This window comes from Actinia tenebrosa, unplaced genomic scaffold (assembly GCF_029948245.1).
Source record: "Actinia tenebrosa isolate PJP-AT-01 unplaced genomic scaffold, QUT_ActTen_1.0 PGA_scaffold12__29_contigs__length_12842862, whole genome shotgun sequence".
NCBI classification, from domain to species: domain Eukaryota; kingdom Metazoa; phylum Cnidaria; class Anthozoa; order Actiniaria; family Actiniidae; genus Actinia; species Actinia tenebrosa.
The window spans coordinates 7996422-8240214 of NW_028292572.1; the positions used below are offsets into that span (position 1 = coordinate 7996422).

Genomic DNA, 243793 nt, shown 5'->3' on the forward strand with positions numbered 1-243793 from the left:
TTACAAATGGAATGAAGACCTTGCAGAGGAGTAAAGCGCCCATTAGGAAAGGTGAAAACACTGTAAGAAAGCAGTATACTGATGATGGGTCAAAGCTGTTGATGCTTGCTATGTTACCAGTGCCAAAGAAGGCTGTAATGATGAAAAAAATGAAGAAATAAGAGCAGCGCAAGTCTTCCAGGGTCAGAGGTCTGGTGCCATCGATGATAGTCCATGTTGGGTTTTGTTCGACATTATGATCTGACCCAATGTTGATCTCCAACAAGCTCTTCAAAGTTCCTCCAGAAAGCTTATGCTCGCATACCAACCATGCTGACATGAGTAGAGATAACGCTAACAAGAATAAGCCTTCATATGCTGTGCTCATGAGAAGGTAAGATGATGTTAAACCCAGAACTATACTTGTAATGCGAATGGCCAAATTCTTTGAGCTGAACAAGGGGACCACAAATGAAGATAACAAAATTGTCCAGCTTGAAATTTGATTCAATAGGGGTAAACCTTTCTTCTGTTTGAAGCTAGAAGATGCTGTATTAACATTATAAATAGCAAAAACAATGGCGATAAACTGATATAACAAGACACTGCTACTCTTTTGCAATTCTTGACAGAAGTCTTCTGAAATTCTTGAACAGAGCACCAAGATGCCAAGGAAAACAATCACTGTAAAGAGACCAGCTAAAGTCACAAGAGAGTAGTTTGCATCTCGGCCTACCACAGGCAACATTGGAAACACAGCTAGCAATCCAGATGTAACCATCCAGGCAAGTGCCGTGGCAGGGCACAGTGATAATAATTTTGTTGAGAAAATCCAAAGAGAAAAACAAAGTAGTCCCAAACACAATACTTCTCTTTGGAAAAAGCTTAGAACTAAAATTTCGACTGATAATAGACCAAATATCAGAGTAAAAGACAGCTTTTTCCCCAGCTTATTTCTAGAGATGTAGTTAAGAATGGATTTTATGATATGAAGTCTTTTGATAATATAGTTCCAAAATATGATCGGGAGAAAACAATAGATATAATACATGAATGGAGCTGATTGGCAAACTAAAATAACCACTGCAATGACTCCCAGACCAATGAAAAATGTGTTAACATTTTTGTCCTGTAGTAATGGTTTGATTGGAGAGATATTGGACTTGACAGTTTCTTGCAAGACATATGTGTGTGTCAGAAAGATCCAAAGTATGATGGACATGATCCATCCAAGAAAACCAAGTGTGACAACAGTGTTGAGGAATATGCGGTCATAATTCTGGTAATAATTCAATCCTTTTAGAGATAAGTCAATCAACTGCTTGCTGAGCTTTGAGGCCTTTTCATACTCCTCTGAGTGAAGGAGTGCTTTTATGTCTCGTACAATACCAACTTGCTTTGAACCTAGGAGATATTAACATTACTCATCACTAGACATCAAGATGAGAGAATACTTGCTTTTTTTAATTCCATAAATGAATGGGATGAAAAGTGGATGAAATAGGAGGAGCGAAGAGATAAGATGAAAGCAAGGCAAATGAAATAGTAGAATCACAAGTGATGAAAAGGGAATCAGAAAAAAGTGAAAAATAGAAATGACAAGTAAAAATTGAAGTGCAAAAGAGGAAAGTAGGATGAAAAATAAGGGCAAAAATAGGTTGAATGGGAATATACATGCAAGAAAAAGAGATGGAAGGGAAGAAAAAGTGGAATACATACCTGGAAGAGGTTTATAAGGTCTAAAAATTAAAGAGGTTTTCCTTCTATACTCCTCTTTGACCTGGTACTGAGCAAGGATCTGTCTTGCATTGGTTAAAAGGTTCTCTGCAGTAAACAGAGCTGTGTTGTTGAAATACTCCACTGGTACAATACCTACAGAATTCAATGGAAAAGGAACCCCTGAGGAAGAAAATAGAAATACAAATTAATAACTCAATATCACAAATATAAAAATGCGTTAAATCCAGATTTTTTTGTGAATGGCAAATAAAGAGTAAGATTAATCTTTATAACTCATATAAGAAAACTTAAAGTTTATTGAGCCTTGTAACAACCTCTAGGCTTATCAAAGTCAAGGCACTGCTAATTCAATGATCAAACTTGAATTCAGTGTGTTCGGCTTCCTGGAGGGAGGGAAGTTAGAGAACCAGGAGAAAAACTCTCATATTCAAGGGAGAAATCTACTCATGTGATGACAACTCCCAAAATCAAACCAGATTCCCCAGAGGCCAGAGGCAAGTCCACTACTACTATATATACCACCTTGATTAAATCAAAGTTTTCAAATTTGGAAGCATTATAAACAATTGACCTACCAATAAGTGAGGTCATTAGTGGTGCAATATCAGCCTGATTAACATCTGATCTTGTTAAATGTGATAATTTCCATTGAAATGATTCCTTATCTTTGCCACCACCATCATTATCTTTACTTGAGATTGGTCCCCTAATCCCTGCACCCCAAGCAACAAGGGGTGTCAATGTCTCATGGGTGTGGCCTGCTCCGTGTGACCCCCAGTTTGTCATTCCATGGTCTGATGTCATTATATATGCAGTCTTTCCATCATTGCCATAGTAGTCTTCAAAAAGGTTTACTATTTTCTTGATTCCCTGGTCCACAAAGGCTATGTTATTCAGGTATTCATCAGATGTTGGTCTGTGTGCATGACCATTAGTATCTATTCCTGAAAAAGATTAGAAAAACAATAATCTGTAGCCTCATAAATATACAGGGATTTATAGAGAGAGGATTGAAATTCCCAAGGGAGTGAGATAGGATGGACGGACGGATGGATGGACGGGTGGATGCATGCATGCATGGATGCATGGGTGGATAAATAGATGGATGGAGTAGTGAATGGAGGAATGAATGCATGAATGTGAAAATGAATAAATGGATGGATGGATGTAGATATGGATGAATGTAATGGTATGCCAATAATTTACCTAAAAGATGGAGGAAGAAAATAATCTTTCCTTCAGATAGTTTCTGTGCAAGAACTTCATCGTCCTTAGCTTTATCAAAGAAACTCTTTACTTCATCAAAGACCCAAGCATCTAGTTTAGATGCATCTTTGTCAGCAAAATCCTCCATTCCTGCAGGATACGTGGATGTGAACACATGATCTCCTGTTGCCCCCTTAGCAAACATTGGCAGAATATCTGGACTCCCCCAGGACCAGGTATAGCGACTCTCATTGAAGGCAGAGTCAAATTCTACAGGATTTTCTTTCCAACCTATAGTGAACAATATACTGAACTTAGTCAGGGGTGTAGCCATAATTTTTCGAAGGGAGAGGCCAAAATTCAAAAATCTGCCATTTTGTTTGGGTCCACAAAATGCCAAACCAAAAAAGGAGAAAAAAAGAGCTTGAACTATGTTTCATTCTAAAAAGCTGTCATTGTTCCCACAAAGGTGGGGGAGAGGGGGGCATGGCCCTTTTGCCCCCCCCCCCACCCCACCCACGCCCTTGTTGGTATAAATAAAGGCCTCTCTTTGATTTTGTATCTATTTTTTGGGGCAGTGTACTAAAGATGTGTATGTTTACTTTAATATAAATGTATATATATTATTCCCTAATCAGGAAAGGTACAGTAGGGCAGTCGTATCAATAGTGAAAGAAATGTTAAGTGGGAGGATAGTTTTCTTCTTCTCTCCTGTGTGCAGATTGAGGGGAGGGAGAGCACAGTCCCTCAAATTAAACTTAAAACCTGCTCATCCATGTGTACACAACAGAAATCTACTTTTTAAATTAAATCTTTAAAATATTCCTCGTTTTGTTAAATACGTTGCAGCACATCTTCAATTTATGGAATTGTACTGTACTTTAGTTTTGACCATTTTTGAGAGAATTTGCAAGTCAAAGTGTTATGTTACCACAAATTTTTAATAAGTGAACCAATATACGCTCAAAGTACAGTACATATATTATAACACACGCCACAGCTAGGGCATCACTTCACCTTTAGCAACTGCGCTAACATCTTCGTAAAATCCAGCAATAAGAGCAACATGACCCGGCCGTGACTCAGTAGGAACTCTCGTATGTGAAACCCCCCAGCTTCCTTTAGTTTCGATGACATGACGAAGATAAGGAGATCGGGTCGCGCCCTTCTCGTTCATCTCGTAAAACTTGTCAGCTCGTAAGCCGTCAGCTACAAACAGCACCAGCCTTCTTGCTGGTGGTTCTAGAGTACTCTTGAATGGCTCCATGCCGTGTACGAGGGGTGATGTGAAATATATGTCAAATATGGAGGCTAGGTAGACGATATGAACTAGGATTCCAACAGGAACCAAAAGATAAGTAAAACTTGTCGTGTCGGCCGCCATCTTGGATTAAGTGCTCATGGGGCTTAGCGCTGACCATGATGATTGGTGACTCTGTTCATTGCCAAGCCTCTCGGTAATTTGGCACACAGGAAGCCCAAACAATGTACACGTACCGTATTAAACGTATGTGGAATATTATATATCGTAAAAATATAGTAACTTTTGTAGTAAGCATACCAATTTTGCTGCTGTTCTTTGTCCCTGTACGCGATTTGGGGCTAATCCAACGAGTTTTAGTTTTGGTTCTTGCAGGATGGGCCAATCCGTTAAAATTTTACTCTGAATTCATACTGGAAATCCGACCTAAATTATTTGCGAAATCCTTCCATCTGTAGACCTATTCACTCCCTTCCACCTCAAGATCTAAAATATCTCAACATACGCAATACGAATTTAAAGTTGCGCACTTGCTTCGTTATATACGCAATGACAGGGCAGAAAAACGGTTTTGGCCTTTCGTCATAAGGACAGCTTTACGTATTTAAGTTCAATATTTTGTAAACACGTTCTTTTGGAGCCAAATAGCAAAATATAAAATACGACCAAAATTTATTGAAGGCGTATTTGAATATAAAGCCGATACTTTGGGAGAGGTGATATTTTGATCAGCAGAAAAACTGACATTTTCGTGAATACTAATAAGTAGCCTTTACTCTACAAAATTACGTCACAAGTTTCGAGCAGCTGTGACACAAATGAAACGCTAAAAAAATTGGAGCATTACTGACTCAGTTAAATTTAAAAAATCGTGAAAGTAGCGGGCTTCTCGTTTTTCTGCCCTGTCATACGCAATACTTCTTCGTAAATAGTGACGTAGAAACAGCTCTCCGAGCTCATTAAGAACTTTCTGAAGACAATGTGAAAGCTATTTCAAATATTTATTTTTTCGCTTTGAAAAGCAGTGAAGACTATGAATATCCAAAAATAAGCTTGAAATTAAATTTAAAAAGTACGTAAAGAACTGAAAATAGTACCAAAGTTGAAATCTGGAATGTGTTGTACAGAACTGGCGGTACTTCAAACGACTCGCTAATGATCATGTTGCTAAGGAAACAGAAAACGACCTTAGCAACGTAGCGCTGCCTTCCTAAGCTAAGTCGGCTTAATTTGCGCCCAAGAATTATATTTTTGTTGAAAATAGAAAGTACGCAAATACATTTTCAGTTATAAATTCGACTATTTTAATTAATTCATCAGTTTTCGATGAATTTTTAGTGTATTTTGTATTTTTCCTGAAGTTTGTATTTGAACTATCTTGTGGTTCGAATACGAGTGAAATTAAAGTACGAGAATAATGTTCAGTCTTCTGCTGGGACATAGGAAATATTCTTTTACTCACCAGCAAATTTCGAAAGTCGGCAACAGAGCTTTCCACCTTCATCTTGTAACTCTGTTGGTACTTTTGAAATTTGCTGGTGAGTAAAAGAACATTTCTCGTATACTTGAAGTCAAAATAGTTTCAGATACTACGGCTACGCATTTCTGTACTATTTTTGTATAAAAGTATGATGTATTTTGGCTGAGATATTTCTAAGAAGGTAAGATATTTTCATAGCAACCTAAAGACCGACCTAAAGAAAACTATTTTCTTTTGTTATTTACGTTATCACTTGACGATATATAAATAGAGAACATCTTCAGTACCTAAGAATACTTTGCATTTGTTAGTGGCAGTAACTAGTTGAACAGCAGAAATGGCTGATGTGAAGATTATCTCCTCTGATTTAGACTCAGTGCTCCAGAAAAAACCGTTCACCGATGTTAATGGCAGTGCAGTTTTGGAAGCTCTGTGCAGTGAACAAATGTTTGAAGGAAGCATAGACGAAGTAAAACATGCCAGGGATGCCAGGCCAGAAGTAAATGATGAAAGCAAGTCCATTTGGGATGAAAATGAATCGGAAGAAGAAAGCGTAGACAAATCAAAACATCCCTGGCTAGAGGGGGATGATCAAAGCGAGTCGTGTAGCCAATTTTTGGATCCATTTTCGGATGAAAATGAATCGAAAGAAGAAAGTGTTGACGAATTAAAACATCCGTGGCTAGAGGAGGAAAATCAAAGCGAGTCATGTAGTGAAATTTTAAATCCATTAATCTGGAGGGAAAATATCTCGAAAGAAAAGTGCGAGTCAAGCAAAGAATGGAGACAAAGAATAGACTCGAATCTCAACCAGAAAGAAACCAAGAACTCGATGGCTACTAAAATCCAAGAGCCGCAACTGATCTCTAGTTATCCTGAAGAGAAAATAGACACAAAGGAACACATGGACGAAATGTTCGATGAAAGAGAAAAAAGAGAAAGATATAAACTTACAAAAGTAACTGGACAAATGGCGGAGAAGCTCCCTTCGTTGCCATCAGGTCGAGTAAACTTAATCACCCAGAAGAAAATGCAAACGTTTTCAGTTCTATCGTTACGAGGCGAGGAAAGAAGCTTTCAATCAGAAAGGGGGTTCCTTATTTCAGTTGATAATATCGAGCCACTTCTAAGAACAGATGGACCAAAACTGTTCATCCCTACTAGAGCCGGTGTGTACAGGAGTGTTATTACACGTAATTAACTAACTCTTAAGTATTTCCAGTCGTTCATATGATTATTGAATTACACTCAATTAAAGAATCTTAGTCAACTACGATGCATTGCGCTATCCAGGCTTCGTGCAAACGGGCCCAGATCTCTAGTAGGACAGAATTACAGGGGTGGATGCAGGGGTGGTAAAAGGGGTGACTAGTCACCCCATCCCCCCCCCCCCACCCCATTTGCTCAGATTTCTCAGTATATCGTTAGTAACAGTCACCCCCCCCCCCCCCACCCCATTTGCTCAGATTTCTCAGTATATCGTTAGTAACAGTCACCCCCCTTTTCCCTTGAATTCCTGTTAAAACCTTTCATAGTCACCCCCTTCTAATTTCTGGATCCGCTCCTGAATTGCCATATGTACCTGAAATATGAAAACATATAGGACAAACAATATTGTTTTATTTCTTTTTTAATCTTAGAACGACAATTATTAATATAAATTTAAAAACTACTTTAATTTTGCCATATAGTTTTTTTTTTTCGTTGAGCCATTCGTAGGCCTGAAGCGGATGGGGAATGCAATGAATAAATAATAAATTAATGATATTTTGTAAATATTCGGCAAACTAAGGTGGAGATTAAGAGTCAATGATATGACGGATTGTAACTAGTAATGAAATCAGTATATGCACTCACTATAAGAATAAAAGTACTAGAAGTAGCGGGTATACGTATTCAGTGTATTTCATTGAGAAATTTGTGGGTTTGCAGAACAATTCTGAGCCCATTTATTGATCACTTCACTCGAGTTCCTGCTCGCACTGTATTGACGATATTTCAAAATAACTATTTAAAGTATTAGTTATTTTAAATATAGAGTGCATACCATATATCCGTGAAAAACATTGCAAGAAATTGCAGTACTCAAGCACAGCTTTGAACAATGATTCTAATTTAAGTCTGATTTCATTGCATGTTTTGCTGTTGCCCGCTTCAGTGTTTGATCAAGTATGTTCAAATCAAAGCCTGCTACAAAGACGAAAACGGCTTTGAATGTCTACCTATATAAAACACCTACTTGTATATCTAAGTTCTGATTAAATCTAAACACTGTTTTGATATTGATGTCTGGTCAAGTCTCACTTGCGTTTAGACGTCACAGCAGAAATGTTGGAATAAATTACCGGAATTTCTTGGTCATATCTTCCAACATGGCCGCCATGTTAGTTTTCTTGAAAATTCTTCCATCATCTGGGTAAAAGCTTTGTTAAAATGGTAGCCAATAGGAATACTAGTGCCAGTACACTGTTATTCACGGGCGTTAGACTTGATCCCTGTGAACGTGCTTTGAAAGCCACGAAGTTTTTATCTGTAGAAAGAAAAGGAGTTAAAATAGTGATAATTTTCCTCGAAGTTAAGGTTACTGAAATCAGTATTGAAAACAAAATAAAAATATAAAAATAAAATAAAATCCGTATAAAAAGTCTAAAAAGTAGTTGATGCCAGTGACTCTCGTCAGGGAAGAAGCAGCAGAAGGCACTGGCTGTCAAGTGAAAACTACTGTTCGCGTTTGCATGCGAGGCACAGATAAATTTTCCATCACCCTCTTTTTCGCTAAACAAAGGAAACGGAAATATTTTAAGGCTAATTCTTCATTCGTTAGCATGCCACTCGAGCACCCTTACGTTTTACTTACTTATTTACCTTTGTATTTAACGACAACAGGCTTTGACCATGGCCCGAACCCCATGTTGTTCTTTGCTGACACTCGTACTATGTACTCTTGGTTTTCATCAGCGTCTTTAATGATGTATTTCTCGTCCACAACGAGGTCAGATTTTGCTAGATTCCAGTTCTTTAGATTCACACTTTTGTACTCGATTTTATAGTGAGTTATCTTTAACCCGCCATTGTCCAGCGGTCTTTTCCATGCGATGTGAATGTGTGGGGGCGTCTTCTTAGCATGTAGGACCGTTTTCTCGACGACGTCCAACGGCATTGAAGGAGCTTCTTTTAATAAAGAAAAAAGAGTGAATTAGACTTTAGAATTAATCTTCCTAACTACGAAAACTGTGCATGAACCTCTTCAATGTCACGTGGCCTTTTGTCACGTGGTTACTAGTGTGATTGATAGCTTATTCATTCCTTTTTCATTGCTCTAAATATAAACACATACGTTATTATCCTATCTTTGTCACTCCTTGTTCACGCAATAGTCCCCTTCACAGTTCCCGGCGCCATTTTGAAAGGTAGCTGTTCCTTTGCATCGAAGCAAGACGAACGGTGAGCTTGCAATGATAGAGACATGTGAATAATTGTCCAAGGTGTTTAAAAAGGTCTCTATCATTGCAAGCTCACCTTTCTTCTCGCTTCGAGACAAAGGCACGGCTACCTTTCAAGATGGCGCAGGGAACTGTGAAAGGGACTACAACGAAAATAGCTGTATAGAGGTTGTAATATATTGGTTCTTCGAGTGTAAAAAATTATAAATGAAATATATTGTATTGTATATTGTATTGTCACCTTTACCTGCAAACGCCACTTTAAGAATGTTCGAGGTTTCACCAAACCCGACGCCATTGACTGCTGACACGCGCACGTGATAGACGTCCTCATCCTGGGACGTTTTCCAGATGTTGATTTGTTTCTCTACAGTCTGTAAGCTTGCTGCGTTTCTCCATGCTGCGCCTATGTGCTTGTATTCCACCTGGTATGTGGATACGGGTATTCCACCATCGTGGAGTGGGCAATCCCAGGCGAGCTCGATGAAGGGCTCCCCTAGGTCACGCCGTAACCGAGACTTCAAATTTAATGGAGCTGTTGGCACATCTGGTTTAAGAAAACAAATGAAGAACACGGCTGTTAGAATTGCTTCAGTGAGTTTGTCCTCCAACATGCATGATCACTATAGTAAGCTTACATTCTACTTACATCGATTCGGACAATGTAGAAATCAGTGCCTCCAACATGGTTATCAAATCTCACAAAACCAACAATTATGTGCAATCATCCGACAAAAATGTTATCCTCCAACATGGCTAACAATCATCATGGCCAACACTTGCATGGCCGCCCTTTAATTTCACCGCTTTCTCACATAGTCGTTAATATGGTCACTGCCACTTTTGTGAGCATTCATTGTGACCTACTCACAACATGGCTACCATTCATTATGGTCACCTCCATCATGGCTACCATTCATTATGGTCACCTCCATCATGGCTACCATCCATTATGGTCACCTCCATCATGGCTACCATTCATTATGGTCACCTCCATCATGGCTACCATCCATTGTGGTAACCTCCAACATGGCTACCATCCATTATGGTCACCTCCATCATGGCTACCATTCATTATGGTCACCTCCATCATGGCTACCATCCATTATGGTCACCTCCATCATGGCTACCATTCATTATGGTCACCTCCATCATGGCTACCATTCATTATGGTCACCTCCATCATGGCTACCATCCATTATGGTCACCTCCATCATGGCTACCATCCATTATGGTCACCTCCATCATGGCTACCATCCATTATGGTCACCTCCATCATGGCTACCATCCATTATGGTCACCTCCATCATGGCTACCATTCATTATGGTCACCTCCATCATGGCTACCATCCATTGTGGTAACCTCCAACATGGCTACCATCCATTGTGGTCACCTCCAACATGGCTACCATCCATTGTGGTCACCTCCAACATGGCTACCATCCATTGTGGTCACCTCCAACATGGCTACCATCCATTGTGGTCACCTTCAAAACGGCTACCATCCATTGTGGTCACCTCCAACATGGCTACCATCTTTTGTGGTTACCTCCAACATGGCTACCATCCACCACGACCACTACTAACATGGCACCAACATGCATTCAGCATAATACAATTCTTGTTTTCCGCCAAGTATTACGAATTCCTGGCAATCTTAAAGTGCACATGAACCCTTCGACAATACTTTCAGTACTGGTTCTGCATAAAGTAAATAGTTGAATGGTAAAATATTTCTTGATTTGAGTGATGTGTCTCTAAGTTATAAAGGTTTATACTTCCAATATGCTAATAAATGTGACGTCTATTAAGGCTTAATTAAATATACAAAATTGAACTGGTTCATAGAAACAGTATTTAAAAAGCATCATTATTTTACTCATGTTTTACATGAAAGCAATTTTGAATTTGTATTTTCAAAATGGCCAGCATTTAGTATTACTAGTTACAACAAAAACACTCAAATACCTTACCTGACGTCACACTTATTAGCATATTGGAAGTATAAACCTTCATAACTTGGAGACGCATCACTCAAATCAAGAAATATTTTACCAATCAACTATTTACTTTATGCAGAACCAGTACTGAAAGTATTGTCGAAGGGTTCATTTGCACTTTAACAGTGTATTGAGCTTACCCCAGAAGGTGACAATTGTTGCTCGTGATGAATTCCCGACACCCACTTTATTTTTAGCTTTAACACGAACACGAAGGCCGTCACCCCCTTCATCACGTGGGGGTCTGCAGATTTTGATATAATTTGTGTCAACCAATTGTTTCGATGCTTTGCTCCATTTCCGCCCAAAAGGTTTATACTCTACGATATAGTGAGTGACTGGAGCTCCTCCGTGTTTGAGGGGCGGCATCCAAGACACCTTTGCTACAACAGTGCAGTTTAGACGTTTGACAAGCCGGCGACTGTGGCTAAAGTTTCCAGGCTCCGACGGCTCATCTGTGGATTTCAAAAACGGTACCAATATATTAACTCGGTAACCCTGTGTCTTGTTGGAGTCTTATAGAAAGGACTAGGACGAGGTGCATGAAGATTGCCCTCATAATGAATTGCCCTCATATACTACTCATTACTGGAATCATTCCCACTCCAAATTATGCCAACACAGAGATACCATCGAAGATTATTTTGACTCACATAGTCGCTTGATACGAATCACGTGTCTTTGTTCTGTGGTTGGTGTCCTAGCAACGCATTCATAAGGTCCAAAGTCCGTATCCTTGAAGGTAACTATGGTCAGCGTACTTCCATTCACGGTGTCGCGTTGTTTTGAAGGGTTGACTATTGTTCCACTGGTTCCCTTATTTCGCCAGGTAAATTTTTTAATAGTATTCGGGATGATTCTAACGTTGCAGTGAAGGCGAATCTTGTGTCCTTTCCAAGATATGACGTCTTGGCTTGATGTCTCCTTCAGTATTTGAATATCTACAAGAAAACAAAAACAAAAACTCGTCGTAACATATTCACAACGAATAACAATCATTATCTTAGAGATATGAAAATCAGTACACCCTGTTATAAGTAACGATTAAAACCAGATGCTTCTGGATTGAACCAATGAATTTAGCGCGGTACCGACCGCGGTAACCTTGTTATTTTTTAGTATCTGAAGTTCTTAAGTATACGTTTTATTATTCAGCACTAGATTTGATGTAAACCAATTTACCGATTTATATTTGATCGAAATCATCTCCATTAGTCTTTTGTCAGTTGCTCATCTGCTATTTGGAGACTGAGCAAAGGATATCGATTCAAGTAGGTTTAAAAAGCGGAAAACCAAAAGCAAAAAAAAAAAAAAAAGAAAGAAAAGAAAAGAAAAGAAAAGAAAAGAAAAGGAAAATAATGTAACTAAAAAAAAGTTGTAAAGTTTAAACAGGTATAAGTTTTAGGTCACCCATCCGGGTACTAACTTCCCTTAACCGGGCTTGACTCGGTGTCTTGGAAACCCAATTTTTTCCACTGGACCACGCTTCTAAGAAATTTCCATAACAATAGCCGTGAAAACAATGCACCAGATAGACTAGACTTTTTGATGTTATTTTCTCAACCGATTCCGTGCGTGGCAGAGATGCAAGGGATTAGCCGACATGGTCTGGGGGCCGGCTGGTCTCTCCCCTGATGCTTCGGCTAGAACATTTTCTTGCGTAATTCGTGCACCCAAGGGCAGAAGGATTTAATCGCCGTCAGGTCCGAAGTCCATACGCCGCCTCAGCTCTGCGGATGTCTCGGGGGTATGGCACAGTGAAATCGATTTTTTTTAAAAATTTCTGTCGGTGGACGTGGCTTTGTGATCGAATTCTTTCGTATCTAAATAATATTTTCTAATTCAATTTTTTTACATCATTTTGTCCGCTTAAATTAAATATTCCTCATTGGATTAAGTCACTAAAGTCATTTTTAGGAAATAATAAAAATAATAACTATTATTATTATAAAATATAAAAATTGCTAAATTATAAAAGGCAACACAAAAGACCAAATGAAATGAGCCTACAATCGACGAACAATCGCAGCGGTATTCTGTGAAATTTCAACGGAGCCCGCAGTCTAGAAACACAGCGGTGTTTGTAGAATCGTTGAAATGTTTTATTCCAAAAGACATTATTACCGTAATTCTTGTCATATTTCATGCTATTCTATGCGCTTATTGCTAACATTGAACGTAGTGGGTGTATTGCCATTATTATGGATAAGAAGGCAAAAAGGTAAAGATGACGGAAATTAAAACCAAGGCTATAATGAAGCCATATGGCATTATACATTTATTTATTTCTAAAGGTTTGTCAAGAGCCCATAATTTTTTTTATTTGTCCTACATTTTTATTGCTCCTAACTTTATCGACACAAGATAAATACAGCAGAAACACTGAGTAAAAACGAAAAATAGACTTTTTTCCCTAAGGTGCGCAAGACCGGTTATCAATTCTATAAAACAAATTGACTAATTATACGACTCAAAAATATTCAGTCGTGGTAATTTTCTTTCTATGGTACCTGGACTCGACAAGATTTTATATCGTGTTTATGAAAATTTTACAGGTGATTTCAGCTGCTACGAATGAAAAACAAGGGTTTCTTTTTGAAGAAACCAAACGATATAAGATACCGCCAAAGATATTGGAGTTTAAGACGACATTAAGAAACCTTTTGAGGTTGGAGTCAAAATCTATGACTGAAAAACAATACGAAAAGTGCTCTTTTATAATTGATAAGCTGACTTAGACCGACTGCTTGAGATTGGGTTTCGAGAAAAGTAAAAAGAAAAAAAAATCATTCTCCCTTCACACCTGCAAAATGCCTCAAGCGATAAAAGAATGGTTCGTAAATTATTCAAGAAGCACTCAATAGACTGAAAAACAGTTAGACAGTACATTCATCTTGTCTGTAATTTTACATTGTTGCATTTGAAGCTATTGACAAAAGAGTTAAAATTAATTTTTAGGTTTTTTTTCTTTTTACAAAATATTATGTTGTACCCCAAGACACGCTGGATCAAATCTCTATGGCAACAGCAATATCAAGACAGATGGATTCATCATTAAACTGGAAACGAATCTCCAACAATTTTCGATTTTTATTATCCTTCAACCTAAATAATTCAAATAATGTATGGATAATTCGTTTTCTTTTCTATGTAATTAACTTCAGTTCAGAATAAATGTGCAAAAAGCTAAAATTAAGCCAGAAGACGCGGTGTGGCTCTTCCGCCTTCAATAATGTTTTCATTGGTTTTTTTGTATAATCAGAATTAGAATTTTTCTCTGCTATCTTATTAAATGGTAAGAAAGATATCCAGCTTTTGAATGTCATACTAAACCAGGTATTCATATCTGCTCATGTTCAGTATCAACTTATTTGGAAAAAATGAACGTATGAATAAAAGGACGAGGAGAGGAAACTGTAGAGATTGAAATACAAATTTATTGTCTCTTCGTATTAAGATAATTCTGAGTACAATAGATAAACAAATGATAAAAATGGTAATTGTAATAGTTTTCCTATCAATTAATTAAAATAAAATAAAAATAAAAAAAAGGGATAAAAACTGAAATATTCATGTTGAAATAAGAATCTTCAATTTCTTTTCTTCAAAGAATCATAACTTGGTTCTCAAGTTCACAAAAGATTTTAGGTTTAAAAAAATTTTCAAGTAGAAGTTGAGAGTTTTGAGCGATTTTAAAAGTCCAAACAAAGATAAACAAAGCAACGGAGTTCAGTATTCAGCAAAAAGAAACTAATTTCGGCCAAGATCAACACCTTTCAGACTCCCATTTTCCATTTCCGGCTTTAAGGCTCTTATCTATTGGACATACTGTTTTAAGACAGAATCTTTGTTCTAAATTTGTTTAAAATTCATGCTTCGTTGCGAAGTAGATTTAACACCTGGAAAACTGCAAATTGATTACTTTTTGCTTTGCTAAAAAATTAATTAATTAATTTTTTTTTTTTTTTTTTGAAATTTCACTCATAAAACGCTTTCGTTTTCAAAAGAGTAAGGGCTAAAAGGTTTTTTTGAAAAAAAAAAATAAAAATAAAAAATGATTTATTTTTCATGGTAGTTTTGGCAGTTATTTAACAGGAAGCCAAAACAAGTTAATCAGACTTATCTGCTAAGGAGCTGCTAATATCGTCAATATTTCGAAAATATTCAAAAGATACCTTCTGATGAAGTGAAGAATGAACACCTATCTGCAAATCTAAATGCATAAACCATAGATCATAAACAACGAAGTTTGAAAGCGATTATGAATTCCAAATTAAAATGTTTCTTGAAAGATGATTTGACCAAAACTAGAATGTATCTTAGAGACAGCATTTAGTCTTAAGACTGAAATATTTCAATTTAATAAAAACGATTTTTCATAAAGTTTTCCAGCGAATTAAGCGCAAGGTCTATTTTTTCTATTTCATTTTTTCTCTGAGCATATTTTGTTTTGTTTTGACAATGACATTTCAAAAGTAGCTCGTCTGTACATCCGCTGCCATTGGAAACAACATCATTTATTGTCCAAGAACTTAAATCTCAAAAATCTTGTAAAGAATGTCTTATTCATAAGTTTTGAAGTAGGGATTGTCATTTATAATTACTAAGTAATTCAGACGAAAAAAAGTTCATTTTTCAAAAAGCGAATTACAAGAACTTACCGATTACTTTGAGTTGGACATAGTCAGTTATCATTGTCTGAGTTTCATCGGTTTTTCGCACTGTACAATAGTACTCTGATGTATCATTTAGTTGAACATTCGATATTTTGAATTCTGCAAGCGCATTTTGAATCACTTCAGTACGATTGACATACGCTGTAACATAACTTGAATGTCGATTCCACTTGGTTTTCCCCGAAGGGAGAGTCCTGAGTAAAATCGCGTCAAGTCGTTCACCGTGTTTTGCTGGTCTTGTCACGACTCCAAATTTGACATCGCCAATGTTATTAGCCAAGTTTTCATTAAGTGACCACTTAAAAATTGCATCTTCACCGACGAAAACTTCTTGGTTGGACGAGAATTGAATGGCGTCATTCTGAAGGGCAGCAAAGACTACCTTCATTACAACTACAATGTTAAAAAAGAAAGAAAAAAAGAAATGAGAAGTCATTTGAGTAATGTTTGGTTATGCATAATGGGAGTAAACATGAATTTTTCAGTGCAAAAAACAACAATTTTACTTACAAAACCGCAGAAAAATAACCAGCGTTTGTTTGTACGGACTCGACATCTGGCTAAAGCGATCTGCGACTCAAAAACTTAAAAATTTCCCAAGCGTCTGACTTTTACCCGGCTTCATTTTCCTTCGAATGTTTGACATCCTTCATATCTGTGGCAGACTCTGTTCATTTTCATAAAAACTTTAAACTCATTACAAGTGATAATGCCTAGGTAAATACTGGAGCGTGATTGGCCAAAATCCGTCATGTGATGCACTGATTATCTTCAAAGACCTGTGGCGAGCGTTCAAAAGATGAGTTTTTTTGATGAGTCGATGTCAGCTGAGCTTAACAAGCTGCACACACGCGGTGAAAACGTATTAGAAAAAGAAGATGTTGAGTGACGATCTTTAGGCATGATTTCCATTATCATCTGTCTCACTCAAATCTGACTCTGTCAATTTTCTAAAAATCTGACAAATTCTCTTTAAAGTGCCCCTTGGACGAAAAATGCTATCTTTTCGTACAAACTTGAAACTTCGTCCAAATAATCCATACTACCCTATTAATCACCTGTAGAAATTTTTTCTTCATATTCCGACGGGAAGTTTGAAAATTTTGCGTTTTTACTACCGGCCGCCATTAATTTTCTTGATCAATGATTTGGCTCAGAAGACTGGGGATGAGTGAGGGCTATGACGTCATTTACTCTACTCATTCCAAAACACTCGTGGCTAATCAGTATACAAACTCTGTCAAACTTTCGTGTTATAGTTACAAATAATTTCTAGAGAGCTCACGGCGAGTAAAATGCCAGCAAATCGCTGTGTGGTTTTTGGTTGTAATAATTTCGCCAACAAATCGAATGGTATATCGTTGCATTATTCGCCGAAAAACAAGCAAGACGGCGACAAATGGAAAAGGTTTGTGCGTCTTCACAGGGCGAACTTCAACCCGCCAGGAAGATTCGTTGTGTGCTCCCTACACTTTGAAGAAAAGGTTTTCGCAAGGGCACTACATATCGAGGGAATGCAAAGACGTTTGCTTCCGAGAGCAACTCCAACGATCTGGCTTTCAGAGCAGCAACAAGAAACTTCTGTCAGTGACAGAAGCCGCCGCCACGTGAGTATAACTAAAACTTTGTTTTTCTTCTTTGCGTTATCAATTATCCGTAAATGAAACATTTTTTTGACATGTCACAAAAGTAAAAAAAAGCATCTGCTTATTCGTCAAACCAATCAAAGCGTTACATGTGAACGACGGCCTTTACAAGAAAACTTGTTTCTAGACAAACATGTCGCGCGGCTGCTTCAAAAATTCACTAGTGCGGCATATCAAAGTAGCAATTATTCGTCGGCGTTTTTATTTTGATTGTGGAACAATTGCTTCAATGAATTGGCCTCGTTGAAAATGGAAGTATTTTTTGAATGTCTTTTTCAGGCCCTCAAAAACATCCTTCAGCCTGCTAAAAATGTTGAAGAAGAAGCTGAACAAATGGCTGCTAATAGTCACCTAGAAGTGGACGAAGTTGAAGACCGAAATGACCAGGAGTCGCCCCAAAATGAACAGCAACAAAACCTCGGGTTGGACTGCGAAAACAATACCAGAATTGAGAGTACACATGAAGAGGTAATGATCATATACATAACTTTTTTGATTTTGCAACAACAAAAAATGAAAACTACAGCGTAGGTATATTAAGGCTCAGCTACATTGTTACTCTGTTATAGTGATACTTATTATGAACGACCTGAATCAATTCTTGCTTATCATTTTTAGGAACTTCTGGTCCCAAGCACAACAAGCAAGTCCACATCGTGTGAGGAATGTGTGTACTTACAAACAGAAGTCTTGCAACTTAAAGCAGACTTAAAATCCATGAAGACACAGGTGAAAAAGTTGGAGAGAACAGAAAGTCAGCTGCTTGCTGCTCTTGAACAAGCAACTAAAAAGTCTACAGTGTTTTCACAAGGTAAGCTAGAGGTTATTGTCATAAAAAATATTAATAAATATTACATAATAATGATGATATAATGACAACGATGAAAGTATATCAAAGAAATATAAATTTATTTATCTTTTTTGCACAACATTTTAAAAATAGGATGTCAGACTGATAATTACAATCATGAACCTGAATCTGATGATGAAGAAATGGACATTGAGGAGGAGGATATCTGTGACCCTGAGTGGCAGGAAAAAGTACAGAGGGAAGTTGACAAAGTCTTCAACCAAGACAATGAAGTGGCCATGGAGGAGGAACCTCTCATTGCCAATGATGGCAAGTACAATGAGCTGGGTGAAGACAATCCAGAATATAGTAACCCCGAGAGTGACAATCTTGACCCCAGGTAACTACAAGCACAAACTGCGCTAAGCAAGGTTGATACACCACATCATTCATAATAATATAATATATAAAATGTATTAACTTTCATCAATCATACTCGAGTGCTTGCACTGATCCTGTGAATTTCACTTGTTGCTGAATGTTTTATGCAAGCACTCAAAGCAACACTCTATGGTAGCCCCAGAATGATTTCAGGGGGGGGGGGGGGGGCAGGGCTTTTACCTTGAAAAGGCATCACAGTGTTTATATATATATATATATATATTTTTTTTTTTTTCCACTTCAGATTGACCACAGAAGGAAAAGATTGTAGAGAGCAACCAAAGTGTATTGTGTTTCTATCTAACCTGCTCTTGTTATTTCAATTTTGCCACCTGTGTTGTCACCCCAAGCCATCAATTTCCACGAAACAGACTGGGACAATGATAACTGTCACTACACTTTGCAGTAAATGCAAAAAGACCAGCACTTGGCTTAGTCAGCCCTTAATATTGGGAAAATTCCCAGCCGTAAACATTCTTTTAAGTTTTGGCATTTTGACAGCTGGGGCCTCCATCAGGAAAGTGCTACTGGTGCTGAGGCACATCAACGTAATGGTCTATAATGAAACGACCTACTATTATCATCAGAGACATTTGTTAATACCAGCAATTGTCTCATTCTGGCGGCAGTACCAACAAGGTCTAATAGACAAATTAAATGGGGTAGAAGTGGATTTGGCAGGAGATGCTCGCCATGATAGCATGGGACACTCGGCCAAATATGGCACTTATACTATCTTCTGTTGTACGTTGGGCCTCATCATCAACATAGTTCTCATTCAGGTGAATTTTGATCACATCTATAATTTGTAACTACAGGGACAGATTGGGGGGAGGGGATATAGCTTATATTTTTTTTACTAAGTTCCACTTATTCTAATTCTTATTGTTGTTAATATTTTTACTATAACATTGCTATTATTATTAGTACAGCTAAATGTAATAACAACAATAGTAAAAATATAATAACAATATTAAAGGGAATATTTGTTTTCTGTTAGTGGCCATTTATTATTAGACTCATGATTTTATTCTTACAGGCAAATGAAGCTGGAAGCAGTTCCCAAATGGAATTCCTTGGCCACCAAAGGTCCATTATGTACCTCCTCACCACAGGAATGCTGATAAAACAGTTCATATCAGACCGTCACACATCTATCACCAAATGGATGAAAGAAGAATGTCCAAAATTATGCAAAGACAATGGAAAGCCTACAATCTGCCATTACTTTGATTTATGGCACATAGCAAAAAGTATGTGGTAGTGTATAGTACACATACCTATATTGTGTTGGCATTAACTGTTGTTTCCATTTCAAGCCAAATTTATTTCTTGTTCTTGTATTTATGAAAACTTGTTTTTTTAGAAATACAGAAAATCATCACCAAACTTGCCAAAGAAAAATCATGTGAAGTAATAGGTCGTTGGCGTAAAGCATGTGTTCGTCATTTTTATTGGGCAGTAATGTCAACACCAGCGCATTTAGGTGCAGTCAAGTTGGCAAAATTCCAAGCCTTCCTCTATCACATCATCAACAAACACACTGGCCTGCCAAACCAACTGTTCAATAAATGCACACATGGAATCCTAGCTACTCCTAGAGTGTGGCTCACTAAAAGTAAATATGACAATGCTATTTTTAATGTAACTTATGATGAAATTATCCATGCTATAATTTAAATAGACCTTATGATGAAATTATCCATGCTATAATTTGAATATCACTTCCATAGGTTCAGAGGCATATGAAAAGATATTTGAAAAACTCACCAAAGTCAGTCTAAGCAAAGCAATCAAAAATGCTTCTCCCATTGCACAAACAAGCTCCCTAGAAGGCTTTCACTCTGTGGTCAACCAGTTTGCGCCAAAGATGCTGTCATTCTCTTATTTGGACATGTTTAGTAGGTAAGTTACTTGTTTGTTGACAGTATTTGTACATTGATGCTCCCTTACCAATGACTTGCACCTTGTTGCAAGAAGTTTGTCATATGAAAAATGAGCAGTAGCATGTATATTTAATTTAGTGAAAAGAAATAATGAAGAGATAAAAGACTTTTCATGTCTTTCTTTTATCATTTCATTCATGCTTCTGCAGGTAAGAATACATTTTCACATATGATGTTTTTCCAATATAGGTTTAAACGCACTCCACCAATACAAAACACTGAAGTTTGTCCTTCCTTTACAGCAATAGCTAAAAATAACAAAAGGAGAAACTAAAATGGTTAAATGTACTTCCTTTCAGGACAATACTAGCTGCCCTTCACTTTAACTATAATTGTGACAGAGAATCAAAAATTGATGATCATGGAGATAAGAAGTTGAAAGTAGTCTATGCCAAATACAAGAATGGGGAAGGGACAGTTCGTGAAGTGAGAGTACCCCAGAATTATGGTAAGTACAAAGTATTTTAAATCTGATTTTTCCCATGAACTAGAACAAGTGCAAAAAAAAAAAACTTTTTTCTAGGAGGTCGCAGTGAGAAAAACAGAAATAGTTCAGTGGAAAAGTTCTATACCAACTCCACAAAAAGTAAATAACTCGTAATGCTCTATCAATGAAATAGTTCTTAGGAAAAAAAATGAAATAAGTAAACAAAGTTGTAAACTTTTTCAAAATCTGTACTATAAGAGAAAAAATGTCTCAAACTTTATTCATATTATTTCAGACTATGTGGACGATATATTCAAATGCCTGGTTGAAACACCTAGAGCTGATCTTAAACAGTTGAGAATAGAGCTGGAGGAGAGTGTGCCAGAACCTATGCATAGTATGTTGGAAAAAGAAACAAAGGAAGAGGCAATTAACAAGCATCAAAACAGAAAAGGAAAAGAAACACAACTTGTCCCACCCACATGTACAGGTAATATATTCGTATTTCTAGAATAACATGACTGTTCAATATTAAAAAAGGTGAAAATTTGCAAAGTTAGAATCACACTTGCATAAAAATGGTAATAGAATAGTACCTCACATGGAAGGTTTTGTAATTGTTGAATGAATAATGTCTCTGTATTCCCTAAGGTTCTTATATAATTTTATTTCAGAGGAACAATTGCAAAACTTGACACAAGAAAGAAATGCTGCACGAAATGACAGAAGAGCACCTCACTGCAGAAAATGCGGGCAACCAATGAAGGGCCATGACAAAGAGGAATGCAACCGTTTATATAACCAGTAGCATATGAAGTAATCGTAAAAAATCATCAAAAAAATGTTGAATACCATTATGAATTTGCTTATGGATGTCAGATGGTATAACATATTCTTGAAAGATTTATTACTCACTATCTTACTATTGTTCATAGGATTCGTTTTAGTTTCAGTTCATTCATCTGATTGTTCTTCACTTTCCGACTCTTCGTCTGACACTACTTGTCCTTCGTCTTCTTCCAGGAAGCCTTTATAACTTCCATCTTCAGATGGAAATGCTCTTCGTATGCTATTATAAACACAACAGGGCAGAGGTAGTCTTTTTGAATTGCCAGTGAAATCCCATATGAATCGAAAAAATTGTCTGTATGCAACAGATCGAAGAAATCTGAAAGATAAAGGAGTATTTATTAAACATTTTGATTTTTTCATAATCAATTCAATTACGATACAAATTTCAAAATAATTATATACTATGCTAGGTGTATTAGCATATTGAATGCAAGTATAGGTAGACCGAGTACAAAATCTAAGAAGTACTGGGCCAAAAAGTCTACTAGCTATTATTCATTTTCATATAATGCATATGCTGGATTAATTCAGTCCCAATGAAATAATTGGTTCTGGGTATGATTCGTATTATATTATTTGGGCTTTTGCCAGCTATTCTTATTACTGTATACATAGTATAACAAAATATCGGAAATATTCTGTTAATCCTGGAGCCTGAAGAGACCTCAATAAAGCTCAATCAATACTTACTCTGATTCTTTAGCAAAGCCCTTTTCTCTAAGAATAGTATAACTCCTGTTCCTTCTTGTCTTCAGTCCCACTGCAGCGGTTTCCAGAACATACTTGTCTAGACACACAGATTCAAAGCCAGGGTGACATGTAATACATTGAACTTGTTGATCCAGTTCATTCAGTTTGTCCATGCATCTCGTGATGTCATTGCAACAAAAGCACTCTTCTTGCTTTGTTACTAGAGTTAGGCAACAATTATAACAAGTGCACCTAGGTAAATAAAACAAAGATCGTATCAAAACAAATGTACCTATATATCCTTATAGAAATATCACGAAACTCGGATTTTCTTCATCATAATTTGCACTTGTCCTTTGAATAAAAAATGTTCAAATGAGAGCAACATCACCTAACACAAACAAAGAACCCCACTAGTTTGTTTTTTAAACAACTCAAGAAAGCTTAGAACATACAGATTGGCTCTTGTTTTTATACGCGTTCCTTAATCTTCCGATGAAAATTTGTTTGCTGCTTCTGCGTATTCTCGAAGACGTCTTAACTTCACTTGTGATTTGTCCTTGCTTAATTAAAGTTTTAAGTGTCTTACCATTGCCTGGACTCCCCACAAAATCTTCTTCTTAGCATCTCTTCTTCTTCGAGCTCGATTCTGGATTGCTCGTTGAACTCAGCGATCTCTTCTTCGTTGGCAATAGGTTCGAGCTCTTCACAGTCGTATATCTCGAAGCTGTTGACATTTTCCATGTTTTTGAAGCAACAGAAAGGTCGACAAGGAAAATATCGTACTCGGTCGCTGATATGAGCGTGAAAACTTTAAAAAAATCTACATTAAACTAGCTTCTAACTTCTCTAACTTTACGAAGAAACAAGAGGAAAGACGCCAGCGTTTTGGAATGAGTAGAGTAAATGACGTCACGAGAACACCGCTGACCGAAAATAATCCTTTTGGCCGTGTACTGAAAAATTAATGGCGGCCGGTAGTAAAAACGCAAAATTTTCAAACTTCCCGTCGGAATATGAAGAAAAAATTTCTACAGGTGATTAATAGGGTAGTATGGATTATTTGGACGAAGTTTCAAGTTTGTACGAAAAGATAGCATTTTTCGTCCAAGGGGCACTTTAACTTTTAATTCAGGGATTTGTTTGGTCTCTTTATCTTGTTATGTATATCAAAACTATAACGTCCAACTTACTAGAATGTAAAAATACAAATTTGAAGGTGATAAATAATGAATATTATTCGCAAGTGAGTTTGAAATTAGGGTTCAACTTGAACGCACTTTTATTCATGTAATCTCGATAACTGAATTGAGACAACAGCAACAACACCGGAAGAACCTTATCTCTGCTATGACTAGGTGGGCACATTCCTTATATGGAATACTTCCGGCCTGACAGAAATAAGTGAGAGACTCAATCGGCAAGGCTGCTGACCAAAAAGCCGAACAACTCTGGGCTCGAGATTGTAGGTGAACCAATCTCGTACCCAGTCCTCCAGCAACTTTTCGCGAGCGTGTCTTTGTCTTCTGATATAAATACGGTAGGCCAACCAATCAGAGCCCGCGTTATATCTCGAATATCTTATAATTTATTTTATGGAGGTATCCGCCTGTGTTAAAGCACACTGAGAACCCTTTACCCAGTCAGCTCAATATATTAGTGCTATTGCAAACAAATGCAAGACTTTGTGTTTACTTCGCTCGTCTGATATCTAAGTTATGTCACTACAAAGTAACTGTATGTATGATAGGTGTCTGCTCTTTTTGAGGCGTATTTGAAACTAAGGAAAGATAACTGATCGACAGTGTTTGACTCTGGTGAAAAAATCTATAATCCACCCAAATCTTTTAAAATTTCTCATGCGTTTCACCTCTTATATTAAAGCATTTTGTCAAGAAGCTATCAAGTTTTTCAACCCAGAAATAGTCTTTTAGATCAAATACCGTTCAAATGCTAAACTCTATTAATGGATCCTTATTCAAATTTTTTTAGCCTTGTTATGTAAAATTGGTGTAATAAGAAATTATTGATAACATCAGAAAATTAGGTTAATAATCTTGTATTAATAAGATTGTGACCCTATTTATCTAATGAAATAGACTACTATTGTTCCCATTTTTCACTTCGAGATAAATACTTCTTAATTTTACTCTTAACTGTTCAAAACGAAAGAAATCTACTTTCCTTCAAAGTCGGTTTTCTTTTTAAGTTTCTTTCGATGAAAATTGTTTTAAGAAATTCGAAACAATCTGTTGATATGAATACACACCGACGCTGTCGAAATACCCAGCCGAGTGGAACCGTTACCATAAGAACGAATCCTGGATCAACAAAGTTAGTTAGTGTTTTCCACGCTTGCATCATAATTAAATGTACAAGAAGGTCTCCCTTTTCATGTATGTGTTGAAAAGATTGTCTATTGTAAAAAGCACTTGGGTCGAACCTTATCGTTACATTATGGTTAGAAAAGTACGGAAGATTCTAATTACTTTGAGTCTTTTATTACTGCTTGGTATGTCATTACAATGTATTATCTCAATAAGATGTGTTAAGGTGTTGAGTAATAAGACAGGTGCCGAGACTGCAAGAGTAACTAATGCTGCATCAAGAACACCATCAAACATCACGAAAAAGGAATTCATTTATTTGACGCAAACTGAATCCTGTTTGCCACCGTACCTTGCAGGGCCGGAACTACTCGGAAACGCATCAGCTTGTCGTTGTGATGTTATCGTTCTTAGTTTCAAAAAGAAATGCAAGGAAACGACCAACATTCATGTCCAGTACATATACGCACCAAATACCACATGGGCATCGGGAAGAAATCTTCTCTATCGACATTCAAGAGCAAGAAAGTTTGATTATCGTTATTATATATTTGCTGATGATGATATCAGACTCGAGTATAACTCTTTTGCAAACAAGCCTATGACAAAACAACCAGAGCTGCGTACGTTTGAGAACTTTCTTCTTGAAATAGAGCCAGCGGTAGGGTTTGTTGACTACGTAATACATAATCCTGCTAGCTTGATAAGAGCAATGCGCCAACATTGCCATAACAAACCAGACCTGTCATTACTCCCATTGGTCCATTTTGATCCCATTCTGAATGGCTTCCACCGAGATGCCATCTCTCACCTCCTGCCTTATTCAGAGGAATTCGACAGTACTTGTTGGTGGCATTCACATCGATTAGTTTCCATTGGTATTGAGGCTAAGTTCAGAGGACAAGCTGTTATGTATCCTGGGATAACGGTACAGAACCTATCACACCGAAAATACCCAACGAACACCACTGGCGAGTTAAAAGTCATGACAGATGCCATCGAGAGGGAGAAAACACGCGTACCCCAGCAATATCGATATCATTTTACATTATTTGTTTACAGCTTGCAAACATATTATTATTCTTTGGGTTTTTCACCAACTACTTGCATGGACATTGTTCCTCATCGTCCCATTGTACCTTATGCTCACTTTCAAGAATTCCCAATGCGCAATTATAACACTCTGGAAAAGTTTTTCAACGCAACGGCTGTCATTCCAGTTATATTCAAGTTCATTAGAGGCGGTTAAAAAATGATTAACTTTTTACGTTTCTAATCCTCAATGGTACTCAGTGCATGGCTTTCAGTTTTTTGTACTACTTGTATGAATATAGTTATTCTTGGACCTCTTGTGGCGTCCCCCAAGGCTCCGTCCTTGGTCCTATCTTCTTTTGCCTTCATGCATGCCCACTTGTACGAATATAGTTCTTCATGGACCTATCAAACCTCATGCTCGCTTCGAAGAATTTCCATTACGTAATTCCAAATCTTTAGAAAATATATTCGAGAGTGCTCTACGAACTGATGGGATAGGAATGCTATTGCATTTAAAATATAAACAATAGAGATTTTCTCTGTATATGAGATTTTAAATTAAAAAAATTATGTTAACTTTAGCATTTTCAAATCATTCAAAAATAATGCTTTCAGGATTCTTTATTTGGAATAAATACAAAATTATTAACTACCAGTATGTACAGCTTACACTACATTACTTGTTTATAGATACTTGGAACGCAATATCTAATAAATAGCAATTGAATTTTACTATGGATAAATCAATTTGCTTATATTATAAATATTAGTTTGTTTAAATAAGATATTTTTCATGTTTAAATATTAAACCGCAAAGATATTATGTAAAAAAAATTCAACCAGGAAAAAAAATTCAACCTTATTTTCCTTCGAAAATTTTAAAATTGCAATTGAAATGATTCCCCTTTTTTCCTAAATTTGTTTTTTTTGTACTTCCCATTGCCTCATTTTTTTCTTGTCCCACACAAATAAATTCATAAACATTATGTAAAAACTATTGCTCATTTAAATATCAATAATTTGGTCGCAAATTCGTATATGGAAAAGCCTTATAAATATGGCGTGCATGTGACGTCATAGCCGCCATGTTGGAGGAATGTAACAAAACATAGCGGCCTGTTACTCTGAATGCTTATACCTGTGCTAAGTATATGTTACTAAAGCTATGCACATAAATACAATTACGTCATGGCCGCCATGTTGGTGGAATGTAACAAAACATGACGACCTGGTACTGTGAATGATTATACCTGTGCTAAGTATATAAATTACTTATGCTATAAACGTTAACACACTAAAATGTTTACCTATCACTTCGTCGACTTCCATTTCCTCTACTTGGTTTTCTAAATTCTACCTCAGATGCGTCCCCAAACATTTCGTCCAGCAGTCTCTGGTCTTCTTCGTTGCCAGGAGACGTAGCTTGTTGAGAGATAGAGCTTATCATCGGTAAAGATTTGAGCCTCTTAGGACTATCTAATGTGCTGCTTTGATCGCCCTCTAGTGAAATGGGCCTTCTTTCTCTGCTTCGTACGACGGGTGGTAAAATACTTTCATATTCCTCTTCTTCTTTGAGTTTAGAGTTCTTTTTCTTCTTTTTACTGCTTTTAAGCGGGATATGACGTCGGTTAGTACACAAGACTACTATTATATGCCCTGAAGACTAGTCAGTTTACATATTTTCTTAACATTCTTGGATATTTCGAGTACTTTTATTACAAGCATATAACTATGGGTATAAATATGAGTGTATTCTAAATGTTAATATATTAAGAATAAGATTTCGGTTTTTTACCTTTGAAATATTTGACTTGGCTTTACACTAGAACGACGAACGCGTACCTCTAGTTGACTCATCTCGCTAGAAAATAATTCAATTTGAAATATTTACTATAAATGCATGGTGGAACCTCCTTAAGATCGTGGAACTATGGTGGAACTATGGTGTCTGGAAGATAAGGGTATATCTGTAAGAAATAGATGTCTGCCTTATATATAGAGTGTTTTTATGTAGATGAATTTGGTCGACACCAAACTATAGGCCAGTAAACAGGATGCATCCGGGTCTAGCTTCGGAACAAACAACAACAGAGGCATGATCAACAAAAGATGCTTGTCTCAGAAAAGCTTTATAAATGAGGGGTGTCCTACAGAGGTAGTCGCAATACAAGAGTATAATAGTGTTTCTAGATGTAGGTGAATTTGGTTGGGACCAAATTTATATTATCTGCATGTATTATAGAGGTGTCCTCCGAAAAAAGATGCTCACAATACACAGAGTTTTTCTAGATAAAGATGAATTTGGTCGGGACCAAACTTACAGTGTCTGTATGAGAAGACTATATGGGTAGCATGGGTGGCGTTCGCGGCTAACGCGTCGTCTTTCACCGCTGTGAGTCCAACGGGTCGGGTCGCTGGTTCGAGCCCTGCGGTCGCCACATGTGAATTGAGTTTGTTTGATGTGTTGTTCTCTCCTATGCTACGAGGGTTTTCTCCGGGTTCTCCGGTTTCCTCCCTCCATAAAAATCAACATGTGAGTTGAGCGTTGTGTGCATAGAATATTAAATGTAGTGCTAGTGCGTGTGAGTGAAAAGTGTCCCCAATTAGTGCGAAAGCGCTAGAACGACAAGACACTTAAATAAATAAAAAAAAGTGATTTATGAGAGTGGTGTCCACCTTACTATCTCTTACCCTGAGTTGAACGATGAGCTAGTTCCTGGATGGTTGGTACCGTAAATTCTTTCTAATAATGTATCAATGTACTCGGGCGGCCTAAATCAGGTAATAGTAGATGAATCAATAACAACAATAGTAGTACAGAAACCGAAAGAAGGGTAATAGCGCTGAATGAGGCAATAGCTGTATGATGACCTTTATTGAGGGCGCAATTCCTCGTAAAGCCACGCGAAACAAGTTTCAGTTGCACGAGCAGAAAGTAGTTCCGCTTTTTATGAAAATTTAAGAGAGTTAAGAAAGCATACAAGGTTAGTATGATTTCTCGTACCCAGACCATTCTCAGGGGAAAATCGAGAGGGGTCTGGGTACAAGAACGGGATAGTATGTTACAAATGTTACATGGAGTCGAGTTGCAGTCTCCGTTGCACACAAATGTCAGCTGAAAAACTGAGTTTTCCGCTTATGAGAGAAATAGGGGCGGGTTAGGTAGAGGTCAGGGGCGGATAATTAGATGAGTAAAGAAGGAGCTGAGGAGGATATATAACGAGGTTCTCTAAGTTACTATAGAGAAAATTGTCATTGACTTACTTGTTAGGAAAGAGAAATTTCAACACTGATTCCAGTTCTTCTTCTTTCAGTTGTCCCTTATCCACAAGGGCCGCGATGAACTTGACATTCTGTGGATGAAGCCGAAATGAGATTTACACACCACAGGGAGCCCAGTTTACGACACATGCAGTTCATACCTTCTCCTCTGTCTTCTTCATAAGTTGAAGCTCTTGGTTCAATTTGAGTTCACTTAATGATTGCTCGATTTGTTTTTCCATCATCTTTCGCAAGTTCTCCATCTCTTTTTCCTGTTTTGCTTTCATTGCCGCCTTTCGGAAGCGCAGTGCAGTTTTGTTGGATCCATCCTCCAAATACCTCGAGTACTTATTCTACAAGGAAAATAATCCGTTAGAGGAATGTCAATGCTCTATCGACAGGGTTCCCGACACAAGTGTTGTTTAAAAGTCACTTGAGTTGTCCTACACACAGGGATCCCACGACAAGTGACAACTGTTGTGACGTCACTGGGGTGCAGGTGGTACTTTACCTGATTCTCTAGTAGCATTGTTTGCTCCCTTTGTTTCATCTTCTCGTGCAGACGCGCCCTAAGATCCTGAGTAATGAAAAGAATGAGAAAACGATGAGAGAAAAAATTAAATTTAAAAATTCCAATTTCTTAACCAACCGCCCGCATTGATACCAACCAGCTAATCCACCGACCTACCAAACTATCACCCACCTCCCAACCGACCTACCAATCGACTGATCTATCGAACTACCACCAACCCATTCGCCGACTAACCAACCTACCAAACTGACGTGCCTTACTAACAATAATCTAGAACTGAACCCACTTTTATCGGCGCGCGCGTGGCGGAAAGGAGCCAAAGAGCGAAATAGACTGGTATGAATTGTAACGATAAAAATGGGTCCAGTTCTGTTTTCTTTGCGCGTGAGCGCGGTATTTCCTTTATTTTTGAGATGTAATTTAATCAGCTTGTGAAAAAAGTGGGGTCCAGTTCTGGACTAAACTATCGACTGAACTATCAACTAAACAACCAACCACCCGATCTATCTATCTATCTATCGACATACCAACCAACCATTCTGTTCTAATCACCTCTTCTTGTTTCTTCCTTTGGTTTCTTAGGTTGTCTTCCACTTTCTTGGCATCTTTTTTGTATTTCTCTACAATTTCATGAGTTTCAGGGTCTTTTAAAGCTCCTTGGGACTCAAGTTCGTCTACGAGGTTGGTCTGGAGTTGATTCAACATTTGTTGTTGGATGGCCATTCGAGAGACCTAAACTCGCAAAAAAATGTAACATTAGAGAAAAACAATGATGATTGTGATAATGATGATAATAAATCGATGCTGATCATGTTGGTAATACTGATGATAATGAAGATGATGGTATTGATGCTGATGATGATGACAACGATGATAATGCTGCTGATTTTCAGTACTGATAATGATGATAATGATGACGCTGACGATGATGCTGTTGCTAATGATCAGTAATGGAATGATGATGTTTGTGACGATGATGCTGGTGGTGATGATGATGATGGTTATGAAGGTGGTGATGTTAGTGGTGGTGGTGGTGATGGTGATGTTCTTGATGATGCTAATGATAATGGTGACGACAATGATGAATGATGATGATGACGATGCTTATAAATAATGCTGATAATGATGATGCGGATAATGATGGTGATGATGATGATAGTGATGATGATGCTGATGATCATAGTAGGTGCTGGTAGTAGTTAGAAATGATAGCTATCACGATAGTCTCAAGATTCCTTACTCACCCGTTTTGCCTTTTCTATTTGTAACTTTGCGATCGTCGCGCTTAAGTTTTCTTGGTGTTCTTCTAGTCTCTTTGCTCTTTCATTCATCATTTCTTCTCGTACTTGATCCATTTCTTCCTCGAGTGCCTGGTCATCTTCCTTCAAGAGCTCAACCCTTTGCTGTTCGTGCTTCTTTAGTAATTCGATATCTTCACCTTCGTTTATTATCTTGTCCCCGTAATCCTTGAACTGCAATACAATGTTTTTAATGTTCAGTTATTTTATAAGAAAAGCATGGAAAGTTAGGGGGTGGGCTACAAGCAGACCACACCCCACCCTCTTCCTATACCCCTGACAATGATCTGCATTGAATGTGGTAGTAGAATAAGAATGGACATGAATTGGATCGGATGAAGTTTATGAATCAGTATGGCCTTAAATTAGATTGAAGGGACGTATAGCAATTATAATATACCTTGATGAATATACAATCATTCATTGTTTTCATAATTCCCAGTTTTTGATTGATGCATCCCCTTCCTTACCTCCCATTCACTCATTCATTCATTTTTTCACATCTCTCTTATACCTGTTCCTCTTCCTGTTGCTTTCTTTCCAATTCCTCCATTTTTCGTTTTCTTTTTTCAGCCAGTTTTTCCTCCAGTTTCTGTCTTTGTCTCAGCTTATTTAAAGTCAAGCTGCTCTCCTGCTCAGCCATGTTCTTCTCGTGTTCCGCGATGATCTTATCTCGTTCCTCTTCAGACATGACAACTTGACTGACGATCAGGTCACTGTTTGTATTTAAATTGATAATAGTTTATGGTGGATCCATCATCCTATTAATAATTCAGCATACAGTCAAGTCAAAAAACGTTGTCGTCGACCGGCTCAAGCCTACGCGACTGGACTGAAAGGAATATGGGTAAAAATCACTGAAGCGGTTTTAAATATTCGTTCTGAATTGATTGTTCCCGCTAGTAACAAGATAGTAATGGCGAGAAACAATCCATCAAATGCATGTCTTTGGGTTTAGGGAAACAAAAACAAAGTACTTATGATTCAGTTCACGATTTCGAAAATATGAAGGCATTAAAAAAACGTCTCCTTTAACACTTCCCGCTCGCCTACGAAGGTTCGTGCTTCTTTCTCAAGTGCTTTGCTTATACTAACTTTACGATCTGTTGCTCCTTTTCACGGACATCTTCTTGTTCTTCCATGTCTTCCTGCGCTTTTTTCTCAAGTGCTTTACGCAGCTTGGAGAGTCGTTTCTAAATAACAAGAGCCAATATAGTTACTCAAATTAAACCAACCAAATCTCCTTTTCCCAGTTGACTGGGGTATCCAGTGCTTTGGAGAATCGTTTCCAAATAACAAGAGCCAATATAGTTACTCAAATTAAACCAACCAAATCTCCTTTTCCCAGTTGACTGGGGTATCCAGTGCTTTGGAGAATCGTTTCCAAATAACAAGAACCCATAAAGTTACTGAAGATGAGACCAAAGTCATCTTCTTTGTCCAGTTGACCCGGGTATCCAGGAAGTGGTCTATGAGAGGGAGGAAACCTTCCTTTTTTAAGCAATTTTTACTATTTTCTTTTTTAATTTCCTTATTTCCACCTCTTTTGTTTTTTCTTTCTATTCCTTGTTTTCTTCTTTTTTCTCTTCTTTTCTTTTTCGTTTCACCCTATTTCTTTACGTTTGGTTTCATTACATTAATTTTCGATTTGTTCTTATCTCTTTTAATTTCTTTCGGGTTTTTTTTAGCTTTTTTCCTTATGGAACTACTTTTAAAATATGCATCCAATATTCACAAGAAGAAGAAAACATAAATAACATAGATCATAAGAGATGTATGTATGTATCGTACGATAAATTGCCTCATCTTTGTTTCCTTACTTCAAGAAGTTGAGCATGTTGCCGTCTTTGTTCTTCTTTGATCTCCTGTTGCTGTGCTAACTCAGAGATGTGTTTATTGACAATAGATTCAGATTCTTCAAGACCTTAAACCAGCAATCAAATGACGATTAATGAGTCTTAATTTAAACTTTATTTATTTATTTAACCAACAGACTAAAAGAAGCACAATTTAAATAGAAGTGTTGATACGAAGAGAAAAAACCCTCTGTTGGTTTAGAGGCTAATCTAGCAAAAACATGTTTTTTTTTCACGCGCGCCTTTTTCATTTATTTTATTTTATTTAAGATAATTTGCCATAAGGCAGGTGCTACGCAAAAGAACAATTATCCCCTACGAGGCGCAACACCATGTTTGTTTTCCTATGCAATTCCCTATAAGCGTCCTATATCCGTCCTATCAGTGAATACTCTGCGCGGTGGTGTTTTCTGGGTGGGCATCAATGTCTGGAAGAAGGTGAAAAGAAGACTCTCTATTTCCCTTTACCCAGCCCCAAACCTCCAAAGAGGGGTTAGTCTAGTTAGGTTTTTTAGTCTGCCTATAGTAAGACCCCCGAAGAGTCTGAAATAATTTGCAGACAAGATTACTGCTGAGTAGTTAGAGTAGAACTAACCTTTAGATGCCATGTCTTTACAGATCTTTCGAACGGTCATCTCGGCGTGGTCTTGAGCTTCTTTAGATTGTCTGTCATAGAGCTTTTGTAACTCCAAGGCCGCCTGAGGAAGAAGTATATAAATAATCAAGAACAGCAGCAGCAGCAACAATGATAATAGCAGCGACAACAAAAACAACAGCAGCAACAGTGTCAACGACAACAACAACGCGCAGTGGCAGCGACAACAACAGCAGCAACAGTGGCAACGACAACAACAACGCGCAATGGCAGCGACAACAACGGCAACAACAGCAGCAACAGTGGCAACGACAACAACAACGCGCAGTGGCAGCGACAACAACAGCAGCAACAGTGGCAACGACAACAACAACGCGCAGTGGCAGCGACAACAACGGCAACAACAGCAGCAACAGTGGCAACGACAACGCCAACAACGGTAGCAGCAGCAACAGCAACAACATCTAAAAAAGCAAGACAAATTCAAAGGAAGTTTTATGAAAACCCCACCAGCAGTAACTACAACAGTAGGAGCAACAGGAAAAACAGAACTAAACTAAAAGTCCAATGAACAATGTTGGTGCTTCCTTGCCTCTTTATCAGCTGTCTTTTCAAGCTCCTCAAGCTCTTTTCTCTGCCGCAGAGTCAGTTGTCGTCTCTCTTCAAGTGTGGAGATACAATCTATGAAAGTAGTTTAAACAATAAGTGAACAGATTGAGTACAGTACTACCTTCATTTCAAGTATTGCCGAGCTTTACCGATTTCAACTTGTTCAAACTTGTCGTCCTCTTCTTCTTTCAGTTTGCGCAGTTGTTCTTGATGTTTTTGAACCTGGAAGGATAAATTAATCAAGAGGTTTCATTAACCTTTCCTGAGATCATTGTTTGATTGTTCCCCGCTCCCTCCACGTGGCTGCCAACGACCTTTTTTTGAATTTAATAAACATGGTACATTGCGGTATAGTTTGGATACAAATATCTTTTGTTCACATTGCCTTACAAGGATGCTGTTTGTAACCAAGCTAGAACACAATGCATCATGAAGTTTATTGATCTCAGAAAAGGAAATATAGGAGGACAGGAACAATGAATCTAACTTTTTGCATGACAATGATATTTTATTTCCCAAAGGAAAAACATTCTATGGTTTTGCACCAAAACATGGCTGTCACCGAAACCTTTCTTTGTATTATAACGTTGCTCTTCACATCCTCCTGGGTCCAGTTGTACGAAGCCTGGATAGCGCTATCCGGCGGATAAATCCTTATCCAGTGGATAAGTCGATGCTGTTTGCCAATAAATTTATCCACTGGATAAGATCAAGAGAATATTAAGTACTTCATATTCTCTTGATAAGATTTATCTGTTGGAAAGCGCTATCCAGGCTTCGTACAACCGGGCCCTGCTTCGTACTCAACTGGCCCTTCGGTTTCGATTCACTCCTTCATTCCCTATATTTCTCAGTTCTCTCCACGATTTATGAACCCCTTGCAGCACGTTGGAATGCAGCTCATTTTTGAGGACAAACCAATAGGTTTCCAATTCTCAGGAGATTGAGAATTCCAAATTGAGCTCCTTTTACGTCACATGCAAGAGATTACACTCATATCTCTCTCCCTCCCCTCCCCTCAAAAATAATGAATATCCAAGTATCCACCTTATCCTGCATTCTCTTCTGTTTCAATGCAGTCAGCTTGGTATGGAGGTGTTTTGCCTGTTTTTGTCTTTCTTTCTGCAGTTTCTTGTCTAGGGCTTCCATCTCTTTTCTGTACTGTTCACGATAAGCTGCTGCATCTGCATCGCTCAGCTTGGAAGATCTTAAAACACAAGTATGATATGAAGCGAGTATTACTCTTTTCCCCTTGCCCATCGCTGTCTAACCGCACATTAGATTGCTAGTATGAAATGTCTAATTTGGTCTACAAATTTCCATGTGCGAGGGGGGAGAGGGGTAAAGAGTGACTTGCCCTTCACTCTCATCCACCAGGGGTTACTATGCGTTGGCCATGTTTGCGACGTTTATCTTTATGCTGTTGTGAAAATCAGGCTAATCCGTCTGCACAACATGCTCAGAGTGATGGGGGTCAATTAAATGAAACGTCAGTTAATCGGTTGGTCAGTTGGCGCAATGATGGAGAGTGATCAAGAAAAATAGAGGATTGGCATGCATACATTAAAACAGGTAAACATAATAAAGCTTTACCTGACTAAATTCTCCAGGCTTTCATCTTGGTGATCGCCAACAGCCTTTAATATGACCTGGTTGTGACGTTCATCTTCATGCTGTAGAGAAATTTAGAGTGATGGGGTTAGTCATTCATTCAGCCAGCCAGCCAGCCAGCCAGTCAGTCAGTCAGTCGATGGGTGGGTTGTTCAATCTGTCAGTCGGTCAGTTAGTCGGTCGGTCGGCTGGTAGTCAGTAGATTCGCCAGTTACCTTCTGAAGTGCTAATGCTTGTCTTTCTGCAAGTCTCATCTCTAAAGCAACCAGCCTCCTCGACCTCTCTTCTGCCATGACCCTCTCCACAGCAGCCATATTGGACATATGTTCTCTAACAATATCATTAGCGTGTTCCTCATTGAAGCGTGCTTCTTTAATCAGATCCTGTAAAAACTTGCTTTGACATTCCTTCGTAGCAAACCTTTTACCTACAGATATTTCCTAATGGAAAAAAAAATGTTCATTTACTTCCGGGAGAGGGAGCGTTTGACGTAGGTTACCCTCCCCCTTCTTTAGCTCCCTCCCCCTTCCAAGGGGCCCAAGAGTAAAACACTTTAACCTACGGTGGCAATTTATTCAATTAAAACCCTGCCCCACTACCACCAGCTCCAGGAAGGGGAGGGGGAATAGAATGGGGTATAATTCACCAATCATGGAGTAATACTTAAAGGATTCAAGCAAAAGGCTGAAAAGGGAGGGAAGGAAAACCTAGGAAGTGTTCAATCAATGGTCTTGCCTTTCTAAGTTTCTCCAACTCCACATCCAGATCAAGCTTAGCCTTTTTTCTCAGTTCTTCTTCTTCCTTGGCATGTCTTTTTCGTAGCAGTTCCATGATTTCGTTGCGTTCGCGCTGGACAAGAAAGGAAACCACGATTGTCAACATGATGTAAATACAATGAGGGCCCGATTGTACGAAGAGTGGATAGCACTGTCCGACGAATAATTCTTATCCAGTGGATAAATTTATTAGATAACAACTTCGATTTATCTACTGGGTAAGGATTTATCCATTGGATATCACTATCAACCCTTCGTATAACCGGGCCCAGATGGTGTTTGATGTTACTTTGAGCCGAGTAGTTATCGATCTTACCGCGCTGACAAGACCCTTGATCTTGTTTTCTGTTTCGTGTCTTTCATTTGCTTGGCGTTTGGCTTGTACTTTGATTTTTATCTATAGTAGGAAAGTTGGAAAGAAAAATAGAATAAACGACAGGGATAAACGAAAAGGAGAGGAAAGAGAGGAGGGAAGGGAAGGGAAAGAGATAAGTGGAGTAAAACAAACCTTTGTTTCGTTTCTTATTCTTTTTGTTATCTCTGCGGATTTTCGTTTAAATTCTGCAGATATCTTGTAAGCCAAGCTTCCTAATTCTGCCTTCAGACTTGACAAAAACTATAAAAATAAGATAAATAACATCAAGAGAGTATGAAGTAAGTTACTCCATACTCTCTTGATAACAGAGAATAAACAACAACAGAAACAGCAACAATAGCAACATCATCAGTAGCAACAATTATAACAGCAGCTGCAGCAACAACTGTCGAACCGCAACAACAGCAGCAACAACAGCAGCAACAACAGCAGCAACAACAGCAGCAACAACAGCAGCAACAACAGCAGCAACAACAACAACTGTCGAACCGCAACAGCAGCAGCAACAACAGCAGCAACAACAGCAGCAACAACAGCAGCAACAACAACAGCAGCAGCAACAACAACAGCAGCAACAACAACAACAGCAGCAACAACAGCAGCAACAACAGCAGCAACAACAACTGTCGAACCGCAACAGCAGCAACAACAGCAGCAACAGCAACAACTGTCAAACCGCAACAACAGCAGCAACAACAGCAGCAACAGCAACAACTGTCAAACCGCAACAGCAGCAGCAACAACAACAGCAACAGCAACAACTGTCGAACTGCAACAACAATTGAACGAGAGCAGTAACGAAACACCAGTAGCAACCACAACAGCATTAACAGCAACAACAACTGAAGCAAGGTTTGTTTTTCAAAGGTGGCAAAGGTTTTTCCATCGTCTTTTGGCGGGAAAAATAAACAATAAGGACAACAGTACCAACGCCAACTACAACAACAATAATAACCTCAACAACATCTGAACTAACATCGGCAGCAGCGACAACTGAAAAAAATTAACAGCAACAAAATAGCAGCAGTAGCTGCAACAACAACAAAAAAAACGCCTGCAATAATAAAAACAACAACGCCTGCAACAACGATTACAGAACAATAAAGACTAAAGCGAAGCGCTGCTTTCACAAGAAGAGATCCCTAAAATTCTTGGCAAAGATTGACTGCAGGGCGGTGAAAAGAGGTGCTAATTCAATATATATTCGCATATTTTATTCAATTTGTCCTACGCACCTTCTTCTCTTGGCTGGATGATATGTGTCTCTTGACGCGCAGTTTTTTTACTAGCAGTGACAGCGCATCAACAAACATGTTGTGTCGCTGGATTTCTATTTCTACCTCTAGGTCAGCAGTGGCTTGCAAATCAAGGCTGTATAAATAATGGTTAATGGGTAATGTATAGATAAGCATCTATTTGGAGACGTAGGCATGGGGGAAGGGGGGGTGCTATTCGTGGCAACAAAATGGTGGCTTTCAGGGACCGTGGAGGAGATTGCAAAATGGAAATGATAGAAAAATTAAAGCCTTTCTTTAACAAAAAAAATTGAGTCTTACTTGACCAATTTAATTTGTTTTTTCCTTTTCAATTCCAAGCAAGCTTACCTGTCAAGCTCTTTGTCTGTTTGTGAGGACTTGTCTAGACTCAGAATGGGAACGATACTCTCGTCTGTCTTGACGATGCTGGTCGACAAATGACAAGTACAGACATCAGGCAACACCTTTTTAATTGAGGGGTAAAAATAGCAGCTGGGATTCGCCTTTTTGGCTGGGAAAATGGAATGTTATGCACTGGCAGGAAAGGGATACACAAACAAAACAAAAAACAAAAAAAAAACAAAAAAACAAGAACAAAAAACAAAAAACAAAAAAACAAACAAATAAAAAAAAAAACAATCAAAAGATGGGAATGGATTTTTGCAAAACACAGGCTGGGAGTATGGTATTTGGTCAAAATGGGGGCTGGGAAATGGGATAAGGACTCCCCCCTTCAGGACCCCCCCTTCAGGACCCTCTTAATTGTATTATATTAGCAGCCCAGAGTGTTTATATCACAGTACAGAGACATATACACCCGCTTTGTATTACTTTCATAAAAAATATTTTGACGATTTTAAGGCGTGTGCCTCCGTTAACTCCCTACATGAAGGTGGCAGCAAGCTAATCCACAAGTGTTGTATCTCAAGAATATATCATTGTAGGATCTGGTTTATTCATACCTAGGTTCGTTGTGCCTGGCCACAAGTTTCTTATCAGGGGGGTCGTCCTCTCCACTTAAGACATACTTTGCACCACCCGTGAGTACGGTCATGCTGTCCTTATTAGTAAAACGCTGACAGGATATAACAACAAATAAATGAGAATTATAAGGTGGAAGAATTAGAAGAAATGAAGAGGGATTGGTGGGGCAAAGAGAATGAAAAACCATGCAACATGGAATATGGTAATGCTGTCTTTATAAGTAAAACCCTGTCATAAAGAAGTAAATAAAGTTTTCAGCGAACAGAGAAGAAGTAGAGGAGATCAAGAAAGGGAAAAGTGGGAAAAAAGGAAGAAAATCACGAGTGTTTCTACTAACAAAAAACAAAAACTTTAAGAGAGAGAGTGAGAGTGAGAGAGAGGGAGAGGGAGGGGGGGTTAGCTACAGAGTACCCCACAAATCATATGCACACTGATATTTAATGATAATAACTTCTATTGATGTATGGCTCGTTCTACAAAGAGTTCCAACAACTGCATATCATTTGAGAATATGATGAAGTTGCATATATTCAATAACCATGACTTCTATTGTCGTATGGCTCGTTCTACAAAGAGTTCCAACAACTGCATATCATTTTAGAATATGATGAAGTTGCATATATTCAATAACCATGACTTCTATTGATGTATGGCTCGTTCTACAAAGAGGTCAAACTACTGCCTATCATCATTTGAGAGTATGATGCAGTTGCTTATATTCAATAACCATGACTTCTATTGTCGTATGGCTCGTTCTACAAAGAGTTCCAACAACTGCATATCATTTTAGAATATGATGAAGTTGCATATATTCAATAACCATGACTTCTATTGTCGTATGGCTCGTTCTACAAAGAGTTCAAACTACTGCCATCATGATTTGCAGGGCATTATGCACCTATCAATGTTAAGCCCCAGTGCATGATGCAGTTGCTCCAAAGGAGTAAGGATAGCTGTCCAGAGAATACAGTACTTACCGAGTAACAAGAAGCAATTTTTCCTTTGTCACAACACTTGATGATCAGGACGATGATAATAATAGCCAAAATGATACCAAGCAGTAAGCCAAGCAAGACACCAAGAGCAAAGAAACCGGTTACTTCTTTAGTCTAAAGGATGAAAACAATTAAAACACTTACATTATCCAATGTTCATGTTGATGTTCTGTCACAAGAACAGCTAAAAAAATCCGTTACACTGTTTAAAACTCATGTAAAAACCGTAAAACCTCACAAAAGTACTAGTTTTACGATCTGTATGATTATGAATGCTTGTACCGTTGCACGTGGCAACATAACATAAGTCTTGTGACTAGTTCAGCATAAGCGAATTAGCCAATCAGAAAACGATTTCTTGTTGCTCAACATTTTCCAGTGTAAAGGTCTTCGGTTCGATATACAACTTCTTAAACTTTTTTATGGACTTTAAACGCATCTAAGAATTATAAAGTTCCTGTAAGCATCTTATTCAAAAGTCGCAAGAGTTGACAATCATTGTTGCGCTTACTAAAGAATTTTTTAAAAATGGCTTGGAAGTTTCAAAAAATGGGTAGCGTGCACTGTCTTGGACTAATAAAGAAAAAAATGCTCACAGGCTCTGGGTATGAGATTGCCAAGTCCTGAGCTCTGTCATTTTTATTGCGCATGCTCGATCAATTGGCAGGCATTTTGTCAGAATGAAAACTGAAAGTGCGCTCTGAGATCAAGTGTGAAGTCCTCCCAGTTGGCCTGCATTGGTGAATGATAATCTTATCTAGGTGTCTATTGATGATTGCATTTCTCAAGACAGTAAAGCAAGCATATCTTATTGTGCGCCTACCTTCCATCGATTTGTATCAAATCTGCTAACACAAGCCGTCAGGTTACTGCTCACAGAATAGATAGGACTGTTGATCTGTTGGGAGACAATGTTATAATACGACGATCAGAAAGAGGGATGACTTGATGGATTAAGAATATGCGCACAACCATGCGCTCTTGAGATACGATACCTGTATACTCTTCCATGTCACAGTGGCAGGCAAATTTGTCTGTTTTTCGTCCTAAAAAAAACAAAGATATTTGACGCTGTTGTTTTAAAGAGGGATATAATAAAGATAGGTAAATGAAAGAGATTTTGTTTGAGTCGGCTACATTGTGCTGTCTAATGATGTACACTCTAAACCAATCAAAAGAATGGAAGTGCTCGCTGGCCAATCACAACACATGAATACGGAAGCCATTTAAGAGTCACATTATTGTGCATGCGCAACATATTTAAATCAAAAGGCGAGGAAACACAAGCCATTCAATAACAGCTGTGTTGAAGAATGAAACGCCATTTCTTTTTTAAAGGATTTTAATGAAATATCTTGTCATTTCCTTGTGTATTCGTACTCTTTAAGTTAGTCGAATTAATAGTAGCTGTTTTTCGTACCTTTTCCTTGATCAAGAAACTTGCTTTGTACGAAAGACTCACACTTTCCCCCACTACAAATAAAGAAGAAGAGAAAAGTCATGTTGAGCCACTTCACTGTTGTGCGCTAAATCGGATTGAAGGCGTGCCCCCCCCCTCCCTCTCCCTCTCCCTCCATGGAAGGGGTATGTTGAGTACCTAAACTTTAAGCTACAAAGATGTGAGTGACTGTGAACCTTTATTTAAACAGATTTTTTCTATAATTTTTTTTTTTGCTGGAGCGAACCAACTAAGCCACCCTTGCTTCTGTGGGGGAAAGGAAAGCTCTAGACGTACCACATACAGTACTAAGAGGAATTCGTGTTCTCATTATACCTGCAAGTTTAGAAATGACAAGCCTGATGTTGTAAGTGTGGACATCAGGGTAGGACACAAATACGTTGTTTATAGGAAGCACAGAGGACCGTTGTATGTTCATGTTTTTGGTGTTATCTTGAATAACGAGGTCGTGAGCGTCAAACTGGGAATACTGGCTATGCGTGACTGTCACGTTGTAGAATAGCAATGGTGAGTCACGCTCACTGTCGTTCACCTGAAAAAATCAATATATACACTTATTTCAATAAAGTTAGTCAACTGAAAAGCTATAAAGCTGAGGCCGACAAGGATTATGGGTAGATTCATTTTTCACGTTCAACCGCTTGATAACTGTTCATGGACTTGCGAATTTTTTACCGGTTACAGTCTCACTTCTTTTGAGCATCATCGAGCTGCAGTTTGTATTAAAAAAGCTTTGTATATATATGCTTTTTTGATATGAAAAGTTTCCCATGATGCTCAGTAATCTCAGCTTTCTAGGTTTTTGGTGACTATTTATTGAAATAAGTGTATACACCTAATTGATCGGGTAATCGGTGTATACACCTAATCGAGTTCAAAATAGGTTATATCATCAAAGCTAAGGCCGAAGGGGAGCATGGAAGACAAACAATTATGCTAATTTCATGCGTATTGCAGTTTTCCCTTCCCGTGCACATTTTATGCATCATGGCTTTGGCATGTTGTTAATCTAGGTCGACCGACTTTGCTCTACTGTGCATTTTTACATGTCTATATGCAAATAAAATGCACATTTCGGAGTACCCAAACTCCTTTTCAGTCTCAGCTTCGATATGACAGGCCCTCGAACCCGGCTACGTTTTTTCAATTACAATACAATACAATACAATAACTTTATTTATACTTGAATTACAAGATAGCAAGTACATGCTAATATCTCCAAGTTATAAATAACCTAAACTAAAAATTAAAATTACATGATGCTAATATAAAAATATGGATGTAAACAATGAAATAAATATATGTATATATGTAAAATAAATTAAAATAGAATTATCCTCTACAAAAGGTACAACAGTCAATATCAAATTTGACTTTGGAAATTTCCGATTTAAATTTACTTAATTCGTGCAACAATCTCATGTTGTTTGGAAGAGAATTCCATAACTTACTACCCTGATAAGCCAAGGAATGAAGACCATAACTAGTGGTGTTTACTAATTACCCTTCAATTAGTTGTATATGTATATAACTGAGTGATGAAGATAATGTATGATACTAACTTGCGTGACAATGAACTATTAATAACTGTGAAACTTAATCGAACTTGTGTGACTCTTGTCCAATGTAAATGAAGAATATCACTGGGTTCGTCGCAGTCACCTTCCTGAGATAGTGCTGACCGTATTGCATTCTGGTCTAGCTTCGGTATTCCAGCACCTTATTTGTCCATTTCGACAAAGTGTTGGGTTCTCCGGGGGTCAATACAAGAATCGGGGTCAAGAGGGGGAACCATACAAACGGAAATCGAGTTTAACAGCAATTTTAAAATAACAAGTATTGAAAACAAGGAAGGGGCCATGTTTATGCAACAACAGAAAGCGGGGGTGTCAGGTTTTTAATATGGGTTACCAAGAGAATCCCGTCGCCCTTCCCTCCTCCCCGATACAAAATGGCCCCTTAAGCTCTTACCACAGGGAACCCAATTTCAATTAAAGTGTTAGATAAAAATATCACAGGGCTCCCAACGTTCTTACCTGTACTGATTTAGTAATAACAAGCAAAGGCTTCACCAACGGACCAATGATCGTGAAGGGAACGGGCAAATTCAACTCTCCTCCAGTGTAGTTAAGTAGAGCAGTCAACACAAAGTCACGCCCACTAAGCACCAAAGGTAGGTAAGCACTCCTGAACTTCAGGTATATGGTTATTCCCTCAAACGACTGGAGTGGGGTTGGGGCTTTTTGCACAGAGCCAAAATCAATCTTTAGGGTAGTGGTGTTGGGTCGGGTGATGTTAGGGGAAGGGCTGGTCATGGTTAGATTGCTGTTGACGTCAGTAGATGTTGAGCTTTCGTTTAGTAATGGTCGAACAACGTCAACTGCGTTTACACTTCGACGAACGCGGCCACTGTAAGAGAAAGACAAGATACTCAATAAATGATACAGTTTTTGGTGTATCGTATTCAAAAGTAGTACTCCAGTTTTGATTTTTCTGTTGCTTAGGGTTAGCCTCGTTTTTGAGTAGAATATTCATGTGTTCCAGTGATGGTCCGTTGAATTTTAAAGTTGTTTGTATCAAGGGCGGATCCAGGGGGAGGGTCGGGGGGGTCGCGACCCCCCTGTCATTCCTGAGGTCAAATGGGCTTCTTGTGGTAAAAATGCGACTGGGATTCCTTTGCCTACAAAATTTACCCCTGAGACCCCCCTTCAAAAAAACCCTGGATCCGCCCTTGTGTATTGTTGAAGTTGTTTGTATTGTAGAATGCTTTCCCATTTAAGACCACTTGCCATTCCTTTGTGTATCATTTCTTTGTTTAACGATTGTGTGTGAGAAGATACATGAATATGGATACAACTCAAACAATCTTATTCTCAAGAGAATGACATGTGATCTGAAAAAAGAAAACTTTACGCCCATGCTAAAGATGGTCTATTCCATTGAGGTAAGGCTGTTGATTAGCTATAGAACCCTTGCATGTGACGTCAAAGCTGCTCAACTTGGAGGACAAAACAAACAAAATCTCCTGAGAATTGCAAACCCATCGTTATGTCTTCCAAACGCTGCATTCCGGCATGCTGCAAGGGGTCTATAAAATTACCAGTCTGTGAAACCGTACGTACGGAGCTGTATGTGGTTCCCCTGGGATAAACCAATAAAGCGCACGCTTATGATTAAAATACTGATAGACATATTAAACTACCATGTCAACAAACCTTATTTGTTTCGTTTTGTCATGGATTAAAATACTTCGTCTTTGCCGCTCGAAGCCAGTTCCCACAAGTGACAGCGTTGGCATGGTAACTGTAAGTGCTAACTGCGTCACGCATTCAGGAATCAGTAATCGAAGACTGAAGTCCAAATCTTCTCCTGCCAATAGCCTTTGCGCATTTGGACTGGCTGTGACAGTCGTATTTATGGCGGCAATAAGAGTGTGCGCTCTGATCAAGGTGTGATAGTGGATAGACTGAGCAAGTCTTGGTGTAGTGGTAGGGTAGTATGTGTATTGGATTACAGGGCTGATGTCTTGATTGGGACTCACTTGCGCAACGACCCTCCCTGTGATGTTACAATAGAAGGACTGGCCATAAAGCAAATCACCAATGACTAATAAACCTGAGCTAGTCAATAGGTTAAGGGAGGGAGACCCTTTGTTGCAGTTTACAGATACGTTTGTGTTGTCCAGTGAAGGGAATTTCAGAGTCATTTGGAGGTTATAGGCTGGGGGAGTGTCACTAGCATTGCCATTGTGCTTGACTGTGAGATCAAATGCAACTTTGTCTCCAGCATCCAGAACCCTTGGTGATGATGTGTAGATCGCTTGTACGTATGGCGGGGGACGAAAGGTGTAAAACTTGGCCTAAATCAAGCAGAGAAGGAATGTCATAAGTCATGCAGAACAAATACAACGAAGTGTCTGAAATGATGTCATTAATGAGGTCGGTTATTGTATGATAAATGACGTCCCTTTTTGAATGAAACCAATTTACATGGAGACATCAAATGACTTCACGTTAACAATATAGCGGTCACAGATGATGACATAATGAGGTCGCTTATTGCAGTGAGAAATGATGTCATTTTGAATGACATCACTGGACATGAAGATCACAAATGATGTCAAGTCAACAATATAGTCACAGATGATGTCATAATGAAGTTGCTTATTGCAGTGAGAAATGACCTCATTTTGAATGACATCATTGGACCTGAAGGCATCAAATGACGGCGAGAAATGACGTCTCTTTTTGAATGACATCACTGGACATGAACACATTAAATGACGTCAACAACTAAGCGGTCAAAAAATGACGTCATCAATAAGGTCGATGAATGCCCAAATTCCATTTAATGTATATCAGCCTATTGATAAATTAATAATGAGTATTTACATCATATCTTTGTAATATTTACCCCATAAAAGCTTGTATTGTACAGCCCTCCATTGTGTGGAACAACCTTGTTGGGTAATATAGTATAGCTCAGGAACATTGGTGATTGGATGAATATACTAGAAGGAAGATTACTGACAGTTGATGCTGCGTATGTCATGGTGAAGTTCTTGGAGGGAGGGGTGGGTAGAGGAAATGTGTCAACTTGATACACTAGAACCTTGGTGAGAGAGTCGTTGTACCTACAGAACAAACACGGAAAAACATTACAAATGGTACATAAAGAAACCCATGCCATGACCATGAGAGATTTGTCAATGGCAGTTTCAATGGGTGACTACTGCTTTCAGTTGGGATGGTTTGGGTCACTAACCACCCTGCTTTGGAGTTGATAAGGATAAATGATATAGGTAAAACCTAAAAAGGATGCTACATGATGCCTTTCTAGGTAACAGCCACCTCCCTGAAATGGTTCTGGAGTCACCATTGGTCGCTGGTCGCTGATGGTGAAGTGCGTCATATAAAATAATTATTATGTTCTATCAAATTTATCAGTAGTATTTGTTCAGTTCTACATTGTACAGACCAATCAGCTTTGTTTACATGACCTCACAATAATCCAAAGGGAGCCCAAGCTTGCTTTTAGTGTCATGATCTTAATGTACAAGATTTGTGGTACCTGCTAGATCGACTAGGTGCTTGGTGGCCATTAACAACCCGTATAGCTGCTCCCTGGGGCTGGATAGACCCAACATTAAGGGTAAGATACTGGTGAGGTACTGCTATCTCAAGCAATACTCCATAAGCATGAGATGTGGAGGCTTGGGTGTGTGAAAGGGTGACAGAGAAAGAGAGGACTTGTTGTGGCTTCACTTGATTGGTTGGCGTGATAGAAGAATGCACTTGTAGCTCAGGCTTGATGATCTGAAAGTTAGTAATTCTATATTTTTAATAAAAGCCTAATAAAAGCCTAATACTGACAACCGTCAGACCTCAGACACTCACGTATAATGGACACACACACCATTGTTATGCTTAATACTTTCTATACCAGCAATATGTATTTACCCTCAAATAAACTCACTTAATACAGCTACCCTATTAATATGGGTCCTTATTGGGGGTCTAGGTATACCAGTTATGAAACTGTCAAAGAGAATCTGATACTAACAACAAGACATGGATTCCAGATGCTGCATGGAGTCGGAACTCCACTTCAACCTTCTCTCACTCTCATCCTCCCTCTATTCCTCCAACCCTCTGACCCTACACTCCTTCCTCTCTCTCACCCTCCATCTCTCTCTGTCCTTCCTTCCTCTCTCTCACCCTCCATCTGTCTCACCCTTCATCCCTACTCACCCTCCCTCTTACACTCCCTTTTACCCTCCCTCCATTTCATTCTACCTCTCACTCTCCCTCTCACCCTCACTTCATCCACCTCTCCTTCCCCCAAGAACAAAATAAATCTTACCTTTAACTTAAAGGTGAATCTCTGTGGCATAGGCTCACTATTGACATATGCTTCAGCCATCAAGGAAACAAACTCTTTTCCATCAAGTTTTAATGCATCGAAAGCACGGACAGTGGTTTGGAAGGATATTTCTGCACTACCAGGAAGACTAGAGCTACCATTATTAGACAAACCATGAAAAACACCCATTGCAATTGGACTTGTGACATTAATGGGCAATCCTTCACTAGATTGGGTGATATTTAAAGCTGAAAAAAGGGATGGATATCCTTTTTAGTAAGTTTTAGATTAGCCCATCTAGAAGAGTAGCCCTATTAGTCAACCTATTTTATCTTCTGAGGAGTTTTTACTCGAAGGAAACAATAATTTGTAGAGCATGGTAAAAAAGTCAAGAGATGTGTGTTCCATGCCAATAGATATATGCAGAGGGCAGCAGGCTTTGCAACTTAGTCTGGCTAGCTTCTCGAGCAGTTCAATATGAAATTTGGAGAAGAAAAGCTCAGTTGGTAGTAAACCTTCTGATGGCACTTAAAATATCACAAAATATCTATATCCTGTAATCGGGGTGGCCAATGCACCTATGTCTCAACTTATAATATTAGAGGGATTCTGATTCGATTCCCAAACTCAGTTCATGTGTGAGCAAAGTTCATTAGGTCTTTCCCTTGATTCAAAAGTTTTTTCTGAGCTCTCAGGATATTCTCCCAGTGCTAAATTACTATTTGATCTGTGAGATAGCCAAGTTCTGACATAAATAAACCTAGAGGTTGAACTAGCATTAGCAGTGCTCTGACTAAGATCAGCTTAGAGGTGTTTCAGGGTTAGGTCTGTGAGTTAGCCATGCCCTGACTTTGATTAGCTCGAGGCTGGTTTAGACGGTACAATTTTTGCCTACTACTATTGTATACAACACGCTCATGTCTGTTGTAGGTGAGTTGTAGGCTTGATTTACACGCTACGACTCGAGTTGTAGGATGGCACGAGCATGTTGTATACGATAGTTGTAGGCGAAAATCATACCGTCTAAACCGGCCTTTAGAGGTTTTTTTAGGGTTCAAAAAATATAGAGGTTTTAATGTGTGCCACTTACCCATTCCTGGCAAAGGTTGATTACTATCTGACTGGATATTTACTCCAACACCAATAATGTGTCCACCTATAGATTCAGTGCCTTCACCTCTGAATACAATAACAAGCTTAGAACTCCTCGACACTGGCATCATCATCTTCAACTGATATGTAACATCTTCTCCTGGGATGATAACTTGGTTGTCGTTAGGACTCAATACTGAGCTGTTGATGTTGTATGGGCCAGAGAAATGCACTTGGCGAATGGGTATATAAATGGTCATGGTTTTTAGAGCAGGGCTGATCCAAGATGGGCGTGTATATGACAGTGTCAAATCAGATTGTACATTACTACCGACAATAACTGATGGCCGCAGCAATAATGTCAGATTACCATGGATTGACGAGCTTACATTTAGTCTGAAAAATAATACACAATGAGTGTGCTGATGAAAAATAAAGAATAGAATAATAATAAATAAATGATTACTTCTCAATCAAGCCTCAGTGCACTTGCTTTACAAAAAAAATCATTAATAAAAATGTGTCTTTTTTCAATAATATATTAATATGAATAATCATAGGAAGTGGGTAAGGGTGTGGTGGGATTTAAGGGGGGGGGGGTCATTAAAAAATCAGGATATTCTCCTTGCTAAATTACAATTTGATCTGTAAGAAAGCCGTGTCCTAAAATAGATAAACAAAAGAGGGGGGCACAACAAAATATCTGAGTTGAATAACATTTTTTTGATAAATAGATTGGAAAAAAGGGAGAGGCCATTCTTTATATTATAATGGACAGGGAGGGACAGATTTCTGGTATGCATTAACAAGCAAATTATGCACCCCCCCCCCCCTCAATAATAAAAGAACAACTCCTAAGATCAGCTTACCTACTGATTGCAGAATTTTTAACTGATGAGTTGAAATTGCTCAGACGTAAAGGACTGCAGTGAAATTCACTGCAAATATTTGCTGAAAAATCTTGAATAACCACATCCTCTTGTACAGTAAAAGCAACAGTAATATTTTCAGCTGATTCAGTGGAAAACTGTGGGTTTTCAATCCTGAAATTATATTTTACTAAATCATTGCCTTGGTAATGCGGTGGACCACCAACCACTTCTAACACACACGACAGGGGAGGTTGACTGAGATTTAGCGAATTATAAATTGGCCCAATATGACGCATTCCATTAAGTGTCTGGTAAGCAAGCTCAAAGGTAATGTTACCATCATTTCCTGGTATAAACCGTTCACTCTGCAGTACTTTTGCTTCAACATCAATGCCAATGCTGACACTGTTATTTTGATATGATTTAATATTAGAAGTCTTCCCAAAATTAAGTTTTGCGACATTTGTAATAAATGGAAAACTACTTCTATAAGCTTCGCCGACATAAAGTTGACCAGCAGATCCAACGTTCAACCTTTCAGTTGTTAATCCAGGGGCAATACTTGTAACAATAGTATGCGACCACTTCATTGGTGTTTGGCCTCCCAATGTAGGCAGCACCATCGTTAATATTAGCTCTGTAGTTATACTTGGAATAATCATGGTAATTCCATAATTAACAGTTTCATCTAGTGTTAGTTCATTAAGGGGCGTCTCTGGTAGTGATGTTCCGTTCGACGTAACAAAGAAATCACTTATTGGAATGGACTTGAACCTTGCAAGCGTCAAATTTGTATATTCACCAGCAATCAGTAACTTAGTCGTAATATTAATCCATGAATCAGGAGGGATGTCTGAGGTTACATTAATGGAAAAAAATAACTGCAAAGTCCAGCTGACATTAGATGAAGAAATGTTGAAAAATGAATTTGAAGCGTTCGCATAATTTATCATTGAAATATCCAATGTTGGAATAAATGAACAGTTTGAAAGATCTGAGGTTATTTCTTTAGATCTGTTTATTGATGATAATAATTTTAAAAATAGAGGTAGTATAATAATTCCCTGGACGTCTAGTTGTTTTCCTGGAAGTCTTCTGCAAGCTGTCGAGTTCGATGTAAAATTTTCCTGTGAGCTGTAGGAGATATTCACCGTGAGGTTTAATGAATCTCCGCCTTGGAGGAGAGGAGAAGACGATATCGCTTGAGAGTGAATTGATAAGCCATTAGAGAATGCAAAAGAAGCCATGGTTTGGATTTGTACGAAAAGGGCAAAAATTCTACAATGAACTTGGAGTTCTCAGTCAACCTTAATTTCCTGTAAGCAAATAAAATATATAATTAAACATGAATTAACCCTCAAGCACGTCAAATGTTTACACAACACTCGGTTGAAGTTCGCTATATTTTTATTCTGAGGCTTTTATTCAAAGCTTTCCTGCACAATGGCTTCAGTTTTTCTTACAAATAGAATGGTTTTTCGTCTAAAAAAAAATGCTCACAGAGAATGTTAAGTTGTTCTCTTACAGGTGAATCAAAATACGACATAATTAAGTATAAGAACTTAAGATACTACTGTTTTAATCTTAGGGTTTTGAGCCTCTTATCTCATAAAGACGACCAAATCAAACAAAAAGCGGAAAACATTTCCCAAACAAATGCTTCAAAAATAAACTACACTTACCTAAAAAAACGTCCTTTTACCTTCGTTCTTTATTTTAACTATTCCAGTTTTTAATTTAATCAAATAATTGGATGTATACGTCAATAAATGGGAGAAATGTTGACAAGTTATATAAAGCTCACAATCTTCTTGTTTGTCGCCATTTTGTTTTCATTGACACCTTACAATATACTGGTTACCTGGCAACAGGGGTGAACTATATTCCCGCTAAAATTCTAAATATAGAGTACGCGCTGACACGATGCCGATATATATTTTTTATAAGGTTTTTATTTTTGAGTTTCTTTCATGTTGTGCATAGCAGGGAAAAATTACTAGGCAGTAACTTGCCCGAAAAAAATTTCAAATTTACAAACCACAAAACCTCAAATGAAAAAACTCGAATGGAAGTAATGAAAACTTGCTTTCTATTGTCTGCAGTATCCTCGCTGTCAATTAATATTTAACTACAGCTCATTGTTTTCGTCCTCTTTATCCAATTCTACTAGAAAATACAACGGTTTTCGCGTGCATGAGGGGGAAACGAAACGGCAAATTCGTAGACCCTACTACAACTGTATAACTGTATAACTGTACCGTATCTTGCGTAGCCGTAGCCGTAGCCGGAAGCGTTGCGATTGGACCGGATATATTACTGAAGAAATGGAGAAGCCATTTTAATGTTGTAGTATACCGTACAGAGTACTGAATCCGTAAACCGTTTTCTTTAAAACATGGTTAACAATAACAATTTAACGAAAGCAGTGAGAATGCTATCTTTTTCTGCCCTCTGTCCGGCTGTGGTAGCCCTAAATGCAGTTTTCCAAAACTGATAGTCCTTTGGCTGCCAGAATCTCATCCAGGGATCTTCGCGCACCAAAATACATTTGACCGTAGGACACTAGAGACGAATCAGTATAATTGTGAGCATGCGCAGTACTTTCGTTATTATCAAACGAAATCTCATCTGCCTTTGACATGATAGAAGAAACGCAAGCGACCAATTGTTGTGAATGACCTTCGCGTCTTATTTTTAGCAGGCTTCGAATATCCGCAGGAACATCCGAAGCCGAAGAAGCACAAGTGGTTTCCTCACATGACGTGATGACGTCATTTGGTAGTAACCAATGAGATGGCACAGGTTTGGGTAGGGGTTCCTTTACATATAAGGAAGTGCAAGGCCAAGTTGGGTTGCCTAGGAAAGTGTTCTTGGGTTCTGCGGAGACTTGGTTGGGGATTTGTGGTTTTACGTTGTTCTGGCGCCTGCGCCATTTTGACCTTCGATTCTGAAACCAAACCTGAAAAGTTCAAAAATCATTAGATTTTATCCTCGACATATAACGGTAATAAGAGCAACTGGTGAGAGCACCGTGTTGGTCGAAATATTTCATAATTACCATGACGACCCAGACAACTAGTTGATAGTCTAAGTCGCGGTCTGAGTTTGTGTTTGTCAATTCAGTTGGCTGTGTGCTGATTAGTTTGTTTACCTGTATTCGTCCCTCGCTCACATTCAGCTCATGTGCCAAGTTATCCAATTCCTGGATACTTATTGACTGCGAATTCTTCCTCAAGTCGAGTGAGTTGCTCCTGTGTAAAGGCTGTTCTTTTGCGGCGATATCCTTTACGACATATCGATGCCTTTATTTCCGCGTCCTGTGAATCTTCTACCTTCAAACCTACCGAAACCACAAGCGCATATTAATAAACATATTAAGAGGCGGATCTTGTGGGATTTTGAAAAAGAGGGCATCATTAATCACTAAGAATGCCAGTTATCAATGTGTTTTATTAAACTGTAAGTAATTGCGGAAAATAACCTCATGCTTCATCAACCGAAAGAAGATTAAAATTTTACATGTAGTTCTCAAAACGTGTTCTCATGTTTACTATCCGGAGTGTGCGCAAAGCGCAAATATCTTTACAGTCACAAGCGCACACTAAAGTCCCGCCTTTTCTGGTTCCCAAATTACAAAATAAACAAGCACTGTTGTTTCTCCATTGACGCTGTACGGCGGCATCTCTAATCGCAACTTTTAACACCTTTACTTGAATGCGCATTTTATACTCAGCAAGATGTCGCATTTACCGCACTTTGAAACTTTAGGAAGGGACTCTTTAATGCAAATGATCTTTCGACGTTTTTTTTCGCAGTATGTTGTAGCTAGCTATTTTTTGTCCGAGAATTTTTCGCACCGTGTTTCTAGTATAAAATATTTCCTGTGAGAATTTTCCGGTTGCCATTACTAATGAATCCCCGGTACTTTCTCATTGAAGTATAGTTAACTTCGTTACGTTTACTTGTCATAGTAATCCAAAATCCATCTTATTATACGCTTAAACAACAATGAATCATTAAATCACATTTTATCTTAAGCCAATGATAATCGCAGGAACAGACCATTGACCCTCGCCGTATTTAAAAGTTGAATTTCAGTTCAGATCAGTTGAGGCCGGTTACCGTAGACTAAGGATTCGTATTTTTACTTAATCTCGACTTTACATGACTCAATCGTCAAAAAGTCTCTCCATCTCCAGAAGCTACCCAGAAAAACTTCGTTGAAATAATAACCTTTGGGTATCAGCTAAGTATACTAAAAGAAGTAAACTGCTGTTTTCTTTCTCACCTTCATTCACTCCCTGCGACTTTGAACCTATGTCGTTGTTCATCTTTTTGTGCATACGTCTTTGTTCCTTCCAAAGGTTATTTCCGAGCAAAAAAAGGAAGAAACACAAAGAAATTCCTCGCGGATGGCTATAAACTTCAATAAACTTAGAATATATTTTCACTGCTGAAAGCGGAACTCGGACTAAGAGTAAAATATTTCTTCTCCTGTAGCAGTTACCAACACGAGAGCCACACTGGGGAAACGTTCATGTAAATGAATAGTCTCAATCACACGATGGGACGGAGGTGATGCCGCGTTTAGCTACGTGCTATTGGCTTAAATCAATACTTATAGGTTTATATGACAGTTTAACATGACAGCTATTGAAAAACCTCCACTTAAATCGATTAGTTAAAAAGCTACTTTATTATTTGTGTTCTCGGCCTTTTATTAACATTACAAGCAACAAGTAATCTAATATTCTTTTAAAAACCACGAATTAAATATAAATATGACAATAAGAGAAAGCGGGCTGTAAAATTGTATTAAGAAAGTCCAGGAAATTAAAGAAAGCTTTACCACACACTGTTAAGGACCACCTGGACAATAACACAGTTACAAGAATAACACAAAACAGCATCTAGTCCGTCAGAATTGATTGATGACATAAGTGCGGCAAAATTTAGGGTCGTGTTTCCTGTGTGATAAAAAATTCCCACTGAGGGGAGAGGGATGGAAAGAATGTGTAAAAAGAGAACAGTTAAAATGTACTAGGCAAAATAAAAAAAGATATACGGTCGATATTATGTTAATCAAAATATGAAAGAAAGAAAGAAGAAAAGAAAGGAAGGAAGAAAGGAAGGAAGAAAGAAAGAAAGAAAGAAAGAAAGAACTCGCTCCTAGGCCTCCCACCAAGACGAGGCAATAAGCCCCAGTTTCCCTGATCTTTTCCCGGTCATCCATATCAAACATACATGATGGCGTCTTGTGTTGGTGATTTCTTCGACCAACACTCGTCTTCCTGCTCAAAAAACCGGCTTGTCTAACTCAGACTCTTCAAAATGACTCTAGCAAGAGGAGAAAGAGAGTGGGCTTTGTTAGTAAGCGAGGTAAGAACGCTAAGAAATTATTTTTTTCTGAGTGAATTCACTTGTTTTTTTGACTCAATTCCGAGGACACTCTTTACTTTCGGCACAGTCTGAAAATAATCTTGTAGTCAATATGTTTGTTTTTATGTCTAAAAACTAAAAAAGATAAATAAAAACCAAAAATGATATAGTTGTTTTTCATTTCTTTTGGTCAGATTGTATAACAAGGACAGAATTTAATTTTTACGCGTCGCCGCTCTTTTAGGAAAATATGCGCAAAAATTAGGAATTTTCTACGTGGCCAAATACAGAGAGGTTATTTTATAAATTAAAGATATGATCTTTCTTTGAAGTATTTTTTAAATTGCTACGTCTAATCGCTAAATTTAGGGATTTATTTTGATTTTGAGATATTGTTTAGTTTTATTTCGTTAAATCAAAGCAACAAGCAGCTAGGAGAACACAACGTCGCGAAAGAATGTTTATTCTCAAGTTGTACAAATAAATCATTTGCATATTGTTTTGTACAATCCGATTCAATAAGCATTTCAAGATTCGATAAATTAAGGATTTATAGCTGTGTGATTATTTTCACATCTTATTATCAATTATAAGATTTGATTCGAAATCACATTTTCTTTAAACTTTAGTTCATAGTCCAATTCAATCTTTCTTCAATCCTCATACAATAGGTGTCCCCCCTCCCCCTCCCCCTGGAGTCATGCTCTGACTTAGACCGGAAAAAAATTGTATTTGACGTTTGGAAATTATTTGAGACTGTGTTTCATTAGAGGGAGAAGAATTGCCACAACTTATAAGTAAATGAGAATTCATGTCTTCAATTATTGGTAGTACAACATCTGTAAAAAGAAGTTGGAAAGCAAACGACAAGGCCTGAAGATCTTGATGGGTGATTTAGAATCTTGCCAGAGAGAACGGGACATCTACAAGAATAAAATCAAGCAAATGGTAAGAAATAAAGTAATAAGAGATGCTCACAATTAGTACAAACAGGCTGCCAATAAATGGAGCTTGCTTTCTGATTTTTGAGAAAAATTACCCAATATTATGCTAAAATCCATGGTAACAAGAAAAGTAGTGGCTGTGCATTTAACTTATTACTATTGATATTAATTTTGAAAGTTTTTAAGAGTGAATGCCATTGGATTGACAATCTTTGTTAAAAGAATGACTCTCACTTTCTGATTACTAGAGTCATAATATATTATAGGTGGTAATAATAAAGAATTTAGCCCCAAAATCAATGTCAGTAGAGATGGTATCAGAACATTAGTAAAATTGCATTGCCTCCAAAGGACCCCGATGTACTGTAGGGGTTATATTTATTTACATTAACACACCCAGACTCATAGACTTAGGATCAAATATGTAATTGTTGAACAAGCACCCCTCATGGAAATAGTCTTCTCTCTTTTTCCAGCAACAAGATTTAGACAACTTCAGAAAGAAGGAAAGAGAGCAAGAAAGTAAAGAAATAAGAGGAGTTAAGTCACCTACTGGACAGCCTTCCAGATCACCAGAACATGTTAAGTTCAAGGTAAAGGACTGGAGATGAAGAATGAAACAAACCAAATCCACTTCAGACCACAAGTCATTATCTAGAGTGTATTTTACTAGTTGTGCATGAGAGAAAACATGAATATGGATACAGCTCAATCCAAAAATCTTATTCTCAAGGGGACAGCACTTGATCTGAAAAGGAAAAACATAACCCAGTGGATTTGGTACATCAAAGTATTCTAATCTACAAAGAGAAGTGGGTTACACTTGGGTGGTTTGTGCAACATAAATTTCCTTAAATTAAAAATTAAAATTAAAAAAAAAACAAGCAAAAGTTGCCTAGTTTTATAAGCAAAGGGAATAGTACCTTTGCATTAATGATGAAGATTGTCATTAATTGATGACTCATATTGTTGCATTTTCAGAGAGAAAGGAAGCTTTCAGGCCACAGTATCTGGGAGCAAGAGCTACAAAGTGTGAGGGAAAGAAAGAACAAGGTAAAAATAACCATACACTGTAGGTCTGTTCAAGCATTGACATTTTCAAGAGCATTGATGTACTCACTGTTGATCATTTTACCCAATATTAATTGGTAAATGTCTGAAGTGTCAATAACCAACGAATATGTTAGCGGGTCACACTGAAAGGGAGTCATGAATGAATGGGGTTAAATGAATGTTGGGTAGCTGTCCAGTTATGGAGGAGTTTGTGGTGTAGACTTAGTATTTCATTCCTCAAGAGAAGGAAATTCTTTTGTTTTGACCCCCAGATTAAGTATTAATGCAATGCATCTATAAGAATCAATGAAGTTTTATTCTTAGTTTAATAGAGCAAAATACTCAAGATTTATGTATTTTGATTAACAGACCCTGTCCCAGCTTCTTTGTGAAGCACGAGAGGAGAACAAAGCCTTGAAGAATGATTTCATGGACCTGCGGGTGTTGTACAGAGAGGCTCAGGAGGATATTATTCTCCTGAGAGAAAATGTAGCAAGACAGAAAGCTATTGAGAAAGATACAGGAAAGATGGAAGACCTGGAGGCCAGACAAGACCTCATACAGTGCCTGGAGAAAAACCGGGAAAAGGTACATTGTACTAAAACTGTGTTATCACTCATACTATATATTTTAAAAGGATAAAGCCTGGTTTTGACATAACAACACATACAAGTGCAGATATGTACTCTAAGGTTAACTGAATGTTTTACAGTATTCTTCCCAAATATTGTAAAGGCTGGGTTAACTAACCAAGAAAAATATCTGTGCTTTTGTACATATGACAATATGCTAAAATATGTTATGTCACTAGTGAAACCTATAGATAATTCAAATATTTAATTCTAAGTTGTCTGTCTATATGTCCCACTAAAGTGCATGCCATATATCTGTGAAAAGATTTGTAAAAAAATTGCACAAATTTGAACAAATTATAGTAAGTTTAATATACCTCAGTAGCTAGACCATAGACTTACTAATCTTTGTACAATTTTGCTAACGTTTTCTCGGATATATGTTATGCACTCAATGGGTTATTCATCTTATGTTTAGCAATATATAATTTAATGCTATAGGATTAAAAGAGAAGTTTGTGAAATTTTCAGGTAGATGAACTAGATAGAGAAGTCAAAGCAATAACAGATGAAAAGAATGAAATAGCAATTGAGGTGTGGAATGTTTTCATTGATGTTCTTTCTTACTAATACTTTAATATTAAAAGTATAGGGTAACATGCATTAATCTGATCTCAAGAGGAGCCAGATATCAGATATTTTCTCAAATTTACATTAAATTTTGTAATAAAAATGAATTTTTAAAAAATTTGAAAAAAAATTACGAACAAACAAAAGTAAACAACCCAATAAAAAAGTTATTATCTAATATTCATCAGGTCCCTTATTGAGTAGACAGCCACCAACAAAGTGTATCAATTTTTGGATTTATTTATATCTTAGAGGGAGCACTATAGAGAAAAAGTTGAAAGACTGAATACACAGCTCAACTTCATCCTCGGAGCAGATGACAGGAGACTTGTAGATATTGATGCCATTCTTATGGAGAACAGGTATGTTACCATGGGGATTCCATAGTCCGGGGTCCATATTGCCGTGTGTATCTTGCAGTTGTATATAAAGGATTCTGTGTCATGTGACAAGAGAGTTGTTTTGCAACTTTTCTCAGATACCAAAAAGAGCAGATAAAACAGCTAAAGGAAGAACTCAGGATGGCTAGCGCATCTCAAGCGAGACAAAAGGTAAACAACCATTGCAACATTTTTAGCGGGAAATAGCTGTCTTTTATCAACCAATCAGAATAAATTGTTGAGTTGTAAATGCCTTGAGCTCTGAATTTTTCTTAGAAAAATTTAGATGAACTTTTTGTAGAAAAATTGATACATAGTTTCTCTATTAATTTACCAAATACACCAATTAAAAATTTTTTTGAGTATTGGATTGTGTTATTGATACCTTATTTAGGCTGCTATGGAGAAAAAGAATGCAAGGCTCATTAAAGCTGGTTATAATCACCATTCAAGTGCATTTATGGGTCATGGTGTTAAACAAGGTAAGTAACCAGAAGATATAATACATCTCACCAGGGCACTACATTAAAACAATACACCTAATTTGTCATAATGCTTTGTTTTCCCATTTCAGACCATGTGTCATTCTCTAGAGTATTATTTCTTTGTTTAACAGTTACGCATAAGAAGACACATGAATATGGATACAAATCATGAATCTTATTCTTTAGGGAATGACATGTTGTCAGGAAATGGGTAAACATCGCACCAAGACGAATTAGGTCTATTTTGGGTGTGGACAGAGATCGTTACTCTCAATTTGCACCCACTTTGTAATTTTTTTTTTTAATGACTCAGAAAAAGCTAGCCTTGACTTAATATAAACTAGATATTAATTGTCACTGAAGATTTTTTTTCTTTGTTTTGGTAGCATTGCCGTCCCTTATTTCTGAGATTTCCAGTAGTTTTGGAGGTGTGTCATCTTCGACAGTCAATGATCTCCAGTCCCTTGCCAATTCTTTATCAGAAAGCCTTTCTGAGAAAGATATTGCTTTGCTTCATCAAAGAAATACCAATAGGTAAGATACAATAACAACATTCTTATTTCATTTTCCTTTCATTCCCATTTATTTCTCATTCTATTCTTCTATTCCTTCTGAATAACATACTCCTTTCTACGTGAAAAATGCTTTTTTAAACCCTTTTTTTTTTGAGCTTTCGAAAGTTTATCCTTAAGCCTGTGTAGTGGTACAAGAGAATCTCATGCCCTTGGATTGTACAATAGTTGTGATCAGCTAATAAGTAGAACCAGCAAGTAGGTAATGTTATGGAGTGATTATATTCTATTCTCTGTTTTTCCCCAGAATTCTGGGACACCGTGTAACTGAACTGGAAAACAAACTAAAGACTCTAGAAGTGTCTGGTCTCTGGTCTCTAGAGGGTATGTAAATCGAATTCATTACGGTCATCCCCCTCTTTATTTATGAATAATCCTATCACTAGATCTTTATATCTGTTTTTGAGAAGATGATCTTTTGTTTTGTTTAGGTCACCGTGGCTATGGATCAGAAGAGATGGCAAACTTACACCTGGAAAAACTAAAAAGATCTCCTCATTCTTCAATGACAGAAGCTGAAAATACTGCAACAGGTCTCAATGGCGAAGCGGAAAGCCCTTCTGCAGAATCTAGTCCAGATCTTGAGAACATGGACTCTGTGTTTTTTGCAGGAGGTGGGCGTTTTGATGAAGATCAAGATGAGCTTGTGGATGTAAGTTCACCAGCTTCAGTATCAGTAGAGGATGAAGATTTAGAACACTTTGAGGAAAGGGAGTCTTTGGATGACGAAGACTTTTGCTATGGTCAACCAAAACCAGAAGATCAAAGGTCCATTAATGGGGATTACCAGACAAAGGGGGATTTCTCTTTAATACAGGACTCTGCAAATGGAGATTCCCCTACAAAAGGGGATTCCCAAATACAAGGGGTATATAATGGAACAGAAGAGTTTCAAATAAGAGGAGATTCTATTGTAACTGAAGATTCCCCTACAAAAGGGGATTCCCATGGAACTGAAGATTTCCTGTTAAAAGGGGATTCCTATGTAGCTGAAGTTTCTGAAATAAGAGAAGATTCTGATGTAACCGAATCTCCCCAACTAGAAGAGGAGACATCTATCAATGGAATTTCCAGCTCAAAAGAAGATTCCCTTCCAAAAAGGGATTCCCATCTGGCACTAGATTCCAGCTTGAAAGAAGGATCTCTTCCAGTAAGTAATACTGGTTCTTTAGACAATTCTACTAAGAAATCTTCACTCAGTGTAGATGGAAATGTATTGAACAATAATCTTGAATCAATGGAATATGATTCCAGTGATGAGAAAGATATTAATGAGCTTAATGAAAGCACATATCATGTTAAAAATCATGATGAACATGAAAACGAAGAAGTTTCTCCAGACTGGAAGAACCAAGAAGACACAAACAAGATTTCACATCCAGCAGATGAGATGGAGAAAAATCATTCTAACTCTCAAATGGTTGAATCTTCAGATATAAAATAATGTGAAAATATGATGAAATGGGTATTTGAGGTTTACAGTATACATTATCCTGTGATGTACCTTAAGTTCTAATTTCCCTATATAACGAGGTCACAAAATTCTCTTGCCCAAGGCAAAACTTGGTAAAAAAATGCTTTGAATTTTTTTTTGAATTACTTGCAGGGATGAAGTAAGAGAAAAAAGTTTGTTAGACTTAACTGATGGTTAGGTTTGTACAACCCATAAGAGTATGGTAGGTTAAACTAGTAGGTAGTACGAAACTTCAACATGAGAAGCTGGCAACATAGGCAATACCTCTTTGTGCCATCTAGGATTTTATCATAAGTTATTCGCAAAGCGACATGAGGAATGAAGATAAAGAAAAAAGATGATATTATGGCTTGGGCAATATCCATGTGAACCAGATACCAAGGTTAACAAGAAGCTCAGCCCTTTGTGATACCACCTTTAAAATCGGTATTTGCCAGGCAGCAAAAAGAATGAAGATGAAGAAACAAGGTGCTTCATGGCTGGGGAAATACCCATGTAAATCTGATACCAAGGGACCTGACCATGATGCTATATTTAAATCATTCAAAGCAACAAAAGGAATGGAAGGTACAGGAAAAAGATAATATTATAATATCATTAAGAAGGGCAATAGTTTTCAATTTATTTTAATCATGCCCAAACCGTTACAGGTGAATGGAGAAGCAGAAATGATTTTCTGGCTCAAAAAATACCCACATACGTAATAATTTGAACATACTCTAAGATAATCCCTTAGGTATATATATTTGAACATTTTATAATTGGAACTAGGTCATTGGGATGACTGGTTGTATATTATTGGCTCAATAAAATAATGTATTTCAAGGTATGGATAGTTTTCCTTTGATCTGCAGAACTTTGTAAGCTAGAACTTAATCATTTTGAGAAATTAACACTGCAATTTTGCATTCCCTATTCTAAATATTGTGTAGAATATTCATGTCCTTCAATGAAGGTCCATGGAATTTGAAATTGTATTGTTGAAGTTGTGCATTCTTTACCTTTCTTTATGGTTGGTCTTTGTAAATATTTGACGCTGAAATAAGGCTAACCCTGAGTGAATGAGTTTAAAACATTAGTCCAAAAAGGTACCAAACAGAATTAAAAGTGCACTTCTTTTTAGAGAAGTGTTGATGGTTTATGTGGAGGGAGGGAATCCCAGCACAGGTGAAGCTAAAAAGCAATTGAAAGATATATTAAGTCTTTTGATTTTGAACTTTATTTTTGATTCATAGTAGTAACATTTTTCTCAAGGTATTTAAAATTCACAGAAAAATGTAATGACATTTATCTATACATTCACAAAATATCATATTATACCTCCAAATTTTCAATTAGAACAATGGAACACATCAAAATTGAAATTTTAATATTCAGTGTCACTATTTGTATCCTATGTATTTTCCCCCTATAAGTTTTGTAGATTATGCTGTGTTAATCTCTAGAAATCGTAATGAAGGGCATGCACTCAAACATCTGAAATCCAAACCTTACATCATCCTTAGTAAATTATTAAGCAAACCTGAAAGTAGAATATTTATGAGTACAATTGCTTCCACAGCTGCTATTTTGGATGATGAAATGAAAAAGACGAGTGAAACTTTTTGTCATAAAAACTCATTCAAAAAGCAAGATTACAGGAAAATAAGAAAAGAAATAACACTTTTTCTCAGTGGAATGTGTACCATTTCTTTTGTATTTTCCTGCTAGTTTTGTAACAAAAATAATTTTGAAATGGTTCAATGTTTCATTAACTTGGCACTAATGATATTCTGTTGTTAGGAATGGTAATAAGGAAATTATATAAACAATTTTACCAGTACTAAAGGTACATGTAGTAATGCTATTGAGTAATGCAAGGGTACCCTGGGTTATAAGCTAGCGCGTTAAAGTAGAATTTGATTATTAATTATTAGTGTTTAGAGTCTCTTGGATAGAACTCAGCTAAGGTGCTTTGTGGGATTCTCTTAAGCATCTCTTTAGGGAAGATTCGTAGTAGTGACCACCCAATATCCAGTGATTCAAAGACTGTCCTGTTTTCATAAGTCCCTGGAATGATAAAAACAACTAATGAATTTACTTGTACTAGTGCCATCTTGGTTCATGTATGCTTAGTGAAAATATGAAATACTAAAAATGGGAAATCAAAGTGCAAATGGAAAATACAAAAGTGCAGACAATAATTCCAAGTGATCATGAAAGAAAGGAATGGAAATATATGCAATTGCAAAATGAAAGCAAGAAAATGAGAAAGCCTGAAAGAAAATGAAATCATATAATAAAATAGGCTAAGTGAAATGGTGAAATATAAAATGGGAATGGGAAATCCTTATTTTAACAACAACAAACATACAAAAATGAGAATAAAAATAAATGACAAATTATGTAACCCACACACCTTGAGATATGAAATTCTTCTCAAACTTTCCAAGGAACTCCAAATAGAGCAAGTCCTCGGAGGTCAGGGCCTCCTCTCCTACCACAGCCTTCATCGCTTGCACATCTTTGCCAATGGCATAGTTGGCATACTACAAAACAAAGCAATAACATTCCCATCAACACTCATACTTCTCAGTATTATTTTTCTTTTAAAAACATCAAATAATATAGATTTACAGGGCTGTAACCAGAACTTTTACAGGGAGGGTGCACATCGAATAAAATTGGACCATTGATCGTTTTTTTTATTACCAACTCGGTGGCGTAACTAGGGATCTTGCAGGGAGGTGCACAGGCAATAATTTTCAGAACCAAAAAGAAAAAAAAAGGTAACCAAAAGAAGGCAGAACCAAAAAAAAAGAGATGGATAAGCAGACCTTAAGCTTTTACTGGGGGGGGGGGGGGGGGGGGGCAGGGCTGCACATGCACCCTGTGCTCCCCCCTGGTTACAGCCCTGATTTAGTTGCTTTGGTTTATTCAGATCCATGTCAGAATTAATAATTTAAGTTCAGGATGCTTCATTTCACTAAAACTATATCTGTGAATGGTCAAACCTTTAGCTGTAAAATGTTCTTTGTACAACATTACTGCAATGTTGTTCAATTTTTTTACAAAAAAAATCACAAGATTAACGATCCTCAGATGAAACCCTCAAGTGTGATTCTACACAAATAAATTTTCTCTTCATTTCATCTTTTCCAGTTGACACACGATCATTATGGTATTACACTTTCTATTTGGTTTTCCTACCAATTGATTTGAAACATCAGAATGGTCCTTTCTGGTCATTCCTTCACCAATAGCAGACTTCATTAATCTTGACAATGATGGTAGTACATTGATTGGGGGATAGACCTTAGGAAATAAGAACAATCATAAAAACATAAAAAACCTTACCACTTGATGCAAGGTACACAAAATATGGTTAATATATGGTTAATATAGGTTAAAGAAGCAGATATTTGATTGTATTATGAGATAAATTTTAAAAAATCAAATTTCATTAGGTTGACACAATATACAGTTGAAAGCCTTTGATACTGTAGAATGTTTCCCCAAATGAAGAAGTTTCCTACCTGTCGATTGTGTAACTGTCTGTCGACATACACTTGACCTTCAGTGATATATCCAGTCAGATCAGGAATGGGATGAGTGATATCTAATTTACATGTAAAAGGAAAAAATAACAGCCTCAATAAAATCAAACTAGACTCTCAAAGCACACACTTGGTCTTCCAAGGGCTTACTTCTAGGCTCTGGTCTAAGGCTTTGTTATCATCAGCTCAGCAGCAAAGTGCATGCACCCTAGACACTAATTTGTGATTTTTGATTAGCCTGCATGGTGGCACTTTGAGGAAGGGGGGAGGGGGACTCGATGCAATTTTGTACCTTATCCCAAGTAATCAAAGATTTATCCCAAAATTTGTTATGTAAATACTTCAAGTCTTTTTACAGTTATAGGAAGGCTGTTCCACTTTATCTATTTCCAGATTATCTATTAATTCATTTGCTTACCATCGTTAGGCATAGTTAAAATAGGAATTTGAGTGATGGAACCATTACGGCCCTCCACACGGCCAGCTCTCTATAGAATAACAAAGGGATCACAAGTCCAGTTAAGTAGGATGGGAATGATGAATGTTGGAATAAATCCAAAAATAGAAGTGCAAATTTTTTGACAATTTCTTAAGAAATGAGATCAGCATTAGGAATAAAATTTATAATATAAATTTATAATATTTGATAAAATAATATCCATTAAATTATACCTCATATATTGTAGCCAAATCAGTGTACATGTAACCTGGGAAACCACGACGACCAGGTACCTCCTCACGAGCCGCAGACACCTACAGCATTATAACCAGTTTTAATATTTTTTAATGTATTCAGAGATGTATTGTATTGGCATACTAAATGGAAAAAGTTGAAAAATGAAAGTGAAATGGAAAAAACAGTTAAAGAAAGTAGAACTGGTAGTATGAAGAAAAGAATGAGATAGAAGAAAAGAGTGACTAAAAGAAAAGTTAAATATAGAAGAGAAGTGGAAGAAAAATAGAAAATATGGATGAAAGAAATGTTATTTTGTAAAAGATGGATGCACAGTTGCACAATGTTTCCTACCTCTCTCAAAGCTTCTGCGTATGAACTCATGTCCGTCAGTATAACTAACACATGTTTTTCACACTGATATGCCATGAACTCTGCTGTTGTTAGTGCCAGACGAGGGGTAATAATACGTTCAATTCTGAAAGCAATTATTGACAAAACTATTGTGAGTGTACAACACATCAAATAATGGCCCCTTGTCACAGGCCTTGCACTGGTGAGAGAACAAAATGCCTCATATAACAGCATCACTGCAGAACCTAGATGTACACTGTAGATATAGTGGTAACAAACCCCTGACAGCCACATTCCTAAGCTTCCTTGATACTATAAATCAATATTTTACTGAAGACTTACGTTGGATCATTAGCAAGATTCAAGAAAAGACACACATTTTCCATTGAGCCATTTTCTTCAAAATCTTGCTTGAAGAATCGAGCAGTTTCCATGTTGGCCTAATGATGTAGAGAAGTTATTATAATGATTTAAAACTGGTCTATAGTGTGAGGTTCAGTCCTATTGTCAACCTTCAGGACATTTTCAATGGAGGATAAGAGACCATGGTGAGGCTTGAATTAGTTTTAAACAGCAATAAGCAAGAACAAAACATTAGAATATTCAATGGCAGCAAGATCCTGCAAGATTTTGCAAGATCTTTCCATATCAGGCAAGATCACCAATGATCTTAACAAGATGTTCAACCTGGGTTCAAATCAAATCTCAACTCCATTATCCTGGAATATCGTTGATAGACTCAGAATTACAGTACTTACGCCCATAGCAGCAAAGACAATAGCAAAATTATCTTCATGATCATCAAGGACTCCTTTCTTAAACTTTACGAGTCCAGCTTGACGGCAAATCTGAGCAGCAATCTAATGGTACAAAGAAGATTAACATCAACAAGGCAAAAACTGTAGCTTTCATGCATAAAATGAAAAGGAATATTGAAAGAAAGGAAGTGACAAAAAAAGTGGGAAAGAAAGAACCTACCTCGTTATGTGGTAGACCTGCTGCTGAAAAGATTGGAATTTTCTGACCACGAGCAATGCTAGGAGGTAAAAAAGGATATACTGTGTCATAATAAAATACCAAGTACTAGTCACAAATGATGTCCCTTGTCCAAAACAATCCCAACCAGAATAACAAGTGCGCAAATTCTTCCTACAGACATTATTAACTTCAGCACTCCACAAACCTGTTCATGGTATCAATAGCTGATATTCCTGTTTGGATCATTTCTTCTGGGTAAATTCTAGACCATGGGTTAATGGGTTGACCTACAAGCAAGAAAACACAGTGACATGATATCTAATATATGGATTTTTTAATGTCTCAAATCTGCATTTAAATAATTAAAAACATGCCCTCTTTACACTTGCTTCAAACCTTGAAAGCTCTAACCTACTGTGAAAGAAGGATAACTATTCTCTGGGAGTACACAGTTATTCTTTGGGTGCCTGTGACTAGCTGCTATGTTGGTTGATTTTAACAAGAGACCTGGTTTCAGTTTGTTTTGTTATATATAAATGCCATGTCTTATGTATTTCCTAATGGGAAGGCATGTAGCTATCCTACTGATACAACATGAATGACAAAGCACTCAATTGATCAATGGATTCTTTAGCTTTTTAAAATTACCTTGGATATCTAGATAGTCTTCAGCTAAGACCGCTGGTCCTTTGTCAATAGCTTTACCAGAACCATTAAATACCCTGCCTATAACATGATTGAGAGAAGAAAGTATTACATACGTTTTCATCATAAAACTTGCTACCAAATTCGCTCATTGCAGGTTCCCACATTTTCCTTTCATTTGCAAACCATAAGAACTGATGAAAGTAGAGAGGTTGTTGATATTGGAGTTTTTCAAGCCCCCCAAAAGCAAGGATATAATGAAAATATAAAATGGGAGGGACCAAGAGAATCATGCATACCTAACATGTCTTCAGACACTGGGGTCCTAAGAATATCACCAGTGAATTCACAAGTTGTGTTCTTAGCATCAATACCAGATGTTCCTTCAAATACCTGGTGGTCAACACAGTAAAAAAATTAGTACCTCCTGTGCTTGATAGGGTATAGCTTAGTCACAAATCAATCTCTGAAACATTCTTTGGGCTGATCTTAGTCAGGGCATGGCTAACTCACATATCGAACCCTGAAATAACCTCTGGGATGATCTAAGTCAGGGCATGGCTACCTCACAGATTGAATCCTGAAACAACTTCTAGGCTGATATATATATATATGTTAGGGCAACTAACTCATAGACTGAATTGGAATTTAGCATGCTGGATTTTGAGCAGAGAGGAAAACCTGAGAATTAAACTAGAGAAAAATTCTCAAAGCAAGGCATAGACCCAAACAAACTCTGCTCAATGCGAGCAATTTTTATAATACTGGGAAATTTGGATAACCTGAAGGAAAATGATTGATTCAAATGAGAGACACAACAATCCTACTCAAAAGCAATACTTAGTCCAGAAATTGAACCCAAGGAGTGAGAAATCAGTGCACTCCTGCTACTTCACCCTTGATCACCATACGTAACTATGAATAGGCTAGATAAACCTATAGAATGTTTCGAGAGCAATGTTAATCATATTACCTGGACAACTGCTTTAGAACCACTGACTTCCAAGACCTGACCACTTCTCTTTGAACCATCATTAAGAGTGAGGGTAACAATTTCTGCAAACTTTGGAAACTGTAAAACCATATAATATCAGTACATTTGAATCATTTGGGCCAAATACTAGTATGGTACATTTATAAGCACACTCTCTGGCCTCAGAACAGCTGAGAGAGAACTTAAAGTGTATATCAGGTCTAGAATTTTTTTACGGTTTTGGCATCTCTAGATGATATAAATAAATATTCCAAAAAAAAATTTTCGATTTCGAATTTTTTTCACCTCGAAATCAGCCTTCAAAGTTAGATTTCTGGCGACGCCCAGTCGTGTTGGCCGTGTTTTAGGAGACTGGTAACTAGTGACGTAAATTCGAGAACCGAGAAAAGCGATTGTCAAGGATACGAGTAGACAAAGTATTGTAAACATTGACCCGTTAGTGACTTTCATTCCTTCAAAAAACATAAATTTCAATATATAATTTCACAAGATGGCTACGAACTATTACGGGAGTGATTGCAGCTCTGAAAGCGAGATTTCAAGTATATATTCAGAGGAAGAGGATGGAGAAATAGAGGACGAATGCCATCAACATGCTGAAACACACGAGTCAGATGATAGCTACCCCAGGTCTGAATCTCACGAATTGGTAGGACCATATTCTTCAGAACCACTTGCTGATGCGGACTGGCTCAGTGAATATAACGAAGAAATTTCAAAGACCGAGAAGAGAAATGAAAAGCTTCAAGAAAGATTTGATGGCGTCACGCCGAATAGCGCTTGGTACATAACTATCAAGATCTAGCTACAAGCTCACTCTTTTTGCAAAATATTTAGTTTCGTTTTGATTTTTTTACTAACTCGCAAATCTAAACGTTTCCTCTTTTAGGTGTAGATGCGGTCATTGCAAGAAAGACTTACTTCAAAAACCTCAAGAGTGTAATTGCTGTCACGAAATAGAGGGTTGTCTCGAGTCACTGAAGTCTTCCGAAGTGCTCGAAGAATTGGAAGTACCTCCCATTTGTGTGACCTTACATCCAGGGTTTGAGCCTGTTTGTTTAAATCGCTGGTCCCTACGTTCATCATGTGCCAAGTACCGCACTATCGACGGATGTAAGTATAGACAAACTGGCAGTGAAGAAGAGTGAGTAAATCCTTTTTTTTCTTCTAAGCTTAGTTTTAATTACATGGGCCCAGAACAAGTAAGATAACTATGACTAATGTTTTCTTCCTTATTTTCTTATATCTTTTACTGTTCACGTGCTTTACAAGTCATACCATGCCGTTTTAAAGTATTACTTATTTCCATGATAATGATGTAAATAGCAATTGTAACTGACAGTTGTTTATTTCAAGAATATATTCTTGTTTGTTTGATAAGTTTATATACTAACAAATTATCATTTCATATTTTAGGCTTCTCCGTGCAACAGCTTACAGGGAATTCACCCAATTGGTTCATGGTTATCAAGGAGGAGGATCCAAGAGAATCCCACTGCCTGCTTGTGCTTGTCATGGTTATCAAGGAGGAGGATCCAAGAGAATCCCACTGCCTGCTTGTGCATACCACTCGATAAGAAAACAGTTTCCTAGCACCGATTTTTGTGGATACGAAGATAACGAGTGATACATATTATATTATAAACAGAACATTGCATTAGAGTGATTTTACTCGAAGCATGAAAAAAATTGCACTACATAGTAGTAGATATTCACTGTTTTCTTTTGTTTTACTTCGACTCTCCTCACTAATTATACAACTTTGTATCATGGGTCTAATAGAAATGACTCAAATTGCCTTTATGAGGGTTGTTTTGTATTTGTCACTTTGTATTGCACTTACAACTATAATAAAAAATTATAAAATAATTAATTGTAAAAAGTATTACAAAATGATACATTTCTACATATTAATATAAGAGTGAAGTCACTAAACCAGTGAAATGGATAGTAGACTAATACACCTTAGCACTGAGACTCTAATGCCATTGTTTTCTTTTGTGTCTATTTGACTATTACACCTTAACAAGTAATTTCTATTTCACGGGTTTAGTAACTCCACTCTAAAAGCAAGAGAGTATTAACTGCTTTTCTGGTTTTTAGGGCAGTCTTTCACATTCTTGTGTCCTTTCATGGGATTCTTGCAATGAGTGCAATGAGGGATTGATTTCTCTATCCTGCCTTCTCCAATCTTCTTTGTTTTCTTAATTTCAGCAGCTTTGGCTTCTTGTTCAAGTACCTGTGATACTGATAAAAGTAATGCACAAATTAGCATGAAGTGAATAGTTGATGACAAAATTGTTAGTTTATATTATACTTCTATTATGTTATGACTGTTAGATTATTCAACATATTAGAAATAAACCTTCATGACTTAGACACAACAGTCTAATTATGAAGAAAGATCTATAGTGAAAGCACTGAATAAGGACTTGGTGATATTTGAACACTGAAACAGAGTGCAGTCAGTATAACCAGTGAAATAGTACAAAATCTAAATAGTAGTAATAATTAGCACAAATTCATTTGTTTTCTTTTGTTTGGTTAGCACTATTCAGTGCTATTCAGCTAAGCAAATTTCACAGGTATGATGATGGCACTCTTCAAACTTAGAAACATCAATGGGAAATAACATCCTACTCACATGGTGTTGTGGGTGGTACATTGTCTACAACCATACTCTTTCTTTTTTCCTTTTTTTCCAAAGCCACAGTTTTACTTTCTTTTACCAGCATCGTGTTCATTGATGGTGGGGTCATTTCTTTTAATTCTTTCTGTGCCTCTCTTAACATGTCTTCTTTCTGCAATGCTTCGAGAAAAGTGATGTATATCTCTTCCACATACCCTATTGATAAAAGATAAACAATAACATGTATACAAGTATTTTTTGACTTTTTGTTAAATCAGATGTGCCGAAATAGCAATTCTTACCATAATCTGGTTTTATTCTCACATCTCTTACAGTAGCCTCCCCATTTTTAAACTTCGGATAAATAAATCTCACTTGGTCTGATCCATCTGGCTTCCTTTTTTGTCTCTCTAATGATATTGTAGTTGAAGTGGCTTACAGCAAGTATTTGTCTTGGAAGGAAAGAAAACAAAGAGAATGATTATAACAAATTATTATTCTTATTATTCGAATATCTTAGTTTGATTTCATTTGTTTCTTTATTTTGCATATTGCAATTCAAGTTTTTGCAAGAATGCAAATATTTAGTCATGCATTTATGTCTTATTTCTTGATAGCTTTTATATGAGAATAATACTATGATTATAATATTAGAAAAATATATATAGCAAAAATACATATTAATACAAGTTATACACAGTACTAGATACCTGCAATACATTCCAGGGAAAGAGAATGCAATCATTTTGGGACAAAACTGATTTAGTAGCGAGTGAAATCCCTCGAGGCAACTTGTTTGCGATAAAGGAGAAGCCTGTTTAATGCCAGCAACAATTCCTTTTTTGCTCAATGCTTTGTCCAGTTTCTCATATGCCACAGAATCTAATAAAGAAAAATAACATAATTATAACAGTCAAATAGGTGCTAGGTACTAGGAGTCAACTTTTCTGGGCTAGAAAAATTCAATTTTATGCACCAGGTTTGGGATTTGCAAATAAGAAGTGGGAATTGGAGTTGCTCAAAAACATAACTAATTTGAGAGCATGGGATTTGGCCAGGAAATGGAATTTGGATCACTCTTCCAAAACCGTGTGAACAAAACAGTGGTGACAAATTTTGAAATTATCAACATAAAAATAGAGAAAGAGTACCAGGGATAAGCCATTTCCTAGGTGTTATGTCATCGGCATGTGAGCACTTATTGAACAGAGGGTCAGGTAGATCTTTATGCCTATTAAGAATGTGGCTTTTGAAGGAGTTGAATTTTGACCAGATGATTCTTCCGGTTCCACAGACAGTTGATGTTGCACTCCAATGGAGATGGTTTAAGCAAGGCTGAATCCAGTCCTTGATTAATTCACATCCTTTTTCTCTTGCAACTTTGTTCAGAGCCTTCTTGACAGCTGCAAATTAAATGCAATATATTACTATTATTATCATAATATACATATGCCATTAGAATAAATGTATTCATAAACAATCATTCTGACTCCAAAGGTGACATGAAAACAGGTATAGTTGACCAAGAGATATTCAAAGATAACTGTAGTAAATATTTACTAATATTTGCTTTGCCTTCATTAAATAAGTGGTGTAGAGGTTTAAAATATGTCACACCAATAATTAATAAAATATGATATTAATAATAATACCACTAGATATTCATACATTTCTTTAGGTGCCAAAGATCAAAATAGTGAGTAATATTTGGCAGCTTTTCTCGCATGTGTTTGGCAATGGAGAGATGTCTGTCAGATACGAAGGTGCCAATTGTAAGGCCAATTTGAAGAAGGAAGTTGATGCTCCTATTGAAACCAACGTACTCCATCGCCGTACTGCTACTAGTTTCATTTCTCTAAAAGGAACAATGGCACAATGCAAAGATTAGCATTAATTATCTTATAGAGTCAAATAAGAATGTGTGTACAGAACATAATGAATGTAAAGTCAACAAAGTGCTTTTTTACAAGTTTAATTCTCACTACCTGTTTTGGCAGTAAGGACAGATATAGTAGAATCATAACATCCAATGATGATAACATACCTGTACGAGGGAAAAATGAATAATGTTCGGCAAATTACAAAGGAAGATTGAGTATACTCCAAATTTGGCGCTGTGCCCCATGCTGTCATGCCTGGCATCTCCAGATAGTGTTAGGGGCTCTGGCAGTGACTTTACTTCACTTAGCATTACTTTTTGGTACTTTTTCCAAAACAGCAGGATGGAAGGAAACAGCTTTTCCTAAAATTCAAAAAATAAATTTACATGGAAAATAATTCTCCTACTTCTCAGGTACAGAGCCCTTGTTTGCATTACTCAACTAAATTCAACTATGATAGATCATTTTTATAAATAAAGCATTTTGTAAACATTGCGTACCCCTTGATGTTTAAAGAAAGTAGTAAGTGTGATGCAGGCAACTCCCATGTGCTGAAATAGCCTGAAAACCTTGCTTGCAGAAGCACCTGCAGTTAGGACAGCAAAGCAGAGGAGAATATTACCAGCTGGGATCTTAGTGCCTGTCATGTTGGGTTGGCTTCTCCAAGTATTTTCCTTCTTTGGGCATCTGGGGTTTTGGCATGTAGTAGTGATATTGACCATAGTCCCTACTTCTCGGTATGTCACAACAGGGTTTTCAGTCTTGCAGGAGTGGCAGAAGGAGAACAACAATAACAGCTTGGACAAGAAGACAATGTACTTAGGCTCAGTTCTAGTGCTATAGTTGCTTGAATTGAATCTGTAAGACAAAACAACAGCAAAACAAATTATTTTTTGTCAAGATTTAAACTATAAAGATCAAATTTATTCCATACCTCTTTCCTGTCATATGCTCTTCATCCTCCGTTTCAGTTTCTGTCTCTGTATCTGTGTAGGGGTGATAGTCAACGTCATCAGGGATACTCTCAGGCTCTTCCTCTGTAATGTCATAGTCAACTGTGTCCTCATCATCTTCCTCCACTTCCATATTTACATACTCATCGTCTTGTTCCAAATTCTCTCCGATCCTTTCTCCAAGACCTTCTTCATGGTTGTTCAGCTGTGTTAAATTACACTGAATACCACAGGACGATTTTGGAGTGGGTTCCTTTGCCAGAGAATCGATCTTGTTTTTTAAATCGATGCATTTATTATGTAGCAATCGTTTTTCTTCTTTGAGCTTTTTGCAAGCCAAGCAATCTGGAGTCTGGGTGCTGAAATCCCGCGCTGAAGAACAATCCTCGGCACTGATTACTGTATCAGGCTCCTCTGCATTGTCTACAGGTAACCTGTCTTCATTCTCAAGCTCTCTAACAGGTCCCATGGCTTCTCTGGACTCACCAGTACTAGCAGCGATCATGTCTCTAAGAATCTATATAGTAAACAAACGATAGTGCTACAGTTGGGGCATATAGTCCAATATGTGTGACATTTTTTTATTATCAATCGACGACTTACCTTTCGGCGATTTCTTTGAGAATTGTTGGCTTCAGCTGAACTAGTCGATGGAACTGGGTAAAGTTTTGGGTATGACACAATTCCGGTCTCATCCCTTACTAAGTGTGCCAGCTTTCTGTTGTCTTCTCCGAAAGAGTAACGCTGACTGTAGTCCTCTGGAGAAAAGTGCTCCGAGCATATTGCCGAAGTCGCCGTAGGCGTCCATTTTGCTCGTCTTTTCAACACAAAATCGACCCATCTTTTCCTTCTAGCCTTTGCTATTGGTCGGTCATCATTAAAATAAGGGATCGTATGAAGTTTTATGCCTTTCTTCGTTATATTTGAACACCCTCCAACCACGCACCTACTAGGCATATTTACAATACTTCGAAAGGCCGATCTAAACTGTGTCACCGAATTTACGTCACAGAAAAACTAGTGCCAGTCCATTAGCGTCTCCCAAAACACGGCCAACACGACTGGGCGTCGCCAGAAATCTAACTTTGAAGGCTGATTTCGAGGTGAAAAAAATTCGAAATCGAAAATTTTTTTTGGAATATTTATCTATATCATCTAGAGATGACAAAACCGTAAAAAAATTCTAGACCTGATATACACTTTAAATTTCAAAATTAAAACGTATTTCATAAATAACTTTTAAAGAGAAAATGAATATTCAATAAAATTAGTCGAGGTAATAAATTATGTATCATGAATGATAATATAAAGGCCATGTACTTTGATCGCTACAATATAGACTAAAAAAACTTGTAGATTAACTACCTATACCAATGATATATTAATTCCAGCGCTATGTAAACGAGATTGGACTAAAAAGCCTGGAACAGTTTAAAAACTGGAAAATCTGTGTAGTAATTTGAGAAAGTTCGAACTGAGAAGAACCATCGGAAACTTTGAAGCAGAGGAATGCTTTAATATTCATACCAAGAGAATGTGCGTGTAATAAAAGCGTTTTTTTACTAACCTTGACATTATCTAGGATAACTAAAGGACCATTTACACCTGAAACAGTTTTATAAGCTGAAGAAAGAAAGTAAAAATGGATGATTACATCACGTGAACTAAGAAAACCTCTTCATTTTAGACCAAAAAATTCTTGACTAAAACGCAACCGACTGTGAATCTAACAGTAGAGAGAAGTGAAGACGTACTTAATCTAGGCTGTGATATATAGTTTCTGGTAACTGCTGCTACATGTTGGTTGTTAGCTTCGCCTGCAGAAAGATCCATCAAATCACCCGGACCCGGCGCCATCTTGGATCCTCTTGTCCGAGAATCGCGCTTGCGCTCTCTGGGTGACGTTATCCTGATCATATGATCGTACACAGGAAGCCCAAACAAGCTCTAAAAAGATTTAAGGTGGCTAACAGCAGTTTTTTTGAAAGGATAATAAATCGTCAAATAATCAATCCTACCTTACTTAGTCTACCTATCCATCAAATTTTTATACCAGTTGTTGGATTTGGGTAAAAGTTTTCAACAGTAAACGCTCAGCTGATTCGACGTTTTCTTGGGGTGCATGTTAAGTCATTGGTGCCATGTTGGTTGACAAATACGAAGCCCTCTTCTAGTTCTTCTCTTGTTAGATAAACCAACATGATGGTGGCTGTTTCATTGTTACTATATATCTCAAGGGATATTGATTCGTGTGGTTGCATGCTATGAACCCGGGAGGGGGGGGGGGGGGGGGGGGGCTATGAATTGAATCATATATTCTTATTCTTATTCTTATGCTTTTTATTTTTTTCATTACAATGATTATAAAATATGTACATCTAAAAATAATACACTTAAAATTAATATTACGTTTACTTAATAAATAAATAGATGATTTGCAAAGGTCAAAACTCCCTGCTCGTAAGACAATTGAATTCGCCTACAGGCTTCAATATTCTCACTATGGAATTCGAGGACGAAAAGCCCAAAAAACGAAATTTTTCACATCAACGCTTATTTGCATGAGTCTCGGGTTCTCGTGGCATACATTCTCTCACCCTGCTTCTTATATAAACGTTCCCGTTCTCTCTGGACTCGCACATTTTAGCTCGTTTGCGGGAAACGAGAAGTAAGGGAAAAAACTCCCACCCCCTCCCCGCAGCGATGAATGACCATAGTCACATAAAAACCATTGAAGATAGTCGCTCGCGAAGCCTCAGGCCGATTTTTTCCCATATCTTATTCCCTTCGTGCCTAGGGCCTTGTGAGCGAATTCTCATAGTGAAAATATACAACTATACATAACTATTATTCATGATGCATAATTATATTTCATAAACTAATAAAATGAAAGTTAAAAATCCAAAGCATAATTTTTTCGTTATTTTTAGTCTATAATTGCACATAACACTATCATTGTACTAATGTTTTTTGTGTACTCGCATGTGCCTGCTAAGATTTCCAGACTGCGAGAACCTCATTTGACAGACTTTGCACTGGTACGGTTTTTCCCCGGTATGGATTCGTAGATGTTTAGTCAGCGTGGAGCTGTCGACGAACCCTCGGGAACAGACTTTGCATTTGTACGGTCGCTCACCGCTGTGAATGCGCATGTGCGTGGTGACAGAAGACGACTGCGCGAACCTGGCGGGGTAAAAAGGATAATCAACTTAGAAAACTTGTAGCTATAATGGCCGTCCCCATCCGTCCCTATCCTTGTAGTCATAATATTCCCAGTGTGTCACTTTGTCGTGTGAGGCGGGCCGACCTTAGGCAAGAGTACCAAATGCCCCAAGTGTCACTGTACTGTCACAACTGTCCCAGCCGCAATATTCTTGATAATTCTGCCCTCATTGATGTCTTTTGCCTATTTGATTCGATGGTTGAATTAACGGATAGACTAAGACGTGGCCACTTTAAGATGTTGCTGAGCTTCATAGCTTCAATCATGGAAAAATTAAAAAATATAAATTGGTCACTTTGATTATACCAACCAACATGACCGCCAAGTCCACCATGTCTTTTTTTATTTTAAAAATAATTAGGAACCACCTTTTCGTTACAATAAAGATTTACCTGCGATCGCAAATAGTGCACTGAAATGGCTTTTCTCCGGAATGTATCCGCAAATGTGCTGTGAGATTGGCATCTTGCGCAAACGACTTGAAGCAGATGGAACACTTGAACGGCTTTTCACCCGTGTGGGTCCTCAGATGAGTCTTGAGGGTCGACGGGCGAGCGTAGACTTTACCACAAACATGGCATTCGTTTCTCCTCATCTAGATTAGGTTAAAACAGTAATGTAAATTGTTTATTTGATGAATTCATCTTTCCTTCATGCTTCGGTTTTATTATTATTTATTTAATCGTTTACCTAGACAATGAAAATACTCAAGCCTACTCGAGCATAGCAGTTCGAGCACCGAACTGCTCTTTACATTACTTCTTACCTTCCTTTCCATATCCATTCATTCATTCTATTAGCTATTTGATCAATTGGAAGTTATCATCAATTAAATATGAATAAATTACCGCTTCCTTTTCTGAGATGGTTGAGTTGGTGACGTCATTTCTATTCTGGTTGCTTAGTAACTGTTCTTCGCACTTGACGTCTATTTGTCGATCAGTAGACGAGGAGGAATTTTCACGCGTATCTCCAGATAAACTATTCCCAAAATATCGTCCGTCTGGGTTGCGCAATGGGAAACTGCTCGTGACATTGTAAGAATTACCGCTGACCGAGACATTTAACTGATCGTCCGGGGTCAAAGTCTGCAGGTGATCGGTTTTAAGAATACCACCATTGGGAAGAGGACTTGGCAGGTAGTAACCGTTAGGCAGGTCAGCGAATTGAGGAATGAAACAGTTAAAACCAGTAAAACCGATAGCTGTGGCCACTCTATCTGGACTGTTGACTTGTAGGACATTGTTGAATATACCACCTGTGTAGGACAGGAGGTCGAGAGGAGTCTTATGGCTTTTCTCCGACTGGAATTGATTCAGGGTGTCGGCAAGGTACGGAAATCCCTGAACGTTCCGCATGCATCCCTCTGGAAGCGAATGTGTTGGAAGTGATGAGTGTCTTAAGGAGAGGAGAATTCCTGCTGTTTGGAACCTAGTCTCTGGTGGTTCATGGCTGTGGAAGGAAATAAGGGACATTTATTATTTACCAGAGAAGTGGGGGAGGGGGGGAGGGGGAAGGGGGGAGGGGGGAGGGGGAAGGGGGGAGGGGAAAAGGGATCACTGGGATTATTTAGGGCTGGGAGTGGGTGGGGTTATTATGAAAATTTTCACAAGAATATTTGAGCCGCACAGCACTTTTATACAAAACTTTTTCTTAGAAAAACGACAAAGAGGCGATTATTTTTCTACGCAACAACAGAGAGTGGGGGAATAGATTACTTAAATGGGTTACCAATTGAATCCCAACGTCCCGCCCTCCAATAAAAATGAACGTTTCCTAACACAATGGCAACGTATTCATCACCTCTCTGCCCCTCCCTTTCTTGTCCCGAGTGACGTCTTTGGTCGGTCTCATGGTTATAAGTCTTCATGGTATAGAGGAAAATCAAGACCTCTCACTCTTAAAACTACTCTTTACTCAATCAAGATCACCCATCATTGATATCACCACCATGTACAACCACTAAAAAAATTAATCGACCGAAAAACTAAAATTAAAATTTTTAAAATTTAAAAAAAGGAAAAAAAAAAGAATAACAGCTATATTTTTACAAGAGCAGCATATAACAGTTTACACCGCGCGTGAAAAAGTTGGCAACCATACTGACGTTTCTGGAGTTAGTCCTTCGCAATTTGTCTGAGTTAAAAAAGTGGGTGGGGTGGAGTTAATGTACGGGAATGATAAAAGTGTAAAGTGTAGTTTTTACTGTCCGACCGAAGAAAATGTGCTAGAAAAACTTAGGAAACATAAACCTACATATAATTAAAAAAATATTGACGTGAACCGCTTTTAATGGAAAGCTTTTTGCTGTTCGACGTTTGAATAATTCTTTCGAGATATGTTTGCCGCGCAGAGTTAGACTAAGAAAAACCAATTTATTCGCATTATTTAGTGCGAATGAAGGGAGAGACAAGAAGCTAACCCTATAGAGAATATATCCTAAGATCAAATTGGGATTTAGGAATGTCGATTTTTGCGGAGGGAGGAAAACTGGAAAACCCCGAGAAAAATCATCCTCGAGGCACTAAGGAGAGAACGAATAACATACTCAATTCCAACCGGACACCGAGTGCGGGAATTGAATTCGTGTCGCAGTGTTGAGAAGGGAGCGTTCTCACCGAGCCACTCCTTTTTCCCATCGTTTTTTTTTTTAATATTTTCTTGATCCCACAATTAACAATTTTCGGGAATCTGATTACTTGAATTGAAAAAGCCATAAAGTAAAAGTAATTTGAACTACCCATAACTCAATTGGAACAGCCGGCAACGAATGGAAAATTTACACTAAAGATTAGGTTGTCTTTTGAATAACAAAATAACTGGGAAATTCTCGATCGCTCTTTGAGAAGAGCATGCATGTCGAAGTAACACCTTTTGATATAAAAGGGAATGAAGAAAAACTACAGAATTCAAAAAAACCTCTTACCTTGTCTTGGTTTTTGACTCTTCAAGCCACTGATTTTCCATGCTTATCGTCAGCTCTGCATATAGCCTGACAAATGCATTCCACCCTCGGCTTTTAAAGGTTTGAACACAGTCACATAAGGAGGCAACATCAAAAGGTTACCATTGGTAATCATGACGTCAACACAAAGAATTCCTACGTGCGAATCAACATAGAAACCAGTCAATATTTTGACAATCCGCCTTAGCAACGGATTAATTTCTCAAGCGTAAAATTATTGGAAGCGATTAGTTAGAGACTATAGCAAAGCCTAGAACCTCTCTTAATTTATAATAGAAATGTCGACACGACGACCGGAATAAGTCGAATCGTTACACGTTTAAGGTAAGGCACATGCCTGTACAAGTGAACTAACCTTATTCGTACTGCGCATGCTCGACGAAAGTATGCGCAATAAAAAATAACACACTAGGAACGAGATTGGAGCCATGCTTTCACGCTATCTGATGGCTAAACGAAGTTGGTGACCACCATTTGTTATTTGCTCATTACACTTTAGTATCATGTAATTTGATTATGCAAAAACATTTTAAGAGTCTGACGATGCGATCAGTTTGCCCATCAACCTTCTTAAATGATAATATTTTAGTATTGATTTCTAACACAAGTTTGCCTGTAAATATAATATAATGGCTAGTTTTTCAAAACGCATCCCACATGGAAAGGAGTGGCCACGGAAGTTTTAAATGAAGTTATAATTTTTATATGACACTACTCCTCAGGTAAAGAGTTAAATTTTTCCATAGCCATTACATGAAGTAATCGGCTTTTGCTTTCTCCTCCCTGCACGGCAGCCTCTACGAGTAGGTTTGCATCTCGAAATACCAACTTTTATTTCCCAATACCCAACAAGTAGAAAACTCACCGCCTTTTTCAGATTTGATTTTTTTTATTGTCTGATAGGTTAGTTAAATTAATTGCAATTGCAACTCCGTCTCGAAAACAAATAATAATTTCAATAAAGTTCAATAAATATTCTCGAGAAGTGTTTGTTAATAGTTTTATTTGGGGCTTTTATAGATAGATACTATTCAACTCCTCTTTGTTGTTCTTCCTGCCCTCTTCTTTGCTCTTCTCCTAATATAATCGTCGATCTTCCCATGCCTAATCTAATTTATATTAATTCTATCTGTGTTAAATTACATTTAAGAGAAGGTTTTTAAAAATACAATGTATAAGACAATTTAAAAGTCTAAAACACGTTTCGATGCAATCCATGACATTAGCTTATCGGTAAAATTAATTCATTGTTATAATATGTCGTTTACATTTTTTCACAGTTTCTAATGAATTATTTTTTTCTTCTGTGTACTCGCATATGCCTGCTAAGATTTCCAGATTGCGAGAATCTCATTTGACAGACTTTGCACTGGTACGGTTTTTCCCCGGTATGGATTCGTAGATGTTTAGTCAGCGTGGAGCTGTCGGCGAACCCTCGGGAAACAGACTTTGCATTTGTACGGTCGCTCACCGCTGTGAATGCGCATGTGCGTGGTGACAGAAGACGACTGCGCGAACCTGATAGGAAAATAAAAATAAAAATGAATAAAAGGTAAGAAGGAGGAAGGAAGGAAGGAAGGAAGGAAGGAAGGAAGGAAGGAAGGAAGGAAGGAAGGAAGGAGAGAAATAAGGATTTCGTGTTACTTTCATACTCACCTGCGCTGACATATTTGACATCTAAATGGCTTTTCCTTGGAATGTACGCGCAAGTGAGCCTTCAGGTTGGCATCTTGAGAAAAGGACTTGTCACAAATGGAACATTGAAATGGCTTTTCTCCCGTGTGTATGCGCATGTGCGCTTTAAGTGTCGAGGGTCGAGAGTAGACCTTATGACAAAGAGAGCAAGTGGTGCTCAGATCCTGAGGACAAATAATAACCTCAGCATTGGTTGGAACATTTGTGACAAGTTTCAAAGAAAGTGTAGTTATCACGGCCTTACCTTGTCTATATCGTCATCGTTGTCCTCTTCAAAACTGTCTTCGTTTGATACAAAACCATTATCATTGCTAAGTGTGTGTCCCTTTTCTGCTCATCTCGTCTTGTTCCTCCTGCCAGAAGAGATGTGCGAGACAAACACGTCAAACTGAAATCTATCAAGCTGAGGAAAATCGCTTCGAAGTCTCTCCAAGAAGATAGTTCTCCTTGATTCGATTAGAATTGGTTTTACTTAAGAAATCGACAAAAATTAAGACTTTTACTGAACTACCGGGCTTACTAGGGGGTACTCGATTGCCAGTCATGCATGCTAAAGCTTGGACTGGAATTCGACGGAATTTGAGTCTGGTCTTCAAATTCGGATATTTTCTATGATTTTCATTTTATGACACACTTATACCAGTATACCATGTCCTCATGGTATATCAGTTTCAAGCTATTAATGTGATCAGCTTGGCTAATGCACCTCAATGATATCTAAAACCACTTACGTCACAACCGTTGCCAAGGTGATATCCATTGCTTTGCTTGTCATTTGCTCCATTTCTTACGTGATTGCGAGGCGAGGAACAAGAAGGACTAGAATCAATCGTTCTATTTTGAGACCCTTTTAGCCTCGCCTCAGAGGACGTCTTGAGTGACAGAAGAATGGTTGCAGCTTTGAACCAACTGGGGTCCGGTGCTTCGTCCTCGTAGCTAAGCAGCATAACAGAAAATTTTTAAATTATATTCATTAGTTGTTCAGAACTGTTTTACCATCCGTTTTAAGGGGATTTTTAAAATTAATCTATTTCGGCAAGCAATAGAGGCGTGGGGAAACTTAAAGGATCTTAGAATAAGACTTACTACACGCATGCGCAAAGCTTTCATCTTTAGAAAAAAAGCCGGCTTTTTTTCCCAAAAGATGTTTTCATTAGAAAATTTTCAAATCCAAAATTCATAAACCCATTTTTTAAACTAAGAATTTTAATTGGAAAGCTAGCGTATTGTGAAAATGTAAGAAAATGACGTGACGTTTTTGTCTTGTCCTGCTATAGCGAAAGGCTTCGGGACGAACAAGACGAGTTTGAAACTGAACGCTGATTGGTTGATACCGAATGAAGCTTAACTGTATGCAAATGTACGGGACAGGATTTAAAAAAAATTATTATAAAGATTTTTGCTTTAACTTTCACAGAAATAAATATAAAATATAATGACATTAGATCACCTTACTTGTTTCTAAAATTCCAGAAATTTATTGAAAACGGGGGGAAATGACAAAAATATAGATTCAAAATCGTTTTGAAATGCAATTTATCCTTCATAAATCTTAGCTAAAGGAATCTTCCCGAAGTTTTTTTAACTGAGAACACAGATTTAAACTGAATTCTTTGATTAATTCCCTAAAATGAGAAAGTCGATGTCCAGTAACTAAATAAATAAAATAAAAAACTTTTTGAAAGGGTTTTAGGACTTTATGTTTTAGAATTATATCGAAAAACTATGGGAATCTGGCCATACTTGGATTCTTGTGCATCAAAGCTTTTTATATGAAAAAAAAGTCCTCGTATTTGGAACGCTGTCAAACAGTGCTTTTTTAATCGAAACTACTCAATAAGTAAGCATTTTAGGGATAAAAATTTAAGAACGAACCCACCTTTGGCTGCTTGGTTCAGAAGATGATTCAACATGGCCGATGTTTGAAGAAGCTATGGTAGCAGAAGTGATGTCCAAACACTGATTCAAAATAACTGGAGTCGTTTTGATGATATCTTGTTTAACTTGACCCTCAGAACACCAAGGCCCGTGGCCATTTGCTATGGGCGAGGTCATTAGGATAGTTATAGTTTTTGAAGTTGACTGACCTATTAATGTTGTATGTGGAAAAGTGGAAGGATAATAGACCCGAGTAGAGGAGCATTAACTATATTGTTACGATTGGTAAATACCTCTTGACCTCTTCCCATTCCTTTAAGGCGGTTTCTGTTCTATCCTCCAATACGTCTTTCGCTATATAAGGAAGCGCTGTTATCCTATTGGCTGGTTGGGCAAAGTCTTGATATGAATAATAAACATGGATACGTGCGCATGCGCAGTGAGTAGGACATTTTATTTTTATACCTAACTTATAATAAATTATAATTAACTGTATTGTTGCTCGATCTTTTTGGCCCTGTCCGATGTGTTTTGAGCTTTTGTCCACACTAAAACGATCGAAATTAAGCGCTGAGACTTTTCGATACATAACGGAGGACTAGCGTATTACTTAACAGATGGGAAGTCCTCCCGGCTATATTAACTATTCGAAAACGGATAAGAGTGTGAAGGAGCCCATTCATTTTCAGCTCCTTTCTCTAGAATTCAATCTTAATTTAGTCTAAGCTAACGATAACTATTTTTTTCTAAGCTATTTTTCTTTGAATCGAAGAATATTGCCCGGCTAGAAAAATTTGAACGCAAAAAAAAACTTGATAGGATCCGATCTTCAATTTGGTCACCAAATACTCTCGAGGTTTGAAGGAAAAATATGAAAATAAGCTCAGTAATATTTAGCATATATGTACCAGGATGCTTGTGACTTTAGTATAGTGCAAACGGCTTTTGATTGGTTTAGAAGTTTTTATTGTAAAATATATCTCACGACGTTGATATAACAATTATACTCAGTGTCATTTTAGCTACATGAACTCAAATAGCCTATATTTCCATACAATTCGTTTTAAATTTCTGTCTTAAACTACAATTCTTTTTTCTTTAAAAGCGAAAATTTTGTAGGGAATGTTTTAAAGTACGTATTCATCTCTGGAATATTTTTGACAAAGCCGCCAAGATGGTTTGTTCGCGGCTTTGTTTTGGTCTTGGAATTTCTGAGCGTCTGTAATTACTGAATCTGGCTTTGTTTGTTGCCTTGTAATTGGTAAAAAACTGTTCTGAATTTTCCTCTATATCGTGTATGATGTTATTAAAAGTCGAGTATGGAATATTGTCAGTGTTTTCGAGGGTTTTGACTTGAGCTGGGTTGTGTTTTTCTTGTATGCTTTGTTTTACGATATTTGAAACTGAATCTTGACTATTCGACAGATAGTTTTCCATAGTCTCAGTTTTACTTGAACGCCGTGGTCTTTTGATATCTAGCTTACGAGATTTCGTACTTTGCTTTACTTTGCTTCGTTTTTTACGAGACAAGCGACTCGTTCCTTCTTTGTCGTGGGTTTTTGCTTCCATCTCGTTATACAATGTAATCATCGACTTCTTAATCCTACTTTCTTCATTTCCATAGATTTCTGTCTTTTTTTCTCCCTTTTGATCTTTCCCTTCAATTTTCACTTTTTTCAATATTTTATGCAACATGGTATGGAATTCTGCATCGTTGCGAAAGATGGTGTCAGTGTGATTGACAGTCACTTCGTTACCATGGGAATTCTTTTTAGTCATAAAGGTCGGTATTTTACTCATGGCATCACTAATGATTTTTCCATTGGATGGATTTTTCCGCCATGGGCCCCAAAACCCGTCATAATTGGCTGGGTTAGCAGAAGGATCTCGTTCCGGAAACCAAACCGGTCTGGCCTGTTTTTGGATCTGGATTAGCCGCTCTAAGATTTTGCGCACAATGGGTAAGTTGTCCTTGGCGATAGTGTTACGCTCACAAGGGTCTAAAAGAAGAAAAGAATAAAATGTAATGAAAAGGAATTGAAAAATGGGACAGTCATGAAACTGTTACCGTCTCGGAGCACCCTGCACCCTAAAAAGTATGATAGGGGTTCTTAAATCATAGAAAATTTAGCTAGCCTCCCATAAGCCTCTTTCCCTCCGCGGTCTCCAGCTGTGAAAGCAATTTCTTTAACGCCATTCTGGCTGAGAGCATGAAAGAAAAAGAAGAAAAAATAATATAATCATTCTTACCTTTTGAAATATCAAACAGGCAAGGAAACTTGGATGTGTTGCACTCCATGTCTTTGAGTTTACTCCGAGCTCCGCAGTTCACCACTGCGCCAGGAAGAGTTTTCGGTTTGTACGCATGCGCATCATCCTGCATGGTAACCACTTCTTGGTATCTTGGATGCCAAGTCTGTTTATACACTGCATCTTGGTTAACAATTAACTTGTAGTTATTGACCCGTATAGCAGCGAATTTACGTACTGGGTCAATATTATGAAGTATTTCAGTCCTTGGGGATGTAATATCTTCAGAGATTGTATCCCACACGTTCATTCCATCTATTTTGTGTTTGATTCGACTGACGTCACCACCTCCTAAGTGGTAAAATGTCGGTAGCCAATCAGTGGCGTCGATCAGTTTGGTGCTTACGCGCGCTTTTTTCTTGATGAGGTTGCTGTGGACAAAACCAACCGCTCTCACCCCTCCCTCCCAGAAGGAGTCTTTGCCTCCTTTCAGAGGATAGTTGCATCCTTGGTTCCTATAAGACGATAAGAAAAACGACCCCAGTTTACTAAGTGAAAGTAGAAGGAGAAGCGTAAAGACCGGTTTAGACGGTACGATTTTCGCCTACAACTATATCGTATACAACATGCTCGCGCCATCCTACAACTCGAGTCGTAGCGTGTAAATCAAGCCTACAACTCGACTACGACAGACGCGAGCGTGTTGTATACGATAGTTGTAGGCGAAAATCGTACCGTCTACGTAAACCGGCCTTAAGAGCAAGGAAAAGACGTACAACATCAACTAATGTTAATGGAAACACCAAAAAAGCTGATATAACACTTCATAATTATAATGATATTGATGATATAAGCTGCAAATGAGAAATTTAGAAATAGAAAGAAATTCTGCTGTAATCGTCCGAAATAGAACTTGAATTAGCAAAGAAATACGAAGAACATATTACGAACGAAGTTGACACGAAAAGGACACGAAGAGAAAACGATAAGGACCCGAACTTGCGAAAATAGTCGTGCTTCATAAATAAAGAATAGCAAGACATTAGGAACTGAACAAAAACAAAACGAAAAAATAAAAATAGAAACTTACCAATTAAATCCTCTCGGTGCCCCACCATTGTCTGTGGTAAACACCAACACAGTGTTGTCCAACATTCTTGTTTTCTTCAAGGCTTCGTAGACTTTACCAACAGATTCATCGAGGGCTGTCACCATGCCTGCGTAAATTCTTCGATCATATTCTTCGATTTTGTTGAATCTCTGACGGGGAAATCCAAACAGAAGGAGTATTAGAGAACATCTCTCATAACCAGACGGTGCGCAATCTTAGATCAGGAAAAATCTTGGGGGGGCACTGAAGATTGTTTTTAACGCTATGTGTAGATGGACTCAAACGGTCTCTTGGTGGATTCAAACAGTAATTTTTCCTTTAATTTACAAGAAGAAAAAGACAATACACAAGGGAACAACACGCGCGTTCCAAAATAGGATCATTATCTTCTGTGGCCGAAATAAAATAAGAAGAATTATTTATTAAACTAACACCATGCGGCACTGATACCTTGACCAGTCTGGCCGGTGCTTGTAGCGGTTCTCTCTCGTTAGCAGAATGTACAGCTTGCTGCGCGAGGTACAAGTAGAGAGGCTTGGACTTGTTGTGGGTGTGAATGACTTGTACCGCGCGTTCTGTGAAGAGTTCTGTCCCGTAATGACCCGACTCATTCTTGACAATCTGAAATCGAATATTTATAGAAATTATGAGTGAATATGACTTATAAAGAAATGTGAAAACACAAAAAGATATACAAATGGCAGGTGGCGTATTCACGAAATCCCATGAAGGGGGAATCTTAATAAATCATTCCTCCCTCATCTTCCCCAAAACACATGCACGATGGAGTGGCATATAGGGACGGGGATGGGGATTCACAGCCACCCTACAACCCCCTTGATACATTACAGCAGTACCACTATGCATATCACTGTTTTTGAAAATCACAGACTCATTTGCAGAGATTTAGTCTCGTTTATAAGTCAGCTATTTACAGTTACCATTAAAGGTCCGTGGGATTTCAAAACATTGGTATTGTTCAAGCTGAACATTCTTTACATTAAAGCCGACTTTCGTAAATCGGATTTGCCTTTAAAGGAGGGTAAGCCTGCGCAGATGAGTCTGTAGTCATAAAACACAGCGGTATTTAGCAGTATTGAGTATTGCGATATATACTCGGTGCTTCAGGACAACTTAAAATTTAAAGTGTCGCGCGTTCAATTCAATCTTCATTATATATTTATAAATATTTTTCTACCCTTTCGTTGTCGCGCAGGTCAAATCCCCAAACATCTTCTTGCGATGAATGGTCCCAGTAATCTTCCTTTCCGTTCCAAAATCCATAGTACGAATCAAAACCACGATATGTAGGCGTGTACTCTTTCTCGAAGAAACCCAGATGCCACTGAAACGAGAAAACAAACATCAAGCTCGTGACTTGGCTATTATATGAGTGGGGAACGTACGGCTACTGACATACAGCAAGCGTGGATAAGATACGTCGTATTACGCGCTGCTAATAATGCCTTAATATGCAACCCGTAAAGTCCTCCACTGGTCATCAATGTAAAGCGCATTGAGACGTTGTATAAATGCGCTATACAAGAACCTCCCATCATTATTATTATTGAAATGGCTTCCATTATGAATGGTTTTCGTATGATTGGGTGAGATATAGTACTGATTTACAGCATGTACGCGGTACAGCAAGCCGCATAACATTGAACTGGCTTACCATAGGAATGATTACCCGTGGGACAGATACGGTGCTGACCGGTGATACAGCACGTACACGGTACTGCATGCTGTAAGATTTACTGCCTTACCATAGGAATGGTTATCCTTGGGGAACATAAGGTACTGACCTACAGCACGAGTATTGATCATAGTAATTGACTCATCGTACCTTTCCAATACCATGTGTCTTGTAACCGAGGGACTTCATGTATTGTGGCGTAGTAGTTTCCCTCAGGGGGAGTCCGTACGGCTGCGTCCCGAATATTGTTGCATGCTGGACTCCTGATATCAAATTGTAAATGTCAGCAGCATTCTTAGTAAATCAGACAATCCACAGTTTGCTAAACCCTTCATCTGTCCATGACCAACCCTACTAATTGCATAAAACAGCGACCAGACGATTCAGTCCAGAGTTGTTGTACCCCCTTTTATCGATGCGGGCGGCAAAGAGCTAAGTAGCGGAAAGAGCTAGACTGTTTTCTTTTATTTCTAACAAAAGGTAGCTTTCCATATGTGTCTTGTAACCGAGGGACTTCATGTACCGTGGCAGAGTAGTTTCCCCCGGGGGAGGCCGTACGGCTGCGTATGTTTGATTTCCAAAACAAATTCATGAAATGCCGTACGCCTGTTTAGCATATCATTTGGGTTAGACGAACTTAGCCATGCAGAAGATTTTCGTGCGTGACGTTGTTACCGGCCTACTTAATTAATCAACGCGTACTAAACCAGTTCTACTTTTACCAGCTTTTTCAGACAAAAGCCATTTGAATTTTCTTTTGCATACGTTTCGGTTCTTTTCTTTTTTTCTTCTTCTTCTTTCCTCCTCTTCTTTTCTCTTCTATCTCCATTCCCTTTTCCCAGCTCATATATTAGCTCAACTGCACAGCATCAGCATTATTAATCCTTCCAAACGCGCAAACTACCAAGAGGAACCCCGTACTATGAATAAAACTGAGCATGCCAATTTTTTTGCCTGTAAAACGGAAGAAAGAAGGGTACAAAGCATACCTAAGGTGACTGGATGTTTCCCAGTCATAAAAGATGCCCTGGTTGGTGTACAGATAGGCGACACATAGTAACTGTTGAGAATGACGCCCTCAACGGCCAGTTTATCGATGTGTGGAGTGGGGATCTGAGACGAACCGTGGAAGCTTACGTCATCCCAGCCCAAGTCGTCAGCGACGATCATGACGATATTAGGTTGAACCTTCTGTTTCTTGGCAGCGATCATTGCCATAAGCAGGCTAGCCAAAAGGAAGTAACATAATCTGCGCACAGAAAGAAAAATTTAGATAAAACCTGAATTCAATTATTTTTTTCATCATGTGATTATTTTCTGCGTCGACGAATTGAGTGGAATCGATATCGCGCAACTATCACGCGTCAGTTTGCGCACATTCCCTGTCATTATTTGTCTTTTGACTCACGCTTCAAGTTGACCTAGGACGTGAACTTGCACTGATATATTTAAAAAATACTTCAAATTTTAGATATTTTAATCTTCCTTTAAAAGTTAGCGTAAATATTCACTCAAGACTCGGAACTGAACCAATTCGACCTGTCGCTGACGTGAGTGATTTTCAAGTAACGTTCATTGACATTGCGCGCGGTCAAGAACATATCCGAATTGCAAGACCAGTTAATAATTCGAAAGGTCAGTATTTGTAATCTCTGTCCTTGCTTTTAAGACTTGCACATGAAACAATTATTTCCGGGCCTTTCCGATCCTATATTCTTACAGATTCCTGGACGAATTTCTTAACCTTTCAACCTTATAAAAAGCGAAAATGAAAAGTGATTCTTCAGTGTTTCAAACAAAAACTGGTAACCGTTTGACATTATGTCCGGTTCAGTAATTAACTGAATATCGTCCCATTATCTGCGAAATGACCCGGAGAGGCATGCGCACGAATATGATTTTTTTTTGTCTCAATTTTAGCTCATTTTAAAATCACATCCAAGAAAAATGACAATTCGAAGGCTGCATTTCATCTAGTTGGTCCTTCTTTGTTATTTTTTCTAAACAATAAGTTTTTAAAGTGTAGCCTCAAAATTTCTGAAATCGAGGATAAATACTACGTACCTGACTCTTATGTTCATCTCTTTTTGATCGGTTAAAAAAATATTTCAAGTCCAAACAAGTTAAGCTGTTCCACTGATCAAATATCCCATTAGCAGCGTAGATAAGCGCTTTTGAGGTCTATCTATTAGCAGGATCCTGGCCTTTGATTCACTGGTGAGATTGAAAATCTTCTTTTAAATATTTGATGAACCTCGTGAGAATGCTAGTGAAATGCCAGTGGAACGATGACAGGTTATTTTAAAGGCCAAAAATATATTTTACTTTCCGCTCAAAAAGGTGGGGATTCCATTTCCTTTGAAGTCTAATTAATTTATCATGCTATTGCCTCGTTAGTATTTCACTCAGGGGCCATAAAGAGATAGCTGCCAGTTAGGAAACTCGATCTAAGCGTAGCTTTTGTTTTTGTTGAGCTTTTCATTTGTAAAAGAATATTTTGTTTGGACAACTGCAGTTATAACATCACCACCAGGAATAACCTCAAAACATGAGGCAACGTAACATAAATAAAGCCATTCGCTTACTTTCTTTTATACATAATTCTAAATGCGGTAGCAAAGACAAAAAAAATCATCGCCTTAGAGTAAAATAAATGATTAAAGTCAAATTACCACTGCTTAGAAAAAGTAGGAAAAGTAATATTTAGAACATCTTCTATCCATAAGCATGTATTAATGAACATACAAGAAACGCATGGAATACGAGAATTAGGAAAAGTGGAAAGTCGGGAAAAAATTAAAATAACTTATAAAAATTTGGGTCTCGGTTTTCTCGCGATCCAGCTCGACCAAAGGTAGACCAACAACTATCCCGGCCTCGCACCATAAAAAGAAACATAATGAGAAAGACCAGTTACAATAAATTTATGGGCTGACACTATAATAAGTGTCAAGTCATTTACTTTTTAAGTTATTTTCGATTAGAAATTTCGTTTTCATTTCGTAAAATTCGTAGCAGATGAATCCGGAAGCGGCTGTTCCCGGGATACGAAAGAGTGCGCGCGTCTCGAGCTGTGATTGGCTGTTGACAGGGTAATGTTGTACATAATGCATAAGGCCTTGCAGTTTGAATAGCGGCGGGCTTTCCTTCTTCTACACCATGTTCTGAAAAACCTCCTTTCCTTCACCTTCTCGGGTAGTTTTAGAACTCTTTCTTCTTTCCCTAGCTAGTACGAGACCTCTGAGATCTTCTGTGACCGTATTTGACTCGAATTCTTAGTTTAGTAATAAGTTTTGTTCCCCGTAAAGAAAGCCAAACGAATTTGAACTTCATCTAACATGGCCGCGTTTCGACAAAGAGCAGAGAGTTTCACTCTCGAGTTCCCGAATTCTCCTATGGATGCTGTTCCTAGCGCTGTTCTTTCGCCAATTACAGAGCTCTCCATGAATCTTGAACACAATTCAATCAGGTTTGTTTTGAATTTAACTGAAGACCTTTAGCTCAAAGAGTTTTAAAGCTAACAGTTCCTTATCGTTTGATGAAGTGCTTTATCAGCTTCTTATGTTATTAATTTTTGTTTCCACAGCATGGGTAGAACTCCTAAAAGAAAGCTCTCACTTTGTAACCTTGGAACGCCAAGCACACCGAATCCATCTCCTTGTTTTCTACGAACACTGTCCAACGAATCTGGTATGAAGTCAAGCGTGGTCTTTGAACGTTGTTGTTGTGGAGGGAAAGTCAACTCGAGTTTGGTTACATATTAAAGATAAATCTAACAATTTTTCTTCTTTTACGAATCTTTCAGGTTACTGCCCTTCATCTCCAGGTTGGCCTGGCTGTGAATCACCAACATTAGAAATTTTGAAGTGAGTTAATTTAAAGCAAGTTAGAAAAATTACAGTAAGCTTAATTCTGATGTAAAGCATATTTGGATTTCGTTTTGCCGACCTTTCCGCATTCTCATTGCCTTGACCTTCGTCTTCTTGACTTTCGCTTTCAAAATCCTTTATTCCTACTGAATGCATTCTTAGCAATAATATTATCCTTATGGACCATAGTGAAATCTTTCGCTGAAAATCGGCATATTTTTGAAGAGAGTTTTGAGTTGGGTTGATTTTGTGTAAGAGTAGTTTGTTAAGATTCTTACTAAGGATGTCCTCGACGTTTATACATGTAAAGCTTATTATTTCATCGAGTTCTATGTGAAATACGAATCCCGTCTAGTAAATTAAATGTTGAAAATTCTTTTGTATTTTTTTTATACTTCTAAAATATGCTCTATTGCAGAAATAATAGTTTTGTGATTTTACTTGTTCTTTTTATCAGGACGACGACAGAGCGCAAAAAATCGTTCCATTTGAAGTAAGTCACGAAATCTCTTTATATCTTTTTATCTCCTTTTTTACCGGTAAGGGACATTGTTCCCCCATAGTAACTAAGGAACGGAATACTTTATAATGCATATGTTTGAATTTCGCGCTTGAGAATAAACAATGTGGATAAGACAATACCGATAGGAGCGTGGGAGGTGCTATATTGTTTGTTAGGAAGTGAGCAGGTGTGTACTGCAACTCAAGTGCACACCAAATGTCTGACTTTTATAATGAATTACCATTTTTTTAGCCATGTGTTGAATTAAAAAAAACTCCACATGTTTCTTTGAAATTTAAATTTTAAAGGAATTTCTTTGTTCAAAAGAAGCGCTTCCTTTCCTAAAACAGTCACAGTTCTTAACTTCTTTCTTAATATACTTCTTTTTAGTCGACCATGTTTTCAGAGATGGAACTCCTCTCCCGTAAGTTATTATTCTCTTCTCAATGTCATTAATGCAGAAACTGTGCACTTTTATAATACAGAACTGGATGAAAAAATGAATGTAAAGATGTCCCAGGACTCACTGAGCTCATGTTCAGAAGCAACTCAAAAATTTGCTTTTAAAACTTGGCCAGACATACATGTATTTTGATTATAAACCAAGGCACCTCTAACCATTGGGGTGGAGGGTTTGATCCTTGGGCTCAACATCAATGATAACTCTTAAAACTCCAGTATCTAGTGTATATATGTGGGCTTAGCCTCACTTCTGAAGTCAGCAAACAAAAGCAGAAATTAAAATAACAAAACAAGCAACTCCTGAATTATTGAGGCTAAGCCTGCATACCTTGGAGTTTTGAGTCGTTGGTATATGTGAGCAAAGTTGCCTGTTGATTTTCTTCTGTTCCTTGAAGGGTTGTCTCCAGGGTTTCCAGGTTTAAAGTGCTACCCTCAAAACAAATGATTATGATTTTCAATATTTTCTTAGGCTATTGTCCTGACTTTAACCTCTCAACCATTTCAGGCTGGCACAGAAAATGATCATATCAGCAATAAAGAAAATCTTCCCATCAATACAGACGAGTCATACAATCAAGAGCCTGGCTCCTGTGAAAAGAGCAAAGAGGAATTTGTGTTCACTAGACCAAGGGTACCATCATTTGTTAGAAGGTTTTCTGTGCCTAACAGAAATGGAAGACCCTGTCCTCAGCGCTCCTTTTCAGATCCAACATCAGAGGTATGAAGAAGTCAATTTTCAAAAGATTGTCATTCAAGATGAGACATGTGTCTGTGGTTGATAGGTGTTGGGGCTATTACAGTGCACTTCAGAAACAGTCTTTTTGATTGAAGAACATTCAGGACAATATGGATGTGTTAGGATAGGATCTCTGATGGGTATAGACACACAACAGGCTAGAATAATAATGACGAAGATATTGGACTGCATGAAGCCTGCGTGCAGCCGAACTAACTGTTTAGTCCGTACGAGAGAAAAGTTCGGCTGCACATAGGCTAGGCTGCATTTGACCATGTGATTGCTGGAGACAAGTTGCCCTACCCTATCCAGACATAAGCACCTTAAGGGAGCAAGATGACAATAACACTCAAATTAATCTGTAGTTTGTTTTTTAAAATTTTTTCATCAACAGACAATTGATTTTCCAATGGAACTTCTATCACCTTCCAAGTCTAATGACAGCCAAGATAGTGCCTGTTATGTTGATTATGAGGGAGATGATGGTTTTATCGATGATCTAGTTGACCAAGACGATGGAAAGGTGAGTTCAAACTTATTGGGCTTACTGTGGATTTTATAACACAGGAAGACCATAAATCAAGAGTTTTCCTTTTTATTTACTCTGACTTCACATTGATTATAGGATGACAATGCAAGTATGCCGTCTGGAATGGCAGACCTTTTGAGTGCTCCATTTGTTCCAGAAAAGGTGAGATTACTAGAACTTTATTGACAATCTTGACAATTCATGTTATTTACCTTATTGATCTTCAAATCTTTTTTTTTTTTTTTTCAAATGTAGGACATTTTTCATATCTTATTGATTTTATTCCTCTAGAATTCTCCAGAACTAAGTGATTGTAATAGTATAATAAATAAATTGGACACACCCAAGGTAAGATATCACTTAGTAACCATAGTAACAGGTTTGTTTGTTAGAGTTAATAGCAGTAAAGTGTTAAAGGGGGTTACAATAAATATGGCAACCTTGCAACATTTTCCTAGTCTCATGGCTAAAAATAAATGCCATTGAATTCAGAATTTCTGGCCAAAATCTGGTTCTTTTGACTGGTCACATTGTCTGAGCAGTCTGTTGTGGCCAGTCAGCATGTACAAACATATACCATTGTTTTTAGCTATAATTGTTGCACTTTATTTCAGCTTTTCTATTATTCTTTTCAGCAATTGTCTTTCAACTCAGATGTCCGTCCCAGAGATTTATTCAACATAGCAAAAGATAAGGGCAGGCATTGTTCAAGTACCCTCCTTGGGTCTGACATTGAAAAGGGTGCTTTAAGACCAAGATCAAAGTCATTTGCTCTCAAGGTACAGTCATATTTAGCTTGCATAGTAGCGTAGAGAGCTGTTGGGGTGGACAAGGAAAGGAAAGGGAAGGGCAGGAAAATGTGGAAGGGTTTCCTTCTTGCATATAGTGATAAATTAATGACTGTTTATCTTTTTGTTCTACAGAGACCAAACCCACCTCGAGATGCTAATCCCATGGAAAAGAAAAGATTAAGGTATAATTAAAATTCATTGCACATATATCTTGGATATATCTTAGTTACTGATTGTCTTTTTTGAATTATGGCAGGCAACGTTGTATGTCTTTGGTAGAAAACAATGGAATGTTTCCATCACCTCTACTGGTAATGTATTGCTCATTCTTATAAGCTTTGTTTATTGGATAACGTCTTTTATTTACTTTATGTATATTCTTTACTTTACTAGAATAACCGGCCATCATTTAAGCACAGCCCACTAAAGAGATCAAAGTCAGAAGTATTTGAAAACAGACCGGGACTTGTCATTAGGAAACTTTCTGGGTATGTATGAGTTTATATAAGTGCGATTTTATAAGAAAAAGAATTTTTTCAATATTATTTGAGAATGCGATTTTTCACGATTAATAACCTGTTTCAAAATTCTATTCAATTGTTTTATTTCAGGCACAAACAAAAATATGGTTGGAGATTTCACCAGGGTAAATTATTAAAGTTATTTGTTTATATGTTCTAATAATTCAATTTTTCTTACATTTTATAGTTTTTGACACATTTTATTCTAACAATAAACAAATATATTTGTTATCTGTAGCCATACACCCTACCTACTTTACCAATTGGGCAACATCAAGACTTGAAGAGCATCACTCCAGAGACTGTAAGTACTTTAAGGAGATCAAAGGTATAGGTGGTAGTACATCACACATAGAGTTAGCTGAGCCCTTGATTTGAGGGCTTTCTTTGAAGGTTCTCAAGTTTTCCTTGCTTGATTCAATTGAAGACTTACAGCTGTACCCTGACTTTTATCATTAATATAGGTAAATGTGCCTTTTTATTTGATTTGAAAGAGTGATATGAATTCAAAAGAGCAGTAGGAAGGAAAGAATTGAAACTTTCTCTTTTGTACTAATGAAATCTTAAAAAAAATTTTTTTTTTTTTGCCATTCAAGGTTGCAAGAGTTATAAGTGGAGAATTTGAAGATATAGAAGCTCATATTATTGATTGCCGTTATCCCTTTGAATATAAGGGTGGCCACATTAAGGTTAGTATACTTCAATCCCATAACGAATCATGCATTTGGTGACACTTTTTTCTATCATACCCAGCCATATATGATAGAGTAAGATTAGCTCACAACAAAATGTCCTGGCTTCTTGTTTTGTAGGGTGCTATCAACATTTACAGAAAGGAAGATATGATTGAAGAATTCTTAAAGAAACCTAAGCATTCTGGTAGCAAGAAGGTTATCCTGATCTTTCATTGTGAATTCTCTTCTAAAAGAGGACCAGACATGTAAGTAAGCACAACCGTGACCCTCATATTATAAAGGTTACCATATTTTGCTCTATCTAGGCTATTTGCATAACAGTGTATAGGATGAAAGGGTAACACAGTGTTGGCAACACTCACATTTCAATAGGTTTGATTCCCAAGCTTTAATTTAAATGTTGGTAAAATTGCTTATGGGTTCTCTCCTATGCTTCACTGGTATTTGGTTTCTCCAGTTATCCTTCTACCGTATAAATCAACAACTAAAACTATGCAGTACCTTTTTATCAGTTTATTAGTGACAATGCTTAATACTCTTCCTGTTGAGCAAAAACAAAATAGTGAAATAAAATTTGCAAAGCATTCTTGACTGAGTTATCAACTTTTGATGGTAAGATTCCTAGTTTGAGTAGCATTGACAATGTGACTTTTTCTGTGATTAGGTCAAGATTCTTACGTAACCGTGATAGAGATATTCATGGTAAAGACTACCCAGCACTATATTATCCAGAATTATACCTAATAGAAGGAGGATACAAGGCTTTTTTCAACAATCAAAAGGTAAATCTATCATTTACTGTATTAAATAAGATTAATAGGATTCTAATTCCAATAATTTACTGTGCTAAGTGCTGTACCGTGAAAACTTCGACAAGATTTGACAATTTGAATTGTCTTCATTATTGCTTACGTATTAGGTATCAGCACTTCGCTTTGATGTTTTGATAGGCAGGTTTATACATCAATGTAACAATGCTGTGCATTTTAAATGTTCAAATTTAGCATATCAAAGTGCCGATACCTTAATAGGTTAGCAGTAGAGCTCACAATTCACAGCTATGAAAAAGATTTCAAAAAGGAATTACATGTAAAGAATTTGGAAGTGTTCATGTTATGACACAGCACAGTAACAAACTATTTAGAATGTTCAGAATCAATATCTCCTAAACAAATTATCTCAGCCAATCAGAGGAGAGATATAATAACATTTAATTTTTCTGTCATACCTTTTCAACAGGAATACTGTGATCCACAAGAGTATGTTTTAATGCTTGATGAAAACCACAGTGAGGACCTAAAGTTATTTAGCAAGAGATCTAAATCCTGGTCAGGGGTACATGGAAAGAAAGGCTTTCGTCCTGGCTTGAATTACAGATGAATAAACAGCACTATCCTTCTTTACAGTAATTTACATCATACATGACCAGTAAAATAGACATTTGAGAGACAAATTAATAAAATTCATTAAAAAAAGAAACTTTTAGGGATATTTTGCTTTAATTTTTTGTGACTTTGTTTATTAATGTTTTTTCCTGAATAATAAAGATTGGAATACCTTTTAAAAAATGTCTAATTTACTGGTTATATATGATAGGCTTTATTTCTATCTTTTCTGGGGCTTATCTTCATTCTATGACTCTTAATTTATTTGCATTGCAACATTTTCATATTATACAATCCTTTCTTTTGATTGTTTCCATGACAATGAAACATCAAGAAACTGCACAATGTGGAAAACATTCTCACATTAATATTTGTTAAATCATATCAGGATGTCCACTTGATTCACTGGAAAAATTGGTTCTTCTACTGAGTATTATACTTCTACAACATCTTGTAATATAAATTCAAACTTTACTACAGCAATTATAGCACTTGTTTACATTACACCCATTACAATGATGTAACACAATTTGTGATTTTTAGAATTATTATTAATCAATACTATCATTTAATGTAAAGAAAGCTGTGCTTTTTTCTCCTTTTTTTTGTATTGACCTTTTGTTTGATTGTAACAATTCTTCCCAATTATTTGAAGTACATTTCTTATAATTGAAGAGGCTGGCTTCTCTTCTCATATGTATTAACAACTTAACAAAGAAATAATTTTTTTAAAGAGAGGCTAGTGGCTTCTAATATGTGCTTGGGGAGATGTTTATGAAGAAAGAAAGAGTTTTCTTTATTTTTCATTAATTATATACAAATAAAATCAATGCTATTTCCAACAGAATTTATCAAATTATATTATGATTAAAATATTGAAACAAAAGGTCCATACACTTATATAAATGCACCAACAAATAACTCCAATCATAATGCTTAGTACATAAAGAAGTAGTTGCATTAGAGTGGTTTTCATAAACCTGTGAAATACACTTTAGCTTATTTAATACTGTTACACTCTAATTCTTTTGTTCTCTAATGTGTTTATCTATTACACTCTAATTAGTACAGTAATGATGAAAAGATAAATTATACACCGTGAAAAGATGAAAAAACTACTGATGTTTCAGACGCTAGTCCTTCGTTGGAGTACCACCTCTTTCTCTTTTACTCCGATGAAGGACTAGCGTCCGAAACGTCAGTAAGTTTTTTCATCTTTTCACGGTGTATAATTTACCTTTTCATCATTACTGTTTCATTAGAAACACCGACGCAGCTCACACTAGTTTTTAGCTACAGTTATATCTTCTAATTTGTTTCATGGGTCAATGAAAACCACTCTATTTAACTACATTACCAAGGCCACCCAAACAAATTTTAAATTAAATTTATGAATTGCTTTTGATGCTGAATAATGATGGTGACAAATTCTGGAGATTAAGTCTGTTTCTTGTTTACTCCTAATTACACACACACTTATAAAAACAATGATAATATGCTTTTAAAAGGAAAAATTGTTCAAATACTCGATAGGTCATGATTGGCTAATTTGTATGCAAATATGTCTGGGTGGCCTTGGCTGGTTTAGGCACACTGTAAGTATGTGTAAGATAAGTAATGTTTAATAAACGAGCAGGAGTGTTTTATCGGGTATAAAACACGAGGCGCAGCCGAGTGGTTTTAGACCCGATAAAACACGATCTGCAAGATTATTGAACGGCTTAGAAAACTTATGATGTTTGTTCTCATTGTGTACCGATTTTTTTACAAAATGAACCAAGTTTGATAGAGAAAATCCAAGTTAAAGTTTATGCAAATGAAGACGAATCTTTATCAGATATAAAATCACCTTCATGGTCATGATTTCTATTGTGTTTTCTTCATGAATTATTAATGAGTTTTCTAAGCATTGGTAGAAATTTAATCTTTATGTAAATAGCTGAATATAGCTTGTTAACTTATACCTTTACTTTGATGCTAAGTGAAAGTAAGGTCTTTTTCACCAAATCTGTCAAATTAATGTGTGAATATGTTTTGATAACATTAAATATGAATAAACTTTTTGTCATTAGCTTGCTTCAGATGTATTAATTGTTTTTCTGCAGGTTCTCCTATTTGACTTTGCACAAAACTTAACAAGCTAAATAATTGTAGTTTGTAATTCTTCGAGTTATCAGTGGCCTGACTATAAAGGGGGATACTTTTTTTTTTTGCAATTCCAAAATAGTGATTGAAGGAGATTTCTAAATAAAAAGAAGAGGGGTGAACATTTTTAATTGACTTATATTTATGGGGTACAGATCGTACATTAATGTTTTTCTCCAGAAAAACACTGCCCCCTCTGAGCCCCTCTGCGACATAAACAATCAGTCCCTAATTTTTATATACAAGTTCTAATGAAAAGTTGGGAGAGGCGAAGGGCCCTCTAGCTCGTTTCCTTTATCTCACACTGGGTCATATGCCCATGAAACATCCTTATTACTAATTTATTTTATTTTTAGATTTAAAGACTTGTAGTTTTTGCATAGCCAGAAATTGGTGGTTAACAAAATCCATTTTATTCATAAAACTTTTATATTACGATTATCATTTTCAAAAATAAATGCGGACAATAAAGTGTATTAAGTGTAATATGCTAAATATATTTCACGGGCTTTTAAAAACCATTCTAATAAAAATACAAGACTAAAAAATATTATAAATAATGAATAAATGGATGAGCAAAACCTTCACTACCCCTCCCGTCCCCTACGAAATCTACTCTTCGCGTGTTTTGCGTCACAGCTTCCCAGTCTCGCTCTGCTCAAAATCAAATATTCATTAGTTACTAAAGAAGAACAAAATGGCGATGGAAGCAGCTCCAACTTCGCCTCAACTGAGCACCTATGCTCCTCAGACTAACGTTGCTGTAACCCATGCAGTACCTTCAACTCATAATGCCGTTAACATCATCCCACCTGAACAATCTAAAAGTCTGTTTATAGTCGATCCGTCACAACAGCACGCTCTACAAATGTACGCAAATGATCGGGCCTTCATGACTGCTGCCAACTCGGTCGAATACAACGGCGGAGCTATAACAGTCCCTGTAACGAATAGCAATAACCAAATCATGGTGAGTCCAAGAGTTTTTGTCTGTGTAGATAATCCCCTATCTTTTTCTGTCATAATGTTGCTGTTGGGTATGCTTACTAGCCTTGTAAAAGACTGAAAGAAGAAGATGTAGTTGAAGGGTTCGAATTGGCACAGTTCTTTTTTTAGCGTCGCTTCCCAAAGCCCAAACGCTCAGGCTTCAGAAATTCGTTTCTCCGTCTTTCGGAGCTTCGTAGTACTCGCAGAAGTGTTCAAAAAGTTGTTTTGATTAATCGAAAACGAGCAATTGGCCGGAAATTCTATCTGTCAGACGGGTTTGTAAGATTTAAAAAATCGTCCAATGAAGCAAAGCTTGCAAGTCTTGTTCGCTATTGGTCGTGAGGAAGCTGTGTATCGATGGGTTATTTGTTTCTCCAATCAATGGCCAATACATCTTTTAACAGGTACAGCACAACAAACCCAAACCCTCTGTACCAATCAACCGTTCTCTTTGAACTTTTGGAGGGAATATTTCAAGTTTTTCGAGGCCTGAACGAAGATTTTCAGCCCGAGACGACGGCTTTCTTTATTTAGTTGTCTTTCTTTGTGTGACGAAGCGACGCTACCAAACAGCCAGCTGTTCTTTCACTAAAATCCCTCAAAATATTCCTTCCTTAGGGCGTATTTTCTTATAAATAAACTAAAAGCCGACAGTTTTTCGCACTTTGAAAGAAATTGGGTCAATTTTGAACCATTTTTTGTACAAAATGTTTCATAATTTTTCTTTTGAAATCGACGAAAAATACTAAAATGGCGAATCGAAGGCAAGCAAGTCGGATCAAACATTTCCTCAATGTCCACGAAAAAGAATTAATTCAATAATTCTTTTCTTGATCTCATTTATTATACCTTGAAACCACAAGATAACGCTTGGTAGATGCCTATCTTTTGATTATGAGGGGTACAGAATGAAAAATCAATTAATTTTCCTAAAAAATGAAGAAAAAGAAAGCTTAAAAATTTATAAGCTTATTTTTTAGGGAAATTATAAACTACATTTTTTGTGGACCATGAGGTAAAATGCAAAATGTTCAAACTGTCAAAAAAAAAAGAAAGAAAAAAAAAAGAAAAATAAAACACTCAGGGTTATACATTTATTTTTTAGCATGTATTATTCATTATAATCCACAGCATGTACACATTTTTGATGTGTTTTCTTTCACACATCTTTTCTTTATTTTTTGATAAAATGTCTGTCAGTGCTAGACACAAACGCTAGTGAAATTCACTAGTCTGGGACTAGTAAATCTTTGCTCTGGGCTAGTGAAAATTAGGACTCGCTAGTCCATAGGATCTAGGCTAGTACATGTAGATTACTCTGCTTGGCTTAGTAGAATGAATAACTGTTGAACAGCTGACGTCGCATAAATTATATATGCTATTTACTATTTTAGTTGACGTCACAAATTGAAAATTTTTGTGCCCAGTGGTCTGAGAATCAGTGGAGAAAACTAAGATGTAATTGAGTGTCTCTTCATGCATTCTCTGGTAAAGTAAACCCCCAGATTGGCATGACCATCAGTTTGGTTCATACTTCCTGTTTTAGGTGACGTCAACTAAATAGTTATCTTAATTGGATACATTTATTTAACTATTTAACAGTTTGACTAAATGCACTCATTTCTAAGTTCATTTTTATGACAGACAAACAGCATTTTTATCGTGACAAATTGCTAGTATTTGAACAAAGGATATCATTTTTTCACAACATTTTTTATTCATTGTCTTTCTTGGTAGTTTGAGCTATTCAGTTGTTGTTTCCCTAATAATAATAATAATTTGTGATTATTTTTGTCAAAGATGAGTGGGCAGCCAATCAGTGCCCAAAGACTTCCAGTTGCCATGGAAACACTCGACGAGCCACTTTACGTGAATGCAAAGCAGTACCATCGGATAATCAAACGACGGCAGGCAAGAGCAAAACTGGAAGCAGAGGGAAAGATCCCTAAAGTTAGAAAGGTACTTAATGACAAAAGTTTAAGGATTGGGATGCTTTTAATTTTTTGATAAAAATATTATAATTTATTCATAAATATTTTATATAAATCCAGAAATATCTGCATGAGTCTCGACATCAACATGCATGCAGACGAAAAAGAAGTAATGGAGGGAGATTTGTAACGAAAACAGGCAAAGCCTTGAGATTAGCAGAACAAAATAATGAGATCGAATCAGATGAGCATGATATAGATAAAATGCCTAGTCATGGACAATTAGCAAGCGAGCAAGCAACAGAATAAAGTGTGTAAAAGGTAAATATATTTTTGATTTAATATTTTTGATATACCTCATTTGAATAACTGATATCATTTTGATACTGATATTTGAAATGAACACTGTAAGTTTCCTTATTTCCTTTTAGTATAAATACACAGGTGATTATTAAAAGTCTTGCGTGCTGATTGGTCGAGAAACTCAGATTATGACACGATAATCACCTCCAGCGATAATCCAAAATGGTGGCCAGCCGCTTTGTTGCTGTTGCCGGAAAAATTGTGTCTTTTATCTTCTTTTTCCTTTTTTTTTGGAAAGAATCATATGTGTATTTATACTAAAACAATTATTCACCTCAGGCTCAGTGAATATCGGGAATATCAACTTCGTTTTGGTAATTATTCCCCGATATTCATTTTGCCTTGGGCGAATAACTGTTAAATATTCTCTCATTTCATTTTTTTCTTAAATCTTTTTATGTACCTTCCAAATTTTGCTACTGATAACCTGGGAATAAAGAATATTTCTAAACAATTTTCTCTTTTTTTCTCTCCTCAGGTAAACATGATGCTTGTAAACATTATTGAACACTGTAATCCTTTATTTCAGTCTATTTAAGTAATCCCACATGCCTTATGCAAATATTTACCTCGTAATACTGCTTTAAAAAGATGTAGATTATATTATCATTATTATTATTATAATTATATTTACCAATATGTCTTGATAAGAGTTTTTTAAAAAAAGGACAACATACATGTTGTTCAAATCTTATAGAACTTAGTTTTTTTGAATAACTTTGGTCAGGCTAAGTCTTCAACTAAGTTGCAGTAGTTTTTCTGCTTTTCATTATGCTTTTGTAACCCAGTGAGCTCTTGATGCCTATTGTTTTATTTTCTGGGTTCATTTGTTAAAAAGCTGGCTAGTGCAGATTTCATTGCTAGGAAATCAAAGTTGTCAGCATTAATTTGGCTTCGGACAACTCAGTCTTATCAACAAAGTTTGTTTGGCAGAAACTAAGGCACTTCATAAGAAATCTGTCAGTCAGTACATGTACCTTTCATATTTTTGCGGGAGGCAGTGAAAAACCAAATTTCAGCATACAGTCCACAGACACAGAGTTTGCATGTTTATGACCAACAAAACCAACAAAACCAACAAAACAAATGCAATGCTTAAATATACTAGCTCCTATTTCTGGGGTTAAGGAACTGGGTAAGAATTACTAGCACAATATACTTTACAGGCTTTCTAAAGGCTTTACAGTAATCAGAATGAGATTACCCCTTTTTTCTTCAAATTTTTTTGAGGGATTTAAACAAAACCTTTTCAGTTGATTAATCCCACAATTTCCCAAAAAATAATAACATAAAATGTGCTTTTTACTGTAATGAGACATTTCTTTATTAATTGTTTCAATCTCAAGTAAATTGGATTTCAGTGATTAATTTCCTTATGGCAACTATTTTAAACTCCAATAGAGTGTCAGGACTAGTACTTTATTGTTCTAAATAATGTTGTGAAATGTAAATAATTCAAGGCCTTTATATTATATTACTCAATAGTTTTAGTGAAAAGAATCCCCAATGTAGAAATATATGTTTTTAAAAACCTGCTTTGATAACTTGAACACAAGTTTTGTGTATTTTTTTTTTCAAGTATGCTTTTTGAGTAATGCATGCTGCCATTAGTAAGAGAACAAAATGACTTTCTAAATTTTTTTGAGGCTTACAGGGATTGCAAAAGAACTCTCATAATTTCTTGAGAGAATGTGGGATATTTCTTTTAAATTTTTCTAGTCATTGATCTCATTTTATGATGGTATGAAAGTGTTGTATACTCTGTATGAATGGTGTGTGCTCAAAATAGGTGGGTATACGATGACGTCATTTGTTTTGATCAAGAACAATGATAAATTCTTGGAAATTCGAGCAATAGACAAAAACGTCAAAAGTGGCAAGATCCTATCGCTTTGGAAGATATCTGAGAATTTGAGGACAAATCTCTTGATAGTTTTCAAGTTAACATTGTGAAATTTGACAGTAATATGTAGGTTGGTTGGCAAGATTGTTGCCAACCAACCTACATTTACTGCAAAATTTAGCAACTTTAATTTATTATATCTCCTGAACTAATGAAGCAACTGCTCTCAAATTGATAAATATTATCAACAGTTATGACCTCTTTATATTTCTTAAGTCCAATTGTTTATGGCTCAAAAGTTGATTTTTGGAAATGTAAACAATACGCCCACCTATAGATTTCAGTTTCTCTTAGGACAAAATAAATGGCTCTGTACTAATGCATATTTAAATAGGTTACTTTTCCGTTTAAGCGGGTTGTAACTTAGAACTCTGAAGTAAATCATTTTGCAACTGGGATTTATAGTACCCAAAACAGCTTGGAAGTAAAAAAGAATAAAAGAGGAAATGTTTCTTTAGTAGTGATTAGTAATGTGTACCAATAATGTTAGGGTGTGGCTTGCTTATTTTCTGGGTGGTGTATTGGTAGTGCACTCCTCTCTCACCTTTGAGGTCTTGTGAGGGAGACTAGAATTGTGGGAAAGAAACTTATAATGAGGAAATCAAGGGTGGTGTAGTGGTAGTGCACTCCTCTCTCACCTTTGAGGTCTTGTGAGGGAGACTAGAATTGCGGAAAAGAAACTTATAATGAGGAAATCAAGGGTGGTGTAGTGGTAGTGCACTCCTCTCTCACCTTTGAGGTCTTGTGAGGGAGACTAGAATATTGTGGGAAAGAAACTTATAATGAGGAAATCAAGGGTGGTGTAGTGGTAGTGCACTCCTCTCTCACCTTTGAGGTCTTGTGAGGGAGACTAGAATTGTGGAAAAGAAACTTGTAATGAGAAAATCAGTCTCAAGGGTGATGTAGTGGTAGCGCACTCCCCTCTCACCTTTGAGGTCTTGTGAGGGAGACTAGAATTGTGGAAAAGAAACTTATAATGTGAAAATCAGTCCCAAGGGTGATGTAGTGGTAGCGCACTCCCCTCTCACCTTTGAGGTCTTGGGTTCCCTAAACTTGGCATCAAGTTTCTGCCAGTAGAGTTTCTAGAGGTTTCTCTTGATTAGGGTTTTTTTTAGGGGGGGAGTTAGGGTTGGTGCATTCTACTTTTTATCAGCTTGGACTGCCTGTGGTTAGATGGCAGAACAATAAAATCCCTGTGCTCTTGGGAATTTAATTCTTTTCATGTAAAATGATGATATTGTTCCTGCCATCTAACATGGCTGCCGCCATGTGATGGTGCAACATCTCTATATACCCTGTATTATGACAAAGTGATGTAATTTGCAATATCGTACCCAGAGCTCCTCAGTATGGTTCCTCCCCTGAAGAGGCTCTGGTAACAGCTGTTTTTTGCGCGATGCTGATTGGTCCAAATACGATACCAAGAAGCTCTGGGTACGAGACTGTTTAATTTGAAGCTGGGGGGGGGAGTCACGACAGGGTTTGGATAACAACACTTTCAAGGTCCATCGGCTGGGCTTCCTGTTTCCTTTGTCAGTCAAGGGGCCTGGTGCAGGGGGTATCCAAAATGGCCGCATTTGGCCATAACAAAAGACGGAATGGCAATTTTATTCTTTTTTAACAGAAATTCTTAGTTTTTAAACATTTTTTTAAAGGTAAGCTTGAATTATATGTGATTTTTTAAATTTTCAGCGCTTTTTATACAGACATTTCAATTGTATTCGAATTCACTACGAAAACACCACAAAGCGATTTTCTTAAAATTCAATCAAAATCTCAAGTGATTTCGTTCCTTGTTCATTTTTTTACAAAGAAAATCCCAGGAAAAATAACAGCAGCAGTAGCAACCGTAGCTAGAGCATCAACGAGGTAACGAAAAAAGCTGCTGGAACCGTGCACGACAACAATATCAACAAAGGCAGCAATAACAACAAGAACAACAAGAACAGCGACAACAACGACAACAGCAACGTTAGCTTGTCAAGCACTATACATCTATTTTCATTTTTTTCAGCAGGCTGGCAGCTTGTTACTCTTCTTTACACGAACAGCTAGCAGGCTGGCAGCTTGTTACTTTTCTTTACACGAACAGCTGTTTCTTGAAAACCTCCAAGAAGATTTAGAAAGTTTTCTTCAGACTACTGATAGCACAGAGGTGATAGTGTTACCACCTTTGTGCCCTCGATACAGATACTTGACTCACAACCTTGTTCAAAATGAATTTCCCCCTCTAAGGAGTGTGTCCATAGGGTCAGATAAAAAAAGAAGAACGGTTATCTTCCTAAAGCCACAGACATTAGACAGCAATAGGTATTGGAGGACTACTGTTTCTTGCCGCTAGCTTATTATGAATATACCCATTTCCATAATTATGACACTCAGACAGTTAGCTATAATTCAAAATGTCTCGGTTTTTGGCTTCTACCTATCAAAATTACGATGGTCTAAGTTAGTAAGCTTTTGATTGATGGAAGCCAAAAATCCAGATGTCTTGGGCTGAGTTGGTTGTACAACTGCGTTGCTAAATGGGTAGGATATAGTTGTGCTCCTTGTCTGTAGTGTAGTTTTCACATAACAGTGGGTGTGGCAATTCCATGTCTATATGAGTTTTCATTGGATTATTACAGTGACAAGCTGTGATTGGTTCAATTCTACTATTTTAAGAAATTAGTGCTATATTGTAGGCGTGACAATGCTATATCTGTAAGATTTTTGATTGGATAAGCTGTGATGCACTCAAGTTATGATTGGTTTAATTTGACTTGTTCAATCATACAGTTCCATACCTTTTAGTGACAATATATTTCCTGATATTGGTGTCTTGGCTGCCATTATTAGTGCTATATAATTACTTGAGGCCTACAAATTAGTCATTTTCACTTGTTCTACTTTGCAGTGAAAAAGTAATGTCAATGAATTCAGTTGGAAATCAAGGCAAGAAGAATCTTTCCATCGGCAGAGGTAGAGGGAAAAGAAGTGATCAACAAAAACCGATACAAATCCAAAACATCCCTTCTGGATCAAAAAGTGAAAGTCAGTCAAAGACACCTGATAAAACTCTGTCTATGAGGGTTTCAAGAGGAAGGGGCTGGAAAAGACCTGATCAAGCTATATATGTTCCCAAAGCTTTACGAAAGAAAGACAATGTTGATGGGCAAAGCCCCGAGGATAAATCTAGGGAAGAGGATGAAGTTTGTCAACTCGTAAAGAAAGATAAAGGCATTCTTTCTGATTATGACAGCTTTCTTGAACAAAAAAGTGCTGACAGACACTCATTGACTAGACAGTATCCTGAGAAAGAGGAGACTGCTGTTTCGGTAGCATCGAGGGGGGATCAAAAAAGCTGTAACATTTCCAATGAAAAAGAGGTGGAACCACATGTAAATACTTTATCAGAGTCAGTTACAGCAGGTAGTTCATGTAGCAATGATGCTGCTCCCTTGGATACAAACAAAAACCCAGTTGATATATCTGATATAAATCAAGATTGTTATGAGACAAAAAATGAATCAAGAAATGAGAAGGTTAAAGAAGAGGCAACAGCAAAAATTCTGAGAACTGTAGAAAATCAAGACACTTGTACAAAAAGGGATGAGAAAGAAGAAGAACAAAAATTATGGGAAAGTGAAGGCAAAACAGGAATGGACAGTGAAGGCTCTGCTGATGGGACTCAAATGATAGACATATGTCAATCAATGCCACTGGTAACATCTTGTGAAGAAAGTGATAAAAATGAGCAAAATGGACAAAAGTTGTTAGAAAATCAAGACGTGAGAAAAAGCACAACATCGAACCAGCAGAAACCAGTGATTGACAGCTTTCAAACAAGCTCATCTGTGGAATCTTACCATGTGGATGATGACACAAAGAGTGAGGAAGAGGTGCAAGAGAATATATTGAACACAGACCAGCAGCAATGTTTGACTAGCAATACGAGCTTGATGTTGAATAAATCCATTACCGAAAAGGAACATTTGCAGCAAGAGGAAAGTGAGTTCTCAGAGAAGAACCAAGTATTGGGAATTGAAACCAAAGAGAAAGAGAATAAAGATAGTGATGTATGTCAATCATCATTAAATGTTAAAGAACTAAACACTGGATTTTATAATAAACATGATATTATCCTTCAAGATAGTATGTCTTCACCTTCCTCAGAAGGAGATGTTGCCTTAGAGAATGATTCAAAGATAGATGAAACCTATGATGATGAAGGCTTGCCTGAGGAAACCTCTAAAATTTGTGTTTTTAACAAAGCTTTAATAGATCTTAAAGATGAGTTGCCTGGGATTTTAAAGGAGAATTCTGAGGGCAATCATGTTGATGATAAATCAATTTGTTCTAAAAGTGAAGTCAGTCGTGAAGTCAATGCAGAAGTAACTCCTGACGAGTTACTTCATGAGAATAGTAGTGAGAAAAATGAAACTGTGAGTGGAAATCAAGAAGATCAGAGAGAATCTGATGATTTTAAAGTCATAGAAACACAAGGAGATACAGAATCTGAACAAGGAAAAAATGTCAGTATTTTAGAGGTGAGCAATAATGAGGAAGGAAAAATAGACTCTGAATATAATGTAAACAATGAGATGAAATCTGATGAGAAAGATGCTAAACACAAGAAAAAAAGTAAAAAGAAAAAGGGAGATGATGAAACCAAAGAGGAGAAAAAGAAAAAGAAAAGTAAAAAGAAGGAAAGTGAAAATGGAGAACCAAAGGAAAAAGAGAATGATGAAAAACGTAAACTGAAAAAGAAGGAGAAAAAGAAAGCAAGTAGAGAAGATTCTGAATCAAAATCTAAAGATCATAAATCCAAGAAAAATGCAAAGGACAAGAAGGATAGAAATGACGGCAATGATGAAGATAGTGAAAGCTGGGAGTCAAAGTTCAATGAAGATGGTGAATGTCTTGATCCAGAGCTACTAGAAGAGGTACTATTAAAACAAAATTACAAGATATTGTATAGCCCTGTTTACACTGGCGTTTTTGCGGTGATTTTTGCTGCGATTTTTGTGGCAATGTTCGGAAATATGAAATCTTTTGTATCATCCTTCAAAAGAGACATTCGTCTAGGAAAATCTTGGTATCCTGAAAAAAACTTTACTAGCAAATTCTTTATCATTATTTATTATGGACAAAATCGCCAAAAAATCGCAGCAAAATTGCTAGTGTAAACTGGGGCTTATGGCAGAAAATTGGAAATTCTAGGGGGGGGACCTTTTTCAAATTTCCTCCATGGTGGGGTATGGAAATTTTCTGGCACCACACCTGTACATTTAATGCTCTTATAATAAAAACCTTCCTGTCATATAGAGGAAAAGGTGATGAAAGCAAGCAATACAGATTTCAACTCTCAATATTATCCTGAATCTAATCGTACAATATAGAGCCCTTGCAGCACTTTGGAATGCAGCTCAATCTGGGGGACAAAACCATAGGTTCCAATTCTTGGGAAATTGGAATTCTTTTGTTTTGTCCCCCAGATCGAGCTGCTTTCACATGCAAGGGATCTATACATGGTGTTTGCATATTACAGCTTACTGAGGTGACAGGTATTAAAAAACCTTCAAAGCGCAAGACACAGTTTGATTACTATGCTCTCCCACCCAAGGAAGTGATAATAGATGAAGACTCAGGTATTTGCAATCTAGTATGTGCTTTGCATTTGATTGAGAAGTGCTACTAAAAGGACAGGGGCTAAGAATATAAGGGGGAGCTTGACCAAATTTTGCTCGACTTGTAAGTAACAACATATTTTACTGTAAATTCATTACTTTGATCAGCCCCTGAAGTGGAAGGAAAATGACATTTTTGTTTCTTCATGAAGGGTATGGGCACATTGCTGAATTGTATGACTTCTCTCCTGAACTCAAGACTCAAGACCTCGTACAGTTATTATCTTCATTCAAGTAAGTTTCTTCCTAAATTTCATGCTGTTTGTCCTGAAACAGCAATATTATAAAACTATCATGGCTGTATCTAACCTGCCAGGAATGAATATGTTCTTTGGGGAATTTGTCATTTCAGGAATCAAGGTGATGAAATCAAATGGGTTGATGACACTCATGCATTGGCAGTTTTTTCTAGTGAGATTGCAGGTAGGAAACATACTGTTCATAGGCGTGCATATCAATTGGGAGGAAAATTGAAACCTCTAAGGGTTTAGGTGTACTCGGCATTGTATGTGATCATGAGTAGAGTTGTTTTAATAATATTTAATATTTAATAATATTGATTTTCTCCTGTGCTTAAGGGTTTTTCTCTGGGTTTTCCTCTCTCTGCAAAAATCAACTTTTAAATTCCAACTGGAATCCAGCAGAAGAAGAGCCACTCTTTGGAATCCCTGCATGTGATTTCCCATTTATTCAATTCAATCATTTATATTTTGGCCAAGGGAAGTTTTTATCTTAGGCTAATATGGCTACATCATCTGACATCATAAAATCATTGTCTTCACAGCTAAGCAGGCAATCCAGATGTGTTCCAGTCCCATAATAAAGCTACGCCCTGTCAGTCAAGGAATTTCCGAGTCCAAGAGCAAAGCAAAGAGATGCTTTAGTAAGTTAGACTGGTGTAAATAAGTGTTTTCTGAAAAATGCAGGTATCTAATACAGCTATTTCGAAAAAAGGTTGAAGAGGCAAATGGAGATAGGCAATGAGCAATAGATGATAAGTGATAGACAGGTCATTCCAAGATCTAAGAATAGCTGGAATGACGTGTATTTCTTATTAACATTGTTGTCAATAACACAGATGTTGTTGTTTGTAGTTGACGAAACCATTTAAAACACCTCGATTATTCATGTTTGGATCCCCACTGTTTTTCAGTCATGCAATCGCCAATCACCAATTTCCATTTGCTGTTCGCCCCTTCAACTTTTAAAAAAATAGCTGTATATTGTTTCAACAGGTGTTCCGCAACCCTACAAACCACGCCCAAAAACCACTAAATTGGCAGCTCATAGACTTGTCACTGGTGCCCTTGGAGTCAGGCCTACGATGAGTAAAGAGGAAAGGGAGAGAGAAAAAGAGAAGATAAAGGAAGCAAAAGGTAGGACCTTGAAATTGGGTTCCCTGTGGTTGAGAACAACCACAGGAAGCCCTATACATTTAAAACGGATTTTAGACTGAAACCCTTTTCTTTTCCACTTTTAGAGCAAAAGCGTCAAGAAAAGCAAAGGAAAGCAGACGTTTGGGGTGACTAGCAGTCTTGATAACTTCAAATTCACACTATTAATTCATATGAAAATGTAAAAAGAGCTAGAAAAAATACCAGTAAGATATTATTTTATTACTGTTAATTTATTTACATGTACAAATAAGACACAAGCTACAAATATATATATACAATACAAAATGTTCAAGTAAGAATAAAGATGTATGTAAAAACAGCAATGATGTAGCACTTGTCACATGGCAATGCTCACATATTTTTGAGCGTTGCTGTTCCATAACTTATAAGACATCTGGTTTTTTTTTGGATTCCATATTCCATCAATCAAAAAATTACCAACTCAAACTAATGAAAATATACCAAATCCATCTACACATAATATTTTCCCATTTCAGACCATGTGTCATTCTCTTGAGAATGAAATAGAGTATTTCCACTATCACATGCTGGCACCCATAATAGTTTGGACTGCCTGTGATTAGATGGCAGAACAATATCCCTTTGCTCTCGGGAATTGAATTCTTTCTCATGTAAAACAATTGTATTGTTCCTGCCATCTAACATGGCTGCCCTCAGGTGATGGTGTAAAACCTCTATTCTTTGTTTGAGATTGTATGCATATTCATGTGTCTTTCTCATTCACAATCATTAAACAAAGAAATGATACTCTAGGAAATGACATGTGGTGAGAAATAGAAAAAAAAAAAACAGTGGATTTGGTCTATCCATGGACAGAAGCCAAAATATGTAATAGCAAAAATGTGTGGAAAATAGAAACATGATAAGCACCACAAAGTTCTTGCTCTGATATGTCCAATTTTTCACCCAAAGTATCATCAAGTCTTGTTCCTTCTGGTATCATCTTGTCATTATTGCATGGAGCTTTTTCTGTTAATAGCATGGTTATCAAGATATTCTATATTCTATCCAGGGATTCCATGGTCACTATACTGTTTCCTCTTATTACCTAATAAAAAAAATGATTCAGCTGATGAATATTCTACTTGAGACAGGAAATGATGTCAAGTAACATTACAACCTGTAATATTTACTTAATGGTTCCCTTACTGTGTAAGATGTAATCACTTGCTACAGGTTGAAACATAGAGGAGTTTCAGGAATAGAAGGAGACCTCAGAGGTAAGAGATAAATGCACTACTGCTATTAAATATACCCTCGATTCCCATTCTTAATATTGGATTCTGCACTTACCACCATTCCAATGCTGTGTTTTTCAGTAGCAGAAGCATCTTCAACAGCTTCATCAAGTACTAGATTCATAAAAGGATCATATCCTCTGAGTACACCCGTTACATGTCGACCACCATTTAGTTTCACTTTAAAAAAAGAAAATAAAGATACATGTTTGATAAGAGTTGCAAAAATGTCTTTCTCAAAACTAAAATTTCCCAGTAGTCATATGCATAGTTGAGAAGAAGATTATCAAAAACTTGTGTTTGCATGTTACTGAATAAATATGTGGACTATTCCGGTGTTTTATGTTCTGTCAATACTTTTGGAAATCCAAGTCAATGTAATTGACTGCAGCTATAACAACCAGGGCTTAAAATAACGGCCAGTCAGCTGCCTGTCATGATCAACAAAACCTTTTCTGGCTCAACATTACTGGTCAAAATGACTGACAAGGCAAAGATTTGACCAGACAAGTTCCAATTCTGGCCGGAAATTGTCGATTGACAACTGATGTTTGGAATGAACTAGGTCACAGACAAATGAAACAGTATGGAGTATGTTTTTATTATTCTAAACACCCAAAATATTTATGTACCTCTCCATTCTAAATACGACCAGAAAATTTACTTTTGGGTATGTTTTTCCATGTCAAACTGTGTGCCTGCCCATGTAACATTTCTTTCCTGATAGTAATAACGTTGTGAAGAGGCCAAGCAGGAAATATAGCAAAAACGAAGACAATTTTGCAGATTCTTTGTTATGGCTGCCAGAAATGAAAGGAGGTGCAATGTCTGCTACTTGTCATCTCTATGATATTATAAGTTTGGTGAAGAAAGACACCCAAAGCAAAGTTCATAATACTTACATGATAATTTCTTATCCATGTACCTAAAAAACAAAATCGATCGTTAGTAACCGCCAAGACTTATAACCTTTCAGTTGCAAAGCAGTATGCCGGTACCTTCATAATTAGGCAATCTTTACCGATTTCTCGTGCAATTTTTATCAAAGGAAAGTAGCTGTGGTTTAGTAATAATACTCTTGTCTCACTTACTTCTTTAACTCTGGAGGATGGGCTTTACTCATGATTATTTTTGATGGATTCTTTTACGAACTTTCTTGGTTAATCTTCAGACGCGAAGAAAACGTTCTGCAAAGACGTGCGCCTGCTGTCTTTCGGCACAGCGCGGGCACCACGGGGATACCAAAAACTATAAAATACGAATTTTAATTTTTTAAAAATATGAGTGTAAAAAATTACAAATGATTTCAAAACTAAGACAAACTGAAGGAAATATGTATATATTTTTGTAATGAAACCTTAAAAAGGTTGATAATATTTAAATATTGTATTTAAATTAATATTTCATTACCAGTCCTCCTCACGCTATTCTTAATCCAAAATGGCGGACTCAAGGTTAAAGAAGCGCCACAAGAACTTGTGCTTACAAATAATGAACCGTTCTGTCACTGGATCAACCGTAAGAGACGATATAGGGATTATTAGGACCTTAATCTCAAAGGGGTCAAACCATTTCACCAAAGCGTGGAGTCAAACTTCAAAGAATCCAATTGCGTTTGAGTATCAGTTTTTGTTCTTAGACAAATTTAGGACTGTCTTGAATACCAATGGTTCAAGAGGAAAGCCTTTACAGATCTATAGTTTGCCTCCTTTACGTACGAAGGAGAAAATAGAGTCTGCTGTGCTTTTTGAATCGGCTTTGGATCAAAGATATTTTACAGAATGCGAGAAAAACAAAGATTTTCGTCCATGTTTGATAGCAATAACAGCTGATGGTTATCTTATACGACAAGATCTCAAATCTGGTAGAAAATTACAATCCATTTATTTGTCAAGTAAATATAAATTCAAGCATATCTTCTGGGAAAATGATTTACATAAAGTGGTTCTTTCATCTGTTCATGCTAAAATGCCTCCAAGAGCAACACTGGATAATAGGTCTTGTGTTTTTCGCACATTAATGTACTTGACATTGTTTGAAATTGCACCTTTGAGGTTTCTAGCGAATATTCCTATAGTCAGAAATGTTTTTGGTGCTGATGTCATTGATGCATCAATTAGTCGTGACATCCTCTTCATCATGCATCAAGGAGGAATGATGAAACTTTATAGCCTTAAAGAAATCTTAGATAAGTTTACAACTAAAGCTTCAATAGGTCAGTTGTACAATTTTACTGAATGCAGTCTTGATCAACATGATGTGTCCATGAGGATTGATGAAAACTGGGGAACTGTTGGAGAGTATCCCTTTGGGGTGCCAGTTAATGTCAAATTTGACAACAAACCCACTCTTCTTCAACAAATTTGTAGTCACCAACACTTGCTTTCATTTGGAGGCTTTCCATGGCATTATATTGTGTGTCCAAAGAAACAAAATAGTGTATTTAAAGTCTATACCATGAAAGATCAGGTACCTGTGAAACATGGTCTCCTCAACAGTGCTGTACAGACCATAGAGCAAGATCAAGCATACTTCCACAAAGACAACAGTGGGCGTATTTTGCACATTGGGTCAGATTTTATCAGGTAAAGTATTAAAAATAGATTTTAGGAGCATAACCATCCAATGCTGAGTTGATCAGAAAACTTGTAAATACAAATTATATTCAATAAAGAACCAGGAATTTGAAACTATTCTCTTTAGAGTCCTGTTAAGACAATAAATTTACATTGCAACTTTATTTTTTCAGCTATTTAAAGCTTGATGTAGTCCACAATGACCAAGAAGAGCAACTATTTGAAATACAGACCTCTCACTCAATCAATCTACAAGATGTCAAGAAAACAAATGGTAGCATGACCCTATTTAGTTCATCCGGAAGGAGAATAAAGTGTAATAGCACTCTAGACTATGATAACCCAGGGTATTCATGTGTCAGAGATGTTGACTTTGAAGATGAACTGGACATCCTCGTAGTGCTGTCATCACAGGGTGAACATAAGGGGGGTATTGGACTGTATGATAATCAGACTGGAATTCTTGTGAAAGAAATACAGCTTGATTATTGGGAAGATGACAGTGATCATTCCATCCATATGGAGCTAGATACAATTGTACACATTTTTAAAAGACCAACTAGGAACTATTGCTGTGAAATTTTCAAGTTGTTGGTTAATAATCATTATTAAGTAATCTTGGTCTTAGGAAGCATTCATAATGTATGGCAGAGGAGGGGGGGCAGGTGAAATTTAGGGGGGGATTGGAAAAACTTTTACCTGTAAAATGGGTTCCAAATTTTTTTTAGGGAATTGGGAGGATGCAAAATTTTTAGAAAAAGCTATGAGAGATTGCCCGGGGGGGGGGGGGGGGGGGGAAGGATAGTCATCTTTTGGGGGTCTTCAAGGGAGGGTCTTTAAGATTTCACCTGCCCCCCCCCCCCCCCCCCCCGCCATACATTATGAATGCAGCCTTAGCTTGATGCTTTGAACAAATTTGTATGAAGAAAAGAATAAAAAAGTTATGGAGATTAGTGTGTTTATATTCATAACACCTCCCTATCCCAATAGCTAAGAAAAAGTACAGCATGTGTTTTAAGAAAGGGAAGAGAATGCTTGATTTGTTGAAGTTTTTGGGCAGTGAAATCCCATAAGAACTAGACTCTTTTCAAATTAGTCAAATATTTAGCGTCCGTTGCAGACGTCCTGATCAAATTCTTTGATTACAGTCTGGTATACACCGGGTTAGCCTTATTTCAGTGTAAAATATTCGCGAATACCAATGGCAAGGTAAAGAATACACAACTTCAACTATAAAAGCACCAGGAAATTTCACGGATCTTGGATGTAATCAATATTAAAATACTGTGTTCATAATAATTCCATATGAAATCAGGGATAGGCTGTGTGACAGAGAATTTCAAACTGGAGTACCCAGCTTATGTTGCTAATTTTGTGCATTATGGAGAAAAGGTGAGATTTTTTTGGGGAAAAGATAAGAAATATAGTGTAAAATTACGGTAGATCAAAATTTAAATATATATCAACATTCATTACATTATTAAAAATCGTTTTAGTTCTAAAATAATTTTATCTTATATTATTATTTTGTTCACCTTTTTTCTTCTTTTATTTTTGTGATATTTGCATGTCTCTATAAAATTTGCATTTGAAAAAAAAAGGTCTCAGACTCAACTTTGGTTGCCCTGACTAAGACCTCTTGTATTGGTATCAAACACCAAACACTTTTAATTTATGATTCCAACTCTTTTGGATATGAACTCTGCTGAACGATCATCGATAATTATTTATTTTCCGGGATTCCTGTGGAAATTTTATTTACTTCCGCCGGAAGAAAAAAAATAATCTCAAAATTATCTCATCTAGTCTTATAGCTATCAATCTTCGTGATGTTTCTATCACTACAATAACAAGTACAGCCATATATCATGTCCAAAGCCTTTTATATCGCCTTTCCCCACGCGATCGTATCATTTTCCTCAAGTCTTATTTCCTCTACGCTTTCTAATCCAATCAAGGAGGGGCATCGTTTTCGTATTCTGACCACTAAAATAAAGTTGACGTGAAAATTCCACATCACGGACGTCATCATTTTGAATTTGCATAGATGAATTAAGTCACACTTTGTCGTAGGTTGAATAGGTTTGGGGCATGTGTGGCTAGCAGGCTGATTTCTTTCGACAAATCTCCCCTACAGCCAATGTTTCTCGTTTTAACAACTGCTTTGGATCATATTAAGCTCAAATAGGTATTTTTGAGAGATTTAAGCAGGGTAAGTCGTGAGTTGTTTTCAAGTTTGATCGTATGTTGTGTGCTGTTGTATGTGTGTGAATATATGATGTCATGTCGTTATAGTCGTCAAATGACCTCCGGTAGTGAAATTATCTTGAAAACTGCCAGCACTTAGCGGCCTATACTCACTGTTTTCCATCTTAAACTATCTCTAAACTAAAGCTTGTTCTATAGGTATGTCTTTCTGGCTTGTATACGGTGTTTTTCGGCCTATGCGAGTCAAAAGGATAAGCTTTCTTTGTAAAAACCAGACCAGTCTGAGTTCGGAAAAAAATGGCGCGAGAACTTGCAAATATTTCTTCGTTTGTCTTCCAAAATCATACCTTTTTGAAGTCTAACTCATAATTTCATGGCTATCAGTTCTTGAAAACACTTCCCAAGCCAAAACCCAAGAACAATGTTCTATTTTGTAGCTGAAAAGATGGGTGTAATACATGTAAAACGCGCTCTAAAAACAGCGAGGAAGTACTAGAATAAGCGTTTTATTTTTATATGTCTAAAGATAATCTTTCCTAAGACTTTGACAAAGAAGTTAGCGGTCAACATTAAATTCTATTTCCGTTTTTCAACTTACATTTTTATTCTTGTGAATAGATGTGCTAACAACCCCAGAAATAATCCCTCAAAGCAAAAGAGTTTGAAGAATAATTTTTTGCATTACATGTAGACACGTGTTTAGGTATTTTGGAGCTAAAAAAACTAGTTTTATCAATATAACTGATCCTCTTTCTCTTCAAGTATTTTTAGTTAAGCACTTCTTGTGGTCAACCAAAACGTAGTTTCTTCATCAAGACACCTAAAACACTAAACTACAGCATAATTCTTGAGCTAGTGAGTCTTTATTGACGAAATTTTTAATCTCATTTGCAGTTAATGTTGCGAAAACTACAACATAGTCCAATTGTTTTGTTTTCATCCAAATTTTATTCTTTCCTCAAATTTGATTCCAATTTCGCGAGAAGTTCAAGATTGAAAGCAATTTTGAGAATAAAAGCAACTCTGTAATATTTGTTTGAAAATCTTGAAGAAAATATAAATCACTTTGGACAGTTATTCATTAAAATATTAAGGATTCTAGATAATCTTCAGAACTTCCAAGTATGTCTCGCTTATTTTCTGATACAAAAAATCAAAACATCTTATTGCAGGAGTTTCTTTTTCCCCCCATTGTTTTATTAGATTAGCATGGCAAGTAACATAAACATTATATTTCAAGTATAGAAACTATAAATCTAAAGTATTCAATTTCCTGAGTATGTGTTTTTGGATGAGAATAGAGTAATTTCAAAATGGGAATGAATGGATTGTTATGCAGACTTGTTCAAATTTTTTTTTTGAAACATTGCTTTATTTATAATTAGATTCCAACTAACATTTTGATCTTGTTATTTCTGTAATACTTTTAAATATTTAACAGAAATAAAAACAACATTGTTTTTATTATGATAAAAAAAGTCATTATCACCATAAAAAGGGGTTTTTATTATCATTTGAAGAAGTAGCAAAAGTAACTTTAGTATTGTTTTTTAGAAGTGTTATCATTAAATTGCATATTTTTTCTCCATGATTCTATAAATTCTCAATCTATTAAATAAAGAATTATCTAGTCTTACTCACACATATGAATATGATGTTATTTTAATTCAAAAGTGGTTTTGTCTTGCTGGAAAAGAACTTTGTCAAATTAAATTACTTAATTTTAAGTAATTCATTCTAAAATTTATGCTTTTACCATATTTAAATCTTAATATGAGATGAAAAATAGATTCTCTCTTATCACAATGTAGTGTAAAAAAATAACACTACAAAATAAATTCTAAGATCAGTTTTTAAGCTGCTTTATTCAAATTCAATATTCAAAAGTTTCATGATTGACATTACTTATTAATGACAAAATTGCAAGTTCTTTCTGGAAAGTTAATGTACCTAATGTTGTTTACATACTGTAACAATGTAATTTTTCAATGAAGAAGAGCGAAAGGCTTGTATTCCACAGATATTTCCAAATAGAAAAAACAACCTGTGTTTTTTTAGCATTTTTGTGGTGGAAAGCTGTTTCTTAGGTTTTATTCTTTGCCTGATTGTTAAACATGAATTTTACCATTTTTTGACAAGCTAATTTTTGAACAGAGTGTTAGAAGTTTCCATAAAATAATATAATCACTTGGCATTTTAAATATTTTGATAATTAATTAAAAGAATAATTAATCCAAAGAATAATCATATGTGTAAACAACTTCAGCCACTAGTTGAGAATTAAGATCATTTTTTGTTGTTCACTCAGTTGTTGAAGTCCTTAAGATTAGTTATGTTCTTTAATACTTTCAGACGTCAGACGTAAAAAAAAAATAAATTCAGACGTAAACCTTAGCTTTGTTAGTCCTGCCACCTCCAATACAGTATATGCTGTCAGGATGAAATATGATTTGATAACTTTATTTTAATGCAGTAAACTTAGCATTAAACTATAAGGTATAAGTATTAAAAATAAGATTTCCCCATTTATTATGTTTTTTTGTGTGATCGATCTGGACTTACAAGCCATGAATGAAAATAATAATTTATCATATATTACTTTAATAAGTGCACATACCGTATGCTGAAAATATCAATCAAGCATTGTGCTGTGATTGCCAAAATTTCAATTTTTAAGGAGCTCTTTTCAACAAGTATACTGAGTCCTGGGATGTATTTGTGAAAATGCATTTTTCACTCATATTATGCATAAATTGCAAGATTTCTGTGTTAAGGTGATCTGTGTGGTAGTTGTGTCAATAGAATAATTTTTATTTCATTTATTTCACAGATTGTAAGCCTAAGGGCTTCATAATTTCTACCGAATGATTGCAACATCAGCTAGGAATGCATCACATCAGCTGGATGAATCAAACATGAGGGACATGCAACACACAAGGTCTAGCAATATGTCTCCTCCAAGGAAAAGCCCTAGTAAACAACATGAAGTAAATAATGAATTTAAGTCAGTTGAACAACAGTATTCCACAGACTCTGAAAACATGACAAAGAGTGAAGATTCTGGTGTTCCAAGTGAGGAGTGTGTTACAATGTCCACATCCCCTCATAATGATATGGAAGATGAGGATACTGAAGAAATGAATAGGTGGGTAAAGGCTAAAAGGAATGTTTCTCAGAGCTCTAGGGCTATATTTAATTATGAACTTGCATGAGTAGTGGTAATTAGAACACTACTGTGCCGGGAGGGGTTTTATTTGGGTCAACTCAGAAGTTTATACTGTCTATTTTATAAACCACCACTGCACACTTAATTAATTCCTGATTGTAATCTTTATCTGTCTTTTCTTTTCTCCTGTAATTCTAAGAGCGATTTTCTGTGAATTATAATCATGTAAAATTGTTAATTTGTGTGCAAAATTAACTGACCTGTCCCCCTGCTGGGTTTTGTCATTGTTGTGTAACTGTAGGCTGTGAGTCACAACTATGTCTTGTACAAGGACCTAGCTAACTTTGTTTATGGAGTTTATAATACACTTGGGAACAATTTTAATTGGTGGTGATTGGTCACTTCATGTGAAGTACAGTGTCATACAGACTAGAGTACGGAGGGTCATGCAGTTGGAATGCCATCTGGAGCTCGGATTTTTTTCTGAGATGCAAAGTCTTAGTGTAAAGTGTAGTCACAGTGCTAGCAACCCTCTTACGATGCCCTGTTTCTGACTAGCCTCAGTTGTTCTGCTGCAAAATAATAGAATGTAATGTACAATATATTTTGAACAATCGTCTTGATAAATATTAATTTGGACATAAGAGAAATTCAAAGCTGAGGCAGGAGTAATGTTGTTTATAGGTTTGAAAATTGTGCAGGATATAATTAATACAGAAAATATAACCTCATTAAACACATTAGTTCTAGACTTTTCTTTAGTTCGTTTTTAAATAAATAAGAATAACAATGGTTTATGTCCCAAGTGTGTTGGAAACGTAATCTCTTATTATTTCTATGCTAAGGAAATCAAATAAAAGCTTTAAAAAAACTGCGCTAACGCGGAGTTCATTTCAAAGAAAGGTTTTCTCGAAGTACATTGTTTTCAATTCCCTAAAGTGCTTATGAGAGCACAATAGCTTATAATGATTTTCTTTAGTGTAGATAAGAGCCGTCATTATTTATCAGAAATCTATGCTGTTTGGGTGTCGGTAATTTCCAGGTTTGCTCGTTAATGGTCGATCATTTTATCGTTCCAGTTCCTCCTCACAGTGTTCTTGTCGGATGTGGACGTGTAGCCAGTGCAACAAGACATTCAATTCGGCCCGTGCGCTCAAGATCCACGAGGTGAAACAGCACGAAAATATGCCTAAGCAATACCTCAAGTGCTCCCATTGTGACGAGGTGTTTGAACACGGCAATCTGCTGCAGATCCACATGAAGGTTCATCATAACATCAAGGTACGTTGTCCTCAGTGTAAGGACATCTTTGACCACCCCAAGGCCCTGTCAAAGCACGTCAAGGCACATAATACTGAACCAGTATGTCCTGTTTGTGGACTCAAGTTTGATCATGACAAGCTCCTTAAATTACACATGGAGTATTATCACAAGGTTTCCAAGAGAGAAACCGCGACTTTACCCGCCGAGCAGCTTGAAGTACAAACATTTCAGCCGTTGGCAAATCTTATTTCACCCGATTCCAAAAGGAGGAGTGAATCGCCTGAGAGAAGACGAGTAAATGGCAGTTCACTGTCACCAAATGATATACATCATAGAGAAGCAACACCAAGTCCAGGAAGGGAAGAGAATTTAAGAGAAGCATTCCATGAGATGAAAGGCGATGATAGAAACTCAAGACATACGAGCCAGTCTCCACAAGAAGTAAACATTTCAAACCAAGAGTTTAAACGAAGGAGAAATGATTTCTCGCAGTCAGGGTTATGACAGTATGTATCATCATAGGCTGTTAGCACCGATCCATAACAGGGGACCTATGTATTATCATTCCTTGGATGATAAATCCCGGGTGCCTTCTCCGTTCGGGCTGATGCCTTTTCAGCCACCGGGGCTGCAGAGACGTCTCGAGAAGAGACCGTTAGGTCGGAGCCACAGCTTGCCTTTGAAGAAAGAGGCAGCTTACCACGACATGCCACCTGTTGCCCCGTGGCAGTGGGCGGAAGCCAACCCTATGATGTACGGCCCAGTGCCTAGAGAAAAAAGGATTGATCGGGCTGTCTTGGAAGCTGTGCGCAATAATCTAAAGGCCAAGCTAAGGACAGTTGAAGCAACATTGTTCGGGGAAGAAGAAGATCTACATCATCCACTGAGCTCTACTTTAGCTGAATACTACGAACAACAGGGGCCCCTTAGCAGCAGGGAGGAACTATCAAGGCAATACAGGCCAAGCGTCATCACTCCTAGGAGTACATTCGATAGCTATGCCCGCCTTCAAACGAAAACCAAGCCCAAACGACCTCGAACCACAAGAGAAGAAGATGCTTCGGTACGAGGAAAGGGAGGTGATGCAGGACAGCATGGAGAGTCCTGGTTTAAGCCCATCTCACAAGGCTAGCGCGATTCCTTTCATTCCTGTTTCAGAGATGCGACCAAGATTTTACGATCCCAGTCACGCAGTCGATGTGCGGTCGACCATTCAACACGAGAGACGATTCATCGATCTTAAGAAGAAGTGACGATTTGAATTTCGGTGACCAAGCTAAGATCTTCATCAAACGAGGCGCGCCAAGATGCAACCGCTGTCAACAAACCTTCTCGTCCAAGATGGAGTACCTCCACCACTTGATATCACATCGAGAAAAGGATGGCTTGGCTGACGAGAGTCCCGAAGAGATGGAGTTTATTGAAGGCGTCAGGCGTACTATGAATTTAAAGAGTTTCGCTATGGAGGGTCGTCATCGAACAAGCTCAAACACTACTCCAGAAGGTTCTCTTTCACCGAAGGGAGAGGAACCCAGAGGGTCCCAGAAAGCTGGTGGTGATGATGATGAAGCTGATAATACAGAAAAAAAGGCGAAAGCTAAGAAATCCCCAGGAGAGCAGCCGTCTCCATTAGCGTCACAAAGTGAAGAAGATAACCTTTCCTTGGGTACAGCTACCTGCTCGGAATGCAAAGATGTTTTTGCTGACTCCATGTCGTGTCGTATGCACATCGAGAAGCGACACATGAAGCCGCGCTGCCGTGAATGCGGTCTTACGTTTGATCACAAGAATCTCTTAAAGATCCACATGGATTGCTACCACAGCACTTTGGACGTTCTACAGTGCTACTACTGTGGCATGTCGTTCAAACAACGAAGTAAGTTTCTGGATCACCTCACGTCCCATGAAACCCAGGATATAAACAAGGATAAGTTAGGAGAGCATGGGAACGAGTCAACCGAACCTGGAGGACGTCGTCGATGGGGACGCCTCGTGGCGTCTGCACAACTGCCTTCTGAAAAACCTGATCCAGGAAATAAAGAGCGCATTCCTTCGAGGAGTGACTTTCTTGAAACGCGTGAAACTTCGTTGTTCAAGAGCAATGGCAAAACCAAGTTAAGGAAGGCAGTCTCGCTGTCAACGTATACTGACATGATCAACAGAAACAAGAGAAGAGCGTCGGATTTCCTCCGTGATTCGCGCGCTAAGGGAGACGAGGTGATTGGAAGAGAAACAAGAACCCGCATCTTTCTTCCTAATTTTGAAGACAGAAAGATAGAAGATGTTTCAAGGTTTCATTCTGCTCACTCAACAGACAAGGAGTTGGCTTCACCTCTGATAGCGAGGCAACGCCCTTCGCAGGACGATACCGAGCAGTTGTTCCTGAAAAGAAGAGCTTTCCAAAGCAGAAACGACGACGAGGCACGCGCATTTTGGTCAGCAGAAAGACCTCCATTCCCTGCACACAGCTTGGAAGAAAACCAAGATCACATCGGTAGCTACGACGGCAAGAAAGACGAGTTACGACGGCTACAACAACAAAGTATTCCTGCCGAAGGAAACATGAGAAACCAACACATGCCTTTGTTTAGAAAAGCGTTCGTCCGAGACGAGGTAGAGACGCTTTATCAACTCAGGCATAAGAAATCTTTACATAATCCTGAAGGGAAAGACAGAGATTCCCCTCCACCCGAGCCTCCCGATCACAGAAGTGACCTTGTCAAGATCGAAAGAATCGAACTGAATCCCATCGCTATGCAGCATAAGCCAGTTGAACGACAACAGCCTGGATTACGACCGAACTATGATAGTGAACGAAGGGGCGAGGTTATTTCATCTAAGGAACGCTGTCGTAATGTTCCTGAACAAGAGTCGTATTCCAGTATAGTTCATTCAGGGAGTAGTCCCAAGAGCTACCATGAAGAAGCTGCCACCTCTGTCGTCCCTCCTCCTCCTCTTATTGACATAAGAAGCATCTCGCAGACCTCGTCTCCTTTGAACGTATGTTCTGCCGTATCTGCAGACTCCAGCCCTACTTCGAGTAGATCGAACTCTCCTCTGCCCGTTACCAAGAGCCACGACCCTAAAAGTAACAAAGGAAAATTCGACTTGGAAGCAAGTAACTCTGCTGTAGTAGAACCCATTGATAATTCAAGTACGATGAAGGACGTAAAAGGAAAGCGCCGCAACAGCATCAAAAAGCTGACTAAAGAAGCCTTGATTAATTCGTTGTCTTTAAAGCGAAGGGCAAGTGCTCCTGACTTGTACCAAATGCAACGAAACTCGACCGAGTACCCTTCGGCTGAAAAAGCTGAAAGTCCGAAGACTGATTCGACTGCAAGACCTGGTAGCCCTAGTGTAAGCAGCGAAGGAAGAGCAAGCCCTGTGGAAACTAAACACCACGGGTCCAGGTCACAGCAGTATACTCCGCGCAAACAGTCGGACCGTGACGTCACTTGTACGCAATGTGGAGTCAGTTTGGCCACAAAAAACTGTACAAGATTCATTTGGACTCGTATCACGGGAAGCCACAAAACCATGAATGTTTGCAGTGTGGAAGCAAGGATTTTCGAGACAAGGATGAGTTTCTGAAACACTTAATGGCACACCAAACAAAAGACAAAAGGAAGGGCGACGAGGAGGAGGAAGAAAGAAAGACCCTCGTAGAAGATGGGGAAGGATTTGAAAATAGCAGGAGCCCGGGTGAAATGAGAGATGAGAATCTAGAAATAGCACCAAAAGCAAAGATACCTAGGATGGATACTCTATACGAGAAGAATAAAAACATGGAAGATGTTGATCCTTATCTTTCAGAAGTCATAGTTAACAACGCGTCTAAAAATGAAAATGATTTGAATGATGAGAGTGGGCGACAGTCAACAAGGGTGAACAGCAACGCGAAAGACGTGGATGACAAAGGAACGACCTGTTTGACGTGTGGCAAGACATTCGAGAACGGGAAACAGTTGGAGCAGCATTTCTCGTCACATGCGAGCATCAGTGAAGATGGTCGATTCTGTTGCGTGCTTTGTGGCAAGGCATTCGAGACCCACCGCAAACTAGAGATTCATTCTCGTAGCCATACAGGCTTTAAACCCCATAAATGCAAGCAGTGCGGACGGTGTTTTCCATACTACAGTTCATATTACTACCATAAGATGACCCACACGAAGGATCGCCCCCATAAGTGCCCTCTGTGTGGGAAGGGCTTCATACAGACTCGTTATTTACGCTCCCATTTAAGGACTCATAAAGACGAGCAAGGGACACTAAGTGATGAAGTCGATAGCATCATTCAAAAGGTAGAATTAAACTTGAATGATGAGACAGACGAAGAGAGTATCGATAGCCCTGGTACTGCTGAAGGCTCTCCAGCTTACCGAGCAAACGACGAGGAAGCAGAAACAGCAGAGATCCTCTGCAGCTTTAAACGTGGTCTGAATTGCAGCGCTCAAAACTCTGATACAGAATCGCCTCCTGTTTCAAACAGTTCTGTCTCTGATTAACGTTGTTTTAAAGTGCGCAGTTAACAAAAGCTCTGTTAGTGAATTGGTTTCGTGATTTATGGAGCGGATTTGGTATGGATGACCAGGAAAATGCGGGAAGTACCCCCCCCTCCCCCCCCAAAAATTGCCCAAGAAGGCCCGCTATCATCCATCATACTTTGCGGTCGTTTTGCCTGCTTTTTACAAGTCAGAAAAAGTTTAATTACTAAAGCTTCTGCGATATTCAATTAGTTTAAAAAAGACGGGGAAAATAACCTTGCCACGGCACGCAAAGCATTTTGGATGATATGGTTACGTCTCACGTTAGGACTGAGCTGTCTTCCTCACATACCAAGTCTGATTTGATACTCAATGACAACGATTTTTGACAGTCGTTTTGGTTTTATAAAATCTTGGTGTAAATAAAGGAATTGTAAATACACTCCGTGCCCGATCTAAATTTTACTGTAAAACGGTAATAAATAAAAAAGTACAAACATTAGAAACGATTTTTTTTTTTCGTTTTGCTTTGCTCAGTTCCCTCCAACTATACCTACAAAACAGTCGAAAAATACTTTTTTTATATTTGTCATTTTCTTTTAATTCTTGTCGCTATCGATTAATTTTGTTATTCTCTATCCCTCGTCATATGGAGCGTTGCTATTAGGAAAACTCGTTTGAACGTGTTAATGGGAGATATTTTTAGTTTGTAAAGTGGATGATGACCCAACATGTGGGTCCTGGCGCCGGCATGACGGTTAATGACTAATCCTAAAAACGTCACGCTCTTCACGATAGAAGAGTGATATCTCGAAAATCTTGCGACATATCTCTCGGAAAATTTCATAAAAGAACTTTGATTTTAGGTGGCATTTTAACAAGTTACGTTAATTTTTTTGCGGAATTCACTTTTATGTGCGCTACGTATTTTGCGCCAACTTCCCTCCAGCGATGTCGCGGATATATTTTTGAATGAGGAATAATCATAGATCACTGCGCAGTGATATGGTCGTTTATCAATTTGGTCACGTCTTAGTGTCGTCATTTACCGGTGTTAGTCAGTGGCGTAGCACTTTCGTTAAAACTTCCGTGCCTCCTAATCATGCTCCTATTGACGCATCACGTCACATTAATGCCACCCATCTTGCTGGGGGTTACGTTCAAATGTCGTAATAACTGGCTTGCACATCATGTTTTAGATGGCTGCTTTCCTTAACGGTTAATTTCATATATTTCTGCTCTGTAATCATCTATGTTTTATCTTTCATTATGCTTGAGTGCTTATCTGCTTCATATTTTATGGCAGACAAAATTCTTATTCTTTCTTGGTTGCTTCAACTTGTCATTCAACCTATTTCATAGTTGGGTAAGAAATTCAATATAAATACCGGTTTCCAATATGGCCCTAGTATAGCAGCTAATGTGTGTGGGTGGAAGATGTAGTTCATTCTCAACTCGTCAAATTTTTACAGATGAAAACTGGAAGACCCAGAGAGTACACAAATCTACAACTCAATTCTGTTTTTTATTACTTTAAGATCCTTATATGAGATACAAAGTTTATTACAAAATCTTTAAAATCGTAAAAAAAAACCCATAAAAACAAATGATAAGAATTAATCTTTAGAAACAGCAAAGTCAGCCATTTCAAGGTCCGGTATCATCTTGAGGCACTAAAAAGAGACAAAACAGAAAAGCAAAAGAAAAATTGATATTAATTTTTTTCATTCCATTCACCTTTTAGTCTCTTTCAGCCAAACTTGGTGTCGGTCTGTATCCAGGAAGGGGGGGGGGGTACTCCCTTTGTTCAGGTGGTAGGGGTGATCTGCGCTCCTTTTAGGGTTGAAAAGGTTCCATGTGTGGACCTTTTTAAGTTATGCGTACCTTTTAGGGGCCATTTTAAAAATCGACCGCCGATCATCCCTACCACCTGAACAAAGGGAATACCCTCCCCCCCTGGGGTCTGTATGCTTCCCTCCCCTGCCTTAAGGATTGATGCTGAGGAAACTATTCACCATTAGACCAATACATCATTTTCCCTTCCCACCTACCCAAGGATTTGCACTTGACAAAAGATGTCTCCCCTCCTCCATGAAGCATTTCTATACAATTCTATCCTTGATTCTACTATTTTCTCCTGCAAAAAGATTTTGTATACTTGTATAAAGTTCCTTGATATATTTCTGGGAACTTACTTTTTCGTTTGCCAGATGTAAAACACAGACAAATGCAATGGGAACAGACAAGTTTTTAGCCATATTTTTGGATATCTTCTCAGGAAGATGGCTGTAGATATTCTTGAAGGATTTGGGTTCACTCCATGTGTTCTCTTCTAGACTAGGTTTTTCAGTTACACTTTCAGATTCATTTGGTATGTTTTCCTAGTCAGAATAAACAAGACAATTAGCCGGCATTGCATCTGAACTGAACCCTAATTGACACAATACAGGTTATATTAGACCATATACACTACCTATTTTGCCCGAATGGTGTACAACTAGATGTGATGATGCCCCCCTCCCTCCCCTCCTAGAAGAAGCTGTGCTAAGACAAAATCTAGGAACCTTGTTTTCGTCTTGTCCTTTTGTTAACAGATTCCACATGGCTGCTTTAAGTTTCTTGACATCCATTTTCTTGGCTGTTTTTGCATACCCTATGTCGATTTTAGCCACCTAATGAAAGGGAGAAAGATAAGACTTAAATTTCCCCAAAAATTAGGATTACAGTATACATAATTTTTAATTTTCTGCCTAGACAAAACTTTTGCTTGGTTTTACTCAAATTTATTTTTGTCTCATGCGCAATCTTCGTCATCTGAATTGCAAGTTTTCAAAAGAATACATTCTGGCTGACATCACATGGTAGTAGGTGTTTAACCACCATTTTGAAGCAGTTAAATGAGATTTAAAGACTCTAATCAGCTGATTGAAACCCATATAAAAGCAATAGTATGGAGAATCGATGGTTCAGTTTATATACCTTATTTGGCTGAGCTATCAGACCATCACCAGCAAACATTGTCATGTCTATAGCACTCTCATTAGAGAAGCTCAATCCCTGAGAGGAATGACTAAGGTCGTATGTCATGTCTGTACCAACACCTCCTGCATTAGTCATATACTGTGAACCAGAGCTGTTTGTTCCACAAGGGACATCGTCATCATCACTTCCATCCTGGATATTGAATGATAATTATATCGAGAAGTTATTTTTGTGCAGCACCCACATTTTAACAGGACAAGAAGGGGCACTTAAAAGATACAGTCAGCTCTTGTTACAGCAGACACCGTATCGACCGTTTCTTCATGTCCGTAATGGTGAGCGTCCACAGTCATTTATTTGTAAGGATTTTTGTCAGGGATTTTGGCTCCTGTCCCTAATAGCAAGGTGTCCGTAATATCGGGGTGTCCGCAAGACGAGAGGTGACTGTATATGGGTGGCAGTAATCTTAGTACCCAGCATCATTGCCACCATCATCATGAGTAATGTTTGTCATTGTTTATCATCACTACCAGTATATTTATTACCACCACCATTATCATTACAGTCATCACCATCATTATTATGATCACCATCACTATTATCACCACCCCTATTTACTATTAATTATTATTAAATTATAATTATATATTATTTGGTTTACCTGAAGGTCTGGGCAGTAGTTTGCAGCATCATTTGGATTGTTATAGTTATACCATTCTGACCCTGAAAAAGGGATCCATAATTGACATATAGCTTGATTATGAGATATTTTTAAACTGACGACTGAGAAACATGAGGTTTGTCAGGAAATTAGTGCCTTTAACTTACCATCGTCGGCCACTTCTGTCTGTGGTTGAAGCTGTCTCCTCAGCTGGAGATACAAAACAGAAATAGTTGTTAATTAAAAGGCCTTTTTTCACGAGAGTAGCACTTAATAGCCAGTGGCTAACAAACCTGTGGCCCTCATTCCGTGATCGAATTGGAATTTAGGAGTTGATTTTTGCGGAGGGAGGAAAACCAGAGAACCCGGAAAACTCTCGAAGCACAGGAGAGAACCAACAAACAACTTTACTCATATACAACACGGAACCCGGCAGGACTCGAACTTGGGTCGCATTGATGAGAGGCGAGTGCTCACACTGCGACGTCACCCGTGCTTCCCAAATTACTTAATTAATAGAAACACAAGATTTGATTCCATTGAAATCAACTTTTAATTACGATTATTATCTCCATCATTATAATCATCATAACATTAATGACCAAGGTCACCATAATCATTAATCATCATAGTTCTTAATCACCATTGTCATCACCATCAATCGTCATCACCATCGTCAATCATCATTGCTATCCAAATCAATTATCATTGTCATCAATCATCATCATCATCAATGCTATCAATCATTGTCATTATCAATCAATCATCATTATTGCCAATCATCATCAATAATCTTCATCAATCATCATCATCTTCATTGATCATACTCAAATATTCTTACCAGGATTTTAGGTTTAGTGAAAAGTCTAAACAAACTGTCAGCATCGTAGTGTAGGTCGTCTGGGAATGTCGTCTTGGCAGAAGAAAGCTTCTCTAGAGTAGACTTGGCTAAAGTTGTTGCTGCCTGCAAACATGTTATTTAGTCGTACCTTATATGAGACAGTGTTGGGTATTGAATTTAATCTTTCAAAAATGATGCTACTGACCCTGCTTTTAGAGAAGTATTGTTTAACATCCAGTTCTGTATCAAAATCAACTTTGAATGCCTCTTTCTTGCCCTTCTTTTTCTTGGATTGCTCATCTTGAGCTGAACTCATCGTTATACCTGCCACTGATTGCAAGTTTGACAACATTTTAACAAATCACTCATAGATTTCCATTGACTTAGTCCTCTTATTGATCATAGATGAGGCCTTGAACTGTTTAAACATTGAACCACAAGCTCAGCGACATCATCTATGTTCAATAAGAGGACAGTCGATGGAAATCTATGAGTGATATTTTTTACGATAAAATAAAAAAACACATCTAAAAACAAGGAAAAGGTTTTAAAATGCAAGCTGGCTCCATGCATGAGTGATTCATCATTCTGTATCTGTCCTCTTAGTGATCATATTTGTCAGCCAATCAGTAAAAAAATATGTTCTGTTATTGTAAAAAATATGATTGACAGCATCTAGCTGTAATGATTTCCTACAACATTGAGGCCAGCATAGCCAGAATGTCCCCTAACAGCCCCAGGATGCACTGCAATGCCAACTTTTCCCCTGAACCTCAAAATGTCTAATATTGAGCAGGCTTGAGGTTTGTTTTGTTTTGAGTACATACATTTGGATAGTCTAGCCTTCATCTTCCAATGTTCTGGTCCGGCCCATGTAGCCAGCATGCCAGACTTGAAGTAAGAGTATTCACTGGGTTTATCTGATAGTTCTAAACACAGGCTACCCAGTGTTGCAGCTGCACTCCCAACCACATCAGACGGATATCTGGATATGAAAACAGGATCAAATGATTTTTTTTTAGGATATTAGCTTTTCATTCATTCATTTCTCAGTAAATTTTCTTTCTCATTCAAGATTTAAATTTAAATTTACTAGTCTTGCATTTATTCATATCTCATTCATGATTGTAAATCTACTTGTATATTTACTCGCTTCACATGTATTCATTCAATAATTTATTCACTGATTGCAAACCTTGCATCCTGAGCAGTGATAAGCCTTGCCTCTTTGCCATCGGCAAAGGCTAAAGTTGCATTAGCCATCAGAGCATTTGTTCCCTCACGAGCATCATGGCCATATTCGATGTCCTAGGTAACAACAAACAAACAAAAAATGAAAAACAAATTTTTATGATTCCTGCCTGAGATGTTTCCCCTACAAAATACCAATGTTTGGTGTGTCTTATCTAATGCACACTATTCCTTTGCCCTGTTATACAAGCTATTTAGTTGTTTTTTGCATATTTCCTGTTCCACTTCGGCTTTGTGTTAACATGTTTCAGACCATGTGTCATTCCCTTAAATGTAAGAATGTAGCTTAGATTCTTTGTCTCACACTCATTACTGGTGAACAAAGAAATAATGCTAAAGGGAATGCCATTTGAAATGTGAAAAAAACCCACTTATTTCAAGCTAGGAGGAGCTCAAAGCTTGGGTCATTGGCAACTTACAGTCCCTTTCAAAGTTCCCTGCACAATCTTGAAAGAAAGCTGTACCTTTACATTGAAGTGAGATGACCGGTGAGCTTGAAATGATAGAGACCTTTTTTAACACCTTGAACAATTTAATATTCATACGTCTCTATCATTGCAAGCTTGCCACTTGTCTCGTTTCAATGCAGAGGCATGGCTACCTTTGAAGATGGCGCTGGGAACTGTGAAGGGGATCCATACATTTTTGGTCACATGATCTTCCTACCTCTCCCATGTCGTCATCACCATAATCTTCCCCCACTGCTTCTGGATAATCGTCTGGATGTTCAGTTACTGATTATTAAATCGAAGAACAATTATAAACATCTGGAGTTGGGTTGCCTGTGGAGGTCCACCCACAGGGTGCCCAAAACAAGTAACGAACAGTTTATTACCTGGTGCATCAATATCAAAGGCATGTTCATCATTTTTAGACTTTTGTATCATATTGCTGAACTCTGGATTTACCTACAGGAATATGCATATTGTTAAATCTTATTTCAATTAAGTTTTATTTATGAAATTCAAATCCATTTCCTTTAAGCCTGGTTCACACTAGCGTCGGAATCGGAAACAACATATGCAGATTCAGAATTCCATTTATCACCTAGGCATGAAAAAAGCCTAGGATGCTTAATGACCAGTACACTACTTAGTCTTTGTATGTTGCTTCCAATTCTGATGCTAGTGTGAATGAGCCTTAAGAGTTTTTCCTTACATCGTCATCTTTGTTCCAATTGGTAAATTCAAACTCAGTAAAGTAGGGGCAGATTTGAAAGCTCTCAAAATTGATATTACTGTAGGCATCTAAAAAAAGAAACAAAACAGTTGTAGTAAATCTATCATATATTCATGGATGGTAATGGATGATGATAATGTCGATGATGATGCATGACAGTTGTGATGTGATTATGAGAGTGCTTATAATGATATGTTGACTACAATGGTGATGTTATATAAAATGATGTTGATGATGAGGCTGATGACCATGTTAAGGACATTAGTGATGATGATGATGCAAACTACCTCTTAGTTCTGATAAATCAATCATAGCATTATCCTGGGATGTTTGGCCTTCAGTGGTAACATTTTTGGGTGTCGTGGTAACCGCAGTAGAATCAAGTAGAAGTTCACAACCATCGTCACGCACAAACAGGTGATTGACAAGCAAGCCCTCCGTACCACCCTCGTCAAAAGCAGCTGATGTCTTGTGAAACAATGGGTCAACCTACAATATACAAGTTCACTCAAGCCACAGAATATCCCTCAAGGTCAAAATAATTCAAATCACATTTATTTTTCTAAATATGAAATGATAAGTTTTTTCAAATAGTCTGGACATTTTAAAGTCAGGTCCAATTATCTCAAACCCTGGATATTAATTTTAGGACTTCCCTCTCTACCAAACTTGAGGCCGTGTCTCATGGACTTGTAGCCATGTTTTTACCCTGGATATTACAAAGCCCTGTAATTTTGGATCCTTTTCCTTGCATGGTATATATGAGGTTTGAGATTCCACTGTACTTACTTCAAACTCCAGATCAAACTGATTGACATCTAGGTTCTTTAGATTGGACTCAATAGTATTTCCTGGTCTGTGGTTGATCTGATGCATAGAAAAGCAGACAATACTTTGGTTCAAGCAAAGTTTACATAGCCTGCACATGGGCATCTCTCCATCTTACTCATCCCATCCTACTCTTAGTGAAATCAATGGGAGGGGTTTGCAGCTTTATTATCATTCCATATTTCCAGGGTATGGCAGTTAAACCCTAACTCAATTCCCGAGCATTGAAAAAGATTAATAATTATCACATCTGTTACCCTCTTGGTCTTCTGTTTCCCAGCTTGAGGTTCATCTGTTGCATGGTCAGTGTCTCCATCACCATCTGAAAAATATCAAGTCAATACACTTTCCACAGGTATCCCAATAAACAGTTTTTAAGATATACCACAGGGTTCCCGATTATTGAAAAATCAACTTCTTGCTAAATTATGTTATGTTATAAACAGTCCTCATTTTAGGAAGGGTGGTAGCACAATGGAATTGGAATTTAAAAGTCTATGATATTATGTCATGATTCATCACCCCAGACAAATCAAAACATTCTATCAAACTTACAACACTCAATAAGTACAAGTTTTATCGATGGAAGCCAAAAGCGGAGATATCTGTAATTTTTAAATGTATGAGAAAGATGAAAAAGGTCTACCAATTTTATTATATTTTTGCTTTAGGGAATGCAAAAGTATCAATTGACAGATACCTTTGTTGTTTTCAGCCCGTCCTAACCCCCCTAACATTTTGTATGCCTGTGCATGGATTGAGTCCACTCGTCCAGCGTAAATCTTTGCACTAGCATCCAGAGTACAGCTTGCAACTTGAAAGTTTGTCATGTCTCCTTCCTTGACTGTTTTGATAAGGTCTTGCATGTAGTCAATCAAATGCAGCCCAAATGCATTCTTGGAGTTAATTTTCTGTCAAACAAGGTGCAGCAGTAATCAAACTGAGTAATAAAATGAATGAACAAGGGGGGGGGGGGGATTAAAGGAGCAGTTTCCATTTTGTTCCTAAGGGAATGGAAGGACAGCAATGAAATCTTCATTTCATTAAAAGAATCATTTCTTCAATTCTCTCGATGAGTTAGTTCTTTCCATCGATTCACATGAACTATTGATCCAATATGGTACAATTCTTATTTATCTGGCCCAACCAAAGATTGTGGTACATCAAAGTCATACTATAAACTATACATATATGGGTCACAACAACAGCTGTTTTCATACTCACATTTTCAGTCGACAGCTTTATACAGTTAGAATACAAATCCTTCAGCTGGAAGTTGGTGAGACCACTTTTCGTCTGACTCCTAAAAATATAACGACATTATCAGTAGACGTAATTTAACGTTGGTTAAAGCTTCTTGTACGAATTTTCATGTTTAGATTTTATAAGCTTAATTTCGTACAATCTCCTAAGCATCACTAGATTTTAAGCGCTCAAAAAGTTTCGATAAAGAAGTTTGATATGAAAAGACTCTGATGAATGGAATCCAGGAATTTAGCTTCGCTTACCTTTCAGAATCCAATCCCCTACTTGCACTTCTTGGAGTCGAAGGAGTCGATAGAGCAACACTCGTAACCCTGGACAATCGACGCTGTCTCTTCTCAGCATCATCGTCATTCAACGTTAGATTATTAGAAGGAGTATTATTGCTTACAAGAGCTAGAGGTCTACGGCGTCTTGTAGCGGGAGAATCTATGTTTGGTGTTCGAAAGACTGGAGATGTCAAGGCTTCCTTTGCTGCCGCCATCTTTGTTTTGGATTATTTCAAAAACAGCTCCTAATTGATTTTAAAGCCGGAGAAAATTGCCAAGAATAATAAAACTTTCACTTTTCTTCTTACTGAGTTGAAACTGCTCTTTTTTTGAAGCAGATTTTGTCTTATGGTCAAAAAATGAGAAGAAAAATAGCTGATTGCCAGTTACAATTTTGAGCTTGGCGCTCAAACCGTTTGTATTGGTCATGTGATCAAACAAATAACGGGGGAAGGGAGGGTACTATACTTGAACCAAAATATCTAAATCCTTCAATAATTCACAAAACACTACAATAAAATAGAAAAACATAACTGAAGGTATGAAGAATGAGGATCAATTTTTAAGTTTTTTTTTTATTATCTTATTACAAAATAACGATTATTCGTTTTGTGTAAGTTTGTCCCCTCCCTACTGCGTAGTTTTTGACATCGAGTTGGTCTCCCTGTGTCCTGACGGAAACCCTTCAGCTGTTTTGTTGTGATCAACTATTTAGGAAACATTTTTAGCACATGGCTGCGTTTTTAACTGCAAATCGTTGGTCATCAGGGATCGGGACCCATAAAACCAAAGAAGGACGAATAATTTGTACTGGTATTGGATGCCTGGGGTGTTTTCCAGAGACGAATAGGACAGAGGCAGACGAGTTAGGAATTTGTGTTGAAGAGATCCCAGACAAAGGTTACCTCAGAACGTTCCTTGACCAAGACAAGAATATTACTGTTGCTATGCAGAAAAATCCAAGTCCTGGGAAGATAAAAGGACGTTCGAAACGCAAGAAGAAGGTTACAGGATCTTCATTGTTAACTAAAGAGATTGATAAAAGCAATTCCGATGGAGACGATGTTAAAGTTGAGAAAAGTAGTTATGAAAGTAGTGTTCACGACATGGCGAGGTCTAGAAATTTTCGAACAACAGGAACGCAAACACCGGAACATGACAACCAAAGAATGGTTCCACACTATTCAGAACTCTCGAAAGAGGCACAGAAAATAGTGTCTTCAATGCTTGGTAGTAGAGAGTTTCCAGAATTCAAAGAGAAATACTCTAGTGAACAAGATCAGCTGTCCTCAGAACTCGAAAGGTGTAAATTAAAAAAGACAATCGGATACTCAATGGCTAATTCAGTTAATCAACATTACAACTTGACTGAAAATAATATAAAGAATGAAGCTGTTAATAGAAAAGTAAACAAAACTGCAAGAATCTTAGATAGTTTGTACGTTGTTTCCAAAAAAGACATTGCTGTTGCGAACGATAATATTTTGCCAAATGAAGACAAAGATTTGTATTGGAATAACTGGGACCTTGGAGAAAATGCAGTTTGTCTTTACTTTGCTATTGAATACTTCCGTAGTGAAAGAATTCTCCCGGTATTCAAGGTTCTTGAGATTGTTGAAGCTTTGAGTGAGGTCGTGGCTGTGAAGGACATCAAATGCGTTCAAAGAAATAATGATATTTGGCAAATTGTCCTTAGTAGAAGAAATGACTTGGGGCGTTTGAGGAAAAGAGGTTTGAGAATTAGAGGAAGAGTGTATGAACTTGTAGAGGACATTGACAGTTACTGTCAAACGATATATGGAGAGTCTTAGAGAAAAGACCAAGAACAATAATTTACTATAAAAATATTCTAGTTTGTAACGCTGCAACTAAGAATCTCTTAAGTATCATTGCTTCCCACATAGAGCGATAAGCAGGCAGTTTTTATTGACGATGAATTGAAATCCTGGACCTTCATCTTTAGCCAATAAGAAAAAAGAATTCAATGATGATACACTTTGCAGCTCAATATAAAGGCATTCTTGGGCAGTTTTGTCTTTGACACTATACCAATTTACAAACTAAACGTCAAAGACAAAACTGCCCAAGAATGTTTGAAGTTATATTTCACATCTTGCACATAACCTCAACTCTATGATCCCTCGCTACAATGAGCTATGAACTATTTCATTTATTTTTATATGATTCAATCACAACCACAAAAACGCATTTCAACGTTTATTATCTGTAGAAAAACCATTCTTTATCAACATATAGTGAAGTGAATGCTTTTTAAATAACAACTTTGTCTTTAAAAACTTAGTATTAATTAATATTAACAGTTATTTAATTAATAAGTTTATATGATTAATACATGCAATAGGAGCATTTGTATGATTAAATATGTACATCTAACAGTGATTTATAGGTCGCTAGTGTTGTTATAAACTCCTAAAATTGAAGTTTTTGAGGTTTCGACTGCCTTTGAAACTGAATGTCCAACTTTAGGGTGATAAGTGGCCCCTGAAATTGGATAATCAGTCTGGTCATACCAGTTACTATATACATGCTATGGCAGAGTGAAGGAAATCTTTGTATAACAAAATCATGAAACAATCATAGTGGAACTGTCAAATTAAGCCACTAAATGCATAGGCCTTGAGTTTCTCTGGTAAGTTCACAAGAATTTTTCAAGTGAGTATTGGTTCAATCAATGGACATCTTTACTGCCTGAAACACATTGGCAAAAGAGTGGCAAAACTTACAACTAATAACATATGATTATGATTGCTTCTGACATGTAAAACTTGAGAATAGTCCCATTTACACTTCCCTGAGCCATCTTGAAAGCCATGCCCTTGCATCGAATCAAGACAAACGGTGAGCTTGCAATGATAGAAACGTTAATAATCTTTCAAGATGTTAAAAAAAGGTCTATATTATTGCAAGCTCATCGTTTGTCTCACTTCAATGCAAAGGCACGGCTACCTTTCAATATCGTGCAGGGAACTGTGAAAAGGACTATTAGTCAAAATATCATATTGAAAACCCATTTTAGAATGTGCTGAATCAACTTTGTTCCACAATTATAATGAAGGTTTTTTCAAATTTATGGGAGTGCTTCAACATGTTAAAAATGTCAAAATAGTGGGGAACAACTGGTAAAATTTAGGAAACGTTTTTATCTCATTCACTCATTTGATTCCACTTTCTTTTGAAAGGGAAACTGAAATAATAAATGAAGTTTATATGAAAGGGTTTCAAAACAACAGTCTGATTTATCTATTTTTTAACAGTTAAGCAATAATCAAAGAGTACAGGAAACGAAACCTCAAGAGCACTTGTTGACTTGAAACAAAGTGACCAAGACTTAAGATTTCAATCCTAATTTTTTTCCTCGTAAATGGATTCAATCTGATAACAATTTCATTGTCACTTCAATGTACAATAAGTAGTAGTTACAGCTATGTATTTGACAACAGATCCATGTACAAATTAATTTATTTCCTGTCCAATTTTTGACTGTATTCCTTTAGTTGCAGTCGTTAGTTTAATTCCTATTTCAACTGCTTTTCATTATAAATCCCGATTCCCTATTTTAGTTTCAACTCTTTTTCAATTTATACAACAAAATTTGATCCACTTCAAGGTTGTTCACTGAAGTACTAAATCTTGACAATGACTTTTCCTTGCACAAAATTATTATCCAACATTATGTATGTGAAATAAAATCCGTCCAAGGGCTGTCACAATTTTTAACTCATTTTGCACTAAAGTCACCCAGAGATCCTTTTCAAAAACGTTTCTATGATCAAGACAGCTAACAAAAATATTTTTTAAATCTTACAAATTTGAAAATCTTTCCTAAAACTACTTTTTTCCAAATTTATTTCTCTTACACAACTTAAAGTTTTGTGGAAACCTTATAAAGAAGTCAAGATTTTGTACCCTAAGCAAGTGAACCAAAAATTACACAAATTACATTTGAAATATGCTAAGCACCTCAACAATAATTATTATTCTTTGCCCTATCTATGATACACTTTCACAACAATTGATCATTTTTTATCCTTATATTCAAATTATTGCCACTTTTGAGACCTTTTTAACAAACATTATCACAAAATATTTATGTGTAAAAGTGTTCCAAACCCTATGAGAAGACTGTGGTTTCTTTTGAAGAATAATAAAATAAAAAGTGGGTCGGACTGGGTGTAGCCATTGAGGGGTTGCATTGTTTCTAAATAAAGCAGGGCTTCAAAGAGTGGCCTGCCAATGGCCAGATGGCAGCCAAACAAGGAAGGACATGGGAAAGGAAAAAAATAACTAAACAAGGTTAGTTGGTTTAAATTGGGTATTTAGAAATGCTTGCTACACTTAGTTGCAGTCCACTGCAAAAACTTAAATTGGTGTGAACAAACCTGTTTGAATGCAAAATTTACAGTCTTCTCAAATGCACAATGTGGAATTGTATGATTTACGATGTGTGCCTATGGAATGCCATGGAGATGCCTTGATTCATTTGACGTCCACCAAGACCTACTCCAATTTACAAGGTTCTATTGAGAACTACTTTAAAGCCAGGTCATAAAAAGTAAGTCAATAGAAAATGCATGGAGAGAATAACGATGACTGATTGTACCTAATAACTGATCTGCATTTTGATTCTAAGCTATTAAGGTACAGAACCTATTTTTATGCAGCTATCTGTACAAGTATAAACAGACTTAGAAATAATAGAGCATTTTCACGTGACGTCACAGCGGCCATGTTGGTGTACTGAGGCAATGCATTTTCTATCCTCTTGGAATTAAACTATATTTTGATGCAAAAAACCGTGCAGAAAGTTTCTATTGCTTGGTACACCAATATGGCTGCCTTCTCCTGTGAGTGAAAACGCTCCATAGAATTATTGTTAGAGTTCAATAAATTTATTTCAAGCTAAACTAGACATCAAAAGGTAACAAAATCTGTGGGATGTAGAAACTATTTCTGATATATTAGAAGCAGAATCATCTTGATACGTAGGTATATGTCCGTGTTGGGGTAGTTTCTTGAGGTTCGGTATAGTTTAGAAAGTCCCACATGAGGATTGTGTCATCATGAGAGCTACTCACTATTTGAAAGTCATCAAATTGTAGTCGAAATACTCGGCCAGTGTGTTCCTGCAATAATAATGATAACAATTTTGAGTTACACAGGCAATAATGTCTGGAGTTATGAATGATTTCAGGAGGGAAATAATATCATGAGTGGTCTATTGCAAGTGCACTTGCCTCTTGCTTCTGGGGTCTGGGGTCTTGGGTTTGGTTCTTGGACTCCCATTTTATTTGAGTAGAGTTTGTTAGGTCCCTCCCTTGACTCAAGAGTTTTATATAACAGTTACAACAGTTTTTATTTACACAAAAAATATATACATACATAAAATGAATACCTTATAAATATTGTGGGGGGTGCAAGAGAACAACCTCAAAGATTAAACAAGCTCTTACACCATTTCCTTTTTTTGGGGGGGGGGGGGGGGGTTTCAGATTTCTTTTCTCCCAAAAACCAAACGTGTGGGAGGAAATAAAAAGAACCTTAGAGACTTACCACTAGTGTTCGTATACATAGAGATCCTGCAGGTGCTCTGGGGTCTAAGGCTGCTTGCAAGTCCCATACTTTTATTTTTCTGACAAAGAAAAAAAGACAACATCAATTACAAGACAAGTTGTTAGTGAGCATTAAACTACTGTAGTATGGAACACGATCCATAATAGTTTTATCCTAACAAATGTCATTTTAGTTGTAAGCAAGTCATTGTTGGTGAGAAAGGAACAAGTTGTAGAAGAAAATGTGAAAAAGAAAGAAAATTTTCAATGTGGTTTACAACCTTAAAAGGTAGCAATAGTAAAATTAATGTGTTTCTGGAATGTTTGGTTGACCTGTAAAACCTACCCATCATATGCTCCACTGACGATTCTTTTGTTGTCAAATCTGATACATCTAAACAAGACAGTCATGACAACTATTAGTAATTAAGCACATGTCAACTAAAGTCTCAACTAAAGTCTCAACTAAAGTCTCAGCAAAGACCATGGATCTGCCCATCCATTTATACTGTTTATTAGCCATTCTGAGGTTGAGGGAAAAACTGGGCTGAAAATATGGTATTGCAGTGCACAGTGAGATTGTTTTAGGGGACAAAATAGATACCATCTAGGAAATATGTCCTCTAAACAGTCTCAAAATACAATTAGCAATGCCAAATCAACCATTTTCTCCCCTCAACCTCAGAAAGGCTAATTGTCCCATTACTTTTAACGCTCAAGTAATCTGCTCTATCACACAGTGTCATTATTTGCTAATTTATTGACTGCACAGTCTATATACACTGCAAATTTATATAACAGTGCAATACCTGACTAGTTCCTCGTGACCCTCAAGAACTCTTAGACATGCTCCACATTCTATATCCCACAATCTGAAATAATATAAATATTAATAGCAATAATTATAGTGCTCTTCATAACTCTGCGACCTATTGACTTATGATGTCGAGCATTTTGGCTTCTGTCAATCAAACTTATGACAGGCCAAGTTCATGTATCATATGACAGAAAGGATGCTTATACCTTATCGTGTTGTCTGATGAGCCACTGACGACAAGACGGTCTCTATACTGCAAGCAAGCAATTCCTCGTCTATGTCCATTTAGCGTCCTTACAAACTCACATGTGGATGTACTCCAAACCTTAAAAATATACATAAAAGATTTAAATACTCACTCATTTCCCTTATTAATGATATATATTATTTAATACACATAGTACTCATAGTATTACATACCTTAATTGTTCTGTCACCGGATGCAGATACAATGTATTTATCATCAAAGTCTACTACATTAACAGCAGCTCGATGTCCTACTAATACTCTTCTTAAATTTATATCAGTAGGTGACTGCATATCCCATACTGCAATGGAACGATCCTGAAAAAGTGATGACTGTTATAAAAAAGGTCTTTATCGTTACATATTCATGTATTCTGGAGATTTGTGTCACCCACTTCCAATTGGCAGTTTAATTATTGCAAGATGTATGTGTTTTGGGGGAGAGAAGAGAGAGGAATGTGTTGCTGGCTATTAGGGAGTGATCTCCCTTTAAATAGCAATTAGGTAGTTAAATATGGAAAAAGATGGGATAGACAAAGGGACAGCAGAGAATGACAACTGACACTAAAACTGTTAATGGTAAAGAATATGTAACAGGCAAATGCACTAGATTTTAATGCAGAATTGAGAAAAATTAAAAACAACTTCAGTCTATGACAGGATATTTGTTGCTGACCTTTGAACAAGTGACCATCATTCCTTCCTGGAACCTCAGATGAAGAACAGCTTCACAGTGATGGATGAGGGTATTCAACATCTCTCCAGTGTGAACATTCCAAACTCTAGAAACAAATATCCAGCATTAATAACAGTGCTTAAGATTAATCCAACACCATAACTATTTTCTTCCATTTGTGATTGGTGACAAAATAGGCAGGCATTGATTTACCCATTTCTACTTACAGTGCAACTACTATAACCGGGGCCACTTAAATAGAGAACCAATGGAATTGTAGGATAAAAACAATACATTCCGACTTTGGTTAGTGGAGCCAATCAGAAATCAGCAGAAAATAATAGTCTTTCTACATATCTTTTTATTCCCACGAGAAAATGTTGATCGCTATTTAGTTGTAAAAAATAGTGGCTATTTTTAGGTCATCTTTTAACTCATTCTCGATTGCAGCATAGTTACTTAGTAATTACCTGACAGTGGAGTCACTAGAACCAGTTACTATCACATTCTCATCATATTGTAGACAAAGTACAGAACCTGTATGTCCTGTCAACACCTTGATACATTCTAGATTCTTTTTATCCCAGATCTTTGGAAACAAACAAGCAATTAATAGAAAATCATCAATAAAGCAACAAAACAAAGGTTGCTATAATGCATTCACCTGCTATTTCATAGCATTTTAATATTGGACAATCAGTAGCTTTAAAGTGCATTTAATGGCATATCATAATTGATGTTACCTTTTTATCTAAATGTAAACTTGGTTGGACTTCATTGACAAAGTCAAACTAGGGTCTTACATTGATAATTTATCCAAAAGCTCCTTCTATTTTTATAAATCATTTACCAGAAAAATAAAGCTGAATAAACTTATTGATCACAGCACACAGTCTTATTTTAACTGTGATTGAAAAGTAACATTTTATCAAGTAAATTCCTCAACCTGGTGCAATGAAATGCTACTGCAAATGTGTCTATCAGCCAATCACGAAACAGCACTATATTAATTAAACTGTACTACATTTATGGTCAATCTGCCATGACTCGAAACAGGTGAACTACAGCAGGCTATTAGTAATATTGTTTTAATCTATATTTCAGGCTGGCAGCTGGAGAATCTCACAGGGTATTTTATATGAACTTCCCACCTATGATCTGACATATTCAACATGTTAATTTGAGCATTATCAATAATAATAATAATCATTATTAATAACAGAAGGGTCAAGATTACCTTGATAGTATTATCTCTCAATCCACTAACAATCTTTTGGTCATCATACTGTAGACAGTAGACTCCTTTACTGTTTTCACTTCGGCAGTAGATTCGATGTAATGCATGGTGGCCACATCGCCAGTTTGTTTCTATAGTCTATGACAAAAATTATCCAAAAACATCTTTCAGTATAATCAGATAGTATCAAATATGAAGCAATGAGATCTTTACCTCCCTTGAACACCCTAAATTCTAACTTGATCTGTGAGTTAGCCATGCAGTGACTTTGATCAACGTAGAGGTGGTTGTTGTTGTTGTTTCAGGGTGCTATTAAAATTATAAGGTTTTTGTTAGCGTAGTGTGATGTGATGTGATCCAAAATACTCCAGTTTCCAGGGCACGAAATTAACTTTTAAACCCACTAGCAAAACCTTGCTAGTAAGTTTTGGTCTCATTAGCAAAAATTTCCAAGTCACTAGCGATCAGACACGGTGAATTACAAGCTTTACTTGACGCAAGTTCTAATCTTTTCAGTCCTTCAATTTCTGGACTGTGGTCATACTCGCAAAACGTGGCTAGTTAAACTTTTTGTCACTCACTAAATACAAAATTTCTCCCACATTTTGCAAGTTTGCGAGCATTAATACATACATACATAAACTTTATTTAACCTCAAAATTCAGAGTAGCTTACAAAGCTAATATCTTCGAGAAAAAAAAAAAAAAAAAAGGGAAAAAAAAAAAAAAAAAAAAAAAAAATTCATGCCCTGGTTTCGAATTCTCTTTTCTACAGGGTTAGCCTCAATTTTCTATGGAATTACTTTGAATATTCATTCATTCTAGTGAAGGTCCATGGAGTATCAAAGTGTTGTTAAAGTTGTACATTCCTTACTTTACCATTAGTATTTGTGAATATTTGGACACTGAAATTAGGCTAACCCTATATAAACGAGTTTGTGTTCAAGAAACACAGAAGTATTTGACTAGTTCAAAAATGGACTATTAAATATGTGTTTATTGTCTGAAGGGGCAATGCTCCCTCAAAAATCCAAATGAAATATATGAGTCAATGTGGTTAGATGAGAAAAAGTGTGGTATGATGTGGCTTAGTTTGGTTTGACATATTGTGGTATTACGTCATAATAAGGTTATGGTTATTCAATAATATTCAGTACCACCAATAGTCTTTACCTCTAGATCCTTAATGATAGCAGGATATAAACGTCTATAATAATCATTATTTGGAGGATCTGGAGCTTTGGATTTAAATAAGTAAAGTCCCCTAAAATAGAAAAAATTCTGATTTTAGTAGGAAATTTGACCAATGCAAACACTTACTTAAAAAAGCCATTAGTGAAGGCAACCGAAACAAAACAAATAGGCAGTGCCTAATATGAAATACCTCAATTAAATACAGAAAAACATAATAATTTGAAAAAATCAATCTAAGGCTGTTTATTGGGTTGAAGGAATCCAAAGAATTCTAGTATCACCTATAATTTTTCTCATTCATCAGTTGAATCCCAGCAAAAATTTCTAAAGATAAATTACTACTTTGCAATAATTCTATTATAAGTAGACAGAAAAGAAAATATTGAGAACTTCTTATACTAATAACTTGCCTACCAGGAAGTGTTTATTTTCTTCCAAGTATGCAAACTAATTTATAATTTTTGAGGCGTAATCAAGAACTCCTCAGAGAAAATTCCTTTTCAAGGGTTTATATTTTTAGTATGCAATTTTCAGAGTAATCAGGTCTGAACTCTTCACTGACTATGCTTTTTTCAAAGGCTTTTCAAGTGCCCACTACTGTGATTCCCAGTTACAAACAACCAACTACAGAACTTCATCACAAACGACAAATTGAGTTGTGGTGGATGTCAATTAAAAGGTTTTTTTTAATGTCCATCAAGTTCCTTAAATTTGGATGTGCACACAACCTTGAGAAAATGGTCTAGAAACAATAGAAATCCTTTTGATTGACGTCCACCAGAACTCAATTTTTCGTTTGTCCAGTTGGTTGCATGTGACTGGGAATCGCAGAAGTCTTTAAAGGGTTTAAGAAATAATATTATCTTTGATATCAGTACTACCTGACTAAGACAACCTACCAGCCTTGCCGCTCGGCTAGTCCACTCCATAATGGGTCTGTTCTAACTTTCCTTTCAATCAGTTTTTTCCACAACATGCCATCCGCAATAACCCTTCTCCACTCTTTACAAACCACCTCTGCTGCACACAGTGAATTTGCATCCAAATATGATAGGATATTTTCTGCTATGTGATCAAGTCCTTTTGCTGTGAAGAGTCAACAAAACAAACAGTCAGATAAAAAGGAATGAAGACAGAATAGTCAGGTAGAATATCAGAAGACAGAGTTAGAATATTGCAAGTGAACAGAGGTAACAAATCAGACCGTGTGGTGTGGAAGAGCAGTTGATTGGGTTGTCAACTACAAAAGTCTGCATAAATGGTCATAAATTAAATGCACAAGTGCACTGCAAAATCCTCAAATTAAACTCCCACTTTACCATGAAATAGGATGAAATTTTTCTAATTTTGTTGCCATAGCAGATTTTCCATATTCTGCTTGATAGACTTAATCTACGTAACAATGATAAATGAAAGGTACATTTGAACTCGAACAACTATCTCAAGTTTGAATTACTATTTCAAATCGAAACCATCTATCAGACTTCATCAAAATACACTAGCAGAATCTTCAAAATGGTTCCTAGAAATTTATTTTGCTTTTTCTTTTGATATTAGGCTTGGGATAATCTGTAGATTATGGATAAAGATGAAATGGATCTGAAGTACTGGATTATTATCATTTTTGTTTCAAATGCAATGAAAAACAATTGTATCGAAGAAATCATTTTTATAGTATTTTTTCCCTCTTGACCTTTGAATTGAAAACACATTATGAACTTAACACAATGTAAGCAATATAGGAAAGAATTTCTATTGTCGATGAAAAGACATATGTATACTAGCTGACAGTCCAGATCAGATGGTACTTGCAAGATAGCAATAATAAGATAACTAGGATATTGGAAATAGGAGACAGTACTAATACACTTACGACAATATCATCAAAATTCTCTTATATCAATGGTTTCTATAGCAACCATATCACGCAATATTATCATTGGCTGTGTTGGGGGTAAATAGATCAAAAGATTCCAAAGTGGAAAGAAATGCCTTTGATAATATCATAGTATGTTTCGGATGTCGTGGTTGTCTGATTATGCAACTAGTAAGACAGGAAATAGCAGCTTGTCTGTTTTTTAAACTCTATTTAAAATATAGGAGGAATTGCATGACATTCTGCCGTAACATACGTACTTCCTTGGTAGTATTTTTTTTTAATAACTTATAATGACAGGAGTTTTTAACATCATAACGAGCTGGTATTCAGCAATTTTGCCATAATACTGTTACATAATATATGGCCAGAAAAAATATCAAAAGTGGATAACCACTCATTTTAATCAATGGGCAATTTTAGTAATATGTTGTAATAAAGTTTGGTTATGTAATGCCACTAGTCAGCTTTCCTTGAGGCACATTCCAGTATTAATTATTATTACGATCATTAAAAATAGGTATTATCAATATCATTAGCATCTGCGGTGTGTGGTAAGGGGAGCTAAGTGCTGACAGTCTGTCTGAACAAACATTATGACCAGGTGTTTCATCAAGCTTTATAAACAACATAAAATAGCTAGTTTTACCATCAAAGACTATGATGATGTGAAAGGGCTTAATAGAACATAAATTAAGCTGCTCTTAGATTAAATGAGACTTAATACCAAGTACCTAAGTGATAAAGCAAGACTGACATACAGAATGGGAGAAAAATAATGACATAAGTAAAGTAAAGAGATATTTATTAGATAGCGTGGCTTGTATATGCAAAATGTGGAACAATTCTTATCTTTTTTGATAACACCTTAGATTGTTGTGGCGAATCATTTTAATTAAGGAAATTTAACTACCTTAAAGAACAAACCCTGTTAAGCAAAACAATGAGTTATATTTAAAAAAAGAAGTTTATAGGAAAAGACTTCCTTGTGCAAAAAGTAAAGTTTGGGTTAATGACGTTCATATTGATAACAATCTATCGCTATTATACCGTAAAGATGGCCTATAAAAACACAAAAAAGCCCATCAGAGAAAATAGGAGTTAAATAGAATTAAAAATGGTGACTTAGAATTGAATAAAATACCTGGTAAAGCGGTAATGAAGTCTCGTTGAAGCATAGGTTTTAAGTATGCATTAACATGGCCGTGTTGGTAATGACACATTCGGGATAACAGATATTCTACAAACTCGACTTGCTCGCTCTCTGTCCATTTTTCAAATGTGCTCATACACAGATCTCGTTGTTGATAAAACAATGTCAATCTTTCTTCACTATCTTGGGATTTCTGTAAGCTCTCTTCGGTCGCCATGGCCTGGAGAATGAGTCGAAGAAATAACAAAACACCTCGATTAGCTTTCGTTCAACCTGGAATTTTCCACACAAAACAAATCCAATTCGTTGGATTAAAACCATAAATATATTATCAAATGTTTACTTTATCGTCCTTTTTGTTGTATCCGATCAGATCGTTACTTATTCCTATAAAAATATAGCTGTAATATTCTCAAAAATATTGAAAATCCGAAAAAATTTAGCTTCGTCTCTGCCTACCTCAAGTGACATCACTAGACGCACCACTGAGCATGCGTCGTCTCATCGATTAGATATCGATTGGTAGTTCCCAGACTTTTCCTCGATTCTCAAACCGGAAGTCGATACGCTTTGATACGATCGACCGCCCTTTTTGAACACGTCCATCCGTAACGTCTACGTCTTGCTGTGTCGAACAAAATATTGCTTTGACATGTTGAAACATTTAGAAGGGAATTTCTGCAGGAATAACGAATGAATTCTATCAAATATCCAGGCATCCGGTGAAATATTTGCAACCGGAAGAATTAAAAAATATTATTTTATTAGTTCCTTTAGATATTCCTTCCCCCTCCCTTTTAGATTTTATTTTATTTTTGGAAGTGTTTCATTTTAACTTTTACACTTAAAGATGTTTTATAAGCTATACAGACATAAGCCACGAAAACAGTGCTTGGGTTGCCTGTGGTTTATCAGTTTGTCGAATATTTCTGCTCGGCGAAACTCTCTCTCAGCTCTCGAAATAATTTTTAGGTATCTGTATTCAAAGGGAGGTATAGAGTCTTACGAAAAAATACGAGAGAAAAACAAGGTTTAATCAGAATAAAACATGATTGATGATGGTTTACTAATAGACCACGTGATTGAGTCACGCCCACTTATCACCAGGATACTGAAACAACCACCTGCGCTTTAACCAATTTGTGAGCCACATTGGCGAGGTTTTCGATACAAAACAGCACGCCAAATCGAAAACTGCATTAACCTTTTTTCATGCAAAAATTAAATTGAAACAAGGGTTGGCATAAATAATATGGCTCTCTTGGTAAAACTTAAAAACTGATACCACATAAACTTTTCTTATAATATATTTTAAAAAAATTGGGAATTTTGATTAGAGAAAAAGTTTCCTTGATAGATATTTTTGGAAAAATCACCTTTATTATTGTGAGATAATAAATAAATAATATATTTGGGTTACCTTTCCAAAAATATGTAGAAGACTGGGAATGAGAGGTCAAACTTGGCTGAGAAGATTTGGGCCCGACTATTCAAGTTCGGAGATTTTCACTGTACAACTGAGAGAAAAAGTTGATTTTTTATATCGAATTTTGTATAATATTTGAAAGTTTGACGCCCCCTTGCCTTAATCTCTGGATAAGAAGGGCTTCTGGAGTTGCAAAGTCGTGAAAAATGGATAAAAAAAACAATGTAAGTTTGACTTTTCTCTCTCGTGTTAAACTCACGTGGTCAGAAACTGTAACCTAGAGTTTACTAAATAAACTCAAATATTTTTGTTTTTTACTGACCTTTTCTTTCATATTAAATAGTAAGATAGTCATATCAGAATATTTAAACAGATTGATAAGCATTCAAGGAAAGCCGGAAGACTTTTTTCATTCAAAACGCTTATGAGGATATAAATGTCAACAAGGAACATGGAGTACAAATGCTAGAGTTATTTGATCTACTACTGTGTATTTATAAAAACACTCTAAAACCATGCAACATAATTAGCACTAAATAGTACTGCTAAATAGTGTCACCTTTTGTTTACTATCATCTAATTATCACTAAACCCATGAGATAGAACTAATACAAGAGTAAATGGTTTGAACCCAGGTGTTGAAGTTTGTTGTGAAATGTGATCATGCGGATGAGTGTAGTCTTGAGAAAGACTGTTGTTTGTGATGACTGACGTTTCGACGACCTAGTGGAAGTCATCTTCAAAGTCCAGTGCAAGGGCGGATCCAATGGGAGGGTCGGGGGGTCGCGGCCCCCTGTCATTCCTGAGATCAAATGGGCTTCTTGTGGTAAAAATGCGACTGGGATTCCTTTGCCCACAAAATTTACCCCTGAAACCCCCCTTCAAAAAAACCCTGGATCTGCCCTTGCAGTAAGACTTGTTTTCTCACTGGACTTTGAAGATGACTTCTGCTCAGGTTGTCAACAACAGTCTTTCTCAAGACTAGACTCACCCAGACAATCACATTTCACAACAAAACAACTAATACATATTAGTATTTTTACACCAGTGAATATGATAAATCCGGCACACACATTGGTCACAATTTATGTCTTATGCCGTAATATTCACCTACAGGTGAATATGAACATGCATACGCACTCTCGTTTTTCAATTTGTGCTGATTGCAGACATAGACCCTAATTCCATTGTTTGTTTGTTTTGTGTGTCTATTTGACATTTGAAAACTCATTAATAATTCATGAAGAAAACACAATAGAAATCATGACCATGAAGGTGATTTTATATCTGATAAAGATTCGTCTTCATTTGCATAAACTTTAACTTGGATTTTCTCTATCAAACTTGGTTCATTTTGTAAAAAAATCGGTACACAATGAGAACAAACATCATAAGTTTTCTAAGCCGTTCAATAATCTCGCAGATCGTGTTTTATCGGGTCTAAAACCACTCAGCTGCGCCTCGTGTTTTATACCCGATAAAACACTCCTGCTCGTTTATTAAACATTACATAACATGTTGATTAGTATTTTATTTACCTGTTAAATGACTTCACTCTAGTATTTGTGTTCCGGTTAACTTCTTTCAATAGTTAATTCTTCTTCATTTTTTAGCCAGAGGTTGAAGTGGCATGGGCCATAAAGGCTCACACACATGCAGAAACATATTTTAAGGTAGACCCCTCTGCTTGAATATTTCTTTGAGTATATTTATCTTGATATGCTAGGTTTCAATCAGCTGATAAAAGTCTTCGAATGTTGTTATTTGATTAAATGGTGGTCAAACACTAACTACCATGTGCTGTCAACACTAGTACAAATTCTATCATATTTGTGATTCAGCAGATGAACATTGAGCATTATAGGCAGGCCTCAATGTAAACTAATGATTTGCATTTTGGGTTTTACCAATGATGTCTTTATCATTATTATATTAAATGATGTGAACACCCAAGTTCACCTTCATGATCATTTGAAGTGGAAAAAATTTTTATGTTTGTTATAAGCTTTTATGGGAATTTTAATATTATTTCTTCTTGCATTCACAGTTGATATCAGCATTTGATTCATCAAAGCTAAAATTGACCAAGTAAGTTGCAATATGTTCTTCAAAATGAATAATTTATATTTGAATTATAACTAATGTACAAGCAAAATGTTTCCCTCCTAAATAATGTGAAACTATAGTTGTATGCTCAGGTTGTCCAGTAACTGGTCTAGTGTCAAATGCACTGGCATCTGAACCACTAATATTGATCTCTTCAGCTTGGGCATATTGTTTTTCCATTTCAGAACACATGTCATTGCCTTGAGAATAATATTCTTTGTATAGCTTGTGTCCACATTCATGTGTCTTCCCATGCATAATGGTTTTAAAACAAAGGAATGAATACAAGGTCTGAAATAAGAAAACATTATGCTCAAGCTCAAGAGGTGTATTAGCTTTTTTAATCTCCGATCCTGAATTATTAAAAAATGTTGAAATAGCTTTGAAATGATGTTTGAAACCTTGTTGTTTTTCATGTTTTCTCTTAGCTATGATGATGACATTTACAGACAATTCAAGAGATATTTTAAAACTCTTCAGGTATACTTCTATTTATCATTATTTATATTCCATCCGTCCGTCCGTCCGTCCATCCGTCCACCTCACCAACCTATCCAGTAAACCAACCATAAATATTGTTAAAATAAATTAATAAATTTCACAGACTTCTATATGCCTTTATGTGTTTTATTTAGGTCAAAGTTATAAAAGAGGAAGAATTCAAATCAGAGATAGCAAAAGCAGTGAGTCAGCCATCACATTTCCTTTTTGCATTGACAATTCTTTTAAGGCAATTAATTCCCCCACCTCCCCCCTCCCCAAAGATTTGGAGTTTGGAGATTGGAATTTTCATTAAAAGCAGAGGCTGATCAGAGGAGGGCCTTTTTAGAACTTTATCAATGGAATTTTTCTGGGAACCAAAAGGGGTCCAGCATCAACCAGCTCCATAGGAAGTCATGGAATGTTCTAACTGCTAAATATACCTATTTGAATTAAATATATTACAATTTAATATTATAGCGATGGCGGCCATTTTGCAATCTATTCAAGAACAAAGTAGAAGATTATAATTTTGGTACTTTATTAAGGTAACTATTAGTTCTTTCTTCTTCTCTTTTTTGTTTGTTTGTTTGTTTTTATGAAAGATAAATTTGTGAGTACATGAAGGGGACTGTCCTGTAGCTTTCCTCCCTCCCCCTCCCCCTCCCCCCTCCCCCTCCCCCTCCCCCTCCCCCTCCCTCTCCCCCTCCCCCAACCCAATGACAAATTCAATTTGTAAAATGGACCTTTTTAGCTGGGATGCAATGGTTTCCCATATCAGAACACGTGCCATTCCCTTGAGAATAAGATTCTTTGTTTTAGTTGTATCCATATTCATGTGTCTTGTCATGCACAACCGTTAAACAAAGAAATGCTACTCAAGAGAATGACACATGGCTTGATTTTACACCAACTCTATGATAAAAATCATGTCTTCAGCTGTTTCCCCACATTTTTTCAAATAATATGTTTTTGAATGTGTTTTAGAATCGACTGTGACAAAGGATATAATGAAGAAAATACAATATTAGGTTTGTACTGTAGTAGTAGATAAGCATTTATCAATTAGTGGCATAACCAGGATTTATCGTGATGCTAGCTATGTGGCTATTTCCTATGGCTAGCTACCCAATCCACTCCCTGACTCTGCCCTTCCGAATTACTAGTATCCAAAAAAAAAAAGAATTTAGTATTGGCATTCCCCATCCACCTCAAACCCTAAATCTTTAATATACTCTACCCTTATGTTGTAGAAAGCTAAAGATGGCCGATATATTTATTAAATTTTTCTTTTCTATTTCTAGTGACAAGAATCCAGTTTCTGGCTGTCGAGATAGCACGTAATCGTCGTCATCTCAACAATTTGCACATACCAAAGCAATCCCCAACAGAAGATGAAAATCAGGAAAGATAGCAGGAAAGATAGTTTTTTATTTTTGTGTTTGGGTCTTTAGTATTCCTTATTATTCATCACATCAACAATTGGTTCATTAGGTCACAAATTCTTTCTTCAAGGACAAGTAAAGGTACTGTAGATTGTTAGGAGCTATAGTCAAATTTTCATCCTTGATAAAATTTTATGCTCTACAGCTGAGTGAAAGTGGTTTAGTTATGTTGCTAGAAAGAGTCAATATCCCTGATCAAATATAGAGAGATTATATCTCTTTAAGTTGGGAGAAATAGTGAAAGAGCCATTAGTCATTTTACTGTAATTATCCTTGATCAGGTGATAAATTCTCTCTTCAAATAGGAAGATATCGTAAAAGAAACCTAGGCTATGTTTTTAGTTTTGTTTATGATTTTGATATTTTTTGTTTAAGTTGAAACAGGAAGAGTTCTTTGAAAATTCCAGAATTGTACAGATATTATCCTGATATTATTAAAACCAGTAACGATAATTTAATGGCAATTAATATTTTTTTTTACATCATTTGAGGTCTCGTTAAACCAATAAACCAACCAAGGGCTTTTTCTATCAGCCTCCGGGTTTCTTTTCGCTTCTTTTTTATGTTATTTCTGGTTGGGTTATGTACAAATCTCACAAAAATTCACCAATATTATTCATAGTTCATTAAATTTTTTGTTTTAATCCTATCCTAAATGTTTTCTTTTTTGCAACGTGTTTGCTTTTAATACATTTTTCGAAAGTGAAATTTGATACGAAAAAAGATGTATTTTTCTTTCCATATATTCAAAAATACTTATTACGCGAGTATAGAAAACGTTTTCCTTCTATTTATCAAAGTATTTGGCAGTGTAAACAAAAAGAACAGGACTGGAATCGAAACATCGCAGATCAACAAAAAAATTTTTAAATCATAAATAGTAAATTACACATTTCCTTTATCTTTAAAACTGGATTTAAATGTCAATTGGTCCAGCATTTTCTTTGTCAACTTCTATTTGTATAGAATTTCAAAGTAATCCCTATTTCTAGAGAAAAAAACCCTCTGTGAAACGTCACATGAAACTAGTTTCGATAGTTGAATGGTTTCTCTTCCCGTTTGTACTAACGGAAATAATCTTGGAATTTAACTTCAAATCCCATATTCCCAGAGATAACAACATTGAAAGCTTGAGTTCTAACAAGGTAAGTGCACTGAAGATAGTAGAGAATCGTTTCCAAATGTAGCAGCTTCATTTTTGGGTAAGTATATTTCCGAGAGTCGGAAGTAAACTCGGAATTAAGATGAAAATAGTTTCGACCCAATTTTTCTGTCTTCAACATCTGAGACTCCTTTAAGGAGGAAACGGAGATAATATATCTAGCAATCGAGTATAAATTTCGCTTTATAATGCGCTGCAAACCATCAACCATTGCTGAAAAAAAACAATTTAACTTGAAGTGATAAGGAAACGGTTATAGTTGAAACGTATTGCCGTTACTGAGGCGCAGCAGAGAAAAATCGATTTTTCGAAAGATTTTTTCCCAATTCTTATATTTTAATTTTTGATTTTCAAACCTGCGAAACGGGCAAAAAAATACGAAGCAACAAAAATGTTCGCAAGTGAGTAAACCAAGAAGTCCTCGACTTTACTGTACATTTCAGTAAGGTTTGGATATTCAAAGCCTCCTCTGTTAGGGTAAAAGCGCATTTTAGCGACAAACAATCGTTCCTTTTCATTATCAGGACAATTGTCTATCATTGTTTGGATATTCAAAGCCTCCTCTGTTAAGGAAAAGCGTATTTTAGCGACAAACAATTGTTCCTTTTCATTATCAGGACAATTGCCTATCATTGTTTGGATATTCAAAGCCTCCTCTGTTAGGGAAAAGCGTATTTTAGCGACAAACAATTGTTCCTTTTTTTATTATTTAATTCTACGTTGTCTCACTCTTCAAGAGGGGACAATGAACGCCGTTTCGGTTGCAAATAGAAGCTGAAAATAACCTCGAGAAACTTAGTGCAATGATTCATTCGTATGCATCATTTCCTTCTGATACGTACTCATTTCATAAGCGTCTAAAAACATTTTGACTGGAATCTTGACTGAAAGACAAGGCTTCAACTTTGAATAAGTACTTCGAAACAAGTTTTGATAAACAAATAATTCAATAAATAACTGTTTAATTCGAGACTTTGAACAAGAAATGAAAACTCGACGTCGTTTCATGCTTCATTTCCACTTCTCATGTCTCACGACCTTGCAATACTTCTTTGCGTAATTAACTTATTTTCTTCCCGTGTACGGTGTGAGTGGAGCCACGAAGCTCCTTCATACCTCTTTTACTTATTTTTTTCCGTATACGGTATGAGTGGAGATGAAACGAAACTCCTTCGTACTTCTTTTCTATCGTAATCTACCCAAAATACCCCCTCGCAAGTGGCGTAAAGAGGTAACGAATGCTTGCAATCTCGAAAAGGTTTGTGAGTTAATTTGAGGAAAAAATATTCATAAAAACCATCAACTTTTTTTTAGATCAGAAATATGGAGGACGATATCGTCGGTATGGAAAATGAGGGCTTCGAACCCAATGCTTGTAAGTCTGTTTATTAGTATATTATTATATTCTACTTTTTCATCATTCATTAATCATCGGTTGTTCTTCTGTAATTAACACCACGTATTGCGCATGCTCGGAAAATTACGAAACGGATATTTTCTTTTGATCATTATCAGTTCTCGGAAAAGTTCCGGAAAAAATGACAAAAATTTTGATGCGCATTACATTTATCCAATCTTTTTCATGGTGATGTTCAATTTAGAAGGCAAAACCCGCTTGGGTGTATTTTTTCCCCATTTCAAACCACGTGTCATTCCTTAGAGTATCATTTCTTTGTTTAACGATCGTGCATGAGAAGACACATGAATATGGTCACAAAGAATTTTATTCTTATTCTCAAGGGAAGGACACGTGGTCGGAAATGGGTAAAACATTACGCCCAAGTGGATTTGAAGCTTATCACTTACAGAACACTTTAGGCTGCGTTCATAATGTATGACAGAGGGGGGATGGGGGGCAGGTGAAATTGAGGGGGATCGGGAAAATTTTGGTAGGAAAAAGGGGGGATGGGCAAATTTTTATCAGAAAAATGGGGGGATGCACAATTTTTGGAAGAAGCTACAAGCCTTGCTTAGGGGGGATCGTATTTTTTGCATGACTTTAAGGAGGGGGGGGGGGTGTTAAGAATTGTTCTGTACATTTCAAATTTTCACCTGCCCCCCCCCTCTGCCATACATTATGAACGCAGTCTTATTCAATCTCTTTTTTTTTCTTCTTTTTTTCAAGTTTTGATTTCGCTCGTAAATGCTACGCCTGACCAAGATGAGGATCCTCTTATGAAGTTTGTTCTCCAAAAAGATGACCAAAAGCTACCAAGTCAACCAAGAAAATCAGACAATCCAGCCATGGATACCTTTTCCATAACAACTTCATCGCAAACAAAGCCTTTTAACACAGGTCAATCCCGTACTGATGATGCTGCAGCTCCTTCAAAGAAAAGAGCGCGAGAACCCGACAACACGCGAACCATGGCAGCGCCGGAGCCTTTGAATGCGTTGCTTGTGACTGCCAGCGTCAATGCTCCAGGAGAATACGCAGAGGCAAAAAAACCCAAGAGTGTGAGCGAAAAACACATGGAATCGAATTCAAACGTTAGCTTACCTCTCTCGAATAATTTCCAACACTGCCATCAAAATGTTTCAAGAGGAAAAAATCAAAAAATACTTGGTGTTGACCTTCAGGCTAATGGTCCTTCATCTTTGGCCCATTCTTTGCCTCTTGTTGACGATTTTAGCCAATTTCCAGCGTCTCAGAGTTCTGCAGTTCCTCCTTTGGTAGGATTTAGAGTTGGCGGAAGTGAATTTGGCTGCAACGAAGAATTAAGTCCATTTGAGCAAGTACCATCTGTGAACCCACCATCAGTTGCTTCAGTTGTGCTTAGCAGCGGAGGAATCTCTATGTCACCGTTTTCAGCATCAACTTTTAGTGAAGATGACACTTTGAGTGCAGCAACCCCAGGCTCTTCACAAAATGTCCAGGAGAGTCAGTCCCATTTTCATTGTACAATCCCTAATTCACAAGGGAATATTGGAAACTCTTCAATGCCGCTGGAATTCAATCAACTTGAGGGAATTGGACAGACGAATGGCTCGTTATTGGGCGTCAAAGAGCTCGATCCAACTTTCTCACAAAACAATGAAACGCTGACGAACATTTGCGCACAAGGCAATGTTCCAGTACTTAAAGATGTCAGAGATATGGACACCTTTGTTCCAAGACCTAATACCTCTTCACAGATCATCTCTGGTTTAACTCCTTATACATTTTGTAAGATTATGAATCCGAAGAAGGAATATGACAAGAATCAGAAGAAACTGCTTACGCCTCGGCGTTCAGAACAGAGGATACAAGGTGGAAAGGTAGGGTGCTCGGTTCATGATGATGATGATGGTTTCAGTTTAAAAGAATTGACAGCAGCAGCAATAGTAGCAATTGTTTTAGCAGCGGCGTCAAAGCAACAGCATCAACACCATATGCAACACCAACAGCTAGATAGATAGAACGCATGCAGTAAGGCCACGAAATAAATACAAAGTTGGTACTGACAAATAGTACTATTTAGTGACTAATAGTTGCTATCACTTAACCAGAACAGTCATTACACAAACGACACGAATGGTCTCTTGCGTATTTGTCTTTGTGCAATGAATGTACGTTCTGGTTGAGTGATAACAATTATTAGACACTAAATAGTACTGTTTGTCAGTATCAACTTCGTTTTTATTTAATGGTTTTACTGCATGGGCTCTATAATTAAGTGCCAATTGAATTTCGCGTTGTGCAATTTTGGTCTGAAATCAAACTTGTGATTAACAAATCGTACTCCCGCTACGCGGTCGTGCAATTTTGTAACACTCGTTTGACTTCCGACCAAATTGGACTTCACTTAGTTCAATAGCTCCTTGCAGTCCGTTAAAACGGAGCTCAATTTGGAGGACATGACAACAGGTTTCCAATTCTCATGACATTGAAATCCTTATGTTTTGTCCTCCAGATTGAGCTACTTTGACGTCACATGCAAGGGGTCTATTATTATCATTATCATTATCATTATCATTATCATTATCATTATCATTATCATTATCATTATCATTATCATTATCATTATCATTATCATTATCATTATCATTATCATTATCATTATCATTATCATTATCATTATCATTATCATTATCATTATCATTATCATTATCATTATCATTATCATTATCATTATCATTATCATTATCATTATCATTATCATTATCATTATCATTATCATTATTGTTATTATTATTATTATTGTTAATCACCCACTTCATAATATGATTTTTCATTGAAGGTCAAAATGAAAGTCCTGACCAAGATTCCGCTGTTAGACAACGCCCCTGTGGAGGTGTTCGTCAGACGTGAGCCAACGGCAGCGAGGAAACAATGCCACGAACATCCTGAACAATTCACCATGGACATGACAAGAATTGCTGATCTAAAAATGTCGAATATTCGTAAGTCTTCCTTTCCTTCCTTCCTTCCTTCCTTCCTTCCTTCCTTCCTTCCTTCCTTCCTTCCTTCCTCTTCTTCCTTCCTTCCCTCCCTCCTTCCTTCTTTCCTTCCTTCCTTTCTTTCCTCCTTCCTTCCCTACTTCCCTCCTTTCTTTCTTCCTTTCTTCCTTTCTTCCTTTCTTCCTTCCTTCCTTCCTTCCTTCCTTTCCTTCTTTAACGTTTTCAAACATGCTCTTTTAGCAACTCCCGACCCAAAATATTCCTCCGCTTACAAGTGCGAGTTTGATCTGGACTCAGTGTACCTGACAGTCGACGGAAAAGAAGTCTACAAACTCGTCAAATCCAAGGGCGCCTTCAACAACCGTTTTCAACTTTTAGTGTGTCTAAGATATGTTAATGGCCACGAAGAATCGCTAATGCCGTATGAGTTTGTACTGAAAAGTGGACGTACACCAACACAGCATGGTAATGTATGCTTCATAACTTGACTTGGTCAGTTCTCCTTTGAATAAATAATAATAATCTTACCTGTTTAATGTGGAATTGTCTCAGGATAAGTTTGCTTTCTTCGCCTTCCTCCTTTTTTGCCTCCTATCCTTCCTTCCTTTTCTCCTTCCTTTCTCCCTCCTTGCCTCCTTCTTTCCTTCCTTTCTTATCGCCGTGACAATCTTTTATCACAGATCACCACAGAGAGAGAGATAATTCAGGATTCACAACAGGTGCAGCAGATGGTAAGATGAAATATTTGCGCAGATTCACAAGCTGATGATTAGCGCATGCGTATGTAATTTTTTTAGCTGTGATAGGATGTTGAACTGGAATACAATCCCTTACTCTCATGCAAATAGTTTTATAGGTTATTTGTTTAGCTATCTATATGGTTATCGTGGCGGACTAACTATATGATAAAAGACAAAGAAGAAGCCTAGTAAAATAATATTTATTCAGTCGCCCACAGTATGAGTCATCAGTCATACTCGGTCAAATCCATCTATTTTGGCCTAGGGTGTACCTAAGGCTCAGTATTGGGTCCACTTTTGTTTCACTTTTTGTTGCACAAATTGAGTATATTAAGCGCATATCTGTTCATTGGCGCACCGCATTAGTTAGTCATCAATCATGATCATACTATGCCAATGAAATCGGTCTATTTTGGCCTATGGCGTACCACAGGGCTCAGTTATGGGTCCAGTGCTATTTCACTCTATGTTGCGCAAATTGAGCATATCAAGCTAGATATCCCTGCGTTTCACCCAATATCAACCAGAAATAAGTTCTGTATTGTTTATAATGCAATGAGAGCACATCTTGACCACATCTTGACGTACCATATCCTTACGTTCACAGGTCCTCGAGCCCATCATGTTAGCTGTAGACACCTCGATGCCGAAACAGCTAAAATCACGAATATTCTCTGTGAAAACATACAAACCGAGAACCACGACATCGCTTACTTCATGAGAGTTCAAACCAACGAAGGTGATACTCCGTCAGATATGGAGAAGGGAGATGTTGTCGCATTTCTAGAAGACGACGAGGGAGATACCTACATTGATTTCATAACGAGTGAGAATGCTCGGAACGCGCGCCTTGCTGGTGTTATCAGCAGAACGGCTTTTTTTCGCGGTCGCACTGCAATCTGCGATCCTGATCATCTAGGTAAGTCTATCGACACTGAACAATTTGTTCCTTTGCATTCTAATTCTTGTGGTCACTCGATATCACACTATTCAATTTTTCGATTGAATCGCATTTTTATCTCTATTTTTTTAGCGCATATATTTGTTTTTTAATTGATATTATTAGCTGCATGGGGCCCCTTCGAAAAGCTCTACGAAGATATGAGCACTCTGAATAAATATCATTAGCATATATCAACTTGTGTACTTCATAAGAACGCGCGCGCTCATTGGTTAGTTGGAGGTGAACATTTTACGATATTCACCTCAATATTCACTTCGCCTTCGGCGAATAATTGCTAATTATTATTACACGTGAGCAGAGCTTTTTACGTCTCTCTCTTTATTCGAGAGTTTTTCTCAGGGTTCTCCGGTTTTCCTCCCTTCGCAAAACCAAAAAGATTAAATTCGAGTTTGAGCAACCCAGACTGAGGTCGTTTCAGGGTTCAATGAAATTTGAAGGCTGCCTTTATTAGCTAATGCAAGAGCCACTGGTCTGTTAGAAGTTGTAAGCATTTTGTGCTACCCAATTGGAATAAAAAGTTTATTACTTTTAACCATACCTTGTTGGAAAACCATATCTTCGATGTTTTTCTGGTTTTAGATTGTGATTTGGTCTGTATTATTGGTGAAGTGGAAGTGAAAGTTGTTGGCAAAGTTCAGGCAGGAGATCTGGTATATACATCCAACTGTGAACAGTATCGAGGATCTGCTGTTGCTAGAAACCCTTTGGAGGCGGAAATCCAAGATTCTGCTGCTTCTGAAAATTGTAAGGAGTTAGCATACAGCAGCAGCAGCAGCAGCAGTAAAAGTAGCAACAGTATTAATAGCAGCAGCATGCGGTAGAATCAACAGCAGCGAGAGCAGCAGCAGCATTGGTAGCAACAGTAGCAGCAGCAGAGCAGCAACAGTAGCACTAGCATCAATAAAAGTAAAACCAACCATGATTTCTGTGTTCCCAAAATCAGGTGATCCCACACCAACATTACTTGGAATGGCGATGGAAAGCGACAGTGACCTCGACATCAAGCTAGTCAGGTGCCTCGTATCTATTGTCCTGGGAATAAGCGACTTGCATCAAAGACGAACCCTAGCAGAATTACGTAAATGTCATGACAAGATAACAAAGATACAGAAATACCTTAGAGGTGGGATTTCTTTTTATTGAGCATGGTATGATTTTTTTTGTCTTTTTTTTTTGAAATTTAAAAATATTTTTATTGCGTACTAGATTACTTTTTTTGTGTTTTCCAGGTATTTGGAAAAAAGCTTTGCTATTCCTGGTATTTTCCCTCATCGTTGGTATTCTGTGTTATCTATTTCTGGCGCCTAACTCGCCTTACCTCAACATGATGTGCGAAAAAGGGTGCATAGAAAACAATAAAGGTTCTTGTCAGTACCTGAAATTCGAATATATCCATGAGGAATCACAAGTGAGTAGAAAAGATAATTAAGAGAACATTTAGTTTTTAGAAAGGTGGAGGATTGAGTAATTAATTAGGGCCGGAGGGCCGTCAATTATTTAGATAGTGACATTTTCTGGTAATAATTAGTTTATCGTTATTTTATCAGTTTAAAATTTACCATAACCATTTTAAAATTTCAAAGCTAAGCTGGAGGGCTAGCAAACTAGGCACATATGTTTACAGCTGTTCCTCCGGCCCTCCCCTCCTTCTAGACATGAATGCTCCACAATAGCATAGAAAAGCCCTTTGAGACAAATGTAGTTTCTATGAATTTCTGTGGATTTGGCGCGGGAACTTTCGTGAAGAAGAAAAAGCCGCGCTTACCCGTTTCTATGAATTTCTGTGGATTTGGCGGGAACATTCGTGAAGAAAAAAAAACGTGCGCGCTCACCCCAGTCCCCTTACTCTTGGACTCTCCTACCTCACTGTTGAAGTTGGAAAAGACCTTTTTGCCTTGGGCGTAATGTTTTCCAATTTCAGACCATGTGGAATTCTCTTGAGAATAAGATTCTTTTTTTGAGTTGTATCCATATTCATGTGTCTTCTTATGTACACCCGTTAAACAAAGAAATGACACTCTAGGGAATGACACGTGGTCTGAAATGGGAAAACATTACGCCCAAGCCTATTGAAATCTTGGAGTTCACGTAGACGACACAAAAAAAATTAAGTTTTATATTGGTCTAAATATTTTCGCTTATTATACACAAATACATACGCAAATGATAAAAACTAAGATCAGAAAAGCATGTTTTACTAAAACCCTTAAAGTGCCTATCACCCTTCTGACAATATTCTCAGTATTGATTCTACATGGGATAAGATGTTGAATCACCCGAAATAATTACATAGTTTGAGTGCGGCTTCTTGAAGTTATGAAGGTTTTTCCACGCCATATGATAATGCTGTGACGTATGAGGAGTAATCATTTAATATACAAAACACTACTGGTACATATAAATTAAATTTGAAATACGTCATTGTTTTCCCCGTTGCTCTTATAGAAATGATTGCAAGTTAGTTTTCCCATAGAAGCCGGTGTTTCGAATTACGAGGAACAACAAATAACCATAAATGCCTCCTCATACGTCACAGCGTTAGCATATGACAAGGAAAAACCTTCATAACTTCAAGAAGCCGCACTCAAACTATGTAATTTTTTCGGGTTATCCAACATCTTACCACATGTAGAATCAATACTGAGAATATTGTCAGAAGGGTGATAGGCACTTTAACAATCTTGTAAAGTCTTAGTCTACTCTCACCTAAATGCTATTCCAAGAATAGGAGGAGTAAATTGATTGATTGATATAGCAAGCATGAACAAGTAGGCCTAACATTTCGTCATTACAGGAAAGTGACGAAATAATTGGAGTTCTCTTCGCTTGGAGAACACTCAAGCATAAACTCGAGCTTACCTTCAACAAGTGCCGCAACCTAACAGGTAAGTGCAATATGTTCTTCATCTTGTACCTCTCTAATGGTTAACAGTAGCACTATTTCGCTATGAAATAGTTTATTTCAACGTTTATGAAATAGGAATGACCTTAGTTGAGCCATATTTGCCTGTATATTTGACTGACAGGATATAAGTACTATCTAAACAAGAGCCGTTGTGTGACTGGTGGCATACGTGCCATCTCATCGTGGTTGGACCCTGCACCTCGCGTACCCAGAGTCAACGTATTTGCTGTGAGCCCCAACTGTAGCCAGATTTCCTATTACAGTGCAAGCGAGAGGCACTGGGAGAAGTATAAGCATGGGAAAATCAGAGTACATAAATGTAATATTAAGAAGATATCACAGTAAACGGGCTGAGGAAAAGAAGAAAAGCAATACGATTCTACCGATATGTTAAACATAACTGTTCGTTTTTTCTTTTGATTTCTTGACCATTCATGCCATTGTTTGATAACTGCGTTGGTTCTCCTGATGAAAGTGAGTTGACTTTGTTACCTTTTGTTGTCTTGGTTACCTGTCTGTGCAATCTTGGTTGTCTTGGTTACGCTCTTTGCCTTGGCAACGGTTGTCTAGGATACCTAAGCGTTCTTAGTTTGCTTTTGTCGATGGACAAGTGTCATGACTTGAGGAAGGGAACACGATATAATCTTAGAATATGATATATTCTCTAATGCATTATAAGTATGATTTTTATTATCATCTGTGTTATACAGCTTTTAACTCTTAATAATTCAGTTAAATGAATTGCTTAAGAAAAAAAGTTCATTTTTGAGGATGAGTTAAATGTATTATGAAGTATTTCTTTGAAAAAATAAAAATAAGAAAAATCTCGACTAAACTAATTCGTGAAAATCCGGGAAGATTAAAAAATTTCTTCACCTAGCTTTCAAAATCTGCTAGTTTTTCTTCGAAGACAAAAATGACATGATCCCATTCTGGCTTTGCTTACAAAAAATACTTTCAACTTTGTATCGATATGTACAAATTTTACAGTGGCCTTCAAATCTTAAAGTGCCTATCACCCTTCTGACAATATTCACAGTATTGGTTGTACATGGGGCAAGATGTTGAATAACCCGAAAAAATTTCATAGCTTGAGTACGGCTCCATGTCGTATGCTAATTCTGTGATGCATGAGGAGTCATTTATGGTTATTTGTTGTTCCTCGTAATTCGAAACACCGGCTACTACGTGAAAACTAACCGGAAATATTTTTAATAAGAGCAATGGGAAAAACGATGACGGATCTCAAATTAAATTTATCTGTGCCAGTTCTGCTTTGTATATTAAATGATTACTCCTCATACGTCACAGCATTAGCATATGGCATGGAAAAACCTTTATAACTTCAAGAAGCTGCACTCAACCTATAAAATGTTTTCGGGCTTTTCAACATCTTACCTTATGTGGAATCAATATTGTTAATATTGTCAGAAAGGTGATAGGCACTTTAAGATCATGCAGTGTACAAAGAACCTGAATGCAAGGCTAACATGATGACTTATTGATGGAATTTGTGGTATTCCTTTTGTAATTTCATGTTAGCCTCGCATTATACATACTTTTGAGGAGAGACGTCCATTGGACGTTTTGCACTCGCGCCAGACTAGTTTTGGCGCCAAAAAATAAGATTCTATAAACTTGCCCTTGCACTATAAATATCGTTCTTTTTATATTTTCCAAACACCTGGAATCTTTTCTTAATATCTGAAAGCTTTTAGAATAGCGGACTCCCCTAGTGCTAATTTAATTATTTTGAAAGCTTTTAGCTACATGTTATGCAATACCGTCCTTTTATCTAACGGATAATTCACTGACTCACTCTAGTCAGTTATTCGTTCTGTGATTTGAGTACTGAAAAGAGAGAGAAAATATAACGTTTAATAATTCGACACCTTGGGGTTTGGCATGATGAAGAAGGTAAGCAGTCATCACCTTAAAGGATTGAAATTATTTTTATTCTTCTGATGTAGGCAGATTGATTTACTTCCAATTTCTGTGTGGTTTTTTTTTTTTTTTTTTTTTTTTTCTTTCTTTCTTTTTTTTTTTTACCAGGGTAAGGTGGCTTTACCCTCGGTAGACGACGAGGTTTAAAACGAGGATTACTTGAGACGCGCGCAAATATATGATCCTGTTGCGACGGATCTGGACAAATATTTCTCGCCTTGAAAGCCAAAGGTATAGTAGTAAACCTATTGATAATTTCAAAGTATTTTTCTCCCAGTTCGATAGCCCACTACAGTTATCTATCAACTTTTAGGTTTGTCGCCTACATTAAACGCAAAGAAGTTAATTTAAAGACGACATAATGTGTTCAACATCTTTTATAATACTTATTTAAAGCTATTATAAGTGCTCTTTGTTCCACAGATTTGCTGCAGCTAAACTAATAAGTGTTTTATAACAGTCATTTGAATGCGGTCTCCATCGATTTGAAATCAAAACAGTCGTAATAAACAATATTTCCAAAATTAATCACCACACAAATCCTCCAACAGCAGGGGGGTCTTAGTAGGTGTTGCTTTATGACGCCCGCCTGCTGCCTATTCTCGGTCCTTTTATTGGGAAATCCAGTTTATTAAAATAAAAAATAATCATTGCAGCACTGATTTCTAAATTTTTCCATTGTGCAGAAAGCGATTCTTTTTTTATTTCTTTATGGAGTCAGTTTTTCTGTGGGTCTAATTTTCTCGCAACGCTGATTAAGTTGTGAAGTTTAGAGGGGCTATACGAGCATGAGTTTTCCGATGAGATAACTGAAAAATTGAACGTTTTTTTACAAAACAGTGTCTTTCCCCCCTAAGATTATCAGAAACCATAGATATGCCAATACACGAAATTATGTAAAGTAGGAGTTGCAATATGTAGAGAATTTTACGCCGAAACAGCCCTAGAAATCAGTATTTATTTTTTTAAATCATGAAGAACGTTTTTGCATTTTACGCAATGTTGGCTCCTAATCAATCTATTTATTACTAAATGGAAAATAAAAAGGGAAAAAGGAAGAGAGAATTAGTAAAAGATTAAGGGACGCCATTTATTTGAATATATTTAAAAATCTCATAATGGGAAAATCTCATAATGGGAAACTAACAAAATTTATAAATATTGGGACGAACAAACCGCAAATTCTTTTTACTTACTCAATATTTGAAACTAAAGGGGTGCATTTGGACAATTTCTTCTGGTTTTGCGTCGTTTGAATCACAATCAATTATAAATAACGGTAAAGAAAGGATGTCTTGCTAAAAAGGACGGTAAGGAAGGGAAAATCGTTATAAAGCATGAGTAGATTCAAACACTGAAAGATTGTCATTTGATAAGATTGAAAACTCAGGAGCTTGATATTTCGACAAATTTCATTTCATCTTTTATAAAAAAATATTTTTTAGACTATTTATGTTTTTTATTGTAGGTCCCATTTTCATACGCATTCTTGAAATAGTCGCAACCCCTTTAACTGCTAAGAAGACTGCTGGTTTTTTTTTTTTTTTTTGTTGGTTTGTTTGCTTGTTTGTTTTCAGTTTTGTTTTTTTGTTTTGCTATCTTTGTTTTTCTAGTTGGGCAATAATCAATAGAGGTTCTTTATATTTTTTTTTCATTGCAAAGCGTTTTTTTACGCATATTCAGTCCAAAATAGTGGGAACCTTTCAACTGCTGAAAAGACTTTTTCACTTTAATGGATTTTTTGTCAAACTTTATTGATCTAGTTGTGTAATAGTCAAAAGCATAGCCAAACAATACTCCTCGCAGTTGATCCAAAATGTTGAAAAACCCCGACCTGCTTTAGTTGTCAAAAAGATTGTTTGGAATCGTTTTTGACATCATTTAGGTAATCGTTATTCTGTTTAATGTTTAGCATGCGAAAAAAGCCATTTCAATGTTATGCATTCTTTGAATGTTTGTGACCCTTTTAACTGGTCATGGCATGCGTTTTGCTGTTTTAAAACCAAGATGCGTCCTTAAATTTTGTTGTCGTTTGGTATGGCCGAAAACATTCCACCCAAATATACCCTTCCACGCATTCTTGAACTCTTGGAACCCATTTAAGTGTTGAGATAATGAAATATTTTCGGAGCTTCGTAAATTCGTTCTAATTTGTTTGTTTTTAGTAGAATCAAATGAAAGCCACTTTAATGGTTTATTACTTTTCGTGTATCTCGTTATATCATGGTTTGTTTAGTTTGTTAACGGGATTTAAAGCAATAAAAAGCTATCTTAATGATTTTTATCTCGGTTAATTACTAAAGCGTTTGAAAGAAACCATTCATGTTTTTTTATGATTGTTTTAAGCACCTTTTCTTTTTAAGTCCTATCGATTGTTTCATTATAGTTGCGGCAAGTCTTACTCATTTTCATATATTCGAAACAACGTATGAGAACGAGAGACTGATTGAGAATTGATTTTAGTTTTTTTCTGGCTTTCTTTAATTGCTTTCTCAATTTTATTTCTTATCTTTTTCATCTTTTCCCTTAAGATTTTGCTTTCCTTCTTTTCCTTTCCTTTCATTTACTCGTTTCTTCGCGTTCTCTTTTGTTCTTTTCTTTTTTCCATTAGGTATTCATTCATGAGGGCTCAATAGTTCTAATGACTTGTCTCAATTCATGAAAAAAAGTTTAACGGAATTAATTCATTAACTTAAAATAAAGAATATAAATATGTGCGCCAATGTTAAAAGCTTTGGAATGTTATTATCAATCACCACACAATTCTTTCCCCAACACACTCTAAAAACACTCATGCACTACTTGTGTGAGTGTATTTTTAATGATTTTTTACAACTATCCCCATCACTCGCCCCAGCCCAGGGCTTTTAATCTTTTTCTTCGTTGAAAACCAACTCTGAACCACAAATTCATTATCACTGCATTTGTTCTCTTATTGTTATTAATTTCGAGCTATTTACATATCACGAAATCTCTGACAAATTTTGATTTTCACCCATAACTGTAAAACACTAAACTGTTTATGAGAATTTTCAATACTGCGACTAGAATTTTTTTTGTTTCTTCCAATGCATTATCTGGAAAAGAAAACCTATTATTTCTATTTTTTTAAATGACCGCACCGTCTTATTTCTTGACGTGTCCTTAATAAGAGCATGAATTGTACGACAATTAAGATTTGGAAGTTTGTTATGTAAACACTTTGAGGGGTTTATATCTTAATGATTACATACAGCTTGCGATCTGTGCTGTGACTCACTCTGCATCAGCTTCTAAATACGTACGAGTCGTATATATGAAATTCGCTAGTAATTGGCAGCTCTAATTTACCTTAGACATCTATCTTACATCTTCATCATCTGAATTTCGAATCACAGGTAAATCAGCCTAGTTATGGAATTATTGACAATTCAAAGCGATTAATTTATCATTCTATTGCTGTTACACTGGTACTAGTTATGAAGTACTGTTTGTATCTACGTACAGTGTATTTACATTTATATTTCCTGTATTTTCATAAGACGTTTAGCATAATGCCCGTTACATTCTCGTGAAAACGTGAAACTATTCAGTTCAGTTTAAACCAAGTCCGCGGGTGCGATTTCAAATTTGTAATCATTATTTGTAAGGCTTTTGCGCGTGATTTTTATCATGTATATTTACAAGCAACAGTAATTTATCTTCAATTAGATATTTGTCCTCTGAGGCAGCAGACTGTATTTCCAATTACCACACTGACAAATTAAAATCCCCTCCCCAAAGCCACGATTAATGCTGTTTTCAATATTCTCATTTTTCTCCTAGTCTAAACTAAGCACAAATTTCAGTATTAACCGGCTGCTTTTTTTACCGTGTTTTCAAGAATAATTTGGGTAATTTTTTTTCAAGTTTTAAAAGCTATCAATAGTTTGAGATATTTTGATCGTTCAAAACCAGTTTTAACGAATTCCTTTATATAGAAAGTTATAAAAATCCTTGTAAGAGACCACAGCTTGTCGTACAGCCGTGTTTTGGCGTCAGAATGTCCTTAAAACTCCTTCAATCGAAAACAATTTAGTCCAAGTAACTTCGTAGTTGTCGCGATGGGGAAATACTTTGGCGGTATATGTTTGAAACTAAACCTATCAATGTTTTCATCATTCAGTTATTTTAACGAAGAAAAATGAACAAATTGTTTTGGGAATTGAATGCTTTTGGCTACAACCAGAATGTAATGTTTTTAATTTTTAAATTTTATTTAAATTGAATTTGCAGGTTGAAGAGTGAAGGAGAACAGAGCTTAGCGAGGAAGCCATGTATGTGTTGCCAGTCTTCACTTGGTTGTACAGCTTGAACTACTTGAGGTACGTATAAATAGACAGCGCTTCTAAACACTCAGGAAAAAATGCGCCAAAAATCCTGAAATAAATAGCAACTAGTTATCGTTAAATTACACAATGAACACAAGGAGTTTATTTAGAAGTGACTGATATTTTTCATCCCTTTTTTCGTTTTTCAACGGTCAACGTGCCTCTTTCTGCTCGCAAGATTTGGTTGCAAAAATATTTGAAAAAAGACTTGATTTATTTATAGATATTTCACCAAAACAAGCTTCGTTAACTTTAAAGGAATATAAAAGAAATTTAGGAGTTTTCATTATAGGATCAGTTAAATAGATTCCAACACAATGGAACAGTGCAATTTGCGCGCAGATTTCGTTTTCATGAGATAAACAACTTATACGTGAACTATTATATGTAGATAAACAATCATTAAAAAATTGATATTTTTCATAATAATGAGATAAATTTTAATAAGACAACATTAAAAAAGTATGCCAATAAATAAATTAAATAGATAATTCTTTAAATAGATAATTATTTTATTGCAGCGAAAAAACTTTTGGATTAATCCAGAAAGAAGGAGAGACCTCGAAACATGTTAATGCTACAGGTAAGTTTTGTCACGAGATGTCAGTAGAATCTCCACCAAATCGCAGCTGGATCAATGAGTTTCTTTACCAATCAGCAGCTGGTTCAATGGTGTTCTCCACCAATCAACAGCTGGTTCAATGGTGTTCTCCACCAATCAACTGCAGTTCAATGGTGTTTTCCACCAATCAACTGCAGTTCAATGGTGTTCTCCACCAATCAGCTGCAGTTCAATGGTGTTTTCCACCAATCAGCTGCAGTTCAATGGTGTTCTCCACCAATCAGTTGCTGGTTGAATGGTGTTCTCCACCATCAGAAGCCGCGACTCAAGATAACTTTTCCTTTCTATTTTTCAGGTGCCAGTTATTCTATAGCGGCGAAAATCATACGAGAGAAAATGAAGTTAAAAAATTATGACAAGTGGGTTCGTCCCAACGACACAGGTTAGTCATTTGCAGAAACGACGGGGTACTGGGCACTTTGACGCACGGGAAATGGACAATACTTTTGGGTGGATAGTCAGTAGCTCCAGTAACATATAAACAGAAAATTATTCCTACCCGTCACCCAAGCTTTCATTTTCAATTTAAAAATCATTACGACTTCGCTTTTTGCTTTTTCAAAAAACTGTCATAGTTTCCTAACTACCAAATATCTACCCAAACGCTTTGCACAGTCCGGCGCGGCTCCGAGCGGTAGAGTAGTACCTAGTCTCCCATTCGTTTCTGTCAAGAGGACTTACTTCTTTTCGCTTTTTGAGGTTTTTATTGAGTCAAAGGAAGTTGTTTTAATGTTATAAATAATGCGTCAAAATTCTGCAGTTTTATTGAACCTGCGTTAGGTGCTTAATTTTGAACACCCTTCTGTAAACCATGTACTGATTGTGATGTTGGTATCCTCACAAAGATGATTTATTATTGATGTAAAATTAGCAGAACTTATATCAGAACTTTTATCAGATAAAAGGTACCTTGAATTAACTTTTCACAGGAGGTGCTGTCGAAGTTTTCGTAGAAATGAAGATTATGGCTTTTGGGAAAGTACGGGAAGATGACATGGTAAGGTCACATTTAATAGACTGAATAGAATAGTTCCTTATGATTATTTTTTTATAAGCTTGGATAGAAGAATATAAATAATTTATCATTGGTCTCTAGTTTCTGTGGAATAGCTCCTCTTTCTTATTCAACGTATACAAATGCTTTTAATGACTGCAGACTCAAGCTAGACCTGTATTAATGAGCCTGCAATCAAGGATGTTAGCGGATGTCACATATGAATGGACTATTTCGACGATGCGGCAGCCATCTTGAATTGCAAGGCATTCATCCCGAAGGGGGAAAATAAAATAAAGATGCTAAAAAGAAGACCCCACGATATTTGAGAAATTTCCTCAGTTGTAGTAAAACTGTGCATTTCGTCAAGTTGTCTTGTTGTGAACCGTAAATGTCAATCGACTGCGTCATTTTTGTAACAAAGCTTAATCAGCCTTGTTATTCAAGATGGTCGCCGCATCGTAGAGGTAGTTGTATGAGTGTAGAATGCTAAATGGTACAAGTGGTAGGTTGGTAATACTCGGCAACAAATTCTCACGAAATAATTTTTTAAAATCTTTTTATTTTAGGACTTCACACTAGACGTCTTCTTCAGACAATGGTGGACAGACGAGCGGCTGGCACACGGCGTGGACAAAATCTTCAACATGGCGGCAGACCCAAAGAAATATTTTTGGACACCAGATACATATTTTGTTAACGTTAAGTCGTCAAACTTCCACAAAGTGACGAGAGAGAATATGAGGCTTATGATCTGGCCTGATGGGAAAATCTACTACAGCACCAGGTAGAGGGGGTATGTGGTAGAATAGTTGAATGCACTCCCCTCTGGGGACTCAGGTTCAATTACCAGACTCGGTATCACATACAAGTAGAATTTGTTTATAGGCCCCTCATTTAATCAATTCGAGGGTTTTTCTCCGGCTTCTCTGGTGTTCCACTCTCTGTAAAACCTAACACGCTAAATTTCAATTTTATCAGTTAGCCGTGCACTGATTTTGATCAGCCCAAAGGTTGTTCCAGGGTTCAATCTGAGATTTAGCTGTGCACTGACTTTGATCAGCCCAGAGGTTGTTTCAGAGTTTGATCTGTGAGCTAGCCGTGCCCTGACTAAGATCAGCCCAGCGGTTGTTCCAGAGTTTTATCTGTGAGTTAGCCATGCACTGACTTAGATTAGCCCAGAGGTTGTTCCAGGGTTCAATCCGGGAGTTAGCCGTGCCTTGACTTAGATTAGCTTAGAGTTTTTTTTCAGAGTGTGATCTGTAAGTTAGTCATGTCCTGAGTTAAATTAGCCCAGAGGTTCAATTCAGGGTTCGTTAAAATTGATGTTCTATTTCTCTGTAGCACCGTTTGAGCTGCTGATTTTTTGTAGTGATTTTTTCCCCTTGTGTTCTTTCGGTGCAGATTTACCGTTTTTCTCCTTTCCGCAAAAAAAATATTTTGCGTAGAAAAATCATATAAATCATACAAAGAGGAGAAGTAACTCTAATTTCTTAATTACTTGAGTTAACCATCTTTTTCTGCAGGATCACACTCACCGCGTCCTGCGAGATGAACCTCAGCATGTTCCCCATGGATACTCAGGTCTGCTTACTGAAGATCGAAAGCTGTGAGTCATATTTTCTTCAAATCTTCTATAATACCGTTTAAAACTCCATGTTAAGAAATATTACAAAAACAAACTTTTCTTTTTGATGAGTTGGATTCTTGAACCAAAAGGTTTATTTCGTATAACTGTGAAAGCCATTGGTACGAAAGCGAGTACCGTGACCGTGACGGGGCCGATCGGATGAGCGGTTATCTCACCCTACTAACTGCGCATGTCCAAACAACATGCGCAGTAGAGTGACTATGATGGCTTTGGGATCGAGAGAGTAATGCCGCACTGTGATTTGCTTAAACGCAAGTCATCAATTTCTAATCGTTACTTACCGGTTGTTCTCATGTCGCGCGTCGTTTGCTTCAACTGCTATCAATAGATCTTTCCCGAATTCGTTTTAAGTGAGCACAAAAAAAAAGGGTTTTCAGTGGAGGTTGTATTTAATAAAATACAGTAAATTTATGAACGGATCAAGCCTAACCTCGACTTGTGACTATTGTTTCGTCGTCACTCGGGCAAATTCAGGTTTACATCGAGCTCTGTGATTGGTTTATGGAAGTCGCCAATTTTGTCCCATGATCGTGCTGTGGGAGGTGAATTTTGGCACACGAAATTTATTGATCAGATACAGTCCGTAATCAATAAAGAATTATGCACCCACACATTAAAAATTTCGACAACTATCAGTTATTCAGCTGTTGTTTTTAGACGCCTACACGATAGAAGATGTTGTGTATAACTGGAGAGTTCGAGGTAAAGAGGACAGTTCCATCGAAGTCTACGCTGCAGAAATGGCACAATTCGACATGAAAAGCATCCAGACTTCAAAACGGGAGTCAAGTAACAGTAAAGGTGCGATTTTGGGTATATCATCCTACCCACCCCTCCCCCCAACGAACATTACCTAGATGTTTGGCGTTTTCAAAAATGCTATAAGATTTAAGATGGCTCAAAGTGGTTTTTTTTCAAGTGCACTTGCATCTTAACTGTGGAATCGGGTTCTTTTGCTGGACTCAGCATCACATGAGCAGCATCTGTTGAGTCTCCCCTTTATTTGAAGGCCTTTCTCCGGTTTTTCATGTTTTCCTCCCTCTACAATTCCTAACAAGCTAAATTCTCATTTAATCTGTGAGTTAGCCATGTCCTGACTTAGATCAGGCCAGAGGTTGTTGCAGGGTTCTATCTGTGAATTATCCATGCCCTGACTAAGATCAGCCCAGGGGTTGTTTCAGGGTTTGATCTGTGAGTTAGCCATGCCCTGACTTAGATCAGCCCAGAGGTTGTTTCAGGGTTTGATCTGTGAGTTAGCCATGCCTTGACTTAGATCAGCCCAGAGGTTGTTGCAGGGTTTGATCTATGAATTATTCATGCCTTGACTTAGGTCTGCCCAAAGGTTGTTTCAGGGTTTGGGATATGAGTGAGCCGTGCCCTGATTTAGTTCAGCCCAGAGGTTGTTTCAGGGTACGATAATATTTGGAAGTAAAAATGGGAAATAGAAGGGGATGTAAAGAACTATATGACATATCTCTTTTCTTCAGGATCCTTTGATAGTCTGCACATTAAATTCAAGTTCAAACGCCGTTCTTCATATTTCTTCGTTCAACACTACATCCCTTCATCCTTCATTGTTTTCATCTCCTGGTTGAGCTTCTGGATCAACAAGAACGCGGTTCCCGCGAGAGTATCTCTGACTGTAACTTGTATTCTTAGTACTATGGTTCTGTTTGAATCCATTAATTCGAGTCTTCCGAGAATCTCTTACCTAAAGGCGATAGACTACTATCTGATCGTGTCGTTCTTTTTCATCCTTGCGTCGATGGTTGAATACTGTTTTGTACTCAATATCATGGAGAAGAGCGCAGAGATGAGTAGGAAAAACAGCCTACAGGTAAAGGAAGAGCTTGATAGAGTGGAGTACGACTGAGTAATATCTATGTTACCGTTCATTTTTTCCCTTTCTTTCCATTCGTCCATCCATCCATCCATCCATCCATCCATCCATCCATCCATCCATCCATCCATCCATCCATCCATCCATCCATCCGTCCATCTATATTTCATTCCATTGATCCATTGATCCATCCAATCACCTAACAGCACCATTCCATCCAACTCTATCCATCTATTTATATATCTATCTCTAGCATTATCTATTTCGTTCACATATTCTTGGTACATATCGACATGAACTTGAAAAAATCTCTTGCTTTAAATTTCCAGAACAGTCTAGTCCAAAGCTGTAACATTGCTGAAGTCATGGACATGGATCACGCCCAAAATCATTTCCGTGAAAGATTCCCAGGAGTGTCCAGACTAAAACGAGACGCCAACCTCACAAACGGTTGTCCTAGTAGCACCATAAACATGAACACGATCCCCAGACCCATCCCTACCTCGAAAGAGAACAGACATCAGCAGATAAATTATGATTTGGATGATTTTCTACCTGCTGAGTGCTTGCGCTCAGGGAAAGAATGCGTGCACTTTGTTGATCATTATTCTAGGAAGGTGTTTCCGCTGTTATACATCTTGTTTAATATCGGCTATTGGTCTTACTTTCTACCAAAAGTAGATTGATCTGCCCTTGCACTCCTATACACCTCTCTCAAAAATCATTTCTAAGACTGACAAGAAAAATCTGATGAAATCGCTCTTGCGGACTTAATTTCTTTCGAATTTTCCTGCTTGGCTTGAGCTAAAAAATAACAAATGAGCTAATTCACGCATTTATGGCTGCAAATCCAAAATAAAGAAGTCAAAATTCGGTTAGAATTCAAATTCTGAATCGAAAATTCAAAACCAAACAGGACGCGACCTCATGCACTGGGTGATTCGGTTACTGAATTCGAATTCTGAATCGAAAATTCAAAACCAAACAGGACGCGACCTCATGCACTGGGTGATTCGGTTACTGAATTCGAATTCTGAATCGTAAATTCAAAACCAAACAGACCTCATTCACTGGGTGATTCTACTTCAATGGTTGAATAAAATCGCTCTCTCTGGCAAGACGATACTTTACTGGGAAATCAGTCTTTTATTGGATCAGTTAAATTCGAGAAAAATAATCAAAGATCCAGTTCATTAGCATCTATTGTACGCGCGCAGTCGATCGGTCGTATACACAGTCCGGCCACGTGGTCGATCGGTCTAGGAGAGGTTTATATATTAATTTTTTAATTCATAACTGCGCTTTGCTGTAATGTTTGGAATTTTATAACAATAAAAGATGAATTGAGGTGTGTGATGTTATCAAACTGTCTAGAGGTTTTCACTCAACAACAGTGCAGCTCACACAAACATCATTATTTGGTGTTTTTCTACAGACTTTATTTTAGCAACATCGTCACTTGGTTATTATCTGCAAGTTATGAATGACGCGGCTCTCCTTGTCCGTCCCTCCGTCCACCCTTCCGCCTGTCTTTCTGTATCCATCCGTCCGTCTGTCTGTCAGTATTCATCCATCCGTCTGTCTGTCCGCATCCGTCTGTCTGTCTGTTCGTATCCATCCGTCTGTCTGTCCGTATTCGTCTGTCTGTCTGTTCGTATCCATCCGTTTGTCTGTCCGTATCCATCCGTCTGTCTGTCCGTATCCGTCCGTCTGTCTGTTCGTATCCATCCGTTTGTCTGTCCGTATTCGTCCGTCTGTCTATCCGTATCCATCCGTCTGTCTGTCCGTATCCGTCCGTCTGTCTGTCCGTCTGTTTCGGATAAGCGCCTTTAGTAATGAGGTTTTAATCTGGAAATAAGCAGTTCACAGATTGCTCTGTGTAGGAAGATGGTTTCGTATTTCAAATACATGGATCTCTCATCGATCTCTATCTGTCTCTCTGTCTGTCTGTCCGTCCATCCTTCCATCTATCTGCATGTCTTACTTTGTCTGTGCTTTCGGTCAAAGCTTCACCTATACTTCGAAAGAGAATACTGCTAGCTAGTCTGCTTCCTAAGTAATTAGGAAAACAAGCTTCACGAATATCACTAATACTGACGTTCTGTTGTAATTTTAAAAGCTGGGAATCTGATTAAAGTATACCTATCATTGCGTGTAAGACTGCATGTGTATATAGTTACGATAATGGATAAATATAAATATAAGATCAAACGCCTACCGCCGCTGACAACTCCTACGCGTTCAGAAATTGAACATCAAAATGCAACGGATTTTCTTCGAATCGAACCCGTTCGTTTCATTAACCCTTCCTTCATCTTCGATAAATAAGATACGGAAGAATTCTCTCGTCGATCAAGTTTCTTCTTCTTATCAGGTTGATCAATAGCAAGATACTGACGTAATGCTCCGTGTATGACGTCATTCACTTCCTCATACCCAGTCCTCTCAGAAATAGATATCTCTTTAAATAAACACTCGAGTTCACTGGAAAATTCTCGTCCTTGACTCGATTCTACTTGGCGGAAATGCTCCAAGTCGTTCTTATTCCCTACCAGAACCATTGCTGTCGGTGCTCCAGGACTTTTGAAGTGGTTTAAATATCGTCCGATTTTGGTTGCTTGCCTGAAGGTTTCTTTATCAGCAATTGAATACAGAATGACGAAGACGTCTCCTTGGATTTTGCACTGCTGTAGCTTGCAATTAGTTATCTAGAAAACAGAAAGCAGAAGAAAAAAGCTTAGGTACCTTATCACGTGGTAAGGTAATAAGGAAACCTGTTCAGCGGTACACCTTTCATTGGCTGTGAGGGGCAGGGCGTCACTATTCAGCGAATCAAATTTGTCACTCGATCGCAAAGTGGCAGCGAATAAGCGTATTGCGCGAGCGTTGTTATTATGCATGATGCATATTTTGGGCATTCCTGTGAACTTTGTTGATTTAATCATTTTTTTCTTTGACACGGTAATTAAAATCAACGCAGGTTCTAAAAACGATCAAAAGAAGACGATCAAAGCTCATGCGCAGCTTAAAAAACCGCGTTGCTGAATAAACATATCACAGGCTCAAAATCGAGCGCGCATAACATTCGGGTCAGCAGGAATCTTTATTTTCCGTATCCATGGTATTTTTGTTTACTTCTTACCTCTCCTGCAGTGTCAAGGATATCCAAACAAACGGCTACACCATCGAGCTCCACGATGTGTTTGTACGAGGATTCTGCGTTGAGCAATAAAATTATGACAGATTTCAAAAAAAGTTACAGAACGAAGATAATGGATTTTACCGGCAAAGTTGGCACGGATTTGACAACAACTATTAAAATAATCACTGCGCAACAATACTTCTCGTCTAATCACAATGCTCTGACGCGGTACCGACGGTCACGGCAAGCATCCTTACCGATGTTTTGTTAATAATACAATTAACAAAACTGAGCAGCTTAATTGGGACTCTACATAGTTCAATTTGGGATTTAATTGTACTCCTCTTGTTCAATCAGAACCGTGTAGCCAAATATTTGTCAAATTCAACCTTAACCATTCAAGAAAACTTTTCATACTAATCCAAACTTCATTCATTTATGCTTAAATAACACATTCATTTATGTGTCAAAAAGATCTAATACCTAGCTAAATATCAAGACACACTAGCTTGAGCTAAGTGTGTTCACTTAGTACAAAACTAACGGGTAACTTACCTAGAGTTTGGTCGTACTCTCCTATGAATCTTCTGGTAAGAAAACGCACGAGAAAAGCTGGGGGGAAGTAGCGAAAAGTTTTAATCACTGAAACTGGAATCCGTTCGACACTACTGCGCATGTCAACAGCATGAGACTGAGATGAAATGGTAATTTCAGATCCCAAACACGAGTGCTTACATATAAGTGTTTCCTTTTCAATGAAAATTACGATATATTATTCATAGACAGCCATTTTTCTCTTTTTGAGCGAAGATTGTTGATTTTATCAATTTTCTGGCTGCTTTATTTTTTTCGGTGGTCTGGGTTCAATTACTGCTCTTCAAAGAAGTGTTTTTCAAAAATGTTTTTACAAATTCTGTATTTCTTACCAGATTTTCCAACTCCTTCTTGGCCAAGAAGTACAATTCTAATGCTTTTGATGTCAGAATGGACTTGATTAACTTTTCTCGAGCGCATTATGGTACACGGCAGCTGTTAAACTCGATGCGCTATACCAAAGCATATGTATTGAGACCAATTCACTGAAGATAAAAACAAAACATCAAATTTGACATGGGATTTATTATTAGGTCTTCATCCTTTCGTCATGAGAGTTAAAAGACCTCATATAAAGATATAAAAGATCTGACAGTTTTTGTGTTATCAATGATTTGACAAATTAACAGGAAGCGAAAACTAATTTTTCGCGCCCTTTCAGTATATTGAAACATTACACTGAAAAATGACATCCAGTTGATAGCACAAAATCTTGATAATTTTTCTTTACAGCTTACTTTTTTAATTGAATTTTTCTTCAATAAAACTCAAGACTAAAACTGGAAACACTGATAGCCGGATATTTTCAATAAACTGAAATTCAGTCATTTTTCCCGTTTTTACCGCGTCTACACATTCGTTTTCGGCGAAAACTTGCGCTTTCAAGCACAATCGGTTTTCAACGGTATCCGGATACGCGCGGATGGGGCCTTAAATCATGACATTTTTGGCAATAAGAATTATTCAATTATTTGAAAATAAATCATACTAAAGGCAAAGTGTTTTGGCTATCAATAATTCGGTAAACGTACGCCGGGGGTAAAGGTTTTTGACAAATCTTACGAGCTCTTACTTGAAAAATCAAGTATCATACAAACCTTAAATGGGAAATTCAATAATGGTTGAAAAATTACTTTAACTTTATTCAATAACCAGACGAAAAAGAAAAAAAAAACAGAGAAAAAAGCACTTCTCGAATTCAGGTGAGATTGAAAATTTATGACTAATACAAGCAAGGTACTCTATCTATATAAATGTTATTTACTTTTGATCAAAATCATGTCGATGAAGAATTTATTTGGACGTGTCGATGAAGAATTTATTTGGACGTTGAAAATTAACGAATAATGACACGCTTAACTATTCATACAATTTTCATTCGCTTTTAATATATCGATCCTAAATACCTTGACATGTTTAACATTATATTTATTTGAATCGCAGACAAATTTGTATTCTTTCCCTTGGGAGATAGTTTCAAGCTGAAATTACATAAAAAAGGAATGACTTGATTGCTTTTTTAACTCACCCTCTAAGCTCTACCAGTTTGTTGTTTTGAACTATTCCCAGAGGAAGCTCAAAGCAAGTGGTATGCTCTTGTGCACGTTGATAACTTCCCCGACTTGAAAAAGAGGCTACAGCATTCACATCCTCGAAGATATATATTGTAAGCTAGGGGGCGTTTGAAGTTGTTTCCAAAGTACTATTTATTAATGAGACTTTAGGCGTAATTTAGACATGTCTTCTTCACGAGTACAAAAGTTTATCATAATCTTTCAATGAGATATGATTTAGAGTCCACATTTGGTAATAATCAGGTACTTGAATCTTCCCCCACACAGCTATGTACAAACGTCATTTATTCTCTTGTGAAGTGCTTTTTCTATCGTTGCATTAGCGTTGTGACAATCCGACAAAATCAGTAATCTTGGGGGAAGTTATTGTTTCAACACCTTGAAAAATTTGAAACAGCACGTACTCTTGTGCTAACTTGAAATTATATTATCTATAGTTGATGAAAAAATGATTTTTAAAAGTCTCATGCCCAGTTTCGATAAATCAAGATATCCTCACGCATTTTGGGTTCATGAGAGGAAAGGAGGTCGTTAATTTTCTCTTGTTTTGACTTGATAATTATTTCCGACAGCACACACTCATCACTTACCAACAAACTATGATCTCTGCGGCAATGATTCTTCGAACAACATCCGTTTTACCAAATTAGTTTTTAAAAATTTCCGTGCTTTGTACGCACTTTTTCAGCTTAATAATATTTCACCCCACAGACCATTTGAACTGATTTGATTGATATTATTTTCACCCGGCGGCCTTTTTTTTTTTGTTTTTTGTCGTTGGTGCTATCGGATATTGAAGAGGTTTTCAGCCATCTTTTACTAGCTTTCTCTTTCTCTTTTACTCCGACGAAGGACTAGCGGCCGAAACGTCAGCACGTTTTTTCATCTTTTCACGGTGTATAATTTACTTTTTTATCATTACTGTTTCATTAGAAACACCGACGCAGCTCACACTAGTTTTTAGCTAGCTATCTCTTCTTTTTACTAGCTTGTGCCATTTGGAAAACGGATTGAAGCCAAAAGAGCCGATATTCATCATGAGTCATAAAACTCATTTTTAAAATCAACTTATTAGTTCTGCCTAAAAGGAACTCAATATAGCTTAGCAGTGTATCCGTTGCTTTTCAAGAGCCGGCTTAGCTAGGAATATTATATGGTAAATGGTGTCCACATTCAGATTCAAGAAGCAAACATTGCGTAGACTTTGAAGATAATTCAGTCCTATTTTAATTTACTAGTTTATTTTTTAACTATAAAACGGTGTAAATTCATTCAAATGACTTTAGTAAAATTTTTATTCTCATAACAAACCCAGACTCACTCACTGATATTGAGTCATCACTGAGTCGGTATTAGAGAGTTTTAGATTGACTTTTTTCCTCCCCGCAAACGGCAAACGTGACCACGTTTTCATAGTTTTCCTTTATTTTACTTTACCTTTTACAAACCTTCTCACCAAGCGCAAATACTCTTTTGTTTTTCTACTACTTGGACTTTTTTGCGATTCTTTTTCAGTAATTTAAAAGAATTTTTTACTAGTCAACTGACGTTTCACGTTTGCCGTGAACGTAAATCTAAAACTCTCTAATGGTAATGTTGCTAACGGCAAAACTCTGAGAGCATATATCTGAAGTGGTTTACTAAAAGGAAGCTGTATTACAAGATAAACTGAGTCTAGCTTCTCAGTTGAGCCTTTGAAATATAAAATTAAGCTGATAATCAGTTAACTCTCTCTCAAAAGGAAACGGTGCCGGGCATCGCGAGGTCTGTTGAAAGTCATGCTGTATGCGAAACCATTACAGTGCTACTTCTGTTATTTTCTAATTTCAAGCAAACATTTCTCGAGAAATGGACAAGAATACCATGTAAAAACACAGTTTGTCGAAAATCTCTACCAACGTTGAAAAAGAAGCCAGAATACTTTGCCAAGCTTTTGCCAGTAACTCTTACTTAGAGTAGAGATAACCTCTTCGTTATAATCAGATTATTCCCCTCTTGGCAAGCTGGCAGGGGTGCGTTATGCGACAAGACGAATACATTAATCCTGCGATCAACTATAAAATCCCCCTAACAATATCCCATCTAGCTTCAGCTCATAATATTTTTTCTTGCCAAAATCCTTTAATATTTAATAAATATGGCTATAATCCAATACTGAATAATCAAAGTAGACCGACTTATTCTTCTTCCCATCCATATCTCTCCGTATCCTCATGTTGAACTAATCTTTCAATCTTCAAATTTTTATTTTATGGTTTGATCGAAGTCAGTGCACGGCTAACTCTGAACAGATTGAACCCTGACAAAAACAGTCTTTGAGCTACTAAATCAGTTAGGGCATCAGTAGTAATTCATAAATCGGAGATCCCATAGAAAAACCAACAAACTACTCTACTCACATGTGATGCCGAGTCAGGAATCAAACCCTTGACCCCAGAGGTAAGAGGCGAGTGAACTAACGCTAAAACTTCCTTGGTTCCCTGAATTGGTTGACGTCACAACAAGAAGAAATACTTTATTACTTTATTACTGATCAAATGATTGGTGATACAGGAGCAAACCTAATGCATGGATGCGTAATACCAGCAATAAATAACAACGTATTATGAACGAATTTTGAAAATCTAAGTACTCTAATAAAGGCAGTAATAAATACGGGTGCGCGCCGAGCATACAGTTGTATACTGCCTCGCGCAGTCTTGTTTACGCAGTATTATGGGCTAACAAACACACTAGAGAGTATATGACATAGATTAGACTATGACAGTACAATCCTACGTGGATCAGGGGAAAAGAGGGTATATGACAGTCAAAAAGAGTAGTGCATGGTGAAGTATGCATGTTTGGAGAAAAAGGGAATATATAAATCATATGATGGTGTCCTAGTTTCAGACTATAATTCCTTTGCATATTTGTTTTAGTCATCAGAAATTTATTGACAAACAGAGGGAAATTTCTATCAGCATATGTCAGGTTCATCACTGAAGTTCCGCGAAGAATACCTAGATGTCTAATACATAGAGCGACATTCGCAACAGCTTCTTATTTTATGGACGTAAGGGACCCATATCTGCTTGAAGGCTTTGAAGTACATCCCAGAAGGAGGCGAGACGTTGGTGTATTGGTCTGTCCTCTTCAACAAGTCAATCAGTAGATACCCTTGCGCGCATACTCCGACTTGCGGTTGACAATAACTTGTTCCATCGCTGGGGCTTCCACTTGAAGATTCACACGTCACCTCATTGATGTACCTAGGGAAGCGGTCTGCAGTAAGCTCTGTTCTTCTCTGACATCTGTCACACATCTGCTTCAGGCTATTGATTGCTTCGCCTTTGGTTACGCAACCAACTTTGATCGATTCTCTTATTCCAACTTCGAGGAATCGCTTGCTTCTTTGCAGGCCTTTCGCTTGCTCCTTTGACGCCATTCCTCTGTATGCGCTTTTATCGCTTCTTTTTGTTTGTTCTTTCTCTAATTCAGAATCATCTTTTTCGTCCTCCCAACCAAGTTGTTCTAATCCATCGCTTCTTTTTATGTTCCGGCGTCGTTTTCTAAAACTTGGGTGTCTGTAGCGCCTGCATCTACGCGATGATGATGTCGGCTTTGTGGTTTCTGCTCCATCCCATCCAGGAAGAATTGGCTCAAAGTTTATTGCTTCTTCTGAAGAAACTGCCACATAATGCCTGTTGTATCCGCCAATACTCTTGAGCTGCTCAGTGAGTTCCTCTTCTGATGGGACCATGCAAAATACCAGCCCTTCGGGGGTAGACACAGTAGTATTTTCCCACACTTCTTTGCAAGGGTTTTCGCTGGTTTCTTGATCATCGTTTCTGTTGGAGCCGTCTTTGGAACTCGTTGAAGAAGCATGGCTCAACATCGTCATAGTAACCAAAGCCAAGCTTAGACATGCAATCAAAAGATGTGGAGCCTGAAAAACAATGATTCGCCAAACCTTTTAGTTCAATTTTTTAATTGGAAACCTCCTCGAAATGGCTTTGCAAATGCTTAATTGCATTGTCGAGGACCTATCAAAGTTGCCTCGTATTTCAATTCAAAAATCAATCCAAAAATTTCAGCTTGACAAATCCGATGATTAACACATAAATCCAAGTTGGCAAAAATGCCGCAAGCTAGAGCATAGGACACCAGCTCGTCAGATACTCCGTAGTCAGTTATTGATCAAATGTGTTGGTTGGGAAAAGCTTTTACCATTTGCTTCCCATTTAACACTTTTTCCACAGTTTAATATCCTGGAGCTCTGTCCTAAGTCTTGGTATAAATCTCGTAACATTTTCTAATTACTCTGACACAATACCAACTCTTAAATAAACATTTTTTTATAATTGGTTATCTGATTACCTAATTATTTGACAACTAGAATAAATGATTTTGTAAATTAGATAAAAAGGAATTTTACCTTCTGAGCCAAAACTTAATCCCGTACGTAGTTCAGACTAATAATACCAATATATGAACTCGAAACAAATTTAATTTTCAATAGAAAGTTCGAACTTTTTAGTATTTAGAATAAATAATATAGAGAATGAAGATGAAGTTTTTGTTATAACTATAAGCTAGTCTAGTTGCATTGGAAGTGATATCACCTCAGTCTGTGAGCGTTTTTTTTTTTTTTTTTTTGGTATCATCATCAAAATTTTGTTCAATGGCAAGTTGATTGTAATACTCAGACTACATATCTCACTGCCTTTACTTATAAGCCTGCCCATCAGTAATTCAACGATTACGAAAGCAAAAGCCATTCAAATGCAATAAAATGTACTTTACTTAAGCTCTTTCTATTGCGATTATCGTAGTAATTTTGCCGAAATTTTTTTGGAACTTGATTTACTTAGCAACTGTTTTTTTTTTTTTTTTTTTATAGGAACCCATAAACACTTCCCTTATTCAGTTCAAATAGATACATTTTTAGTCATTGAGAGTCCTTCTTGAATTTAACTGACTGGATGTTTTAAAAGTCCAATTCTGTAATACTAACTCCAGAAAAGCCACCGTTAGTGTATTCGTAGCTAGTAAAATAGCTACAGTTCGAAAAAGAACTTATTAGGTCGAGTTACGAGAACAAGTTTCAAGATATAGCTTTTTGGTGTCAACAAACACTCACTAAAAACTACTAAGGCAACAATAATTTTGCCGGTTAAAAAACGTTTTACGCTCAAACTTACCTTCATTTTTTACCAAATAAGACGAACAAATAAAATTAAGCTTCCGGAAATAGCTTGAATGAAAATGAGAAGGAAACACCCCAAGGAATTACTCCGGGACTGGCTCAACTAAGAGAGTTGTGATCAATAAGCTAGCGTCAATTCAGTTTGTTTGGTGTGTGGTAGAGTTATAAAACCTACTTTGATCGTTGATGACGTATCTTTCATTGTTCTGTAAAAATTGTTTAAACAAAGAGAAAGCTGATTAAATGTCTCACCGCCAGGGTCTGTGTTTTTACCCACACATTAGGCATGACTTATGTGTTTTTTAATATACCGCAGTGTTCTGCTATATATTAATGAACGCCCATCTTGAGCGACATTCACAATACTTCACAAGGCTTGCTCTTTATTTTTTCGGTCAGTCGAAAACCTAGTTGAAAAAAGACAGTGTATAAGAGAAGGGTGTTTGCCGTTTCGATCAGTCCCTTAAATTTCTGCTGAAAGAAACTACTCTGATACGGTATTCATTGGCGATGCATTCTGACTCATTGTTCTGGTCATGATCAGAATATTTCTTAATCGTCCAAAAGTTTCTTCCAAAGCTTGTGGTGCCTTTCGCCTATTTGCGCCGTCACCATGTTATATTTGAATAAGTTTGCATCTTGTCATAGGATTGCTTGAATGTGAAAATGCTGACTCAGTCCGTTCATATCGATCATGATTAATTGTCATAAATCTCGCATTCTGATTGGTTGGTGGTGCGTGCATTATGAGAGCACACAGCACGCACGCGCACTTTCAGTTGCGTCGTTCCTATCCAATATAACGGTTATTATAAATTGTCCGTCTGTCCGTCTGTCCGTCTGTCCGTCTGTCCGTCTGTCCGTCTGTCCGTCTGTCCGTCTGTCCGTCTGTCCGTCTTTCCGTCTGTCTGTCTGTCTGTTTGTCCTCTTCAATCCGCCATAGCACAAGCTGCGATTGGAAAGATCAAGCAAAAATGCAGCAGTATTTTACAAATAAAACAGCTTTTGCCCGTGCTCCGTTAGTAATAAAGCACGCAGGAGGTGGCGTAAGTACAAGAGAAGAGTAAGGAAGAAGAACGAGCCGTAGGCTAGTGCTTCTCATACTTCTTGAGTGCATGCTTACAACGCTTCCTAAGTGCGTTATTACTGAATGGAGAACGGAAAAGCTGTTTTATTCGTTTTATTATATAACTACTAAATTATTTTCGGTATTGGATATATTTACGCAAAAAGAAAGACGGTCGTAGGATCTAGCAGCACTTCCCGTGCGCGGATGGCGTTAGCACTGTGCTCCGTTCATCACTAATAAAAGCACAGTTTTTTGACTCTCCTGTTCACTCATGACGGAGACATACTGCTGCATTGGTAGGTGTTATAGAAGACACTATATTGGCCTAATGTGCAAAAATTTGAGGGAAGTTTTTTCCGATTCAATAGTTAACTTTGCATTTTTATCTAAATTGGGCTCCCTGTGTCGACTGGTAAACAAGTCACGTGAGTGTAGTTCTTCTCAGTTCAGCAAACAAATATGGCGCAGTTGTCTTTGTTGTTTATATTGAGCTTCGTTGCTTCGAGTTTTGCTTCTTCTTCTCTCCTTGGAGGGATAGAAAAAGTAGACCCTAAGGATCCTGAGCTACTCAAGGCGTTAAGCTATGCAGTGGATCTGTATAATATGCGTTCAAACAATCTTTATCGTCAAATGGCGACTGAAGTTAAAGACGCTACAAAACAGGTGAGCTACAGTAAAATATTTTCCACTCGTAAGAAAGTTTTTAGAGGATTTTTAAACCCTTGTTTAAAGTTAAAAAACTATTATTTGTTCAGTCATGTATGCATAAATGATCCGTAAACATCTTAAACCTTTTTGCTAAGGAACAATCAATTTTAAACAACAAATTTGTTGACGTTTTTCGTGTCATGGCACGTACATCACGAAGCCTCGTCTCACATTTTCGACGTCTTTTTGCTTTTTTCTTTCATTTTCGATGTTACTAAACCGTTGTCTTTCTTCTAGATTGTTGCTGGAGAAAAGTTCTGCATTGTAACGGTGATGGGGACATCACGGTCATGTCGAAATGAGGAAAAACACAAATCAGCCACGCTACAAGAATGTCCTGTCGACCATCTTAATGTAAGATTATAGCTTTATAGACAGTAATTCATTCGCTGATATAGGCTAGCAAGTAGTTGTTGCAGTTTTTCAGATAATTGTTTGGCTAAGGGCGTCTTAAAAATGTATAACATTAAGAATTCTGCACACAATTTTGTCAGGATTATTTTTAGAAAAGAGAAGTTCACTTGAACTCAAGTTCGGAGCTAGGAATAGAAAGTGCTTTTGCATCATCTACAGAATTGGAATTCCCCATTGGAAGGATAGGTTTAAGGAAATATGCATTTTGAAATCACATCACATGCAAATATAGGAGTTGGCTTATTTGTGAACAGTTAGGGACAGGTAAAGGGGGGAGGGTAAAAAACAGGGGGTTCGGCACACAATTTTGAACTTTTTAAAAAGGATTGGCTGTCTATAAAACTGTACATTAGGGGTGGGTCATTTTTCATTTCCTGCATGGTAACTTCATCATGCGGCCATCATATTTTCGACCTCATTTTATACTGGTTGAGCAAAAACAAAGCTCCTTTAAATCCAGTTTTATTCCCTTCCCCTTTTTACTTTATGAACAGTCCCTTTTGACTTGATTAAGTTATGCACAAGCATGTTTTAGGCCAAAATTTAGCTAGAGATCATATTCTTAGTTCAAGCATGCACCTTTTCATCCACGTTTTGGAGTGAGAACTTGGTTTGTGCTCAAATGGAAAGACTCTTATGGGTGTCAGATTAGTGGATTATGCATGGATGCTTGAAGTCTCAACATGTTAGTTCTAACGAATCTTTCTTTTTAAATTGTTTTTGATTTAGATGCAATGTAAGTTTGAAGTGCTTATTGCACCATGGCAGAAGAAGAGCCCTGAAGATCTCCTCAACTTTGAATGTGCAGGTCTCAATGAAAAAGAGTTATCCTGCACACCTCCTGCAGAAATTTCTAACAACAATCACGATGAAAATGTCAACATGATACATGCAAACAAAGTCAAACTACAGGTGCGTCATTTTGGATTGACGCTCAAACAATCTCTTTTCATCTTATTTCCCATTGGCATAGGGAGGGGGGGGGGGTTAAAAGGGAGCAAACTCCCTCCCCAAAATGTTTTATTAAACTTGTAGATATTGCGGGAAACTCTAGAGATGAAATATGCATGTGTATTGGCAGGAAAAGGGTACATTAATTATTCCACTATGAGTGAGACCTCCCTGTACTCCTGTTATTACCATTGAAGTACAGTGATACCCCTGTTAAGGACACACCCTTTATTAAATAAACAGCTGTACAGCCCCTAAATTTTAATCCTATACATTTAAAGTAAAATGAACCTCTATTTTGACTGTATTATAAAGGACATTTGGGCTCAAAAGATCCCATCTTCACATTATAAAAAAATGCATGATGAGCAAATAAAAAATAGGGGTCACTGACTTCGTTTAGCCAAATTGCATGGAAGTGTTCTTTATATCTGCTTTACAGCTTGCACTTGCCATTTACTTGCAAAATCTAATCAATGTGATGTATTTTTTTTGTTTAGCCTGTGAATGACGAAGAAAAACTTCAGCTACAAATGTTTGATGATTTCGTTGAGAAGTATGAGAAAAACTATGCACATGACAAGATAGGTAAGTGAAAAATGCTAGAATTTCTAATGTAAAAAAAAAACATTCAAATTTGATCAAACCATGAAACAACCTCCAGTAAAAAAACTTTCAAATGTGATTGAACCATGAACCAAAGCCCTAGGCCATTCAAAGCCAGGGTATGGCTAACTCACAGATAAAATTAAAACTAGTGAAACCCTTTGAATCCAAAGAGGCCTAATGAACTCTACTCACATGTTATGCCGAGTCCAGAAATCAACCCTGAGACACCCGAGGTGAGAGGCAAGTGTACTACTACTGCTATGCCACCCTTGATTCACTCTATGATATACAGTACAGTACAGTACTCAAGGGGAAGTATAAGACCTTAGTTTGTATTGATTGTACTGTACTGAGCCTGATATGTTTGGAAATCAACAGAATACCTGCGTCGGTTCAAGATATTCCAACAAAACTTGGTACGGGCTAGGAAGATGAAAGAAATGGATTCTGGGACAGCTGAGTATGGTGTTACTCAATTCAGTGACCTCACAGGTATGGAAATATACTCTATGCACTGTTTTCTGATAATTTCAGACCACCTGCCATTTACTTGACTACTATCGATAAATTTGGCTAAAACTTTGTGACTATGTATCATTACATCATGATGGTCATAAAACATCTAGCAGGAATAATGAGACTGATGGAACTGGATTTCCAAGCTTCACCTACAAAACCGCCAATTTGCCTCGCAGAGAAAATGGCACATTGCATAGCATTGCATTGTTTCTGGCACGCAGTGTATTGTAGTTGACTAAGATTCTTTAAGGGTTAAATAATAACTGTTAATTTCCTCTTGAAACTCTATTATTAGTTTTTATTGATCTTTAAGTGTTAATGACATCAATGATTTATTCGACACAGAACATCAGTTAAACACTGCTTCAGGTTAATTTATTTGACTGAATGGGACTTTCTTTGCAATTGTTTCATATTTTTTTTGTTCATTTGTTTAGAAATGATTTAGTTGTTTGGTTTGTTTTCTTTAAGATAAAGCTGTTGTTTGAATTTTTTTTTTTCACTTTTCCTGTTATTAACAGCTGAGGAATTCCAGAAGTCATACATGATGCCAGGTTGGGGCAAGCCTCTGTACGAGATGAAACAAGCAAAGATTCCCAAGGGTGATATCCCAGATAGCTTTGACTGGAGAACAAAAGGTTTGAAGCCATGAAAAATATTCTCGTTCATTATAATAATTAACAATAATTAAAATTTTCCATTACCTGAGTTTTTATATACGTGTAATATAATAATTTTTAATCTTGGGTAAGGATTAGTCTGTCACATGTGGAAACTTCTTCACGATCAGCAGCCAAATCACACATGACATTTTTAACATTATTTTTTTCTTTTATTATTATTTTTGTGTTAGGTGCTGTTACTGCTGTTAAAAACCAGGTTTGTAGGCTTGTATGATGGACCTCTTTACCTTGGTGTACCTTGGGGTATTATTTTCCCATTTTAGACCATATGTCATTCCATATGTTGCATCCATATTCATGTATCTTCTCATGTATAACCATTAAACAAAGGAATGATACTCTAGGTAATGACACATGCTCTAACATGAATAAATATTACATCTAAGATCAGAAGGACTACTTATTTTAAGTACCAACGTCAACATAGAAATGGCTTAGTATATCGGAAAGGTTGATTTTAGGCATGTATGTTTTTGTATTCCAGGGTGTTTGTGGATCTTGTTGGGCTTTTTCTACCACCGGCAATGTTGAGGGACAGTGGGCAATAAAGAAAGGAGAGCTGTTGTCTCTCAGTGAACAAGGTTAGTGTTCATGTATTAGCCATTCAAAGGATGAGTAAAAAATTGAGTCGAGCTTGGATTTGTGGTGCATTTTGGGACCCTTCAAAGGGATATAGATGCATATTTACACATGCATATCAATTAATGCATGTTCTCATTGTTTATTTTGATTCTTCTCTGTTTAGAATTGGTAGACTGTGACAAGGTGGACCAGGGATGTAATGGAGGGCTGCCTGCTAATGCATACAAGCAGATTGAAAAACTTGGTAAATCCATACATACATTATTATTATCCATCCATTCATTCAATTCACTTGCCATCGATCCATCCATCTGTCTACTCACGATGCATCTATCCTAAGCTTCCATCCATTCATTCAATTCACTTGCCATTCCATCGTATTCTCTTGCCATCAATCCATCCATCTGTCTTCCCTCCATGCATTTATCCCATGTATTAATTTACAATACTTATGTAATATATAAGATACGAAAAGAACAGATGATGTTTCGTAAACTGAGGGTTTACCTACTTAACATGTTTCGGCAAAAAAATTTGCCATCTTCAAAAGTGCAAAGAGAGTTGAAAGAAATGGAAAATAAAACGAAAATAAAAGGACTATTGTCAATATAATATTAAGATTGATATATTTAACTTGTTGGTTAAGCGAAAGCGTCAACCAATAAAGTGCAGAGCTTCCTTTATCTTTAAAGTATACTCATGTGCAGTGTGATCTATTTTCTTGAAACAATCCTATACATATATATATATATTTATTTATTTATATTTATGTATTTCTACCCACTGTTTCCCAGGTGGCCTAGAGACAGAGAAGGAGTACCCATACAGTGGTAGAGACAGCAAGTGCCAGTTTGACAAGTCTGAAGTAAAAGTCACTATTAATGACTCTGTCGCAATCTCTAAAGATGAAAATGGTAAACTTTAAACCTTGCAAATCCTAACTAACAAAATACAGTGGGGTCCCATTATCTGTAACGTTCTGTGCCAAGTTGTACAAAGGATGGATAGTGCTATCTGACTGACAAATCTTATTTATTCATTGGATAACAGCATTGATTTATTCAATCTTTTATTTCTTTTTTCCTAAGAAATGGCTGCCTGGTTAGTCAAGAATGGTCCAATCTCCATTGGAATCAATGCTAATATGATGCAGGTATGTATTGTACATGTAGCAGAGCCAATACAGTATACATCTGGGCCCAGTTGTATGAAGCCTGGATAGCTCTATCCGATGGATAAATCCTTATCCAGTGGATAATTTTATTGGAAAACAGCATCGACTTATCCACTGGATAAGGATTTATCTGTCAGACAGCGCTATCCAAGCTTCGTACATCTTGGCCCTGTAGATGTGGTATAGATGTTAGTAGAGTTTGTCAGAACTATCCTTTGATTTGAGGGAATTTGTCTAAGTTAAATCTCCCGTTTTCCTCTCTCCACAAACCCCAAGATGCTAAATTAGCCATGCCCTGACATTGACCAGCCCACAGGCCGTAATGTTTCAGGGTTTTTCTTTTGTTTCATCCCCAAGGTAAATCAGCCTAAAGATTGTTTCCAAAGTGCATTCTAATGCCCAATGTTTTTGTACTATTTTCGTTCAGTTTTACCTTGGAGGAGTTGCCCATCCTTGGAAGATTTTCTGTAGTCCTAGCAGCCTGAACCATGGTGTATTGATCGTAGGATATGGAGTCAGTAAGTAGGCACAAAGAAAATAACTTATAAAGCTCTTTACATACACTGGACCCATGGCTATACAGCCTCTGTTATGACTGTGTGTCTTGTAAGCCATGTTTGAGGCTAACATTGCATTGTACATCTCAAGAGGAAGTTTGTTTACACTCACTAGCCTACTCACTAAAGGTGTGAGAGCTGATTGTTAATGGTGCCGTGTTACTGTAAATCTGGAAATATAGTGTATGACTGTGTGTCTTGTAAGCCATGTTTGAGGCTACCATTGCATTGTACATCCTAAGAGGTCTGTTTACACTCACTAACAAAAGGCGTGAGGGCTGACCAGTCATGGTGTTTTGCTAAGTGTCTCATGCTGTGTGTCTTGTGTCTCAAAAGGTCTAATTGTTTTATAATCTTCTTCACAGAACATGGCCTCTTCGGCAGCACCCCATATTGGATTATCAAGAATAGCTGGGGAGCAAGCTGGGGTGTACAGGTAACTGAATCTAAGATATTATCAGGAAAATGTGACACATGATTTGTTTATTTGTAATATTCCCAATCTTTGTTTGCATATTACATCATTATGGACATGTGTTTCACAAATGATATCTCATTAGCTTTCATTGTTCATACCATTGACATGTTTGCCATGTCTGCGTCATTTGACTCTCTTGGGAATGTTCGTAATATTATTGATGAATTGTGTTAACATTATTTCTTGATTGATGATGATGACCGATCGATGATGGTGGATGATTGATGATAAATATAATGATGTTTATAATATTGATAATGACTGATAGATAATGGTGGATGATTGATGATAAATATAATGATGATAATAATGATAATGATGGACAATTGATGATGATGATAGTATAAAATGACTGATTGATAATGTTAAATGATGATAATGATAACTGATGATGATTGATTCATGATGCCAATGATGATAAAGCTGCGACACTTACAAGCAAGTTAATGAAGTCCTCCTCTAATTCTTCTTTCCCTAGGGTTATTATCTTATCTACCGTGGAGGTGGCTGTTGTGGTCTCAACACTGCTTGTACCTCAGCTGTTGTTGACTAACCTAATCACAGACTCGACTCTTAATGTCATGAAATATTTTTTATATATTTAATTCCCTTTCTATCTCACTACACCATTTTGAACTTTTTTTACGAATCATAGAATCAAAAGAAACCAAAAGCTTCGAAAGCTATTCAATGTACCAAAAATACACAAGTTCAATTTTTACATTTACTTCAATTTTTACACATATAAAATTGTAGAATAGAAATGCATTTATGCTCAATCTATATCAATAATTTTAGAGGGAGGGGGACAGAATTTGGAATGTACTTTATTATCTTGGCACTGTATTAACGCTATTTTGATTTTTCATCATATTTGGAATGAGTTGGTATAAGCAAGAGAGTATGAGGTACTTCATACTCTCTTGCTATGAACAATTATCTGGCAAAAGTTTTTAATGTAAAAATTCAGCGATAAAATATCAATTGAAAAGTTGATTTCAAAAATTACACCACCGTTGTTACAGAAATAATAAAACTCTTTTAATCATTAATATTTTTCTTAAAGGATTTATATGTTTTGTTTCTTTTTACCGAAGATGTATTTAAAGTGCAATTGGCTTTGTATGTCAGGCGATGGCAGGCACATTTTCCACAACCATCTCTAAGAAGAATGGGAACTTGAGGAATCTTGAATGAATGAATGGAAAAGAATTGGAATCACAGAGATGAGAATTGAGCCCGTTGGGTTTCGGAATCGGATTATTTTCAAATTTGTACAAAACCCAGAGGGTAAAAAAGTCAAATGTAAATTTGACAGTGATAAAAAATTGCGTCTATAAACCAAAAAGACGTACTACAAAATTAAGTCCCACTTTATAGCTTGGTAAACATGTTACTTGGGTCAAAAGGCAAGCAAACGAATGTCGAAAGGTCAATTACCTAACAAAAGGGGCAATAATATAAATGGTTATCGTATAAATCATTGTTAATAGAGGGAACCCCTCTATTAACTTTGTATAAATGTACTTTGGGCAATACTAACATTTTGCTTCACAATTAAAAACATTTCCTCAAGGGTATGAAAACTAGCGAAAACTATCATTCTGATGAAGGCTAGCACAAGTTACAGCCTAAACGTCACGTTCTTACATTTATACCATGTTTAAACGCGAAAGCTTCGAAGATACTATGGCCAAAACTAGTTACAGCTATATCGAGAATGGAGTGTCTTATTCGTGCTCTTAAAGTAAAAAAACTGAAAGAAATGGGTTCTCCGCTTCTCAAAAACCGCGGCAACACACACTCGTGGTTTCCTTCTCCTTTTACAGACCTGCAGACCATAAGGTCAGCCTGAGTATCATTTTAGGGTCACTGAACCTTAGACGTATGTCGTTTGTTTGTAAGTCAATACGAACTCTTACCGGTGGAAAACTTCCACACCTGTTGAAAAAACTACAAAATAATCAAACAAGCCAACTAAAACACGACAAAACTTTATACCACAGAGCTTGGAAATTTAAAATAATTGGTTTATATATACTATTTTGGAAGTAATTTTGAACTGATAAAAAAAGACTAGGTTTAGAAGCGGTGTTGTGTGCCAAAATGTAATGGCCAAACGGGCAAATGATATGTGAGTTAATTTATACAAAGCTACCGATCAAAACAAATTCAAACAATTCACCAAGTCCTGCAAGGTAGGTGTGTTTTCTTGCAGGTGCTTGAGAAAAACAAACTACCTAATATCGGAAAAATTCCTTTAGAGCTTTGGGTTAGCGGTAAGCGAAGAACAAGTCGTCCAGGAGACAGTTGGTGAGTTGATATTTTACCTTTTCCTTTTAATATATATGAATGAACCCTTCTGAAACCAAGAATTAATGCTAAGTTCGTAGGAAAATGAACCCAATTTTTTTAGAAATAGGAAAGATTTCCGTGTTTTTTCTTAGTTCGAAGATTTAATATAACTTGAATCAACGATTTATAAGATGCTGTGTTTTAACTTCTAATCTTTTGGTCAAGTTAAAAAAGTGGTTTACTATTGAATTACCATTAAGTTTTATTCTTGATTTTTCTCTTTCGTTTTATTTTTCTTTCTTTTCTTTTTTGCAAGTCATATTTTATTTGCAAAACATTGACAACAGCTTGAAAAAAATTCTCGAATCTTTTTTCCTTTTTTATAGCAACAAAATCTATAATCTAAGGTATTCTATTTTTCTTCATTTCTACTTCGTTTACTGCTGTGATGTAAAACTCACACCGTACAGTTTTGATGCTTTCAAACCCAGCTTCAAGATTTTATCCTAAGAGAAGTCAATACGCATATTATAAAATTTCAGTAAGAAAAATTTCGATTTTTTCTTTCAGCATACGACCCAAAATGAGAGTCACTTTGCTGATACTGTCAGGATTCATATGCGGAACTTTGGGTAAGTCTTTTACCAACGCTTTTGGGTAAGTTTTTTAAATACTTCGTAAGCTTGTAATGGTTTGAGCCAAACACGACCATGGCAAAACTGAAAATAGTCATTACGTAGGAATGGCATGACATCAACTTTGAATCGATTGGCATCAGCTGTTTTTGCTTTCTCAACTTTTCATATTCTCACTACAAGACCAAATGATTCTGATAACGCTATTTCATTCGCTAAATTTCTGATATTTCCATAACCATTCAATCTTGATGTCACTACGTACACTTACCAGAACATTTCGAATATGTTTTCAAAGAAATTTCCTCCCATTTCTAAAACCAAGATTATTTTTTTAATTCCCAATTTGTCGCACACAGATTTTAACTTTTATGGACTTAAAGGGATTTATTTGCAGAGTAAAACTCTAAATATTATAAATACTTATTTCAGTCGTTGAATCGAAAATTCAAAGGTTCAAAAATCCTTCACTCACACATTACTCTCTTGCGCAATTGACTTAATTACAGTTATGAGGAAAAAGGCATCCGGCAATCTTATTTGTTTCGATCTTAATTTTTTAAATACCAGACATAAATACTAGTCGACTAAAAAAATCTTATAAATTAATTTGTTTTATGGTTGTATAGCCGTTCCCCTCGTACGAGAAAGAAGACAGTACGCCGTGCAGTATGGAACTACTTATTCATCTCCATATTCATCATATTATGGGATGCCTATGCAAGCACAAGAGACTGAGTGTCAAATGAGGCGACGCATGAGCGAGCCATCGTGGACCAAGCCTGAATGTAATCCTGATGGCTCGTTCAGAGAGTACCAGTGCGAGCCGTACTCGAGGTTCAAGTGTTGGTGCGTGTACTCTAACGGCATGATGATTCCAGGTAAGATTGGTTATATAGTACAGCCAGACACATGATGATGATGATGGTACGGTACGACAAATGCCCGGGGGGGGGGGGGGATACTCTTGCCAGTTTAGGTTAGGGATGTGCCGCTGAGCCCACTGAACCCTGACCCAGTTCCAGAGTAAAATTGCTGAAATTCATACCCTGTTCCAGAGCAAGATCGCTGAACATCACAACCTGTTCCGGTATTGCGAAAATGGATACCCTGTTCCAGAGAGGAGAGAGCGTGATTTCATATACCCTGTCCCAGAGCGAGCGCGATTTTATATACCATGTTCCAGAATAGAATCGCTGAAAACCATACCCTGTTTGGCGGCACGTACCCGTATAGCGAATATAGGGGAGTAGCCCCCCCTCCCCCCCCGGGGACAAATGATGCTGGATGATGGTTGAACCAGTTATAGGGAATCTTAAAACCTGCCATAAAAGACGTTCACGCGGGTGTGATATCGCTACAGTCGATTGTGATATACAGGATAGCCTAACGCTTATCTGGTCACGACACGACACGGCACACGCGCATCTGCACCCCAAGTACTTCTTTTCAGTCATGACGAATCTCAATCTCGTACCCAGATTCTTTATTTTGTGCATGTTGGACGAAAATTATCTCGTCGAGCATGCGCAGTAAGAAATAAAGGCTCTGGTACGGATCAGCTCTCAACTTTTTTTCCTGGAATTCCGTAATTTAACTGAAATAATGGAATGCGAAATCTGCTAAAATTAATTGAGCTGTGCTATCTATAACTGATTAGACATATCTATAATTAGACATGTGACAAGATTTGAATGTTTCAGGATTGTATGATTCACTGAGGACTAATATGGTTTTGAATTCAACTGAGTTATTTTTAATTTTTCCCGCGCAGGTTCAGAGAAGGACTTCAAAGGTGACCCAGAAGTCGAAAGCAAGAAAATGAACTGTGCAGCCAAACGTGCCAGCGCCCCAAAACCAGCCCCCAAACCACCACCAGTCAAGACTCCGTACCAGGACCGTAGCATCGGGTGGCACCTGGCTTACCGAGATGCCGCTATAAGAAATAACCCGTACGGAGCTCTCTACGCCATGTACGGCTACCCGGCATACGGCGCAATGCCTTACTACCCTCAGCCTGCTGTCTCTTACAGCGCCCCGGTGTCTCCCCCTGTATCTACTTACTCTTCCGCACCTGTATCTTCTTACACGGGATGCCCCGATCCTTGTCTTCCTCCCTGTAATTGCGTACCTGGTACATACCGGGGAGTACTTCCACATGTTAACAAAGGGCATCTTCCCGTCAAGGCAATGCCTGTTGCGGATAAGGAAGAGGATGAGGAAGACGAGGATGAACCAGAAGATGAGAAGAAATCCGAGGATGAGTCATCACAAGATGATGACGATGATGACAAAGATGATGATGATGTGAACAATGAAACAGAAAAGAATGAAGATGACAAGAATGCAGTAGCAGCAAAAGAAGAAGAAGAAGACATCGATAAAGAAAAGGCAAAAGAAGACAAACCCAGCACGAAAAAGGAGGAGAATAAGAAAGACGAACCAGCTAAGACAAAGGTCGAAAACAACAAGAAAGCTACTCCAGAGAAAAAGGAAGACACCTTAAACAAGAAGGAAGTTAAAGAAACCAAGACTGTTGTCGAAACGAAAAAGAATGACGAAAAAACGGTCAAAAAGACACAAGATGGTATGTCTAGTATAGTGATGTGCATGCACGCAAAAGCTAGCAAAATGGGCGGGAAATAGGTACTGGTGGGCACGCGCGTTTGAAGAAAGTGACGATAAAAATTGGCGGGAAAAAAGCATCAATGTGATTTCACTTTGAAATTGAAAAAATAACATCTCAGTTTATTTCTCAGTGATATTTTTATTTATGATAAAAAAGAAAGATTTCAAAAATGAAATATAATTTTCGATTTGAAAATACCTCGGGGAATGCAATTAACGTTCTTTCGTTTTTTGAGCTTGCGGCAATGTCTCTAGTGATATTATATGATGTTCATTTTGAATTCTTTTTCAGCCAAAAAGAGTGACAAACCAGAGAAAAAGGACAAGCAAATCGATGGTATTGATGAAGAAGACGAAGAAGACGTCTAACCATAGTAACCATTGATTGTCTAACGACCAGTCTTTCATTTATTGTTCTCGTCGTGTAACTGATGGTGTTGTAAAGTTTCGTATTAAAATCGTCAAATTTTGAAGAAAAACATTTTCTTCTATATTCACGACTCCGACAAACGATACTATAAGTATGAGTGAAAATAACTTCCCTCTGCACAGCAGTTCACATTTTAAAATCTAAACTCCAATAGTCCCCTTCACAGCTCCCTACGCCATCTTGAAATGTAGCCGTGACTTTGCATCGAAGCGAGACAAACGCTGAGCTTGCAATGATAGAGACCTTTTTTACGGCACCTTGAACGATTATTCACATGTCTCTATCATTACAAGCTCACCGTTCGTCTCGCTTCGATGCAAAGGCACGGCTACCTTTCAAGATGGCGCAGGGAACTGTGAAGGGGACTATTGGCTGGGGACAATTTAGTGTTTCTTGGGAACGAAGATCAGTGATGCTGCAACAGAAATCGTCCGCCCCCCTCCCCACCCCCCTCCCAAATTCGATAATTCGATAAATAATGACCGGTTCCTTGGACTTTATAGATACACTGCGAAATCTCTATATTCCCTCTGTTCATGTAGAGTTTTATGTCCTTTTATGGCTGTGATTTCAATGATAAGAGAACTAAAAAGGCTCCGTCATTGAGAACGACACGAAAAGTGAACTTATTGGAGCGATTGGATAAACAATTTAACAATCATTTTATTGGAAAAATCCTTATCAGAAAAACACTTAAGCTAGAAGGCTTAAGCACCTTTCTAGAGCTTTCTATCGCTGAGATTCCTTCGTCTATCGTGTTTGAAAGCATCTCTCATCAGTGATTACTGAGCTGATCTTGTCAAAAGCCATAATACAACAAAAGAATGTTGTCTGTGTTTAATACCCGCTTGAGGCAAATTTGCTGCTTTTAAAACCTTGATACCCTTAAACGACCTTTGTCTTTGAGCTGAACAACAGTCAGGGCACTGCTAACTCACAGATTGAATTGGATTTAAAGTATTAGCCTAGGTTTTGCGGAGGGGAGGAAAACTGGAGAACCCAGAGAAAAACTAGTGTTTTCATTCGAATCACGGGAGAGAATGGCTGTGGTAAAACAGTGATTCCAAAATGGAAATAAGGAAGGATTCAAATGAGGTATTATTAGGGGAACCAAGAGAATATGATTCTCTTAGGGGGACTTATTTTTTATACATATTTGTTTAATTTTCAATGCACTCTTCACAAAATTGTCGTAGATGCAAGGCTAACATGGAAACACATCTGGATGGAATTTGTGTCATTCCTTTTGTATTTCAGTGCATGTGAGCCTTGCATCCAAGATAATTTTCAGAAGGGTCCATTCCAACGGTGAAAGACAAGCCCCTTGTCTTTCCCCTCAGGCCAGTCTACTCGTGCAATATATGTACACGCTACGGCAATCTTTAACATCACAGAAGTTTATCTTTAACTTGAATACTTCGGCTTAATTCTGTAGACTGTAGAAGAAAACGATGGATTTTCGTAGAAAGCATAACAAAAGATTCTCCAACGTTCTCACTCTTCCTCGATTACTAACGGTCCACTAAAGGCGCGATTACACGTGGGTGCAATTTTCTCTGCAACTTGTCTCGCAACGGCGTTGAGACACAAGTTGCATGGAGCTTTGCAGCGTGTAACCTACAGCGCAATCTGAAAAATGTTGCGAGGCAAGTTGCAGCAATTGTTGCAAAAAGTAGAATTTATTTCTACTTTTGGCAATGATTGCGTCTCCGTTGCACCGTGTAGACAATCTTGCAACTTCTATCGCAAAGCTGTTGGGAGACAACTTGCAGAGAAAATTGCTCCGTGTAAGCGAGCCTTAAGCGCATCGTTTACAACTAGAGTGCATATCATATTTCCTTCAAAAGCTTTGTAAGAAATTGCACAAATTTGCACAAATAAGTAAGTTCAGTAGACATCAGTAGACCGTAGACCTACAAATCTTTGTACTGAATTTGTACAAATTTTCACGGATATATGGTATGTACTCTACTGTCACAGCAAAAAAACGTAATTTCTATTTTTTTTAAATAGAAAATTCTAGTTTTTGTTCGCAATAAAGAGGGGAGAAAAATGCACAATTCTTCCAAAACGATATTGCCAAGCATCGGAAAACTTGAGTATCACTGGTTATAAAGCATCCAGAAAAGTTTTCTTATTAATGTTTTTAAGCATAGAGCTATCTTCATCTCGATCCGTAGAAAATAACTATTGATTTTATCATCCAGTAACATCTTAATTGCTATTATTTAGGCGGGGAATTGTCTTGTGAAGTGAAGTGGATTGCCCAGCAGCATCAAGGGTCATGTCATCATTCTTGCTTGACAATCAACTTGAAAATAAAATCATAATAAAAAATATAAATATTTACTGCATTCAGCATTGGTTTATGCAATTATTTAAAGGTGCTTCAGTAGCTTTTGCGCGTTAAATTTTGATTTTTTCTTAGCCGTGAGAACGAAAATGTGGATCTAGAGTTGTGTTTCAGAAGACTCCGTTTTCATTGCTATCTTAGCTTTACGTGACTTGGAGTATCTCACGCAAATCTTACCTTATCGCGAACTAACTATTAATTGTCTTCAAATAAGGCAACGTCTATTTTAAGCATACCGGTACGGTAAAAATAAAATAAAGTCTTGATTGATACTACACTAGAAAAACAAGTATACTAGTAAACGAACAAGCAAGGAAGGAAGCATACAAAGAAGCATACATAGAAGCACTATATACAAAGAAGAAAAGAAACAAGCAAACAGTCAAGGAAGGAAGAAAGCATACGAACAGGCAAACCGCAAGCAAACGAGCAAACGAGCAAACGAGCAAACGAGCAAACGAGCAAACGAGCAAACGAGCAAACGAGCAAACGAGCAAACGAGCAAACGAGCAAACGAGCAAACGAGCGAACGAGCAAACGAGCAAACGAGCAAACGAGCAAACGAGCAAACGAGCAAACGAGCAAACGAGCAAACGAGCAAACGAGCAAACGAGCAAACGAGCAAACGAGCAAACGAGCAAAACAATATTAGCAGCGTGCTGCAGTCCAGTCCCCCAAGCCTTGTAACATTTCTATCAAGTTGAATCACCCCCCATAGTAAGCAATTAAGCGGCCGTTAGTCATTACCCCAACCTAATTATACACTCAATGATTTATATGCGTCATCTCTGCGTGCTAGGTGTCATCAGAAAGGCTATAACTGTACTATCTGCCAGTGTTGCTTTCAATTTGCTTTTTTTAGACCCAGTCTGCATTCCTTAGTGGTCTTGGCTTTCATACCTCACTGGGTTATTACTGCGCTATTGTGTCAGTTTTAGTACGTGCTTGTGTCGATGACTTAACTCAGACTTGAATCCAGAAATAATACGGAGTTTAATTTGAACGCGGAGGAGTTTTTGACAGTAGCATACAAAAAACAAGGTATGTGCTATCGTATCGTCAAAGGTACAGTATACTTCTGTGAAGTTGATAGAACGCTAACATAGCTCTTCTGACAGCATCAAAAACGTTTTTCAGATAGAGGGAGTTTTACTTATGACGGTTTTTCTTCCCGCAAACGGCACGGCAAGCATGACCACGTTTTCATCGTTTTACTTAACCTTTTGCAAACCTTCTCACTCCACACAAATATTCTTTTGTTTTTCTACCACTTGGATTGTTTTTTGCAATTCCTTTTCCGGAGTTTATAATAATTTTTCACCGTTCAACCGTGAACGAAAATCTAAAACTCTCTATTCAATTCGTTTTACTTGGAACTTATAAACTAGACTTGTGATGTTGTTGTAGCCACTGGCAGTTTAACTGAATTATCATCAACCAATTTTCCTATATTTATTGCCGACATGAGAGAGTACTTAAAATCAACACAACCTTCTTGAGTTCAATGAACATATGTTTTAGCGTGTTTGGATTGCAAACAAAAAATACAAGTGTTCAAATCGATACAGATAGAATGTTAATCATATCTAATACAGTTAGTTTCTGTTGGCGTAACTTTATATTATGCAATGTATAGTTAAACTGCAAGTATTTACAATTCCTAGCATATTTTTGAGGGATATGTAGATGATATTTATTGTCTCATAGTGACGAATGAGAAACAGCAAAAGATAGAATTGACACATAACAATGATCATATCGATGGTGGAAAAATCTTCTCAAATGACTGCCTTGTAAATAGGAATGGTAAACTTATCCCAATAAGAGAATTAAGATAGCAAATTGATTGGTTATCCGCTCAAGTTTAAGAACTTCCTCGCTAATTGTTTCCATCTCGAGATATCGGGCAAGCTACGAAAATAACCTAAAGATGAAGCCGAAGGTTTAATAGGGTACTTAATTGACCCGGACGCATATGTTTAGGGCAAACAGGACAGATTGGATCACCATTCTGATACTGCTGCGAATCTAAGTTTAAAACTCGAGACTTGTACGATAAGATGCTGAGCACCGTCAAGCCAACAGCGGTTTAGTCCATTTTAAAGTGTTCGATGAAAACATTTTTTGAATGAAATTTTTCTGTGAAAATTAAGTTCAAGGTCAGTACTTCGCGCACGCGTCATGGGAAATGCGCCGGAATATTCTGGATGCTCGGTTTTAGTTTTTTTTTCGATTTTTCTCCCTCTTCAAAATGGACTCCTTTATTGCAAGTCTGCTGTATCTGCTGTAGGTGGAGTTTGTAAGTTTTAGCATCACATTATAGCATTGTCTGTTGCTATTGCAGACGTCATAGAAGCTATAAGATTTTAGAGTGCGATTTTAAGTAGAAGGAGGACTGAGCTTATCATAAGGTTAGATATTCGAAAATTACTGAATTTGAGCGTCCGACTACCTTGTACACCCAAGTAAACGGCTTTGCGCATTGTCAGTGCAAAAAAACCAGCTCATTCTACTTAGGCTTTTAAATACATGCCAATCGAATAATCTAAAGTTTATGCTACGAAGTGTCAAAAGAGGATTTCTTTCTGTTCAGTTATCCCTGCGTTAGCCATTATCACTCCTAATGATGTTCTTAACAACCATATCACGACCATCAGTGTAACTTGTATTTGATCTATTTTCATTCGGTCTTAGCTCAAATGCCGAAATAGTCTTAAATATAATCTACCCAAGGCCAACCCATCCGGCTTATTTTCAGTTTAATCATTACCATGCCTATATATGTAGCCGAGAGGCAGATTCTAGATCACTTAGATTTGTGTTGCTATAAATAAAGCTACTTAAGTTCAACTGGCGATGGATCTTAGACTTAAGTGCGTCGGGAGCGCGAGGCGAAGGCGATCGATGCAAGGCCGAGGACCAATAATTGCTCATTTTTAAAGCCGTTTAAAGTATGTTAAAACGATTTAATCCATAATTGCCAGCTCGTTTATGGAATCTGGTGTAATTTCACAAGAACATTTTCTCTTTGTCTAGCAGATATTTTAAGGACAGTATTTCAGGATTACCGTGGGTGAACAATGAGAAGACGCAAGAACAGTCAGCAGCCTAATCTGAAGTGTGTTCGTGTGATGGTGATGGGAAAAGACGGTGTTGGAAAAACAGGTAAACTATTCTTCCCACAACTTTGAAACGTCACAGGAAATTAACGTTTAGTAAAGTATGCGACAGCGTGGGTAGCTAGTGCGCTTACTCTTGCTGTCAGGTCTGGGAGTCCCGTCTTGGTACTGGTGCATGCGGAGAAAAAAAATATTCAAAGAGATATGTGAGGATATGTAGTGGCAAGTTCCTGCCCGCCATGTCTGCCTGCTGAGATGCGCAGGGGTTTTGATGCAACTCTGGGCACTGCCGAGCGCAAAGGGAGTAGAATTTATCGTAAGAGTTATACAAGGAACATGAACAGTTTTGCGCCCGTCGCGTTTCAGACGATTTAATCCTCCTATGACAAAACATATGAACTTTTTGTCTGGAGCAAACTGAATGCGTCAGAAATATGCGGCTTATCGAAGCTTAGGGATGGTGAGGTGGTGATGGCGTTGAAATACGAACGGATTGCATGACGATTGTGATGGCGAAAATGATGATAGCGATGATGACGATGATAAAGATGAAGATGAAGAGGATGTTGACGGATGATGATGATAATGATGATGATTATGTTAAAGGATAATGATGATGCAAACGATGATGATTCATGCCAGTACTTATTCGTCTTTGCAGCTCTTATCGTAAGATATCTGACGAGGCGATATATCCACGAGTACGACAAGACTCTAGAATCGACCTATCGACATCACCTTCAAATTGAAAACGAATTTATCTATCTAGATTTAATGGACACGGCGGGTGAGGTGGGTACCTTTGGGATGTTCCCTGGAACATTGATCTGTTTTCCATGTCTCTCCACGCGAAGGGATCCGAAATTCAAAACAAAAACAAAAAACAAAACAAAACAAAACAAAACAAAACTGATTGAAATAATGGAATGGAATCCGAATCAAAGACCTTGAATCCAAAAACCGGAATACTCTTTAAACGTTGCGCAATCCGTAATTATCTGGCCGTTTGTATAAATACAAGAGGGGAGGAAAAGTTAGCTATCTTTCTAAAAGTTAAAGAAGAATATGAAGTCGTTGTATGTATACCTTTTTAGCATATACCAACTTGTGTACTTCCTAAGAACGCGCGCGCTCATTGGTAGCAATTATTCGCCTCAGACTCAGTGAATATGGAGAATATTTACTTTGCCTTCATTTCGGCGAATAATTGCTATACTTATACTCGCCTCTTACCTCTAGGAGTCACGGCGGGTTGGATTCCTTACTAAACTCGGCATCTTATGTGAAAAGAGATCGTTAATAGGTCTCTCCCTTGCAACAATTTGAGGGTTTTTTCCCCGGGTTCGAGCCCCGGTTTTCCTTCCTCCATGAAACTTAAAGAGCTAAATTCCAATTAAATCTGTAAGTCTAACTGGCTTTGATAAGCCCAGAGGTTTGTTTCAGGGTATCGATAGAACGATTTGAAGCCGTGATGACATTAAACTTGATTATACTCCTTTTGCTGAGTTTGTTGCGGCTACTGTGCATGACTCAACTAATGTAGACCGACCCTGATTATTTTTAATCCGATGTACTGTGTTTTAATTTGGCATTGTTGTATTTTTTCTTCAAGAACAACCAGTCCAAACTCGAGCGCTGTCTCTCCAACGGCGACATGTTCCTTCTGCTTTACTCAATCGTCGACCACGCATCGTTCGACGAGGTAGCGCGCATCGCGCGTTACATCAAAGATCACAAATACCAAGAAGCACGCCTATTGATCTTAATAGGAAACAAGCGTGATTTAGGACACATACGGAAGGTAGATGAGACTGAAGGGAGTGCCTTAGCACAGGAACTTGACTGCCCTTTCTATGAAATATCAGTATCTGAATGCGACGGCTACAAAGAGGTATCTGATATGGTCTACATGTGTCTGAAGAAATATCTACAAAACGATAAACAAGACATGACAAAAGCACGGGTTGCCAGTAGCACCTCTTCACTTATAAAAATGAAAGACGGTTGGATGCGCAAAGCTGGGGCCATGAGACGCAAATCGGTTACTACTTTATAGCATTAGTGCGCATGTCATGTGCATGAGCTGCGCTGACCAGACATATAGAATTTTATATCAAATACGTTGTCATCGAGAACATAAGTATGTTGAACTGCGGATTTTAATTAATTGTAAATATCTTGTTTTAGAAACACATAATGTAGGGCTGTTAACTTTCCCGGATAAACCGGGAGTCTCCAGATTTTGGACCGTGTCTCCCGGTCTCCAGATTAGAGTATCAAATCTCCCGGATAATCCCCGAAGCTGACCATTTCTTTTCTTGTGAGACTAGACTTTCACAACCATAAAATTCCTATTGTTGTTTGTGTTATTTTATATCGCTAACAAAATCAAAACGTTCCTCATGAACTGTTCTTGCAAGCAGGCCATTGTAATATAAGCGATTATCTGATTGGTCAGAAATAAACCAATCACATCAAATGTTACAAAGCGAAAGACGTCTTTTCGCGCGCTTTTTGAAGCGCTGTGACGTCATGCCCCTTCCCTATCAATTCTCCAGATTTGAATATCTTGGGGGTTGACAGCCCTGACATATACTTTTTCAAACTCTCTACTTTGTACGTTTCATACAGCATAATAGAATGCAAGTAGTAACTTATGATTGTCAAATTAATATTTGAACCTGTGTTGAAGATTTACTGTCAAAAGAGACAAGTCAGATGGTGAAGGCTCCTGTGGCTTCGTATGGTGGTCCATAAGAGACATGCAGCAAGTTAGACGGGTTGCTGCATGATCAGTTGCTGCATCAGTTAGACCAGTTGCTGCATCTTAATGCGGAACGAGCTGTCGTGACGAGTTTGCCATAACTTACAGCACTCGTCCAACACAGTGCAGTAACTCGTTTCTATCTTATTTTCAGCAGCTCGTAAAACTTGCTCTATGTCTCTCAGCTTACGGGTCACTGTAGCCTCTTTCCTTTCCCTTCCCGGCCCTAAGCTCTTTGCCTTTTGGTCATAAATAGACATAAAATCAAGAAGTTGATAAAAGTAGTAATTATGACAATATTCATGAAAAAGATTGACCACATGAAAAAGATTGACCATGAGAATTACAACATCAGCAACACAGGCAATTTATTGGATTTACTGATCATAGCAAGGGGTTAATCATCTACGGTCTAGAAGCCGACTAACCTCTCCCTTAGGCTTCGGTCGAGCTTCCTGGCGAAATCTCCGGCCTATCCGTGATACCATACGAAGCTTCAGCATTCGATGTCTGAAAGTATGGTCCCCGGTTATGTGTTTTGTAATTACTCATTAAAAATGAATTCAAAAAAATATCTCTTTTTTACCACCCTCCCCTCCCCCGGAACAATTTTTAAACTGCTGACCAAAAGTACAGCTGTTTCATATTGAGCAACAACAACATGGCCGCCACCACGTGAAAATTCTTCTCCAAATAAAATCTTCTAAGAACTCTTCAAAAATCAAAATAAAACGTACCTCTGTCAACATGGTTCGTATGAGGAAAGCCAAGGGACAGAAATGGAGGAAAGGACATAGCTGCGAGTCTAATCCCAAGACGAACAAACATCGGTCCCAGATGCGAAGAGGAGTGATAACTGGACAGAATGTTGGAAATACTTCGAATCTAACGACCAAAGCACTACAAAAACACAACGAAATACAGGACTCGAATATAGAATATGATGAAGATGATGTGATGAGCACGAAGAGTGCTGGGTTGTTTAGTATAGGAGGTCTTACGGATTGTTCTAATCCTGTTTTTGAGAACGTGAAGCGTTTTTGGAACTCGCAAGCCAGTCACCAGAAAGAGGTTGGTTTTATCTGTCTAGTTTTTTAAGTATTAAAGTCGTTTTAGTTTCAAAAATTGAAGATACGAATCAATATATCTGGTTAACAGTATTCAAAGTCTTTTATTGAACCCTTAAACAACCTCTAAGCTGATCAAAGTCATGGCATGGCTAATCAATAACTCACATGTCCAAGTGGGATTTAGCTTGTTACTGTAGGTTCTGTGGCTGCCATGACGTCACATGAAAAACCTCTATAGATGAGAGTAGAATTTTTATGACTGTGAATGGCATAACATAAGGCAAAGGGCAATGTTACAGTGTTGTTGACAATATTTGAACCACAACATTTCCAATCCATGCTTACCCAATGAAAATGACTAGACATGTTATAGTCCAGATGCTGGCCCTTTCTTTGACCACTGTGCTTTTTTGGGATGCCTGTCCTTTCTGTGTCAATCACAGGCTGTCCAAAAACTACAGAACAGTCAAAGGAGGGGGCAACACTGGACCAAGACACATTACAACAGCTATACAAGTTTCAGGACTCAGTATCGTTAAACCTTCTTGAAATACAGTCTTTTTGTAATTGAATTTTCCTTCCCAGACTACACAACAAATGACATAGGGCTACTAATGAAATAGGATGTACATTGAACATGTGTTATTGCTTTTTTTCTGAAGATTTGTGCAGTACTTGCAGCTGTGACAGAGGTAAATATAAACCAGTATTTAGTGAAGAAATAGAAAATGTATACATGTTCTGTGTGCAGTTATAAAGCAACTGGGTTTTATCAAAACATAAGAGAAATGTTAGAAGAAGGAATGAAGTATGCATGATGCATGCTCACAAAGCACCAAACAATCTTTATAAAGGCCGGTTTAGATGGTACGATTTTTGCCTACAACTATCGTATACAACACACGTGCGCCATCCTACAACTAGAGTCATAGCATGTAAATCAAGCCTACAACTTGCCTACAACAGATGCAAGCATGTTGTATACGTTAGTTGTAGGCGATAATTGTACCGTCTAAACCTGCCTTAAAACATATAACGTAGAGAGTAAGCTCCATTGATTGTTTACTGCTAATGTTGTGGGTAGGAATAAAAAGTGTGGTTGGTTTACCTCAGGTTATCAAAGCACAAGGAGGGAATGAAACAGAAGTAGAGTACTTTGCAACACTGGTAAGCCATTTTAGAGACCTTTAGATCCAACAAAAACATGTACAAGTTTTAAAATTGATCAATTTCCAATCCTTTGTGACCTAAAATTTCAATCCACGTACGTAACCAAAACTATGATAGTGCCAATCTTTAAAAGCTAAAAACTCGTACTTATCTTCAGATCTAAAGTTTGCTATATTTATGACTATGAAACAACTTTGATAAAATTTAAAAAAATAAATCCACTTTATTTACATCTCGATGTATTTTAGCACTTCAGAACTAATTGGGGAGACAAATTAGAAACTGAAATAGATAAATATAAACATAATACTGTTAAGAAATCCCAACTGGCAAGGAGGCAAACCAGTAGGCTATTTACAAGCATGGTTGAGAAACTGAATTTGAACTGATCAGGAATCAGGACAAATACAGTCTCAGCTAGTGGCCACAGCAATGCTATGACCACTCGACCGCGCTGCCTCCTACAAGTACTACACAATAAAACAAGATTACATTGTATAGCTCATGACTGTTTTATACTGATGAAATTTATATTTTCTTTGAATTGGCCAGATGACAGCTCTCGAGTCAGCAGAGAATGAAGAATCCCTCACAGCAATAGCTTATCTTCTCACTCTAGTCATAAAAAGGTACAGACTGTTTAACATCAATCAAAATATAGCAAAGAAAGCCCTCAGAGCACAGGAGAAAACCAATACATATACTGTAGTTTTTGGGTATTGACTCCCATCCTTGGTTGTACTTCAATATTTATTAATTAGAATCTTTGGGTTGTATCTAGTGTACCAGAGTCTATTTTGAAAACCAAGTTTTCCAAGGCAGCAAAAATACTCCTAACTACTTTAGGAGGATATGCTGGAGATGGAGCAACCTCTTTGCTTAGATCGGTAAGTGAGCATTAATTTTAATTATGTTGATGACAGCAAGGACGAGGATGATGATAATGATGGTGATAGTAATATTAATAAATATAGGTTATCAGTTGGCTAAGCATTTAAAACTGCTATGTATTTTTTGAGTGACAAGATCAGATGCTTAGCCAACTGATAAGTTTAATATTTATCTTTTCCTATATCACGCATGTTGTTGCAGTATTAAATGATATGAATATTAATTATAATATTTTTATTACTTTCCACAGCTTATTGCATGTTTAAGTAGACTTCTCATGGTACAAGACAATGCTGTGTGGTCAGAACCCTCGACAATGAAGACATATCATGGCTTACTAAGCTTTACTATCCACAGTAAACCTAAGGTATGTATTCACCTCTTTCCATACATCAGTTTACTGGTCAAACACAAAGCATTCAATTCCTTTTGTGGTAACCCACCTCATCAAGTGACGCGGGTCACCACTTCACGGCAGCCATCTTCTAGCTAAGGGTGATAAAGAGGGAGTACGAATCACATTTCACAAAATAACGAAAATGGCCATTTCACATTTCACCAAAAGTAGATTTAAACCAGTCAAATCATGTTGCACAAAATATCTCTTTACTATCCTCATCATCTAGGGCAAGGACAATACGAATATTTTTTAGATGACAGGAAAGGTATACAAGAAAGTGAATCATCTAGAGCATAGCTGTTATTAATATTATTTATTTTTTATTTAGGTGCGTAGGTGTGCCCATGAAGCTGTTGAGATGTTGTTGAAGAAGCCAAGAACTGGCTCAGACTTTCATCCTGCAGCTGCTGCTACTGCAAAGTTTTGCATGCAACAAATACAGGAACATGGAGGTAAAATGAAAACACCACCCCGTTATTAGGCAAGCATCAATCAAATTCATACCCTGAAACAACTCCTGTGTTGATCTAAGTCAGGGCATGAATACCTCACAGATCGATCCCAAAAAAAACTTCTGGGCTGATGGCTAACTCACAGATTTGACCCTGAAACAACTCCTGTGCTGATCGAAGTCAGGGCTCGGCTAACTCACAGATTCAACCCTGAAACAACCTCTGGGTTGGAGTCTGAACACAGTTAGCTTCCCTCAAAGTAGAAGGCTTATAGTTCATTTTGTTTATTATTGTTAATGAAAATTGTGGAGACATTAAACTATCTAGCCCCTGTGTCAGTCACCCATGTAATAACCTCTTGATCATTAGATATTGTTATTATTGACTTGTTGTTGGTGTTTTAGGTTCATCAAAGTCAATAACCACACTACACATTATTGGACTGCTGAAAGATATTCTGCCACTATTACCCTGTCAGGTAAACTCCTACTAGTCTAAATGTTTATGCAATTATGCAAAGTCCTACATTTTCATCATAATGACTTGTAAATTTAACAAACTGACATCAGTTTTTTATGTGTATGTCCTATTATTGACGATAAATATTGTGTCATCACATTGTTAAAGTAGTGTGGTTCCACGAGGCCTACTACTTTCAAAATGTGATGATGCAATTTATCATTAGCCTATCTGTCTATCCTCTTATTGATGTTAAAAAAACCAATCAGCAGGCATGAAATTTGTAAGTTATGGTAAAAAACACATTACCATGGATTTATGTATCTTTTTTAATCTATCTCTTATTGGAAACATTTTTTAGAATGTCAAGGCAGTCTGTGAAAATTTGTTAAAGCTCATGACACTTGGAGATGTGGTAAGGTTTAGGAGAGATCGGTTGAAGAGCTTTCATAAGTAGGAAGGGAAAGAAATGTGTAGTACTGTGATGAAGCAACTTACTTCCCAACCACTTACCAACCACTTACCAACCACTTACCAACCACTTACCAACCACTTACCAACCACTTACCAACCACTTACCAACCACTGACCAACCACTGACCAACCACTTACCAACCACTTACTGACCACTTACCAACCACTTACCAACCACTTACCAACCACTTACCAACCACTAACAAACCACTTACCAACCACTTACCAACCACTTACCAGCCACTTACCAACCACTTACCAACCACCTACCAACCACCTACCAACCACTTACCAACCACCTACCAACCACCTACCAACTACTTACCACCACTTACCAACCACTTACCAACCACTTACCACCACCTACCAACCACCTACCAACCACTTACCAACCACCTACCAACCACCTATCAACCACTTACCAACCACTTACCAACCACTTACCAACCACTTACCAGCCACTTACCAACCACTTACCAACCACCTACCAACCACCTACCAACCACTTACCAACCACCTACCAACCACCTACCAACCACCTACCAACCACTTACCAACCACTTACCACCACTTACCAACCACTTACCAACCACTTATCAACCACTTATCAACCACTTACCAACCACCTACCAACCACTTACCAACTACCTACCAACCACTTACCGACCACCTACCAACCACCTACCAACCACCTACCAACCACTTACCAACCACCTACCAACCACCTATCAACCACTTACCAACCACTTACCAACCACTTACCAACCACTTACCAACCACTTACCAACCACTTACCAACCACTTACCAACCATTTACCAACCACTTACCAACTACCTACCAACCATTTACCGACACCTTACTGTACGATGTGTATTGATCACAATAGCCATGAAGATCTATTACCTTCTTTTGACTGACCATATTTTCCCTTCAGATGGTAACAGTGAATGCGTTACAAGCAATGTTCAAGTTATTCACAGCATCAACCAGTACAGCAACATTATCAGTTGAGCTAAATGCTCAAATCATTAATGTGAGTAGTCTTTGTCTCTTCCTTCGGCTAAAGATTTTTCCTGGCCAACTGTAGGGTGCTTCTGCTTGTACCACAAACCTATTGTATTCTTTCAATGCTAGCTTCTGTTGTACATTGTATAACTTGAGGTCTTTCGTTTTTTCCTATTGAATTATATAGACAGTGACCAGGAGACAATTTTTAATAGGCCCTTTTTCAGACCACATGTCATTCCCTAGAGAATAAGATTCTTCATTTGAGTTGCATCTATATTCATGTCTCTCCTCATACACAACCATTAAACAAAGAAGTAATACTCTAGGGAATGATGAGTGGCCTGAGATGGGAGAACATCACGCCCACCCAAAAAAGCCAAAACCTGCAAGTTCTTTCGCTCTCAACAATCTGATTTATCTTGCTTTGTTAGGCACTTTATGACTATCAGCCAAGTGTCCGTGATGTAGAATTGTCCTTGGCTTGGATATCTACCATAGAAAAGGCTTATGTTAACTTGGCAAGGTAATTCATTTAAATTTTGTGATAAGATACTTTTGCTCTAGATTAAGAATATTTTTTATAATCCATTACTACTATTTTCATTGCTTCATGCTGATTGAAACAAAATTTTGTGACATTTATTCCCATTTATTACCCCTCACAATAACTCATTTCTACACTTCTGTATCCTTGAGTTAACCATGGTTATAGAAAGTAAAATATTTTAAAATTTATTTTCTAGGATTGACAGTAAATTATGCACAGCTCATCTGCCAAGATGCTTCTCATCTCTCATGCCATTCTATCTGTCTGAACATAAGAACCTTACTATTGCTGTCTCAAACACAATGAAGGTAAAAATATCGTTCTAGATAACTAAAATATATACGATGCACATTTGAAACATTTTAATTTTTTTAAGAACGTTTTAAATCAGAAAGTAATGACAATTTTAAGTAGAATTAAAATATGGAATTTAACAAATATTTCTGATGATGGTTGGTACAAGAACAGTCAAAATATCATTGCCCCTCATTCAGTCATATGTGGAATGGTAAAACCTTGCAAAACATAACAAACGGTTTAGTTTTTTTCTTGTGTCAACTAAATAGCAGAAGCATATTTTGTATTATGAGTTGGAAATGATTCTTACTAAATGATTCCATTTTTCAAGCGTGTTTAATGTCACATTTAATGAAAGCTAATCTCCAAGATAAACTATTGTGTTTCCTCAATTCTTTATACATGGCCAGGGGCGGATCCAGGAATTTGTTCAGGGAGGGGTGCACTGCACAAAGTTAACCCAGGGAGGGTTGCACCCCTTAGAATCAAAGGGAAAAAACATTAATTTGCATTGGTTATCTTCGAAGTAGAGGCACAGAGTTGAACCAAGGAGGGGTGCCACCCCCTGCACCCCTCCCTTGGATCCGCCACTGATGGCTATTTAATCTGTTAGTTCTTTGTTTATCATTTTCTATTGTACATACCATAGGTGCTTCTAAAGAGCTGCGTAGAACCAGCTGTGGATGTAATAAGTGAAGAGTTGTCTAGGAGTGGCAATAACACAAACACTGCTGCTCATAAGATCATCAGGTGAGGATTGAACACAGCATGTACTCACAGTCTAATAGTGAAAACTTATAAATTGTGTAATTATTAGAGCATGGTGTGGGATTATGTACTTATTGACTGAGTGGGAGGGCCGTACGGGAAAATATTTGGCTCGAGGTGATGCCGTACGGACCTCGCTGCGCTCGGTCCGTACAAATGGCCGAGAGCCAAATATTTTCCCGTACGGCCCAACCTAACTCAGTCAATAAGCATTTTATCATATGACCCTCACGAAAATAAGAATAATTGAAAAAAAGAAAGCGCGCGGATTCGAGCAGGGCCGGACGGGTTTTTCCGGCCCGCTTACGTCAACCCGTCCGGCCCCCATCACGTGACTTTTTCCAATGGTTTTATTAGAGCGCACGAGCAGGGCCGTACGGGTCATATGATAAGAATGATTAATAGTGATCATGGTGGTGATGGTGAAGTATGATGATCATGGCAATAATGATGATAATGATGATAGTAATGGGGATGATGATGATGATCATGAGAATATGATGGTGATAATTATGGTGGTGGTGGCATTGGTGGTGATAATCATAATGGTGATGGTGAAAATGGTGGTTGTGATGATGATGATGCTGGTGATCATAAGTATGATGGTGGTAATGATGGTGGTGATGATAACGATGATGATGATGCTGGTGATGATAAGGATGATGGTGGAAATGGTGGTGATGATGATGATTGTGGTGGTAATAATGATGGTGGTGATGATAATGATAATGATGGTGGTGGTCATATCATTTAATGTTAAAATCACCACTTGTCTAATCCAATTGCTAAATCAAGTGTTATTTTTCATGTCTACTAGATGTTTGGAAGCAGGTCTCAAATATCGCTACCACGAACAATGGGATCTTATCCTACAAGTCATTGGTGTACTATTTGAGGTACTGTTAGCTGTGCACTTATCTTTTATAGTATATTATGAACATAGTCAGCATTTGCGTTTTGATTTGGTGGTCAGTATGGAATTGACATTGCTTCAACCTAACATACAGATAAAAAACATCTTTGTATATTGAAATAATATACCCTTATATTATGATATAAGTAACTGTTGTTGATCGTTGTTCAAATTCCCAACCAGAAATTTATTGGATAGTTAATGAAACCAATCGGTAAAATGGTTGGCACATTAACTTCACAATGGCAGTGTCTATAAACTGTCAATATTTTCCACCTATGGGAGATGCCTAAATACAAGAACTTCTCTTTTTTCCAGGTGCTTGGAAAACCTTGCTCAGACCTCTTGGAAAAGGCAAGTCTTATTATGATTAGTCTCATGCTTCAAAGTTGGGATCTAGCCTCCTCTGCAGTATACTCACTTGGGTTTCTTTTGTTTTGAGATGGGTCCAAATGGGTTTTCATGTTGATTGGAAGTGAGGAACACTAAGGCTGCGTTTACATGGTACTGGATGAATTTTTAACCAGTCAAAAAGTTGACTTGCACATAGCATTTACATGGAACCGTCTCTTTTATTATATAAAAAATATGTTCTGTTTACACAGAACCAGATCCAAATTTGCACGTCTAGGTGTAAAATTTTTTGTTCAGATAGCTCACTCCCATGTGAGCGGATACCCTAAATCTACTTTTAGACAAGTTAAAGATTACCAAAGTACTGTTTAAACACAGTCTAAGCAGAGAGGTGTAGTAGTCCTGCTTGGTCAATGCTTGGCTAACACAGGAAGCCCAGCATAGGTCAAAAGAATAAGAGAATCCATGCGGAGGAGTCTAGTTGCAATAATTCAAATGAAACTGACTTTTAGTTTTGTTTTTCCAGATGTTAATATCCCTGTGTGATCTGTATGGAACATATAAGTTCCCATATTCCAATGAACTGAAGAGAGCGGTTGGCATGGCAATACAGAAAATGGGACCAAAGTAAATAAACTTAACTTTTAGATACCTTATCTTTCATTTATCATGCAAGACACTCTATAGTGAGATTGTACCTATATTATATTCTCAAAGGGATTAGTATTGATTCAAGAGTTTTCCCCCAGGTTCTCTGGTTTTCCTTCCTCCAAAAAAAAACTAACAAGCTAAATTCCAATTCAGTCTGCGAGTTAGCCATACCCTGACCTAGATCAGCCCAGAGGTTGTTTCAGGGTTTGATCTGTTAGTTAGCCATACCCTGACTTAGTTCAGCCCAGAGGTTGTTTCATGGTTCTATCTGTGAGTTAGCCATGCCCTGATTTAGATCAGCCCAGAGGTTGTTTCAGGGTTCTATCTGTGAGTTAGCCATGCCCTGACTTTAATCAGCCCAGAGGTTGATAAAAATCAAATACAAATGGTTGAGGAGGGTTGTCCTTTCTTGGGGGTGGGACTAGGGACAGAAAGAGGGAGATGTACACTAATTCCCCTCCATGGAGCAAGTATGGATATTTTTTGTAAGTTTTTTTTCCTCAAGGATATTTTATTAACCGTAAATGTTTGTCATAGAAACGTTCTGGATGCAGTTCCCCTTAGTTTGGACAAAGCAAAGTGAGTATGAGTGATACATGTAATATATTTCACCCATTTGAGTTATAATCAAGTACTACTAATACCAGAATCCTTGCACACTTTCTTTTGTTGACAATGTTCGTGTACTCCTTAAATTCCTTGAAAACTCCTTGATTAAAATATCGAATAAAACGGGTCAAAATCGAATGGATTATAATATCGAATAAAACGGGTCAAAATGGAATGGAATAAAATATCGAATAAAACGGATCAAAATCGAATGGATTAAAATATCGAATAAAACGGGTCAAAATCGAATGGATTATAATATCGAATCAAACGGGTCAAAATCGAATGGATTAAAATATCGAATAAAACGGGTCAAAATCGAATGGATTAAAATATCGAATAAAACGGGTCAAAATCGAATGGATGAAAATATCGAATAAAACGGGTCAAAATCGAATGGATTAAAATATCGAATAAAACGGGTCAAAATCGAATGGATGAAAATATCGAATAAAACGGGTCAAAATCGAATAGATCAAAGTATCGAATAAAACGGGTCAAAATCGAATGGAATAAAATATCGAATAAAACAGGTCAAAATCGAATGGATTAAAATATCGAATAAAACGGGTCAAAATCGAATAGATCAAAGTATCGAATAAAACGGGTCAAAATCGAATGGATCAAAATATCGAATAAAACGGGTCAAAATCGAATAGATCAAATTATCGAATAAAACGGGTCAAAATCGAATAGATCAAAGTATCGAATAAAACGAGTCAAAATCGAATGGATTAAAATATCGAATAAAACGAGTCAAAATCGAATAGATCAAAGTATCGAATAAAACGGGTCAAAATCGAATAGATCAAAGTATCGAATAAAAAGGGTCAAAATCGAATGGATTAAAATATCGAATAAAACGGGTCAAAATCGAATGGATTAAAATATCGAATAAAACGGGTCAAAATCGAATAGATCAAAGTATCGAATAAAACGGGTCAAAATCGAATGGATTAAAATATCGAATAAAACGGGTCAAAATCGAATGGATTAAAATATCGAATCAAACGGGTCAAAATCGAATGGCTTAAAGTATCGAATAAAACGGGTCAAAATCGAATGGATGAAAATATCGAATCAAACGGGTCAAAATCGAATGGCTTAAAGTATCGAATAAAACGGGTCAAAATCGAATGGATTAAAATATCGAATAAAACGGGTCAAAATCGAATGGATTAAAATATCGAATAAAACGGGTCAAAATGGAATGGATTAAAATATCGAATAAAACGGGTCAAAATCGAATAGATCAAAGTATCGAATAAAACGGGTCAAAATGGAATGGAATAAAATATCGAATAAAACGGGTCAAAATCGAATGGATTAAAATATCGAATAAAACGGGTCAAAATCGAATAGATCAAAGTATCGAATAAAACGGGTCAAAATCGAATGGATTAAAATATCGAATAAAACGGGTCAAAATCGAATAGATCAAAGTATCGAATAAAACGGGTCAAAATCGAATGGATTAAAATATCGAATAAAACGGGTCAAAATCGAATGGATTAAAATATCGAATAAAACGGGTCAAAATCGAATGGCTTAAAGTATCGAATAAAACGGGTCAAAATCGAATGGATGAAAATATCGAATAAAAGGGGTCAAAATCGAATGGATTATAATATCGAATAAAACGGGTCAAAATCGAATGGATTAAAATATCGAATAAAACGGGTCAAAATCGAATGGCTTAAAGTATCGAATAAAACGGGTCAAAATCGAATGGATTAAAATATCGAATAAAACGGGTCAAAATCGAATGGCTTAAAGTATCGAATAAAACGGGTCAAAATCGAATGGATTAAAATATCGAATAAAACGGGGCAATATCGAATAGATCAAAATATCGAATAAAACGGGTCAAAATCGAATGGATCAAAATATCGAATAAAACGGGTCAAAATCGAATGGATCAAAATATCGAATAAAACGGGTCAAAATCGAATGGATCAAAATATCGAATAAAACGGGTCAAAATCGAATGGATCAAAATATCGAATAAAACTGGTCAAAATCGAATGGATCAAAATATCGAATAAAACGGGTCAAAATCGAATGGATTAAAATATCGAATAAAACGGGTCAAAATCGAATAGATCAAAATATCGAATAAAACGAGTCAAAATCGAATGGATTAAAATATCGAATAAAACGAGTCAAAATCGAATAGATCAAAGTATCGAATAAAACGGGTCAAAATCGAATAGATCAAAGTATCGAATAAAACGGGTCAAAATCGAATGGATTAAAATATCGAATAAAACGGGTCAAAATCGAATGGATTAAAATATCGAATAAAACGGGTCAAAATCGAATAGATCAAAGTATCGAATAAAACGGGTCAAAATCGAATGGATTAAAATATCGAATAAAACGGGTCAAAATCGAATGGATGAAAATATCGAATCAAACGGGTCAAAATCGAATGGCTTAAAGTATCGAATAAAACGGGTCAAAATCGAATGGATTAAAATATCGAATCAAACGGGTCAAAATCGAATGGCTTAAAGTATCGAATAAAACGGGTCAAAATCGAATGGATTAAAATATCGAATAAAACGGGTCAAAATCGAATGGATTAAAATATCGAATAAAACGGGTCAAAATGGAATGGAATAAAATATCGAATAAAACGGGTCAAAATCGAATAGATCAAAGTATCGAATAAAACGGGTCAAAATGGAATGGAATAAAATATCGAATAAAACGGGTCAAAATCGAATGGATTAAAATATCGAATAAAACGGGTCAAAATCGAATAGATCAAAATATCGAATAAAACGGGTCAAAATCGAATGGATCAAAATATCGAATAAAACTGGTCAAAATCGAATGGATCAAAATATCGAATAAAACGGGTCAAAATCGAATGGATTAAAATATCGAATAAAACGGGTCAAAATCGAATAGATCAAAGTATCGAATAAAACGAGTCAAAATCGAATGGATTAAAATATCGAATAAAACGAGTCAAAATCGAATAGATAAAATTATCGAATAAAACGGGTCAAAATCGAATAGATCAAAGTATCGAATAAAACGGGGTCAAAATCGAATGGATTAAAATATCGAATAAAACGGGTCAAAATCGAATGGATTAAAATATCGAATAAAACGGGTCAAAATCGAATAGATCAAAGTATCGAATAAAACGGGTCAAAATCGAATGGATCAAAATATCGAATAAAACGGGTCAAAATCGAATGGATGAAAATATCGAATCAAACGGGTCAAAATCGAATGGCTTAAAGTATCGAATAAAACGGGTCAAAATCGAATGGATCAAAATATCGAATCAAACGGGTCAAAATCGAATGGCTTAAAGTATCGAATAAAACGGGTCAAAATCGAATGGATTAAAATATCGAATAAAACGGGTCAAAATCGAATGGATCAAAATATCGAATAAAACGGGTCAAAATGGAATGGATTAAAATATCGAATAAAACGGGTCAAAATCGAATAGATCAAAGTATCGAATAAAACGGGTCAAAATGGAATGGAATAAAATATCGAATAAAACGGGTCAAAATCGAATGGATTAAAATATCGAATAAAACGGGTCAAAATCGAATAGATCAAAGTATCGAATAAAACGGGTCAAAATCGAATGGATTAAAATATCGAATAAAACGGGTCAAAATCGAATAGATCAAAGTATCGAATAAAACGGGTCAAAATCGAATGGATTAAAATATCGAATAAAACGGGTCAAAATCGAATGGATTAAAATATCGAATAAAACGGGTCAAAATCGAATGGCTTAAAGTATCGAATAAAACGGGTCAAAATCGAATGGATGAAAATATCGAATAAAAGGGGTCAAAATCGAATGGATTATAATATCGAATAAAACGGGTCAAAATCGAATGGATTAAAATATCGAATAAAACGGGTCAAAATCGAATGGCTTAAAGTATCGAATAAAACGGGTCAAAATCGAATGGATTAAAATATCGAATAAAACGGGTCAAAATCGAATGGCTTAAAGTATCGAATAAAACGGGTCAAAATCGAATGGATTAAAATATCGAATAAAACGGGGCAATATCGAATAGATCAAAATATCGAATAAAACGGGTCAAAATCGAATGGATCAAAATATCGAATAAAACGGGTCAAAATCGAATGGATCAAAATATCGAATAAAACGGGTCAAAATCGAATGGATCAAAATATCGAATAAAACGGGTCAAAATCGAATGGATCAAAATATCGAATAAAACTGGTCAAAATCGAATGGATCAAAATATCGAATAAAACGGGTCAAAATCGAATGGATTAAAATATCGAATAAAACGGGGCAATATCGAATAGATCAAAATATCGAATAAAACGGGTCAAATCGAATGGATGAAAATATCGAATAAAACGGGTCAAGTGGTGACGAGGTTTTCAGCCAATACACGACATTTCATGTCTAGAGTTTCCTGTCATATCTACAAGTTGAGTAAAACGTTCTGGGGGTAGTTACCCCCTCCCCTAACACACACACAAATGGTCCCCACACACACATACAAATGGTAATAAAACAGTGCAGTCATGCAAAAGACCTACTGCTCGTATAATCATTATTTAGCTTTACAAAATGTATGGCAAATATATGCTATCCCAATTTTTTAATATTTTTTTTACATATTAAGTTTGAAAAGGTGAATAATAAAAATTTCATTTCCCATTGCTTGATAGTGAAAACTGTGAATTCCCAAGAGCCTGGCTTCTCCCTGTACTAAAAGACAATATCAAAGACACTGAACTCAAGTATTTCTTTGATGTGATGTTGCCTCTTGCTGCAGAACTACGAACTAAAGGTACCATACACACTGTCAGCACAGACAAACAGCACCTTGGCTAGCCCTTTTGACCTCTATACATGTAGAATGTTTTAGAGAACTAAAAACGTGGTTCTCTTTTTCTTCTTCTTCTTCTCTCAAAGATGAAATTCGGTTTTGCAATAATTACCACTTTTACAAGCCACTTTTACAAAGTTAACCAATTACTATGTAGAGCGAAAGCTACAGCCAATCAAGATAGAGAAGAATCAGTATCACATTGACATTACCCAATCAAAATGTTTTGTTCCCAACGATTAGGCTTCGTTGCTTGCTCTTGAATGGCTGTGTTTATATCCTTTATTATGATTGGTCAACCTTGCACAGTTCCAGCTAGTGTGTCCGCACTGTGAATAATGTCGGGCTATAAGTATGGTAAATAGAGCAATGCAAAAAAAAAAACTAGTATTAAGGTACTTCTGGTTGTAAACTAACATCTCCAGGTTTTCATCAAGGGTCATAGGTTGGAGAATGCTCAAGTAACTGAGCAAAATTTTCTGGCATGAAAATTCATACCATGTAATCTTCTCTCATTATTTCAAAACTTAATGAAAAGCCTGTCAGGATTTTGGGACTGTTGGGCTAGTTCATGATCTTTTCCTATCATTTCAAAACCTAATGAAAACCCTGAATCTGCTTCCTGATCAATGCCAGCAATTTTTAGATGCATGGATTGGTATTGTCCCTCAGCTTTGCAAATTTGTCTTTCTATAGCTACCACATTGAAGGAAGCAGGGAAAGAAGTACAAAGTAAAGTTTATGATACTTTACAGATTCAGGTGAGTGAAATCCACATTTTTGTACTGTATTTTTTTTCCAATGTAGTTCGTATTAAGATTACATCTTATTTTTTTTAGATATGGTCTCTTCTTCCTGGTTTCTGCACAAGACCAACAGACATTTGTCAGGTAATGTAAAATTTTCATATTTTTCAAACTATATTTGGACGTTTACCTACCCCTTGTGGGATGGGTATCCATGAGTAGTGTCTGTACTGACACATTTTGCTTGTGTCAAATCTTCGTTTTTAACTTCTTTGAATTTTGTATTTCTGTTGCAGTCTTTCAAGTCTGTAGCTCGTATCCTTGGCATGGCGTTGACTGAGAGACCAGATCTTTGTCTGATAGTTTGTCATGGATTGAGATTACTTGTGTCAAAAACAACAAAAGGTAAGAATTTTCATTTACCAAATCCGGTCCTCATCCATCCATCCCATCCCATCCCATCCATTCACATTTTCATTAATCCTCAACCTACCGATTATTCATCCCATTTTTATTTCTTTTGGATTTTTCAGAAGAGGAAAAGAAGGAGTTGTCTTTATATGCAAAGAACTATCTTCCCATCCTATTCAACCTGTACACTGGTGAAGAGAAGGATGGCGACCCGGACAAACTGCCAATATTAGAAACTATACGAGCATATCTAACCATCACTGATACACAGGTCAGTATTTGTTAGAGGCAAAGTTATTATTAAATCCATATAACTCATTGTGTAAGTAAGAACTTTTGGCATGTACACGATACACATGACGTAACATTGAAATGGCTTCCCATAAGAATGGTTAAAATATGAGTGGGAAACTGACTTAAGTCCCGTTTACACTGGCTATTTTTGCGGCGATTTTGGCTGCGATGTTTGTGGACAATTTTCGGAAATACGAAATCTTTTGTCTCATCCTTCAAAAGAGACATTCGTATAGGAAAATCTTGGTATCCTGAAAAAAACTTTACAAGTAAATTCTTTACCATTATTTATTATGGACAAAATCGCAAAAAAAAAATCGCAGCAAAAATTGCCGCAAAAATCGCTAGTGTAAACGGGGCTTTACAGCACGTACACAGTACGAAATGTCGTAACATTAAAATGTCTTATATAAGAATGGTTATCGTATGAGTGGAAAACATACGGTACTGACTTACACGTACTGTCTTGTCTCTTTAGCTGGCTTCAAGGTTTCTTTCCAAAGCAATTGAAAAAGTTACAAACGAGGAGACGTCTGTGTACTCGAGGTTAGGAAAAAGCGTTTCGGTTATTCATATCTCTAAAAGATCGAGTGAGAGACTGGTGAGAAGCATGAGAAATGTGAGAAACAGTTATCCAGCAGTGTATTGGAAGTTTGGTAAACTTTTCTTGACAGGAACCACATGATGGACATGATCATTGCTATGATTCCTTACGTTGAACGAAGCAACATCGAAAAGTTATACAACATCGTTGTGCCCTATCTTAAGGTAAGTTATTGTCGCTCCTAACTCTGCGATACATTCATTTACAACCTTCAGTTATTTCCCATTTTTGGCAGCGTTAAACCATGTCTTAATCTGCGTTTCCCCTAGGTTCAAGATATCTCGCAGCAAAAGAAATCGTATCGAGTCATCGAACAGATCTGCGCTTCGAGTTCACCAGCCTGCATCAACTTCGTCTCGTCGCATCTGAATGATTTACAAGAAATACTTATGGAAGCTCTTTCTTCTTCCAGCTCGGCATCTAAAGCAGTAAGACGCTTGTTATTTTTCCAAGGAACGTTTTAGTAGATCATAATGAGATTGAATTTTATTGTTGTCGTTTTAGCCTCGTTTAAGATGCCTCACTCACATTGTACAAAAACTGGACACAGACCAGGAAAACTTTATCAAGGCAATCGTCCCAGAGGTGAGTATCTTTCATACAACATATCTTTAAATCTACTTTAGACAGATTTAAAAACCAACCACGCCCAATTTCTATTGATTGACGGAGGGTTTGAATTTCGATAGAAAAACTGTCCCGGGTTTTGAATTCAGCATTGATACTAACAGGGGAGAGCGGGGCTGAATTCAAAACCCGGGACAGGTTTTCCATCGAAATTCAAACCATCCATCAAACATTAAAAATAGGTCTTGATTGTTTTTTAAACCAGTTTAAACGCACGTGCTCGGATTTACATTGAAACTCAAGACCTCGGGCCTGAAGCCCTCGATCATCCTTGATTAAAAGGTCTATGATTACTGATATTGTTACAGGTTATCTTGTGTACCAAAGAAGTGAGCGTTAAAGCAAGAACTGCAGCACTTACTTTACTTGTCGATACGTGTCACGCTTTGTGCCGCAGTCAGGGAATGACCAGACGAGGTAGGCCCACTTGTACAGTAGTCTCTTTTAGTCACTCTGTTGTACTTGCGTTACGTGTCACGACATCCTAGGGAATGACCAGACGAGGTAGGCCTACTTGTACAGTATTCTCTTTTAGTCACTCTGTTGTACTTGCGTTACGTGTCACGACATCCTAGGGAATGACCAGACGAGGTAGGCCCACTTGTACAGCATTCTCTTTAAGTCACTCTGTCGTGCTTGCGTTACGTGTCACGACATTCTAGGGAATGACCAGACGAGGTAGGCCCACTTGTTTAGGGTTCTATAAAATCTTACTAGCTGTACCTACCAGGTGTACTTGGGGGAAGTTCAACTAACTACCTTGCGCACCACAGACTGTTTATCCAAAAACTTTGAGCATCAGATATCCATTCATTTGGCCTCCCGCATACATTGATGCATTCTTTTTTTCTTTCCAGATGGTCTTATTTCGTATCTTCAGCTAGTCATGGCTGGCCTGGCTGGCTCTCCTCACATGGTCAGTGCAACCATCATCTCCATCTCTAGGATCGTGTATGAGTTCAGAAGTAAGTCAGTAAACTCAACTCTAAAAAACTAGTTAGACCTGTTTACATCGGGGGTAAATGTTTCCTATTTCAGACCACGTGTCACTTCCTAGAGTATCATTTCTTTGTTTAATGGTTACCCATTTGACCTTTTCTGAGATAGCGAACATGGTGCATTGTAGTTTATCTTGGGTAAAAACATCTTTTGTCCATCTTGCCTTGCATGGTGCTGTTAGTACAGAAGTTAGACCACAATGTATTCCGTTTATTTGAACTTAGAGAAGGCCTATGAGAAGTTACTCATGAATATGGGTACAACTCAAACGAAGAATCTCATTCTCAAGGGAATGACACACATGGGTGGCCTAGTGGTTTCTGCTCACCTCTCACCGCTATGGTCCAGGTTCGAGCCCCGGCTCAGACTGGATCATATGTGAGTTGAATTTGTTAGATGTGTTGTTCTCTCCCTTGCTACGAGGATTTTTTTTCTGGGTTCTCCGGTTTCCTCCCTCCGTACAACTCAACATGTGAGTTGAATGTAGTGGTAGTGAGTCTGGAGGGAACCTCACGGAAGAGCACTGTAAGGCGAGAGTTTTCTTCGATTGCACGTTACGTCATCGCTGCCTATTGGGGGAGCGTTGGTACCATTTAGCAAAAGATTTCTTATTAGCATCGATTGTGAACGGCACCATGCACAATGGCCTCCATGCTTTTGTTTTTTTACTCTCTTGGAAATGCTTCCAACCCATCAATATTTTTAAATTACGACCAAGTTGAAAGTGTCTGTTGTAGGAAAGAGGGGAGGATGAATCGGTCCAGTTATTTGCTGTTCAGTGCATGAGGATTAGTGGTGATTATAAACTTCTGCTTGTGATTCAGGTGATGTACCAACCGAAGTCATGGAACAGCTTATTCGAAGTGTGCTGGTTTGTCTGGCATCAAGAAGCAAAGAAATCATTAAATCTACTCTTGGCTTCTTTAAGGTACTAAGCAAACCACTTCATCATTACTGTTTTCATTGCCACGTCCTGATCAAGACAAACACCATGACGGGTTACTTTACAATGGACCAAATCTACTTGACGATAATGTTTTCCCATTTCAGACCCACGTGTCATTCCCTTGAAAATAAGATTCTCTGTTTCAGTTGTATCCATATTCACGTCTCTTCTCATTCGCAACTGTTAAACAAAGAAATGGTACTCTAGGGAATGACACGTGGTCTGAAATGGGAAAACCTTACGCCCGAGTGGATTTGGCCCAAGTGGATTTGGCCTAACTGCCATCATTCATAAATCGTTCCTATGTGCCTTTACATCTCTAACAATTTATTTTGATTGACAGCAGTCTGTTGCCCATTAACATGTCGAGACTTGCCTCGATCAGCGCGTAGCGATGAAAACAGTTTCAACTAGTTATGCTTTTCTTCTTTTTTATCTTTTGCGATAAAAGTTAATTATGTTCTACTTATTTGTGCAGGTTGTCATTTCCGTGCTGAGTAGAGAAGATCTTGCACCGTACGCCCAGGATCTGGTATGATGCCTAACTGATGTGTTATCTATTGCCTGTTTATCTTTGTTGGTCGTCGCTTTTAATATTACGGTATTGTTTTCGTTGCCAGGCAAGTGGCGTGGTCACGTGGAATGAAGATAATCGTCGTCGCTTTCGGTACAACGTTAAAGTGCTGTTTGAGAGACTTATTCGTAAGTTCGGGTAAGTTGAATTGTTTTTTTTTTGCTGCTGTTGCTCTTGATGCTGCTGCTGTTGTTGCTGCTGCTGCTGTTGTTGTTGTTGCTGGTGTTGTTGTTGCTGTTGTTGCTGGTATTGTTGCTGGTGTTGCTGCTGGTGCTGTTGCTGGTGTTGTTGCTGGTGTTGTTGCTGCTGGTGTTGTTGTTGCTGCTACTGTTGTTGTTGTTGTTGCTGGTGCTGTTGTTGCTGTTGCTCTTGTTGGTGCTGCTGCTGGTGTTGTTGCTGGTGTTGTTGCTGCTGGGGTTGTTGCTGGTGTTGTTGATGCTGGTGTTGTTGTTGCTGGTGTTGTTGCTGCTGTTGTTGCAGCTGTTGTTGCTGCTGGTGTTGTTGCTGGTGTTGTTGCTGGTGTTGTTGCTGGTGGTGTTGTTGCTGGTGTTGTTGCTGCTGCTGTTGTTGCTGCAGGTGTTGCTGTTGTTGCTGCAGGTGTTGCTGCTGTTGTTGCTGCTACTGTTGTTGCTGCTACTGTTGTTGCTGCTACTGTTGTTGCTGCTACTGTTGTTGCTGCTACTGTTGTTGCTGCTGGTTTTGTTGTTGTTGTTGCTGCTGGTGTTGCTGCTACTGTATTTGTTATTTCTACTGGTGTTGCTGCTACTGTATTTGTTATTTCTGCTGCTTTCAATGGCAGTATTAATCGAGAAGGGCAGAGAGGGTCAGAGAGGGACTTTATGGTTTCTTGTTTTTATTGATTATTACTGTTGAGTTTAATCTTCCTTTTCTCCTTCATCAGATACCAAACGACCTTAAAATGCGTGCCTGAAAAGCACCGTAAACTCGTTCAAAACATCCACAAAACAACACAGCGGCTGAAAAGACAGAAGATAGCAGCGCGTGCCAAGAAGATGGTATGAAGAACGAATAGAATATTCTTATTATTAGCATTATTATTACCAATATTAACTTGGTATTTCATCTTGTGTTCCATACTAAAGTTTCCTCACGGCGCGCGGTCAAACATCTGTTGGTGTCCACCCACTCTAAGTGAATTGTCAAGTGGTTGTTGAATAGAGATTGGCTACTTAATAGCTGACCCATTAATAGAGAATCTAATTAAGGGAAACAAGAGTGGTGTGCAGTAGTACACTCACCTCCGGTGTCTCCGGTCCAATTCCTGGACTCAGCATTACATGTGAACAGTGTTTGCTAGTCTCTCCTTTTATTTGAGGGTTTTTCTTGAGGTTCTCAGGATTTCCTCCTCCCGCAAAAGAAAACACGCTGAATTGCAAATTCGATCTGTGAGTTAGCCATACCCTGACTTAGATCGGCCCAGAGCTTGTTTCAGGGTTCAATCTGTGAGTTAGCCATGCCCTGACTTAGATCAGCCCAGAGGTTGTTTCAGGGTTCAATCTGTGAGTTAGCCATGCCCTGACTTTGATCAGCCCAGAGGTTGCTTCAGGGTTCAATCTGTGAGGTATCCGTGCCCTGACTTTAATCAGCCTAGAGGTTGTTTCAGGTTTCGATAAAATTTAGAGATTTAGAGGTTCTACTTTGTTATCGTTATCAAAAATCATCTTTTTTTTCCATTTGTCAGGCTGACGAAACAGAGGACCAGGATAACCTGCAGACAAATGAAGAAAGGTTAGATCCTCTGATTACTCGTCCTTAGCAAAAACCCCGTGAAAACTATCACTTGTAATGAGTCCTACTTGCTAACGTAACAATATTTTTCTAATTTCTGCAGTTATGAAGATTTGATGTTCGGCTCCGACGAAGAGGAAGACGATGAACCCAAACAAAAGGCCAAGTCAAAGGTAGAGTAGATGGAACTTATTCTTGTTTAAAGATATTACAATGTAAATGTATAAACCCCGGGAAAAAAAACTTAGAACAGTCAAGGGGTGTCCTCCAACACCGTCATCAACATCAACCTGACGTATTTATCATCGTCATCATCATCATCTTCACCATCACTATCACCCGCATCCTCATTATTATCGCTACTAGCATTATCACTATCATAGTGACAGTCACTATCACCTCCATCATCATCGTCATCATCATCACTATCATAGTGACAGTCACCATCGCCTGCATCAGCATCATCATCACCTCATCATCACTATCATAGTGACAGTCAGCATCACCTCCATCATCATCATCACCATCATAATCACTGCATCATCACTATCATAGTGACAGTCACCATCACCTCCATCATCATCATCATCACCATCATAATCACTGCATCATCACTATCATAGTGACAGTCACCGTCGCCTCCATCATCATCATCGCCATCATAATCACTGCATCATCACTATCATAGTGACAGTCACCATCATCATCAACATCACCATCATCATCACTATCATAGTGACAGTTACCATCATCACCACCACTACCATCATCATCATAATCATCATCATCATGATCAACACCATCAGCGTCATCATTATCACCATCATCGTATTCATCATTATCATCGTCATCAACTTTGTCGTTGTCGTCATTGTCGTCCACTTCATGATGATGGCTTTACCCCACCACATCGTTTCATCACTTCTAAGATCGCCATCATTGTTCTTCCTTTAGGATAAAAAGTTAGCCAAACAAAACGTCAAAGGTCCCAAGACTTGGATTCGTGAAGGAGCTGACGAAGAACCTGTTGATTTCATGGACTCCAAAATAGTCCAGAGAGTTTCAGGTAAGCTGGCGGACATCTTATATGGTGCGATAGATTTTTCTATTTTTTCCACTCTTCTTTTTGCCTGGAAAACCAAATAAACACCAAGTTCAACGATGTTTTTCATGGAAAATCTATAGAATGAGACTTTTTCCATACTTTTGGTTGAGAAAGTAGCTTTTAGACCTGCAATTATTAGCTTTTTTGATGGAAAATGGATAGTTCAATTCCACGTCTTAGGATATATAAGGAATTGGAAACAAGAAATTGGATGTATTTTGATGGAAAGCGCATGGTGCAGTACCATTTTTCTCGATTATTTGATACTTAGTACTAATTCCGAAGTGCCGGCCAATATTTACCGTTTTCACGCTGGTACATAATCTTTAAAACAATATACTGCCCCCAGCAAATAAACGTTCTTCCCACAAACTTTATGCTTGATTGATTCCAGCTACCGATCCAAGTAAAGGAACTAAACGAAAACACAATGACGAATTTGAGATTTCCAAAGATGGCAGACTCATTATCCCGGATGAGAATGACGAGGACGATGAGGAGACTGGTACCAAGCGTAAGAAGAAGCGAGGTCAGTACCTGCCGCCGTTTCTCGTAAAAGGAATAAATAGAAATGTTTATTAAGAGTTTATTATGGTGTGCTTTTGTTTATGTTGGTGTTGCTTTGTTGAACAGCTCTTGATAAACTTGATGAAGAAGATGACTTAGAAGATCAAATCAAGGTATTAAGTGAATAAATAAATGAATGATGGATGGCTTGCTATTGTTCACATTCTAAAATAACGGTTTTCTCAGGCTTATCATTTGGACAGGGGTTTAGGTCACTGTGAATTAAAATAACCACCATGGGATTTCTCCAAACTCTTCACTGGGACAGAGAAATACTCGTGGATGCAAATTGGGATATGGAAGTTTGTCACCACCCTGTGTAACCCATTTTACTGATTTCTTTCTTTACCACGTTAACAGGATCTTGGAGCTAAACGAAAGAGAGCTAAACAAGGTGAGGAAGATGAAGAAGAGGATGAAAGAAAACCAAGTAATCGAGGTGGGAGCGCGTTTGGATCTGAGTACAAAGCAAAACGTGCTGGAGGAGATGTGAAAAGGAAAGGAAAGCCTGACCCTTACGCGTACTTACCTCTGAATAGAAGCTCTTTAAACAAAAGGTATGGATTATTTGACACCAGTTAAGCACGGCACGGTCATAGTACGAAATTTTACAGTATGAGATCATTGCGCATCCAATTATAATGCTGGCACACGGTACCGTCACGGTTACGGCACGGCGTCTGAGATCACTGCGCATCCAATTATAATGCTGGCACACGGTACCGTCGCGGTCACGGCACAGAATAGTCGAACAACGGCTATTCTATTATCTCTGCGATTATTTACTTAGATTCAGTTTTTAAACTTGTTCTTTTTCTCCACAGAAAACAGCGCAAAGCAGCAGGCCAGTTTCAAAGTCTCGTGCGAGCAACAAAAAAGGGTTCATCAAAGGTCAAAAGTCACCGGCAAGCAAAAGCAAAATAACAAGTACAATAACGCCCTTTACTTAATTATTTACTATTAATCTTTATTACGTACAGCGAATGTAATTTTTATTAAACCTGGCCTACAAATTCTTATTAAAAGGCTGGAGATACAAGTATTGGACGCCATGTGACGTCATAGCCACTATTATCATATTAAGGATCACTGAAATAGCAGTAACCGCTAGTAACCGAACAACCTTCAGGGAATCAATGTTTGTAATAGTCTTTTGGCCGTATTTTCATCTCGATTCTCTTCAGAGATTGCGTTATGCCTTTCCATTGCATCCAGATAATGCCCATTCCATCTATATCAACTTGACCTGGTGCCTGATAGTACTGTCCATTCGGGCAGGTCTCATGACATCCCTTATACCACCACGCCCCTTTGTAAACGTCTGCACAGTTTTTGTGCTGAGTATTAACCACCCATTGGTCATTGTCACGGTCATAGGTTGAAAACTCCATGTTGTTGTGTTCAACCATGGCATCTCCTGCATTTCCTGTGGAATATTTATGCTATTCAATTTGATGTTTTGAGCAGCCAGTCAACCGGTGGTTCGGTCGGTTGATCGGTCGGTCGGCTCACTCACTAACTCACTACAAAATCAACTCTGTCTTTTAGTAAACGAGTAAACAAATTAACACTAACCTGAAAAACCTCCAATATCGAGGCGATAGTCGTCAGACTCGTCACCAACTATGAAATGGTCATATACTGCGTATCTCTTATTCCCATCAAAGTCCTCCATATCTATCCGCAGTTTGTAACCACCCTGTGACGTCATAGCATGCATATTGTCCAATCCCAACCAGTATTCTCCTAGCTTGTTACCAAACCCCTTCTTGTACTGGGCCCAGTTACGGAAGAAATTAACAGAGCCGTCTATTCGTTTCTGAATGACTGTCCATCCTCCCCCAGCAGTTGTCATATCACAGTAAACATATAATGAGAGAGAAGGTATGGGAGCGATGTTGTAGACGGCGTTACGTCTGCCATTGTTCTCGTACACTTCAGCACACGTTTTATGGATTGGGCGCTGAAAGCAAGTGGAAATGTAAGATTTTTTTTCATTAATTCACATTTTCGCTTTGCCGATTGCAGTATCCACGGGAAGACAATGTGCTGGTCTAAGCCAAGGCATGGGAAATTCATAGACTGGATTGGAATTTAGCTGGTTAGGATTTGCGAAGGGAAGAATATTTAACGAGAGACAGAAAAAACTCGAAGAAAGAAAACTTGAATCAAGGGAGAGACCTAACGACTCTACTCACGTTTGATGCCGAGCCCATGCAGGACTCACACCCTTTTCAAAATGATTTCAATTGACATTAATGACATTCAGTGTATCTGGAATGCCAGGTTTAAAAGACTTTTTGGATTATGCAAAAAATTCTCAAGCATTTCCTACAACAATTTTAACGTTAAATTTTGATGTAATGTGTAGGCCTACCTCTAACGAGTTGTGTTGATATGTTTTGTCTTGGATCTTCTGAGACAGTGCTTCAGGTTGGTCGTACGTGTCTTTGATAATCAGTTCACACAACTGAAGACCATCAGTGTCTTTCTTCTTATAGTTGACTGACTTACACGAGTCTCCCATGCGAGAACATCGAACTATACACTCCATGTCATCGTACACTCGCACTCTCTTGACATTAGTACCTTTACTGAGAAGCTTTTGGTTTCTCTCTACCGAGTAGTATCGATAATGAACATTGTCCGTTAGCAGAACTGGAAAATATCCCAGATCTTTTCTTTTGCACTCGCATGAGTGAACAAATCCAACTAGAAGCATCGTAACCAAGAAAACATTCATTCTTTTTCTGAATTTTTCAGCTAAAACTACCTTCTTCAACACGCAAATTAAAGGCATGAAGCTAATTTTTCAGACATGATATGAAAAAACTACAAACTTAAGTCAAGCTGTGCTCGTTAACTAACAACTAATTATCAGACGTCCTGTAATTATACCCACTCTATGTGTGCCGTATTTACTTTAAAATGATAAAAAACTCGAAAACGAATAAAATAGTTAAACAAATCCGCATGGCGTAGAATGCCATATTCAAAGGACATATTCAAATTAGGCAAATTAAACAAATTTGACGGCTTTCAAACAGAACGTACGTCACGCGACTATTTTGGTAGTTATCATGCAAGTGTCTGTATGATATCAAGGGCGGATCCAGGGGGAGGGTCGTGGGGGGGTCGCGACCCCCCTGTCATTCCTGAGGTCAAATGGGCTTCTTGTGGTAAAAATGCGACTGGGATTCCTTTGCCCACAAAATTTACCCCTGAGACTCCCCTTCAAAAAAACCGTGGATCCGCCCTTGGATATCATTGCCATCTTGCATTGTCCCCGGGGGGCACTCCCATATATGGACTATGGAATATGGGGATGATCCGTTGAACAGGGTATGGTTTTTCGAGCTTCTTATTATAAACAGGGTATGCAATTTCACTCAAGGTCCAAATTCTTCCTGAGTTTCTTGTCATATTCAGGATTTCTACTTTCGTATTGACTGAAACTGGTTATTATGGTCATAAAAAAATGATACGTGAGATGACATGATAATTGAAACAGGAACTCAGTGCAATAAATTATATCTTTTATCATAAACAGGGTCCACAAATTTGAGTTTTTTTATCATAAACAGGGTACCCCTTCAGAATCCCAGCAGAACACCCCTACCCAAATTCTGGTGGAGTACCCCCCCCCTCCCCCTCCCCCGGGGCACTGTCTAATCATTTAAAGTGCCTATCACCCTTCTGACAATATTCTCAGTATTGATTCTACTTTGGGTAAGTAGTTGAATAACCGGAAATAGTTTGAGTGCGGCTTCTTGAAGTTATAAAGGTTTTTCCATGTCATATGCTAATGTTGTGACGTATGAGGAGGCATTTATTGTTATTTGTTCCTCGTAATTCGAAACATCGGCTTCTATGTCAAAAATAGCTTGCAATAATTTCTATAAGAGCAATGGGAAAAACACCGACGTATTTCAAATTTAATTTATCTGTACCAGTAGTGTTTTGTATATTAAATGATTACTCCTCGATAGAAAAACCTTTAAAACTTCAAGAAGTCGCACTCAAAATATGAATTTTTTCTAAACACGACGATCAATGCTTGTTTTCAATACCTCTTTATAGCTTAATTAATGAACAGATTTAATTTTAATTCTATAACTCACTTTTGCTATCCAAGCTAATGTTCTCAAGCTTACAGGTTTCTACTGTTGTAGGCCATAACATAATGCTACAGCTGTTGTTGTAAATATGACGATCGCAAATTTGTATTTATTTATTTATTTATTTATTTATTTATTTATTTATTTATTTATTTATTTATTTATTTATTAGTTTCGCCATATATTAAACTGGAAATATAATAACTGAAAAATACTGTGATATATATGACAGGGTGACCGCAAAAGCGTTAAACCAATTACTGCGGGCCCAAAATAATGTCTTAAATGAAACTAGTGCATAAAGATAATTCAAGTAGATATATTGAAATATTTGAATCAAATAACTAACAACAGGAGGTAGCAAGAGCGAGGCTTCTGCAAGAGTTACATTTTAAAGCAAACTGTTTTGAAAGTACGTGGGTCGTAACAGTTGTAACTGTCCAGTGACGTTACGTAGTAACTTAACATGGTGCGTTTAAATGAGTTCGAGAGGTGACGAAAAACATCAAATATAAAATCGTATGTGGATAAATCCTGAATAAATGTTCTACGAAATATAAAATGCGACTTTTTTAACGAAGTTCTTGAAGTGCAGGTCTTGTTCTTCCACAATCTCGCTACTCGCAAGCACTTTTCGTACTATATCTAGCAGAATTGCTTGCCAACTTGTAAATCAATCCAAAAGTGACAATGAACTATGAATTAGTATCCAAATGTTTAGCGTTCTCAGCTAGGAACTGAACAAATAAACTTACATTTTTTTAGAATGTCCTGAGACTTGTTATTCGTCTTGTAGAGATTGATGATTTTAGAAAAGTGAGAAAATGGCGCGGAAAAAAATCAGCACGCGTCGAAAATTCCCCGCCTTCGCAAGGAAGCCATGATAGTGTATGTTGTCATTTAAAAAGAATTGTTTAAAGTTGCAAACCTTCGGTTTATACCTCAAGAGAAAAAATGGCTACGGAAAAGCCTTGTTTTTTTGCGGCTCGTTCGAGAAACTCGAGTGACACATGCTCTCTCAAAGTCGCTAGAGTAGAAGTACAAGAGGCAAGGGCGTGTGGGGTTTTAAGGCAAAAAAAACGGTCTTAAACGGTTAAAGCGACAGAGCCTTGCAGCGGCTCAATAGCTGCTTGCCCAAAACGTCTTTTTCCGGTATTCGATAAAATTGCCGGAGTTACACACATTTGTGTAAAACATTTAACGGAGGCAGACGGTTCGAGTTTCATCACTTTGCAAGAAAACTACTCTGGACCAAGTCCCAGAAAGGTATTTCTTTTTTACACAAATTATTGATAAACAATTTATAAAATTATATATTAATGTTTCTAATCGTATAGAGCATTGTAAAATTAATAGTCAATGTGTTATGTAAATGTCAATTGTCAGTTTTAATTATTTTAAAATTGCTTTTAGCAAATGAACCCCACCCCCCAAAATAGCATCAACTTCTTTTATTAATCATTTCACAAAGTAAATGAAATAATTCAATATCAATAAAAAACACTTACCCTTTCAAACAGATAATTATTTTATCTTATCAAAATTTCCCCTCTTACGAATATAAATCATCATCATCATCATCATGATCAACACTATCAGCGTCATCATTATCACCATCATCGTATTCATCATTATCATCGTCATCAACTTTGTCGTTGTCGTCATTGTCGTCCACGTCATGATGATGGCCTTACCCCACCAAATCGTTTCATCACTTCTAAGATCGCAATCATTGTTCTTCCTTTAGGATAAAAAGTTAGCCAAACAAAACGTCAAAGGTCCCAAGACTTGGATTCGTGAAGGAGCTGACGAAGAACCTGTTGATTTCATGGACTCCAAAATAGTCTAGAGAGTTTCAGGTAAGCTGGCGGACATCTTATATGGTGCGATAGATTTTTCTATTTTTTCCACTCTTCTTTTTGCCTGGAAAACCAAATAAACACCAAGTTCAACGATGTTTTTCATGGAAAATCTATAGAATGAGACTTTTTCCATACTTTTGGTTGAGAAAGTAGCTTTTAGACCTGCAATTATTAGCTTTTTTGATGGAAAATGGATAGTTCAATTCCACGTCTTAGGATATATAAGGAATTGGAAACAAGAAATTGGATGTATTTTGATGGAAAGCGCATGGTGCAGTACCATTTTTCTCGATTATTTGATACTTAGTACTAATTCCGAAGTGCCGGCCAATATTTACCGTTTTCACGCTGGTACAAAATCTTTAAAACAATATACTGCCCCCAGCAAATAAACGTTCTTCCCACAAACTTTATGCTTGATTGATTCCAGCTACCGATCCAAGTAAAGGAACTAAACGAAAACACAATGACGAATTTGAGATTTCCAAAGATGGCAGACTCATTATCCCGGATGAGAATGACGAGGACGATGAGGAGACTGGTACCAAGCGTAAGAAGAAGCGAGGTCAGTACCTGCCGCCGTTTCTCGTAAAAGGAATAAATAGAAATGTTTATTAAGAGTTTATTATGGTGTGCTTTTGTTTATGTTGGTGTTGCTTTGTTGAACAGCTCTTGATAAACTTGATGAAGAAGATGACTTAGAAGATCAAATCAAGGTATTAAGTGAATAAATAAATGAATGATGGATGGCTTGCTATTGTTCACATTCTAAAATAACGGTTTTCTCAGGCTTATCATTTGGACAGGGGTTTAGGTCACTGTGAATTAAAATAACCACCATGGGATTTCTCCAAACTCTTCACTGGGACAGAGAAATACTCGTGGATGCAAATTGGGATATGGAAGTTTGTCACCACCCTGTGTAACCCATTTTACTGATTTCTTTCTTTACCACGTTAACAGGATCTTGGAGCTAAACGAAAGAGAGCTAAACAAGGTGAGGAAGATGAAGAAGAGGATGAAAGAAAACCAAGTAATCGAGGTGGGAGCGCGTTTGGATCTGAGTACAAAGCAAAACGTGCTGGAGGAGATGTGAAAAGGAAAGGAAAGCCTGACCCTTACGCGTACTTACCTCTGAATAGAAGCTCTTTAAACAAAAGGTATGGATTATTTGACACCAGTTAAGCACGGCACGGTCATAGTACGAAATTTTACAGTATGAGATCACTGCGCATCCAATTATAATGCTGGCACACGGTACCGTCACGGTCACGGTACGGCGTCTGAGATCACTGCGCATCCAATTATAATGCTGGCACACGGTACCGTCACGGTCGCGATTATTTTCTTAGATTCAGTTTTTAAACTTGTTCTTTTTCTCCACAGAAAACAGCGCAAAGCAGCAGGCCAGTTTCAAAGTCTCGTGCGAGCAACAAAAAAGGGCTCATCAAAGGTCAAAGGTCACCGGCAAGGAAAAGCAAAATAACAAGTACAATAACGCCCTTTACTTAATTATTAGCTATTAATCTTTATTACGTACAGCGAATTTAATTTTTATTAAACCCTGCCTAAATACAGCAATACAAGAGGAACAAAATTATCGCGTTTCTTTAGTGGGCTCCCCTTGGTCCGACCCAGTCCATTACGACTTTTTGGCACAGGAAGCCCCAAATTGTTTTTTCACCCAGTTGGTATTTATAGTAATAGTTATGATTCTAAAACAAGACTGGAGAACTGATTTAAGGAAGAAAAAAACTTATTAACAGGCTGGAAATACAAATATTGGACGCCATGTGACGTCATAGCCACCACGTTGGCCTATCGTTGATTTAGTCCTTTTGCTGTCATCCAACATGGCGTGTCTTTTGGGAATGTTTTGTTAACATGAAACTGACGTGCCGATTATGGTGGTTATGTAGGCTTCCTTCTGGTCACCCTCTTCTATCTTGGTCGTTTCAACCATTTTTGCTTTCGAAATGAGTTCACATTCAATCCTACTAGTATCAACTTATGACTTTTCATTATGGCCTCACATTAACTAATACTAATATACGAGTGTATATGAATAAATATGATGACTATTATGCCTGCTTTGCACAATAGTCCAGTTTCAAGTTCCAAATTACCGCTGTGTTTCTTGATTACAGGCTCATTTACTCAGGCTTAGCCTCAAATCAGTGTCTAATTACTCGCAAATACCAACGGTAAAGTAAAGAATGCACAAGTTCAAAAATACGAACACTTTGAAACTTGACGGACCTTGACTGGAACACGTGAATATTCTTCACAAAATCGAGGCTTAGCCTGAGCAAATGAGTCTGTAATCAAGAAACACAGCGGTAATTTGAAACTCGAAAAGGATCTATTCTCATCATTGCGATAAGACTATCACAGCAATAGCTATGCCTTGTAAAATTTACGCGTTTCAAGCAAAATAATTACGATTATTAATATTTATGATGATTATTGTCTAAACGTAACCGCTAGTAACTAAACACCTTCTGGTAATCAATGTTTGAAATCGCCTTTTGGCCGTATTTTCATCTCGATTCTCTTCAGAGATTGCTTTATGCCTTTCCATTGCATCCAGATAATGCCCATTCCATCTATATCAACTTGACCTGGTGCCTGATAGTACTGTCCATTCGGGCAGGTCTCGTGACATCCGTTATACCACCACGCCCCTTTGTAAACATCTGCACAGTTTTTGTGCTGGAAATTAGCCACCCATTGGTCATTGTCACGGTCATAGGTTGAAAACTCCATGTTGTTGTGTTCAACCATGGCATCTCCTGCATTTCCTGTGGAATATTTATGCTATTCAATTTGATGTTTTGAGCAGCCAGTCAACCGGTTGTTCGGTCGGTTGATCGGTCGGCCGGCCAGTCACTCACTACACTACACTCACGCACTAATTCACTCACTACAAGAAGATATAACTAGCTAAAAACTAGCGTGAGCTGCGTCGGTGTTTCTAATGAAACAGTAATGATAAAAAGGTAAATTATACACCGTGAAAAGATGAATTTCATCTTTTTACGGTGTATAATTTACCTTTTTCATCATCACTCATTACAAAATTATTAACACTAACCTGAAAAACCTCCAATATCGAGGCGATAGTTGTCAGACTCGTCACCAACTATGAAATGATCATATACTGCATATCTCTTGTTCCCATCAAAGTCCTCCATATCTATCCGCAGTTTGTAACCACCCTGTGACGTCATAGCATGCATATTGTCCAATCCCAACCAGTATTCTCCTAGCTTGTTACCAAACCCCTTCTTGTACTGGGCCCAGTTACGGAAGAAATTAACAGAGCCGTCTATTCGTTTCTGAATGACTGTCCATCCTCCCCCAGCAGTTGTCATATCACAGTAAACATATAATGAGAGAGAAGGTATGGGAGCGATGTTGTAGACGGCGTTACGTCTGCCATTGTTCTTGTACACTTCAGCACACGTTTTATGGATTGGGCGCTGAAAGCAAGTGGAAATGTAAGATTTCTTTTGATCACGCTTCAGCAAACTACAGACAGAAACATGTTTAATTCATGAGCCGTTGTTTCAGGGCGTCGATAAAATTTCAAATAAAGCGAGTCTGTGATAAAAGGTAATTTGTATCTTCTAAATTCATAAATGACTCTTTTAATTTCCTAGATAACAGGTTATTGCAAGGATATTTGAATAACTTCGTTTCCGGTGTTTTATTCTACACTTCATGAGATCGAAGGTCGTAAATCACAGCTCAGTCAAGCAACAAAAAAGAGTTGATTTGGTGGCAAGCTTTCTCTATCAGCACAATAACTTAAGCATTAAAATAATGTCAGTTTGACACATCTAAACATTTAGTAAATCGTAAATATTTAGGCGCCCATCCTTTCGTCTATCGCATTGTTGAGAACAAGTTTAGCTTGTACGTTTTCCATCCTTCCTTTTTCGAATGCAAAGTGAAATATTTTTAATTCTTCGCTTTTTTCGTATCTCAGTTTTCACCTGTCCGGTTAAAAAGAAAAACGCTTTATTTTGATTACGAAACGTAAAAATAGAAGGCTGCATGCGACGCTAGATATTTTTTACTTTACTCAAGCGCTATCACTCTGTCTATCAGTGATGAAGTATTTCACACCGACACGTATCCTAACTAAATATGTGATTTAGGTTTCTATTATAATCCTTCATGACAACAAAAGAGTATAGACAAACTAAATTAAAATGAATTTCCAATATCCTTTTCAAATAGTTAGTTTTTTTTTTGTTTGTTTTGTTTTGTTTTGTTTTTTTGCAGGGGGGGGGGGGGGGCTGTGTTGCGAAGCATTTAAACGTGTAATAAGAACAAGGTGACTTTTTTTCTATTACTAGAAAAGTAAAAAAATAAAAAAATAGATAAATAAAAATATCATAATTATAGCAGGTTATCTTTTTGATATATTGTTTATATCTGAAAATCATGGTATTTATCACAATTAACAAACCATGCATTGATCGTAAACCCATTAATAGTTATTAAATGGTTTTAGTACTAAATTTTCAAAAATATATTCTGGGTATAATAGTGATTACTTTGATTTAAAAAGCAAAACTTACATGCACTGATATGTGTTGATATGTTTTGTCTTGGATCTTCTGAGACAGTGCTTCAGGTTGGTCATACGTGTCTTTAATAATCAGTTCACATAAGTGAAGACCATCAGCGTCTTTCTTCTTGTAGTTGACTGACTTACACGAGTCTCCCATGCGAGAACATCGACCTATACACTCCATATCATCGTACACTCGCACTCTCTTGACATTAGTACCTTTGCTGAGAAGCTTTTGGTTTCTCTCTACCGAGTAGTATCGATAATGAACATTGTCCGTTAGCAGAACTGGAAAATACTCTGTTTCTGTCTGAACTGTTGGATTTATTAAGTAATGAATCGTAAGAATTGTTTGCAAAATGGCGAGAAAACTGTTAGCACTTTTCATGGCTTTGTTCATTTGTCGTACAGCTAGCAGCCGTCTTGAGTTCTCTTCATGTCTAAAGTACTTTGAAGTGCGCTTATGTATACAGATGTTGCAGAATAAACATGAGTAGTTTCAAAATTACTGCGAAGAGCAAAAAAAAAATCAAAATTAATTCCTTTTTGCAATCTTTTTGACAACTGTAATCCCTAAACTTAAAGCCGAACCGTTAAACTTACCAAGCTTTCAGTAAAATCGTATAAAGAAGACACTCCCTTAGTTCTTGACACTTCTTGACTCTTGACTAGGCTTCCCTGCCTTTTCTAAGATCTCAACGATTCTTTAAAATTAAAAATGCATATTGGTTTTAACCTGTTATATTTCAAGAAGTAATCCCGACGATTCGTTGATCTATTTTGACAGTTTTAGGGCCTTAGTTCATACATATTTCTTAGAGTGCACGAAAAACGCCTGGTTACACTCAAACTCCCATTCAAAACTGACTCTTGTCTCGTCCTGATTCGATCACTTAGACAACGCTGTCAACGTCCAATATGAATTCAATTCTATCCGCAAACATTCTTATTTTTTTAACATTATTGTATTAATATTCCTTCAAGGCGCGACTGATAATTTCCGTAGGTAG

The 243793-nt window shown here is 37.3% G+C and overlaps 30 protein-coding genes, 1 long non-coding RNA gene, 1 other non-coding gene and 1 pseudogene across 43 annotated transcripts in view; 19 read left to right on the plus strand and 14 right to left on the minus strand.

The window, feature by feature from the left end:
• Positions 1-4300, minus strand: part of LOC116297223 (GPI ethanolamine phosphate transferase 1) — a 5747-nt gene extending 1447 nt beyond the window's left edge. The window contains exons 1-5 of the mRNA XM_031705408.2: positions 3943-4300; positions 2926-3216; positions 2295-2663; positions 1699-1878; positions 1-1383 (exon numbers count right to left, since the gene is read on the minus strand). The exon at positions 1-1383 is cut by the window's left edge and continues 1447 nt beyond it. Coding sequence (XP_031561268.2) covers positions 1-1383; positions 1699-1878; positions 2295-2663; positions 2926-3216; positions 3943-4192 — 2473 coding nt within the window. The 5' untranslated portion in view covers positions 4193-4300. The remainder of the gene's footprint in view (positions 1384-1698; positions 1879-2294; positions 2664-2925; positions 3217-3942) is intronic.
• A 2966-nt stretch (positions 4301-7266) lies between these two features.
• LOC116297219 (neural cell adhesion molecule 1) lies at positions 7267-16762 on the minus strand. The gene is made up of 7 exons (XM_031705403.2): positions 16296-16762; positions 15771-16178; positions 11763-12050; positions 11250-11564; positions 9357-9656; positions 8532-8837; positions 7267-8196 (listed from the first exon to the last, which is right to left on the minus strand). Exons 1-7 carry the CDS (start codon positions 16339-16341, stop codon positions 8075-8077), a joined length of 1785 nt encoding a protein of 594 aa, XP_031561263.1. The 5' UTR covers positions 16342-16762; the 3' UTR covers positions 7267-8074.
• Positions 16763-16813: 51 nt separating this feature from the next.
• On the plus strand, positions 16814-21963 carry LOC116304289 (uncharacterized). Its single transcript, XM_089027870.1, has 11 exons — positions 16814-17392; positions 17711-17899; positions 18050-18242; positions 18375-18621; positions 18907-19444; positions 19702-19915; positions 20029-20280; positions 20396-20567; positions 20908-21056; positions 21331-21525; positions 21710-21963. The coding sequence occupies exons 1-11, from the start codon at positions 17081-17083 to the stop codon at positions 21841-21843; spliced, it is 2595 nt and encodes an 864-aa protein (XP_088883996.1). The 5' UTR covers positions 16814-17080; the 3' UTR covers positions 21844-21963.
• On the minus strand, positions 20548-23691 carry LOC148912191 (uncharacterized). 2 transcript variants are annotated; one of them, XM_089027868.1, is made up of 4 exons: positions 23167-23691; positions 22578-22829; positions 21959-22203; positions 20548-20856 (listed from the first exon to the last, which is right to left on the minus strand). In XM_089027868.1, the coding sequence occupies exons 1-3, from the start codon at positions 23319-23321 to the stop codon at positions 21990-21992; spliced, it is 621 nt and encodes a 206-aa protein (XP_088883994.1). In that variant the 5' UTR covers positions 23322-23691; the 3' UTR covers positions 20548-20856; positions 21959-21989. The 2 variants fall into 2 exon arrangements, with proteins under 2 accessions (XP_088883994.1, XP_088883995.1); XM_089027869.1 differs by lacking the exon at positions 20548-20856 and having other exon boundaries at positions 21271-22203; positions 23167-23690.
• Positions 23692-25056: 1365 nt separating this feature from the next.
• LOC116297220 (uncharacterized) lies at positions 25057-26476 on the plus strand. The gene has a single exon (XM_031705405.2). It carries the CDS (start codon positions 25092-25094, stop codon positions 26151-26153), a length of 1062 nt encoding a protein of 353 aa, XP_031561265.2. The 5' UTR covers positions 25057-25091; the 3' UTR covers positions 26154-26476.
• Positions 26477-26557: 81 nt separating this feature from the next.
• On the minus strand, positions 26558-51288 carry LOC116297218 (uncharacterized). Of its 2 annotated transcripts, none has more exons than XM_089027871.1 (36): positions 51056-51288; positions 49371-50689; positions 48500-48897; positions 47410-47657; positions 46618-46862; positions 45961-46180; positions 44763-45406; positions 43584-43956; positions 41863-42079; positions 41509-41561; positions 41084-41134; positions 40912-40986; positions 40071-40202; positions 39072-39184; positions 38458-38535; positions 38089-38224; positions 36986-37093; positions 36794-36874; positions 36437-36550; positions 35917-36141; positions 35684-35763; positions 35138-35297; positions 34240-34312; positions 34074-34162; positions 33482-33584; positions 32851-32954; positions 32126-32223; positions 31545-31746; positions 30977-31204; positions 30285-30464; positions 29712-29777; positions 29362-29553; positions 29204-29292; positions 28631-28711; positions 27735-27800; positions 26558-27540 (listed from the first exon to the last, which is right to left on the minus strand). In XM_089027871.1, exons 2-36 carry the CDS (start codon positions 50618-50620, stop codon positions 27243-27245), a joined length of 6870 nt encoding a protein of 2289 aa, XP_088883997.1. In that variant the 5' UTR covers positions 50621-50689; positions 51056-51288; the 3' UTR covers positions 26558-27242. The 2 variants fall into 2 exon arrangements, with proteins under 2 accessions (XP_088883997.1, XP_031561262.1); XM_031705402.2 differs by having other exon boundaries at positions 26558-27543.
• Positions 51289-54607: 3319 nt separating this feature from the next.
• On the plus strand, positions 54608-61687 carry LOC116297208 (uncharacterized). Of its 3 annotated transcripts, XM_031705390.2 has the most exons (13): positions 54608-54752; positions 55584-55700; positions 56173-56289; positions 56678-56749; positions 57119-57337; positions 57853-57915; positions 58204-58313; positions 58430-58502; positions 58726-58813; positions 59203-59350; positions 59636-59712; positions 59820-60538; positions 60995-61687. In XM_031705390.2, exons 1-13 carry the CDS (start codon positions 54705-54707, stop codon positions 60998-61000), a joined length of 1857 nt encoding a protein of 618 aa, XP_031561250.2. In that variant the 5' UTR covers positions 54608-54704; the 3' UTR covers positions 61001-61687. The 3 variants fall into 3 exon arrangements, with proteins under 3 accessions (XP_031561250.2, XP_031561248.2, XP_031561247.2); XM_031705388.2 differs by having other exon boundaries at positions 55523-55700; positions 59820-61687; XM_031705387.2 differs by having other exon boundaries at positions 59820-61687.
• A 376-nt stretch (positions 61688-62063) lies between these two features.
• Positions 62064-75375, minus strand: LOC116297210 (V-type proton ATPase subunit B). Its single transcript, XM_089028277.1, has 16 exons — positions 75259-75375; positions 75072-75127; positions 68022-68120; positions 67348-67441; positions 67052-67129; positions 66609-66690; positions 66404-66461; positions 66184-66285; positions 65768-65865; positions 65426-65549; positions 65071-65151; positions 64817-64886; positions 64378-64460; positions 64052-64156; positions 63261-63390; positions 62064-62911 (listed from the first exon to the last, which is right to left on the minus strand). The coding sequence occupies exons 1-16, from the start codon at positions 75359-75361 to the stop codon at positions 62775-62777; spliced, it is 1500 nt and encodes a 499-aa protein (XP_088884403.1). The 5' UTR covers positions 75362-75375; the 3' UTR covers positions 62064-62774.
• LOC148912192 (uncharacterized) lies at positions 68438-69911 on the plus strand. The gene is made up of 3 exons (XM_089028283.1): positions 68438-68825; positions 68932-69186; positions 69459-69911. The coding sequence occupies exons 1-3, from the start codon at positions 68533-68535 to the stop codon at positions 69667-69669; spliced, it is 759 nt and encodes a 252-aa protein (XP_088884409.1). The 5' UTR covers positions 68438-68532; the 3' UTR covers positions 69670-69911.
• On the minus strand, positions 69372-74669 carry LOC148912193 (uncharacterized; annotated as a pseudogene). Its single transcript, XR_016119448.1, has 10 exons — positions 74108-74669; positions 73486-74021; positions 73052-73409; positions 72716-72913; positions 72340-72526; positions 71823-72074; positions 71382-71553; positions 70974-71123; positions 70687-70887; positions 69372-70289 (listed from the first exon to the last, which is right to left on the minus strand). The product of XR_016119448.1 is annotated as an uncharacterized LOC148912193 (transcript).
• An 8851-nt stretch (positions 75376-84226) lies between the features above and the next one.
• Positions 84227-90527, minus strand: LOC116308962 (arylsulfatase B). The gene is made up of 8 exons (XM_031719478.2): positions 90387-90527; positions 89312-89571; positions 88473-88585; positions 87825-87971; positions 87077-87247; positions 86606-86775; positions 85516-86030; positions 84227-85265 (listed from the first exon to the last, which is right to left on the minus strand). Exons 1-8 carry the CDS (start codon positions 90401-90403, stop codon positions 84406-84408), a joined length of 2253 nt encoding a protein of 750 aa, XP_031575338.2. The 5' UTR covers positions 90404-90527; the 3' UTR covers positions 84227-84405.
• A 916-nt stretch (positions 90528-91443) lies between these two features.
• On the plus strand, positions 91444-99886 carry LOC116309001 (M-phase inducer phosphatase 1). The gene is made up of 19 exons (XM_089027984.1): positions 91444-91791; positions 91909-92012; positions 92128-92188; positions 92649-92684; positions 93084-93117; positions 93661-93873; positions 94286-94414; positions 94517-94582; positions 94712-94768; positions 95056-95199; positions 95344-95393; positions 95468-95522; positions 95605-95707; positions 95823-95857; positions 95971-96036; positions 96329-96421; positions 96545-96672; positions 97092-97209; positions 97667-99886. Exons 1-19 carry the CDS (start codon positions 91661-91663, stop codon positions 97805-97807), a joined length of 1764 nt encoding a protein of 587 aa, XP_088884110.1. The 5' UTR covers positions 91444-91660; the 3' UTR covers positions 97808-99886.
• Positions 99887-100637: 751 nt separating this feature from the next.
• On the plus strand, positions 100638-105598 carry LOC116308998 (nuclear transcription factor Y subunit alpha). Its single transcript, XM_031719525.2, has 4 exons — positions 100638-100927; positions 102745-102903; positions 102996-103196; positions 103717-105598. The coding sequence occupies exons 1-3, from the start codon at positions 100655-100657 to the stop codon at positions 103182-103184; spliced, it is 621 nt and encodes a 206-aa protein (XP_031575385.2). The 5' UTR covers positions 100638-100654; the 3' UTR covers positions 103185-103196; positions 103717-105598.
• An 892-nt stretch (positions 105599-106490) lies between these two features.
• On the plus strand, positions 106491-112526 carry LOC116308972 (uncharacterized). Its single transcript, XM_089027985.1, has 10 exons — positions 106491-106516; positions 106834-107010; positions 107200-107451; positions 108038-110066; positions 110672-110771; positions 110963-111044; positions 111163-111233; positions 111595-111693; positions 112046-112186; positions 112291-112526. The coding sequence occupies exons 1-10, from the start codon at positions 106491-106493 to the stop codon at positions 112338-112340; spliced, it is 3027 nt and encodes a 1008-aa protein (XP_088884111.1). The 3' UTR covers positions 112341-112526.
• LOC116308979 (small nuclear ribonucleoprotein G) lies at positions 112406-114668 on the minus strand. Its single transcript, XM_031719504.2, has 4 exons — positions 114558-114668; positions 114369-114391; positions 113522-113646; positions 112406-113276 (listed from the first exon to the last, which is right to left on the minus strand). Exons 1-4 carry the CDS (start codon positions 114587-114589, stop codon positions 113226-113228), a joined length of 231 nt encoding a protein of 76 aa, XP_031575364.1. The 5' UTR covers positions 114590-114668; the 3' UTR covers positions 112406-113225.
• A 246-nt stretch (positions 114669-114914) lies between these two features.
• LOC116308973 (DDB1- and CUL4-associated factor 17) lies at positions 114915-116812 on the plus strand. Its single transcript, XM_031719497.2, has 2 exons — positions 114915-116051; positions 116216-116812. The coding sequence occupies exons 1-2, from the start codon at positions 114958-114960 to the stop codon at positions 116652-116654; spliced, it is 1533 nt and encodes a 510-aa protein (XP_031575357.2). The 5' UTR covers positions 114915-114957; the 3' UTR covers positions 116655-116812.
• Positions 116813-118095: 1283 nt separating this feature from the next.
• On the plus strand, positions 118096-127669 carry LOC116308968 (uncharacterized). Its single transcript, XR_016119452.1, has 3 exons — positions 118096-118254; positions 121081-121395; positions 122496-127669. It is a non-coding gene; the product is annotated as an uncharacterized LOC116308968 (transcript).
• Positions 127670-128669: 1000 nt separating this feature from the next.
• Positions 128670-136834, minus strand: LOC116309006 (condensin complex subunit 2). The gene is made up of 19 exons (XM_031719531.2): positions 136414-136834; positions 136130-136208; positions 135606-135816; positions 135163-135227; positions 134867-134944; positions 134365-134566; positions 134057-134145; positions 133734-133806; positions 133565-133632; positions 132843-132955; positions 132475-132632; positions 131853-131977; positions 131648-131770; positions 130974-131016; positions 130807-130868; positions 130143-130337; positions 129728-129835; positions 129359-129544; positions 128670-128836 (listed from the first exon to the last, which is right to left on the minus strand). Exons 1-19 carry the CDS (start codon positions 136650-136652, stop codon positions 128780-128782), a joined length of 2274 nt encoding a protein of 757 aa, XP_031575391.2. The 5' UTR covers positions 136653-136834; the 3' UTR covers positions 128670-128779.
• Positions 136835-137123: 289 nt separating this feature from the next.
• Positions 137124-138428, plus strand: LOC116308970 (uncharacterized). Its single transcript, XM_031719495.2, has one exon. The coding sequence runs from the start codon at positions 137169-137171 to the stop codon at positions 138246-138248; it is 1080 nt and encodes a 359-aa protein (XP_031575355.1). The 5' UTR covers positions 137124-137168; the 3' UTR covers positions 138249-138428.
• A 213-nt stretch (positions 138429-138641) lies between these two features.
• LOC116308969 (F-box/WD repeat-containing protein 1A) lies at positions 138642-149719 on the minus strand. 2 transcript variants are annotated; one of them, XM_031719493.2, is made up of 13 exons: positions 149665-149719; positions 149197-149425; positions 147076-147262; positions 146156-146246; positions 144984-145121; positions 144217-144335; positions 143747-143852; positions 143245-143388; positions 143031-143149; positions 142817-142879; positions 142354-142401; positions 142009-142087; positions 138642-141581 (listed from the first exon to the last, which is right to left on the minus strand). In XM_031719493.2, the coding sequence occupies exons 1-13, from the start codon at positions 149674-149676 to the stop codon at positions 141429-141431; spliced, it is 1488 nt and encodes a 495-aa protein (XP_031575353.2). In that variant the 5' UTR covers positions 149677-149719; the 3' UTR covers positions 138642-141428. The 2 variants fall into 2 exon arrangements, with proteins under 2 accessions (XP_031575353.2, XP_031575354.2); XM_031719494.2 differs by having other exon boundaries at positions 149549-149680.
• A 983-nt stretch (positions 149720-150702) lies between these two features.
• Positions 150703-155115, plus strand: LOC116308983 (protein PBDC1). The gene is made up of 8 exons (XM_031719508.2): positions 150703-150855; positions 152245-152304; positions 152679-152719; positions 153166-153217; positions 153373-153420; positions 153698-153765; positions 154205-154248; positions 154522-155115. The coding sequence occupies exons 1-8, from the start codon at positions 150838-150840 to the stop codon at positions 154629-154631; spliced, it is 441 nt and encodes a 146-aa protein (XP_031575368.1). The 5' UTR covers positions 150703-150837; the 3' UTR covers positions 154632-155115.
• A 541-nt stretch (positions 155116-155656) lies between these two features.
• Positions 155657-165648, plus strand: LOC116309002 (uncharacterized). 3 transcript variants are annotated; one of them, XM_089028270.1, is made up of 12 exons: positions 155657-155807; positions 157139-157199; positions 157950-159082; positions 160045-160207; positions 160445-160669; positions 160885-160935; positions 161552-161863; positions 162488-162652; positions 162852-163031; positions 163138-163316; positions 164703-164793; positions 164935-165648. In XM_089028270.1, the coding sequence occupies exons 1-12, from the start codon at positions 155682-155684 to the stop codon at positions 165156-165158; spliced, it is 2910 nt and encodes a 969-aa protein (XP_088884396.1). In that variant the 5' UTR covers positions 155657-155681; the 3' UTR covers positions 165159-165648. The 3 variants fall into 3 exon arrangements, with proteins under 3 accessions (XP_088884396.1, XP_088884398.1, XP_088884397.1); XM_089028272.1 differs by lacking the exon at positions 155657-155807 and adding an exon at positions 155844-155864; XM_089028271.1 differs by lacking the exon at positions 155657-155807 and adding an exon at positions 156032-156225.
• A 1205-nt stretch (positions 165649-166853) lies between these two features.
• On the plus strand, positions 166854-177579 carry LOC116308975 (gamma-aminobutyric acid receptor subunit rho-2). Its single transcript, XM_089028279.1, has 10 exons — positions 166854-166988; positions 171012-171100; positions 171628-171689; positions 172024-172110; positions 172658-172725; positions 173292-173509; positions 174249-174331; positions 175031-175174; positions 175861-176210; positions 176543-177579. The coding sequence occupies exons 2-10, from the start codon at positions 171051-171053 to the stop codon at positions 176897-176899; spliced, it is 1419 nt and encodes a 472-aa protein (XP_088884405.1). The 5' UTR covers positions 166854-166988; positions 171012-171050; the 3' UTR covers positions 176900-177579.
• Positions 177340-181601, minus strand: LOC116309000 (ras-related and estrogen-regulated growth inhibitor). The gene is made up of 5 exons (XM_031719526.2): positions 181478-181601; positions 180282-180434; positions 179911-179967; positions 179356-179429; positions 177340-178921 (listed from the first exon to the last, which is right to left on the minus strand). Exons 2-5 carry the CDS (start codon positions 180367-180369, stop codon positions 178469-178471), a joined length of 672 nt encoding a protein of 223 aa, XP_031575386.2. The 5' UTR covers positions 180370-180434; positions 181478-181601; the 3' UTR covers positions 177340-178468.
• Positions 181602-184032: 2431 nt separating this feature from the next.
• LOC116309004 (uncharacterized) lies at positions 184033-186849 on the minus strand. The gene is made up of 2 exons (XM_031719530.2): positions 186707-186849; positions 184033-185451 (listed from the first exon to the last, which is right to left on the minus strand). Exons 1-2 carry the CDS (start codon positions 186710-186712, stop codon positions 184534-184536), a joined length of 924 nt encoding a protein of 307 aa, XP_031575390.2. The 5' UTR covers positions 186713-186849; the 3' UTR covers positions 184033-184533.
• A 1360-nt stretch (positions 186850-188209) lies between these two features.
• Positions 188210-195507, plus strand: LOC116308980 (cathepsin L). Its single transcript, XM_031719505.2, has 14 exons — positions 188210-188443; positions 188726-188842; positions 189632-189814; positions 190354-190441; positions 190841-190954; positions 191503-191619; positions 191835-191860; positions 192149-192245; positions 192410-192490; positions 193041-193160; positions 193335-193399; positions 193848-193938; positions 194343-194413; positions 194934-195507. The coding sequence occupies exons 1-14, from the start codon at positions 188240-188242 to the stop codon at positions 195006-195008; spliced, it is 1449 nt and encodes a 482-aa protein (XP_031575365.2). The 5' UTR covers positions 188210-188239; the 3' UTR covers positions 195009-195507.
• A 1011-nt stretch (positions 195508-196518) lies between these two features.
• Positions 196519-200492, plus strand: LOC116308981 (uncharacterized). Its single transcript, XM_031719507.2, has 5 exons — positions 196519-196768; positions 197321-197382; positions 198015-198266; positions 199160-199972; positions 200306-200492. The coding sequence occupies exons 2-5, from the start codon at positions 197334-197336 to the stop codon at positions 200380-200382; spliced, it is 1191 nt and encodes a 396-aa protein (XP_031575367.2). The 5' UTR covers positions 196519-196768; positions 197321-197333; the 3' UTR covers positions 200383-200492.
• Positions 200493-200941: 449 nt separating this feature from the next.
• On the plus strand, positions 200942-202792 carry LOC116308999 (uncharacterized). The gene is made up of 2 exons (XR_004198560.2): positions 200942-201538; positions 202676-202792. It is a non-coding gene; the product is annotated as an uncharacterized LOC116308999 (long non-coding RNA).
• A 662-nt stretch (positions 202793-203454) lies between these two features.
• LOC116308964 (ras-related and estrogen-regulated growth inhibitor) lies at positions 203455-208587 on the plus strand. Of its 3 annotated transcripts, none has more exons than XM_031719481.2 (4): positions 203455-203837; positions 205833-205961; positions 206577-206707; positions 207528-208587. In XM_031719481.2, exons 2-4 carry the CDS (start codon positions 205877-205879, stop codon positions 207969-207971), a joined length of 660 nt encoding a protein of 219 aa, XP_031575341.1. In that variant the 5' UTR covers positions 203455-203837; positions 205833-205876; the 3' UTR covers positions 207972-208587. The 3 variants fall into 3 exon arrangements, with proteins under 3 accessions (XP_031575341.1, XP_031575340.1, XP_031575342.1); XM_031719480.2 differs by having other exon boundaries at positions 203457-203837; positions 205836-205961; XM_031719482.2 differs by lacking the exon at positions 203455-203837 and adding an exon at positions 204766-204955 and having other exon boundaries at positions 205836-205961.
• Positions 208588-209340: 753 nt separating this feature from the next.
• On the plus strand, positions 209341-234653 carry LOC116308976 (RRP12-like protein). Of its 2 annotated transcripts, XM_089028269.1 has the most exons (40): positions 209341-209750; positions 210412-210441; positions 210863-210916; positions 211472-211548; positions 211701-211806; positions 212061-212177; positions 212539-212662; positions 213067-213140; positions 213483-213536; positions 214531-214629; positions 215036-215127; positions 215348-215459; positions 216098-216198; positions 217034-217112; positions 217448-217483; positions 218010-218110; positions 218672-218713; positions 223439-223560; positions 224296-224360; positions 224439-224489; positions 224642-224750; positions 224879-225027; positions 225529-225596; positions 225725-225818; positions 225924-226082; positions 226159-226239; positions 226590-226698; positions 227139-227246; positions 228105-228208; positions 228705-228758; positions 228847-228938; positions 229702-229816; positions 230503-230549; positions 230653-230722; positions 231504-231615; positions 232049-232183; positions 232288-232334; positions 232582-232778; positions 233046-233148; positions 234250-234653. In XM_089028269.1, the coding sequence occupies exons 1-39, from the start codon at positions 209427-209429 to the stop codon at positions 233143-233145; spliced, it is 3810 nt and encodes a 1269-aa protein (XP_088884395.1). In that variant the 5' UTR covers positions 209341-209426; the 3' UTR covers positions 233146-233148; positions 234250-234653. The 2 variants fall into 2 exon arrangements, with proteins under 2 accessions (XP_088884395.1, XP_088884394.1); XM_089028268.1 differs by lacking the exon at positions 234250-234653 and having other exon boundaries at positions 233046-234031.
• Positions 233355-235021, minus strand: LOC148912194 (microfibril-associated glycoprotein 4-like). Its single transcript, XM_089028280.1, has 3 exons — positions 234599-235021; positions 233797-234184; positions 233355-233647 (listed from the first exon to the last, which is right to left on the minus strand). Exons 1-3 carry the CDS (start codon positions 235019-235021, stop codon positions 233355-233357), a joined length of 1104 nt encoding a protein of 367 aa, XP_088884406.1.
• Positions 235022-237293: 2272 nt separating this feature from the next.
• LOC148912195 (RRP12-like protein) lies at positions 237294-239687 on the plus strand. The gene is made up of 5 exons (XM_089027986.1): positions 237294-237396; positions 238632-238766; positions 238871-238917; positions 239165-239361; positions 239588-239687. The coding sequence occupies exons 1-5, from the start codon at positions 237294-237296 to the stop codon at positions 239685-239687; spliced, it is 582 nt and encodes a 193-aa protein (XP_088884112.1).
• Positions 239688-239691: 4 nt separating this feature from the next.
• LOC148912196 (microfibril-associated glycoprotein 4-like) lies at positions 239692-243582 on the minus strand. Its single transcript, XM_089028281.1, has 4 exons — positions 243387-243582; positions 242791-243291; positions 241296-241683; positions 239692-241002 (listed from the first exon to the last, which is right to left on the minus strand). The coding sequence occupies exons 2-4, from the start codon at positions 243181-243183 to the stop codon at positions 240710-240712; spliced, it is 1074 nt and encodes a 357-aa protein (XP_088884407.1). The 5' UTR covers positions 243184-243291; positions 243387-243582; the 3' UTR covers positions 239692-240709.
• Positions 243583-243793: the final 211 nt, after the last annotated feature.

What these genes read in the sequence shown, in the direction of transcription:
- LOC116297210 (XM_089028277.1), bottom strand. Translation starts at nt 75,361, where the DNA reads ATGGCGCCGGGTCCGGGTGATTTGATGGATCTTTCTGCAGGCGAAGCT. An exon ending in TATATCACAGCCTAGATTAA is followed by an intron (nt 75,128 to 75,258) that starts GTACGTCTTCAC and finishes TTCTTTCTTCAG; the next exon opens with CTTATAAAACTGTTTCAGGT. An exon ending in GCTATTGATACCATGAACAG is followed by an intron (nt 66,462 to 66,608) that starts GTTTGTGGAGTG and finishes TTTACCTCCTAG; the next exon opens with CATTGCTCGTGGTCAGAAAA.
- LOC148912195 (XM_089027986.1), top strand. Translation starts at nt 237,294, where the DNA reads ATGGCTACGGAAAAGCCTTGTTTTTTTGCGGCTCGTTCGAGAAACTCG. An exon ending in CAAGCGTAAGAAGAAGCGAG is followed by an intron (nt 238,767 to 238,870) that starts GTCAGTACCTGC and finishes TTTGTTGAACAG; the next exon opens with CTCTTGATAAACTTGATGAA. An exon ending in AGAAGCTCTTTAAACAAAAG is followed by an intron (nt 239,362 to 239,587) that starts GTATGGATTATT and finishes TTTTCTCCACAG; the next exon opens with AAAACAGCGCAAAGCAGCAG.
- LOC116308973 (XM_031719497.2), top strand. Translation starts at nt 114,958, where the DNA reads ATGAACCGTTCTGTCACTGGATCAACCGTAAGAGACGATATAGGGATT. An exon ending in ATTGGGTCAGATTTTATCAG is followed by an intron (nt 116,052 to 116,215) that starts GTAAAGTATTAA and finishes TTATTTTTTCAG; the next exon opens with CTATTTAAAGCTTGATGTAG.
- LOC116309000 (XM_031719526.2), bottom strand. Translation starts at nt 180,369, where the DNA reads ATGCGCTCGAGAAAAGTTAATCAAGTCCATTCTGACATCAAAAGCATT. An exon ending in AGAGTACGACCAAACTCTAG is followed by an intron (nt 179,430 to 179,910) that starts GTAAGTTACCCG and finishes TGCTCAACGCAG; the next exon opens with AATCCTCGTACAAACACATC. An exon ending in TCCTTGACACTGCAGGAGAG is followed by an intron (nt 178,922 to 179,355) that starts GTAAGAAGTAAA and finishes TCTGTTTTCTAG; the next exon opens with ATAACTAATTGCAAGCTACA.
- LOC116308969 (XM_031719493.2), bottom strand. An exon ending in CTAGCCGAGCGGCAAGGCTG is followed by an intron (nt 146,247 to 147,075) that starts GTAGGTTGTCTT and finishes TTTCTATTTTAG; the next exon opens with GGGACTTTACTTATTTAAAT. An exon ending in TGATGGTCACTTGTTCAAAG is followed by an intron (nt 143,389 to 143,746) that starts GTCAGCAACAAA and finishes TCACTTTTTCAG; the next exon opens with GATCGTTCCATTGCAGTATG.
- LOC116309002 (XM_089028270.1), top strand. Translation starts at nt 155,682, where the DNA reads ATGAAACTAGTTTCGATAGTTGAATGGTTTCTCTTCCCGTTTGTACTA. An exon ending in AAAGCTTGAGTTCTAACAAG is followed by an intron (nt 155,808 to 157,138) that starts GTAAGTGCACTG and finishes ACTTTTTTTTAG; the next exon opens with ATCAGAAATATGGAGGACGA. An exon ending in CAAGTGCCGCAACCTAACAG is followed by an intron (nt 164,794 to 164,934) that starts GTAAGTGCAATA and finishes TTTGACTGACAG; the next exon opens with GATATAAGTACTATCTAAAC.
- LOC148912194 (XM_089028280.1), bottom strand. Translation starts at nt 235,021, where the DNA reads ATGCCTTTAATTTGCGTGTTGAAGAAGGTAGTTTTAGCTGAAAAATTC. An exon ending in ATCAACACAACTCGTTAGAG is followed by an intron (nt 234,185 to 234,598) that starts GTAGGCCTACAC and finishes ACTTGCTTTCAG; the next exon opens with CGCCCAATCCATAAAACGTG. An exon ending in CGATATTGGAGGTTTTTCAG is followed by an intron (nt 233,648 to 233,796) that starts GTTAGTGTTAAT and finishes AATATTCCACAG; the next exon opens with GAAATGCAGGAGATGCCATG.
- LOC116309001 (XM_089027984.1), top strand. Translation starts at nt 91,661, where the DNA reads ATGGCCGCGTTTCGACAAAGAGCAGAGAGTTTCACTCTCGAGTTCCCG. An exon ending in TTGACCAAGACGATGGAAAG is followed by an intron (nt 94,415 to 94,516) that starts GTGAGTTCAAAC and finishes CATTGATTATAG; the next exon opens with GATGACAATGCAAGTATGCC. An exon ending in CTTTTTTCAACAATCAAAAG is followed by an intron (nt 97,210 to 97,666) that starts GTAAATCTATCA and finishes CCTTTTCAACAG; the next exon opens with GAATACTGTGATCCACAAGA.
- LOC116308975 (XM_089028279.1), top strand. Translation starts at nt 171,051, where the DNA reads ATGTATGTGTTGCCAGTCTTCACTTGGTTGTACAGCTTGAACTACTTG. An exon ending in GAAACATGTTAATGCTACAG is followed by an intron (nt 171,690 to 172,023) that starts GTAAGTTTTGTC and finishes TCTATTTTTCAG; the next exon opens with GTGCCAGTTATTCTATAGCG. An exon ending in GGAGTCAAGTAACAGTAAAG is followed by an intron (nt 175,175 to 175,860) that starts GTGCGATTTTGG and finishes TCTTTTCTTCAG; the next exon opens with GATCCTTTGATAGTCTGCAC.
- LOC148912191 (XM_089027868.1), bottom strand. Translation starts at nt 23,321, where the DNA reads ATGGAAAATGTCAACAGCTTCGAGATATACGACTGTGAAGAGCTCGAA. An exon ending in TGTGGGGAGTCCAGGCAATG is followed by an intron (nt 22,830 to 23,166) that starts GTAAGACACTTA and finishes TTATTTACCTAG; the next exon opens with GTGCACTTGTTATAATTGTT. An exon ending in GGCTTTGCTAAAGAATCAGA is followed by an intron (nt 22,204 to 22,577) that starts GTAAGTATTGAT and finishes TTTATCTTTCAG; the next exon opens with ATTTCTTCGATCTGTTGCAT.
- LOC116308983 (XM_031719508.2), top strand. An exon ending in AATCAGAGATAGCAAAAGCA is followed by an intron (nt 153,421 to 153,697) that starts GTGAGTCAGCCA and finishes TTAATATTATAG; the next exon opens with CGATGGCGGCCATTTTGCAA. An exon ending in AATTTTGGTACTTTATTAAG is followed by an intron (nt 153,766 to 154,204) that starts GTAACTATTAGT and finishes AATGTGTTTTAG; the next exon opens with AATCGACTGTGACAAAGGAT.
- LOC116308979 (XM_031719504.2), bottom strand. Translation starts at nt 114,589, where the DNA reads ATGAGTAAAGCCCATCCTCCAGAGTTAAAGAA. An exon ending in CATGGATAAGAAATTATCAT is followed by an intron (nt 113,647 to 114,368) that starts GTAAGTATTATG and finishes CTTTTTTTAAAG; the next exon opens with TGAAACTAAATGGTGGTCGA. An exon ending in AACACAGCATTGGAATGGTG is followed by an intron (nt 113,277 to 113,521) that starts GTAAGTGCAGAA and finishes TTTTTTTATTAG; the next exon opens with GTAATAAGAGGAAACAGTAT.
- LOC116309006 (XM_031719531.2), bottom strand. Translation starts at nt 136,652, where the DNA reads ATGGCGGCAGCAAAGGAAGCCTTGACATCTCCAGTCTTTCGAACACCA. An exon ending in CTTTGATATTGATGCACCAG is followed by an intron (nt 133,633 to 133,733) that starts GTAATAAACTGT and finishes TTTAATAATCAG; the next exon opens with TAACTGAACATCCAGACGAT. An exon ending in AAGGACAAGACGAAAACAAG is followed by an intron (nt 129,545 to 129,727) that starts GTTCCTAGATTT and finishes TATTCTGACTAG; the next exon opens with GAAAACATACCAAATGAATC.
- LOC116308962 (XM_031719478.2), bottom strand. An exon ending in GAAACATCCAGTCACCTTAG is followed by an intron (nt 88,586 to 89,311) that starts GTATGCTTTGTA and finishes ATTTGATATCAG; the next exon opens with GAGTCCAGCATGCAACAATA. An exon ending in AGACACATGGTATTGGAAAG is followed by an intron (nt 87,972 to 88,472) that starts GTACGATGAGTC and finishes TTCTCGTTTCAG; the next exon opens with TGGCATCTGGGTTTCTTCGA.
- LOC148912196 (XM_089028281.1), bottom strand. Translation starts at nt 243,183, where the DNA reads ATGAACAAAGCCATGAAAAGTGCTAACAGTTTTCTCGCCATTTTGCAA. An exon ending in ATCAACACATATCAGTGCAT is followed by an intron (nt 241,684 to 242,790) that starts GTAAGTTTTGCT and finishes ACTTGCTTTCAG; the next exon opens with CGCCCAATCCATAAAACGTG. An exon ending in CGATATTGGAGGTTTTTCAG is followed by an intron (nt 241,003 to 241,295) that starts GTTAGTGTTAAT and finishes AATATTCCACAG; the next exon opens with GAAATGCAGGAGATGCCATG.
- LOC148912192 (XM_089028283.1), top strand. Translation starts at nt 68,533, where the DNA reads ATGGCTACGAACTATTACGGGAGTGATTGCAGCTCTGAAAGCGAGATT. An exon ending in GTCACGCCGAATAGCGCTTG is followed by an intron (nt 68,826 to 68,931) that starts GTACATAACTAT and finishes TTCCTCTTTTAG; the next exon opens with GTGTAGATGCGGTCATTGCA. An exon ending in CAAACTGGCAGTGAAGAAGA is followed by an intron (nt 69,187 to 69,458) that starts GTGAGTAAATCC and finishes TTCATATTTTAG; the next exon opens with GCTTCTCCGTGCAACAGCTT.
- LOC116297218 (XM_031705402.2), bottom strand. Translation starts at nt 50,620, where the DNA reads ATGGCTTCTTTTGCATTCTCTAATGGCTTATCAATTCACTCTCAAGCG. An exon ending in GCACCTAGTCGATCTAGCAG is followed by an intron (nt 46,181 to 46,617) that starts GTACCACAAATC and finishes TTTGTTCTGTAG; the next exon opens with GTACAACGACTCTCTCACCA. An exon ending in AGCTCATCGTTCAACTCAGG is followed by an intron (nt 27,801 to 28,630) that starts GTAAGAGATAGT and finishes ATTATTTTCTAG; the next exon opens with CGAGATGAGTCAACTAGAGG.
- LOC116304289 (XM_089027870.1), top strand. Translation starts at nt 17,081, where the DNA reads ATGCCAGCAAATCGCTGTGTGGTTTTTGGTTGTAATAATTTCGCCAAC. An exon ending in TTGAGAGTACACATGAAGAG is followed by an intron (nt 17,900 to 18,049) that starts GTAATGATCATA and finishes TATCATTTTTAG; the next exon opens with GAACTTCTGGTCCCAAGCAC. An exon ending in TGTCCCACCCACATGTACAG is followed by an intron (nt 21,526 to 21,709) that starts GTAATATATTCG and finishes ATTTTATTTCAG; the next exon opens with AGGAACAATTGCAAAACTTG.
- LOC116308998 (XM_031719525.2), top strand. Translation starts at nt 100,655, where the DNA reads ATGGCGATGGAAGCAGCTCCAACTTCGCCTCAACTGAGCACCTATGCT. An exon ending in ATAGCAATAACCAAATCATG is followed by an intron (nt 100,928 to 102,744) that starts GTGAGTCCAAGA and finishes TTTTTGTCAAAG; the next exon opens with ATGAGTGGGCAGCCAATCAG. An exon ending in AGATCCCTAAAGTTAGAAAG is followed by an intron (nt 102,904 to 102,995) that starts GTACTTAATGAC and finishes ATATAAATCCAG; the next exon opens with AAATATCTGCATGAGTCTCG.
- LOC116297219 (XM_031705403.2), bottom strand. Translation starts at nt 16,341, where the DNA reads ATGTCGAGTCCGTACAAACAAACGCTGGTTATTTTTCTGCGGTTTT. An exon ending in TGTCCAACTCAAAGTAATCG is followed by an intron (nt 12,051 to 15,770) that starts GTAAGTTCTTGT and finishes GTTTTCTTGTAG; the next exon opens with ATATTCAAATACTGAAGGAG. An exon ending in TCTTAAAGTGGCGTTTGCAG is followed by an intron (nt 8,838 to 9,356) that starts GTAAAGGTGACA and finishes CTTTATTAAAAG; the next exon opens with AAGCTCCTTCAATGCCGTTG.
- LOC116308970 (XM_031719495.2), top strand. Translation starts at nt 137,169, where the DNA reads ATGGCTGCGTTTTTAACTGCAAATCGTTGGTCATCAGGGATCGGGACC.
- LOC116308976 (XM_089028269.1), top strand. Translation starts at nt 209,427, where the DNA reads ATGGTTCGTATGAGGAAAGCCAAGGGACAGAAATGGAGGAAAGGACAT. An exon ending in CAGCGCGTGCCAAGAAGATG is followed by an intron (nt 229,817 to 230,502) that starts GTATGAAGAACG and finishes TCCATTTGTCAG; the next exon opens with GCTGACGAAACAGAGGACCA. An exon ending in AATAGTCCAGAGAGTTTCAG is followed by an intron (nt 231,616 to 232,048) that starts GTAAGCTGGCGG and finishes GATTGATTCCAG; the next exon opens with CTACCGATCCAAGTAAAGGA.
- LOC116308964 (XM_031719481.2), top strand. Translation starts at nt 205,877, where the DNA reads ATGAGAAGACGCAAGAACAGTCAGCAGCCTAATCTGAAGTGTGTTCGT. An exon ending in AGACGGTGTTGGAAAAACAG is followed by an intron (nt 205,962 to 206,576) that starts GTAAACTATTCT and finishes TCGTCTTTGCAG; the next exon opens with CTCTTATCGTAAGATATCTG. An exon ending in TAATGGACACGGCGGGTGAG is followed by an intron (nt 206,708 to 207,527) that starts GTGGGTACCTTT and finishes TTTTTCTTCAAG; the next exon opens with AACAACCAGTCCAAACTCGA.
- LOC116297220 (XM_031705405.2), top strand. Translation starts at nt 25,092, where the DNA reads ATGTCATTACAATGTATTATCTCAATAAGATGTGTTAAGGTGTTGAGT.
- LOC116308972 (XM_089027985.1), top strand. Translation starts at nt 106,491, where the DNA reads ATGGTTCCTCCCCTGAAGAGGCTCTG. An exon ending in CCTCCCCTGAAGAGGCTCTG is followed by an intron (nt 106,517 to 106,833) that starts GTAACAGCTGTT and finishes TTAAATTTTCAG; the next exon opens with CGCTTTTTATACAGACATTT. An exon ending in GTAGCTAGAGCATCAACGAG is followed by an intron (nt 107,011 to 107,199) that starts GTAACGAAAAAA and finishes AACAGCTAGCAG; the next exon opens with GCTGGCAGCTTGTTACTTTT.
- LOC116308980 (XM_031719505.2), top strand. Translation starts at nt 188,240, where the DNA reads ATGGCGCAGTTGTCTTTGTTGTTTATATTGAGCTTCGTTGCTTCGAGT. An exon ending in CAAACAAAGTCAAACTACAG is followed by an intron (nt 189,815 to 190,353) that starts GTGCGTCATTTT and finishes TTTTTTGTTTAG; the next exon opens with CCTGTGAATGACGAAGAAAA. An exon ending in GAGCAAGCTGGGGTGTACAG is followed by an intron (nt 194,414 to 194,933) that starts GTAACTGAATCT and finishes TTCTTTCCCTAG; the next exon opens with GGTTATTATCTTATCTACCG.
- LOC116308981 (XM_031719507.2), top strand. Translation starts at nt 197,334, where the DNA reads ATGAGAGTCACTTTGCTGATACTGTCAGGATTCATATGCGGAACTTTG. An exon ending in ATTCATATGCGGAACTTTGG is followed by an intron (nt 197,383 to 198,014) that starts GTAAGTCTTTTA and finishes ATGGTTGTATAG; the next exon opens with CCGTTCCCCTCGTACGAGAA. An exon ending in GGTCAAAAAGACACAAGATG is followed by an intron (nt 199,973 to 200,305) that starts GTATGTCTAGTA and finishes ATTCTTTTTCAG; the next exon opens with CCAAAAAGAGTGACAAACCA.
- LOC116297208 (XM_031705387.2), top strand. Translation starts at nt 54,705, where the DNA reads ATGACTCTAGCAAGAGGAGAAAGAGAGTGGGCTTTGTTAGTAAGCGAG. An exon ending in GCCATTCTTATGGAGAACAG is followed by an intron (nt 58,314 to 58,429) that starts GTATGTTACCAT and finishes AACTTTTCTCAG; the next exon opens with ATACCAAAAAGAGCAGATAA. An exon ending in GGGTCATGGTGTTAAACAAG is followed by an intron (nt 58,814 to 59,202) that starts GTAAGTAACCAG and finishes TTGTTTTGGTAG; the next exon opens with CATTGCCGTCCCTTATTTCT.